Genomic DNA, 277,397 nt, shown 5'->3' with positions numbered 1-277,397 from the left:
TCCTCAAGATTCCTTTGGCTATTCGGGTTCTTTTGTTGTTCCATATAAATTTTAGGATTCTTTGTCCTATTTCTGTGAAAAATGTCATTGGAACTTTGACAGGATTTCATTGACTCTGTAGATTGCTTTAGGCAGTATGGACATTTTAACTATGTTAATTCTTCCAATCCAACAGCACAGACTCTCTTTCCACTTGTTTATGTCCTCTTCAATTTCTTTCAAACAGTGTTTTATAGTTTTCAGTGTACAGGTCTTTGACCTCTTTGGTTAAGTTTATTCCTAGATATTTTATTCTTTTTGTGGCAATTGTAAATAGGAATGTATTCTTAATTTCTCTTTCTGCTACGTCATTGTTAGTGTATAGAAATGCGACCGATTTTTCATTTTGTATCTTCCAACTTTATTGTATTCATTTATTATTTCTAAAAGTTTTTTGGTGGATTCTTTAGGGTTTTCTATACATAAAATCATGTCATCTGAAAATAGCGACAGTTTCACTTTGAATTTTGTGTTTTCATTTTATGTTCTCCTACTTCCCTAAGCTCTTCTATTGTTTTATCATTGATTCTATGGGGCTTTTCAGGTATAAGATTATGTCTTCTGCAGATAGAGGTAGTTTTCTTGATTGTTTACTCAATCTTAGGCCTCTGATTGATATATCTTATCTAATAGCATTGGCTAATACCTCTAGTATAATGTGGAATAGAGGTGAAGATGGTGGCCATTCACCCCTTGTTCCTGATCTTAGTGGAAATACTTCCAGTGTTTCTTGATTAAGTAAGAGGCTGGCTTTAGGACTATATATTATCATGTTGAGAAAGTATCCCTTACTTCCTATTTCACTGCGTGTTTTTATCATGGATGGGTGTTGACTTTTGTTAATGCTTTCTTGGCATCTATAGAGAAAATCATATGATTCTCCTCTCAGTTTTATTAATATGGTGCGTGCTTGTTATGGATTGAATTGTGTCCCTCAAAAGATGTTGAAGTCTGTCCCCCAGTATCTCAGAATGTAACCTTACTTGGAAATAGGGTCTTTACAGAGGTGATCAAATTAAAATGAGGTCATTAATATGGACCCTAATTCAATTGACTGGTGTCCTCATAAAAAGGGGGAATTTGGACATTGAGATGGACACACACGCAGGGAGAACACATGTGAACATGAAGGCAGAGATCAGGATGTTGTGTCTACAAGCAACGGAACCCCAAAGATTTAGAGCAAACCCCTAGAAGTTAGGGAAAAGGCACAGAGCAGATTCTCCCTCACAGCCCTCAGATGGACTCAACCCTGATGACATCTTGATCTTGGACTTCTGGCCTCCAGAACTGGAGACAATAAATTTCCATTGTTTAAGCTGCCCAGTTTGTGGTACACTGTTATCGCAGCCCCAGCAAACTAATGCTGTGAATAGATTCCCTAATATGAAACCAACCTTGCATTCCTGCAATAAATCCCACTTCTGGCTGTTTTTCAAGAATATCCAGGATACTAAGGAAATATAAGCAGCGTTCCAGAGAAGCATGGAATTGAGAGCAACTCAAAGGTCATTTTGTCTTCCTTATTCCTGTTTTCCATGATGTCTGCTCTGCCCAGGAGGCCAATGAGGCCCTCCCATTTCCTGACCTCTCAGGAGAATACCATTAGCAGCCACTCCCAACATAAACGTTCTGTGCCTCTAATGCAACTCCTCTCCCCACAGTTCTGACCCCTTGGCTAGACAGGACTGGGGAAATCGGTTAATATGGTTCCTTGAATGCTCCACCGCAAGCCACCATGCCTTAGGAGCCTCCATTTGGAGTCACTCCCCATGCCAAGGGGCTTCCTTTAGGGTTCTCAAACAATAGCTAGACAATTAGATCTGCTGGGCTTTTAAAAAGAAATTGTTATTATTATTGGAACAATAGTAATTCTTTTAAAAAAATTATTATTAGTATAAGACTTCCACCTGGGAAACCCTGTTACATACAGGAGCAGTGAAGATGGGGGTTTCCTGGCCTGGAGAGGAGGAGATTCTGTCTCCAGGGCTTTGGTGGGGTGCAGGGTACGGAGTCCTGCAGAATTAGGAAAAGGGAGGTGGGTCAGCTCTGGGTGACAAAGGACACGCCCAAGTAGAGTGGAAAGGGCTGCCCTGTGAGGGGATGAGCTCCCCATTACAGGGGGATGCAAGCAGAGGTTGGATAGCCAGTCAAGGAGCCTATAGGAGTAGCTTCTCCCTGGAGGAGAGAGGAGGAGGAAGAGGAGAAGAGAGGAGTTGGGGCGGGGTAGGTACGGACTACAGTTCTGCCATTTCCTAATTGTGTAACCTGGGGCATCTCCCTGAGGCTCAGTTCTGTCACCTGCAAAATGAGGCTACTGAGGGCTCCTGCAGGGGGCGGTTGAGAGAATTAAAGGGCAAGAGCACCCACACAGCAGGCCCCCTGATGGCACCATTAGATGACTCAGTTTATGAAAGCTGCCCAGCAGGGTCCGGGGGCTACAGCATCATCAGCGCCCCAACCCTTCCCCAAACTTGTCGGGAGGCCAGGCTCTTCCCGGCTTGTCTCGAAACCTCCTCCCTCCCCTCCAACAGGAGCAGGGCCAATGCCTCCCCCCCACCACCCCCCCACCCCACCCCCGCCAGCCTGGGTGCCTGGGCGGGTCACTGTCTCCCTGGAGACCTCCTCCCTCATCTGCTGGAGAAGGTGGGAGCTGCCAGAGAGGGGCTCTGAGGTGAGCCCTTCCAGTTCTAACATTCTGGGATGCCTGCTTCAAAGCATCCATGTGTACTGTACATGTCTCTGCTTCTGGGGACCCAGTGTCCTCACAAAACGAGGGGTCGGGCTAGATGAAAATAACATCCCCTAAGCCACGCTGAGCACTTACTCCAAGCCAGGGGCCACCCCAGGGACTTTACACCGACAGGCCCATTTAATTGCCACAACAACCCCATCATGTGGGTGCTACTGTAGGGATTTTATGGGTGAGGAGACGGGCACAGAGAGATTGGGTCATTTGCCCAAGGTCACACAGCTAATAGGAGCCCAGACAGTGAGTCCAGAGTCCAAGCTTGCCACCACCACACAACACCCTTCTTGCGACTCCAACACTCTGAAACACAGAAGGGGCCCGAGAATCCTTCCAACTCCACCGACTTGCGGGCTAAGGCAGACATGTTTTCTCGGACGTGACCCCAGCCCGACCTCTGAACACGTGGGAGCTGCCCAGCCCAGAAACAACGTGCCCAGCACTCTTCATGCCAGGGCCTTATTGGGCCCCACGACTTGCCTGTACCTGATCCCCACGCACTTCTGCGAGAAGCCCATTTCACAGTCAGGAAATGAGGCTCTGCAAGGAGAGAGGACTTGCCTGGATCACATGGCCGGTAACTGGCAGAGCGAGGACCAGAGCCCGGAGCTGCCCGGCCTCACCAAGTACTAACTGTTCCCCGGGAATGAGCCCCAGCCGCATCCTCCAGGAGACTCCACCCCTGACCCCAAGAGAGGCAGCATGAGATTCGGACAAGCAAGGGGGCAGGAATGTTCAAGATGGGGGAGTGGGCGTTCACGGTGGAGACACGCACTAGAGCTGAGGCCTGGTGTCAGGACACGCTGTGCGGAGCGGGCAGGAAGAGCCTTCCAGACAGGGCACATCAGCACCAACAAGGTTGAGGGTGGCGCAGCCCAGAGTGCTTGAGAGGAGTGTGGCGGGTCAGAATAGGCTGCCCCAAAAATGTGCCTTCTGGGCTTGATTACCTTTAAGGACAAGAGACTCTGGAAGAAACTTTGACCTTCCCCAAACTGCCTAAAAGACTTTAAGACAGAAGGACTGGCCCAGGAAGGAGCTAAAACCGCAGATAATGAGAGTATAATATAAACTAGGTGTGGTAGATAGAAGGATCCTTGCTAAGCCCATTCTTAACAACGTTCTCTCTCTCGGGTCCCAGTGTCTACAGATGGCCCCGCAAACATTTGTCTACCAAACATTTGCTTTTCCATCTCCATGTCAGCTGCCTTTCTCCCATTTGAAGGCTCAAAGTACTACCCGCAACGTCCTGGTTTGTCTTTAGCTGAGATGGTATTTAAGGTCAGCCGGGGCCATTTTGGCGAGTTACTCAGCTTTCTTGGGTTTCTCCCATGTATGTGTGTTATTAAATTTTCTCCTGTTATTCTGTCTCATGTGAATTTAACTCTTAGAGCAGCCAGAAGGACCTAGAGGGCAGAGGAACATTCCTCCTCCCCTACAGGAGCACTGGGGGCTTGGGGCGGCTGCAGCCCAGGGTGCAGGCAGTGGAACGGGGTTTGGGTGGGGGAGTCAGGTGGGCAGCCTTGGAACATTGTTCTGTGGGTGGAGGTCATGGCTGTCTATCTGAATCTTCCTTGTCTGGATAGGGGCTCCCGAGGGGGCTGGAGCTACACCCAGGGGAGAAACATTCTGGAGGCCTGGGACAGAGGCTGTGAGGTGCTGGAAGAGGCCCTATTAGCTGGAGTGACTGAGACGTGGATGAAATCACTAACCGAGACTGGGAACACCAGAGGGGGAGATGAGTGGGCCTGAGTTTCTCCATCTGCCACGTGGGCTGATACAGGCTTCCAGTCAGTTGCTCAGACGCCTGTCTGCCCTGCCGTCCTAGGGCCACCGAGAGGAATCCCGCATGCCTGAGCTCCTACTGTGTGCCAGGATTGGTCATTCACAAACCTTCTCAACCTTATTCCCACAACATGCCCCTCCTGCCGCCATCCTAACACAGCACGGGTAAATGCTCACTGTGGGCCCCGAGCCACTTTTCCCCATCTGACACGGGCCCTCTTTGAGCCTCTGGGGTCTGGGTCCCCATCGTCCATCCCGAACCTTGGGGACGGATGTGGACATGGAGATGGGGAAGAGATGGGCGCTCGCCTTTTCAAGTCCTTCTTTTCCCAGCCCCCTGTCTTGGGCCCAGCCGGGCTCACTGTTCGAGATGCAGGTCCAAAGCTCGCTGGCCTGCAAGCCTTTTGCGGGGCTCGCACAGAACCTTCCTCGGCCAGCTTTCGAGCTGAGCTGGGCCCTGGGGGGCTCCCAGAGTATTGCACAGCGAACAGAGCGGGGCTGGGAGGAAGGGAGGGAGAACCGGGGCCTGACCGAGCAGAGCGGGGTCCAGATGAACCGCGCGGGCCCCAAATCCGCCTCCTACTCTCCAGCGGGAACACCGCAGCCATCTCCCAGCCGGTTCTCGCCACAGCCTGACGCCAGTTCGCATGCGCAGCGGTCCCGGCCCTCCCGACCCACTGGAGACCACGCCTCTGTCCCCAAATGGGCGGAGGCCGCGGGGCGGGGCGGACCGCAGCGGGGGAGTCTGATCCCCGGCCCCGGCCCCAGGCCAGCCCCAGCGGATCCGGGCCAGAGCCGGACGCCGTCGCGCGGACCGGTCCAGCCTCGGCTCCAGCGCCCGCGCCGTGCCCTGCATCCCCGGAGTCTGGCTCAATCCACGGCGGCGCGGCAGGTAGGAGGCGCTGCGCAGAGGGAGGCGTGTGCGGCCGCGCGTGTGTTCGTGTGTGTGTTTCGGGGGTGTGTGTGCCGCTGCAGCGCGGGCCAGTGCGTGTGCCCTGTGGGCATGAGGCGGTGTGGGGGGTGCACATCCCGCAGCCAGGGGAGGAAGGAGGTGAGCGCTGGCCTTCAGCCCTGGGGGGGGCGGGGGCCTCGAGCATCCGCCGCTGCCCCGGGGTTCGTTCCCATCCCCACCCCCGCCCCGCGGCGAAGGGCCCCCCCAGAGTCCGTTTCCTAGCTCAGACGCGCTGGGGTTTAACCCCCGGGGCTTGACCTGCTCTTCCCCTTCTCTTCCTCACAATTTCCCTCTCCTGTTCCCTTCCCAGCCCTCCACCCATTCGATTCCACAGCCCCTCCTGGGTGCCCCCATCCCCCGTCCCTGGAGGCTTGGGAAAGGGGCTAAGGCCAAGGCCGAGTCCCTTCCTCTTCCTGGCCCTTCTCTCGGGTGGAATAGGGGCCCTTTTTCGGGGCTGCTGGCCTTGGGTGTGTGTGTGAGGGGGGCGGGGGGAGGCGAGGAGATCTGGGAGAGAATGGATCCTGGGCTTCTCTGATCCTGCCTTCGCCCTTCAGAGCTGGGGGTCCGTGGAGAGGGGCGTGGGCTCCAGAGGTGAAGCGGGACAGATGGTCAGTAACAGGTGCCGAGTTCTCTCCCAGCTTCATTTCCTGTAGTGGGATTCAGCGCCAGACCCCACAGGGATGAGGAGGGCGGGCACAGAGGGGTGAAGTGAGCTCCTTTCTCTCTCTCAGGGCTGCTGAGCCAGAATTTGAACCTGGGTCAGCCTGGCTTTCAAGCCAGAATCTTCTCCCTGCACCAGGATTGGAGAGAGAAGTGCCAAGGGCATATTCCTCGGATTCTAGGGAGGGAGAAATCTGAGCAGACTTCCTGGAAGAGAGGGGTTTGAGGGTGGGACTCAGTCTAGTCTATGAGTGTGAGGCCTCCTGGGGGACCACTGTGTTCTGCTGCAGGGATTGAGACACCCTCCCCCCACCACCCCGCCCCTGCCCAGGGTCTTTGGGTCTGGTCCTTGCTCCATTCCCCAGAGTCTAGGGGTGGGGATGGGGAAGCCTGGCTGCTTTCCCTGCTGAGGGACTGGGCGCGGTAGGGTCAGGCCCAGCTGCTGCTGCTTCAGCCCAGTCTGGAGCTGGGTGCCAGGACAAAGTGGTGCTCAGGCCGGGTCATTGCCCTGGGGCGCCCTCTCTTCTGACTGGTGAGGCAGATGGGTCAACAGATAAGCCTCTGCCCAGAGTTGCACCCCGTGCTGGAGCCCCAGGCAGGGCCAGTGTCTGCCTGGGAGCTGGGGAGATTTCCCCTGGATCCATGGGCGCTGAGCCGAAGGAAGGATGGAAAGTTCACCGAGCAGAAGAGAACCGGCAGGGCGCTGCAGGCCCGGGGCTAGGCGGGGAAAGGCCTGGGGCTAGGCGGGGAAAGGCCTGGGGCTGTGAGACTGACTGGCAGTGTGGGGAGCGGCACTCAGTAGTCTGGAGTGTGTCTGAGAAGGGTCGTCCTCGGCTGCTGCAGTGGGTGGGTTGCTGTGGAGCCCGAGCAGGGGGAGGCCCCCTCCCCAGCACCCCACCCTGGGCCAGGCTTGGCACGGGAGGAGGCGATGTGATAGGGGTTCCCAGAGCAGGGGTGGGGGCGAGTGGGAGGCGCTAAGGGGCTGCACAGGGCCCTAGCGTGGGGGAAGGGTGGGGGAGCCCCCTCTCTGAGATGGGGTGTCCACTGGCGGTGGACAAGCCTGGACGAAGTCAGAGGTAGGAGTTGCACAGAGTGATTGTGAGAGGCCCAAGGGCTTTTAGGTGCGACATCCAGGACGTTGCTCCTAGGCTGGTGCTGTCCCTGGCTGCTTCTGCCCTTGCTTTCCCCAAGGGTTCTCAGCACAGTCCTGAAGCCCCTCCTTGACCAGGCGGCCCTCCTGGACCCCCAGTGGGCACCGGGAAGGCTCTCTGCACGACCCCTCCTATCTACAGGGCCTGTCATTGTGTCCAAGCTTCTTTCTTGCCGGGGTTGGCTCTGCAGGGGACCTCAAGGCAGGGAACTTCCCCTGTGGGTCTCAGTTTCCCCACTTGCGAAGTGGGGATGAATGCTGCTAACCACAGGGGTTTGGGGGATGAGAGCGCTGAAGGTAGACAGGGTCACTAAAACGGCTTTACGAAGTACGTGGAGTTTGTTAGCCCTTACGATTCATAGTAATTAGCCATCAGCATCCCTTAGTCCCTTCCTCCCTGGGGGACAGCCCCAAGGAAGGAGAGGCCGACCGTGGGAGAAGAAGGGTGAAAGGAAATGTGATCGCTCCTGTTGAAGTGGAAGCCCCTCTTAGCTTCATCTGGTGAGGAGGGGAGCGTGACCTCTCAGACCCCTCTCGTGGTGGTCTCATCATCTGCCTGACCAAGTCCCTGGGCCTCCCAAAGGCTCCTGTTCCCTACAGGTCACAGGAGAAGCTCAGCAGCGGGCCCCCGGGCCCCCAGCCGAGCGCAGGTCTGCAAACCCCGCGCCCCGGGCAGCTCTCTGGCTGTCTTGGGGTGGGGCCGGCCGATGGGGAGATCTGTCTGCAGCTGCTCTTCCCCCCTCACCCCTGCCTTTCTCTGCCCCCAAGGCCTCAAGTGTTTTGAGTGACTTTAGAGCCCCCTCTCTTCTACCTCTTGAGACCCCTTGCCCATCCTGCTTAAAACATTCCTTGGCTGGTAGTGGTCCCCTCAGGCCTCGCCTTCAGGGCCCCCCACCTCCGCAGCCCGCTCCCTGGGTGAATGGTGACGCCCTGGGGTTACCTCTCTTCGGTTAGGCCCAGCACCCACTTCCTTTTGGCCTCAGGCCTTGCCTTTCCCTGCTCACTAAAGGCAAAATGGGCCAAGTCCCTTTGGGCTGCTAATCCAGATGTTTCAGGAAGCCAGCCCTCGGGCCTGGACACGGGAAGTTGTGGAAGCTGAGCATTTGCTTGCTGTAGTGGCCTGAGTTACCGCTCCCCATTCTACTTCTTCAGAGATGGGTTTCTAGGGCCCCCCAGCTTTCTGGGGGAGAGGGGTGTAAGGGTGCCCGTGGCTGAGGCTCTGCTGGCCTGCGGGTGTGTGCTGTGGTTTTCTGCCATAGTGGGGCATGTGGCCAGCTGTGGGAGAAGTGGCTGGTGGCCAGAGCAGACAAAGTCCATCCATTGGCATGCAGCTGACCATCACTCTCGGGGTGTGCCAGGCGATGACCACAGGAGCTTGTAGCCTGGGGCAGAGAGCCTGCTGGTCTGCCCAGCCAGCCCCCCGTCCCAGTGTAACTTCTGTCATTCAGGGTGAGGTGGGACCCAAGTGGTTTGTCACTAATAATGGTGATTAAAACATCGAAGTTTGGGGCGACTTTTTTTTTTACATTGGAACAGTTCAGGGAGGAATAACTTCATCCTCACTCACTCACTGACTTCCTGGAGCAGGAGAGAGGCTGGAGGCCACGTACCCACCCTCCCTGTTCGTCGCGAACAGTATCCGTTTCCTATTGCTGCTAACTTACTGGCTTAAAACAGTGCAAATTTATTCTCTTAGAGTTTGGGAGGTCAGCAGTCTGAAATGAGTCTGATGGCGCTAAAATCAAAGTGTTGGCAGGCTGGTTCCTTCTGGAGGCTCTGGGGAGAATCCCTTCCCGTCTCTTCCAGCTTCTGGTGGCTGCTGGCCTTCCTGTGACCTCGTCACCCCATCTCTGCTTCCCTCGTTGAATTGGAATTGCCTTTTCCTCTTCTAGAGTCAGACCCCCTCCACTTCCTTCTTATGAGGACACTTGTGATGATGTTTAGTGCCCATTATCCTGGATCATCCAGAATAATCTCCCATCTCAGGATCCTTAATCACATATGCAAAGTCCCTTTGACCTTATAAGGTGACACTCACAGGTTCCAGGGATCAGGACGTAGATATTTTTGGGCGGCCAATATTCAGCTACCACAGGTGCCAACTGCAGCCTCCTTGCAGGCTCCATTCTCAGGGACCTCCTCCTCCAGGGTGCCCACAGCCGCTGGCTTCCCCTGTGAGGTCACCCTCTGTGTCCGCCTCCCCCGCAGCCTAGGAGCTTTATTGGGCCGAGCCTGGGCCTGCTGCCCCTCTGGCCCCGGAGCCCAGCCTGAGTCACAGTAGCTAGAGCTCAGCAGTGTTTGGCAGGGGGGATGTGCCAGCATGTGCCCATGGGTCTCCCTGACACCAGACCCCATCCTGCATTTGACGGCGTGTTAGGCCTTTCGGAGTGGAGTGTGGCTCAATTCAGACATTCTTCAATAAACCCAGTGCTGTGCGGGGTCGATCCCCACCATCACGCTGTGAGGGCTGGGGCCCAGCTGGGAGCCCCATCGTGCGGATGAGAATACCAAGGCCCGTTGAGGCTGAGTCCTGCCTGGAGCAGAGGGGTGCGAGGGCAGCATGGGGTGGGCCACCTTGGGCCAGTCGAGCAGAAGACCTTCATTTTACAGATGAGGACTCTGAGGTGCTAGGAGGTGACTGTTTTGCCCCTCCCTGGGCCTCGGTCTTCCCATTTGAGGATGAGGATGTGGATGGGACATGCTGGGGCTCTGCATCCTCCTCTGCCTGGGCACAGGGAGAAGGAAACATTGGTATTCAGGGCTGCCACGGGCAGGAACATGACATGGTGCAGAGCAGTGCCAGAGCATGGAAGTGCTGCCAACACACCGCTCACCTGGAGACCTGGTTGTCGTCCTCTGAGGCAGTGAGCCTCCCGGTGCATCCGAGGCAGAGCCCCCAGCCAACCCCCAGGGAGCCCCAGGCCTGCCTGCTGTAGACCCCACCCCAGTGTGGGTCTCTGTTTCATCCCACCGCCAAGGCCATGCCACACGGGCCCTGCTTCCCTCAGGGGCCGTTCCTACAGGCTCGTCCCCCTGCCTGCGTCCTGGGTTCCTCTCCATCGGACCTTCTTGGGAACTGTCCACTCCCAAGCTCTTGGCCTGGCTTTCAGGGGTGCCATAACCCAGCAGTGGCTGGATCTCTATGCTAAGCCCTTCCTTTTTCCCCGTCCCCTGCACGCTGTCCTCCAGACTCGCCTAAATGGTTTCTTCCTCCCAGAATGTTCCATTGTCCTCTGAACATTCCTCATCCATCTCTTGACATCACAGTAACCCTTTGAGATCCCTCCTCTGCGAGCCTTTGGTGCCACGTCTGGTGAGTGACTGCCCTTTGAGGGCAGATCCCAGCCTGGTCCTCGGGTCGCAGTCTCTTTCCTCCTCCAGCTGACCCCTGGCCAGAGCCCTGTCTGACTCCTCGCTGTCCCCTTGGCCAGGCGCAGAGCAAGCGTGGGGGCAGCTTGGATGGGGGAATGCACACTGAGTGGGACTGCCAGGGCCTGGTGGGTGGGTCGTTGTCTCTGGCTGAGGGAGCAAGTGGGCCGGGCTGAGCAGAGCCCTGACTTGAGACAGGCCCCCGGCTCAGTCATGAAGGCATCTCCTCCCTCTCCGGCCCCTGGACTTTGTCGGTCCAGTGAGAACAGGACAGCTCCTTTCTGAGGTTGTGCAGGAGCACGACCTAGGAATTGAGCCTCAGTTTGCCAGTCTGAGAAATGGGCACCATCTCACAAGGTTGCCCACCTTGAGTCTTGGAGGCAGGTGGTGCTGGGGCAGAGACTGCTTTGCAGGAAGCAGGACAGGAGGCGCTCCTGGTGACAAACCCTGCAGATTGGAAAAGAACAAGAAGTGTCCCACTCCCCACCATTCAGTGGTGAGAACCTGCAGGCCAGAGAGGGCAGGCACTTGCTTGGGGTCACACAGTGCAGTGGAGCTGAGATGGCTTCAGTGACCTGATCAAGTCACATTTTGTCAGGTTGTTTCCCCTGTGGGGAGTCAGCAGCATCTGGCACCTGCAGCTCCAGATGCTTCTCCCGCCCCCAAGAGGAGAGAAGGGCTTCTGCTGGGGGCCCTCAGCTCCGTGTGCTCCTCTTGCAGCACCTTCTGGGCAGGACGTAGTGCTGGCCTGGGAGCTGAGGCGGGTGACCAACTGCCCTGGGTGTCTGGTGCTCGGGACTTTCAGTGCCACACCCGCTGAGCCGCTTGCCCTGCCTGAGGCTGGGCCTTGGCCCACCGCCTGCCCAGGGAAGCCCCTGCCCCCAGAGCAAGGCCGGCTTCCCAGCTTCTTCCTGTCCCTGCCCACGGCCCATGGGAGCCCGAGCTGGAATGACACCTTTGGAGGTTCCTCTCCCGGAAACACCCAGCTGACTGAGGCTTCCCGCCCCTCCTCAAAACACCCTGGGACCGGACCCAAGTCCCAACGAGGAACAGCTGTGGGGCAGAGGCCTCGGGACTCAGCCAGGCTGCACAGACAACCGGCCCAGAGGCTGGCTTCTCCCTCAAATGCACGTCCAGGGAACATCAGTGCCCCAGGACCACTGTCGCCTGGGACCAGTGAGAGACCCTGAGCCCCGGTTGCCTGACCCTGCCCCTCAAGCCTGCTGTGTTTCCTAGTGGGCGAGCCACTTGTCGGGTTTGTGTGTGAGCAAGAGCCAGTTCCAGCTGGGTGGAGCCTGGATTGGACACGGCCAGAAGCGATAAGGCGGGGGGAGGAAGACAGACAGGATTTCCCAGCCCCAGTGCCAGCCTGCCTGGCACTGGGTGGAGTGACTCACTGGGCCTGGCCCCCCAGCTCTGCTGCCAGAGCCCAGAGCCCGAAACCCCGGTGGCCCCAGCCCAGCTCCCCCTCCTCACACTCTTGCACCCCTGCCCTCCCCCCCACCATCTCCTCCTCAGGACACAGGCCATGGGGGAGGCAAGGTCCTGGAGGCCACATTACACCCACAGTGGCACAGAGATTCGCAGTAAGCGTGTCACTGAAATGGTGGCTTGTGGGGCAAGAGGAGACTGGGAGTGAGGTATGGGATCGAAGGGGTGAACATAGCAACAAAAACAAAAACACATAAATAAGCAGGCAGTCACCAAACTTTGAGGCTCTGCCCTTTCCAGGCACCTGCTCCTAGCGTCTGGCCTTTCCCGCCTGGCTCAGGCCACAGCGTTTCCCGGCCCGGGTCCCCGCCTCAGCCCCTCTCCTCAGCATCTGACCCTTAGTCCCCCCTCCCCCGGCCCCCCTGTGCCTTAGCTAGAGCCTGCAGAGCTGGGCCTGCCAGCCTTCCCCTCTCAGCTCCACCCCGGGCCCTGGGTGTTCCCTGGTGCTCTCCCACCGTCCCGCTGCCTGGAGCGCGTCCCTCCTGCCCTCCGCTGCCCTCCCGGCCCAGCCTTCAGGGTCTGCTCAGGTTCCGTCCTGAAGAGCCGCCCCACTCTTCTCCTCCCATAACCCTGCCCGCCACATGCCTCGCTCCTGGGAGCACTGACCATAGTGTCTGGTTAGTTCTTGGTCTGTGTCTGCACCTGTGCCCCTCCTCCCCTGGGACTGCCTTGAGGACCTGACCCCTGCTTGTCAGCTCAGGGCCAGCCCTGAACTGTGAGACAGCTGTTCAGCCCTCCCCTGACCATGTGGCAGAGGGGAGGGGGCCCTGCCGCCCGTGCTGCACGACGGGCGCCCGCAGTGGAGTGTGGGGGATCCTAGCGGCCCTCCTGCCTTCTCCCTTTCTCCCCCACAGCTGGCTGGCCGCCAGGTAGAGTTGAGTCTCCTTTCCCTGCGGCGCTGGAACCCCTGCTCACCATTCACATGTGAGCGTGCCGGCTCAAGTCCTACGGCCTGCCTTCTGGTTTTTCTGCTCTAGTCTTGTCCTTTTCCAGTGTGTTCTCCATGTGGCAGCCAGCTGGATCTCAAGTCCCTCCCCTGCCAGCCTTCCCTGGCCCCCCAACACCTCAGGATGGAGCCCACTCCCTGCCCCTGGCGTTCCAGGACCTCCGGCTGGGGTCCTGGGTGTCCCCCCGCCGTCAACTCCACTGTGGCAGCTCAGTCCTTTTCTGGAGTGCCGGGCCCGCCCTCGGGTCTGAGAGCGTCTCCTGGGGATGGTCCCTGGCTGGCTGGCAGAGGAGACCTTGGACCTCCAAGATTGGGGTGTGGGGGCACCACCTTCTCCTTGGTGGACCCTCTCTTGGACTAGGGCACCCCAGGGATCAAAGCCACAGTGTTCTGAGAGGTGGAGGTGGCTCGCAAAATGTCACACTGCCTGAGGTGACAAGGCCAGGCCAGGAGCAGTGCTCTGACCCAGCCTGGGGCTCCTTCCCCACTCCCCTGGGTGCCAGGTAGGTCCCTCCAGATGTATGGGATCCAGCCCGACAGGCTAGAGCTGTGGAGGGCCCAGAAATGGGGGGATCAGGGTCACCAGAGTCAGCCAGTCCTTCTTCCCAGGGCCACCGTGCTGGCTTTTTTGGTTTAACTGTTTATCGAAGGCTAACTGACCAGCAGAACAGCGTGCAGGTCGCGGGCTGCAGCTCAGCGATCCACCCATGTAGCCGCCACCCAGATCGAGAGTCAGTGTTAACAGAACCCAAGAGCCCCCGTGCCCCTTCCAGTTGCTCCCCCCAAAGGAGCCGCTCTCCTGCCTTCTGTTCACTGGAGATGGGCTACGCCTGCTTTTCAATTGTATATAAATAGCATCGCAGTTTTGCTTCTCTGGTTTAATATTTTGCTTGGGAGCTCTGTCCATGGAGATGCGTGCAACAGTTGCTTGTTCAACACTCCTTACATTGACACGTTTATCCTTTCTTCTGCTGGTGGACATTTGCATTGTTTCTGATTCTCACCTCTAGCAAATACCACTGCGCCAAACCTTGTACATGTATTTTGCTGAGTTTATGCACACATTTCTGGTCAGTGTATACTTCAGAGTCAAATTACTGCATAGTAGAGTACGTGTTTGTTCAGCTTTAATAGAGATGGTGAAACAGTTTTGCACACTGATTGTATCAATTTACGTTCCCACCACCAGTGTAGTGGCGCTCCACTTGGGCGTGTGTGTGTGTGTGTGTGCGCGCGCGCAGTGCTGTTCACTCTATTTTTATTTATTTATTTACTTACTTACTTACTTAGAGGAAGATTCACCCTGAGCCGACATCTGTTGCCAATCCTCCTCTTTTTACTGAGGAAGGTTTGCTTTGAGCTAACATCTGTGCCCGTCTTCCTCTGTTTTATACATGGGTCACTGCTACAGCATGGCGGCTGACAGGTGGTGCAGGTCTGTGCCCAGGAACCGAACCCGGGCCGCCAAAGCAGAGTGTGCCAAACTCAACCATTACGCCATGGGCCAGCCCGGTGCTGTTCCCTTTAGCAGTTCCGGGTGTGGGTGGGGCAAAGTGTATCTCATGGTGGTGTTAATTTGCATTTCCTTGATGATTGTGAGGTCCAGCACTTTTTCTTCCTATTTATCGGCCATCTGGACATGCTCTTTTCTTTGTTTTCTTCAGAGAGCCTTGTTGTTTCACCTTTGGGTTGGATTTGGGGTCTGTGTGGAATTGTTTCTTGTGGAGACTGGGAGATCGGAGTTAAGATGAATCCTTTTCCGTCCGGATGGCCAGTCGACCCAGCACTGTTCATTGAAAAGACCGTCTTTTCCCCAGGGCACTGTGGCGTCACCTTTGTCCTGAATCAGGCGTCCTTGTACTCGTGGCGTCTTTCTGGGCCTTCTGTCCTGCTGTTGGTCAGCACGTCTGCCCTGCGCTGGGACCAGCCTGTCTCTGTTCCTAGAGCTCTTTGACAGGCCTTGTGAGCGCCAGCAGCTATCAGCTTGTTCTTCTTCAAATGGCCTGGGCTCTCCTTGGCCCTTGTGTGCTGGCTCCATCACCCCACCCTTAGAGCAGAGCCCCCACCTCAGAGAGGTAAAGTGACTTGTGCCTGCTGTACAGCTCCAGAATGGGGTCTTGGCCCCTTCCTCAGCCGCCCCCTGCCCTCTGCGCCTTGGTGCCATGCTGAGGCTGCTGCCTTCGCCGCTGGGAACTTAGCAGTTCTCTTTAAATCAGCTTCCTTTTTCCTTAATATTTCTTAAAGGAAGCTGTGTGTCTGCTGTGAATAGAAAGTCAGTATTACTTCCTACACATACAAGGTAATTGAAGAGTCTGAAAAGCAAAAACAACAGAAAAATCCATTCAGTCCCAGCTGGGTGCTGTTGCTCTGGGCCTGAGGCTGCTCCTCTTTTGTTAGGTAGGTGGGCAAGGCAGGGAGTTCTCCTTGAGAGAGGCCTGGACGGGGAGTAACTTTCTGGCTGACTTCTTTATTGCCCCGTCAGCATACCCAAGAAAATCATCACAATACTAACCCAGGCCCTGCTTTGGGAAGCCCTGGTGTGACGTGGAGTCTGGAAGCTTGGGGTCCACCTAACAGGCTGCAGATTTGGGACACATTCCTTGATGTTCTTGTCTACAAAATGGGACTGAAACTCTGTCTCCCGTTTCTCCCTGGCCGTGGCAGCTGGAAAGGGTCGCTGGTGTCAGCCCCTCCTGCAGCTGGCTCAGTGTGGCCTGCTACGAGATGAGCCCTTACTCTGCCATGTGCACAGCCGGGCTGTCCCCGCCACCTCCAGTGGGTCCAGGGAACAGCAGACTACGCCACACCCTCCTGAAAGGAGGGACACACCATTTCCAAGGATAGACAGAGCTCCCATAGGGCAGGCCCAGGGCAGATGCTGCTTTCTTTCTCTGCCACCTTAGAGGCTGGAGCTGGGTAAGGTTGATAACAGCTCAGAGGGGTTAGCTACTTAACTCAAGACACACAGCGCCAAGTGGTGCAACAGGAACTCACACTCAGGTCTGACTGACCTGCTGGAAGGCTGGGTTCTCCGAGCTACCTGGCCAGCATTCCCATGCCCTTGTTCTGACCCAGGTCACGCCCCTGTGCTCAGTCCACAGGCTTCACTCTGTCAGGCTGGGTCTGAATTGCCTTGCACTTTCCTGCCACTGAGCCTTTGCTTGGGCTGTTCCCTCTTCCTGGAAGGGCCTTTCTCTCCTGAAGGACAGGTGACTTCTGGGGCCAGGCCTTTGTGAAGGCTTCTTGGCGCCCCTCTTTCTGGAACCTCTGAAGAGACACATGTTCCATTCTGCCCTGTGTATGCCGGCCAAACTAGCCAATGAAGTTCCTTGGGGACAAGAACCCTGAGTTGTTGGAAGCTTCCTGGCAGGGGTCTGGACACACTGTAGATGTGCCCCAGATGTCGATATTGACCTCCCGCTGTTCTGTGCGCCGGGGTCTCATTTGACCCTCCCAGAGGCCCTGGCACATTATCTCTTCCTTCCAGACAAGGACCTTGCAGACCAGAGAGGTGACATGGCCTGCCCTGGGTCACACAGCTGAGGGGACGTTGGGGAACTAAAGCCAAGCCTCCGTCAGGAGCTGGAGCAGGGCTGGGCCACAGTGGAGAAGCGAGGCTGCAGGGGTACCTCCCTCGCACAGCAGGGTGTGGGCCCAGGCTGTCCCCCGCTATCAGGAGGGGGTGGGGAGGAGAGGAGAGGCCGGATTGGATGGGAAGATGTGGGCCCTGGCCCTCCGGAGACCTGAGAGCTGGCGTGTCTCTGACATGGAAAGCTGATCCCCCTTGGCAGCCCGGCCGCCCTTTGAGCCTGATTTTGCCATCCGTGAAGAAATTCCTGCTGTGTCACCTTTGTTGGTTCATTCAACACGGATTTACTGAATCCAGCCCCCAGTGTTGGACCCTAGGAGTAGAGAGAGGAGCTGGACTTGGGCCCTGCCCTGGAGATGTGTGGGTGGGGCTGGGAGACCGACAAGTCATGTGCAGCTGGGGTAGAACATGACAGGCTCTGTCACAGGGGTTCCAGGATGGTGTAGGCGGAGGGAGGAGATGTCAGGGCAGGTGGGAGGTACTTGGCCTCCCTCTGAAAGGTGACCAGGAGTTCTCCACATATGGGTGTGGCGGGAGCAGTGTGTGCAAAGGCCCTGGGTAAACAGCTTTAGGGGACTGCAAGGAGCTCAGAGCGTAGAAGCTTAGGCCCAGGGGGGAGAATGGAGGAGGTGGGGTGGAATTGGCAGGGGCGGAGGGAAGAGGGCAGGCTGATGGGCAGCTGGGAAGCTCGTAGAAGCTTAGGCCCAGGGGGGAGAATGGAGGAGGTGGGGTGGAATTGGCAGGGGCGGAGGGAAGAGGGCAGGCTGATGGGCAGCTGGGAAGCTCTGTTGTCCCGTTAGTGCCCGACTCACACACAGTGTAACGATGTTCAGAACACGGAAAGTGCCACGGCTCCAGGCTTGGGCCCAGACAGGAGGCGCGGGGTTGGCAGCCAGCTTTCTGACTCCTGGTCTGTCCATGGCCTTCAGTGGTTATGCCTGGAACCACAGGGAGAGAGCAGAGCTCAGAAGCTGGGGACTCTGTGACCCCACGGGGGTGTTGACCCCATGGATAGAGTGGGAGGTGGCCTTGGGGCAGACGGAGGGTGCAGGAGGGCAGTGAACATGAGGTGCAGCCTGTGCAAAGGCCGGGGGCCAGAACAGTCTGGCATAAGGAGGCCAGGGTCAGCCAGGATGGCAGGGGTGAGGCTGGAGGATGGCTGAACTGGGTCACACCCTCAGCCAGTCAGGCCTGGCCCAGCCGAGCTTTCCCCTCTCTGCCTCAACCTCCCTTCTGTCCTGCCAGGAGCCTTGGCCTCTGTGTGGCCTGGAGGGCAGCCCAAACCCTCCTCCTCCACCTGCCAGGCTGTGTGACCTCGGCCACCTTGCTCCCTCTCCCTGGCCCGCTGGGCTCTGAACACTGGAATCGCTAGAGCTGATGTCTGGGCTCCTGCCTTCAGCTCCTTTGATTTAATTCTTTCAGCTTAAATTGCTTCCTGAGCAGGTCCTGCTGGAAACCATGATGCTAATGACTCTCCTGGGTGGCTGTGTGCCAGGAGCCCAGGGGCTGGCTCTCCCAGCTCCCCTCTTCTCTTTCCCTCAGGCCCCTAACGCGAGGAGGGTGGGTGGGAAGGGGCAGGGTTTTTGGCTTTCCTGGGCAGAGGGAAGGCCAGAGAGGTTAATTGGTTGTCCTGAGATCACACAGCAGCTGAGCAGGCCCCGTATGGATGTGGGGGCCGAAGATGGAGTGGCTGTGGGTCCAGAGCTGGGGACAAACCACTCTCAGCCCCTCGGCAGCTGCTGTCCGTCTGGGTCCTACACTCACCACCCTTGCCCTTTCTTGCCACCTTCCCTTCCTGCTTCCCCCTTCCCTGTCTTTCCATTCCTGAGGGAGGCTGGCTCAGCCCGGTGTGGGTGGGGTGAGTCCCGCCCTGCCGTGCTTCAGGGTCACCAGGACAAGTTGGAGGCACCAAGGTCAGAGGATGTGAGTTCGAGTCGAGACTTTGCCGTGGAACTTGGGGAAGTCGCCTCCCCTTGCTGAGCCTCAGTTCTCCATTCTGAAAAATGGCAACAGTGAAAGGCCTACGTGTTACTGTTTGCAAACTGCACGCAAACCTCTGGCTGGGTGGTTTCCCAAGGTGGGTGCTGGAGGAGTGAGGGGCTCTCTGGGCAATGGGAGGCAGCTCATCCACTTCTCTTCTCCTTCCCTCTGGCCCGCTTGCAGTCTCCTCTGCCTTTGGTTAATTATGACGCATCCTCCAGTTATTGAAGCAGCATTGTTCCCATTGTGGAGATGAGACAATGGGGACTCAGAGAGGTTGAGTGACTTGTTCTAGGCCACACAGCAGGTGAATGGTGCAACTGGGACCAGCACCCACATCAGTCTTGCTCTCAAACTCGTTTTCACCCCAGAAGCCAGCCTGCCTTGCCTCGGTTTCCCTCAGCCGGGCTGGGAAGTTGGGGCCTGCACCCAGGCAGGGTTGTGGAGTTGCTCTGGGCGGGCCACAGGGTGAGTGGACTGGGGAAGTGTCATGCTCTGCCCGCAGCCCAGATGGAGCCTGCGACACGGGGACAGAGATGGGCTGTCATTTAGGTGCCTGGCTGTCAGGGCATCTGTCAGGGTGTCCGATGCGTCAGGCCCCACCAGCTCCTGCTCCACCCCGCCCTCCCCTCCTCCAGCACATGAATACAAGGTTCAGGATGCTGGGCTAGGGACCACCTGGACCCTCCGGGGCTGAAGGGAGGATGCTGATGCGTTACAGCCACCTCCTGTGTCGGGCTCCCTGCCAGAGGCTGCGTGTGCAGGAGGAACAAACCAAGTGCACCCGGCCGTCTGGGGCTCCTGGTCTGATGGGTGCTTGTGGTCCTGTCCCTGGGCTGGGGGATGGGGGAGGTGTGGGAGGAGCTGAGTTCATTTGGGATTGGTGTCTGTGAGGGGCCCGTGGTCCTCATAGGGAGGGGGTGGGCCAGTCGGGGGCCCAGAAGAGGGGTCCAGGCTGAACACGGGGATATGGGGTCATCAGCAGGGGGGTGGTGAGCAGACCACTGGGCTTGCTGCAGCCTCTGGGGGACCCCGAAGGAAGGAAGGTTGGAGGTGGGAGGGGTCAGGAGCAGCCCCAGAAGCCCCTGCAGCCCTGGGTGGGGGCGGCTGTGGAGGAGTGTGGGACGCCTGCGGTCTGCGAGGCTGTCGTGGGAGAGCCGGGTTTAGGGGATTGGGAGGTCATGGGTCGGGGTGGGGGGTCTTCAGGGGAATTAGGTCAGTGGGATTAAGGAGCGATGAGAGCGATCCCTGTGGAATTGGAGACGTTTATTCCAGAAGTGCCGCCAAGAAGGCAGTGCTGGAGGGAGGGGGCAAGAGAATGGATGTGAACGAGCCTGGAGGGGGCGCCCGGGTCAGGGGTTTTCCACACCGGGCGGGAACGTGTTGCTCTAGACTGAGGGATGCGGTCTGGAGGAGAGGGACTTGGTGACAACCCTGCTGCCTTCCTGTGGGTGTGACCCCAGCCCGGGAGCTGCCAGTTGCCACTAGTCTGATTCAGCCCCTGGGAGGTCTTGGGAGGGCTGGGGAAACAAAGGAAGGGAGGGGCTGAGTCCCCAGAGTGGCCCCGAGCACCACTGTGGTTGTGCCCTCGGCCTGTTGGCCTGCTGACTGGGCGTTACCTCTAACCATCAGAAATGGGATAATTCAGGCTGAGTCAGGCCAGTCGGTTCTTATCTCTGCTCTGCTGTGTACCAGCTGTGTGACCTTGGGCGGTCCAGTTCCTGGCCTGTGGGATGGGGATGAGGATGCTCCCTTCATAGGGCCCCAGCGAGGGAGCACCCAGGGAGCACCCCACTCAGCGTGCCGCAGGGGTGATGATCTTATTGCCTTCTGTCCTCCCAGGGCCCCCGGGAGCCGCCCACGTACCCACCCAGCCCTCCGCTGCCTCGTCTCCGCCTCCCCTCTCCGGACAGCGGCCACCATGTTCTCGGGCGTGAAGCCCTATGAGAACCAGAACTACTCGGCCCTGAAGCGGGCCTGTCTGCGCAGGAAGGTGCTCTTCGAGGACCCCAACTTCCCAGCCACTGACGACTCGCTGTACTATCAGGGTGCCCCCGGGCCCGCTGTCAGGTGGAAGCGGCCCAAGGTCAGTGTCCGCTCCAAACTGGAGCTGAGGCGAGCGGGCCCAGACCCACCCAGTCTGCGGGGGACAGTAGGGTGGCCGGGAGGGGTCATCCCGAGGCCCCAGGTGGCCGAGAAAGTGGAGGGGCTGATGCTGGGCCCTCTTGCGCGGGGTTTGATCTGGATGACGAGCCAGGAGAACTGGCCCTAATCCCGTGGCCGCCATGCCCAGCCAGGAGCGCCCCCGCCCCGGGCCTCAGCCCCCTCACGGGGAAAATGGGGCCCTCTGCCCTGCCGCCCTCCTCCCAGGGCGCTTTATAGGGTAAAAAGGAGATGATGTGGGTGTGACCTTTTCTTAGAGAAACGTAGTGACATTCAAGTAGAAGGAGTTTACTTTGCTGTTTATTGTCCTAATGATTTGAAATGGTCATTTGCTGTAAATGAAAAGTATTTATGATGATGATTCATCAGTAGTAATAGTAGTAAAAAATCATAGTACTTCATGGAGTACTATTGGGGTAATAGTACCTCATGGAGTAATAGTACTTCATGGAGTTGTGGTGAGCATTAAGAGAGATGATGCACGGAAGAGTCCAACTGGCGCCCTGGTTTGGGCAGCTGTCACCATGACTACCGAGAATGGTGAGTTATTCTGGCTGCCCCCTGTCCTGGCCTTGCTCGCTGAGGCTAGAGTGTGTCTAAGAGAAGTGTTTGGCCTCGTGGTGTGATTTCCTCCCCTTTAACCCCAATTCCTGAGTGTGAGAGTGGGTGCCTCTGGGGGCCTGGGTGATGGGGACGCTGCTGGAGGTCAATGCCCAGCCCCCCCGCCCCCAGCCTCCAAGGCCCTGCTGGGGACACTGCGAGAGCTGGCTGCACGGGAGGGACTTCAGTGCAGGGGACCATCCTGTCTCGCCCGAGGTGCTTGGGACGGGAGAGACTCCCGCTGCCCAGGAGTCAGAGAAGGCATCTCAGAGTTGATGGGTGAGAAGGCACAGTGTGAAGGGCTTATCTGGGACGTGGCAGGGGCATACGCTGGAGGGGAATGAGGGGAAGAGGAAGCCCGGGGCCCAGGGTCAGCAGAGCGCCCGTGGCTCGTGTGCTCGGAAGCGGGGTGTGACAGGGAAGCGGGGTGTGACCGGGAAGTGGGGTATGCCAGGGTCGGGTTTGCATTTTACAAACTTCCCTCTGGTCCCCGGGGTGCTTGGGGAACGGGAAATTTAGATCTCGTGTTCCTCCACTAGGCTGGGTCTCAAGTCCCTTCCTACTCAGAAGGCCCCGTGTCTTTCCTCAGACTGGGGGTACTTGAGAGGCAGGGAAACTGAGGCCGAGAGGGCAAGGCACGTGCCCCGCCTGCCCAGCGAGCAGGTGGCAGGGCCGGGCTGGGACCCAGGGGTCTTGCCTCCCATCTGAGTACCCTGCCTCCCTGGGCCCCACTCCCCTGCCCCAGATAAGGGGTCCCTGGTGCGTCTGACCTCAGCCCCGAGCTGCCCCTGAGCCGTGCCCGGGTCTCCAGAACCTCCAGCCTGGCTGCCAGATTCCTGCCTCTTGCTCTCCACCCCGCCCCCGCCCTCTTCTGTCTCCTTTGTCTGGTAGATGGGGAAGGAGACCAGCCTCAAAGGGCCTTTGTGAGGCCTTGGGTGTGGGGAGGGGTACTAGAGCTCTCTGCCCTCCTCTCACTCCACCCCCTCGCTGCCCGAGTCCTGCCCCTCCCCTGCTCTCCAGTCATCACCCAGACATTTCAGACCCCTGGCTCTGGAAGAAGGCTGGTGAGGCGTGGCTAGGGAAGGTTGGATTTGGTGCAGTGATAGGAAATGCCAGGCTGGCTGGGCCCAGCATCCCCCTGCTGTGTGACCCTGGCAGAGTCACCTGCCCTCTCTGGGTCCCTTTGCCTGCCGGTTCAGCAGTCCTGCCACGCCACCCTCTCCTTCACTGCCTTCCTCACTAGGCTTGGTGCCTTGTCCTTTCTAGACACTGAAAGAGGAGGAGCAGAGCTGCCCCTGTCCAGGATGTGGAGGCCAGTGACAGATGGCATGGGGTGGCGGGTGTTGAGAAGGGGACGTCTGTCAACGAAAATAATCCATATCCAATCTATAAGTGAAAATTTGGGTGAGTTTATTCTGAGCTTAAATCTGAGGATTATAACCCGGCAGAGTCTTTCCACAAAGAAACAGAGCACTCCAAAGAGGTGGGGGGGTATACAGGGTCGTTATGTACCCTCAAAGAGGATGTTTCACATATGATTGGAATGTCCCTTTTACAATAGTCGAGAGACTACTCTGTCGGCACAGCAATTGATGGAAATAGCAGGTAGGAACACAGCAGGGTGGCAGTCTCTTGTCTCCAGCTGGGTGGTCACAGGTGAGCTGGGAGGTGAGTGCAGCAATCAGTTCCTAGCCTAAGGAAAAATGCTAATGTGGGGGGAAGTTGCATCTTTATCACAAGGGCCTTTGTTCTGGCCATAGGAAATGTCTAAGCAAATATGCAGTGCGTGCTCAATAGCCAGTCAGGCCCTTTTGGAGGAAAAAAAAGAGAAGTCAGGCCGAATTAGGTTTATACCAAATGGCTTCCTCATATACTCCAATATATCCTATTGCTTGCCATTTTTATTTGTCAGTCTGAGGGGGTCCAGGGATGGTGGGGGATCCATGCCACGTGGGGAGGCAGTTCAAGGCCAGGCACGGCTGAGCCGTCTTGGATGAGGAGGTGACACGCACAGACAAGGGTGTGATGGGCGGTCCGTGAGTAAGCCATGTCAGCTGGGTGGTGGCAGGGCCAGTGTGCCGGGCAAGCCCACGCTCAGCTGATGGGATGGGGATTGGTGGAGCAGGAAGTCAGGCTCTGCTTGTTTCAGGCAGGTAGGGCGCGTCAGGCCAGTGGGGTGACCATTTCCTCCCAGCTGCTTGGCCCTTGGCCACGGAGATGGAACTTTGGCCCCAGGCAGCTGAGTTTCTGTGGAATGTCACTTTCTGGGTCTTGTGACCTGACTATTTACAAACAGCAAAGAGCCAGCTTTCCCCACCGCCCAGGAGAAACCTTTCTTCACCCCTCCCCACCCCACCCCAGCTCCTTCCCTTTAACTTGGTCCGTACTGTGGCCTCTGTTCTTGGAGGAGCTCCTCAGCCAGCCTCCCTGGCTGCTGGCCCGCTTCCTTTCTCCCAAAATGGCAGGAGGAGGCTCGTTTTTGAGCCAGATGCACTTGGCCCTGCCTTACGGGAGGTGTGACCTTGAACAAGTCCTTCCCCTCCTTGGACCTCAATTGCCTCATCTATAAATGGGGAGAGTACTTCTTGCTGGTCCTGGTTTCTGGAGGCTGAAATGACTCGAGGTATCTGTGGTGTCAGATTCACGGGAGGCAGATGACAATCTGGCTCCCCTCTCTCCCCGACCTGCCCCTTGCCAACCTTGTGTTGGGGACCCAGAGCCAGCCCTGCCTGGAAAGGCCCATCTCTTGTGGATGCTGCAGGCGGGCCAGGCCTTGTCCACTTCGGGCCCCATCTGGCACCTGCCTCGGGCCCACACCCTCCTGCTCCCCCAGGCTCATGGTCTCTCTGTTCCTTCCAGTTCAGTAAACATCTGCTGGCCTCCCCCACAGGCCGGCCAGGGAGATGAGGGGAGACAGGGACTGTCACAGGCCTGTGACTCAGGAGGAATCCCCAGGCTGCAGATGTAAGGGAGGGGGGACTTACTGCCTCCCTCAGGCCCAGGGCCTTAGTAGGGGTCTCCTCTCACCCCTGTGGGGGTACCCCCACACCCCGCACTCTGCCTCTCCCCATCTCTGGAGATTGGCCTGCAGGGCTCCTGGTGGAACCAAGGAGGGCGTAAGTGGGGCTCCTACAAACAGACGTCAGTTTTGGAACCTCCCAGGCTTCTCCCAAGGTGGCCTGGTGGTCCCCAGCCTGTGCCCAGGGCTCGCGCTCATCATACCAGCCCCTGGAGAAGGCCCCGCTGCATGGCTGTGCTGAACAGTAGGCCCCTTAATATCACGAAACAGGCCGTTGGCACCGAGGCCAGCCATCTGGGCCTCTGCCCTGCACGGGAATGATGCCCTGCAGACATGTGCTCAGGTGGCCTTGAAGGACCGGGTTGCCGGGAGGAGAGGGGAGCACAAGGCAGGCCAGGCAAGGAGGCGCGTGTGTTGCAGAGCGGGTGGGGCATAGGCTCTAACCCCTGAGAACGCTGCCCTTTCCTGCTGCTTCTTTCCTGGGCTCCGGTTTCCCAGGTGTCTGGTTGATCCCTGCTGGGATCTTAGATTCCAGGAGGGAGGTGATGGGGTGAAGGTGGATGGATGAGAGAGTGGGAGGAGGGGGTGGGGGGGGCAGGATCTGCTCTCTTGCTGCATTCCTGTTTGCACCCTGGGCCCAGAAACCTGAAGTTCTTGTTGTGCTCCTGCGGGAGGTGGTTACGGGCTGTGACCTGTGTCTGGTGGAGCTGGTCTGACGGGCCGAGAGGGGCCGAGAGGTGAGAGATGACCACAGGTGCAGAGGGCTGTGCCGACCCAAGGGGCGGTCACCTCCCAGCTCTAGGGGGTGGCTTGGCCCAGGGCTCATTGCAGGCACCTGTCCTGTCCGATCCTGCTGGCCACTCTGCCCTCCCGTCCTCCCAGGCCTCCTGCCTGCAGCCCCAGTGGAACCTGCCAGGCCTTGTTCCTGACCCTGAAGATAGGCAGAGTTGGCCCGGCTGTGCCCTAGAGCTCACAGGCGTGGACAGTGATGGAAGGGAGTGGGTGGCTGAGGGCCCAGGGGATCCTGTGACTGGATCCTGCCTTGGGGGCGATGTGGAGTCCACATTCCCCTTTAGAGTCTCCTTGCCCCCCCTGCCCTCTCCATGCCTGCTCTGCTGGCGTCACTGCCTCCAGGCAGCCTCCTCGGATCTGTCTCTGGGCTCCAGATGTCACAGCTGTGCTTACACAGAGGGTCATAGTCCGACTCCTCCCCCTCGAGGGCCCTGCCTGTGGCTGGGAGCTTTCTGACTAGCTCTGTGCTCTGCCTGGCCGATCGCCCAGGAAAACTGGAAGGACAAACACCCTCCAGCTGGGCTAAGGACAAGTGCAAGGGACAAATGAGGGAAGTATGGCTTGGCCACTCATAAATCTTAGCCCATCTGGAGGCTCTGGAGCTGACTGTGTGAATTTGAATCTCAGTTCACCTATTCTTGTGTGGCCCTGGGCAAATGACTTACCCTCTCTGTGCCTTGGTTTCCTCGTCTGTAAAATGGGGACGGTAACAGTGCCCATCTCACAGGTTGTTTTGCACAGGGCCTGGCACACGGCAGGTGCCCAGTCATCAGGAGCTGTTTCTATGATTGTTCCCTTCTGAGTGTCCCGAGGTGGCTGCTGGACCCCAGGCAGGCCCCAGGTGCCGCCAGCCTCGAGTGGTTTCTCTGGGTTTGGGCTGGTGGACTTGCCCCTCTCCTGGCCGGCTCAGACTGCCCTCTCCGCTCTGCTCCCTCCCAGCTGGCAGGTTTGCCCGTGGTCCCTGCCCGCCACAGGGAGTCAGGGCAGTGCAGGGCCTGGAACCCGGACTCCCGCCTCCTGAGCTCAGTCTGTCTCTCAGGGGCTGGAGAGGTGTCTGGGTCAGAGCCCTGTTCTGGGGCCATAGGGACAGGCTGGGATGCTTGGAGCTGCCCACAGGTCTGCCCTGGCAGGGCTGCTCAGTGTGGAGGAGAGCCCTGACCGGGAGCCCAGCAGACCTGGGTTCTGGCCCATCGGTCCGCTCACTTTCCTTGTGACCTTGGGCATCACTGACCCCTCCTGGGCAGCATCCTCCTCTGTGGAATGGGGGTCCCTGTCCAGGGCCCTGGTGGGAGGATCTGAAGGGGAGGGGTGCTGGGAGGTCACCTCTGCAGACCCTGGGGACACCAGGTGGCAGCTGTCTCTTCCCATGGAGGGGATGAGGCTGGGGTCCTCCAGATAGGAAGCCCCCTCCACCCCTGTCCTGTCTGCCCTTTCAGGCCCCAGGGAGGCAGATGCTAAGTCATGGCTCCCTGTTCTGGGCTGGGCGTGGGCCAGAGCCTCGGGGAGGAGATAAAGAGGGTGGAGCGGGGGAGGCAAGGCTTCTGCCCGGGCAGCTGCTTCCTGAGGCATGAGCCCTCCTCCGCCCCATCCGCCCCGCAGCCTCTGTGACCCGGGGTGATATTACTCAGGCATCTGTACTCTGAGGAAGCTGGTTTACAGCTGGCCGTAGGGCACCTGAGGTGCCACCTGGAGCTGCTGGTGCCCTCAGGGCAGTTCTGGTCCTCCATTGGGCCCTCCAAGACCCTGGTTTTCTCAGGCAGATGTGGCAACAGGAGTCCCAGAGCCTTTGTGAGGACTGAGAGCCTTTTACCCCAGTTTCTGCTGCTGATTGCTCCCCCTCCATGATCTGTGGTGTCCTCACACAGCCCTGCAGGGATAATAATCTACCTCCCTTGCACAGGTGAGGACACGGAGGCTCAGAGAGGTTGAGCCGCTAGCCCAAAGTTGCACCAGTAATAAATGGTAATAATGGGGAGCAGGAATTTGCGTTTCTTCTTCCTGACTCTGCTACCCTCTTCTGGCTGCCTGCAGTAGGACCTCAGTAGCTCTGTTGTGATTGAACTAGCTTGAGAGCACCGGCTGAAGTGGAGGCAGGCCCCTGCTGTGTGGCTGGGGCATGTTATTCAACCTCTCTGGGCCTCAGTTTCCTCACCTGTAAAATGGGCACAGTGCTGACCTCTCAGGACCATGTAAGGATTGATCATGGTGCCAGCGGGATGCTTGGCACAGGGAAGGCATGTCTCAGGGTTTACCTCCCCCCCCACTCTCCGTTGTGCCCCACCCCGGGGAGTGGTCACTCTCTCTCAGCTCTGTGGAATGAAGATGCTGATGGAAGAGGAGGAGGGGCCTGGGGCAGGCCTGCTGGACACAGGGGGACACGTGCATGTCCTAGAAGGGACCTGGATTAGGAAGAGGGAAGGGAACCACCTTCGCACCCAGCCCTGCCCCAGCCTGGCCTGTTGGGCCCACCTTGGGCACACAAAGGGCACTCCCGGAGCACTGGGGATGTCTGCTCAGCTCTGCTTTGCATTTGCTTGCTGTGTGCCCTTGACAAGTCACTACCCCTCTCTGAACCTTCATTCCTCCTCCATAAAATGGCATAACAACCCCGCACTCCTCAGGTGGGGTGAGGGTCAGATGGTACAGCCCAAGGATGTGCCCACACGGGGCCTGGCACATCAGTTCCCTTCTTCGCACTCATCACATGTCATTTTGGGGTGTTTCTGCCTTGCGCCCCCTCCCCACTTCATGACCATGGGCGCCTGAGGGCCGGCTGAGGTGGGCATGCCGGGCTGCTGGTGCTGGAGAATGATGGAAACTGAGCCCTTGCTGGGCAGGGAAGACCGCAGAGGGAGGAGGAAGGCGGGGGCCCAGGGTCCAGCCCCCGGAAGTCCTCCCACAGTGCTCGTTCACCCATGAAACCTTTGGCACAAGAGCGGACTTCCTCAGCCGGGGGAGGGGGAGCGCGTCAGGCAGCACGTGTCTTTGAGGAGACCGACTGGCCCGCGGGGGCCCCCATCCACAGGGGGAGGTGGGCGGATCTCCGCGCTGACCTGAGGTCTCTCGGCTTCTCCGCAGGACATCTGCGAGGACCCCCGCCTCTTTGTGGACGGCATCAGCTCCCACGACCTGCACCAGGGCCAGGTGGGAAACTGCTGGTTTGTGGCGGCCTGCTCGTCTCTGGCCTCCCGTGAGGCGCTGTGGCAGAAGGTGAGGCCTGGGTTGGACACGGGTTCTGGGGAGTCTCCCCAGATCGGGGAGGTGCAGCCTGAAAGTGCAGGGGAGACTTTATGGAAGCCTGTGTGGGGATGGGGTGGGGCGACCCCTGGGCTCCCCAGCACTGGCTGAGCATCAGAGTCGCCTTCCCCTCACCTGCCAGCTTAGGACCCCTGGGTGGGTGCTAGGAATCTGTATAATTCCCAAGGGGATTCTGATGTGTCCCCTTCCCAGCTATCAGGGGCCCATAGTGTCCCTGGAGCTGCTTGGCAGGAGACACACCTGTGAAATGTGGATGCTGCCTGACACTACTAACTGGGGCCCAGGAGACCCCTGCCAGCACCCGCTGTGTGACTTAGCCAGTGCTTGACCTTCTCTGGGCCTCAGGTTTTTCACTTGTTCAGCAGGAGTGGTCCAGGCCATCCTGTTGCATGACTCATGGTTCCAGGCGGCTGAGGCCCTGGACCAGCGCCACAGGGTTTCTCGTGGAATGGGCTCTGGTGCTGACATTTCGCCCTCTTGTGGCGGCACTCGGCATTGCAGCCTTTAAATCCGACCCTCAGAGCTCCCCTCCTGGGGAGGCAGGGAGGCTGGAGTAGAGGCTAGACTTGTGCTGTCTAAAGAATTATTGACAAGGACTGCATCCTGGTTCCTATGCCAGCAAATGCAAGTCATCTTTCTCATGTCTGCGCTTCCTGCTCTTCCTGTACGGGGCTAGCATCCTATAAGAGCACTGAGCATCTCAGTCTTACCGGCTTGATTCGAGCCCCAGCCTCACCATTCGGTAGCTATAATTAGCCTCAGGTTACTCATTGGAAAAGTCAGGACATCAGGTAGCTCCCCCTCGGGGAGTCATGAGGGCGGAACCAGCTGCTGTATTTGAAGGGCCTTGCACAGCCTGGGGCTCAGGGACGGCGGCTGCAGCCGCCTGTGTTAGGATAATTAGTATTCATAACGTAATGAGTGTTCTTGTGCAAGCAGGGTGCCAGGAGCACCGTGAGTTCGTTCTCCTCTGAGACGTCCTGCAATCATCAGAGGGAGCTCTGCCCTTGGCCGAGGCTGGGACCATGCTAGGGGCCCTGCTCTCATGTTGTCTGAACAGGAGTGTGACCTCTCAAATCCACTTGGGGTGGGCATCCCCGGGGGCCTGGCCCCTGATGGTCCTGTGGGGGTGGGGTAGCTGCATGCTCCAGGGCCCTTGCAGAGGTCACTGCTGCGGCCTGTAGACGTGGGTAGTCATGGCATGTCTGAGCTGGGAGGGCCTCGGAGAGCCACACTTGGGATCATTACATTCGTGGGCCTCACAGCCCAGAGAGAGTCGGGGCCAGGAGCTGTTCTCTGGATGTGGGGCTGTCATCCTCCTACTTCCAGGCTCCAACCCCGTTCTCTGAGCCCAGAATAAGGTGCCCCTGCCTCTGAGCCCCACCCCCAGCTACGTCAGGGCTCAGGCTCAGGCCAGACGTGGCACGTGGGAATCCTGTGGGGCTGGCCCCACGCCTCCCACCCTGCCGTTTAATTGCTGTTTATCTGTGGTCTCCCCTCTTGAGATGAGCTCCCCCGGGCAGAGCTCGTCCAACTTATGTCTTCCTGCTGAGCCCTACGGAAGCTTGGCATAGAGAAGGCTCAAGAAAGTTTCGAGAACAGAGCCCCTCCCCAAATCGTCAGATCTAGCCACTGGCCAGCAACCCCCCAGCCACCTTGCTGCCCCAAGCCTCCTGGGGCCTTCAGTGGGGCCCGAGCCAGGCCCACGTGTCCCCTCCTGGGAATGGGCTGTCTGGTCATTTGTGTGTCCTGCCCTGGGCCTGGCCCTGGGCTGTCCCCTGGTGTAGTTCCCCATCTAGCAAGTGGATGAAGGGGCCCAGGATCTGCAGGCAAGAGAGCTGTCATTGATGCTGTGTGACCATGGGCAGGCCTGTGTTTGTCTCTGGGCTGAAAGTTCTTCTTGCAGGGTTTCGGGGCATCTGGCCTGCCTGGTCTGGAGGTGTTGAGGGCTGCGAGGCTGGGTCCCCGGGGAGGCTGGGGCACAGTGGGCTGCTCTTGGCTCATTGCGCTCTGCCTTCTGCTGTGGTGAAGGCCCTGGGTCCCGGCAGGAGGCGCAAGGCCCTAGGGGGCTCATTACTGCACCTCACCTCCCGTGCTGTCCCTGCTGACTGGCCCTGTTTGTTGTCACCCCTCACTTTCTGGGCCCGTTGCTGTGCGGGGCCTCCCCTGCCCCACCCTGTTCTCTCCATGGAACTAGGGTGCTCAGCCTGAGCTGCACCCCTGCTCCCCCCTTGCTGGTCATGTGACCTTGGGCAGGTCACGTTGCTTCTCTTGGCCTGTGTGTAAACCTGACCTTTCCAGTGCCTGGGGTCATGGGGGGATTAAAGGAGCCCGTGGAAGGCAAGCCCTGGGCCTTAGGGCCCTCTGCACGCGTTAGAGCCCCTCCTGGCCCTCCTCTGGGCTCCCCGCCTCTTCCTCTGTTCTGCCAGATACCTCTTGGCAGTGGGCCTCCCCTCCTATGGGACCCTGCGGGCACCTTGTGGTCTCCCTGACTTGATTGTACCTCCCCTGCGGGCAGGGCAGTGGACTTGAGGGAGCCAGGTTTTGTGGACCAGAAATCAGGATGTGATGGTAGGTGGAGCATTTGCCATCAGGCCTGGCCTGGCCCAAGCCAGGTGAGTTCACCTCCCCAGAGCCTGGCACAGCCCTGGGCATGGGCACAGGCCACTCCCTGCCCTGAGCCACAGGCTGCTCGGGCCCAGGAGGAGTCGGCTGGGCCCCTGGCCGGAGGAGAGCAGAGTGAGCAGAGTCCCCCGAGCGCCTGGATGTCCGAGAGCCAGTGTTGGGGTGGGCAGTCCTGGGCGGGGCCTGGGGAGGCGCCTGGTGGCAGCGCCGGCTGTTTTTTACTTTAAGAGGTTTCCGGTCCGCCCTGCCCCTGTTGTGTAAGCAGTTCACGCCCTTTAGCTACACAGCAGTCCGTTCAGCACACGGTAACCATTCTAGGTACTGGGGACGGATTTGGAAAAGTCCACAGGCACGTGAGGTTTTGATTATCTGGAAACAACCAGTGTTAAGGGTTTTCTGTCTTTCCTTCTTGTGTTTTTTTCCATTTGGGGTTATAGAGGTGTTTTTTGTTTGTTTGTTTTGCTGGGGAAGATTCTCCCTGAGCTAACATCTGTGCCGGTCTTCCTTTATTTTCTATGTGGGTCACTGCCACAGCATGGTCACTGACGAGTGGTGTAAGTCCGTGCCCGGGAACCAAACCCGGGCCTCTGAAGTGGAGTGCGCTGGACTTAACTACTAGGCCTCCAGGGCTGGCCCCTAGTTTGATTCTAATACACATTTTTGCAATCACTTATGCAGGTTTCCAGCTTGCTTCTCTCCTCTCTGTTCATTCCTATGTCCAGCTTTTCGTGGGCCTTTCCAGGGCATCTGGTGGCTGAGTAGAGGCGGGTGGTCGGCAGTGGGCCCAGCCCCAACTGCAGCCTCCTGCCTCCCCGCCCTTCCCCCCCTGACCTTCCCCCCCTGACCTTCCCCCCCTGACCTTTCCCCCCTGACCTTCCCCCCCGCCCTTCCCCCCTCTGACCTTCCCCCCCTGACCTTCTCCTCTCTGACCTTCCTGGCTCTCATTGCCCCCTCCCTCCTGCCCTGTCTGTCTGGGAGGCCCAGGCCCTGGTAACAACTTCTACCTTCAGCCTCCGCTGCCCAGGCTGAGACCAGGCCCTCCCCAGGGTCATGTGGCCCCTGGGTCCCCATCAGTAGAAGCTGATCACCTCTCCCCATGTCGTGCAGGTCCAGAGCCAGGGCAGCCTTCTCTCTTCCCTCAGTGCCGCCTCCCTATATAAACCCCTACGGGAGCCTGCTGTTTGCCTCCCCCCACCGCCCCAGCCCACCTCATTGCCATCCCTGCCACCCAGGCACCAAATGCCCGACACCTCCAGTTTCCCAGCCTCCCCCACAGACCCCACTCAAGCACTGCTGTGTCCCAGGGATTACTGTGCCCGTGTGGCTGACACCCTGCCCTCATCGCCCGGCCTCGCTTCTCGATCGCATCTCCGTCAGCCGCCTCGGCCTCTTGCTCCCATGGGGGCCGTGCCTAGATCCGCCCTCCCTGCAGGTCTTCAGCTGAAGGATCAGTCTCTCGGCCTCGCCTCCTGGCATCTCCCTCCCTCCTCCACTCTGACGCACACCTGTCCCTAATCCTCCTTCTGGCCTTGGGCATTACCCGTGGACTCTCTCCCTGTCTGCCTGTCTTCCTCTTATTGGCCTTGGCCTTGGGCTCCATGGTCCATCACCTCAGCCCGTCTCTCATCGGTGTCCTTCATTCATGCATTCATTCAACAAGCCTGTTCTGAGGGCCTCCTGTGGGGCAGGCCCTGTTCTAGGCGCTGGCTTAGAGTGATGAACGAGACAGATACCGTCCCTGCCCCCTTGGGGCTTTGGGTCTAGAGCAAATGTACCAATAAAAAGCAAAAGTTAGGGCTGGGAAGGAGAGAAACACTCCTCCTTAGAAGGAAGGAGAAGCCACCCCAACAGGAACTCCTTCCCCAGCCGCCTTGCTCCCTTCTCCTCTGCCCTCCAGCTCCACAGTAAGAGGCGCTGTGAGGGCCAGGCCCTTTGACATCTCCCATTCTCTCAATACCCTTGGAGAATTGCCAGAACTTACCCCAGGCCTTGAGGTGTTGTCTAAACGGGACCAGGTGCTCTGTCCCCGTTTTTGTCCCCCTGCTGTTCGGGTAGCCCAAGATCCCACTCACTTACTTAGCCTCCATCTAGAAATTTGACTGTGCTTGTGGTCCACCAGACCCTTCAGATTGTTTCCAGTTGTTAAACTTTGGCCTGTGCCTCTGTCCTCTTTTTTGTGTGTGGCACGTCATGGCAGCTTCCCCTCTCCCCAGCTGCACTCACACACTCTAGGTCTTCCATTTGCCCGTTTGTGATAGCTGAGCTCCTGGTTCCGCCTCAGACACTGGGGATACAGATGTTTGTCGGATTCTTCCTCGGCCTCAAGTCTCCTGGGGGAAACTGAGGATCCATATGGGTGGAGTAAGTGGTGGGATTTTAGTAGGAGAGAAACCTGGTCACGTGGCCGCCATGTAGCGCAGGGCTGAGGCAGGGCCAGCAGGCAAGAATCACCTGGGTCAGAGATTCTCAGAGCACGGTCTCTGGACCAGCAGCGCCAGCATCACCCGGGAGGTTGTTAGAAATGCAGACTCTCGGGCCTCATCAGAGACCTATTACATCAGACACTCTGGGCGTGGGGCCCACCGTCTGTGTTTTAAGTCCTGCAGGTGATTCTGATGCTCACTAAAGTTTGAGAACAGGGGTCTGGGTGAGAGATGGTCGTGCCTGCGCTGGAGTCCTGGCAGCTGGGAACAGGGGAAGGGGCCTCAGGGTATCAGGGTATCTGGGAGGCAGAATCGACAGGCCTTGGCGATGGCATGTGGAGGGGTGAGGGTGAGGCTGAGTCAAGGATGGCTCCAAGGTTTGCTTGGGTGACTTCAAATCTCAAATCAGTGGCCCTGTGGTCCTTGTTCCCCCCTCCTGCCAGAGGGTCTTTCAGCCTGGGCTTAGGTGCCTCCAAGTGAGCTCTTGCTGCGGGTTCTTCACAAACAAGCCGCTCCCAGCCCATCCGTGGTAGTCAGGGCCGTTGCCACAGCAATTGACATCACGGTCTGGTCCCGGAGGAGCCTGTCACCCTCTTGCCTGCCTGCGATGCCTCCATTACAGCTTCAACTGGCAGTGGAGAGGAGGCATTTGGGGACTCCCACCCTCCTACACACCCCATTTTGAGGACTGGGTGGGGCTGAGGAGGGCCCTTGGCAAAAAAGGGAGGGAGAGGAGGGCCAAGGATAGGCGGGGCCCTCCTTGGTGGCCTCTTCCCTTGGTGGCGAGGCCCCAGCCACTCGGCTCGTGGACGGTGGTGGCAGCAGCGGCAGTGGGCCATGGCAGAGGACAAGCCGAAGCAGCTGCAGCTGGAGATGCCCCTGGTCCCCGACGAGTACCTGACCAGGCAGATGCGGCTGCGCGTGGAGAGCCTGAAGCAGCGTGGGGAGAAGCGCCAGGACGGCGAGAAGCTGCTGCGGCCGGCCGAGACCGTGTACCGCCTCGACTTCGTGCGGCAGCACAAGCTGCAGTTTGAGCGCTGGGACGTCGTGCTGGACAAGCCGGGCAAGGTCACCATCACGGGCACCTCCCAGAACTGGACGCCCGACCTCACCAACCTCATGACCCGCCAGCTGCTGGACCCCACCGCCATCTTCTGGCGCCAGGAGGACTCGGAGGCCATGGGTTGGAACGAGGCCGATGCCCTGGAGTTCGGGGAGCGCCTGTCGGAGCTGGCCAGGATCCGCAAGGTCATGTACTTCCTGATCACCTTCAGCGAGGGCCTCGAGCCCGCCGACCTCAGGGCCTCCGTGGTCTTTAACCAGCTCTGATGGTGGCTGCTCGCTGCGGCCCCTCCGCTCACCCACTTGCCCTGTCCCCTGCCGGTACCCGCTTCCCCCAGCCGTGTGTCTGGGAACATTCTTCCAGCTGCTGGCCTCTACTCAGCTTGGCGGGGACCCCCTGAGCCTCGTCCTTCCTCCTCTCCTTTCTCTGGTGCTGGCGCTCCTGCTCAGGGAGGCCGATGCTCAGGCTCTAGAGTCTAGAAGCTGCGCCAGCTACCACTGCTTTTGCTGTAGACCAGGAGGCCTGGCCAGGGCTAGTGCGGGAAGACGGAGCAGCCGTGGGTCTCTGCAGTCCCTCTGCATCATTGTCAGGAGAGCAACTGAGAGGGACCGAGAGACAGACAGACACGGACACAGAGAGCGAAATCCAAAGAACCAGCCGTCAGGCTTCTTCTGGAGATGGGGAGACAGAGACGATAGAGCAGCCTCCTTGGAGAATCCAGCAAACAGGCGTCTGCACCCTTTGCCGCCGCCCGTGTCCAGAGGTGAATGCAGCCTGAGGACCCAGGAAGGCGCCGCTCCTGGCACGGGCCTGGTGTGGTCCCTCGACACCTCGGGGACCCTCAGGACGTCGGGAGGCTACTGTGGGGTCGATTTGGGCAGTGGGGAGTGGCCGGCACGCTGGAGGCTGTGCAGGGCAACTCTTTCTCTTCTGGGGATGACTTCAGGACGGGAGAAGTGAAAGGGAGAGTATGAAAAAGTCACGTAGAGATCTATCTATCCACAGACATCAATATTGAGAGAGCATGCTATATTCACATGGATATATGCTAGAGTCTATACCCGCCCTGCGAACAAGTCTGATTGTAGGTTATCTATTATATAATTGTCCAGCCGGTTCTCGGGTGGCCCTTAGCAGAGGCTTGGTCAAAATGACATTGGGGAGGGGGCCTTCCTGAGCTGGGAGACTTTGAGGTTCCCACAGTGAAGCGGGGAACAGTGTGGTGCAGGGGTTTCCCTCTGTCTGGGGAGCTGGATAGAGGGATCCGGAGCCCTGGCGTCTTTAGTGGATCAAGGGACAGGTTGGGGGCAGGCTGATAGGGCAGTTATGATGGCTGAGGGTCAGAAGTGGGCTGCAAGTGACAGTGGGGTGTGACAGTGGGACAGTGGCCTCAGGTCATTGGGTGCAACCCACTCACCAAACAGACGGCAACGGAGGCCTGATCGTCAGCAGATTCAGTGCCGGCCCCCAAGCCTCATTCCTACTCACGCTGCACAGGCCCAGTGACCTCTTCTTTGAGGGAGGAGTCTGCCTGGCCTGGCATCAGCCAAAGGCCCCTCAGGACGTGCCCCCGACACCCTGTCTCAAGGCCAGCCCTGTTTTTTGTCAGGAACGTGCCCGTGACGTTTGCCTCACGAAGCCGAGCCGTCGGGGGGCCGCAGGGCCCTGGGAACAGATGCACTGAGAGACAGAGGGTGCGAGTCATCTGTAATTGCCAGGGCTGCCGGGAGGGGGAGCCCCACTCCAGAGGCCTGGAGGCCTGCCAGTGGGAGGGGGGTGTTGAGTCGGGGGTCTTTGGCTGGGAGATAGACTGTGGTGTGAGCTGTGGTCCTTTCTAGTTCCTGGCTCTGGGCTGTCCCCTGCGTGCTGGAAGAGGTCCCGGCATGGCCTGCCTGGCTTCTCCGCTCGCTGTGGGGGGGAGGCCAGACCCCTGGGGGTGGCCCTGCCTTTCTGCCTTTTTGCTTGACCTCTCCCTGCAGCTCTGGGAGCAGACTGCCTGTACCCAACCCTCTCCCACCACATCTGCCCCATGTGGGCATGTGAGTGCCTCTGCTGTGCCCACAGTGTGTCCTCAATAAAGCCTGTGTCCCCGCCTCGGTGGTGTGCAGTCTTTCACCGCATGCCACCCCCTCCCGTTCCAGGAGACAGGAGATCTTATCACCACCCTGAGCATACCCTCCCCTGCCCCTCCCACACTCCTGACCCCTCCTCCCGCCACTTCCAGGGACAAGGCCCAGAGCAGTCAGGTGACTGGCCCAGCGTCAGACCTCAGGATGGAGTTTAGAACCAAGACACCCAACCAGGAGCCAATGCCCCCAACAGTTTCTCTCCAGTGGCCCGCAGCCCGGCCTCTGTCGGGATGTGGAGAGAGCCATGCTGAGTCTACAGGGAGGCGCCATCACCATCTGGTCCTTGGCAAGCGAGGCCTGGAGGGCCTGGGTGGGGACACACCATGCCATGCTCAATTTTGAGACTCCCTCCTTTGCAGGGTGGCCGGCACGGGGTAGACGGGGCAGGGGCATGGCAGGGGTGGGCTGGGGTCAGGCCTGTGCCCAGGTTTAGTCCAGACTCTGTTGTCGCCAATTTGCTGCATGTCCTCGGGCAGCCCCTGACGCTGTCCCAGACTCCTACTTTCTAGAGGGAACAGCTGGTTCTGTGAAGTCCCTCCAGCTCTGCCCCACTGACCACATCACCTCAGGGCCCCGCCCGACCTTTTTCAGGGCTCGGGCCCTTGCCTCTCTCTCAGGCTCACCCATTTTTTGGACAGAGACAACCGAGGCCCAGAGGAGAAGGCCACCTGCCCAAGGTCATAGAGGCCAGGGAGGGGCCAGAGGAGGGGTGTGAGTGGACCATGCTCTGCGTCTGTGGACCTCTGACCCTGTGACGCTGGCCCCCTGGGATGGGCAGGGGCCATGCGCCCACCACACCTGAGGGCCAGACCCGGGTGAGGCCAACTTCTTCCTGGAGACCAAGGTCAGCCCCTGCTTCAGAGGCCACACTTGGCCACACTTTGCTTCAAAATGCTCCCCAGGTCTCACACCCCCTCCTCCTCCACCCCAGAGCCACCTCGCTTCCCTTCCCCAGCCCTGCCCCCACCTCCACCTCTTAGGGCTCTCTGCTTCCAGACATAGCCCTCCCCAAGCCCTGCCCTTCCAGCCATGGCCTCTGCCACTCCTGAAGACGCCTCTGGGAGGGGTGGGGCAAGTGGAGATGAGCCACCCGGCCCTTCCCTCCCCCTTCCCAGGCTCTGTGCTGAGACTGAGACTGGTCCTGAGGGAGTGCCGGGAGTGGGAAATGAGGAGCCATCTTGCACGGAAACCACCAGAAACCTTGGAGCAAAGAGACCTGCCAGATTCCACGGAGACAGTGCGGCATAGGGACCTGTCCCGGCTCTGCCACCGGCCACCTGTGTGACCCTGGGCAACCTCTCTGAGCCTGTTACCTCATCTGTTGGGGGTGCTAATAATGGTGCCTCCCTCCTAGGGTCATTGTGAAGGGTAAATGGGTCAGTGTTCGTAAAGCATCCGAGCTTCAGGACTGGAATGTGGGCACTGTCTCTCGGTTTGCTCACTGTTATTTTCTCGTCACTGTAGACACATGGTCTCACTTTTCAGTTATTCTGAAAAGAGGGCAGTAGGAGAACCTGTTTACCTAGGAGGAGCGCACGGTTCAGAGAGGTGCCTTGAACTGCCTGAGGCAGCACAGCAGCCCAATGCTCATGGCAGCAGGTGGAGTGAGGTGGAGGGACTGGCAGGGACTGGGACCAGGCCTGGCTCTGTAGTTGCAGAGAGCGGACACGGGGGAATGGATTCTCCTCTGCCACTGTCACCAGGCCCACAATGGCCCATCTGAGGGGACCTGTAGCCCTCACAGTGTAGCTGGGGAGCCCAGCGGGAGGGGGCCTGCCCCAAGGCTGGGGTCCCCGCCCAGGTCTCTGAGCCTCTGGCTGTGCTCACGCCCTGCCCTGTGAGCAGGAGGCCCTGGGGCCCCTGCAGGTGCGTCAGCGTCCTGCTCTCTGGGAGGCGAGCCGGGGGCTCTGCTCTCCTGAGGTGGCAGGTGGGGGCGCCCCATCTTCCTGGTCCCTTCCGGTCATGGCATCTGAAACTCAGGAATTTGCACCTCTTGGGGTCAGAAGCTGAGAACTTCAGCTTCAGAAGCTTCAGATGCTCAGGACCAGGGACCCTGTAATTTTGAGGACTCAGAGGCCTGTGGCTCTCCTCCCCTGCCGTGGGTGACACGGGAAACCCCACTGTGACCCCTCATCCTGAGGCCTGGCCAGCCTCATCAGAAATGCTCCGCGCTGGCCCTCGGGGGTCCCAGGCAGAAATCTTTGAAAAGCTCCTTCCCTGGGCCAGGCCTGCACGCACACTCACACATACACTGACAGTCACACACTTGCACACTCACGTGCACACCCCAATCACACATGCATCCCGAGCAGTGCTGCATCCCCCACCCCGGGCTCTTGACCCTCCCAGCCTCTCCTCTTCTCTCTGTCACATGCCTGGGCAGGGGTCCCAGGAGGATTTGAGCCCAGCCTCTTGGGTCTAGGTGGGACCCCCCCCCCTCCACCCACCCAGGGAAAACCCCGGGAGCACCAGGGGATGCTGTGGTGCCTGCATCAGTGGGACCCTGGGGTTTCTGTGCCAATTCTTCAGCGGCCGGCTGTTCACGGCTCCCCTGGGTGTGAGGGGTCTCTAGCCCCATGCGGTCCTGTCTCACTGCCTGGTCAGCCCAAGCAGGTGCCTCAGCCCCTCAGGCCTCGCTTTCCCACCCGCACGGGCGCTGTTGTTGAGGTCCTTCTCTTCTGGAGAGGGGGCTTGACCAGGTCACCTCCGCTCCCTCCCAGCCCCTAGGTTTGTGGCCCGTTGTGTGAGTGTGCACACTTGTACTCCAGACACCAGCAGGGATGGCCCCTCATGGGTGCACTGCCCTCCAAGTTTACGCAGCCCTGCCAGGCCATTAGTGACCTTGTTTCCCACAACAGTCCCGGGGGTGGGGTAGGTCGACGCAGACGCGGGGCTGAGAGAGGTGACCCAGTCAAATCCAAGTCCTTGCCCCACCCTGCAGTCAAGAATGTGGTGTCTGGTAGTGGGGACGGCGTCACCAGCTGGGGCCTCGCTGCGGCCCATGCTCGGGGATTTTCCTCCCAGAAAGACTCGACCAGCTGGGCTGTGGAGCTTGGTCAGGCCCCGTGCTGGGTGCCGGGGGTTGGGGCGTGAGCATGGCTGTGCCCTGCCTTTGAGGGGCTCCCGCTGTGGTTGGGGAGAGAGCCTGGGGAGCGGCTGCCCAACAGTGCCCGAGGGGACGCGAGGTCAGGAGGCCCCTGCAGGCCACTGCTCAGCTGGCTCCTGAAGGACAGGGACCACAGTGCCACCCGTGGGAGCCACACATGCCTAGCAGAGGCGGCCTGGAGCATCACGGGGTGTCAATGTCCTGGGGGCCTGGGGGAGGCGGTGTTCAGGGGTGAAGCTGAGAGAGTCGGCAGAGCTGGTCTGCAGGGCTCCAAGTGCCAGGCCGGGGAGCTAGTGTCCTGGTGATGGGGCCTTTGAACTGGAGACAGCATGAGGGGGGAGAGCCGGCCTGACGGGCTCGCTGTACCCGTCCCTCTATAGCTGTCAACTCGTGGCCCATCTCCTTTCCCCTCCACCCCCACTTCCCCCAGGCAGCGTATCATTTCATCCATAGATATTTCTGGATGCATCTCTGGATGATAAGGACATGTTAAAAACAAAACAGAACAACAACAAAAACATAACCATAATAGCATAACACAACTAAAATAATTTTACAATTATTTCTTAATATCATCAAATAGCCAGTAAATGTTCTGGGTTCCAAATTGTGCCATACATGTGTGTGTGTGTGTGTTTGCTGGAACCAGATCCAAACAAAGGTCCATACTGCAATTGGTTGGTCCCCTTCATCTTTTCATTTTTTTCCTTGCAATTTATTTGCTAAAGAAACCAGCCGTCCTGTGGCGTTTCTATCTGGATTTTGCTGGCTGCCTTTTCCTGGTGCCTCCGAACACGAGCTCCTTCCCCTGCATCTCCTGTCAGCTAGGACTCACTTCTGGAAGCTTGATAAGGTTCAGGTACAAATTTTTGTCGTGACTGCTTCATAGGAGACACTGTGTACTTCTCTCCGGAGGCACATGGTGTCTGGTTGTCTCTCTTTTTTTGAGATGTTAGAAGCCACTGATGATCCTAAGCTGTGAAGGTTAGAAGCCACGATTGCCTAAATCCATGATTTGTCAGTGGTTGCAAAATAGTAGGAACCTCATATTCTAATTTCTTAGCTGGAATTCATCTCCAGATACGAAGCTCTGTTCGTCTGCTATTGGTTAACCTCTGGTGCAGTTTGTATAGAAAAGGCAGGATAAATCCTCGGTTCTTTCCCTTAATTTTCCATTTTCAAAAAAATGAGTTGAGGGGCCGGCCCCATGGAGTAGTGGTTAAGTTTGGTGCAGTGCACTCCGTTCCAGTGGCCCAGGTTCACAGGCTCGAATCTCGGGCACAGACCTATACCACTTGTCAGCCATGCTGTGGCAGCAACCCACATACAAAGTAGAGGAAGACTGGCACTGGTGTTAGTTCAGGGCTAATCTTCCTCAAGCAAAAGAAAAAAAAATGGAGGAAGATTGGCAACAGATGTTAGTTCAGAGCTAGTCTTCCTCAGCAAAAAAGAAAGAGTTGATTTCCTGCCATCCTCCAAGAGTGACTAATTATTTGTTTGTGTAAGTATCATTGTGACCTCATGGATGTAATATATTTGATGTGTTTTCATCCATCATAGTTTTTTTAGCCAGTGGGAGCCTCTTCGGATTTGTTCCTGAATCTCTTGACGTGGTCCTGGGGGTCTTTGGTCCCTTCCTTGATTTCGGGCGTGAACAGATGTGGTGTGGAAGGGTTTTTAGTTTATGTGCTATGTGGACACACCTTCCTGGACAGTCTCCTTCTCGCAGGGAACCCCAGCCGGCAGCAGAGGGGCAGAGAGCTGAGAGGGCTGGTCTGGGTCCACCCCATGCCAGGTCCAATGGCTGTGATGCAGGAGGGGAAATTGAGGCCCACGGGAATCCCTGACTCTGGGTCTTGAGGTCCTGGAGCCTCCTTAGCTGCTTCTTGAGCCACAGCAGGCTAAGAGCCGAGGCCTGGGTTTGGCTGGTGATGCTCCCGTGGTCTCAGCGAGGGCTCCCTCCTCCGCCCCGTGCAGTCCAGAGCTTTCAGAGCAGGGAGCAGTCGGGGAGGGTGCAGTGGCCTGGCCGTGTTCTCAGCTTCCGACTCCCCATCGCTCTGCGTGCTTGGGTAGCTCCTTGCTCCTCCCTGGACCCCAGCCTTCCCATCTTTGCAGGAGCGATGGTAGCCCCACCCTGCACGTGCCCCGTTTTGATACAGCTTTCTGTCCTGCAAGCAACATGGGAGAGAGTGTGGGGGTCAGGGCCGAGGCCGGCCTGGGGGTTTTTACTTAGAAAGGATGGAGTTGACCGAAAAGGGACCAGCCAACATCAGGCCCTTGCTGGGTTCCAGACCCTGTGCAAGGCTCCAAAGCCCTGAGTTTGAATCCTGCCTCCCTCACCCATGCCTGGGTGGCCTTCAGCAATGAGGATGAGGGGTGAGGAAACAGCCAGCCAGCGGGCCGCGCCCACACCCTGCGGGGCTCCATTAGTGGCCTCAGCGCCTCTCCCTGAAATGCTTTGCATTTTCATTTTCTTGGTCTCCAGTGTCCCCCCAGGGAGCATTTCTCTTTACCAGCATCCCCGTTGCTGGTTGACGGTAAGAGGCGTGTAAACAACAGCATCCTTAATGGCTGTGGGGGTTGGGGAGCGGCCTGGGCCTGACATCTCTGCCCAGGCCCGTCTGGGCCTCTGGATTCACAGCCTCCTCATGCATCTCTGGACGGCCACCCCTGCGCCCGAGGGTGGTTTTCTTCTAGAAGCAGCTGGTGTCAGGGGGATTTGGTCCAGTGCCCAGCAGGGCCAGCAGGTCCCCTCCCTCACTAGATGAGGGCTTTTCCCTCCCTGCCCACCTCCTGCTGCCCCCATGCCACTGTTTGTCCTCATCCACTTGGGGGATGCCCTCTGCCAGCTCTCAGGGCGCCTGCTCAGAAGCTGTGCTGGCCCTCCGGGGTCGGGCCCACCACTCCCTTCTCCCCACGCCCCCACATGCACCCCATGTCAGCCTCGCACTTGCCTGCGTGCCTCCACCAGGCTGGGAGCCTCCCGAGGGCAGGCACTGTGTCTGGTTCATTTGGTTCCTCGTTGCCAGCGTGGGGCTGTGCACAGAGCTGTCAGCACTGATAAAGAATGTGTGTGTTTTCTCACCATGTGACCCTGGACAAGTTTCTTGCCCTCTCTGAGCCTCGGTTTTCTCATCTGTAAAGTGGAGATGGATAGTAGTAATCTACTCATGGGGTTTTTGCACAAATTTAACCGAGATAACCCGTGGTGGTCACAGGCTGGGTACCTGACATTTCCAAGATGCTCCATAAACAAGCAGTATCGTTAGAGTTCCAAGCGGTGCCTATGAACGTAAGCATTCGGTTAACCCCTGTTTATCAAGCACCCTCTGGGCCAGGCCTGGGCTACGTGCTGGGTAGATAACAGTGACCAAGACTGATGTGTCTCTGCCCTCAGAGAGCTGACGCACCAGTGAGAGTGTCAGAACTGAACACAACATCACACACTCGTTTAATTAAAACTGGGCGAAGTGTCTCAGAGAAGTTCCGGGGGCCACAATGGACAGGGGTTCTGGCCTAGTCTGAAGAGTCAGGGAGGGCTTCCTGGAGGAAGCGGAGGATGGATCCTAAAGGACAAGTGAGAGTCAGCTAGAGGAAGAGCTGGAGGAGGGGGCAGGGGTGGGGGGTGGGTAGAGAGCCTGGGAGGTGGGGGTGGGGGGCAGAGCACATTGGTGCTGGACCTCATTTTCCGGGGAAGTGACTGGATCAGAAAGATCACTCTGCTGCTGTGGCAGGTGAGGGCAGATGTGACCCCTGATGCTGTTACAGTGTGCAGGGGCTACGAGAGGGGGACTGGGCCTGGGCGGTGTCAGGCGGATGGAGAGGAGACAGATTTCAGCAGAATGTAGGAGCTTGGATCGACCTCATTGGTTGGAGAGAGGGAAAGCGAGGAGGCCAGCGTGGCCCAGCTTCGGGCTCGGGCTGGACTGGGTGGCCGGTGGCACCATTCACCAGGTGGAACTGGGATGGATATGGCAGATTTCTAAGTGGGGAGGATGCAGATAGAGGCACGAGGAAGGGAGGAGGAAGCTCACAGAAGCAGAATGACAGAGCTGGAAGGAGCCGAAGGGAGTCTCCAACCACTGCAGAGATGGGGAAACTGAGGCCCAGAGATGAGAAGGGTTCGCCCACGTCCCACCTTGGTTCGTGGCAGAGATAGGGATTGACCCGATATTCTTTTCCATTTGGATCCCCTGGAGGCAGGCACCTTCATGTCCTCAGGAAGCCCGCTGTGCCCCTCACTGTGTTCCCATCCTGTTCCCCCACCCCAGGTCATCCCGGACTGGAAGGAGCAGGAGTGGGACCCCAAGAAGCCTGACGCCTATGCGGGCATCTTCCACTTCCACTTCTGGCGCTTTGGGGAGTGGGTGGACGTGGTCATCGATGACCGGCTGCCCACGGTCAACAACCAGCTCATCTACTGCCACTCCAGCTCCCGCAATGAGTTCTGGTGTGCCCTGGTGGAGAAGGCCTATGCCAAGTAGGTGCCAGCAGTGGGCAGGCGGGCGGATGGCCAGGCTGGGGCGACAGTCCTGATGGGCTCTGCATGGGTGTTCCTCCAGCCAGGGCTCCAGGCACAGAGACATGAGGGGCTGGTGTAAAGTCACAGAGCAGGCTGAGAGCCTGGGCACCCAGAGCTGAGCCTGTGCTGGGTGGGGTGGAGGCCTGGACTGAAGGTCCTCTGGTACGTGGTGTCAAGTCCCCACGACCAACCCACACGTGGAGGAATAATTACTCTCACTTCCACCGGAGGAGACTGAGGCCACAGCAGGTGTCCTGCAGGTGGCTGGGGACAGAGCCTGCGCTCACATTCAGGTCGGTGGTTCTTTCCCAAAGATCCAAGCTGCCCAGCCCTCCCCAGGGGTCTTGCTGGGGCTGTGGCGGCTCTGAGTCTGGGCTGGCTGTACAGGGTGGACCAATTGACCTCCTTCCCTGCTCGCTGGGCTTCCCTCCTCCACCTGTCCATCTGTCTGCCTGCCTGACTCTCCGTCCATTCTGTCTTTGCTGACCCTCCTCCTGCTCTGTGCCAGGCCCTGGGTCCCCAGCACGTGCACCAGCAGAGGTTTGCTGAACTGTGGAGGGCTTTGGAGCAGAGTGACCAGCCCAGACCCCTGCAGGACAGGGCCGGCCTGGGGTAGGAGGGCCAGCGGGCTCAGAGACCAGCCCCGCCAGCTCTGGGGGAGCCTCTCCTGGTTCCTCCTCCCAGGCCCATTTGTGAGTCTCCTTAGATGATGTGTGTCTGTGTCCGTGTCCGTGTGTGTGTTTGTGTGTGTGTGTGTGTGTGTGTGTGAAAGGAAAAGGAAAAACAGAAACTCCCAACATCAAAAACAAACCCAAGAAAACACAGTGGTTGACAGATTCCGTTTTTAATCCTAAGAAAGCAAAACCTGCCCCCTGGTGGTCACTGAGTCTCCGTGGTCCGTGGTGCAGGCCCCTCGCCTCCCACTTCCAGGAGAGCCCCCAGGGGGCTTGCTCGGGTTTTTTGTTTTTATAATAGTTTTATTATATTTTTTACTGTGGTAAAGTATTTATCAGTTTGACTGTGTATAAATGTACGATTCCGTGGCATGAGTTGCATTCACAGTGCTGTGTACCCATCACCACTGTCTATACCCAAAACTTTGTCATCACCCCCAACGTAAACTCGGTACCCGCTAAACAGTAGCTCCCGCTTCCCCGCTCCCTCAGCCCCTGGGGACCTCTCTTGTGCTTTCTGTCTCTGTGGATTGGCCTATTCCAGGGAGCTCATGTGAGTGGAATCACGCAGTGTTTGTCCTTCTGTGTCTGGCTTGTTTCGGTTAGCAGAAGGTTTTCAAGGTCCGTCCAGGTGTAGCTGGTGTCAAAATTTCATTCCTCCTTGTGGCTGAATCGTATTCCGTTGCGTGTCTGTGCCGCACTCTGTTTATCCAGTCCTCCGTCCATGGGCACTTGGGTTGCTCCCCCGCGTGGCTGTTATGGATAACGCCGCTGTGAACGTCGGTGTTTGAGGCTCTGCCTTCAGGTCTTTGGATATGTACCTAGGAGTGAATCGCTGGGTCTTATGGTGGTTCTATGTTTAAATTTTTGAGTAACCACCAAACTGTTTTCCACAGTGGCTGCACCATTTATACTTGCTTGTTTTTTCGTTTATTTACTTTTTAAATTATAAAACGAATGCACGTCTGTTGTAGCAAATCCAGAAAGTATAGAAAAGGGGCCCGTCTGTTCAGGACCTGCTCCGCCATGGTCCCCCCTGCATGTCCCCACTGGCTCCCTTTGCCCTCTGTGCCCCTCCCACACCCTCCCCGACCGCTGGCAGCTCTTTCAACATCGTTGATGCATCTTTTTGTTTGTGGGTTCCTTACAAAACCTGTGTTGCTGTTTCGCTGGCATGTGTTTTCAATGTACGTAAATAGTGTTATGTTATATATCCCATTCTGCTTCTCACGTTCACATCCAGCACCCTGCCTGTAAGCCAGGCCCCAGGCCTTTTCCTAACATTTAAATAAGGAGCCACAACTGGGTCCCCAGCACCTGGTGTGTTACACATGGTAGATGCTTAATATATTTTAAGTGAATTATTGCGTACCTTTTAAATGTGACAGGAACCCAGCTATATTGCTTTTTCAAATGTAACAAGTGAGTGCTAGCGTTTCCCTCCCAGGGGACTTCTTCGGCAGTGCTGTGTTCACTGGCTGCTGAATGTTCCAGAGTGGAGACCCAGCATTAGTTTTTAAACCCAGTTCCCTTGTTGTTAGACATTTAGGTGATTTCTAGTTTTACGTTGTTATAAATAATGTTACTCATCCAGAATTGATGTATCAAAAGATATATGAGCTTTTAACATCAGGGCTGGCCTGGAGGTGTAGTGGTTAAGTTTGTGCACTCCGCTCAGGTGGCCTGGGGTTTGCAGGTTCAGATCCTGGGCACGGACCTAGCATCACTTCTCAAGCCATGCTATGGCAGCATCCCACATGAGATAGAGGAAGATTGGCACACATGTTAGCTCAGTGACAATCTTCCTCAAGCACAAAGAGGAAGATTGGCAACAGATGTTCGATGAGGGCCAATCTTCCTCATTAAAAAAAAAAGATATATGAGCTTTTAATGTTTTTGAAAAGAATTAACTAGATTTCTGGACAGCTTATTTTTGAAGATGGGGCTGTGAAGGCAAAGGGGAATTTGAGTGATATAATGGTGTGGGTCAGTGGGACAAACGTCGGCCTGGGAGCTGGAGACCTGAGTTCTAGTGTTGGCTGTCCCAGGGGGCCTGCTGTGTGACCTAGAAGTTTGCTTGACCTCTCTGAGTCTCAAAAATCTTCCCATATGGATGGTTCAACATGCGCAAGTCAATCAACGTGATACACTACATTAACAAATTGAGAAACAAAAACCACATGATCATCTCAATAGATGCAGAGAAGGCATTCGACAAGATCCAACATCGATTTATGATAAAAACCCTCAATAAAATGGGTATAGAAGGAAAGTACCTCAACATAATAAAGGCCGTATATGACAAACCCACTGCCAACATCATACTCAATGGACAAAAACTGAAAGCCATCCCTCTGAGGACAGGAACAAGACAAGGGTGCCCACTTTCACCACTCCTATTCAACACAGTACTGGAGGTGTTGGCCAGAGCAATTCGGCAGGAAAAAGAAATAAAAGGAATCCAAATAGGTAATGAAGAAGTAAAACTCTCGCTGTTTGCGGACGACATGATCTTATATATAGAAAACCCCAAAGAATCCATAGAAAAACTATTAGAAACAATCAACAGCTACAGCAAAGTAGCAGGGTGTAAAATCAACATACATAAATCAGTAGCATTTCTATACACTAACAATGAACTAACAGAAAAAGAACTCAAGAACTCAATCCCATTCACAATCACGACAAAAAGAATAAAATACCTTGGGATAAATTTAACCAAGGAAGTGAAGGATTTATACAATGAAAACTACAAGACTTTCTTGAAAGAAATTGACGACAACATAAAGAGATGGAAAGACATTCCATGCACATGGATTGGAAGAATAAACATAGTTAAAATGTCCATACTATCTAAAGCAATCTACAGATTCAACGCCATCCCAATCAGAATCCCAATAACATTCTTTACAGAAATTGAACAAAGAATCCAAAAATTCATATGGGGCAACAAAAGACCGCAAATTGCTAAAGCAATCCTGAGTAAGAAAAACAAAGCTGGAGGCATCACAATCCCCGTTTCAAAACATACTACAAAGCTACAGTGATCAAAACAGCATGTTACTGGTACAAAAACAGGTGCACAGATCAATGGAACAGAATTGAAAGCCCAGAGATAAAACCATACATCTGTGGACAGCTAATCTTCGACAAAGGAGTGGAGGGCCTGCATTGGAGAAAAGAAAGTCTCTTTAACAAATGGTGCTGGGAAAACTGGACAGCCACATGCAAAAGATTGAAAATTGACCATTCTTTTTCACCACACACCAAAATAAACTCAAAATGGATCAAAGACCTAAAGATTAGGCCTGAAACAATAAGTCTTCTAGAAGAAAATATAGGCAGTACACTCTTTGACATCAGTTTCAAAAGAATCTTTTCAGACACTATAACTCCTCAGTTGAGGGAAACAATAGAAAAAATAAACAAATGGGATTTCATCAGACTAAAGAGCTTCTTCAAGGCAAGGGAAAACAGGACTGAAACAAAAAAACAGCCCACTAATTGGGAAAAAATATTTACAAGCCACTTATGCGACAAAGGGTTAATCTCCATAATATACAAAGAACTCACACGGCTTAACAACAAAAAAACAAACAACCTGATCAAAAAATGGGCAGAGGACATGAACAGACATTTCTCCAAAGAAGATATAAGTATGGCCAATAGACACATGAAAAGATGTTCATCATCACTAATCATCAGGGAAATGCAAATCAAAACTACACTAAGATATCACCTTACACCCGTTAGATTGGCAAAAACATCCAAAACCAAGAGCGACAAATGTTGGAGAGGTTGTGGAGAAAAAGGAACCCTCATACACTGTTGGTGGGAATGCAAACTAGTGCAGCCACTATGGAAAACAGTATGGAGATGTCTCAAAAAGTTAAAAATAGAAATACCTTATGACCCAGCCATCCCACTACTGGGTATCTATCCTAAGAACCTGAAATCAGAAATCCCAAGAGTCCTTTGCACCCCTATGTTCATCACAGCATTATTTACAATAGCCAAGACGTGGAACCAACCTAAATGCCCAGAAACTGATGATTGGATAAAGAAGATATGGTATATATACACAATGGAATACTACTCAGCCATAAAAAAGGACAAAATTGGTCCATTCGCAGCAACATGGATGGACCTCGAGGGTATTATGTTGAGCGAAATAAGCCAGACAGAGAAAGACTAACTCTATATGACTCCACTCATAGGTGAAAGATAACATATAGACAAGGAGAACTGATCGGTGGTTACCAGGGAAAGGGGGGGTGCGGGGAGGGCACAAAGGGGGAAGTGGTGTACTCACAACAAGACTAACAATAATGTACAACTGAAATCTCGCAAGGCTGTAATCTATCATAATCTTAATAAAAAAAAAAATCTTCCCATATGGTAAAGGATTTAGACCAGCAGGGGAACAGGAACTGGGAATTCTTTCCATATTGCTCCCCAGGCTGGCGGGCTGTTACCAGGCCCTTGATGGAGGCAACACAGCAGATGCGCTGGTGGACTTCACAGGTGGCGTTTCCGAGCCCATCGACCTGACAGAGGGGGGCTTCGCCCATGACGAGGCCAAGAGGAACGAGCTCTTTGAGCGTGTGTTGAAGGTGCACAGCCGAGGAGGCCTCATCAGCGCCTCCATCAAGGTGAGCGCAGAGCCGGGCCCCAGAGGCCTCCCCTCCCCGACACCGGACCCCACGGGGCAGGAGGTGGGGGCTCTTTAACAAACCCTCAGCCTCATGAGAGGAGGAAGCAGTTGGAGGGTGCAGCCCCCTCTGTGCTGGGCAGCCCACCCACAGGCGTCCCGCACTCCCTCACACGCTAGGAAAGCCTTGCCCACACTGTCCGACCAACATCTCCCTCTCCCGGGCCTCTCATGCTGTGCTGATGGGTGTGGATGCCTCTGAGGGTCCCTCCGTCAAGGTCTGAGGCTAGAAGGTGACCAGAAGAGGGGAGGGAGCCTCCCTGCCTGCTGGCACCAGCCGGGCGCTTTAAGAGGATCATCTTATTCCGGGTGGGAAAGCTGGGGCTCAGTGAAGGCAGAATTTGAACCCAGGGTTGGCTGACCCAGTGACACATTGATAAACTGCTCTCTGGAAAAAGAAAAGGCCCTGATTTGCAGCATTTGCTGACTTCTGTGGTGTAAATATTCCCACCATGGCTTGCAAAATTGTTCCGGTTGACTCCAACCCCCCTCACGGGACCAACCATAGACCATACTGCAGTCTCTTCCTCGGCCCCACACTGCTGCTCCCAGAGCGCCCCGTGAAGGCTGTGCCCCCCAGGCTCGGGCCCTAACCACACAGGAGCCCGCTCGCCCCTTAGTGCAGGGCCGCCATTCCCGCCCCGTCCTGTAGCCTGACCCAGTGCTGCCTCCCGCCAATGGTGTCCTCCTGCAGGCAGTGACAGCGGAGGACATGGAGGCCCGCCTGGCATGCGGCCTGGTGAAGGGCCACGCATACGCCATCACCGATGTGCGCAAGGTGCGCCTGGGCCACGGCCTGCTGACCTTGTTCAAGTCGGAGAAGCTGGACATGATCCGCCTGCGCAACCCCTGGGGCGAGCGGGAGTGGAATGGGCCCTGGAGCGACACGTGAGGCCCAGGGAACAGAGGGTGGGGGAAGGGAGGAGGCACAGGGCAGACCCCAGGGGGACGGCCCCTGGTTTGATGGCTCAGGTGAGGACAGGGGTGGGCTTCCTGGAGGAGGTGGCACTGGGGCTGGGCCTTGAAGGGTTTGGGGGAGGGTGACCTTAGGAGGACGCTTCCTTTGGAGTGGGTGTAGGGGGATGGACTCAGCATGGGCCAAGGCCTGGAGGTGGGGATGAGCTGATTCCTGCAGGGCCGTAGAGACCAGTCTGGCGAGTGAGTGGGGAGGAAAGCAGGCAGGGAGGCCACCAGGGCTGAGGATGGGGGTGACTGCTCTGTGCTTGGCTCCTGGCCCTGGTGAGGCGAGGAGAGGAGCAGAGTCCAGTCCCCAGTGACGGAGCCCCCTCATGGAGGGTCGTCCCTTGCTTGCCCCCCAACCTGCAGCTTTGCTCCCAGACCTCTGGGCCCCTGGTGTGGTGGCAGCCACGGTTGCCTGCGGGAGTGAGCAGATAGGGCTTCTCGTAGAGGGGCTGGCCCTGGGCCTCGGTGCCCCTAGCCATACCCACACTGATGGGCTTGGTGCCGAGCTGCCCCTCGTGCCTCCTCTTCCTTGCCAGGGTGGTCCTGGGGGGTCCCTCCTCTCATACCCCTCCCTCATCCCTCTTCCGTGCTCACATGCCAGCTCAGAGGAGTGGCAGCAAGTCAGCAAGAGTGAGCGGGAGAAGATGGGCATGACAGTGCAGGACGACGGTGAGTTCTGGTGAGTGTGCTTCCGCAGGCTGGGGAAGGAGCCTCCTGTGGGTTGGCAGGGAGAACTGGCTGGTGGGGCAGGAGCCAGGGCGCTAGCAAAGGCCCCACCGTCACCTTGCTGTGTGCCCTTGGACAAGTCACGCCATCTCTCTGAGCCTGTTTCCTCCTCTATAAGATGAGTTGGGCAGTAATGGGCCCTTTTATTCCCACAGTCCCCATGCCCACCTTAGGGTACCCTGGACTGCTCTGGCACCCAGGCTGAGCCCTCGGCAAGGGGGCCAGGATGCCAGCAGGTGGGGGATTGACCAGAGGACAGGTGCATGCTGGCAGCCTGATTGTCTAGAGCAGGTAGGGGAGAGGAGAGGCCTCACGGAGGAGCTAGCCCCTAAGCTGAGACTTGGGGTGCTGAGGAGCCCCTGGTGGGCAAGGAGAGAGCCCCACTCAGAGACAAGAGAGCATGCCTGGGTTTGGGAAGAGCGAGGCTGGGGATGTGAGGGGAGCTTAGGAGGCACACGGGTCGGGGGTGGGCTGGGAAAATGGCGATAGCCTTGCTTAAGGAGCCTAATAATGATTCTTGCGTTCATTCATTCATTCGTGCAGCCTGCATTTATTCACTCCTACATCCATTCTCTCCTGAATTCGTTCACTCCCGCATTCATTCAGCCTGCATTCATTCATTCACTCCTGCGTTCATTCACTCCTGCGTTCATTCAGCCTGCATTCGTTCACTCCTGCATTCATTCACCCTGCATTCAGTCCCGACTTGGGCCAGGCTCAGTGTCATTCTTCAGCAGGACACTTGATTTGGAGAATCACCCATTTCCTGGATGGATACGGGGTGCCCCATGTGCGGTGGACATTGTGAGAGCACCAGGCCGGCTCAGAGGCAGATGGCAATGATCCTGGCACCCTAGTGAGGACCCCTCCTGCAAGTGTCAGGGGAGCCACTGCAAGAGGCCCTGCAGGCCCTCTGGTCTGGGCTCCTGTGGACGAGATCCACTTTGTCCAGTCTGCCTCAGGGGTCAGTCAGATTAAAACCTGGCACTAGGAAACCCTCGTCAGTGGAAAGGGCTTCTTCCTAAGGCCTTCTCATATGTGTTCACAGCTGGTGCATCTGCGTGCATGTTCTCATGTATGAGTACCCTTGAAGGGAGTGAGCACCCCCATCCCCAGGCTCTTGGAGGTGTGTGCAGTGACATCCTGGCCACTGCAGCATGCTCACCGAGGGGTTCCTACCCCCAGCTTATTCAGGCCTCACAACAGCTATGGAAGATAATGGATGGAGGCATGCTCTATAAACTATAGGACTGTACACATCAGTTATTCATGCTATTAATAATTGTAACAGCCAGCCTTTTCCAGCTCCTTCTTTCTGCCGGAAGTTGTGCTATGTGCTTTTCTCGCCTCACTTAGTTCCTACACTAACTCTGAGATAGGCAGCTGTTGTTAGGTTCATCCCCATTTTACAAATCAGGAAACTGAGGCCAAAAGAAACGTGAAGGGTCCCAGTGACGCCGTGTCCACGCTCGCTCCTGTGTGGGCCGTGGTTCAGAGCACGCGGGGCAAGTGGGAGGGCAGCTGGAGGGGTGGGGGGGATCTGCCCAGCTCAGCCCCTTGCCGCGCCCAGGATGACCTTCAAGGACCTGTGCCAATACTTCACCGACATCATCAAGTGTCGCCTGATCAACACATCTTACCTGAGCATCCACAAGACGTGGGAGGAGGCCCGGCTGCACGGCGCCTGGACGCACCACGAGGACCCGCATCAGAACCGCAGTGGGGGCTGCATCAACCACAAGGACACCTTCTTCCAGAACCCGCAGGTGGGCGTTCTCGGGGACCCTTGAGCAGCTGCGGGGGCCCTGGCCGCTGTCCTGCCGTGGACTCCTGCGTGACCTCAGGCACATGTCCCTCCATGGGCCTCAGCACACCTGTCTGTACAGTGGGGCTGCGATGGGCACGTCTGGGTGGTCACATGGCCCCACTCTCACAGTCTGACCCGCAGAAGCTAAAAATGTGAAACCTGAGGCTCTGAGCACTCGTGAGTGCCTTGTCCAGAGTTACAGGGACATTTAGAGGATGAGCCAGGGGCTCCGGCCCCTTGTTTCCACACACACAACGCTGCTGCTTCTGGGGAATGTGGCCAGGTGGGCTCCCATGCAGGGACCTCTCCCCTGCAGCCTCCTCGGTCACAACCCCGGCAACTGCTTAGTCTTCACTCTTGGTGTGCCTTTATTGAGCACCAACTGTGTGCAGGCTCTGAGCTGAGCATCCGTGATCTCCTTGAGTCCTCCCACCCTGATGCAAGGTGGGCATTGTAGGCCCATCCTACAGGTGAGGGATGGAGGCTCAGAGAGGTGATGTGGCTTGCGCAGGCTCACACAGCTGAGCTGGGGCCCGGCTCTGGGCCCAGCTTCTGGGAGCCAGTAGCATGGTCTCACTGTGGTGTTTCTCTTCCTCGGCCGAACCTGTAGTACATTTTTGACGTCAAGAAGCCAGAAGATGAAGTGTTGATCTGCATCCAGCAGCGGCCGAAACAGTCCACCCGCCGGGGCGGCAAGGGTGAAAATCTGGCCATTGGCTTTGACATCTACCAGGTGAGGTCAGCTGGGACCCCTGCTCGGGGTGAGGAGAGCAAGGGATCTGGAGTTTGGGCCGCCTGGGCCTGGAGGAGAACATTCTAGAACACCTTGGTCACCAACATCACTCCGCCACCCTGGCCACGTTGGCTGACACCACGAGCATGTGGCATGGGTCCTGTTTGGAATACCCACAGAGGGCCCAGCCCACCCTGGATTGACTCCCGTGGGAGCTCTCTGCCTGATTTCTTCCTGCCCCAGCCCCACAGGCTATTTGGTGGGTGGCAAAGGGGAGGATTGCTGGGGTTTGGGGCCGGGCTCTGGGAGGCCCCTGCCTCTCCTCCCTCAGGGCTCCGTCCCCCCTGAGTTAGAGGCTGTCCTGGGCGCTGGGGAGAGGCGTCCTGGGCAGAGCCAGGCAGGCTTCCTGCTGGCCACTCCCCAGGCCTGGGCCCCGCGGCCCTCTGCGTGTTGTGATGCCTGGTGCGTGATGACACTCAGCGTAGTGGGACACCAAGGACCTGCCAGACACCGAGAACCCAGTGAAATCGCGTGAATGTGCGAGGCACGTGGTCTGAGTCGAGTCCCTGGCATTTGATGTGCTCCCACTGTGTCATAAGAGCTGCTCGTGTCGTGTTGGTCACTCATTGTGTGCTGACGTGTTGTGACTTTGATGTGTTGTGAGCTTCCCGGATGTGACTACAGCTTGTCGTGGCATTTGTTTCTGGAAAGGTCTAGCATGTCCTGGCAGCTGGCCATGTCGTTTCATGGGCACGAGCTGTGACCGGGGCAGACAGTAATAATTGATTCTGTTGTGATGGTCAGAAGCCCATGGACATTGTCATCAGGGGGATTCCTATTGCGCCCCCCTCCTTTTAACAGCTGTATTGAGATATGATTCACATACTGTACGATTCACTCATTGAAAGCATACAATGACTTTTAGCGTATTCATGGAGTTGTGCAGCCTTCACCTTAATCAGTTTTAGAACATCGCCCCAAAAAGAAACCCCACACCCTTTAGCCATCACCACCCAGTCCCATCCGCCTTCCTGCCCCCGGCCCTGCAGACGCACATCTACTTCTGTCTCTGTAGGTTTGCCTGTTCTGGGCACTTCATGTAAGTGGATTCTGTCCCTCTGTTCACAGCTGCGAGGGAGAGATGTGGGATGTGGGATGGGGCGGGGTGGAGCTGGGGGCGGCCCTGGGTGACCTGGCCCCTCCCTCCCCTGCAGGTGGAGGAGAACCGCCAGTACCGCATGCACAGCCTGCAGCACAGGGCCGCCAGCTCCATCTACATCAACTCGCGCAGCGTCTTCCTGCGGACAGAGCAGCCCGAGGGCCGCTACGTCATCATCCCCACCACCTTTGAGCCAGGCCACACCGGCGAGTTCCTGCTCCGAATCTTCACTGATGTGCCCTCCAGCTGCCGGTGCGCGGGGCCCAGGGCTGCTAGGGCTGAGGTCCACACCAGGCTGACCTGCATCTGCAGCTCGGCGCTGTTCAGTGTCATCCCAAGGCGTGGGGCCCAGGCCTCCCGCCTCCCTGGGCTGACCCAATGCCGTCTCCTTCCTCTCCCTTCCCCCGCTCCCCTGTCCCAGGCTCTGTTGGCCACATAAAGGAACAGCTTCTCACATGTGCACGCTACTTCACAGTTTACGAAGAAGCTTTCCCTCATCTCATTTGCTCTTTCCAAACCCTGAATGGGAGGTCTGACCCCTCCATTTTATGGATCAGAGCTGGGGATGGAGGTCGGGGGACAGTAGAGTCGGGCTAGGGGGACTGCTGAAGTCATCCCTGGCTCTGCTGGGGTGCAGACCCTGTGGGTCCCACACTGCCCTCCCACCTTGGGAGGTAGCCCAGGTTCCGTGCTCCCTGCCCACATCCCAGGCCGGGAGGCAGCTTTTGTGGTGGGATCAGGGTACCTCAGTCCTGCTAGTCTAGACTCCACTGCTCCCTGGCGAGCCTCATGCTCCCTAATCTGTAAAATGGGCATAATAATACCTGCCTCCCAGGGCTTTGTGAGGATTAGAAACAATACCTGTAACTGCCAGCAGAGGCTTGGCCCACAGGAGGTGCTCAGTAAATTGCTGTTCCTGTCGGGGAGGATGGGGCCCCCTTGGGTGGGGATGGAGCAGCAGGAAGCTGTTGGGAGTTTGCCCAGGATGAGCAATGTCTGGACTAAACACTGCTCCACTCCCCCTCCCCACTTCTTGAACCCCCTCACCTTCCATCTCCCTGGCCCCTCTCTGTCTTTCCCCTCTGCCCTGTCCCAGGGAGCTGCGCCTGGACGAGCCTCCCCGCTCCTGCTGGAGCTCCCTGTGCGGCTACCCCCAGCAGGTGACCCAGGTGCACGTCCTGGCGGCTGCTGGTCTCAAGGAGTCCCCGTCAGGTGAGCTTGCCCTGGGAAAGCCCTGGCCCTCCTCCCCGGGGAGGTCACCCCGGGCCCTCTCCCCTGTCCCCAGCCACGGACACCCAGCCTCCAGAGCTCTCCTGTCTTGCTCATTGAGTGAGCAACTCTTGCCTGACCTCCATCCACTCTGGGCCCAGCCCTGGAATGAAACTGTGTGCAGAGAGAGGAAGCAGCTCTGCCCCCGGCTCTTGGGTGGCTTCCAGTGTGGTGGGGCAGTTAGACCCAGGACAGGCAGCCGGGAGGGAGGGCTGGGGGGGGTGGCTTCCTGGAGGGGGTGGCCTTCTGCAGGCTGAGGAGGTGTTAAGGTATGAAGCCTGGTGACGTGGAATAGGAGAGAAAGGTGTTCTGGGCAGGGGAAGAGCATGGGTGAAGGCCTGGAGGCCAGAGATTGCCAGGGTGTCCCTGCTGTCTCTGGAAGTCAGGAAGCGGGCCAGACTCTGGTCTCCCTTCTGCTGAATATGTGAGCTCAGGCTTCTGCTCCAGGTAGGGGATCTCACTTCCCAGATGTTTGTCCCGTCTGCGCCCTGCCCCAGCCCCCACCCTAACCCCATCGCCCACTCCGTCTCTCCAGAGCCAAACTCTTATGTGATCATCAAGTGTGAGGGGGACAAAGTCCGCTCGGCTGTGCAGAAAGGCACCTCGAAGCCCGAGTACAATGTGAAAGGCATCTTCTATCGCAAGAAGCCGGGCCAGTCCATCACCATCCAGGTGAGCCCACCTGTCCTGGGGCCCCTTCTGGGCCCCCAGCCTGATGCCTCCCCACTCAGAGGGGCAGAGCCCAGGGTGACAGAGCCTTGATGGGGACCCAGGAATGCTGGGTTCTGGTTCCCACTCTGTCCCTGACACTTGTGGCCTTGGGAATTCTCTTGCCTGTGCCTCCTGGTGCCCCTGCCTCCCCTCTGTGGGGTGAGCGGATTAGCCGGTGTGATTCTGACCCCACCAGGGTCAGTCTTCTGGTCAGTGACAGTGGTCATCTCTGCCAACCTTGCCCCAAAGCCTTTGGAACTGTTCCTTAAATCCCGCGTCGGTGGGTTTACCTGCAAAAGTGGCACTGAGACGGCGTATGGTGCAGGTGGCTGTTTCCTGAGAACAGGGGACCTCCCCTCTCAGGCTAAGGTGGCCAGTGACAACAATTCTGAGCTCATTAGCAGGAAGCCCTCTGTCCCCCAGGCCCAGGCCACCGTGTCTCTGGGTGAGAACCATCTGTAAACAAATACTTGGGTGCCCCGGGGGAGCCACTGGGTCCCACTAGATCAAATCACAGACCTGTAGATGTCAGGGCTAGAAGGGCCCTTAGAGGCCGTTGATCCAACCCTCATATTACAGATGAGGAAACCAGGCAGAGGGTGTATCATGTGTCCAAGGTCACCCAAGGTCAGTAGCAGAGCTAGTAATAATAGATTTAGCTTTATATGTGAAGGGGGCTTTGACAGCTGGGAGCAAGCCCGAGGCTCCAGAAGGGGCATAGTCTGGCTCGAGGTCCTGGGGAGCCCGAGGCAGTGCCAGTCTCCTCTTCCTCAGCCGGGCTTGCCCTGCAGAAGGGGATCCAAGGCCCTGCCACTGCTGCCAGCACCCCACAAACCTGTGCTCCTGGTCTTGGAGATGCACCCCATGATCTCTGTCTCCCCCCAGATCTGGAACCACCGAGTCCTGAAGGACGAGTTCCTGGGCCAGGTGTGCCTGAAGGCTGACCCGGACGACCTCCAGGCCCTGCACACCCTCCGCCTCCAGGACCGCAACAACGGGCAGTCCAGTGACCTGCCAGGCACAATTGCTGTGCGCGTACTGAGCAGTGCCTCCCTTAGGGCTATCTGACTCCTGCCCGCCTACCTGGCCCCCACAGCTCTCACCACCACCTGCATGTCCCCAACCAGGCCAGGGACTAGCCTGGGAGCCAGGACACTGGGGTCCTTTTCCCAACTTTTCCACTGACTTGCTGTGTGACCTGGGGAGGTCTCTGCCCCTCTCTGGCCCTCAGTGTCCCCAAGACCCCAAGGCATCCCCTTCTTATGGAGGAGTCTTCTTCCCTGAGATTCAAAATAGCCCTCCTTACCCCACCTGTCACCACCACTAAGGGACTCTTATCCGTTGAAAACATTTTCCCAAGGCCCTGCTGTCTGCCGACGGAGTGCCAAGAAGATGTCACTTGTTTACACACCAACTGCCAAGTCCCCCAGCCCCACTCTTGCCCCTCGTGTCCTGGGCCTGCTCCCATGTCCCAGACCTTGCTTTCTCTGTCACCTACACCTGGTTTTCCAACCACCTTGAAAGGACTCTTGGCTCTTGCTGGGTTCCTGCTCAGGCTGGAATCTGGGAGATAGACAGGTGACATCCGTTCATTCTCTCATCCCATCCATTTATTTATTCAGCAGAGATTTGCCAAATGAGTAAATGATGCCTGTGAGCCCCTGGCAGGAGCTGGGCCCCCCCAACCCCCACAGCCCCCGGAGATCCGGGCTCCGTCCTGGGCCTCGCCTCTGCTCTCAGGTCCTCTCAAAGGCAGGTGCCCAGGTGCCAGGAGGGGCTGCGGCTACCCTCTCATTCCAGGCTCTGGTTGCCTCCCAGCCCCTGGGGTAAGGTCCCTGGAGAGGTGGTGACAGTGTGGAGAAGAAGGGCCTCTTCCTGCCTCCACTGCCCTGAGGCCAGAAGGAGTGGGTGAGGGGGTTGGGGGGGCGGCATGGGGACCCCCTTCTACTGCGAGACCCATTGGGCTTGGTGAGAGATGGGTAAATCCATCGCCTGACCAGAGGCCCCTCCACCAACATTCCCCCCAAGATGCAGCCAGAGAGGCCACAGGCCTCTTGCTGCCAGGACCAAAATGTTACTTTTAGTCCTCAACGTTTTATATTCTTTCTGTTTTAAAACTCAATTTTAACCAGGGGTTTTTAAGGCAGGCTGAAAGTCTGAGCCCTTTTTCCTCCTTAAACTCCAACTCCTGTGGTCTCTGCTTTTATTGCGACTCCACTGGGGGAGGGATGAGGGGATGTCCCAGCGTCTCAGAGGCAGCCTGGAGGCGGGGGAGGAAGAGGGCGTTTTGTAGTGAGTGTTTTGTAAGCTGGCCCCAGTCGCGTTCTTGGCTAGTGCTGGCGCCATGACCCGCATAGGGTCTCTTCTGCGCCCTCTCCAGGCGACATGAGGAAGCACAGCTGGTTCAAGAATGGGAATGCCTGTGGCCCTCTGGGAATCCTTTTGGGAAGCTGAATTTTGGCTCCAGATCTGGCCGTTGGTCCAGTGTCTGGCTGGAGGTTCTGGATTCTGGACTTTGCCTCCTCGCTCCACGGCCACTTCTGCTCCTGTGTCCTGGCCTTGGGCCACATGAGAGGCCGGGAACTGAACGACAAGGAGGACAAGAGGATTCCTTCTGAAAGCCGGGACTTCCCCTCGAGAACCGGTGCCTGGGGCTAGGACTCTGCGCATGACCAGGAGCAAGTCACTTAAACCTCCTGTGCCTCGATTTCCCCCTTCTGCCGAGTGGGGCCAACGATTCTTGTTTGTTAGCACTGTCCTAACAAGTGCTGGATAAGGGCAAAACCACACCCTTTCTCTGTGTATCTCTGTATGCGTGCACACTCTATACACTCATGTAATCACCTCTGCTCCGTGTCTGTTTCCACTGGGGACTCCTGAGTCAGTGTGAAGAGGGAAGGGTGAGATAAGCCAGCTTGGGGCCTCTGGGGCCAACACTTGGGTCTTTGCTCAGCCGTGTCCACCTGGGCTACGGGGCAAACCAGGACTAACTGGCAGACTTGTGTGGGCTTCAGCCTGAGGGCTGGGCACTGCCCCCACCAACAGAACCAATTTGGCAACACTTCCCTTGCCTTCTGCCCCTCTGCGTGGGCCAGGCTGGCTACTGGCTGGGCGGAGATCCCTGGTCCCCAGGAGGCCCTGGGGGCTGGGCAGGTGAGGATGACGTTATTCCAGGCTGGGACTGGGTTCTTCCAGGTGGGAGAGCAGTTGCTCGGTTCTGATGGACCCTTCAGCCCATGGAGGCCTGAGTCCCCATTTGCAGGTGGGTGGGGCCTCCCGTCCACACCACCCGGTCTGGGCTTTGCTCCCCTCAGGGGTGCCCGGGGGTCAGGAGAGCAGAGACCTGTTCTGTTCTCAGAATAAACATTGCCACATTCCCAGAAAGACCTTCCTGTGTCTGTCTGTCCCTCTGGGGGTAGGGGACAATGGAGGGACTGTTTCCAGCCTTGGGTGACTGCTCTGGTCAGAGAGACACATGAGGTAGGACTTGGACGTTAAGGCTGAGGCTGCGCCCTGCTGCCTGTCCCATGCGTCTGTGAGCAGAGATCACCAGCATCATTCAGTCGTTCCTTCTGCTGGACTCGTCCCAAGCACCATCCCAGGCACGGGGGCTGTGGGCAACCAGCCACAGTCCCTGCTCAGGGGCAGTCAACAAACTAGTGGGGAAGACCAATAGGCACACCGTGGTCCTGACAGCCACGGCGCAGAGGATCCCTGGTGAGGCAGTGTGGGAGTCCTGGGAGCTGTCAGGAAGGCCTCTGCCTGATGCAGTGGTGAAACGGAATTGAGGAATGGGGGGGCACAGGAAGAGGAGGTGGGCCTGTGGGGGCACGGGGGATGTGGGGGGAACAGGGTGGAGGCTGTTGAGGGGAAGATGCTGGCGGCTCGAGTCATGAAGCCAGGGGTGGCGATGGGAGAAACTGGGTTAAATTTTGAAGGTAGAGTGGACAAAAGTCAATGATTGCGCTGAGATGGAGAGTGAGGGAAAAAGAAATGAATTAAGGCCAATTCCTAGAATTCCCCATAGGACCATGAGAAAAGGACATGAATTCTGTGACCCACTTAGCGTGGGTGTTGAGTAGATGGTAGCTGTTACGGCATCTGGAGGTCACCCCACATCCCCCCAACTTCCCTGCCTCTCCACGCCCTTCCCTCACAGCTCAGACCTGTGTTCTGCCTCGGCACCGTGGTCCTCTCGGCGTCCCTGTTTTCCTGTGTGCGTAGGGCTGCCAGCACTGGCCTGGCCGCCCTGGGAGGCTCAGCAAAGAGAGGCAATCGGAGGAGTGGGAGGCAAGTTCAGGAGCCGGGACAGCGTTTGGAGGAACTCCTGTCGGGCCCGCCCGGCCAAGCGCGGTCCAGCAGCCAGGGGCCTGCAGGGGTCAGGACTGTGGGTCTGCTGGAGCCCCCGGTCCAGCAGAAGCCAAGTCCTGGCGCTGTCCCTTCCCTTCTGCAGCCCCAGGCAGAGTCTGCACGGTCAGCCTCGCTCCCCTGGGGGCGCCGAGGGACGGCCGTGCCTGTGCCCAGCAGGTGGCGCACTTGAGCCGTTGGACCCTGCTGGGCCCCCACCCCATCCCCTTCCCTGTGGACACATCCCGGTTACAGAGGCTCAGATCCTAAAGATCGCCTCCCTGTACCCAGGCCTAGAGCTGCCCCAGGAGAGGCCTGCATTGATGGGGCAGCTGCCAGGGTGGCCGTGGCAAAGGGTTGTGACGAGGAAGTGCCAGGTCCCTCTCAGCCGGGAGTCTTCGATGTTACTGTCTTTGCCAGTGCTAACAACCAGCCTTTTGTTTACTCCTTGTTTATGCCCCGCCCCCGCTTTAAACTCACACATTTCACTTCAGTTTGTGTGTGTCCCTTGGACAGGCAGGGTTGCTCCAAGTTGGCTGGTTTGAGAAAGTTTCCCGGGTCATCACAGACAGCCCGCGCCCCTCCACCCCCAGAACAGGTTGTGCGGGCAGTGGCGAAGTGCCGCGCTTTAGGGGGCACGTCTGAGGGGAGCCCTCGGGGAAGTGGTCTGGCATGAGGGAGAAAGGACTGGATCGTGGGGCTTGCCACCGCCTGCCCTGCCTGGTCCTTTCCTCTCGGAGTCTCAAACAGCCATTTACAGAGCAGAAAACGGACTTGGTGGAGGGCGGGCAGGGGCCGAGATTCAGCAAATCGGTCACCAAATCAGGATCCGAGTGAGGTTTCCTGCCCAGGTGCTGAGAGAGCAGGTGTTTGACTGCAAATGACAGGAGGCAGCGGAGGCCAGGACGGGTGGCCCCTGGCCTGGATCCCTTGCTGGTCAGCAGCACAGCCCAGAGAGACCCCAGCGCCCCCGCCTCCCCGCTGGGCGGCCAGTGCTCCGCACAGAGCCCTGGGCAGCACAGCCCGCCCCCCACGCTGATGTCATGGCACCCAGACCTTGGAGGCCCCTCGGACTCCGCCTCCTGGGGGAAGGCTCTGGAGTGGGGAGATGAGGGCAGCAGTGCTGGCCAGCCGGCTGGCTGCCCTGGGTAGGAAAGAAAGGGAGAGACTGAGAGGGAGACGGAGAGTCACACAGTGGAGCACCCAGAGACCCGGAGACAAGTAAGACACAGGGAGAGAGGACGTGTGTCTGCAGATTGTCCTGGACCTGTGACCCCACTTCCAGAGCCCTCTGTGCAGGTGGCAGCTGCACCCAGGCTGGTGGGCAGCTGAAAGCGGGCAGCTGGGCCCCAGGTAAGGATGGGTGTCTGCTGTCCCGGGTCCTGGGAGAAGGGTTTCCCGGCCTTCGGGAGGGCCATGGGCTTGGGCCACCCTGGAGCCCCTGCCCCGACAGCCACTTGCTCCTGGGTTTGGACCTCCTGCCACCTTTGGGGGCTCAGCCACTGCAGCTCTCGAATGAAACTGTCCTGAGCCTGGAAAGATGGAGGCTTGTACCCTGGAGAAGGGAAGAGCCAAGGGCATGGTGTCTATCAAAGTGTCTCTGACCAGGGTGAGCCCGGGGCAGACATGCTGGGGTGACAGAGAGAGAGTCCTCTGTCCCTGTCTCTGTCTTCTTTGGCCTCTCTCCAACCCTCTCTTTATCTTTTTCTTTCTCTCTCTCCCTGGATAAGTCATTTCCTGCCTCTTTTCCTCGAATTTCCCATCTGTGAAATGGGAATATGAAGCCCCAACAGCCAGGGTTGTTGTGGGAAGGAGGTGAAATCAGGCATGGGCACAGAAATGCAAATAAAATTCTGCACTCCTTGCTGTCAATTTAAAAAGCAATTTACTTGACTATGGACTAGTTCCTATTTTTAGAAAAAAAAGATGTCTATCTTGTAGCTTTTTCCTTATGTGTGGCCCTTAAATTCTAAGCTTTTGCCAACTCCTTCTACCCCTTCAAAGCCCCAAATCTGGGTTTTCTTTAACAAAAACCCTGGTTCTGTTCCCTGGCCCTGGTGGCTCATGCTGGCACAGGATGCCAGCACGACGGCTGGGCATCGTCTTCGGACATAGCTCCCCATGGCAGTCCCCTGATTCCCAGCCCTGCCAGGAGCCCTGGCCGGGTGCAGGCCTCTGGAAGCACCGTGTGCCCGCTGTGTCCCAGAGCTCCGGGGCAGGGGTCAGGGCTCAGGTGTCAGGCAGTGTCATGGGCAGAGGATCGAATGCCCCGGCGCCTCTGAATGGGCCTTGTGAAAAATTGATGCTCATCCTGGGGAGCGGGGAGGGGGCCAGAGGGGCCTCATGCCAGGGCCTGTGGGCTGGGGCTGCCCTGGATCACCACACTCCATCCCACAGACCCTTCCTGAGCCACCTCTGGGCCTGGTCCTGTGCTGTGTGAGGCGACAGCTGAACCCCTAGATCACTTCCCCAACTTTGGGGGTAGAGGTGCGGACAGACCTCAGCCAGACAACATAATGTGTATAGTCAGGGCTGGATAGAGGGAAACATTGGGGCTCTTGGCAGCCTGGGGGTGGTCAGGGAAGGCTTCCCGGAGGAGGTACCATCTGAACTGAGCCATGAAGCTTTGGTGGGAATTTACCAGTCAGAATTCCAGGTGGAGGGGCCAGTGTATGCAAAGGCCGGGAAGTATGAAAAGGGATGGCACGTGTCCGGAATAGTGAGGGCTGAGGAGGGCCCAAGCGCAGGTGTGGGGAAGGAAGACAGCAGTGAGAGGCAAGACTGAGACATCAGCAGGAGCCACACAGTGCTGGGCCAGACTGGGGAGCTTAAAGCCTTCACTCTGAGGGCAGTGGGTGCTCTGGAAGGGTTTTAGGCAGGGCGTGCCATGAGCTGGTCATGCTCGGCTTGTGACCCTTCTTTTGGGCCCGGCTGCCCCCATCACTCGCAGTCCTGGGGCAGCCCTGATCTGGGGGCCAGAGACCAAGTTCTAGGTCTGAACTTGCCCTGTCCTGCTGTGTGATCTTGGGCAAGTCTTGGTCCCTCTCTGGGCCCCTTTGCCCGTATGTCCAGGGGAGGGGCCTGGACTTGCAACTTCCTAAGAGCCCTTTGGGAATCTCCGAATGACAGTGGCCAAGAGAAGAGCTCAGCTGCTCTGGGCAGGGGAGCTGGTGACAGTGGCCGAGGCTCAGGTCACACAGGCTCGGTTATGGCCTGAGGGGAGGGTGCCCCCGAGGGCAAAGGGGTTGGGGCTTTGGGAAGACCCCAGGCAGGCTCAAGGCTGGCAGGCTGGCCTGCTCAGAAGTGTGACATGGTATCTCCCCGCGCAGAACCGTGTTGGCCAGGCAGGCCACAGGAGCATCTGGCAAAGGACAATGGTGATCCTGCAGCAGGTGAGTGCTCCCGCGCCCCACTGGCCTGCACCTCTCTGTGCCAGAAGCCCTGGTTGGGGAGCTTATCCGGCCCCGTCTGTGATTCCCTCATTCATGTGCTTAGCTATAGCACACCTTCTCCCATCCTTTCTTTTAGAAAACTCCTATCTATGCTTCAAAACCCAGCTGTGAAACTTTTCCTGACTCTTCCAGGCCCAGTCTAGAACTCCTCCCTCTGATATATCTGTGGGGACCTACCTTTCTCACCGCACTCCCCACACTGGGTAGAAATTATTTATTTACATACATCTCAATCCCCAGGCATTTCAGGCAGTGGAACAGTATGTGCAAAGGCCGAGATGTGGGAAAGCCCTTGGGGAAGGGGAAGAAAAGTTGGCAGGTCTACTGAAGCCAGACCAGGAAGGGCCTTGAGCCTAACTGGGGAGCAGTGAGTGAGAGATGACACGGCAGGAGCCGGAGCCCCCTGGGGTCATGTGGGGAAGAAGCTGAGGTGCTGTCCCCAGCTGAGTGCTCCACCCCCTTCTTCCCAGGGCCCCGCTGGCCCCAGACCCTCAGCCCTTCCCCGTGATCAGCCTGCGGCTCTAATGAGCTCCTGGTCCCCAGAGCCAGGAATGTGGGCCCTGAGCCAGCTGGGCCTGGCACCAGGCCCCTGGGCTGGCGGGGGGGTGTGCTGTGGGGGCTTGACCAGTGGCTTTGTGTCCTCTGGGCCCATCACAGGCCACTGGGCAGCCTTGTCTTGCAGCTGTGTTTGTGTGTGAGTGTGTGCATGTGAGAAGGTGGGCATTGGGCAGTATCAGGATAAACAGTCTTCCATCCCAGGGCTGGAGGAGACCCCTCCAGAGCCCCTTGGCCTGAGTGCCTGTTCAAAGGCCCATCAGAGACGGCCAGGACCAATGGAAAGGAAGCCGCTGTCACTGAGTGTTGGCTGTGTGCCAGGGCCGGGGCTGCAGGTGGGGCTGGAAGAGTGGGGGCATGCGCAGCCCTCCAGAGGGAGGGCCTGGGCCCCCAGAGCCATCCGAGGGTGTTTTCCTTGGGCGCCTCTGATGCAGACCTCTGGCTGACAAGCCCTTCCCCACCCCTGCCCCCTCTGAGCGCCGGCCCACCTTACCCTGTGGGCGGCCTCTGCTGGGTGCGGTGTCTGCAGGTGAATGCGGCTCTGCCCAGCCCTCGCAGGGAAAGTCCACTTCTGTTACTTCTTCGGTCCTGAAAAGGGTCCCAGCTCTGGGAAGCCAGCCAGCTGTGCAGCGCCCCAGGCAGAGCCCACACACCTGGGCTCCGCCATCCTGTCCCGGGATGGCTGTTGTGAAGACAAAATGCCTCACAGGGGATCAATCAAGGTGCTTCTTTCACCTGCCTCCTGGGGCTGCGTGCCCCTCCCTCATCCTGCCACTCCTTCCTGTCTTGAGAGACCCACGTTCTCTCTCACGTCCTGGCTGTCTGCCCAGAACGTTCTGTCGCCCCTTTTCTGGCTGGCTTCTCCTTAGGCCTCACCGTGGCCACTGCTGCCTTTGGGAGCTGCCCTGCCCTGCCCACATTACAGTCCGGATCACCCCACCTTCTTCCCCTGCTCACCCAGCACCTCCTGGGGAGCCTGGAAATGGGGGACGGCCTTCATCCTGCTCCCACTGTCTACTCAGCCCTGGCACCAGTCCACTCAGAATGAACAAATGATGTGATTACAGCCTCATTTGGTCTGAGGGGGTAGGGCAGACAGTGGTACCTGCTTCAAAGGGATGTTTGAGAATGAAATGTCATAGTGCATGTACCGTGCTCAGCCCAATGCTGGACACCATTCAATAGAGGTTAGCTGCCATGATGACTACTATTAATAAAATCATATTATGTATGAGAGTTCCCCATTCTTTCCTCCCCCTCACTTTATTTGGGATAAAAATCTCAGGGGACCTCAAAGGATACAATGCTTTTCCCCCACGTGTAGAGTGTCCCCATATGGGACATATCAGTGACAGAGATTCACGCCTCCCTCCTTCCACTCATTCATCCACCCAGCCATCCGTCTATCCATCCATCCACCCATCCATCATGCAAGCCTTTCTGAGCCCCCACAGGGTACCAGGCACAGGAAACACCTTCATAAAGGTGAGCTAAGGATCAAAATCTCTTCACCAGTGAAAAAACTTTATTCATTTGTTGAGGGTTACAAGTCTTCAAAAGTAGCATCCACATTGGTCCTGCTATGTGCCGGGCACTCTCTATACATGATCCCGTTTTATCATCATGAGGCTGTGAGGTAGGCATCTTTGTGCCCATATCACAGGTGAAGAAACCGAAGCCCAGATAGGGTAATTTAGACGTAAGCTGGGGCAGGTCCAGACAGGGTAGAGAGCCACGCTCGTGAGGGGGCAGCAGGCTGGGACAGCAGATCTTGGCAGGGGGCTGCTGTGCAGGGCACAGGGTGTGGCACAAGGAGCAGGCACAGGGCTTAAGGGAGGAGAGGTCAGACTGCCCCTGTCTGGTGGCATTTGCAGAGCATGGGCTCTTTCCTAGGAACCCGGTGGCAGTCTGGGCAGATGCATCGTGTTGATGGCTTTGGAAGTTGGCTGGGGGAGTGGGGGGGTTGGAGATTGCTAGTGTGCCAGCAGCCACCTCCTCCAGCCATGTTCTCACTCACCCACCCAGCAAAGCGGCACTGAGTCTCTTCTCTGACCAGGCTGGGCACCAAGGATGCAGAGATAAATTGACTGCTCCCTGGCCTGGAGGAGATCCTAGACCAGAGAGGGAGGTGGCTCAGAAACACAGCAAGGGTGCGTGTGAGCAGAACTGTGACAGCAGGAGTCCAGGAGCAGGGGGCAGCCTGGGGATGGGGCTCTTCTGCCCTGCCTGAAGTGGCTGGGTGGGTGGGTGTGTGGGGAGTGTTCAGGGGAGGCTCTGAGGCTATTGCAGTAGCTTCTCACATACAGATGGGGGACTGAAGTCTCAGGAGGAGGGACTTGCCCCAGGTTGCAAGGCCAGCTGGTGCTTGCAAGAACCCAGAGATGCGTGGTGCACACCACCCACTTCTTTAAGGACCTCACGGAGGGCTGCTGTGTTTCAGCAGGACACGATTTCCGGCTGCGTGGTGGGGCCAGACTAGGGACTGGATGTACTTTGCCCAGATTCACGGGCAGAGGGAAGTTTAAAGATAAACTGTGGGCTATTGGTAACAGCTGGTTTGACCCTTTTATTAAAATACAATATCCTTCTCTGTCTCTTCTAACAATTTTTATCTTAAAACCTATTTCATATAGCCTATATCAGTATAGGCCCCCGGCTCTCTTTTGGTTACTATTTGCATGGAACAGATTTTTCTATTCTTTCACTTTCAACCTATTTTGTGTCTTTGGATCTAAAATAAGTCTCTTGTAGATAGCATTTAGTTGGATCATGGGTTTTTGGGTTTTTTTTTAACCTATTCTGCCAACCTCTACCTTTTAATTGGAGAGTTTAATTCATTTCCATTTAAAGACTTACTTCTGCCATTGTGCTATGTTTTTCTATATGTCATATCTTTTTTCTTGCAATTCCTCTATTACTGCCTTCTTTTGTGTTTAACTGATTTTTCCCCCAGTGTACTGTTTTGATTTCTTTCTCACTTCCTCTCTGTATACCTATATTCTAGGGGTTGCCCAGGGTTCACAATTAACATCTTACATTTAGAACAATCTAGTGGGAGTTAATGCCAACTTAGCTTCAATCGTACATAAAAACTCTGCTCCTAGACAGCTCCATCTCTCTCCCTTTATATTGTTATTGTCAGAAATTACATCTTTAGATACTATGTGTCCATTGACATAGATTTGTAATTATTGTTTTATGCATTTGTCTTTTAAATCATAGAGGAAAAAAAGAGGAGTTACAAACAAAAGTAGCAATAATGCTGGCTTCTATATTTACCTTTGTCGTTGCCTTTCCCAGGTGCTTGATTTCTTCGGGTGGCTGGGAGTTCCTGTCCAGCGCCCCTTCATTGCAGCCTGAAGGGCTACTTTTAGCATTTCTCATAGGGCAGGTCTACTGGTGACAAACTCCCTCAGCTTTTGTTTATCTGGGAATATCTTAGTTTCTCTTTCACTTTTTACTTATTTACTTTTTTGAAATAAATGACAGAAGTTTATTTCTTAGAGTTCTAGAGCCTGGGAAATCCAAGATCAAGGCGCTGGCAGATTGGGTGTCTGCTGAGGGTCCACTTCCTTGTTCCCTGTGTCCTCACGTGGCGGAAGGGGATGAGGGAGCTTTCTGGGGTCTCTTTTATAAGGGCACAAATCCCACTCATAAGGGCTCCACCCATGTGACCTGACCACCTCCCAGATGCCTCACCTCCTAATACCATTACATTAGGGGTCTCTTTCACTTTCGAAGGATAGTTTGGCCAGATGTAGAATTTTTTTTGACAGTGTTTTGCTTTGTTTTGTTTTTCTTTCAATGCTTTAAATAAGTCATACCACTGCCTCTTGGCCTCTGTGGTATCTGATGAGAAATCAGCTATTGATCACATTGAAGATCCTTTGTATACAATGAGTCACTTCTCTCTCACTGCTTTGTCTTCGTCTTTTAACAGTTTGATTATAATGTGTCTCAGTGTGGCTCTTTTTGAGTTTATCATACTCAGAATTTCTTGGGCTTTCTGGATTTACAGATTTACATTTTTCATCAAGGTTAGGAAGTTTTGGGCCATTGTTTCTTGAAATAGTCTTCCTGCCCCTTTCTCTCTCTTCTTCTGGGATTCCCATTATGCATATGTTGGTCCACTTGATGTTCGTCCCACAGGTTTCTTAGGCTCTGCTCATTTTTCTTTTTTAAAGATTTTATTTTTCATTTCCCCCCCCCCCCCCAAAGCCCCCTGGCACATAGTTGTGTATTTTTTTTTTTAGCTGTGGGTCCTTCTAGTTATGGCACGTGGGACGCCACCTCAGCATGGCCTGATGAGCAGTGCCATGTCCGTGCCCAGGATTTGAACTGGTGAAACCCTGGGCCGCTGAAGTAGAGCGCACAAATTTAACCACTTGGCCATGGGGCCACCCCCCTCTGCTCATTTTTCTTAATCCTTTTTTCCTTTCTACTCCTCAGACTGGACAACCTCAATTAACCTCTTCAAGTGTTTTTTTCTTTTGTTTTTTGAGGAAGATTAGCCCTGAGCAAACATCTGCTGCCAATCCTCCTCTTTTTGCTGAGGAAGACTGGCCCTGAGCTAACATCTGTGCCCATCTTCCTCTACTTTATACGTGGGACGCCTACCACAGCATGGTGTGCCAAGCAGTGCCATGTCCGCACCCGGGATCTGAACCAGCAAACCTGCTGAAGCAGAATGTGTGCTCTTAACCCCTGTGCCACCGGGCCGGCCCCTCTTCAAGTGTTTCTGATTCTTCCTTCTGCCTGTTCAAATCTGCTGTTCACCCTCTAGTGAATTTTTTGTATCAGTTATTGCACTTTTCACCTCCAGGATTTCTATTTGGCCCTTTTTAATAGTTCTGTCTCTTTATTGACATTCTGTATTTGGTGAGATGCTGTTCTGGTTCCCTTCAGCACCCTGAACATGTTTAAGAGAGTGGATTAAAGGCTCTGTCTATTAAGTTCAACATCTCAGCTTCCTCAGAGAAAGGTTCTAGTAATTTCTTTTTTTCCTATGAATGGGCCATACTTTCTCGTTTCTTTGCATACCTCATAATTTTTTGTTGAAATTGGACAGTTTGAATATTATAACGATGATAACTCTGGAAGTTAGATTCTCCCCTGTCCCCAGGTTTGTTGTCGCTGTTTGCTGTGAGCTGTGGTTTTGTTTAGTGACTTTTCTAAAGCATTTTTGTGAAGACTGTCTTCTTTGTTCCCTGTGGTCACTGAAGTTTCTAAAACACCTGGAGCCAAAAAAACCCCAAAGCACCAACCTCAGTCTTTGCAGCTGGGCTCTGTGTGTCGGCGCATGCCTTCAACGCTCAGTCAGGCCATTTACAGCTCTGCCTTAGCCTTCACTTCCTGTCTGCATGGAGCTTGACGGTCAGTCAGAGGGGAGAGCTTAGGGTCTCCTTGGGTGTTTTTCTGAACATTCGTCCAACCCTGGGCATGTAGGTGGTCTTCTAGATCCCCCAGTATATGTAGGAGTTTTTCAAAGCCCTTATTCCCCGAAGCATCTCACTCCCCTGCCTTTCCTCCAGGCTTTTTGGAATGTCTATTGTTTACTGCAACTGATTTTTTTATTCCCCAGATGCTAGTGGGTAGTTCATTTGCCTTTGGATGTTTTTGACCAATGTCCTCCATAGCTGCTTCTCCATCTTGCAGGATTTCCAAGTTAGGGAAATAAGGCCAGCTCTTTGTACTATTCCGTCAGAGAGCCCCCAGACAGGTTAAAACAATCACGATTCTTTGATAACAAAGTCTGTTCTGCTCCCTCTGGCCCCAAGCACCCACACCAGGGATGCAGGCTGCCATCTTCAAGACTGCCACCAAGGCAGGGGTGGGGTGTGGGGTGGGGGGATGGGGAGGTTAAAACACCACAAAGCTCTCCTGTTGGGTTTCAGTCACCTTTCTCTTCATTAAATGTTCAGTTGATTACTGTGAACCTTTGACTATTTTCTAGAGTTCCAGCAAAGTTGATTCTGACAGTTTTGGCCACGTTTTTTGGTGTTTCTGCAGAGGGATGGGCTCTTGGGGTTCCCTACTCTGCCATCTTTGCTGACGTCACTTGCTGGTGATAGTTGGCACAGTTATTTCCTGAAAGCTTTTTGTCCCAACTTTCTATGTATCCTTGAGTAGGTCCCTTTGCCCTCCTCTGAACCTCAGTTTCCCCATCTGTAAAATGGGTGGCCAGAAATGGACTGGAGGGTGGTGTGGTGGGGTGAGGGCAGCACCATGGGTCTACATAAGGTGCCAAGGGAGTGCAGAAAGGAAGGTAGTGGGGAGAGGGTGTGGGGACCAGGGAGGGCACATGGCTCAGTGGAGCCTTGGTGAGTGGGTGGGAGCAGGGAGCAGGATAGTGGGGTGAAGCATTCCTGACACACGGCTCAGAATAAGCAAAGGTGAGGATATGGAGGCCCTATCCCCTGTGGCCAGGGCAGCAGGAGATGCGGCTGGAGCAGCAGGCAGCCCTGGTTCTGGGGGAGGCTGTGGTGTGATGCCAGAGCAGGTCACGGGGCCATTAGACTAGCCGCCCGGACCTGGCATGCAGGCCCCCTGCAGGGAAGGGGTCTATTCCTCGGCCTCAGCTTCCAGGTGGCCTGGGTGCAGGGGCTCGAGCCGTGGGTCTGGGTCAGGCAGGGCCAGGTTCTCAGCACTTTGCTGACTCTCCCCCACCACGCCTCTCTCCATCCACCAGACCTCCTTCGCCACTGCTTCCTTCTTACCTCTGCTTCTCTGTGCTTGGCTGTTCTTTCTTCTGGAACGCCCTTGAGTTACACACGTTCTCCTGTTTAATCCTCACGAGTGCCTCATGAGTTACTCTGTCATTGGACAGATGAGGGAACAAAGGCACAGAGAGGGTGAGGTACTTGCCCAAGGTCACACTGCCTATGAGTGGCCTAGCTAGAATTGAACCTAAGCTGTCTGCCTCTGGAGTTCCAACCTCTTAGTGGCCATACTATCCATCTCTCCAGGGCTAATCCGCCCCCTACCTGGTGGTACCATGCTTATCTGTGTCCAGGTCTGTCCACCCCCAGACTGGGAGCTTGGAGGACGGTGTCCCCTAAGCTTTAGTCTGAGCCTGTGAAGGGTGGTTATGTGGATGGATGAAAGCATGCTGGAAGCCCACCACCGGCACCTCCTCTGTCTGAGGGTCTGAGTCCCGTGCCTGTGGACTCCCGTGGATGGGGGGTTGCTTGTTCTGGGCTTGACGGAGGGCAGGACCCCTCCTGGGAGCAGGGGCCCTGAGGGCGCAGGAGGTGGGTGGGAATTCCTGCCGTCAGTCCGTGTTGGACTGGGTGGCAGAGCACTGGGGTCCCTGAGCCTGGGACAGGGGCCGGGTAGAAGGTGGCGAGGGCTAGCGGGGCAGCTCCGAGTCCTGTGCGAGGCATGGCTGTCTCTTTCTGTGCCATCCCCCTACCTCCCACCACAGTTTGCTTGTTTGTTGTGGGAGCAGCTGGGCTTCCAGGATTCCAGACAATTCCAAAAACAAGAGGCCTGGAAGAGAGAAGAGAAAGAAGGAGGCAAGAGGGGAGGAAGAGAAAGATAAGTGGGGAGAGGAGAGAAGGCAGGAGTGGGAGGGGATCACAGGGCCTGGGCATTCCACACCCTCTGGATGGGATGGTGGCCGCTGTGGCTCATGGCCCAGCATGGACCCAAGCCTGGTGTCCAGCCCTGTGTGGCTGCCAGGACACAGGAGCCCAGCTAGACGTCCTCTGTGGGGTGAGCTCTGAGCCATCAGGGGTAGCTCACTGTCCAGAACCCGGGAGCTCCCTCCCCCAGGCCTCAGGGCCTCCTCTGCAGGCTGGCCATCACCTCCTAGCCGGCCCCTGAGGCTGGGTGAGGACCAGAGCCAGCGTCTTCAAGGGGTTTCCCTCCAAAGTCTTGCGACCCCAGGAAGATTTTTATATGTCCTCACTCCCCAGGGGAGCCAGTGAGCTAGAAAGATCTCTGATGCACCTTTCCCTTGAGTTTTAAGAATTCACAGAGTTTACTGTGTTCTACTCCATTACCTTCCCATGTTTCTCTCCACGGAAGACGTACTGATTTCCTCCAAAACCGCAGTCAAGATGAGTTCCAGGCGCCTCGTTTGTGCCCGGGGCCCGCAGCTCGAGGGGCCCGGGTGAAGCCGGCCGGGAATCCCCGACCATGTTGGGGTGTTGGGGGTCCCGCCGAGACGGGAGGGGGCCGGGGCGGGGCGGGCGCCCCCTCCGCGTTCCCGCCCGCGGGAGTCACCTAAGCCGCCGTCGCCATGGGCCCGCGGCAGATGGCCGGGTCTAGGGTTCCCCGGCTGGCGGCGCGCGCGGGATCAGGTGAATTAGGGAGCCCGAGCCCTGCGGCCGCCGTGGCCGCCGCCAGACCCTCCGCGCCATGGAGCCCCCCGCGGACCCCGCCGACCCCGCGGACCCCGCCGACCCAGGGGCGCGCGCCAGGCCGCCCGGCAAGTGGGCGCTGGTGCGCAGCCTGAACCAGGCGTTGAAGACCTACGCGGTCATGCCGGTGAGACCCGGGCCGGGAGCGGGTGGGCGCACCCCGGAGACCCCGCCTCGGGCCTCAGTTTCCCTGCCTCTCAGGAGCCAGGCGGGCTGCAGGGTCACAGAGCCCCAGGGTGCACGCACACGGGGACACTCCGGAGCCGCATGCTGTCCCAGCGGGAACTTGGCCCCAGCGGCCCTCCCTGGCGGCGGTGACTTTTGCATCCAGGCATGGTGGATGGACCAGGGCGGGGAGGGGCTTTCCTGCCTTTGCGGGGTCGGAGCAGGCAGAGCAGCCTGATGTACGGGGCGGGGGATGCCTGGGGGACTTTGTGGCCTGGCCTGCCGACTAGTAGCAGGACAAGTCCTTGCTCACAGGCGCCTCTGGCAAGTCGGTGGGCTCACCTTCCCCACCTGTGAAAATGGGGCTAATAAAACCAGCGTCCCAGGGTGGGGTGAGGCGGTAAATGTTCTGAAATAGACTCCTTTTCATTCCACAAACAGGGACCGAGCCCCAGGCCCTGTCACCGAGGAGGGAAGAGGCATAATGGACTAAGGCCCCATGGGGAGTTAACACTGATCCTGCCGTGGGCAGATGCCTGGTGGGGAGTCAGGTGGACCTCAAAGACAACTCCCATTTTTCTGGGTCTCTCCTCTTTGCCTGCGTTGACTCCTTCCATTTTAAGGCCTCTCTGAGGCCCAGAGAGACTGAAAGACTTACCCAAAGTCACACAGTGATACTGGCAGAACTGGGACCTGAACCTAGATCTTAACTAGGGTTCACTGTGCCTGTGTGCTGGCTTCCCTGGGGGGAGGCCCCACTGCAGTTTTCGGGACCCTTGAGAACTTTTAAACAAACCCATTCTAGGAAATCATGCCTCTGGAACTGGGAGACCCTCTGCTCCAGCCACCCATGTGACAGCAGAGAAGCTGGAACTTGCTTCAAGTTACTCAGGCACACTGAGGCACTTCTGTTGGCTGTGTGGCCCTGAGCTCCTTGCTCAGCCTCTCTGAGCCTCCATTTCTTGCTCTATTTCATGAGGTCTTTAATTTCAGTTATTCTCTGTTCCCTGAGTGGAAGCATTTTCTGTGAGCCAGGCCCTGGGCTGGATCAGGGATACAGGTGGCTCAGAGAGACCCCTGCCCTCCAGCTGCCCACAGCTGAAGCTTCCAGCTTGCCTTGTGGGCCCACGGGCCATTTACAGCCAGGCACCCCATCAGGGCTTCCCAGTTTGCTCACAGATCTGGGTTCAGGGCTGGGCCCAGGGGATTTTGGGTTTGGGTTTCATTCCTGGGTTTACTGCAGAACAGCTGTGTGACCTTGGACACGTTTCTTGACCTCTCTGAAGTGAAGTGGAGATAGAGTCCTCTGCATAAGGGCTGTCCTGGGAGTCAGTGAAACAGTTAATTACAGGGACACATCTCACTCACAACCCAGCCTGTGTGGCGTGTTGTAAGCCAGCACAGAGCAATGCGCTGGTGCCACGTCCCCGTCACGGCCTGGCCCAGGAGTCAGTCCGTCTCTCTCTTTCTCTCTCACACGCACACACGACACATGCTCATCCTCTCTCATGCACACTCTGTCACGTGCTCCCTCTCTTACACACTCACACTCACTCTCTCGTTTATTTGCTCATACACACACCTTCTCTCCCTCTCCCTCCTGGAGAAACAGATTCTATTTCTCTGTGTGTGACTCTGTTTGGCTCTGGGGAGTCACAGGTGAGAGACTCAGACCCAGGCTAGCGGGGGAAGGACGCCGATGGCGATGACCCAGCATGGAGCTGGCTCTGCAGGGCAAGCCAGGGGCCGTGGAGCCATTCTCTTCCCAGCAGCCCGAGTCAAAATTTGAAACTGGAAATCCATCGTGCCATTCTCCTCTTAAAACCTTCCGGTGGCTTCCTGTCGTACTTACAAGAAAGTCCAAGTCCCGTCCACGGCTTACAGGGCCCTGTGCGACCTGCTGCCCCCCACATCCTCACCCCATCTGCCTCTAGGCACTCTGCCTTCCGGTCTGTCCCCAGAGTCTGGAACAGGACTGGCCCACAGCGGGCTCTCCACAAATGTGTGCTAATGAATAAATGAACTCTTCAGGGGTGGGGAGGAGGCAGAGGAAGGCGGGGACGGTGGGGGTTGGTGGGAAGGGAAGAGTTGCTATTTGCTCTGGGTCTGGACAGATGGTTGGGTGTCCACTCAATGGAAAGGTCGGGGGGGGCAGATGGGGAGCAGGGGTGTGTCAGGTGGCCCTTGGAGTGGAGGAGGGGTGCGTCTGGCAGCCGGCTTGGGCTGGGCTAAAGCAGTCGTGAGTATTCAACGGGACAGTTTGTGGGGCAGCCATGTAGCCCTGGGCACACAGTAGATGCTCAGTAAACTTGTCAGTGCCTCTCCCCTCCCAGAGGCTCTCCAGTTTTTCTTTTTTTTGAGAGAAAGCTTGGGTTTGGAGCTGGCATGTCTCTAACATGTGCTAACCTCCCAGGGAGTGAAGGCCCACAGTGGCATAGTTGGTTCTGATGGGAACAGGAGGAATAGTTGGTTCCGAGAGGAGCAGGAGGAGGCTGAAACAATGATGGCTTGGGCTTGGGACTCACCGAGAGTGTAGAGACCGAGGCTTAAAGAGGTCAGCGACTTGTCCAAACCCCCTTGTCCAGGTCCTGGAAGCTCAGTCTCCTGACTCATGGCCCAGAGCTGTTTCCACTGGGCCGTTCCTATGGGCTTATTTCATTGTGAATCAGTTTTATCAGCTGTTGTGTTTCTAACTGCCGCTTGATAGTAAGTTAGAATCAGGATGTCTATGTTCGCTTACCCTCCTGGGGAATTGGGGAAGCACCCCAAAAGAATACTCTTATTGGTATTAGAATCACATCCAAACTTTCACTTCCAGGACAATCTGTGTGTCCTGGTTCTTGCCCACCCCTGACTTCCCCTCTCTCTCATCAGGTCCTGCCACAATGACCTCCTTGCTGTTCCTTCCTGCCTTAGGGCCTTTGCACTTGTCATTCCCTCTGCTCAGATTCCTATCCCTGCTCTTTCCCTGTCTGGCTGCTTCTCACCCTTCAGGTCTCAGCTCAGAGACTTCCTTCACAGGGTGGCCTTCCCAGGTGGCCGGCTCAGTCACTCTCTGCCATGGGTGTGCTTCTTTCCATCACAGCACGTGCTGCTCTCAGGGGGGAGGTCAGGTTGAGCTACTTGCTCAGTTGTTTGTTTTCTGTCTCCTCCTGCCTAGAATGTAAACTTCACGGTCACTGCTCCATCTCCAGCACTTAGATCAGTCAGTGCCTTGTACTCAGTGGGTGCTCAATATATGTTTGTTGAATGCATCTTTGCTGAAAGTGGTTGTTCTAAGTCCACTTCTCTGACTCTGGGTTTTGGATTTGGCTTCCCTGAGCCCTTACTGAACATGTGCTGAGAGCCAGGCCCTGTGGCAGATGCTGCAGGGGACACTGACAGGATGCCCCTCTCCCTTGAGGTTGGGCTCTCCCCACAAGCCAGGGAACAGCATGGCTGAGAGCCGTGTCAGCTTGTGTCACAGGGCCCGACACAGAGCAGTGTCCCTGTGAGGAACCCATAACTATGAGCATGACAGTGGACCCTGGAGGTGACGGAGGCTGTTTGGATGTCCTGTGGGGACGCCTTCTTTGGGACAGAGGGGAAGCTTGGCGTTTCCGCCTAAACCTCGATGAGTCCGCTGTCCACGGCTGGAGTGTAGAGCCGTGGCGGGAGCCACACTTTGGACAGGCCTGGGTTTGAAGCTGCCCAGCTGTGTGCTCGTGGCTCGTCCCCTCCTTGAGCCCCTGCTGACTCATCTGTAAAATGGGGACAGTAACGGCCACTACAGAGGAGGGATTGGTGACCCTGCCTAAGTGCCCAGCCCAGGGCCTGGCACCAGACAGCACCCGGCAAGTGCGAGCTCCCTTTTCTTCCCTCTCCTGAGGTCGGCGCCGGAGCCTCTGGTGGAGGTCAGGGTGGGCACAGGACTTCCTGGAAGGGGTGCCAGATCCGCTCCCTGCTCACCTGGCCCAGGACTCTCTCACCATAGGGGGACTATGTCTGGATGGACCTGAGATCCGGGCAGGAGTTCGATGTGCCCATCGGGGCGGTGGTCAAGCTCTGCGACTCCGGGCAGATCCAGGTGGTGGACGATGAAGGCAATGTGAGTATTCCCCTGCCTCTCCTGTCCCCATGCTTTGGGGAGGACACAGGCTGACAGGTAACCGGGGGCAGGGCCCAGGCAGTGACCTACTTCAAGGGGATGGAGGCGGGGCCTGTGCCTCACTTCTGCCTCTCAGACCCACTCCTCCATGGAGCTTTCCCCGCTCCCCTTGTTCTATTTCCACAAGCACTTCCATCCATTCTGCCTGGTATTAGAGAGGGTGTCTGCGCGGGCAGGTGTGTGTGTGTGCGGTGGGGCAGCGGTGGCACTAAGCTGGGAGCTCCTCAGGCACAGGGGTGCTTTGGGATCAGACAGACTGGAATCAAATCCCATCCTGCCCTCTTTCTAGCTATGCAACCTTGGCCAGGGCTCCTTCCCTTCCAAGCCTCAGTTTCCTCTTCTGTAAAATGGGAATAGTAGTAATGCTCTCACAGGCTTGTTGACCCGCAGTGAGCTCACACATGGAGGAGACCTCAGTAAAGTGGGAGTTAGTCTGGCAACGCCCACCGTCTCGTGCTCTTGGGTGAAGGCATCATCTGGATTCATTTTCCACCTTAGCATGGCGTGGAATCAGTCCAACAGATTAACCCTTTATCTCTTGTGGCCCTGAAGGAAAGGGACACAGAAGTGTGAGTTGGCAGGTAGTGAGAGTGGGGCCTTGGGGGGGGAACGAAAGGTCTGAAGTCACGGTCCTGCCCTGGAGGAGGTGGGTGGTCCTGATGAGGGCCCGGGGGAACCTGGGGCTGCTGAACACATGCGCATGTGTATGGCACGTGTGCGTGTGGCATGGGGACATGTAGATGTGGTGCAGAGAGAGGGGTTGCAGCTAAGCAGGGACATGAGGGATGCAGGGCTTCAGCTCCTCCATAATTTCGGTGGTGCCCGGTGCTGGACACCTAGAGACAGGACCGAGTCCCTGTCTTAGTCTACTAGTCTGATGGGGGAGAAAGAGGGTGCAGTGGCTTACAGCAGAAGGGTCTGCTGGGGGCAAGGACCCTGGAGGCCTGGTCCTGGACATGGAGGGGGCAGGGGCATCGTTGTTATCCAGGATAACAGCCCCCCAGGACACGCCCCAAGGGGTTTGCAAAACCCCTTGACCTACATTCTGTCTTTGGGTCCTTACACCATCTGTGAAAGGCAGGGAGGGCAGCTACTGTTACCCCAAGGGTAAACTGAGGCACAGAGAGGGATCACCAGGACTCATCACACAGCAAGTAAGTGACGGTGCTGGGATTAGGACCCAGCACCTCTGGCCTCGTGCATGTGTTTCCTCTCCCAGTATCTCAGTGGCAACTTTGGGGCTCAGGTTCTCTTAACCACACTTTTGTCCCCTGGGCGTTCAAGCTGGAGTGCCTGCACCGTTGTTCCAGGGGCTCCTGTTCTAGGACCCTTAGGATGCCACTGCAAGGCTGCAGCCACAGAAGGGGGCACAGGTTTGGCTGACAGCACACACAGGACCACAGACCTGCTGGAGCCCCCAGGGTGGGGCCCAGGGACTCTGCCTGCAGGCTTGGGTTTCACCTGGGTCATGTTGCATGTCAGATGGTGTCCCATAACGGTGTCACCGGATCCCAGAGTTCCCTTCCCACTTGCCCCCACCAAAGCTCTGAGAGTAAGGGCTGGAGGGGGGGAGGGACGTGATTGGCTGGCTAGGAACAGGTTAGGGAGGCTGGGTCTGCTTCAGCGGCATTGGGCCCGGGGCTTCTGGCCTCCTCTTTCAGGAGCCTTTCCCACTCCCATGCCCTCCCCCGCCCCCAGGCCATCATCTCTTACCCCTGTCTTCCTACAGACTCCCTCAACTTGAGGGCGGGAACCAGGGGAGTCACATCTGGTTCCCTAGAGCTCGGCGAAGGGTCTGCCCAGAGAAGTTTCTCTGTAAGGACTTGCTGAATGAATGAATGAATGAATGAATGAAAGGTTCTGGTTCCAGTTCTCCGTGGAATCCTAACACTCTCCCTTTGCCTGAGCTGTTCTCATTGTCAGGTGCTTCCCTCCTCCCTTTCCTCTATGGGGCACGTGGTCCTGTCTCTCCAAGCTCAGGGTCAGGCCAGCAATTTCCTAAATATGTCCTCAGTCCCTGGAATTGGCTGTGTCCTCCCTCTCTCTGTCTCTCTCTCTCTGTCTGTCTCCCTCCCTCCTTGTCTCTGTCTGTCTCCCTCCCTCCTTCTCTCTGTCTCTCTCCCTCCCTCCCTCGCTCTCTCATTGGCATTCCTCAGGCCAGGCCTCATTCCTTGTTTACACTTTGGTCTGTGCAGTGGTGTCTGTGGACGTTGACCTGAGGGGTGCTGACCTTAGCCAGGAGACCTTCCATGAAGGAAAGGGGTGGGGAGAGGCTGGGCTCTGCCATGTGATGAGATGAGCCACTTGACCTCTGGAGCGTGACTCCTCACTGTAAGACGTGGGGGGCGGTAATTCTGTTATGGGATGTTGTGAGGAAGAAATGGGTAGCAGGCATCTCCTTTGCAAAGCTAGACAGCATTAGAGTAATAAATACCCAGCATGGTTGAGCAATTACCAGGGACCAGCGCTTTGTAGACCTGCAGAAGTCAAACAAAGGTTGGCCTTTATTGTATTCATTAATCCTCCCAACAGCCCCCTAAAGAAGGGACTATTACTCTAATTCCCATTTCGTAGATGAGGTTGAGGAGGCTCAGGGAGGCAAAGTGTCACGCCATGTCTGAGCCACCTTTTAACTCTGTGCTGAACTGTGATGGGAAGAATTATGGGACCAGAGGTCGGCATCGAGTGGAGAAGGCAGATGGCCTGCCCAGGAGTCTTCCCCTCTCTGGCCCACGCCGGGGCCTAGGACCAAGTCAGGGAGCCTGGACCAGGCAGAGGGAATTTTCCAACTGGATCAGCTTTTATCAAGAAATAGGGTGCCTGGGAGAGAGGAATGTTCCACATGGGATTGGAAAGTCCAGGAGTGTTCTTTGATCTCACCACCCAGCTCTATCATGCCTCAGGGAGGGCTGTGTGAGGGCCTGACCTGGATTGAAGTGCTCCTGGCCCAAGAGATGCCGGGAAATGCCAGGGAAACTGGAGTCCCCGGCAGTGCTGGCCCTGTCACTGATCCCTCTGAGGGCCTTGGGTAGGCCACCACCCTACTCTGATCCTAATTTCTCCTGTGAAGTGAGGGGACTGGAAGAGGGGACTTCCGGGGTCTCTCCATGACTAGGACTCTGCTTCTAATTCAGACCTGGTTCCCAGTAGTCCCCAGCTGGCCACCTGTCTCATCAGAGATCCCCTGCAACATCATTAGTGCCTGGCCCTGTAGGAGGAACCGGGGACCAGGGGTATAGCAGACATGGAATCTGACCTCCCAGACTTGGGGCAAATTGGGAGGTCGGAGACAGAACTGCCCTCAGACAATGGCAACCCACTGTGACCACTGCCTTGCAGTGGGAGACCCAGGCAACGTGGGAGCCCAGAGGAGCCCCCAGCCCAGCCTGGAGGATGAGTCAGCTTCCTGCCTGGTCCTGAGTCTCCCAGGGTTCTGGCATTTGGCCACAGGGAGGGGTCCACGAGGGCTGCGGGGGTTTGACTCAGGCTGTGGCCACACCCCAGAGCACAAGTCAGACTCTCACTTTCCTGAGAGGCTGGGGGTGTGAGTAGAAGGTGCTGGAGACCACGTAGGGGAGGGGAGGCTTCAGCCCTCCGTGGAGACCGGGCTTGGCCAGCTTGTTGAGCCAGCCAGGGCTGTTGCCCAGACGTGCAGCCGTCTGCCACCCTGTGGCAGCAGGAAATATTGCAGGGGAGAGCAGGGGGGGCCGGGAAGGCAACCTCCGTCCTAGTTTCCGCTTCAGCCTCGGCGTACTGGAAGTTCACCCCGCTCCACATCCATCCACAAGCCCGGTGAAATCTGTCCCGAATGCGCCCACCCCTCTCCGTCTCCACCGCTACTGCGCTGCCTTCCGGCTTTTCCGTGACGGTGCCAAGTCTTTGCGCGCCTCAGAGGCTTGCTTTTGCTATTCCCTGGGCGTGGAATTCCCTGTCCCCACCTTACAGTGGTCTCTTTTTTCATCGTTCGAAGGTCACCTCCTCGAAGAAGTGACCCCTGACCTCTTACCTAAAGTAGCTCCCTAGGTGATTCTCCGTCCTATATGCCTGTTGGTTTATTCTTGGCACTCTCTGAATAACTTTTTGCGCATTTGTTTAGCGGAGCCGTGATTGGAAGTCAAGTCTAAGTCCAATGATTACGCTTTCTAATCCCCTTTATGACAACCGTAAGGTGAGGCCACAGTCCCTGTCCTGCCCGCCTCTTAGGTCTGTAGAGAGAACCCCCGCAAGAGGAAGTCTATCAGGTGTGGGGTGGGCGGTAGCAGCCTCATCGACTCGAACCTGTTGGAACCGATAGTGTTTGGCCACTGGAGAGGTCGAGGCCCTTACCAGGGTCGCAGAGACCCACCAGGGCCCCTTCCCCAGCACTGCACAGTCTGGCCCAGGAGTGCGAGCTGACGTCAGCCGCCGTCCCCCCTCCGGCAGGAGCACTGGATCTCCCCGCAGAACGCCACGCACATCAAGCCCATGCACCCCACGTCGGTCCACGGCGTGGAGGACATGATCCGCCTGGGGGACCTCAATGAGGCCGGCATCCTGCGCAACCTGCTCATCCGCTACCGGGACCACCTCATCTACGTAAGTGCCGCCCCGCCCCCTCCAGCCCGCCCCGCCCCGCCCCGCCCAGGGTCTCAGGCTCCAGACGCTGCAGGTCCGCTGGGCCATGGGGCGCCAGGGACTTAGCTGCCTGCAGCCGCTGAGGCTGGCTCATCCTCTCTTTTGGGCCGTGGCTTGTGTGGTCTGTGGCTCGGGAAGGGGGCGGTTTGTACCACAGGTTCATGTGCTTCTGTAGGCTTGAAACTGCTGGGAGACCAGGGCGGTCGCTGCTTTGCCCAGGGACGGGGGAACTGCTACCCTTCCCTGGTTTGCTGTGGGGTCACCACCTGCCGTCGGTCCTCAAGGTCAAGAGAGGATAGGTCAGGAGTCTGTATCCTGCATGAAGGAGGGCACATGTTCCTTGATCCCCCAAAACCTTGATGTTAGAACCAGTCATACACACACCCGACACTCCTCCACCTTGAAACTCAAGAGGACAAATAAAGACGGTTTCACTCAGCCGCATCCCAAGCTGATCTCAAGAGGTGGCCTCAGAGACCGTCAGAGCAAGAAGGGCCCACGGAGATCATTTAGACTAGAGGTTCTCACACTTTTTGGCCTCAGGAACCCTTATACTCTTAAAAATTATTGAGGACCCCAAAGAGCTTTTGTTCATGTGGGTTATATCCATTGAAATTTACAGCATTAGAAATTAAAACTGAGGAAATTTTTAAAAATTATTAATTCATTTAAAAATAACCATGAAAAATCCATTACGGGATAACATAAATGACATATTTTTCTGAAAAATAACTATATTTGCCAAAATAAAAAAATAGTGAGGAGAGTGTCATCACTTTACAATTTTTTCAAATATCTTTAATATCTGGCTTAATGGAAAACAACTGGATTCTCATACCTGCTTCACATCCAATCTGAGGTTTTTTTTAATTGAGGTCACATTGGTTTATAACATTATGTAAATTTCAGGGGTACATCATTATATTTTGGCTTCTGTATAGACTGCATTGCGTTCACCACCAAAAGTCTAGTTTTCGTCTGTCCCCATATGTAGGCGCCCCTTTACCCCTTTGCCCTCCCCCCCTGAAGTGATGTTGTTTTGGTTGAAGCGTATGAAGAAAATCTGGACTCACAGATACGGAGGTGGAAAAGAAAAGACCTTGCAGACTTCTTGAATGGGTCTTGGGGACCCTCAGGGGTCTTTGGACCACACTCTGAGAACTGATCTCGTCCCATAGTCCCATTTTACAGAGAGGGAAACTGAGTCTCCACAAGGTTTAGCCAGGCACAGGGCTGTGCGCAGGGGTCCCTGCACAATTCTGACCCAGACCCTCCCACGAGCAGCTCAGGGGCGAAGGAAACCATGAATGTGCCACAACAAGGAGAAAGCAGGGGGTGGGGGATGGGGGTCCCGAGGCAGCTCCTCAGGCCCTGAGCAGGCTGGTGTGGAGGGCATGTTCGGGAGCTGCGGGGTGATAAGTGCCCCAGAGAAGTGCAGAGTGGATTCCGAGGGGTCTACAGGAGCGAGGTGTCACTCCCAGCTCGGGGAGAGCAGCAGGGCTCCTGGAGCTGGGTGAGGGTGGCCGGTAGAGATGGCCTTCAGGAAGGGGCACACAGGAATAGAGGGCCAGAGGCAAGACCATGCCAGGTGAGTGAGGAGCACAGTGTCACTCCGGTTGTCTGGACCACGAAGGGGGAAAGCCAGGGAAACAGGGCTGGAAAAGTCTGAGGGAGCCCAGGGCTTGTCCCTGAGGAATCACAGGAATGAACTCTCAGGGCCAGCGTCCATCCCCTCAGAAGCCCTGGCATTGTGGCCCCTCAGCTGCCAGGAGGCCCTCCACACCCTCCCCACTCTGGGTCCCTCTGTGGCTTTGGGCTCCCAGGGAGAGGCTGTGCTCCAGTCCTTGACGACTGTCCATCACATAGGTGGAGCGGGCAGGGCCCCTTAGGCCCTCTCACTCTGTCCCTCACCCAGAGAGGGGCAGGGCACGGATGGCAGCTCCAGACGTGAGGAGCGTCACTGAGCTAGCAAGTTGGGACTAGAAGTCCAGCCCAGGCCGGAGTACCCCATGGGGAGTCACTGGTGTCTGCACCCCGGTTCTTGGTGGTGCCCTCCTTGGCAGGTGGACACAGGAGGGTCCTGGGGCTCGCCATGGCCGCTCACCCAGGCCCCGGCTGAGTCTGAAACTCGGGTCTGGAAGTCAGCAGGGAGCCCCCCTCCTGCCTGCCCAGGAAGACCACTGCCAGAGCTGATGTCCTGAGCCAGCCTCCTGTCAGGAGGAGGCCGAGGGCCCCTCCCAGGGAGGAGCTGAGTGAGACAGGAGCTGTCTCCACCGGGACCCCGCAGACCATGTCTAAGGATAACTCAGAGGCATGTACTTGGTTATTTTGCGTGCATGTTAGTGATTTTGCAGGCAAACTGGTTCCTCACATGTGGGGAGTTGATTGGTCGCTTGAATCAAGGAGGAGAGGCAAACAGGATTCATGGGGAGAGGGAGGAAAAAACCTCAGACGGTCCAGGCTCAGGGAACCCTGCTTGTGGCGTTGGGGGCGTAGACTGGTGAGCTGGCAGCTAGCAGAGAAATCAGCCTGGACGTTGGGTCCTTGAGTAGGCCAACCAGGGGATCCAAGAAAAGACTTCCAGAGCTGTCTGGATTCTCCAGGAAACCTCGAGATCTGCACCATTTGCCTCATTAGGAGTTTCTCCAGTAACCTTTCTGCCGCTTTTCCGGGTGAGGGAAAGGAGATGGGAGGGGACAGGGGATGCAGCCGTGATGAGGGGTCTCGGCTGCCTTCCTGTTCGGGGCCTCAGGGTTGGGAAACCAAGCCACGGCCCTGGGAGCGCCGCAGCGTGGATAGTCCGTGTGCCTAAGAATCTGGGTGTCGGTTGATCTGGGGAGCTGGGCTCCAGACCTGCGGGGTTCTGGGAGGTCTCCTCCATTTGCCGGCTCCCCACTTCTGTGACTGAAGAGGTGAAGGAGGGTTAGAGCCGGGCTTTGAAGAAGCAGCCGGGCCATTGTCCAACCCGGAAACCATCCCTGCCCCTAACCACGGCAGCCCCTGGTCACTTCTTGGCTTGGGTTGCCCTGGGCACAGGCCATATGTCCAGGATTTCCTCAGATTGCTGTGCTGCTCCCAGCCGTGGGCTGGGCGGACGCTCTGTCCCTGACTGTCTGCCCTGGGCCTGCCTGCTCCGGCTGGCCTGCCCCCAGGAGCCTGAGGGACAGCAGCCCAGGGCCATACATCAGCCCTGCGCACCTGAAATTGGGGAAAGCCCACAGAGGACACCTAGCAACCTCTACTGGGTGGTCTTGGGGGCTGTCCCTGGGTCCTGCGGGGAACAGGTGGCAGGGCTGCTGGGGACCTGAGCTCCTCAATGCAGAACAGAGGCTGGAGCCCTGGTCTGGGAGGTAGGAGGCCTGGGTCCAGGTCTTGGCATGTGGCCTTTGGGGAGTCCCTGCCCCTCTCTGGGCTCAGCCTCCCCTCTGGCACAATGGGGAGACTTCTTGGGTGGGCACCTCTGTGACTCTGGGAAGCTGTGTGTGTCCCGGGATGTGTGTCTTGGTCTCTATGGCCCGCTCAGGGGGAGGCCCTGGGGCTAGCAGGCCTGGGGGCCTTCCTGGAGGAAGTAGAGCTATTCCTGCCACATCTCCTGGGGCATGTCTCTGGCGCCAGAGAGGCCCTCTCATCTCCACCTGGGGACTTGGGGGCCCCTAGGGACCTGTGTGCTGTGTCCTTGGCTTAGAAATAATCCTTATCCTCCCCGGCCCCAGCCCCTGGCCCTGCAGGGCAGGTTTTATTACTGGAGACTTGAGCAGGAGGCCTGTGCTGGGCAGCTGGGCATTAACACTCTGCTGACGTGGGCCCTTGGAGAGAGAGGGCAGGAGGGCTCAGGGGGCAGTGCCGAGAGCCCTGAGGGATGGATAGCACCGAGGCCCACAGGGGGGCAGGAGGGGCCTTGGTCTCACTGTCAGCAGTGGCCAAGCTCCTTGCTTCCTCCACTCCCCTGATGGCCAGCTCAGCAGTCCCACAGGTGCATTCCTTGGATTTGGGGAAGCCCAGGAGGGGAGGCGAGCTGGGCCTCTGGTGCCAGGGTCCCTACTTCCTCCCACTCCCCGCTTATCTGCTGTGTGAACTTGGCAAGTCCCTCCCCTTCTCGGAGGCTCATCTCTCCCATCTGGGAAGGGGGGACATGACCACACCTCACAGTGTGGAGTGGGGGGAAGCTGCCAAGTCCTGCCTTCCGGGCAGCTGCGGTGACCTTGCCCTTCTGCTGGGGACGGTCCCCTCCCCGAAGGAAGAGGCCGCGTTCTTATCAGTTATTTTGAAACAGGCTGTGATGGATCACACAGGAGGGTGCCCGGCTTCCTGCAGGGGGGTCATCCCAGCTTGGACCTGAAGGGTGAGCGGAAGGTATCTGGTGCACAGGCAGGCAGTGGAGTGTGGTGCCTTTAGCTGAAGATTGAATGTGGAGGGAGCCTCTGGCTGTGGGCTGTGGCTGGCGGGGCCAGGGCTGGGGCTCAGGGCTTGGGGTCTTGTGGGCAGGGAAAGGATATGGACTTTGTCCTGAGGCCATGAGAAGCCACCTGAGGGTTTTCAGCAGGGTCATGACATGGACAGGTTCTTTAAAAGCTGACCCTGGCTCCCAGTGGAGGATACATTGTAGGGGGTAGTGGGGAAGCCAGGAGCCCAGAGGGGAGGTGCCTGGCCAGGGAGGTGGTTGTGCCAATGGAGAGAGCTGGGCTGGTGTGAAGGAGAGAGAGGCATCGAGGGGCCTTCAAGGTCTCGCCTCGGGTGAAGGATAGTGGTGGCACTGTTGGTGGAGATGGGAGGCTGAGAAGGAGCAGGGTTGGAGGGGAGGGCGAGCTCTGGGCTGGACAGCTGGTGGACATCAAGTGGGACTTCCAGGAGGCAGGGCGCTGAGGGACCTGGGGCTCAGGAGGGCCCCCTGGGCTGTGGGCAGATGGAGAGGGCCGTGGAAGCTGTGGGTGGGACAAGAGGGTCCAGGTCCAGCCCCAGGAGGGCTTCTCATGGTGTCCCAGTGCACACTTCACTCTCTCTGGCACTGCCCCCGCCCTGTGCTCAGGCCACCTCTGTCTGCCTCTGACTCCCCCATTGCCTGGTTCATTAGGTCTGAAACAGCGTCCCGGGCTCCAGCCTCCGCAGCTGCTATTCATCCTCCCACGGCTGCCAGGGTGACCTTTCTCCAGCAGACCTCCCAAATGGCACGCCCTTTCACGCCTCTGTGCTTGATTCCCACCGACAGCCCTCTGCTCCCCGCTCCCACCCCTCCCACCTCAAGGAACCCACGGGCCTCCTCTGAGCTCCCACACCCCCGGGCTTTCCCTCCCTGGCCTCCATCCTCCCCGGGTGTCTCAGTGAAGGATTCTCGAACGACTGTATGGAGCCAGCCTCATGCTGTGTGATCACGGGCCAGGAGGTGGAGGATCACATTATTGAGGAAGTATCAGGAAGAAAGGAAGGTGGCACTTAAGGACAGCCAGTCTGTACCAGGCAGCTGTCAAAGGTTACGCCCTTTGGTCTTAACAACAGCCCTGGGAGGTGGGTGTTAACTGCACCCCCCTTTTCCAGATGAGGAAACTGAGACTTAGAGCAGCAAAGTGATCCGCCAGAGGGATGCTCATTGTGGCTGACTCCCCCACCTGGGGACCAGAGTCTCGCTGCTCCCACAGCTAGGCAGGCCGGGCTGGAGGGGATGGTGGCTGAGGTGTCCTGGGGTGGGAGGTCAGTGGGTTCTGCTTGGAGGAGTTAGCCCAGCCCTGGGCCATGTGGGCTGTCATTGGTGGAGAAGGCCCTTATGCCCCACTTACCCACTGACTAGCTCCCTTCTCTCCTGCCCCCCACTTTCCAACCTCAGACCAACTGTGGAGGGCGGGTGAGTGTGGCCCAGCTCTCGCCATGTGCTCGGCCTGGCCGCTCCCCCTAGCCTCTCTCCCCAGCCCGCCCCGTCTCTTCCCGCTTGGGCTCTTGCGCATGGTCAGTCGGTCAGCATGGCGAGGCTGAGCTGCTTCTGGCGTGGGCTGCTTGGATGGGAGAGGAGAGTCCTCTGGGGCCCAGGGGAGGGCGGTCTGGCCAGGTCCCCTGGCCCAGGGAGGGCAGAGCCAGGACTGGAGCCTGGGTCTCAGGTGCCCAGGGCTGCTTTGTGTGGCCACCTGGCCTGGGGTGGGCGTTTCCCTGGCAGGCCGTGTGGCACAGTGCCTTCCCTGCATGGCCACCTTGGGCTGAGGCTGCTTGGGCACAGTTGTGGTCTGGTGTGATGCGCTGAGCCCTGGGCTGGACGAGGTGGGCGGGGCTGTCACCTCCCCTGTGCCTTCACATCTTGCTTCAGCCTCTCCAGGCCCAGAGGTCAATACATCCATCACCAGTTATGGGCTGGGCCTGACCTTTTCAAGCAGAGGTGGGGAGGGTTGGGAGGAGGGAGCATTCTGAGTGCCTCATTCCACCCTGGCGGCAGGAGGGCCAGGCCATGCTGTCCCCTGTGTGGCAGGGCCCTAGGCCCACAGCAGGACGTGTTGCACACAGGTAGTCAATCTACACACTGAGAAAGGAGCCCAAGGAGAGAAAGCCCCCCAGAAGGCTCTCTGAGGTGCACCTGGCCCCCGCACCTGCGCTACCCAGGACGGCTAAGGGTACCGTGTCGCTCAGAGCATGGGCTCCTCTGCCCTGAAGCAGTCCTGCCGAAACTGGGGCCCACCCAGCCCCCAAACCACACACCTGGCCCCTTCAGCTCTTTGTGGCTTCCCCTCACCTCTCACCAGCCCAGCCTCCACTCTGAAATGGTCCAGTTTATGGATTTCACTCCAAAAGTTTGGGATGCAGGCCTTGGAGGCAAGGGTGGAGCCAGTACTGGAGGAGTATGTGTGCTGTGAATTCCACAGTCCACTATTTCCATGAATTTTCACACACAGTGATATTCTGCCCATTTTACATATAAAGATAAGGCTATGGAGGCTTAGAGCCCCTCCCTCCTCCCCCCGTTCCCTCCTCGCTTCATCAAACGTCACTGAGCACCTGCTCCGAGCCAGACCCAATGCTGGTCTGAAGGCACCACCCCCAGCTCATAGGGAGGCAGGATTCTGACCCCAGGTCTGTGTGACTCCAAAGCCAGTGCTCTCCCTTCCAGAGGGCAGAGCTGGAGAGCTTTCTAGAGGCAGAGCCGCCCACATGGGAAGTGGTGAGCTCCCTGTCCTTTGTTGCCCGCAGACATACACGGGCTCTATCCTGGTGGCCGTGAACCCCTACCAGCTGCTCTCCATCTACTCGCCAGAGCACATCCGCCAGTATACCAACAAGAAGATTGGGGAGATGCCCCCCCACATCTTTGCTATCGCTGACAATTGCTATTTCAACATGAAACGCAACAGCCGAGACCAGTGCTGCATCATCAGGTGGGTGGCCCAGTACCAGCGTGGCACTCCAGGCTTAGCACCCAGATCTCCAGCTCTGAGCCCCACTAATGCCTCTGGGGATTGCCTATACGGTCAGAAATGCCATGAAGCTCAAGAACCAGACCGTATGTACTCTGTGCTGCATCCTAATGTAGAGAATCACCTCCTCTTTCCCAAGTCTTATATCTCTATTAATGCCACCAAAGCTCATGTTAGCTTTTGAGTCCAGCTTTGTTTACTGCTGGCTCCTATTAAACTATGATCACTTGAAATCTCAGGCTCCTGTTCTCTCTTGGGCAGAGGGTATAAGGACAAAGCATTGATGGAATATCTAACAGGTGCATGCTCTATGGCAAGAATGGATGGAGGGGTGTGAGTGTCTGAATGAAGGGGAAGGAAAGTAACCCTTGGATGTGGCAGAGCACTGAGCTCCTTTAGCCCTCCCCCAGCCCTGGAAGGTCCTTACTGTCAGCCCATTTTACAGATGGGGAGTTTGGGGGGGGGAGTGCGGCTGGGGGCTGTGACAGGTCCTGCCTCTCCCTGGGCCTCCTCTGCAGTGGGGAGTCTGGGGCAGGGAAGACAGAGAGCACGAAGCTGATCCTGCAGTTCCTGGCAGCCATCAGCGGGCAGCACTCGTGGATCGAGCAGCAGGTGCTGGAGGCCACCCCCATCCTGGAAGGTAGGCCTGGGGCTCTCAGGGCGTGGCTGGGCGCCAGGGCGGAGGGCGGGGGGAGGGGCTGACCTCGCCTGTGAGCCTCTCCCGACCCTGCAGCGTTTGGGAATGCCAAGACCATCCGCAACGACAACTCCAGCCGCTTTGGGAAGTACATCGACATCCACTTCAACAAGCGGGGCGCCATCGAGGGCGCCAAGATTGAGCAGTACCTGCTGGAGAAGTCACGCGTCTGTCGCCAGGTGGGCTTGAGCCCCGGGGCAGGGCTGTCCCGGCACAGGACCCTTAGCCTCTGGGTGGCTGGGACACATGGGTTGCACAGCCTGCTTGTCCCTCTGCAGCTGGCTGCCTGCTGGCCTCAGTGCCTGCAGTCCCACCAGGACCCCCACCCTGGGGCTCGTTCATGAAACCACTGGTTGACATAGTAAATAAACCACGTTTGCTGTCTCCCCTCCCACGTGGACCTGTCTGGTTCCTAATGGCCTTCCCCCGTCCCCCTGACACCTCGTGACCACCTCTTCAGGCCCCAGATGAACGGAATTACCACGTGTTCTACTGCATGCTGGAGGGCATGAGCGAGGAGCAGAAGAGGAAGCTGGGCCTGGGCGGGGCCTCCGACTATAACTACTTGGCCATGGTGAGGCCCAAGTGGGGCACCTGGGGAGGGGACACCCATCCCAGCGAGGTGGGGGCACCCACCCAGCCTCTCCCCAGCTCCAGGCCTGGGGGGGTGGGAACTTCCCTGTGGGCTTTCACCTGTCCCCTGACCTGCCCAGGCCGCCCTGGGCCTGTATATGCCGTAGGGCCTGTCCCCTACTTGCAAGCACGCACCTGCTTGCACAAGCATCTAGATAATTTCTCACCGTAGATGCATATTCCTAAACGGGTGTAGTCCTCCCAGATGCAGGGACCCATAGACACACACATGCCCCCATGGACACACACATGAACCTGCCCGCACACGTTCGCGGTGTTAGTTCAGTCGTTGAGGACGTGAAGACTGGTTGCTCAGCCAGGCCCCCAGGGTTGTACGGCGCAGGCTGCTGCGGCTTCAGCCTCGAGGGCTCACTGGTCTCAGGGCCCAGGGTCCAGCCTCTTGCTGCTGTCAGGCCACCAAGGAGAAGTAGGCCCTGGGGCCGTCGCTGCCTCCTGCACCAGTGGGGGACCATGCGCACAGCAGGCTGTGTTGGGGGCACCAGCTTCCTAAGCCGTGGGGAGAGCCCGTGCCTGTTTGCCTGGAGCTGGGCCAGGCCACATGGACACAAGTGTGGGCTACGGCACCTGAGGGATGTGGGACAACAAAGGGGGGTGTGTGTGTGTGTGTGTGACGTGGGCACTCCCTGTGGCTGGCTGACACAGTTGAACACATATACACGCACACACACACCACAGGTCTCATAGGCACACACAGTGGACAGACTCCTGTCGACGCTCCGTGTGTGTACACTTACCCCTCCTCCTTCCACACCAGGCTGCACCCGGTGAGGGCTCAGTCCCTGAGTGCAGTGTCCGTGGGGCGGGGGAGCATGGGAGGACCTTGGTGCTGTGACTGCCTGGCAGGGTGACGGGCAGGCTTGGCATCAGTGACCCGGCTCCTCTCGCTCATGAGAGGAAGGGGCATCGGGGTGCCCAGAGATGGGAAGTGTGTTCTTGAGAAGCCCAGGCAGGAGCTTTCTAGATTTCCAGAGGAGTCCTGGTGCTTACTGGGCGAGGTCGGTGCCCAGGGGCCCCGGGCTGGCCTGGCAGAGGGTCCTTCAGCCCAGGCACTGCCTCTCTGGGGGCCCCCATGGCCTCCCTGACCCCTCCTTCACCCACTGTGCCCCTGTCCCCCAGGGGAACTGCATAGCCTGTGAGGGCCGGGAGGACAGCCAGGAGTACGCCAACATCCGCTCGGCTATGAAGGTGCTCATGTTCACCGACACAGAGAACTGGGAGATCTCGAAGCTCCTGGCCACCATCCTGCACCTGGGCAACCTGCAGTATGAGGGTGAGGGGCCTGAGTGGTTCCCCCAAGCCTGCACTGGATCCAAGGGCAGCACGACACCCAGCTGTCCGTGGGGTGTCGGTGGCTCAGTTTCTGTCCCAGCATGTACCCTCTTTGGGATGGAAGCTGGGGTCAATTCACCTGTGGGTAGATTTGAACAGGTCTGCTAGCCTCAGGGGTGGTTTCACTGTGCTGAAATTCCACCATAGGGATGTACAGATAAAGTATATGGGGGTTGATTATGGGCCCTTTAAGACCCCTTCTGAATTTGGTTTCTTCTTTAAGGTCAGATGTCTTGGAGAGAGGGTAGATCTTTGAACTAATTCATACTAAAGTGTGAGTGACTGAGCCGCCATCTTCAGAAAAGGGGGAAGGCTAGGGAAGGGAACATGTTCACTCATCTAACACTCCCTGGGCACCTACTATGTACTGGGCTAGGAGGTGGGTCCTCTGAGGCAGGCACCAAGCCCCACTCTGCTCTTGCTCTTGGTACCCAGCCTGGTCCCTAGACAGAGTAAGACCTGACCCTGAAGTCAAAACTGTCCCTCTGGGGAAGTTTGCTCCGTGAATGAATGAGTCATCCCAGCTCTTAAGGAGCTCACAGTCTAGTGAGTCTTGAAAGATTAAGAGACATGGAGAAAGGATGCATTAGGCTGAAGGAAAAGTTTGTGCAAAGGTCCTGAGGCCTGAAAGAGCAGGGCATCTGTGGGGAAGGGCAGGCGGTATCAAGCACTGAGCTAGGCAAGTCCACGAAGCCTGTCTCATAGGAGCCACTGAGAGCTCTGGGGAGTGGAGGTTGCGGGAGAGGAGTGTGGCTGCCAGTGTCTGCTCCTCAGATGCCAGGCGTGGAGCCAGGTGCTGGTGTCCACAGTTCCCACCCTCATGGTGCCCGTAGCTCATGGTGAGAACATACATCAAACATATTGACCCAGAGAGGCATGTACTCACAGTGCTGCTGCCCTCTGTGATGGGGAGGCCCCTGAGAACAGGCCTGGCAACCTGGGCCTCCGAGCCGGGCCCCTGGTCCCCACGGTGCCCGCCATCCTGACACTGCGCCTTCTTGCTGCCAACAGCCCGCACGTTTGAAAACCTGGATGCGTGCGAGGTCCTCTTCTCCCCGTGCCTGGCCACAGCCGCGTCCCTGCTCGAGGTCAGTGTTTGGCCTCCTGTCCCTGCGGCTGCTCTGTTTCTCTCAGAGGGACAGGTCTGACTTCAGGCTTGGGGAGCTGAGCAAGTAGGGACTGGGGGGCTGGGGCCCTCTGCCAGGAGAGTTCCGGAAGTTCCATATTGAGAACCAACTGTGTGCAGGGTCTGTGCTGGACCCGGTCCCAGTGGAGGAGTGGAGCCGGAGCCTGGGCGTCTCACAGCCCGTCCCAGCCCGGCGGCCCCTGGGGGTGGCAGGGGCATGGGGGCCCTGGGCTGGGGCCCTGAGGACGTCAGTCTGTCAGTCTTTTAGCAAACGCTTACTAGGTTCTGCCCTGGGTTGGAAAACTGGGATGAATAAAGCTGAAGTCAGAGCCAGTTGTGGGAGGAACAGGCGACCCGCTGGCGGGGGGTGGGGGAGGTGGGGGGGTGCTGTCGACGAAAGAGCAGCTCCTTCCAGGCAGTGTTTTCGCGGGATTTGATCGGTGGGAGGATTTGGCTTTGGGGCCATGGGGAAGGGCCTTCTCAGTGAAGGGAACAGCCTGAGCACAGCCTGGCTGGAAGGCAGGAGCGAGGTGGAGGTGTGGGCAGAGGGAGGGCCGGGCTGGCGGGTGGCTGGGTGAGCGCCTGAGGTCACCCCACCAGGTGAACCCTCCAGACCTGATGACCTGCCTGACCAGCCGCACCCTCATCACCCGGGGGGAGACGGTGTCCACCCCGCTCAGCAGGGAGCAGGCGCTGGATGTGCGAGACGCCTTCGTCAAGGTGGGCCATGGCGAAGCAGCCGCCGGCTCCCCTGCACCTCGGGAGGTTGGGGTGTTGATGCTCAGGACCCTCAGATTGCATAGAGCTGGAAGGACATGGGGGCCTTGACCCCAAAGTGGCCTTGGGTCCAGACTCCGGCCACTGGCTCTCTCTGTGGCCTCGGCAAGAGTCTGTCTTCCCCTGAGCCACATTCGTCCCACAAGGGGTTGGGTGTTGTGCTCTCCAGGGGCCGTGCCAGCTCTGGTCCCCTCTAGCCTTCCACCCCTGGCCTCATGTGGGATCATGTTCATTGGGCACTCGGTCTGCTCTGCTGTTCCCAGCCCAGGGGACACCCTCTCTGGTGTCTCCTAAGAAGACACCGCAGAGGATGTGGGTTGGGTGGGGAGGGTCCCCAGTCCTTCCTGTTCCCACAGTCCCCCCTTTGCCATTCATTGAGCGCCTCCCCTGCACCGGGTCTGTGCTGGGCTCTGGGACCCTTGAGATACCCAGAGCTGATGGGACAGACAGAGATGGATGAGAGATGGAAGCCCAAACACAGGAAGCTCCTTCCCAACCGGCAAGGTCAGGGAAGGTTTCCCGGCAGAGCTGGTGTCTCAGCAGAGCTTTGACAAACGAGGAGGCATTGTTCTAGCAGGAAGGGTGCTCCCGGCAGAGGGAACAGCTTGAGTAAAGGCTTGGGGGTTGCAAACGGCATGCTGTTCCATGGAAGAAGCTTGAGTGGGGCCGCCAAGGGCCCAGAGCCTGATCTGTCTCCCCGGGAGGTGCGGCTGGCCCGGGAGGTGCGGCCGGCCCAGGGCTGACGTGGCCGGCCCTCTGCTCAGGGCATTTACGGGCGCCTCTTCGTGTGGATCGTGGACAAGATCAACGCAGCGATTTACAAGCCGCCCTCCCAGGAAGTGAAGAACTCTCGCCGGTCCATCGGGCTCCTGGACATCTTTGGGTTTGAGAACTTTGCTGTGAACAGGTACCACCTGGGGGTCTGCCCTGTGGGGATTTTCTTCCACAACATGGGCCTGAGAACTGTCACATCTCCCTATAAACCATGTTTCGTTGGCTCCAAGCATACTCTGGCGGGCCGTTGGAAATTTGACTTCAGTCGTCCCGGTGGGCCCCATCCCCACCAGTGCCCGGGGTCAGCTGGGGCCAGCAAGGGTGGTGGGGATGCTCTACACGCCAGGCCCCACCGCTGATCTGCCCGGTGTCCAAGCTGCAAGGGGCCTTGAAGCACGCGAGGCCGGGCTTGAGCCAAGCTTGAGATGGGCCACGCTTGGGGTCCTGCACCCCTTGGGGGCCATGTGAGGGGCTGACGGATGGAGCAGCCCACTCTGCCCCACCTCCTAGCTGCGTGACTCCTGGCAAGTCACTTCAATAATTCAATTCCTGCAATGTGTGACGTCTCAAAGCCCCCACACTGAATACACCAAGTGTCACCTGCAAGCAGGCTCAGTTGGCGGCTCAGAGATGTCAGCTGTCAGTCAAGGCTCTGCTTGCCAAATCTCATCAGCCCCCTTCCCACGTCCGGGCACTTTGGGTCTCTCTTTTGGCCCACCTTCCCCGCGCCCTGGCTCTTCCCATCCCAGGGGCTCTGTCAGGGGTTTGGTGCCCACCCGTCAGCCCTCTCACAGGGCCTGGTCATGCAGGGAAAAAGGGTTCTAGCCTCAACTCTCCTTGTGACTCACTGGGTGACCTTGGGCAAGTGCTTTGCCCTGGCTGGGCCTCGGTGTCCTCTTCTGAACGTGGAGGGGGTTGGAGTTGACGATGCTGCCCTGGCTCAGAGGTTGGAGATGCCATGATGGGAACAGGGTGGCCAAGGGCATGCTGCACGTGGAGTGGAGCCAGGCCCCTGAGTGGTGAAGCAGGGCCTGAACCACACCCCCCCTCCCCGCCCCCGCGTCCCCCGTGCCCCGGGGCCCTGCAGCTTCGAGCAGCTCTGTATCAACTTCGCCAACGAGCACCTGCAGCAATTCTTCGTGCGGCACGTGTTTAAGCTGGAGCAGGAGGAGTACGACCTGGAGAGCATCGACTGGCTGCACATCGAGTTCACCGACAACCAGGACGCCCTGGACATGATCGCCAACAAGCCCATGAACATCATCTCCCTCATCGACGAGGAGAGCAAGTTCCCCAAGGTGGGCCTGCCGCAGGGCGGGGTCCCCTGCTGGCCGCGGGCAGACAGCTCCCCTGCGCACTCCGAGCCCCAGCTTTCCTCACATGTAAAATGGGACAATGACACCCATCTCTCAGGGTGGCTCTGGGGCCAACTCAAGTGCATTCATCTGGCATTTGGGGGTCACCTACAGTCCCCTGGGTGCTGGACCAAAGGATGAAGATCTGAGCACTCAGCTGGCACAGAGTAGGTGCTGCAGACACGGAATATGTCTCGGAGTCAGAGAGGGACTCCCAGGATTTTAATCAATTTTAATCATGGGAAATAGATTTTCTAAACTGGAATATACTATCAAGGTGGTGTAGTTGCAGTTCACCCACTTAACAGATGGGGAAGTGGGGTCCACAGAGCTACTGTGTGGGGTATAAATAAAGGGAGGGGAAGCTTTTAAGAAAGACAAAAGACGGGGTGCAAAGACGTGGGGCAGGAAAGGCAGCGCGGCCTGGTGGAGGGGGGTGGGGAGGAGAGGGCAGCTCCACAGCAGCCCCTCGGTCCCCACAGGGCACGGACACCACCATGTTGCACAAGTTGAACTCCCAGCACAAACTCAACTCGAACTACGTTCCCCCCAAGAACAACCATGAGACGCAGTTTGGGATCATCCACTTCGCAGGCGTCGTCTACTATGAGAGCCAAGGTATGGGCGCTGTCGGCCGCTGTCTCTCTCGGCCTGGGCCCTCCCCGCCTCCTCCAGCCCAGGACTGAGACGCCAGGGGCCTGGAATGCAAAGAGGGAAGTGGCCTTAGGGAACACTGGGCTCAGGGCTCTTTTTAATTTTTTTAAGAGATTTTTAAAAATTGTGGTAAAATATATGTAATGTAAAATTTACCACTTTAGCGGTTTTTAAGTCTACGGTTCAGCGGCATTAAGTGCCTTCACAATATTGTGCGCCAATCACCGTTATCCATTCCCAGAGCCTATGCGTCACCCCAAATAGAAGCTCTGCATCCGTTAAACAATAACTCCCCATCCTCCCACCTCCTAGCCCCTGGTAACCTTTATTCTATTTTCTATTTCCACGTATTTGATTATTCTGAGTACCTCATATAAGTGGATTCATGCAGTGTTTGTCTTTTGTATTTGGCTTATTTCACTTAGCACAATGTGCTCAAGGTTCATACGTGTTGTAGCACATGGCAGAATTTCCTTCTTTTTTATGGCTAATATTTCATTGTACATATATACACACCACATTTAATTTATCCATTCATCTATTGATGGATATTTGGGTCGTTTCCACCTTTTGGCTGTCGTGTATAGTGCTGCCATGAACACGGGTGTGCAAGCATCTGTTGGAGTCCCTGCTTTTGTTTAATTCTTTTGGGTGGGCTCAATGCTCTTTGGTACACATGGGGAAACTGAGGCTCAGAAGGGACGGGTAACTGTCCTTCCATGACATAGCCCATGAGGTGCAAAGCCAGGCCTTGAACCGGCCCGGTGACCACCAAGGTTCTCTCAGCAACAAGACCAAGTGAGAGCTTTGAAGGGGATGCAGCTTCTTCCTCATGGGACACGCAATCGGGCTCATTTTAAAGGTAGAAGTGAAGAGGAGGGTCACAACGGTCAGGCTTACCCACTTGGAATTCCGACAGGGACTGTCAAAAGTTAGCAGACCGCCCTTGCCAACCCCACCCTCCCACCAGACGTGAGGGGCTGGCCTCAGCCTCGGGCGAGGGCAAGGGCGCAGCAGCTGTGGGATGTGTCTGCGTTAACTCCTGCCGCTCAACCCCAAAGAGTCCCACCCACAGGTGAAGGCCAGGGAAGTTCAAAACAAGTCTGCCAAGAGACATGGGTTTCAGACTTGCTTGTCGTGTTGGTCCAGAAGGCGGTAGTGTGTGTCAGTGAGCCGTGCTGGAATCTGAAGGCTGCCAGCCCTCCTTAAAATACTGGACGTGAGATCTGACCCCGCTGTTAGAGAGGAGGAAGGCAACGTTATGTTTGAAGGACTGTCGGGCAAACAAATGGGGCTGTCGTTTGGAGTAACAGAGGATTGTGTTTTTCAGTTCGGTTCAACCACCAGTCACTGGGATGTGTTACGTACCAGGCTTCAGGCTGCTGCTGAGCATGCAGAAATGGAAACTGAGTGGACTCTGTGCGAAGCTATAAAACTGTAGAATGTTAGGTCTGGAGGGAACGTAAGGGGCACCTACTTTTATGGATTTGGAAACTGAGGCCCGGAGAGGGAAATGACTTGCTAACTAACCAGTTTTGAGCTGCTTTAAACACTTCAACCAGCATCTCCTGGTTTGCAAAGTACTGCTTTAATCCAGCGTTTCATTTATGAAGTGGGTGGCGTTAGGTGATTTGAAGACAAGCAAGAGCTTATGGGTACTATCATCCCCATCTGACATGTGAGGGAGCTGAGGCCCAGAAGGGGACCTTCCGAGGGTCCCAGAGTGAGTCTGTCACAGAGCTGTAATTAGAGCTTAATTCCATCCCAGCTCCAAAGTCTGTGAGGTGCAGGGCAGCCTCCCTGAGCTGGCACCAGGGGTCCTCAGTTTGAGTCTTAACTGCCTGTTGTGTCTTGCTGTGTGTTGTTAGACAACTTGCTTAGCTTCTCTGAGCATCGGTTTCCTCCCTTGTGGGATGGGGAAGATAATCCCCTCCCGTCCCGCACACACAGGGGGAGGTGTGAGCAGCGGTGCTGTGGGGGTCTTTGTAGATAGAATACAAGGCACTGTCCAGACACGAGGCATTTTAAATGAATTCCTTTTCTCTTAGCTAGTACCGCATCCACATGTGCTCTCTCCCAGGTGACACACTTACTTAACAAGGGTTTCTAGCACTTTCGTTCAAAAGACCAGGGCTGGCATTTCAGGCATTGGGGGATCAGTCAGGAAGGTGGCCTTGCTCCCTTCCGGGGATTGGGACCTCCTGCCCTTCTCTTTGACGAGGCCTGAGAGGGGACTGTGTGGTCGGGAGACGGCGTTCCAGTTCCAGCTCTGGCGCTGCCTTTCCCTGTGATCTTGGGCAAGCTGCTGTTCCCTCCAGGCCTCAGTGTCCCCCACATTAAAATGGGTGTAGTTGGCCTGGGTGAATTTTGAGGGTCCTCCTGGCTCAGACATTGCGGATCTGGGCAGGGCTGAGTCGTGTCGGCGGGAGGCTGCCGGAGCCGGCAAGATGTGACTGCTCTTTGTCGCTGCCCAGGCTTCCTGGAGAAGAACCGGGACACCTTGCACGGAGACATCATCCAGCTGGTCCACTCCTCCAGGAACAAGTTCATCAAGCAGCTCTTCCAGGCCGACGTCGCCATGGTAACGTGGGGGCAGGGCTTCCATTGGGTGGGAGGGGCCCCCAGAAGCCGGTCTGTGTCCAACAGCTTCACCTGAGGGGACATCTGCTGTGCTGTGAGGGGGCTTGGGGGCCTCCAAGATCCTCCCGTCTGGTCCTTTTGTACTGACTGGGGGTTGTGGGTGGGGTCACATGACAGGTCACAGAGCGGAGCCTGATCAGGACTCTGTTTACCCTGGGGGTCCCCCCCTCCTGGGACCTCCAGCCATTAACAGGGAGCGCTGGTGAAGGGAGCATGTCCAGCCTCGAGGACGTGGATGAGTGTGGGCGTTCAGAGAAACGGGCACAGAGGGTGTATTTGCGCCAGCCCTGCACCCATACGGGGGTGGAGAATTTTCCATCCTCTGCATCGCCTTTGTCCCTAGAGTGGTGGTCTGGTGGACTTGTTTCCTGCAGGAGTGTATGCCTTTTGATTTCCTATTTTCCTCCATCCCATGGCTTCCTGGAGGGTGCATCAAGGGGCTCACCAGGAGGGCACAGCGGCTGCCCCCTCGGTGCCTGTCCGGGTGCCCGTGCTGTCCTGGCCCCCAGGAGCCCAGACCTCTGCCCTGAGCATCCTCCTCTCTCCCTGGTGGGTTTGGCCCTCCGTTTTCTGACCCACCACGTTCTCCTTGCCCCCCATCTCGCCCTGCACTGTGGTTCCTGGCATAGTTTCTCTGTGGTTATTCATCGGGCACCCTCCGCCAGTCAGCAGCTGCTGCGAAGGTAAAAGACCCCGGCCCCGGCAGAGGATGGTGGGAGAGGCCTCGGCGGCCCCTGGGGAGGCTCTGAGGCTTGGGGAAAGGGCCGGCTGTTTCTTCTTTTTCTTTTTTTGGAGTGTGTTTTTTTGTGGCGTGGTTTGTGGAGTGGTTTTGTTTTTTGGGTTTTAGTCGTGTGTACTGCAGGCATCTCAGTTTCTTAAAGGAGGAAACTGAGTCTTAGAAAAAGAGGCAAGACTTGTCCAGCGTACCCCGTGAACCGGGGGCAGAGCGGGTACTTGAACCCCTGTCTCTCAAGCCCTGCGCCCATGTTGAGTCTCCCTGAGGCATCAAGTCCTGCTCCTTCCTCCCACCAGGCCCTGTGAAGCATTTCTCCATCTGAGCCTTGGTCAGACCCTCTGATAACCTTGTGGAGCAGGAGGGGCGGTGGTATTTTCTGCATTGGCAGATGGGGGAGTGAAGCTCAGAGATGGTGTGTGACTCACCCCACGTCACACATCCTGGGGAGCAGGGACTAGAAGTCATCACCCTGGACCTCCTTGGGCCCTGGAGCAGCATCCCTGCTGTGTCCTGGCAGCCACCGTCAGGTCACGGCTCCCCAGGTGCTTTAGGCCCCAGAGGTGCCGGGTAACCCTCAGCAGCAGTGTGGCTCTGCCATCCCCTTGGCCTCCCTTCTCTCTTCTCAACCCTCGGTTTCCTCTCTGCCTAATACTGACATCCTCCCGCATCTGATCTTATGCTCAGTCCCTCTTCCTTCCTGCATGTCTGGCATCCCCCTGCTGCCCAGCGCCTCGGAGAATTCTGAAACGATTCACGAAACCCACGGCAGCTGAGCAGAGCCTCAGGCATGTCAGGGAGCTGGACGGCGCCCTCTGTCCTCTGCCTGTGGGTCGGCTCTGTACCCCCCACCCCTGTCCAACACTGTGGCCCAGCCGCTGAAAAGATGAATGTAGGGCCACCAGCAGAGAGGGACCCTGGGCACTGAAGCTCCAGCCTCCAGCAGTTCCCACCCAAAGCCCGAGTGTTGTAGGGTCGCAGCACCCGTGAGCCAGGTATGGCTCTGGGCTCTCCCTCGTTCTTTCCTCTGGTCCCCAGCCCCCTACCCAGGTCCACCCTTCCTCCTGATCTTGGGTAGTCCTGGACAACCATCGAACCCATCTTCTCCTCCTACCCCTTCTCCGCTTCCAAACCGCCGGGAGGCATCCAGTTTCCTGTTCTGAGGCTTCTCTCCCTGAAGTTTCCTGTTCTGAGGCCCCTTCCCCTGGACCCTGGCACTAGAACCCACCGGTTGAGGAACCATAGGGTCTCCGGAAGTGGCCCACTCCTGAGGGAGTTTTGGGAGCACAGAATTAGAACACAGCAAGGACAAATTTGATACCAATGATATCTACTCTTCTGGGCCACGCTGTGAGCTACACACTTACACAGCAACCCTGTGAGTCTACTGCCCCCACATTACAGGTAAAGAAGCTGGGGCTCAGAGAGGCCAAGGTGCTTGCTCGAGGTCACACAGCTTGTGACACACAGGGATCGGACCCAGGTCTGCCTGGGGGAGGTGTGGGACTTGTCCAACGTCACATACAAATGAGGGCTGGAGTGAGGCTTTTCAGGTCCCTGCCCCTTTTCACTGTACTATGCTGTCTCTGTAAGCGTCCCCTCTAGGGAGAGAATGCTTTGCAACTGCTGGAAACATGATGGCTCTGTAAAGGGAAGTGGAAATCCGCTTGGTGAAGGGAGAGTGAGTAGGTCAGTTTATCCGAGGACAGAGTTCTGGTGCAGCGCTGTCCTCAGGCTGGAGGCCCGCACCCTCCTCCCAGGGATCTGAACGCCCGTCATGCAGGTCCCCGACCCCTGCACCTCCATCCTTGGACTCTTGTGTCTGCCTCCCCCGGGCGGCCCCACCCCAGCCACTGCTGCTGGAGGGATGGTGAGCGGCGAGGATGGGGGTTCTTCCAGGGCATTGTACACCCCCCCACTGATGTCTAACCCCAGTCACATGTCCAGGGCCCGGAGTCCACAGGACTCCTGTTCACTCCTCGTGCAGGTGCCTTCTCCCATCCACTCTTCCAGCCCCGTTCACCGCACGCTCAGGTGTCTGCCCCTCAGGTCTCCTCCGTGGAGTCATTTAACACTGACCTTTAGCCTTTTGACTTCCGCCTGTCCCCCAATCCCCAAATACCTGCAGGTTATCCCAGAAAACAATGAATATCAGAAAGGACAGCCCTTCTCCTCAATGAAATAAAACTACTTAGGGCAGAAACCCAGGGCAGTGAGAGCAGACCCTGCCACTCACAGCTCCCATTGGCTCGTTCCTGCATTCAGTCACAAACATTTATGGAGGGCCCGTCACACGCCAGACATTGTCCTATGTCCTGGGGACACACTAGTGAACAAAACAGAAAAAAGTCTGTGTCCTCATGGGACTTACATTCTGGCAGAAGGGGAAATAGTTAAGAAGCAAATAAAATAAGTAAAATATATAGTATGTTGGACGGTGATATAGGAGACAGAGAAAAATTAAGGAGGGAGGAGAGCCGGTGGTGGGGCTTGCGGTTTTGAGTGGGGGTCAGGAAAGGCTCGACTGAGAAGTTGATGAGGAGGTGAAGAGGCCAGCCACGGGCATTCTGGAGGAAAAGCGTTGCAGGGAGAGAGAACAGCAAGTGTGAAAGCCCGAAGGTGCTTTTGGAGGCCCACGCCTGCCTGGTGTGTTCCAAGAAGAGCAGGGAGGCTGGAGCAGCTGGAAGGGAGTGAGCAAGGTGGAGGAGAGACTGGAGGAAACGGGGACCAGTCTCTGCGGGGCCTTGTTCGTCCTTACAAGGACCTTGGTATTCATGCTGAGTGAACTGGGGAGCCATCGAGGGTTTGGAGCTGGGTAAGACGTGACTGGATTTGTGTTTTGACAGTCTCCCTCAGGCTGCTGTGTCTGTAGTGCAGTGGGGGGTGGTGTGGAATGTGGGGGACAGAGGGAGCGAGGCCAGTTTGGGGGTGATTGCCATAATCTGAGAGAGCCATACTGGCGCCCTGGACCAGGCTGACAACGGGGGAAGTGGTAAGAAGGGTCCGACTCCGGCTTCATTTTGGAGGTAGAGCCAATAAGATTTGCTGACATATTAGATGTGAGAGGAGTCGGGGACGGTTCCTAGATTTTTGGCCTGAGCAACTGGAAAGTATACAATCTTGGCGAGCCCACGAACACTAGGAACCAGTCCAGCACCGCTTCAGCTCAGCAAAGTGTTGTGGCTTTTTACATGTGCCAGGCCCTGGGGCACAAACGAGGCAGACCTGCGGGCTCACAGCCCAGCAGGGAAGACAGACAGAAGTAGTTTCAGTGTGATGTTTGAAACCAAAGAAGGGTGTGTGTTATGTGTAATGTGTGTGTGTGTGTATGTTGTATGTGTGTATTGTTTGTGTGTGCTATGGGTATTGCGTGTATGTGCTTGTGTGTATTCTGTGTGTATTGTGTGTATGTGCTGTGCGTGTGCCTATGGGTGTGCTCTGTGTGTGTTGTGTGTGTGTGCATATGCTGTGTGTGGTGTGTGTCTGTGTGTCCTGTGTGTATGAATGTGTGTCCTGTGTGTGCTCCTGGTGGGGGCTCTCACCCATGCTGAGGACACCCAGCCTGCACAGGCAACTGGGGTGGTCACCCAGTGCTGCCGCTGGACGCGGCTCTGAGGCCGCCGTGGGGCTGACCTGATGCTCGTCCCACCCCAGTGTGAGCACTGCCAGCTTCCTCGGCAAAACCCTAGCATATATTCCACATAAACTAAAACGGAAAATGCGGCCCATTTCAGACCAGCAGGCGTTCGCTGTCTCTTGGCCACTTCCCCTCAGTCTAGGGACGTGTCGTCCAACGTCACCATGGGCTCAACGCCTCTGGCCGCCCCACCCCCGGGCCCCAGACATCAAATGCACACTGCTGGTTTTTGGTGCTACAGGATATCAAATAAAATTATGACATTTAAATATAAAATCTTACAATAATAATCAAATTCACCAATAAGAAATTCTCACCCACATGAAATTGCCACGAAAGCGGTAACATCAAAATGCTCTGGAATCCAACCTGCTTTCAGCGTCCAGTTTTTCCATAGCCGTCTGAGACGGTCGCCTTCCGTCTGCTGCCGCTCGGGTCGTCCCCCAGCAGCCCACCTCATCTCACAGTGTGTGACAGGGCCCAGCAGGGCGGGAGCGCAGGGGCTGCTGGCCAGCTCACCCGCACCCATGGCGGCCGGCTCATTGGGCCTCGGGGGGCTGCAGGGTGGGAGGCCGGCTGGGTGCCTTCTCAGCGGCTTATGGGGCCACCCTCCCAGCCTGCTGCTGACCCGCTAATCCCACAGGGAGGGGAGGGGGCACAGGCAGCACCCTGCCACACACCCCCACGTGCACGCACGCACGCGCGCACACACACACACACACACATCCCGGTTCCCAGGTTGCTGTTTACCAACACGCGCCCTGCCCACCCTCCTCACAGCCCCGTCAGCTCGATGTATGGCACCATTCCCACTTAGGAAACTGAAGGTCAGCGCTGTTTAGTGACCTGCCTGAGATCACAGCTAGGGTGTCGTGGGGCCACGGTTTGAATTTAGGTCTGTCTTACCTGTCCCTAGAGACGACCTCTGTGTCCCGAGGTGACCAAGTCCGGCCACTCATTTATAGTGGGAAGGAAGGAGGGAGACTCAGAGAGGGGCTGTGCCTCACCCGGAGTCATCCAGCTCACCAGGGCGGGAACCCTAGGCTCCTGCTCCGCGTGCAGCGCTCCTCCTGGCCCAGACGCCACACCTCTGGAGGTCCTGGGAGGCTCCCCAACGGGTTCGTCCGGTGGGGTCAAGCTCCAGCCCAGACCCGGCGGGTCACAGGAAGACCCCAGCGCCGCTTGCCCGGGCCGGCGGCTCTCCCTTGGGCCCTGACCAGCGCCCTCCCCGCCGCTTCCCTTCCCGGAGGGCTGAGGGCCCGGCCAGCCCCTCCCACGCCCGGTCCGTCCCCCAGGGCGCCGAGACCAGGAAGCGCTCGCCCACACTCAGCAGCCAGTTCAAGCGGTCCCTGGAGCTGCTGATGCGCACGCTGGGCGCCTGCCAGCCCTTCTTCGTGCGCTGCATCAAGCCCAACGAGTTCAAGAAGCCCATGGTGAGCTGCCGGGCCCGCCGGGCCAGCGGGGACCAGCGTGGGGCGGGATGGAGGGCCGGGCGGGGGCTGGGCGGCGGGAGACTTGGTCGTCTCCGGGAACTGCAAGGTCCCGATTTACTGGAGGCAGCAGGTGCCCTGGAAGGAGCCTGGACTCTGCAGCGGGCCCCACGCAGGTTCAAATCCTGACTCTTAACACCTTCAAGGTGGGTGACTGGAGACAAGTCACTTAATCCTCTCATGCCTTAGTTTCCTCACTGGGCAGATGGAAACTGGGCAGATCCTACCCACCTCCTGGGGGTGTTCCAGGCAATAATGCAGCAGACTGCCTGGCCTCTAAGAGGTGTTCAGTAAGTGGCAGCCATGGTTCTTGCTGTGGTCCCCACTTTGAAAGCCCCTTCTCCTTCAGTAGGACAACCACCACCTCCTCCTTCAAGCCTTCCTGGATTCCTCTGGCTGGTTGGGAACATTCTGTTTTGACTCTTCTGAATAACATTTATTGGGTTCTTTCTGTGTGCCCAGCACAGGCCAGATTGTCCCTCTGCAACCCCATTCAACCTTCCCGATGGTCTAAGAGGGAGGGACTGTTATGGCCCCACATCTGAGATGCGGGACTAGAGGCTCAAGGACGTTAAGGGGCTTGAGGCTGCAGAGCCAGGAGCCTGGGCCGCTCCTCACTGGGGGCCCTCTCCTTCCATGGCTCTGGGAGGTGTTGTTTACCACAAGGCTCTTCCCAGAGGCCCAGGGAGAAGCTGGGGCCTGAGGGGTCCGGGGAGGGAAGGAAGGCGGGAGGCCAGATCTGGGCCAGGGAAAGTGCCTGGAGGGAGAGGAAGCAGGTGGCGGAAGCCTCCTGCTGGCCCTGCCCCTGCCCCCTGCCCCCAGCCCCCTGCCTGGAAACATTGCCTAGAGTGGGCTGGCCAGTCTCCCTGGGGCTCAGGACGTGGTCTGCAGGGACATGAGGGTCAAAGAGGGCTCCAGGGAGCCCCTCTAAGGCAGAGGGTCTGGGGACTGAGGCCAGGGACCAGCCAAGGCAGCTGGGTACTGTCTTTCCTGCTCTCAGATGCTGCCGGGACCTCCTCTGGGCCCAGACCTCAGCATCTGCAGCAGGATCTCCTCACTGGTCTCCTGCCACCCGCCTCCAGCCTCTCCTCCCCTGCAGTGAGAGACTTGGGTCTCAAATGCAAATCTGACCTGGTCACTCCCTGCTGCCCCACTAGTCCGGCCTCTGAGGCCCTCCCCAACCCTTCTGGGAGCCCGGGGCCAGGCCTGCCCTGTTGCCATCGCAAAAAGAACTTTGTGCCCATTAGAAAAAAAAAAATGTCTCCTCCTTAAGGCACCTTACTGTCAGCAGCCAGAAAGTTGTCTCAGTAACTAGAAATCTATGATGGCTGTAATATGAAGGGGGTCCCTGGGGTTGTGCAGGGCACCCACCACCGCACAACCATAGTCTTGGCATGGATTAGCCTTCTCGGTCCCCGTGAGTCCCCCGCGGAGTCCTTCGCTTTCAGGCTTCTGCACCTCTGCACATGCTTGCCCCGCCCTCCCCCCACCCCAGTGCCCTCTCTCCTCTCAGGGTTAGATCAAAGACCGCCTCCTCCATGAAGCCCCCTTGAGATATGCCAAGAGGAATTAAGCCATCTCTCCTCTGTGCCCCTAAACCATGCAGCTCACCCCACGTGAGAGTCTCATTTCGTGCTGCTTGTGGGTTTGAACTGCAGATTTGGGTCCATTCCTGCCTTTGCTCCTCATGTGCTGTGTGGCCTTGGCCTCTCTGGGCCTTTGTCTGGGGCTGGGAGAATGCAGAGCAGAGCTGGCCTCCCAGCGGGAGCCTCCAGCGCTGATGCCCTTGGCCCTGTGCCCGGCAGCTGTTCGACCGGCACCTTTGTGTGCGCCAGCTGCGGTACTCTGGGATGATGGAGACCATCCGAATCCGCCGGGCTGGCTACCCCATCCGCTACAGCTTCGTGGAGTTCGTGGAGCGGTACCGAGTGTTGCTGCCTGGGGTGAAGCCAGCCTATAAGCAGGTGCAGGGCTGGGGGCACAGACACTGGGAGGGAGGGTCCCAGCTCTGGGCTGGACGGGGCCCCAGTTTTCTCATTGGAGCATCACCTCGTCCATCTCAGCTACAGCTGGGAAAATTGGGGGTCAGGTACTGGAGTGCATCTGAAGGCTTCGATTGCCACTCTCAGCTGACATCAAATTCACACATGTGGTGTAATGAACAAGATCGGGGCTGCCGAGTGGGCCCTGGATGTTAGATGTGGGAGAGGGTTTCGAAATCATCCAACTAAGCTAAGGAGAAAACTGAGGATCAGAGAGGGCAGGACCCGGCCAGGGTCACACAGAGAGTCGGGGGCAGCGCTGGAGCCAGAGCCCTGCCTCCCACCCTCAGTAGGGACACTCAGGTGGTCTTCTACTGGCTGGGCTGCCCATTCCCTTGTGCACCCCCAGGACGACCTTCGGGGGACATGCCAGCGCATGGCCGAGGCTGTGCTGGGCACCCACGATGACTGGCAGATTGGCAGAACCAAGATCTTCCTGAAGGTGAGCATAGCCTCTGACCTCGGCAGACATGGGGGTCTGTGAACTCGCCGTCGTGGTGGGGACGGGTCCTCATGGCCTCTCTGGAAGAGGTGCAGCCGCAGAGGGGGCAGTGCTGGCCCCGTGCAGTCCTCCTGCCCTGCAGCTGTGGCCGGGAGGAGCCGGTGTGGGGCAAGTCTCTGGTGGCAGAGGGGAAATTGGTACTGAGACCATCTATGACCTGGGGGTCGGGTCAGAGCACTGGATGTGGGTGAGGAAATGGAAGGCCAGAGGTGGGCTCACCACGGAGTCCTGGATTCAGTCCTGACCCTGTGGAGTCTGCCCTGAGGCTTTGGGCAGGTCGCTGGCCCTTTCAGAGCCTTGTTTTCCCATCTGTAAGATGAGGTATACCTGTGTGTTGGGGCGGGGGAGGCTCATGAGTGTATCTTTAGGTCCCTTTCTGTGACTTCCTGCCAGATGGGGTTCATCCTAGGCTATGGTCGGCCATGGGCCACCCCCTCGCTCTGTAGGAGACCCGTTCCCACCCCCCTGAGCACGCACGTGGAGCTCCTCTGGCTCCCATCCCAGCCTGGCCAGGACACAGGGAGCTGGGTGGTTGGGGAGCAGCCAGGGCTGGGAGCAGGAAGCTGGTCCGTGGGGAGTCTTGGCCTTGGAGCAGAGCTTGCTGGGAGCTGGTGGTGGCGAGGCAGCTGCAGCGGGGTCAGCGTGAGCTCCCAGCATGCCAGCTTCCCTCTTTCCATTTCCGCTGTACTAGATTTCTGGCTGTCCTGGGTGACAGGGCAGGGCTCCTTCCTCTGGTGCGGGTGGGGCTCGGGCAATCCAGGGATGGGAGGCGCCCAGCCTGAGCTGGAGGGAGTCCTGGGGTCTAGTTTCATCCCTCCCCGGCTGAGGGGCCAGAGGCCCATCCCTTCGTCATCCTGAGCCTTCGTTTCCTCTCCAGAAAGGTGTGTCGATTGTACCGCCTGTGCATCTCACAGCTGCCACCTCGAAGGCGCGTTCTGTGCGCCAGGCCCGAGTGGGGCTTTTTGTCCATGATCTCATTTAGTCCTCCTGGCAGCCCTGTGAGGTAGGATTATTCTGCCCATTTCAGAGGCTCAGAGAGGAGAGGCGAGTTGCCCAAGGTCAGGTGCTGACCTTGAACGGAGAGCAGGGCTTCCAGCCTGGGTTGGTCTGACCCCAGCCTGTGTGTGTGAGGGAGGGTGTGCAGCACAACGGTGTCTGGTGCCGGAGAGCTCTGAGGATCATCATCGTCCCCATCCTCACCTCTCTGGGCTTTTCAGAAATGGGCAGTAGTTTTGAGAGTCCAACGCCCGCTTCTCATTCATTCATTCATTCGTTCAGCCTTGGCTGAGCAGCTCTCCTGTGCTGGGCCCTGTCCACGAGTGATGTGGTCTGTGACTCTCTGTGACTGTCTGAGACCCCCATGAGACTCAGCCTCCCCAGGGCAGGGCCCAGGTCTGCGTGGCTCACTGCAGCCCCACCCCAGCACCTGGCACAGTGCTGGCACATGCAGACATTCGATTCATATGTATTGAATGAATGATGGAGTTTCGTCTAACCGAAGTGAGGGTTGGGGGCTCGGCAGGGGTGAGGAGGAGAGAGGGCTGGAGAGGGCAGCAGGGCTCTATCATGGAGGGCCTAAGTGCCAGGGGAGGAGACCAGGCTGGACCCTGGGAACCGTGGGGTATCCTGTAAGATCCCCCCATGAGGGAGATCCAGAGTGGGAACGCCAGAGGCCAGGACACTGGGTAGGAGGCTGCTGCCAAGATCTTGGAGAGAAAGGACGGTGGCCTGGCTCAGGTCAGGGGCCAATGTGACAGAGACATCTAGAACAGTGGGAGCTTGGGCACAGATGGCCCAAGGGATTGGGATGAAACCAGAGTGTGTGCCTGTGGGGCCCTCTGATCCCATCCGGTCGAATCAGGCTTCTCCTGCTCCGTTTGTCCCACCCGGACCTCTGGGAAACAGCCACAGTTACCCTTCTCTGTATTAGTGGCTGCAGGAGGCTGCCCCATGGGGCCAGAGCAGGGCTGGGAGCTTGTGGGGCCCAACTGAGCCCCAGGCCTGGGCTCCCAGTGAAGGACAAGGCCCACTTGGGGTGGCCTCCGCCCTGGGACTGGAGACATTGGTGGGGGTACTGCTCAGGACCTCTGCCCTGCAGGACCACCACGACATGCTGCTGGAGGTGGAGCGGGACAAGGCCATCACCGACAGAGTCATCCTCCTCCAGAAGGTCATCCGGGGGTTCAAAGACAGGTACCTGCCAGCCCCAGCTCCTCCCCACCTCAGCCCACACACTGATGTGTGTGCGTGTGCTTGGCTCACCTCTCTTCCCCCCACATGAACACTAGGAATAAACATGCGCACCATGTGCACACACGTAGCATGCACACACGATCGTGCAGACACTGATGAACACACAGACACATGATTACACAGACCTGTTCCCGTCAACACACAGCACAGTACGCTCACCTTCATACAAGCACGCACACGTGGATATGTGAGGTGCACACACATGGCCACTCTGCTGGTCTTGGATGCCTGATGAAATTTCTTACAGAGGAAATTTGAGATTTTATAAATTACAAAGTGTGTCCCATATTCCATGTAAGGGACAAGCTGTGACAATTCACAAATGGCAGGGCTGACTCTGGAGTGTGATTCAGGCTCCACCAAAATCCCACAACCCGCCCCTCTTGCAGTTCGTCTAGTCACTCCCTCCCTTTCACCATCTGTCCGTCTGTCCATCCATCTGTCTATCTATCCATCCATCCACCTGTCCATTTAACCATCTGTCTGTCCGCCCATCTCTCCATCCTCTCCACAGTTGCTCTCAGTGCATCCAGGCGTGGCTTGTGGGCTCCCTCACACGCTGACACATCCACCCTTCACTCCTCCTTTATTTGTTTCTACACTCAGCAGACACCTGCTGTTTGGTTTGTGGTCTCTTTGTCCTCCATCAGGTCCAAGGTGACCATCGTCCTGTAGAAGCCAACTGGCATGTGCAGGGGGATGGCGCTGCACTCAGAGTCCGTCAGATGACGTGAGCTCAGTCCCAACCTCAGCGAGTCTCAGTTTCCTCATGTATAAAATGAAGACGTTAGTCAGGAATACGTGATGTTTACAGCGTTCAAAGCTTTTGATCTTTTTTTTTTTTTTTTGAGAAAGATTAGCCCTGAGCTAACATCTGCTGCCAATCCTCCTCTTTTTGCTGAGGAAGACTGAGCTAACACCCATGCCCATCTTCCTCTACTTTCTATGTGGAACGCCTGCTACAGCATGGCTTGATAAGCGGTGCTATGTCCACACCCGGGAGCCGAACCAGCGAACCCTGGGCAGCCGGAGTGGAACATGTGAACTTAACTGCTATGCTACTGGGCTGCCCCCAAAAGTTTTAACTTTTTATAGATTTTATTTACTTGTTATTCACACCCTTATTCATTCAGTAAACACCTTCTGAACGCCTACCTTACTGGGTTTCTGTGACTAGCCTGTGAGGCAGGCGAGGCAGCTATCAGTCTACCCATTTCACAGGTGAGGAAGCTGAGGCATAGAGAGCTTATACGCCTTTGCCCAAGGTCACGTAGCTGGAGAAAGAGAGCTGGCACTGGCCCTGCTCTCGCGATTCCAGACCCCCGTACCCTGGCTGCCTCGGCCCTGGTGCTCTGCTCCGAGATCCTCCTGCGTCCCTGCTGTTTCAGGTCCAACTTCCTGAAGCTGAAGAACGCCGCCACACTGATCCAGAGGCACTGGCGCGGCCACAACTGCAGGAGGAACTACGAGCTGGTGAGCCTCCCCAGGGGCCGCTGCCTCCCCCAGGAAGCTTTTGAACTCAGCCTCATTGCCATGGCAGCAGGCACTACCTGTGCCTGGCCTGGCTGGCCTCCTGCCCGGCCGCGGCCCAAAGTCCTTGTCTGCTCCTTGCGGCTCATCCCATCTGGTCAGCAATGTTTGCGGCTTTCCTCCTGGAGTGTTTCGGTGGGTCATGAGCACCTGGGTCATTACAGACCTGGGAGGAGGCCGGGAGCGGGGGCTCACATGGACCTCTGCAGAGCACTGGGGCTGCAGCCTGGACTTGGGGCTGGGGACGGGGACGGGAGGGAGACTAGCTTCTGATCTAAGGTTGGAGGTCCCTGGGGGGGGGGGTCCCCATTTCCGGAGAAGCCAAGGCCACTCCCTAGGGAACGTTCCTCTGAGAGGAGACATTGCTTAACTCTGGGGCGCCCTCCTCTGAGAGAAGAGAGAGCTGTTGCCCTCGGGGCCTGCCAGTGGGAGAGGGAGCCCAGCGCAGGGACGCCCCCACTGGCGGGGCCGGGCTGGAGCGGGCTCTGAGCGCGCGGCTGTCCTTCCAGATGCGGCTGGGCTTCCTGCGGCTGCAGGCCCTGCACCGCGCCCGGAAGCTGCACCAGCAGTACCGCCTGGCCCGCCGGCACATCATCGAGTTCCAGGCCCGCTGCCGCGCCTACCTGGTGCGCAGGGCCTTCCGTCACCGCCTCTGGGCCGTGCTCACCGTGCAGGCCTACGCCCGGGGCCTGATCGCCCGCAGGCTGTACCGGCGCCTCAGGGCCGAGGTGAGGGGTCCCGACTCCTCCGCACCTGCGGCTCCCAGCCCCACCAGAGTGTGTCCTCCGTGGGGTGCTGCTCCACCTCAGACAGATCACCCAGCTTGTTGGCTGAGGCCTATGAGGGGACAGAGGGCTACGCCTCCTCTGAGGAAGGCACAAAAGTGGGGCCAGACCCCCTCATTGCCATCCTCCCAGCCAAGGGCAGGGCTGGGGCCCTGGTCACTCTCCTGAGTCTTTGGGAGGCGCAGGCCAACCAGGTTTGGCTTTGGGATCAACAGTGCCGCCAACTCCCTGCGTGACTGGGAGAACTTCTCAGCGGCCTCAGTTTACCTCTCTGCCAAATTATTTGGCAAAGTCGCTCTCAGTCCCAGAACTCAGTGAGCGTGGGGTGGGGCAGAGCCGGCGGGAAGCACCGTGACAGCTACACGTGGTTCGGTGCCCACCTGGCTGCCCCTTCCCTCAGTACCTGCGGCGCCTGGAGGCCGAGAAAATGCGGCTGGCGGAGGAGGAGAAGCTCCGGAAGGAGATGAGCGCCAAGAAGGCCAAGGAGGAGGCCGAACGCAAGCATCAGGTGAGCCGAGGCCGGCAGCACCTGCGACACCCTTTCACTGGTTCAGCAGCTTTCCCCCAGCACCGCGGATTCTCTGTCCCCGCGACCTTCCTTCCTTCCTGCATGGGTGCCTGGTCCTGTGCCAGGCAGAGGACAGGGGTAGTGGCTCCAGAGTGAGAGGGTCTACGCCCTCAGGAGCGTGGAGGTGACGCCCAGGTAAATAGCCTGAGCCGGGGCGACAGCACCCTGTGGGGGAGCCACCAGCCGCCTGGCTCCTGAGCCCATGAAGTGGCAGAGCACTCACAGTGTAAAGTACACACTAGGTTTTGAAGACTTAGTAAGGAAAAAACGAAATATAGGGGCTGGCCCAGTGGCGCAGGTGGTTAAGTTCGCTCGTTCCGCTTCAGCGGCCTGGGGTTTGCAGGTTTGGATCTGGGTTGCAGACATGGCACCGCTTGGCAAGCCACGCTGTGGCAGGCATCCCACGTATAAAGTAGAGAAAGATGGGCACGGATGTTCTCTCAGGGCCAGTCTTCCTCAGCAAAAAAAGAGGAGGATTGGCAGCAGATGTTAGCTCAGGGCTAATCTTCCTCAAAAAATAGAAAATAAAAGGAATATAAAATATCTCAGTGCTATTGTTAAAATATTAATTACATGTTGAGATAACATTTTGGAACTATTAGGTTAGATAAAATATATTTTTGAAATTGATTTCACCTGTTTCTTTTTACTCTTTTAAGTGTAGCTGCTACATACGTGGCTCCCATTCTATTTCTGTTGGGTGGCCCTGGTCTAGATTCTTGAAACGATGACTGTGAGAGTTCTGGGTGGGTGTGGTCCTTTCCAGCTGGGGAGGCATAAGCAGGCTTCCCGGAGGAGGTAGTTCCCCGCTGAGCCCCAAGGACAGGCAGCACTATTCTCTAGGCTTGTCTCAAGGCTTCTCTGTGGCCTGGGGCTGGGCTTCTGGCTACAGTGGACTGTGAGGGCTGAGCTGGGCGTGGCCCAATATGGAGAAGCTGAGACTCAGTCCTTCCCGGGCAGAGGGGCCCAGGTGAAGGTTGGGACTGAGGCCTAGCTGCCGCAGGGCTCTCTGGGGCTCCCTGAGCAGGGCTTGCTCCCTGATGCTATGGCCCTAGGTACTGACACCCATCTCCTCTGCATCACCCTCCCCCTCCCAGGAGCGCCTGGCCCAACTGGCTCGTGAGGATGCGGAGCGGGAGCTGAAGGAGAAGGAGGAGGCTCGGCGGAAGAAGGAGCTCCTGGAGCAGATGGAGAGGGCCCGCCACGAGCCCATCAATCACTCAGACATGGTGGACAAGATGTTTGGCTTCCTGGGGACTTCGGGCGGCCTGCCAGGCCAGGAGGGCCAGGCACCTAGCGGCTTTGAGGTACCAGGTTGGGGACAGGCCCCAGAGTGATGGCCTTCCCCCCACTTGCACCCTTTTAAAGTCCACCTGGTCCCCTCTGAGCAGAAGGCAGCGATGATGACCTGGGTCAGGGGCCACAAGTCCCAGGCCCTGTCCAGCCAGCAGCCTGCCACGTGACCTTGAGCCAGTCAGTGTTCCCCTCCACGCTATTCACAAACTTTTTTCGTTCATGTATTGAGGACCTACTATGGGTCAGGCTCTGTCTGGGTAGCGAACAGGATGACACAGCCTCACCCTTGTGGAGGAAGGGCTGGCCCCACAGGGACAGGCTGGGGGACCACAGCCCAGCCCTGAGTCTGTCCCCCCGGCAGGGAACCCCTCCTGTCTCCTCAGGACCTGGAACGCGGGCGGAGGGAGATGGTGGAGGAGGACCTGGATGCGGCCCTGCCCCTGCCCGACGAGGATGAGGAGGACCTCTCGGAGTATAAATTTGCCAAGTTCGCTGCCACCTATTTCCAGGGCACGACCATGCACACCTACACCCGGCGGCCACTCAAGCAGCCGCTGCTGTACCACGACGACGAGGGCGACCAGCTGGTGAGGGCTGGGCTGTGCTGGCAGTGTGGCTGCTGAGGTGGTGGGTCCCTGCTGTGCAGGGATGGGGCCTCACGGGCCAGATCCTGAGGAACCCCCATAACGAGCTCAGCTCAGGGGCCTGCCCGCGGGTTCTCCAGCCCTCTCCCCAAACCCCCTGGTTATTTTGATGGCTTTAGCAACATGCTGTGCCGGGGCTCTCTGACTCGGCGGCTCTATCCGCAGGCGGCCCTGGCGGTCTGGATCACCATCCTCCGGTTCATGGGGGACCTCCCTGAGCCCAAGTACCACACGGCCATGAGTGACGGCAGCGAGAAGATCCCTGTGATGACCAAGATTTACGAGACCTTGGGCAAGAAGACATACAAGAGGGAGCTGCAGGCCCTGCAGGGTGAGGGCGAGGTGAGGCCCGGGTGCCCTCTGGTGGACGTCCCTCCCAGGCCAGTGGGGAGGGCTGCCCAGCATCCCCAGCCTTGGGGTCCTCAGCAGAAGGAGCGGCCTACCTAAAATTGGCCTCTGCCTCACTTCCCCGACCCCTGCTCTCCTCTGTCTACTTGTGGGAACAAATGTGTGAGCATTTTGTAAACTGTAACGTGCTGACCGCGATTGAGTGAGGCCACATGTAGAGCGGACGGGCTTTGTGGTGAGAGCCAGCGCCACTGTTGACTTGTTGGGAGGTGTTGTGCGGGTCACCACGCTTTTCTGAGTCTGTTTTCCCACCTGTCACTTGGCTGGTGGGATAGATGTTGGGGGGGGTGGGGAGGGGGTGGCAACGTGGGGAACACCTCATCACCCTTAGTGTGAAGGTGAGACAGTCCTCCGGGCACAGCCCTGTTGTCAGCTGCACTTGTCATTATTTTGGGCCCAATCACTTGACCCTGACCCCTATTGGTTCTGCAGGCCCAGCTCCCCGAGGGGCAGAAGAAGAGCAGTGTGAGGCACAAGCTGGTGCACTTGACCCTGAAGAAGAAGTCCAAACTGACAGAGGAGGTCAGAGCAGACCCCGGGCTGCCTTAGGTGGCTCAGGCCGGGGCAAGGCTGGGCTCGGGACCCACGGGGACTGGAGTGGGAGCGGACACTGCCTGTCCCCAGGGGTCCTGGCTGGACAGTGTGGGGAGTGATCAGGCAGACAGGGCAGTGAGCTCGGGCTGGGGCCGGGTCAGGGAGGGTTTCCCAGAGGAGGGGGCCTAAGAGCTGGGGAGGGCTGGAGTGGCAGCTGGTGAGAGGGAGGACATTTCCTGCCTGCTGGGCCCCGTTACAGCAGAGTCAGCCTCTTCCTCCAGGCTTCCACAGCCTGCTTTGCCTCTGCCCCTGTCCTGTTCTGTGTCTGAAGCTCAAGTCCAGTCTTGCAGCCACGTAGCCCCAGAATTGAAGGCCAGCCCCGCCCCTTGGTATGCAAAGGCCCAGGGAAGAAAACCCCTACTCATGGGTCCCTGGCAAGATGGCGTGAAATGATGGCTGTGTGTGCCCAGCAGGCGTGAGGACCTCCCACACCCCTCCCGTCTGCAGGGGCTCTGCTACCCCTTGCCCTTTCACTCACTGCGTGTCTCTGGGCAGAGCGAGGGGTGGCGTTGTGGGCTGTGTGGGACCAGAGAGGAGAAACGCGTCTGTGAGAACCCGGGCCTGGGGCTGTTCACGCAGGGGCCGGGGGCACTGGTGACGGTGATGGTGACCGGGTGGTTGGAACCTGGGATGTACTTTGGGCGTCAGAGTTGTGTTTGGATCCCACCCCAGAGAAACAGTGATCCCACCAAGAGTCAGGGGAGCAGGTCTCAGTCCTGGCTGAAAGGGCTTCCCTGGGTTGGGGGCATGGGTGGGTGTCAAACAGCTGCAGAGGAGCCTTATCTCTGGAAGTGGGTGGCACCAGGCCAGTGCTCCCTGGTCGTGTGGCCCATTCATTGAGTCAGTGTCTGTTCTGCACAGGCCGGGGGTATGACACTGGTGGGGGTATGACAGAGCTCAGGGTATGACAGTGGCAGGAAGCTGGCTCTTCTGGCCCCTCTGGGATTCTGCTCCCGGGGGAGGGCAGACTCAGCACGGGGCAGGGCCCCTCACTTCACCCTCCCTGGTCAAGCCTTGTCCCCTCCCTCTGGCCAGGTGACCAAGAGGCTGCACGACGGGGAGTCCACGGTGCAGGACAACAGCATGCTGGAGGACCGGCCCACCTCCAACCTGGAGAAGCTGCACTTCATCATCGGCAACGGCATCCTGCGGCCAGCACTCCGGTCAGCGCCCGAGGGGCCGGGGCGCAGGGAGGGGCGGCTGACGGGGAGGCAGCCCACTCTTCCTGGAGTGTGGCCCTGAAAGGCTTTTGGTGGCTGCGTTGTGGCTGTCACCTTAGCAACAGATTAAGCTGAACAGGCCGGGTTTAGCTGTGCTGCCAGCTAGTCGTGTGACCCTGGTAGTTATTTCATCTCTCTAAGCTTCAGTTTTTCATCTGCAAAGGGAATACATAACAGTACCCACTCACGGTTTGTGGGCGGATAAAACTACGGGGTGTCTGACATAGGACCTACAGAGCAGTAAATTGCGGCTGCTGTTAACATTATCTGACCTGCATTTTCTGCTTCAACCCCATCCTGCCAGCTCACCCTCAGTGTCCCACACATAGGCCCATGGGCAGGGTTACCGTGCTCAGCATGACTGGAATCCTGTAAGTGCCTCCTTCTCCACCCAGGCCCGGCAGAGGCCTCTATTCAGGCCCCTGGGGTGTTGGGGAGGAGAGGAGAGGATCCAGGAGTCACCGGAAGCGATCGAGGACTCAGCTCAGCTGGGTCAGTGGAGGGACAATGGATAGTACTTTTCTGAGAACTCCTGCATGGGATGGTCAGTGAGGAGAGCTGATGCCCTGAACCCGTGCATGCTGGGATGACAGCAGGATGGAGCCAGGCGGGGGAGAGTTGAGCCCCATTTTACCAAGGGAAAAACTGAGGTCCGGAGAGGAGAAGAGACTTGCCCAGGGGTCAGTAGCCTCCCAGACCTCCTGCATTCCAGCCAGGCTTCCATTGCTCCTTGAGGCCAGTTACTACCTCGCCAGAGATGGGCATAGCACCCGGGTCACCGGCCTCTAGGAAGAAAAGGTAGCCACCCAAGCTGTGTTTAAGGGGCAAGATTTTGCCGCCTAATTATCTCACATCAGACCTGGAGTTGTCACATCTTAGAGAACACAGAGCTGGGATGCTGGACCAGGAGTCGGAAGGCTGGGGTGTCGACTCCCGGAGGGACCACAGTGGATCCCTCCCTTCTCTCCGCCTCGGTCACTCCATCTCTCTGTCCATAAAGTGAATGGGGTCAGGGGCTCTCAGTGGCAGGTGATAAAGTTTCACTGGTCTGTGACACGATGGGAAAAATAAGAATGTTTCTGAAGCTAAATTTGACTTTTTTGAAGGACTGATCTTTGTTCTGAGATTTCACCCTTCCTACTTTTGGATATAAAATTACCTTTGTTTCTGAAATGATTGAGATAGATCGTGAGCAGACTGTGTGTATAAGTGGCGTGTTTTGAATGTCCTTATTTATTGTGCTAAAAAGTTAGCACCCTCAGAATTTATTTTGGAGTTGCCCTGGTCTGTGAACTCTCAAAACTGAGGAGACGCTGAATGGGACTGCCCTGCCTTCCTGCCCAGGCCTGCCCTTCAGGGAGGGAGGAGCAGCCGCGGGCGCCACCTGGCGGTCACGGCTTCACTGTGGGTCCTGCTTTGTCCCTGACCAGGCGGCAGCTACACTGGGTGGGCATTATTGAGGGTTTACTGTGCCGGGCACCCTGCCATGGGCTTTCCACGCCTCGGCTAGTGTTTCTTCACAGCAATCCTATAATTTCCCTTTAAAAAAAAACCCCAAAATACTTCCTTCATTGCTTTCACCTGATTATGAAAATAATACGTGGCCACTTAAATATTCAAATGTTACAGAAGTTTATCAAGATAAACTCGAAGTCCCTACTCATTCCATCTCCCAGAGAAACTCCCCAGATGTTTTCCTGTCTCTGCTCTGCCGGGTGCCGTTAGTAGAAATTGCACCTGCTGCTATGACTATGGGCTGGGCTCAGAGAGCTGAACTCACCTGCCTGGGTGACCCAGCTGGCGAGGGAGGAGGCAGGGATGGAGCCCGTGCTGCTCAGCAAAGTAGTCACCGGTGGCTGTGGCCGCTGTGTGCCAGAGCAGGACCCACACCACCTCTGGATCCTGTGGCCCCAGCATGGATCTGGGTTGGAGTCAAAGACATGCTTCCTGCCTGATGAGCCTGTGTCCAAAGCCACACCCTCTCCAGTAGCTCCCCAGAGCCCTGGGCTCAGCCTTCCCCACCTGCCCCACCCTGCCTCCCCCTGGGTGGTCTCAGGCAAGTAGGAGAGGACAGCAGTGTGTCCCGCCTGCTGCTGGGAGGGGCTGTTCCTCTGAGGCAGTTGCCCTTCCTTGCTCCCTGGCCTGCCTAGGGATGAGATCTACTGCCAGATCAGCAAGCAGCTCACTCACAACCCCTCCAAGAGCAGCTATGCCCGGGGCTGGATCCTCGTGTCTCTCTGCGTGGGCTGCTTCGCCCCCTCCGAGAAGTTCGTTAAGGTAGGAGAGGCGCCTGGCCTCCTGGGGTGGAAGGGGAGCTGGACCGCATGCCTGGCATCGAGGGGAGAGAGCGAGGGGGAGAAGCCCAGAGGTAAGGAGGCGCCTCCTGAGTCATGTCTCAGGCCTCACAGTCTCCCCCCAGCCCATCCTCCTGGGCCGTCCTCCCAGGCGCCCAGCACTGCCCTCTGTTCCCCGCTCAGCCCCATTTCATTTACAAGGAGACTGAGTTTGACAGCAGCGTCTCCTGGACCCTCATGCGTCTTGGAGCAGGCACTTTAGTTCGTCTCATCAAGTCACTTTCTTGACTGCTCCTTGGTGCCAGGCCCTGGGTGCTGGGGACACAGAGGCAGAGCAGGTGACAGCAGGACCAACCCAGCTGGTCAGCGCTGTGGGGAGGAAAGCACTTGCCCAGGTGGGAGGCGTCAGGGAGGTGGGCCCTTGAGGAAGAGGCGCAGTTACGTTTGTGAGGAAGGGGTGTCGCCTGTGGGCTGAGACTAGACAGGGCCAGATTGTGGTGGCCTTGCTGCTGGGCTGAGGCATGCGGCCTAGATCCCAAGGTCAGTGAGAGCCACGGAAAGCAGAGGAGGGGCATGGGCGGACGTGCCTTGAGGATCAGGTCCTGAGTGCGGGTGGAGGGACCTGAGGCAGGAGACCCGGCGAGGCTGCTCTGACTGTCCAGGCGGGGAGGCCAGGGTGGGGCGCCCTCAGTTGGTCCTCTGTCTGCAGTACCTGCGGAACTTCATCCACGGGGGGCCGCCTGGCTACGCCCCGTACTGTGAGGAGCGGCTCAGAAGGACCTTCGTCAATGGGACACGGACACAGCCGCCCAGCTGGCTGGAGCTGCAGGTGCGGCCCCGGCCCCACCCAGGCGTGTGTGTATGTGTGCACGTGTGTCTCCAGTGCCCCAGAAAGATTCCCTGCTTTGGGATTCTGTGGTTCTTCAAGCACCCACCCTAAAGTTCTGGAATCCCAGGCCTCTTGGAACAGGAAAGCCCCCAGTGGATGATTGACCCCATCTGCTGGCTTTATGGTCAAAGTGACTTGGGCAGGGCATTCCCTCTGTGTCTCAGTGGCTTCATCTGCAACATGGCAATAACAGTACCCATTTCACAGGGTTTTGTGATAGTTACGTGACGAGAGGACAGAAGCTCCTGGCATGTGGCAATGCCCGACCTCCCAGCCCCAATGCCTCGGCTCAGGGACCCTAAGGGTCCTATCCCAGTGGGGAGCACAGCTGTGACCAGGGACAGGCAATGTTCCAGTGGAATGCTGGAGTCTGGGGGTTCTGGGGCAGCCCCAACCCCATAGGAAGCAGGGAGTCAGGAGTGCAGAGGGAGTGAGCTGGTCTGAAGTGAAACGATTCCAACAAACTCTTTTGGTCACTTTCAGGCCACCAAATCCAAGAAGCCCATCATGTTGCCCGTCACATTCATGGACGGGACCACCAAGACCCTGCTGACGGACTCGGCGACCACAGCCAAGGAGCTCTGCAACGCACTGGCCGACAAGATCTCGCTCAAGGACCGCTTCGGGTTCTCCCTCTACATTGCCCTGTTTGATAAGGTATGGCGGCCCTGAAGCGCCACCTCCTGGACCAGCCTGGGCTGTCCACCCGCTCGATCCCAGTGCTGCCACCTATTGGCTCAGGTGCCCTTGCGCGGTTACTTCCCTTCCAGGGCCTCCGTTTCCCTGTCAGCCAGTGATAACAACCCTGGCTCTGCCTGACTCATTAGGAATGTGGAGATCTAGCATCTAAAAAAAAATCCAACCGTACACTGTGCATTGAAACCCAGAACTCACTTCGGTCACGCCTGCCCAGGCCGAATCCTCTGGTGCTGGAGAAAGAACGTGGCAGAGACAGCCATGCCCCCTGGAGGGGCACACGGCCACTTGACTCTCTGAGATTCGATTTCCCCATTTGTAAATGGGAATCTAACTCCTTATTAGGTTGCTATGGGGGTTTCTTTTCACTTGTTAGTGACCACCTGGAGTGTGTGCGTCCCAGGGGCACATCTGGGCCTGGAGCCTTCTCTGCTGACCTGGACCTGGGGGTGGGTGGTTTGGCCTCCACACCCAGCAACGTCACACACCACAGAGGTGCCCCCACCTCAGCAGGTCCAGGGACAGAACCATGTTGTCTGACCCAGTTTGCCTGGATTTTTCTCACCTACAGCTACCTCCTGTGTTTTCAGTGACCGTGGTCCATTGGGGTTTCACATAAGGCTTACACTAGGAAACAGGAGCTATGTGGCTGTGCCACTCAGAGCCCGTGGCTGGGACCTGGGGTCCCGTGCTGGTCTGCCTCCTGGGCGCATCCCTGCCTCTCTCTGAGCCTCGTTCTCCATTTGAACGAGAACATTTGGCACGGTTGTGGGCTCTCCGTAGTCCTTCCCTGGCTGTTCACCCTTCTGCTAGGTGACCTCCAGCCCTATGCCCCCAGGTGTCCTCCCTGGGCAGTGGCAGTGACCATGTCATGGACGCCATCTCCCAGTGTGAGCAGTATGCCAAGGAGCAGGGGGCGCAGGAGCGCAATGCCCCGTGGAGGCTTTTCTTCCGCAAAGAGGTCTTCACGCCCTGGCACAACCCCTCGGAAGACAACGTGGCCACCAACCTCATCTACCAGCAGGTGGTGCGAGGGGTCAAGTTCGGGGAATACAGGTGTGAGAAGGTGAGTGAGTGAGGGCGAATCTTCTGGCTGAGCTTGCTTGGCTCACGGCCACCTCTTTCCGAATCTGACCCACCATCAGCTAATGCGGAGGTTGGCCTGACTGAGGCTTCTCCCGGGTTTAACACCACCCATGGGGGCAAGGGCTTTGAAGAAGAGCCCGAATTCTGCCAGTGGGAGGTGTTCCTACGTGACTACAGTGATCATACGGAGTACGTGCTTCAGAACTTGCTGAATTGTTCTGAGTTAGTCTAGACAACTCTGCTCTGAAGGAGTGAGAGATCCACTCATCTTTAGACCAGAGTTTGCAAATGGGTATCCTTTTATCTCCTGAGGACAGGAGTGACGTGGTTGTTTTGATTTTGATGATGATGGTGATGAGGGTTCTCATGATACTTATGATTCTGCAGGTGATACTGATGGAGGAATGAGGATGGGGATGATGGAAATGAAGGGGATGGTTGTTGCTGGTGGTGGTGATGATGGTGTAGGTGGTGCTGATGGTGATGTGTTGGTGTTGGTGGTGACAGTGGTGTTGTTGGGGATGGCAGTGGTGTTGGTGTTGGTAATGGTGGTGAGCTGATACTCGGGCAGAATGCATAATGCAGCCATATCAGTTGCCAAAATTCTGAAATACTTTGAACTAGTTGGAAAATGCCTACTGCCTTCAAGGTGCCCAAGAGCCTTTCTCTATTGCCTCTGCTGCCAGAGCCCTAGGAAGCCCCGGGCAGGCATCGCTGGGGCTCCGTCCACCAGCCCCAGGCAGAGAAGGGGCAAATGCCCAGGGCCCATCTGGCCCCCTGAAGCATTCAGCCTACTGGTTGTTCAGTACTTTGAACGGGTGGGGAAGTGATGGTGATGGAGACAGTAGTGGTGATGCCTTCCCCTCACTCCAGCCATCTCTAGTGGTACCCAGGCCCCCCATTCTCCAGGGCAGTCCCTTCTCCTTCTCTTGTTTGTCAGCCCCAGTCGCTCTCTTCCGGGGCTGAGAATGTCATGGCTGACTCATTACTGATGGGTTGGCTGGTCTGTCTGGGTCAGCTTGTGTCCCCCTGGGCAGGGTCCAGCTTTGTGCTGATGCTGAGGGGACCCAGGAGAATGCAAGAGGGTGGCCTTGCCCTTAGGGAGCTCGTGGTTCCACCAGGATCAGTGACAGCACAGGTCCCAAAGGCCAGGCTCTGAGCACTACAGGAGGCAGGGGCTGGCAGGTGCTATGATCTGGAGGGGCTTCTTACAGGGTGTGTGTGTGAGACCTCCCCGCCCTGACACCTAGGAGGACGACCTGGCCGAGCTGGCCTCCCAGCAGTACTTTGTGGACTACGGCTCCGAGATGATCCTGGAGCGCCTCCTGAGCCTCGTGCCCACCTACATCCCCGACCGTGAGATCACGCCCCTGAAGACGCTTGAGAAGTGGGCCCAGCTGGCCATTGCTGCCCACAAGAAGGTAGGAGGGCTGCGAGGGGTCTTGGAGGACGGGCTCTGTGGTGACCTGGGCCGAGGGTCAAGGACCTGGGGAATCAGAGGGGTCACAGCTCTCACCCGACAGGTGTCTGCCCATCAGGCTGCTGGGGGACGGGACAGCACTCTTGACTTCCTGCCTCCCGACAGCCCTTCTCCATTGTGGACATCAGTCCACTCGTGTCTTCTACCGTCTCTTCTGGGCTGGGTGCCAGGGACACAGAGATGGATCAAATCTGGGCCGGCGGCCTCTGAGGGAATGGGTCTGTGGGTATTGGGGTCCCTGCTCCCGGCCTCGCACCAGCCATGTGCTAGAGCTCCAGCTCACGAGTGTGGTGCGTGCTGGGGGGGCTTCTAGGAAGTGCACCCTCCTTTCTGCCTGAAAGAACTTGGGCCCAACTTCCTACTTGGGGAACTCAAGGTACAGGCCCCCTCCACCCCTTGCTTGAGGCCCCAGGCGCCCATAACCAGCCCTGAGTAGCTCTTGTCCAAGCTAAGGGACCTACCCAGGTAGGGCAGTGGGGCCTGGGGAGGAAGAGGGCGGGGAGACCTTGGCTGCTGGAGGGGACGCACAGGCCTCCCCACCGCCAGGCCCTGGTTGTGTAAGAGCAGAGTCGTCTTTGCACACAAGTTGCCGAGGGCTCCTCAGAACAGCACTCTCCCATCCCCTACACCACCCAGCCTCTTCCCTAATCCCGGAGCCTCCTCCGCCTCTCTCGGCTCTCTGCCTGCCCGGGTAGCTGCCCATACGCCTGGTGCACACATGGCTCTCCATCCGTGTTTGTCGAGAGATGATAAAAGCCACGAGTTCGTTCCAATCCCTCCCCTTCTCCAACACTGCCGAGTTCTCATTAGGGCTTGGAGGGGTATTTTTAGATAATAAAGCGCCAGTGCTTGAGTTGTTTGCTTTATCCACCGGCTGCTGCACCCCTTGTCTACGCCCCCATCTTCCTAACTCCTGGGCTCGGCTGTCAGTTTCCGCTGGAAGCCCAGTCTTGCGCGGCGGCCTCACCCACGATTCCCTGTGACCTGGCTCCGGGCCTTTCCCATTCCCTCTTGCTGGTCTGGTCTGGTCTGGCATGCACAGCCCCGCTTAGCCACACGTATGTTCCCCATACGCCTCCCTCTGATCCATGGCTTTGGGCCTCACACGTGTGCTGGCTGAATTGTGGGCTTTTCTGTCACTCTGCTGAATTGGGAGCTCTCCATGAAGGGGACCCACGTTTCTCTAGTGAGTGGGCTCTGCTGTCAGTGGCGGAAGAGGAAGAGAGGGTGGGGCTGTCTGTGTGCTGCTGGGGTGGGGCGGGGCCACGGTGCACAGGAGGGCGCCGCAGTGCGGGGCCGCTCCTGGCTTAGGGGCAGTGACATTTGATTTCCAGACAGAGCCTGCATGATGTCTTGTGTCCCCTGTCGCTGTCTGTCCCCCTCCAGGGGATTTACGCCCAGAGGAGAACTGAGGCACAGAAAGTCAAAGAGGACGTGGTCAATTACGCCCGCTTCAAGTGGCCCTTGCTCTTCTCCAGGTTCTATGAGGCCTACAAGTTCTCAGGTACCCCTCAGCCCCCTGCCTCCGGTGTCCCCAGGGCCCTTTTCCTGCCCTCTCTCCGCGGCTCCAGCCCCCGGCGGAGGGAGGGGAATGGCCGGAGCCGCACTCCCCAGTCGGCCAGGCTCCTGCCTGCGGGGTGGCTTGGTTTCTCCAGGTCAGTGCGTGGAGTGGGGCCTGCCTCCTCGCAGTCCAGTAGGGCTCCGTGACACACAGTTGGTGCTCGGTGACACACTGGGTTGAACAATTGACTGAGTATTGAGATCATTAAAGCACCTACTGTGTACAGAAGAGGGTGGCCCAGAGAATAGGCTGGGCCAACTCTATGCAGCTGAGAGTGGATGTGGCCCACCCAAACCCACGTGGCCACTTGCCCAGCCCTGCTCGGGCCATCACCACTGGGCATGTGCTCCGTATCCGGCCATGTGCTGGTGCCAGCTTCACAGAATCACCAAATACAAGGCCGGAGGGAACCTTGGGGCTCCGATGGTCCAGTCCCCCCCACACCCGGCCTCACTGCAGGGCAGGGACTGGTCCAAAGCTGCCCAGGACAGTGGCAGGGATGGGACTCAGTCAGTTTCCTGACTGCAGCACTCTCTTCCTTAGGTTTTGGCTTGTAGGGAGGTTGTGGTCTCCGAGCCTCAGTTTCCCCAGCTGTAAAATGGAAATCCGTCTCTTCCCCCCGGCCACCTTCCTGGTGGTTATGAAGATTGGGAGGGTCAGGGCCCGGGAGAGGGGGCGCTCCTCTCAGTGCCTCGGTCTCTGCCCCAGGCCCCAACCTCCCCAAGAATGACGTCATTGTGGCTGTCAACTGGACGGGCGTCTACTTCGTGGATGAGCAGGAGCAGGTGCTTCTGGAGCTCTCCTTCCCCGAGATCATGGCCGTGTCCAGCAGTCGGTTAGTCTGACCCCCCCCACATCCCCCGTTCATGCAGATGGGGAGTTGTCCACAGCTGCACACAGAGCAGCGGCAGGGCTGGCGCTCGGGCCCTGCATGCTGGTTCAGTGCTCTCTGAAGCGAGGAGGGCGGGTGGAGACGAGGCGGAGGGACGGGGAAGGGAAGGCTCCCGGAGCTGTGCTGCGGGGCGTGGGGCCTTGACAGAGGACATCAGTCAGGTGCAGAGACCCGCCGTGGCCTGTCCTGGTTCCATGTGATTGAGGCATTTGTGTGCACTGTGCAGACCCCTCAGCATCTTCCTCCTGACTGGGTGGGGGTCTTTATAGCACGTTGCTGGTTGATCTGAGATGGGCGATGGGAAGGACAGACAGCGGCAGCTGAGTGTGTACAAAAAGAGCCTGGCCTGGGTCTCAGGGGCTTGGGCGAAACTCGCCTCCATATCCTCATTCCTAAAATAGAGAGGCCTTAATACTTTCCTTCAGTAACAGCGGTGAGGAATAGATGCAACAGCTGATAGGGGAGCTCTGTGTAAACTGAGAAGTGCGGTGCACATGGGAGCAATGGTGGGGAGGGGTACCTGGAATAGACCAGCGATCCCAGCAGTGCCTCCCCCATCCAGGGCTTGTAGGAGTGTCTCTGGGCGGTGTCCAATGTGGACCTGGGTTGGGCCATGTCCAGCTCTGACCAGGCAGGTGCCAGGCACAAGGGATACAGTGGTGACAAGACAGTCCTTGCCCTTGTAGCTTTAGTCGAGAGGGAAGATGGACATTGAACAAGCCATTTTAAAGCAGGAAGCAGCATGCTAAGGGCTGTGGGATGGCAGGGAGGACTTCCCGGAGGAAGTGGTATCTGGGCTGAGACCTAAAAGTGAGTGGGAATTAGACGGCAAAGGGGAAGTGGGCTGGGCCACTGCAGGCTTTTCCCCTGCCATGTGTGCCTTTGGCCGGGCCATGTCTGACTCAGGCTGAGCTGTGTCCGACCTGGGCCGTGTCTCACCTGGCTGGGCCACATCTGACTGGGCTGGCCTTGGTCTCCTTCAGGGAGTGCCGTGTCTTGCTCTCGCTGGGCTGCTCTGACCTGGGCTGTGCGGCGCCTCACTCGGGCTGGGCAGGACTGAGCCCATCTGGGCCCTGTTCTCCGTGTTGGTCATGCAGGGGAGCAAAACTGACAGCCCCCAGCTTCACGCTGGCCACCATCAAGGGGGATGAGTACACCTTCACTTCCAGCAACTCCGAGGATATCCGTGACCTGGTGGTCACCTTCTTGGAGGGGCTCCGGAAGAGGTCTAAGTATGTGGTGGCCCTGCAGGACAACCCCAACCCTGGTGAGTGGCTCCTGGCATGGGCTGCCAGGCACCGGGGGTCCGGGCTTCAGGCAGATCACACACCTTGGCCTTGGCCTGGCCTCTGAGGCTGCTAGTGCCTTTTACCCATCCTTCCCCAGACACCCTCGGCTCCACCTGGACCAGCCAGCCAAACTGTGTGCCTCCCCTCTGTGCCCTGTAGGGAATCCACCTCCCTCCCCATCTCGGGTCCTGAAATACCGTCTCCTGTCACCTTCTCCAGGGGAGATCAGGGGTTCCTCCTCAGTGTTCCCCAAATACCCACCATCTCCAAGTGATGGCAGCAGTAACAACCACCCTGACTGAGCATCCCCTGGCCTCCTGGGCGGAGCGGGGAAAAGACAGAGATGGAATGGATGGAAGCCCCACCCTCAGTGGGGAGAGGGGGTGGAAGCAGACAGTGCAGGGACCAGCGAGGCCCAGAGGCTGTGGAGCCTGGAGGAGAGGCCCCCATGCAGCCGGGTTCAGGGAGGACACATGTGAGCAGAGTTTGAGGCAGAAGGAGAGCACGGACGGAGCACAGGGGCTGGAGAAGGCAGGCGTGTCTAGTACTGTGGATAGTTGGGTTTGGCTGGCAGGGGCGAGGTGAGGGAGGAGGGGCATGAAGTGAGGCGGATGAAGTCAGAAGGCCAGCCCACAACAGGCCTGTGAGCATGTCGAGGAGTGTGGGCTTTCTCCTAAGGGCAATGGGGAGCCATGGAAGGCTTTTGAGCAGGAGAGTGGCCCTCTCCGCTGCCTGTGTCTGTGTGGAGGGATATGGCAAGGTAGAAGGAGGCTGACCACTGAGCAGATATGAGAGGGAGAGGCCTCAGTTCTTCAGTGGGGAGGAGCGGCTTATACGTCTTCCACCCAAATAGAGTAGTTCCAACTCAGCCTCTCTCTCTACCCCCACGTGGCCCCGCTCACCTCTGCCTCTCAGCGGGCGAGGAGTCTGGCTTCCTCAGCTTTGCCAAAGGGGACCTCATCATCTTGGACCATGACACTGGCGAGCAGGTCATGAACTCAGGCTGGGCCAATGGCATCAATGAGAGGACCAAGCAGCGTGGGGACTTCCCAACCGATTGCGTGTATGTCATGCCCACTGTCACCATGCCACCGCGGGAGATTGTGGTATGTGACCTGGGGGTGTCAGATGGATGGGAGGCTCCCCGGACCCCTCTTTGTCCTCTTCCCATTTCTGTAAAATGGAGTGAGGGATTACAGTAGATTCATGGTCCGCAGTTTCTGGGAAGATGATCTGGGGGTTTTATGGGACCACAGACTTAAAGTTGGGGCAGGTTTCAAACCTCTGCCAGGTGGAGAGGGACCTAGAAACAGCATCAGAGGAGGAACTGCCCAGGGGAGGGGGATGGGAGAGGGGGCATCACCTTACACTGTCTGAAAGGGCAGTGAGGGCAGAGTTGGGAAGGGAGGCCCTGGTTCTTCCGGAGCCCCCTGAGCACAGCACTGAGGACTCGGGGCCCAGCCTTCCAAGGAGCTCCTGAGCCAGCTTCTGTTGACTGCGTAGTTCTCACATCATGTCCCCTGCCTTGTCCAGGCTTTCTGACTGACCCAGCCTGGCTCAGACACCGGGCACCAAGGGAAGGGTCTTGAGCCCAGCACGATGGAGGCAGAGTAACTTCAGAGAGCCCAGGAGGAAAGGGGTTCCCAGGGTCAGAATGGGGCCCAGGGCCCACCTCCATGGAGCAGTCTCCTCAGCCCCAGTCTGGAAGGCTCCAGCTGTACCGTGTTGACCCCAGGGACCGCAGGCAGGGAGCTGACCTCAGCCCCTGTCTCTCGGCCCCCAGGCCCTGGTCACCCTGACGCCCGACCAGAGGCAGGACGTCATCCGGCTCCTGCAGCAGCGAACAGCGGAGCCCGAGCCGCGCGCCAAGCCCTACACGCTGGAGGAATTTTCCTACGACTACTTCAGGTGACGGACACAGGGAGGGCCGGATGGCAGACACGGCCTCTGCTGCTCTCTGGTGGCCTCAGGGGTTGCTCTGGGCTGCCCGCCGTGAGCAGGGCCAGGGTCAGAGGGTGCTGGAGGGCCGTTTCTCTCCATGGAACTGACCCTTCTCATGTGTCATCTTATCCTTCCTTCATTTGCGGAAGTGACTGTGCCCACGGAGAGGGAGGGTGGGGTGTCCTGGGCACTCCCCAGCTCCCGGTCCTGGAGGGGAGACAGGCATAGAACCAGGCAGATGTGATTCTGGGCGCCCAGTGTTGCGATGGAGCTGGGGACAGAGAGGAGGCCTCCAGGAGGAGGTGGCATCTGAGCTGAGCAGCGAGGGGTGACCGGTGGAGGAGTGCTGGGGGCAGCACGTGCCGAGGCCGGAGCAGAGGGACCAGAGAGGAGCAGGGGCGAGCAGACGGGGCAGGCGGCAGGGCTGGCTGGGCTGCGACGCTGGGTTGTATCTCCATGTCTTACTGAGAAAATAAGGCCCAGGGAGGGCTGGGGTCTCTTCCCAGGTCACATGGTGCCGCAGGGACGGGCTGGGCCTGTTCCCTCCCCTCAACCTGGGCACAGGGCTGGATGGGGATGGGGTCTCAAGCCTACGAGTCAGTGAGACTGTCCCTGTGCCGTGCAGGCCCCCGCCCAAGCACACGCTGAGCCGCGTGATGGTGTCCAAGGCCCGCGGCAAGGACCGGCTATGGAGCCACACGCGGGAGCCGCTCAAGCAGGCGCTGCTCAAGAAGATCCTGGGCAGCGAGGAGCTCTCGCAGGAGGCCTGCATGGCCTTCATTGATATCCGCACCCTCGGGGATGGGCCGCACGGAGGGTCAGGGCAGGCGCCACAGGGATGGGGACCCCAGGGCAGGGCAGGGCAGGGCAGGGCAGGCCCAGGCTTCTAGGGTTTTGGACAGACATGGAGGGGATGTCTGTGGAGTGGCTCCATCCATGTGCCCAGCACCTTACGGTGTGCGAGGGGCTGCCTCACCCATTGTCTCCTCTGACCCTGTCATTTGGTTGACAGAGGTGTATTCTGTTGTGTGCCGGGCCAGGCCTGGAGACACAGCAGTGACCAGACCCAGTCCCTGGCCTCATGGTGCTTACACTTAGGAGGGGAGACATGCGGATCGGGGTGGGTGCTGTGATGGGGCTGGGCGGCACAGTGACCTGACTCGGCCTTGGAGGAGGGCAGGGAGGGCTTCCTGGAGGAAGTGGTGTCTAGGCTGAGACCTGAAGACTGAGTAGGCCTTAGCCAGTCAAAAGGGAGAGGGGCGAGGAGTGTTCCAGACAGAGGGAGCAGCTTGTATAAAGGCCCTGAGGCAAAACAGAGCAGGGCCATTTTGAGGGCACAAAATAATTCCGCACAGCTGGAAGGCAGAGTTGAAGGGAATCTGAAGTGGTGGGCTGACTGACTAAGGGCTCCCAAGCCCTGTTAAGAAGCTTGGACTGTGTCCTAAGGCTGTGAGGAGCCACTGGGCAGGGGTGGCATGGTCAGACTTGTGATTCGGGAAGCTTGTCCTGGTTGCTGTGAGGACTTTGGATGTGGGGTCGGAGGCCTGAGGCAGGATGGCCAGTGAGGAGGTGGCCAGAGGAGTGAGGAGGAGGGTGGGTGGTGAGTAGCCTCAGGCTTCGGGCCCCATCACCAGGCGGTGGGAGGGACACACCCTGTCGGAGAGTGTGGCCTCCTGCCCCCCGGCCCAGTGCTCCCCCATCGGCCGCAAGCCCTTCCTTGACGGCTCCCCACCCGTGCTCAAGTACATGGGCGACTACCCGTCCAAGAGGATGCGCTCTGTCAACGAGCTCACAGACCAGATCTTTGAGGGCGCCCTGAAGGCCGAGCCCCTCAAGGACGAGGTGTATGTGCAGATCCTGAAGCAGCTGACCGACAACCACATCCGGTGAGCAGGGATGGCGGGCGGGCGAGGGGCAGGCCCCTACCCCTGGTGCTCGCAGCCAGAGGGGATCTTAGCGGTCCTCCGCCCGTTGTGACGGGGAGCTCATTCCCTCGGAGGCAGCGGCTGGCTCTGCCTGGAGCAGTCCTTCCTCACTCAGAGCAGGAGCTGCCCTCAGGCCCCCTCATGTCCTGGCTCTGCCTCAAGGCCCAGGGAGAACAGGTCAAGAATCAATAGGGGGTGGCTGTGCCCTCTGCGTCTGTCCTCCGAGTTCTACAGCCCCAGCTCCTCCTGACGTCCTGCCACTCCCTGCCTGAGCCTCCTCCGGACAGCCCTCCCCAGCCCAGACTCCGCGGTCTGCCTGTGGGCTCAGCTCCTGAGCAGATGGCCATCACTGGCTCCACAGAGCTGGCTGTCAGTCAGAAGCTCTGGCTGAACACTCTGGCGGGCTGGGGGGTGGGCCCCAGAGGGTATCACCGTATCTCCCCCTGCTGGGCCAGACAGGCCCGAGCTGGAAGTCAGGCACACGCTAGCCTCAGATCCTGAGAGAAGCCCCACCCTCTACCCTTACACCCAGACCCCCAACTCCCTCTCCAGCTTTGTCACTCTCTACATCTCCTACACAAGTCCACCATCGAACCATACATCACATCTTTTCACACTGCCAAACCTTTGTACATGCCGTGCCCACAGCCAGGAAAACCCTTCATCACCTTTGCATATCAGAATTTACCTCATCTTTCAAGGCCTAGATCAAAAGCCACCTCCTCCTAGAAGCCCTTCAAGCTTCCCTCCTGCCAGGCCCAAAGAGCTCAGAGTGGTGCCAGAGGGAGCCCAGGGGCTGGTCGAACTCAGTGCTACTCAAAGAATAGATGAGTTAAAGAGCTTCTGCCAGAATAGGAATCACACTGCTTCTTTCATAGGCAAGGCTTGCTATAGAAAAAAATCTTAGCTGAGTACTTGGTGAAATAGTCGGTTTTCACTCTGGCATCAGCCCCTTATCTCCATGTGGACTGGTAACTGCGTGGCCTGGTGTGGCGTGGCTGCCCACGCTTCAAGTAGCACCAGTTGGATCTGGCTGGCAGGGAGGTGGGTCCGCGTTGGTCCTTAGACAGGGGTGGGAGTCAGGGCCGGCATGGGCTTCTGTGGTGAGGAGCCGAGGGGGGTGTGGCCCCTGGGGGTGCTCAGGGATGGTCTGGGGGGTCCGCAGGCCCCTGCTGGACACGGCACCTCCTCCTCCAGGTATAGCGAGGAGCGGGGCTGGGAGCTGCTCTGGCTGTGCACGGGCCTCTTCCCGCCCAGCAACATCCTCCTGCCCCACGTGCAGCGTTTCCTGCAGTCGCGCAAGCACTGCCCCCTCGCCATCGACTGCCTGCAGCGGCTCCAGAAAGCCCTGAGGTACAGCTGTTCACATGGGGCGGGGGGCAGGCACCGGGCTGGGCTCCTGGCCACACCAGGCTTGTGGGACGGGTCCTTTGGGGATGAGGCCATGACCACGGCTGCCAGCTGGACAAAGGTTGCAGTACCCAGTGCCCACCGTGGACACAGTTGGAGAGTCTGGTTGCTCAGAAGGGCTGGGCTCCTCCTGCCTTCAGGTCTGTGGGGGAGGCAGATACCTGGGCCGCCTTTCGTACTGTGCACAGCCCACGTGCATCTTTCGCTCCCTTCTGTCCCCCCACAGCCCTACGCAGCAGGTACTGTTATCATCCCATTTTACAGAGGAGAAACTCGAGGCTCTGAGAGGTTGAGTGACGGTCACCTGGTAGGAAGTGGTGGACTAGGATTAGAACCAGGGTCTGTCTCCCAAGTTCCCTCTGTTCTCCACTCCCCATGGCCCCATGAACCCCTGGCTCCTGACTTTGCCACCCCCCACGTGTTTTTCAGAAACGGGTCCCGGAAGTACCCTCCACACCTGGTGGAGGTAGAGGCCATCCAGCACAAAACCACCCAGATTTTCCACAAGGTCTACTTTCCCGACGACACTGACGAGGTGAGGACCGCTGGCTTCTTGGTCCGTCGATGCCCCTGAGGGCCCCAGCTCCTTTGGGGACACAGGGAGCCTCCGTGATGCCCCCCCCCCATTGTCCTCTTACCCTTGAGTGGAGTCAGGGCTCAGCCAAGAGACCGCAGACTCTGCGGGGGGCGGTTGGCTCCTGGTTCCAGTCCCCTCTTCCTTGAACCGCTTCCTTGGGACGGTCTTCCCTCCTCGGCCCCTCTGAGGAGGCTCTGCCTTGGAGAAGGGTGCTTGCTCCCTCTGAGCTGAGCTCGTGCGGGGGCCACCTCCCTGATGCCAGCCCTGTTCCTGGGCCCAGGCCCATCTGCCCCCCGGCCGCGGCCTCTCACATTGCCCTGAGCCCACTCTCCTGCAGACCCCTTCCTGCCTCCTCCACCGACCTGACTGCGGGTGCCCTCCACCCTCGTCCAAAGGTCCTGTCTGTCTGCCCGTCATCGCGCCCGTTTGGTCAGGCTGCCTCCTGACCTCCACTCCCCGCCCCACCTCAGCACAGCGTGTTCTTCAGACAAACGAGCCCACATCAAAACTTTCAGTTAGAAAAGCAGTTTTAAAACTTGTCTAGAGACTAGAGACTCAGAAATGCCATGACAAGATTCTGGTCACAAGGACAGAGAAACTCCTAAAATCCTTTGCTGTCCCCTCCCGTGGAAGGTTACACAAAGCAGCACCACCCCCTCATCGCACTCCTCCCCCATCCAACTTCCCCAGACTCTCAATCCCTCTCCCTTTTCTCCTCCCCCTTTCTGGAATTTGCTTTCTTCTGCCTCCAGTCTCTCTCCTCGCAGTCGCCCTGGTCCGTGCTCCCTCAGCCTCTGCCATCACTCACGCTGCTCGTACAGCCAGGGGGCCCTGTACCCTGGAGGCCATGGCTGAGTGGCGTGTGGACAGCTGGGGAGGACAGGATCCGGGAGGACCCAGATAGGAGTTGCTTCTTCCTTTTCTTAAATGCCGGCCCAGCTCTGGACCCTCGGGGAAGCCCCCTCAGAAGGAGGGCGTCTTTCATGGGAGGGGGCTCCATAGAGTGGGAGGCACAGCCAGAGGGGCGCCCGAGGTCCCGGAGAGGCCCCGCCAGAGCCCAGCAGGTGCCTCCCCCCAGGCCTTCGAGGTGGAGTCCAGCACCAAGGCCAAGGACTTCTGCCAGAGCATCGCCACCCGGCTGCTCCTCAAGTCCTCCGATGGATTCAGCCTCTTTGTCAAAATTGCAGACAAGGTGGGTGGTGGGTCGTTGGCTGGCTGCCTGCCTGCTCTTGGTCTGTCTGTTGGGAAATTTGCTGGGGCCATAGGCGCTCCTGGGGCTGCAGCGGGAGGGGCGGGAGGCATAGGAGGGAGGGAGAGAGAAGGAGGGAGTGGCACTCTTGCATGCGGCATCTGACTGTGCCCATCTCCTTCTTACCTGCCCGCCTCGGCCCCCAGACATGTAGCAGCCCCCTCAGTCTCTCTCTGCAGAGGCGTTGCACAGCATGGCCCCAGACCTCTTGGGAGCCACATGGTGCTCTGTGTCCTGGACACACCAGGCTCCTCACCCTCCCAACACGCATGTACTTTCCACATTTGCTTGGTCTGGTCCCTCAGCTGCCAGTCTGAGGCCAATTACCCTTGAAATAACCCTAAAGGGAGGGTGATTATCCCCACGTAATAGATCACAAAACCTGGGCTCAGAAAGGTTAAGTAACTTATCCAGGGTCACACAGCAGGGACTCAGATCCAGGTAGGTCTGACTCCAAGTGCAGGCTCCTCACCATCCCACATTGCCCTCCCCCACTTCTCTCCCACGGGGGTCAAAGGCCCGGGGGAGGCTTTCCCGTCCATCTCAGGCAGATCGAGCCCTCCCTCCTGTTGCCCACTCACAGTTCCCTGTGTATCCATGTCTGTCTCCTCCCTTCCTGACTGTCCCTGTGGCAGACACTGGTGACCCAGAGCTGACCTCAGGGAGGTCCTGCGAGAGCAGCAGGACACGGGTGCTGGAGAGTGTCCAAGGCAGGGGCTGGGCCTCACTCTGGGCCCCTTTCCTGGGGCGTGGCGCAGCGTCCAGAAGATCTTTGCTGAGTGACTGAGTGACCTTCCCTTTGCTGAGTCGCTCGGGGCAGGAACTGGGCTTTGTTCTGGAGACGCTCTGCAGACACCGTCAGGGCGGGGCGGGGCGGACACACGGATGATGCCCCTCCTGGCTGTGAATGGGAGTCTTTCTGGAGAAGGGGCCGCCGGGAAGGCCTTGGGTGGGAAAGTCAGAAGAGTCAGTGTTGCTGGAACTAAAATGTGTGGACCAGAATGGCCATGTCCCTAGGTCATCAGCGTCCCCGAGAACGACTTCTTCTTCGACTTCGTTCGACACCTGACGGACTGGATAAAGAAAGCGCGGCCCATCAAGGATGGTAACATGAGGCTGGGTCCTGGGATCCTCTGAGTCCCGGAGCAGGGCAGGTGCCGGCTCAGGGCCATACAGCGAGGCCCACCCGGGTTGGACCTGAGCTAGGGCCACCTCTGGGGCTAGTGCTGAGCATGGGCACCCCCTGTGTTGGGACCCTCTGGGTGACTGCCGGCCCTCTGCCACAGGAATCGTGCCCTCGCTCACGTACCAGGTATTCTTCATGAAGAAGCTGTGGACCACCACAGTGCCGGGGAAGGACCCCATGGCCGACTCCATCTTCCACTATTACCAGGTGGGCCCCCAGCACCTCTCTGCTGCTGTTGCCTCCATGTGCTGCTGGCCTCGCTGTACTTGGACTGTGAAAGCAGAGACCTGCTGTCCTAGCCAGGGGAGGGCGGGGACCCCCTAGAGTGGCCCCACCCAGACCCTTCTCCTTCCTAACCCTCCGGCCCCCGGGGGCTTGCTCATGTCTTCTGAGCTCCCAGTCCCCACCTGTGCAGGCCCTTCCCTTGCTGAGGGGCTGTCCTCGGAATTTGGGATTCTGATGCTACTCTTGCGTGTATCTGAGGCCTCAGTGTGCGTCTGTAGACGTTCTCCAGCTCAGGCACGTGCCTGCGGGAAGCCAGGAGGGCGCTCACATGTTGAGCCCTTATTAGGTGTCTGGAGCTAGTCACTCATTCTGCCCTCCCAACAAACCCCAAGAAGTAGGCATGTTGTTCCCATTTTAAAGAGGGAGAAACTGAGACTCAGAGAGATCAAGTGATGTAATTAGGATCACAGTGGTGGGATTCCAGGTCTTGGCGACCTCAAACTCAGCCATCTTTTCTGGGTTAGCCCATTAACTGTTCTGTGGGGAAGAGAAAGCAGGATGCAGTATAGGCGGGGGAGGCAGAGATGGTGGCTGCCGTGGTAGAGGGAACCCTGGCCTGGGAGTCAGAGAGCTGCCCTCATTCAAACCTGGGATCACCTCTCCCCCACGCCTCCCCCGACCCTCACTCCACGTTGCCCGTTTAGTGAATGGCACCATCAACTACCAGTTCTCCTAAGGCAGACACCCGAGTCAGTCTTGACGTCTCCCTCTCCCGCCTCTCCCTTGTCCCGATCATTCGCCTGCCGACTTTACCTTCTGATATCTCTAAAATCCATCCACGTCTCTCCATCACCACCCCAACCAATGTGGGTGTGTCCGCCATCTTCTCTCATCTGGATGAGCCAGTAACCTTTCCCCTGATCCCCCCCATCCGTGTTTGTCCCCATTCAATCCCTTCTCCACATGGTGGTCATCATGCTTCCCAGGTCCTCTCCGTGGCTCCCCTCGCTCTTAGGGTAGAGCCCCAAGTCCTGACTGTGGCCTGCCTGGTAGGAGGCCACTGCCTACTTCCGCTTCCTTGTCCTCCACCCAGCACCTGTGCTTAGTTCACTCCAACCACATTCTTTCAAATTCTCAGGTTTGCCACAGGGCCTTGGTAATGTCCTCTCTTTTGGGATGCTCATCCCTCGGTTCTTCCCCTCGCCTACTGAGCTTTGAGATGTCAACTCAATCATCTTATCTTAACTGAAGTCTTCCCTGACCCCAAGACTAGATCAGGTCACCTCGTTCTATGCTCTCACAGCACTGAGAACACTGCCTTCAAGGACTGTCATCATACAGTGATTTCGTGTGATGATTAACATCTGCTCTTGCCTTGACTACAGGTTCTATGAGAGTAGGGAGCATATATGTTGTTGCTAAAGGGCCTGGCTCATAGTAGATGCTCCATAGATACTTGTTGGCTGGCTGGATGGGTGACTGTGTGAACTGGTGGCTCAGTGAATGGATGGGTGGAAGGAAGGATGGTGAATGAATTTGTGGGTGGATATTGGTGGGTGGATGGGTGAATGGGTAGGTGGCTGGGGGGGGTGGGTGGGTGGATGGATGGACAAATGGGGAAATGGATGTGGGTAGGTAGATGCATATGGGTAGGTAGGTAGATGGAAGTATGGCTGGGAAGATAGGTGGCTGGGTGGGTAGGTGAAGGGGAAGATAGGTGGGTGAGGAGGTGAAAAGATGGGTGGAAAATAACTGACTCATGTTTCTGACCTGCAGTGTGTCCTCAGGCCAGCGTCAGATTCCCGACACTTCAAACAGCAGATAAGACAGTTACAAGGCTCCAGGAGCCTGTGAGCAGTGCTGGCCCTTTAGAGGCTTCATCTTTTTTTTTTAGTCCACTCCTCATCCTCAGTTTCTCTGGTTCTGGGTCTGGAATCTCAAGGTGGGGAAGGGGCTGGTGCTGCTGCTGAACCAGCAGGTCTCAAGGGAACACAATGGGAGGCGGCCAGCCTGACAGATTTTGTTCCACGGAAGAACAGACCTGGGAGATTAGGGTTGTGGAAGGGTCTCAGGTTCACCAGCTGGTCACTCTGAGTTTCTTCGTCTTTGAAATGGGGCTGCTGGCCTCATGGGGCTGTTATAGGGGAAATGGGATAACATTCATGCCTGGGAGAGGGGAAATGGGATAACATTCATGCCTGGCTCTGCTTCCCAACTGTAATGTGCTGCACCTGTGCAGGCAGAATTGCTGTTCCCTGCACTGTGCCATCTCCCCTCGGGTGGGGAGCAGGGTCAGCTGAGGCTGGAGAAGTAGGTGGGCCCAAATGTGGGGTACGGCAGTAGACCTGGCGTCGGGGTGCAGGGAAGGAGGCTGCTTCCTCCAGGTCTCTCGACGCCCGTGACCTGTCCCTGGCAGGAGTTGCCCAAGTATCTGCGAGGCTACCACAAGTGCACGCGGGAGGAGGTGCTGCAGCTGGGGGCGCTGATCTACAGGGTCAAGTTTGAGGAGGACAAGTCCTACTTCCCCAGCATCCCCAAGCTGCTACGGGAGCTGGTGCCCCAGGACCTCATCCGGCAGATCTCACCTGATGACTGGAAGCGGGTGAGCATGGGGGCGGGGGCAGGAACAGGGGCGCCCCACGAATGGGTCTCTGGGCGCAGCCAGGGTCAAGGGGACAGGTGCTGGCCAGCAGCCCAGGGAAGTATCTCTTGTGGCCCCTGTATTTGATAAGGTCACCCTCCCATTCTCCCTTCCACCTGCTTTAGTCTCCAGTCCTCGAGGCAAAGGATTCAGCTGCCACTTGGCAGTAATTTGTCCTGTCCTGGTTACCATGGTGACCTGCTTTTACTTGCCACTCTTTGGCCTGCTTGCTTGGGGGAGGGAAGGGAGGTCAAGAGTCCATTAACTAGGATGGGGGGGCCTTCATGGCCCCCAAGACCCGCATCCTACTCCTGGCCCTCCAGGGCCATTGACAGCTGCTGACAGTGCGGCTGGGGCAGGAGGGGCTGAGGAGAGGACTCTGAGCCACCCTCCCCTGCAGTCCATCGTCGCCTACTTCAACAAGCACGCGGGGAAGTCCAAGGAGGAGGCGAAGCTGGCCTTCCTGAAGCTCATCTTCAAGTGGCCCACCTTTGGCTCAGCCTTCTTCGAGGTGAAGGTACACTGTGGGCGGCTTCTCAGAGGGAAGGAAGGGGGCAAGGAGTGGGGAAGACAGGGCACAGAGACTCCTCCCCAGGACTGTGGGAAACAGTGATGGCTTCTGCCATGTGCCCTGGCAAGGAAAGGAGAGAAGCACCCTCAGCCTTGTCCCAGCGAGGTGTCTCAGCTAATGCTGAGCCCTGGGCTCTGTCCTGGGACAGAGAGGGACCAGAAGCTCAGCCTGGCAGGGGAAGCAGACATGTAAACAGATCAGAGTAATGGAGGATGATCTGAGCTGTGACGGTGGGGAGCCGTCATTGAGGTGGCAGAGCCTGGAAGGCCTACCCAGACTGTGAAGGTTGAGGAGGCTTCCTGGAGGAGGCAACACTTGAGCTTTCCAGGGAGACCCTGGGGAGAGTGTTCCTGGCAGAGGGCCTAGCGTGAGCAAAGATGCAGAGGTGCGAGAGCTCAGGCCTGGGCAGGATGTGCAGGTGGTTGAGTGTGGAGGGGTGGAGGGTGTGAGGGGAGCAGACTGCCCTGAGAGGCAGGCTGGAGAGCAGGCGAAGGGGTTGGTTTCCTCCTCCAGGTGGCGGTCAGCCTTGGAGGGTTTTAAACAAGGATGGTGGGGCCAGAAGCCCACTCTGACTGTGGGGTGGGGGGTGGATCTGAGCGGCGTGACCAGAGGCAGGAGAACGGTGAAGAGGCTGGTGTGAGAGGATGAGGGAATAGGTCAGGATGGAGAGGAGAGGATGGCCTTCTTACACATCTAGGCTGGGATGCCTTTTGAGAAGCCTGGCTGTGCAAGGAAGAGAGGGAGGGAGGGGCTGGAGGTAGGCATAGTGTTCAGGGAAGGTTTTTAAAGATGACAGACATTTGGGCTGAGAGAGAGGAGACAGCAGAGACTCCTAGAGAAGCAGGAGAGAAGGGAAGAGACTGCTGCTGGGGAGAGTGGGAGAGGGCGTTGTTTGGGGACCCATGAGGGAACTTGGGGTAGCACTGAGGGCCCAGCAGAGGTGGAAACCATGAGGTGGTGGCAGGACATCCAGCACCGCTGCACTCCTGGCACCGGGTCACAGCAGGAGGGGTCAACTCAATCCTAGCTGGGCACCGCTTCGTTCCTGCCCCAAATGCACACAGCCTTTCCTGCTCTGGGTCTCCATCCGATGGTTTCTGGCTTTCTTTACTAGCAAACTACGGAGCCAAACTTCCCTGAGATCCTCTTAATTGCCATCAACAAGTATGGGGTCAGCCTCATCGACCCCAGAACCAAGGTGAGCGGTGACAAGAAGAGCAGGCAGGGCAGGCTTCTCTGTCTGCACCTCTAACAAAGGCCCCCAGCCCCAAACCCTGGAAGCTGCTGCCAGCCACTGTCCTCATTTCATCTGCCCTCTTGGCTACACATCTTGAGAGGGTGTCTGTGTTTTTGTGTCTGCTTCCTTACCCTTCATCCACTCCATCAAAATTGCTCTCCTAGAGTTCCTAATAAACGCCTTGCTACTAAACCCAGTGACCTCTTTTTAGTACCTGGCCTTTCACCGTCCTTTGATGCTCCCAACTGCTCCCTCCTTCCAAGGTGCTCTCTGCCTGTATTGGTCAGGATGGCAGGCTGTGCTGGAGAAACTGCTGCTCTTAGCTATGGCCCAGAGCAGTCCTCACCAAGGGGGCCAGGACACAGGAGGGCTCACAGGACCATTGGTGAAGGGTGCCAACGACCACCATCTTCCCCTTGGCTTCCTGGGCCCCCCTTTCTCGGTTTTTCTCGTATCTCTCTTGGTCATTCCTCTCAGACACTTTTGTGGGCTTCTTCTCTACCCAGCCCATACACATTGTGTTCCCCAAGGCTCTGTCCTGTCTTCTTCTTGTGTCTCTGGACCGTCTCCTCCAGGACCACAGTTTTAGTTCCTTCCAGGCTCCCAAATTTCCAATTCTGGCCCCACATACCCAACAGCCTGCTGGACTTCCTTGAGTGTCCCACCAGCTGCTCCCAGCCAAGGCATGGAGACAGAAAGCACCTGCCTCCCTCAGCAGCTTCACAGCACAGCTGGCCTCTACCCTCTTGCTCCTTTTCTCATATGAGGGCCTGGGACCTTTTGTGTGGGTGGTGTTGGTGGGCTGGAGTTGAGGAGAGTGAGGCGAGAGTGTCCAGGTTGTGCACCTTCTCTCTGCTTTCCCTCCTCCCCCAGGACATCTTGACCACTCACCCCTTCACCAAGATCTCCAACTGGAGCAGCGGCAACACCTACTTCCACATCACCATTGGAAACCTGGTGCGCGGGAGCAAACTGCTCTGTGAGACGTCACTGGTGAGCGCTTTTGCTTCCAGGCTTGGCGGGCTCCCCTGCCTCGCCTGCAACTTCAGCCATCTGCCCAGCCCATGGGACAAACATGAGGGGTGTGCAACTTGGCCTGGGGTCAGGATCAAGAGTCAGGTTGGGGCCAAGGTCAGGTCAGTCTGAAGCTCAGCTTAGGTCTGGGGAAGGGGCTTAATCTGAGGCTGAGGCACAAACTCCTTGTTCAGTAACTATTGTTTGAGTGTCTTCCGTATCTGGGCCCCTGAGATCAACAGTAGAACCATCAGCAATGGTGCCTCCTAGACTGAACTCAGCTTCCAAGGCATAGCTTAACTGGTAGGGCCTGTAGAGGCACTCCTGAGGTAGGCATCTAGGATTTGAGGGGCTCGTGAGCTAGGGCCTTAATGGGGAGTCATAACAGCTTAGAACCCTAGACATCTGGTTGGATGAATCCAGCCCTTCAACTATGCGGCTGGGGAGACCGAGTCTAGAGCAGGACAGGATTTGCCTTTGTCTAGGGTTCTGCCCACTACTGAGTTTCCTGGGAGCTGTGTTTTGGGTCTCAGTGGGCTGGCCCTGTCCCACTTTGTGCTCTGTTTATCTCCTTGCCACTGTTTCCAGGGCTACAAGATGGATGACCTCCTGACTTCCTATATTAGCCAGATGCTCACGGCCATGAGCAAACAGCGGGGCTCCAGGGGTGGCAAGTGAACAGTGGGGAGGTGGCACTGGCCCTGTGCCTGCTCTCTAGGCAGCAGCTGGCTCAGGCTCATCAGCTACATCTGCAACTGGGGAAGAGCTTTGCCATCCAGGCAGGGAGGCCGGGCCAGCCGGCCAACACTGACTGCACCAACTTGGCCTCTGATCCTTCTTCCAGTGAGGCAGCCTTGCTGGGATGCAGAACTCCCCTCCTGAGGCACCTGGGTTGGTTCTGTCCTGGCTTGCTGTGGCCTTCCCAGTTGTAAGAGCCTGTGCTCCTTGGATGCATTTCTTATCTCAGACCAGCCCTACCATGCAACCTCCTTTGACTTTCTGTGCACCACTGGGACAGGGAATCAAGAGGACGACCTAGTTCTCTGTACTGGGAACAATGAAACCAAACCAACCAAACCAAGAGTATTCTGAAACCTAAGGGAGTGGCTTAGTTCCCCTAAGTCCAGGCTCCTCAGCTTGGGTGAGGGACACAGACCACTTTTACAGATTGCAGTGTGAGTGCTGAGCCCCTGCTTGAGTTTCGCCTGATCATCTCAGGGCATAAAGCATGTGTTTCATCTTCTGGCCCTACGGTGTCTGCTGGGGGAAGGGGAGAGGGAGGGGGAGAGTGTGTGGGGCCAGTACGGGGCCCTGTTGGGGAGTGGCCTGTATGACTGTCTCCTTGGTCTGTGCGTGCAGGGCCAAGCTGGTCTGGGTTTGGATGCCTGAGCCCAAGCTGCACTTGAAAGAGGCTTAGAGGGACTTGCTGGGCCCAGGGCAGGTTAGGGGGAAATGCTGGACATCGGCCTGGGAGGTGGGGACCTAAGTGTGCATGGGTTGGGGATCTAGACAAGCTTCTGGGCCTTAACTAGAAAGATCTCCTTGGCTCATCAAGAAACCTCTAAGAACCCCAAGAACAATGCTGCCTCAGGTTAAATCCTATGTCCAGTGGTTACCTGTAAAATGTTACTTTGTGACCAGGATGGAACAACCAAGTTTGTTCATGAACTGGGCCGGTCTGGGGGTGAGGGCTTCAGACAGGGAAGATGTGATTTGGGAGTGGGGCATCCTCCTGGGCTGTCGCTAGGATGAGTGCCAAGAGAAGAGAGAGTGAAGAACTCCCTTCAGGTGGGCATGTTTGTGATCTGTCCTCAAGGTCCCCCTGATACCTCAGCAGAGTCAAGTCCTGCTTACCCTCACACTCAAGTGTCTGGGGTCGTCTGCATCTAGGTGCCCAACACTTTGCAGACAGTGCTATTCCTGTTCTCCCTAGCTACCTGTGTGGGAGGGGGAGCGGTTGGTTGTGGAAATGGAGGCCCCAGATCAGACAGCCCTGCTTTCTGGGATGATAATTTGGATGTCTGAGGCAGCCCTACGCCACCAATGTTTGCAGGACTCCACAGTCAGCCCAGGACAAATGTGAGCCAGAAGAAAGGTGCTGCGGTGGTCTGTCTCTACACCGTCACTGTACAGCTGGGGATACTGAGGCCCAGAGAGTGTGTGGATAGGTGAAGGTCACATAGTGGAACTAAATTCACTGCCCCTAATATTAGGCTCTCAGAAAGAAGTGGCTCCAAATGCTCGCTCTAAGCTCTAGTTTCCCTTCAAGGCCAAAGGCTATTGGGTGGACATGGGATTATGCACATCATCCCATTGGGGAATAAGCCATCAACAAGCTATTAGGAAGCATCCCACTGCACACTAGATCACAGAATGTGTATGTGGGATGAAATCTCTGCCCCTGACTCATGCCCGTGCCACCTCTCATTCTCTTACTCAGGATGGCATCACTTTTGCGCTCATCTCCTAGTCTTTGTCAGTCTGAGTAACCAGAAAGGGATCCAAAGAAGACACGATTAACCTTCTGGCTTCCTGAGAGGTTGCCTTTATTTACAGGCTGATGTTCACCACAGCCACTCCTGCAGCAGGGAATACTATGAAGGGTTAGGATGAGACAAACCCTCCAACACCCAGAGAACAACCAGCTCCAGCTCCAAGACCACAACTCTTTTTCCCTTGCCCATCCCCTTGAGGTACAATCTTTATATAAAGGTTAGACCAGAATGGCTCTCCTGCACCCTTTCTTGACTACCCGCCCCCATCATCACCCTTAGACACAGAGAGGAAGAGGAAGAAAGGGGCAAGATGTGGCTAATTATTCTTGAAGACAGCCCAAAGGAGGAGAAGGACATGCTGGATGTGGTGGAAAACATAATAAAAGATGATTATTGGGAGGATTCAACAATGGGGGTGTAATCTGGTTGTGTTTCAGGATGAGGGACCTCTGCAGAAGAAATTGTTGGTTCATTCGCCTTCAAGTCAGGCAAAGCAGTTTTGTGGGTGGCCTCTCTGGTGGGTTCCTGGGCGAGTTCAAAGTCCTCCTGGGTGGGCACTGGTTGTGTTACGTCATCTTTGACAGGCTTCAGTGGTTTGCTGGCTTTCTCCTCAGGGACTGCTGAAAACTGCTGAGGGCCTGGGTGTTTCCTTGTGCTTCTGGTTAAAGCTGGGGTGAGGGCTTCTAAAGTCCAAGGGCTTTCCTTAACTCGGGGGGGTGGTTTGGATATAACAGAAGCTCCTGACTTCTTAGTTTTTCCCTTTGGGAGGTTCCGAGTATCTGTGGGATGGAAAAGACAAAAATGTATTCCTCAACTGTCACTTCTCCAGTCTTTGCTGGTCACGTGGTGAAATCCTAGTCATCTTGAAAATGTTAGTCCCTTACTTACCATCTCAGGCTCCTTCCCCCTAGTTCTCTCCCTATCCCAGACTTTGTGCAGACTTTATTGCGGTCCTCCAATTCAGCATGGTGCTGGAGTTTGAGTCTATTGTATGAGGTTCTGGCTCACCGTGGCAGCTCTCAGAAGGGAGAGACTGATATTTGCTTAAAGTTCATGCATTTCACAACCTCTGCTTCCAAGTCAGTTTGAATAGAAAAATGAACACATCCTTAATTAGAACAGGAGCTTTTTAAAGGCAGAGACTTTATCTTGCTTGCCACTGCATATAGAGTGCTCAGAAGTATCTGTCACACAATAAGTGCTCAAAAAAATAATTTTTATCTGATGGAAAAAATAGATGATGGAAGCTTCTTCCAGTGATGGAGCTAGGAAATTGACTCTTATCAAAGACAAATTAAAAACTGGATAATATACCAAACCAAGAAAACATCTTAAATTTATCTAAGAATTTACAACATGGTAAGGAACTATGGGGCCAAAATCTAGAAGAAAGTGAGAATCCAAAGAAGCCAGCCCAGAACTCAGTTATTTTTGCCCTGAGTGTAATTTCAATCTTGAAGAAACAGGTGTACATGTGAGCTTTATTGTTTGTCAGCTTCACAAGAGGGTTTTTTATTGCACTTGAACTGAATTTGTAAGTAAGTTTCATGACAACTAACATCTGTAACATTAGGTGTTCTAACTCATGAACGTGGTATATTGCTCCATTTATTCAGGTCTTTGTCTCAGTACACTTTTGTAGTTTTCAGTGACCAATTATATATCTTCTTTGAAAGGGCTTGCAACATTTTCCTTAAGTTCATTCTTATTTTATGTTTTTGTGCTGTTGTAAATGATGCTATTTAAAATTTTTTAGAATACTTTTCGTATATTCACCTTGTATCCTGAGACATTGCTTAACTCACTTATTAGTTCCAGTAGGTTTGTTTGTTGTTTGAATCTTTAGAATTTTTTAATGTAAATAATAATATCTTTAAATCAGGAGTTTTATTTCTTCCATTATGTCTGTTATTTATCTTAGTAAACTGGCTAGGATCTCCAGTACAGTGCTGAATACAAGAGGTGAGAGCAGATACACTTGCCTTATTTCTGATCTTGGAAAATATTCATTGTTTCACCATTAAAAATGATACTGGCTGAAGAGGTTTTTTGTAAATATCTTCCATCAGATTGAGGAAGTTTCATTCTATTCCCAGTTTGTGCAGAGCTTTTATCATAAATGGGTGTTGACTTTTGTCAATACACTTTTTCTCCTGTATTTTGTTGATATGGTGAATTATGTTAATTTTCAAATGATGTATCCATCGTGACTACTGGGCTAAACCGCACTTGCTCATGATCTATCATCCTTTTTATAGAGTAATGGATTCAATTTGCTATTATTTTGTTAAGGATTTTTATGTCTGTAAATCTAGTTCTTGAAATGTCTTTGTTAGGTTTTATATGAGAGTATTGCTGGCCTCAAAGAATCAGCTAGGAAGTGTTCCTTCCTCTTCTTTGTTTCTGAGTTGGTATAAGATGAGCATTTCTTAAATATTTGATTAACCAGTGAAACTTTTTGGGCCTGGACTTTTCTTTGTGGCGAGATTTTTGATATACGAATTTGATTCTGATAGTGAGTTGTTAAAAATTTCTATTTCTTCTCTCAGTTCTCTTAAGTTGTGTATTTCAAGGAATTTGCCTGCTTCCTTTAAGTTGTCAAATTTAATGGCATTAAAACACTCATAATTTTCTTTTTTATGTCTAGGATCTGGAGAAACAGTCCCTCTTTCATTTATCATTCATCATGTTGACAATCTCTCTCGTCTGCTAAGAGTTTATCAATTTTATTAATCTTTTCAAAGAACTAACATTTTCTCTGTTTGTAGTTTTTGTATTTTATTGATTCCTGCTATCTTTATTCTTTCTTTCCTTATACTTTAGGAAAAATTTACTCTTCTTTTTCTAGATTCTTAAGGTAGAAACTTAATATTAAACCTTTCTTTCTTCCAACATTTAAACTTACAAATTTCCCTCTAAGTCCTGCTTTAGCTGTGCCCCACAAATTTTGCTATCGTATATGTATTATCCTTTAGTTAAAAATATTTTCTAATTTCCCTTGTGATTTATCCCTTGATCAATGGGATGTGTAGAAATATGTTGATTTCCAGCATTTAGAGGCTCATCTAGATATTTTATTGATGTTTGTTCCTAATTTAATTTTATTGTGGTCACAGAACATATTCTGAAGATTTCAGTTTTTTGGAAGTTATTTATTGAGACTTGTTTTATGGCTTGTCATGTGGTCTATTTTGGCAAATATGCCTTGTACATTTGAAAATATTGTACATTCTGCAGTTGTTGGATGGATTCAATTTGGTATTGAATATACTGTTTTATGTCAGTTAGGTCAAGGTAGCTGAAAAGTGTTTAGATTTCTGTATCCTTTCTGATTTTATTTTTTGTGTGTTTAGTTGTTATTTCAGGTACTGAGAGAGGAATGTTAAAATTTTCAACTGTGATTTCTCTTTCAGTTTTTGTTTCAGGTGTTTTGAAACTCTGTTATTAAGTGTACACACAATTATGATTATAATGCCTTCCTGATACGTTGACCTTTTCATCACTATGAAATCTTTGTTTCCAGTAATGTTCCATGTTTTGAAGTATATTTTTTCAGATATTGTTTATAATGCTTATTGTTATGCATGGCATATCATTTTCCCATCCTTTCACTTTTAATCTATTTGTGTTTTTGTATCTTAAGTATTTCTTTTGTAGACAGCACATGGTTGGGTCTTGATTTTTTCTATCCAGTCTGAAAATCTCTCCTTCTGATTTCGGTATTTGCTCCATTTATATTTAATGTAATTAATAAAATGGTTAGATATATGATTACCATGTTTCAACTTGTTTTCTATTTGTTTTGTCTGTTATTTTGCTTTCTTTGTTCTCTCTTTCCTGAATCCATCTGCTATAGAGATATCTGCCTGCTGGCTTTGAAAAAGTAAGCTACCATGTGATAAGAGGGCCATATGGCTAGGACACAAAAGTGGACTCTAGGAGCTCAGAGCAAAGCCCTGCCAACAGTGATCAAGAAAACAGGGATGACTTCAATCCTACAACTGAAAGGAAGTAAATTCTGCCAACAATCAGTGAGCTTGGAAAAGGACTCTGAAGTCTCAGATGAGATTGCAGCCTAGGACAACACCTTGATTTTAAACTGGTGAGACCTAAGCAGCAGACCTAGCTAATCCATGCCTGGGCCCTTGGCCCACAGAAACTGTGAGATGATAAATTTGTATAGTTTTAAGCTGCTAGATTTGTGGTACTTTGTTACACAGCAATAAAAAAAACTAATGCATACAGCAATAGAATCTACCAAAAATGAAGCATAGAAACTAAATAGGTTAAAAATAAAAATGAACAAAGTCTCAGTATCCTATAGGATAACATCAAACTGTCCAACATCAATGTAACTGGAATCCCAGAAAGAGGGTAGGGGCAGAAAAATATTTGTAAAAATAAACACTAAAAATTTATCCAATTTGATGAAAATTATACTCTGATCTAAGAAGTTCAGCAAACTCCAAGCAGCATAGACAGACACACTCACATACACTAAGGTAAATCATAATCAAATTACTTAAAACCAGTAATAAAGGGAACAATCTCAAAAAGCAGTCAGAGAAAAAGGACATATTACGAGTAGAGGAAGAAAGATAAGAAAATGGAAGACTTTTTCTTTTTTAAGACTATTCATAGGAAACTATATGAGACATAACACAAAGGATTTACCGCTGAAAAATACATCCCAAAGCTAGAAAGACGATCAGTGGCTTCTGGTGGCATCAGCAGGTACAGCAGTACATGCCCATCCTAGAGGTGGTTGTGGTGCAAGATGTGACAGTGTGCTTAGTGTTCAAGGCTCTATTCTCCTCAACCTGAATGGATATTGGCTGTGGTTTGGGCTTTCCAGTCTTCCTTGTTCCTTCCCTGATTCTAAACTTGGTCCTGCACCTTCTAGGGGTCTCTTGGAGGTACTCAAACAGCCTTTTGATACATTTTCTTTCTGCTTATATCAAGCAAAATTGGTTTCTGTAACAGGCAACTGAAAACTCTTAAAAACAGGAAAAACTCTTATTTTCTACTCACCTTATTTTCTTATCATCATTTCAATACGGTGGGGAGTTGGGGTCAAGTTAACTAAATACTTTTTCTAAAACATTATAGCCACTTCATTCATCCAAATTCATACAGTTCTTTGAATTTTCCTTCGAAATTTCTCTCTCTCCCACGCCTTCCTAACCATTCCCATGTTCTTTTCACGTCTTGGCTGGCTGCTGTTCTGGGCTGACTCGTGCATCCCTCGAATCCAAATGTTGAAGCCCTAATGCTGAGAACTTCAAAATCTGACTGTATTTGGAGGTGGGGACTTTAAAGAAGTGATCGAAAGGAAGCTATTGGGGTGGGCCCTAATTCAGTCTCACTGGAGAAGAGAAAATTTGGATGCAGAGACACCCTGGGGGTGCGTGTGTGCACAGAGGAAACACTGTGTGAGGACACAGCAAGGAGGCGGCCACCTGCAAGCCAAGGAGAGAGGCCTCAGAAGAAACCAAACTTGCTGACACATTGAGTTTGGACTTCCAGCCTCCAGAATTGTGAGAAAATAAATGTCTGTTGTTTAAGTCACCTAGTCTGTGGTATTTTGTCATGGCAGCCCTAGAAAACTAATACAACTACTGAAAGTTATAGGGTGGCTGGAATACAGCCTTCAGACTTCTTAACAGCCAAGAGAGTGATCTTCTTAAAGTCTGTGTAATTCAAGTGTTACTTGAGGTCTCTCTGCCCCTTGAGAGATTTGAGTGAGCTTGGTTTGAACTTTCAGTTTCATAGTGGGAAAGACCATTGCCCTCCATTTAATTTTTTCAAATTTCTGAATTTATTCTTTCATGGTCCCAGTGGATACATTCCTGCAATTCTAAGTATTGTATCAGTTCAACTCTCTGCCAGCTGGTAAATAGCATCTGAGGATCTTTACCACTGTCCACAATGAGTTAATTCATGATTTTGTGACCGTACCAACTTTACTTAAGGCTGCAGGATCTATGGAAGGAAACTATATCATGTACTACACAGTCCTCTGCCTCCTGATTGGTTTTCCCTTTGACTTTGGCTTCCCAAACCAGTAACTCACTGTGTGATTATCCCCACAACCTCTCAAAAAATAAAATCTAGCTCTCCTTGTATTTACTGGGCCTATCTCACTTCCTCAGCCTCTGAGTTATTCTACTGAATAATATTAAGTTACTCTGTTATTCCATCCCTCTACACAGAAATCTAAGCATAGTGCTCCCTTGTCTTTTTTTGTTTTGTTTTGAGGAAGATTAGCCCTGAGCTAACTCCGCTGCCAATCCTCCACTTTTTTTTTTTTGTTGAGGAAGACTGGCCCTGAACTAACATCCGTGCCCATCTTCCTCTACTTTATATGGGGGATGCCTACCACAGCATGGCTTGCCAAGTGGTGCCATGTCCGCACCCGGGATCTGAACTGGCGAACCCCAGGCCACCAAAGCGGAACATGCGCACTTAACTGCTGTACCACTGGGCTGGCCCCTGCTCCTTTGCTTGAAACTCATTTGCCATCTCCCGATTGCTTATATGCAGAGCGCAGACTCTAGTCCAGCATTCCAGGGTCTCAGCAGTTTTCTCCCTCCACCTTCCAACATATATCACCGATAACTGTAGCCCCATAAGAAACATTCCGCCCTAATGGGCATGGCAGCTACTCTGTCCTGGACTCAGGTGCCTGGTCCAATGGCATCAACGGCTCTACTTTTGCCTGCTTCCTCACTGCTCTCTGTGGGCCAGCCCTCCTCTTTCTTGGGCCAGCCTCCATAGAGAGCTTTCAGTTATCTTGAATCCCTCTCAGAGTGCCTGGCACAAGTGGGTATTCGATAACTGTCTGGTGAATGAATATATGAACAGGTGAACAAATAAACACCCATGTTCAGAATTTTCCAAGGGGTCTCACTGTTTAGAGGGTGAAGTCCAAAACGAAGCTGGATGTGAGGGCCCTCCAGAAATCTGTGCCTAGCCTCCACTTCTCAACTTCTCCCTGGTCCCTACCTCTCCAATTTCCCTGACTCCCTTAGCTCTTCTGAGAGACATGAAAAGCAGGCCCTGTGTCCTGGAGGCAATGAGTAGGGATGAACAGATAGGAGTGGGCTAGCCCTCTGACTTTACCTTTATGAGTACTGGTGCTTTTGAAGAATTTTTCTTTTTCGTTCTCATTCCACCTGGAAGGAAGCAGACTATCAATGAGCATCACAGACCTCTTCCAAAAAAAGGCAATAATCCAAGGCAGTGGCCAGAAAAATACATTATCAAGTCTCACTTAAGCAGAGGGTTTGTACTTTCCACCTTTAAAGGATAACTTTCAAATGAAGAAAAGATGAGCATGATGAGGTCTAAACAACCATAGTCTCCTGTAGCTGAAATTCTTCTACTAGGATGTTCCCTCTCCCATTTTGAATCTTGCAATCCTGTAGCATTTGCCCTGCAAGAATTCTCAAATCTCATTTTCTTGGGCAGATAAAAAGACTATGGCCTGGAAAAGGGCAATGATTTTCCTAGGGTCACCCAGCAACTAAGGGGCGAAGCCAGGGCTAAAACCCAGGCTTCTTGGTTTGTGAACTTGCTCTTGCAGAGCATGCTGCTATGTCCAGTTTCATGGAAGGTGCGAAGATGGAGGCATTTGTTCTGGAAAACCTTCAACCCCTGTCCTCTCTCAACTGATCCACACTGAATATGTAGTAATAGGCTTTGACTAAGCTTTAGTGAGAGTCCTCAGAGTACTGTCTCGTGTTGAGGAGGTGGAAGGGGTGTGAGGAGCTGCAGGCAGCATGAGAAGAAATGAGAGGTTCAGATTATAAACCCTATCTTCCTGACAATTTGCCATGTGGGATTACAGGAAGAGTGTAAAAGAGTATAACTGTTTTCTCTCAACTTTCCATAAGAATCACTTATACTTTTATTTTGGGAAAAATTCATTTAAAATTACAAATATATGCTTACCAATGAAAATAAAATATGGCAACAATGAAAATTGCAGAAACACTATCCACGAAAAGCCACATGAAGACATAGTAATTTGGCGTCTGCAACACAGAAAACAAACCACAAAGAACTTTACAGTTGGAAGGGATTTAGATCATATGGGCCAAGTCCCTTGCTCCCCTGCGAGGGCTGGGGGAGGTGGTGGCAGACCAAGTGGAGGAACCTTTATTGATGCAGTGGTCTCAAACACAGAGAATACCTGTGCTATCCTAACAATCACCGCTTACATGTGCTGGGGGCTCTACAAGTGATAAAACGCTTCACACCCTTCACCTTCCTTGACCCTCAAGACAGGGGTCTGAGAGAGCCCCTGAGAAGTCACACAGCAAGTCTATTCTGGACCCAGGACTACAGGCTAAGTTTCTTGACCTCCAGTGCTCTGTTTGCATGGCTTCCCCAGCTGGCTGTGCATCCAAATCTACCTGGGCAGCTTTTAGTAATACAGGTTCCTGGTCTCACTACAGACCTCAGGAATTTGAATTTCTGCATTTTTTAAAAAGCTCCCCAGGTGATGCTAAAACAACTAGTCTGTGAACTAGCATTTAGGAATCATTGTTCGAAATCATCATGCTTCAAAGAAAGATGACGAAACTCTAATTTTCCCTTACCTAACATGCCCTCTTCTCCACACTCCTTGACTGAATATCACTCATTCCCCAGAGCTCCAGCTCCTAGGTCCTCTTGTGTGTTTTATAATTCCCTGGTTTGATCATCCCTTTCCACTCCATTGTTCTCCCTCCAATTGTACTTGATGCTACCGGGGCTGGCACTTTTTATTCTTTCTTAGGTCATTCTCCACCCTATCCCAAGGCCTTGCCTTGGATTGAACAGTAATACTAATAATAAGAATAACACTAATGATCAATAATGATAACAATAACTAACAACTAATGAGCATTTATAGGAGCTAAGGAAGTGTTCTAAGTACTTTAAGAGTATTTTCACACCTAATCCTCACAACAGCCCTACTAGGCAGGTACAGTAGAAGCTCTTAACCAACTTCCACTAAACTGAGGCTCTTAATCCTTTTGGGAAACATACTGACTAATGCCTTGGCCTACTCCAGGATGCCCACCAGGTGAGCTGAACGTTCACCACAAATCAGTTGTTCTTGCTCCCCAAATGGCTTAGAACAGTTGTACTTGTTGTTATAATTGTGCAGTGTAATTAAACGTTACCTAAATTTGTAAAATTTGAGTGAAAAAAAAGTACAGCATTTCCAAGAAAACTAAGTCAATGCTTCAAAAAACTCAGTGAAGACAGCATAGGTCATTAAAAAGTAAACTGCAAGTGAATTAGGTGTGAGTGAAACACTGTAAGAGATTGGGGCAGGAGAATTATAAAAATGAGTGCATTCTTCATTCAGATTGTTTTTTCTAACGACTTTAAGTTTTTGTTCTGCTTTAAAGAAACAAAACTTAGAAACCATAGTTGGTTCATTTGGATGTTTCAATAATCAAGAGAATACAGAATTCAAATAGCTGAAGTATCCTCAAAGAAAAGATCTTGACTCTATGTCAAAGGAGTGAATATTTTAAATTAAAATAAAATGTGTGAGGTATGTGTGTGGTAGATTGTTTGGAAAAATGACCACAATATTCCTCCCAAAATGCAGGCTCCTATGCAATGTGACTTTACTGTGTCACCTTGAATCTGGACTTGGCCATGTGATTTTCTTTGGCCAATGGAACATTAGCAAATATCACACCGGAAGAACCTTGAAAAGTGCATGTGCATTGGGTCTTGATTTTTGCTGCTGGGAACCCATTGCCACCAGGTGAACATGTTCAAGTTGGCCTCCTTCAGGATGAGTGACCACATGAAGAGAGATTCTCTCAGTAAGACCCTAGACATATGACTAAGGCCATCCTAGACTATCCAGCCCAGACAAGCAGGCTCAGACCAGAGGAAATATTGAACCATCATATAGAATGTGACAAATAAAAAATATTTGTCTTAAGCTACTAAGTTTTAGGTGGTTCTTTTTGAAGTAGTAAAAGCTGATAGACATATATCATTTTTAAATGATTCTCCACTTCCATTTTTTCAACAGACCAATGATTAGACCAGATTGCGTTGGATAAATGTGCTTCTACTGTACTATTATTATCCCCAATTTACAACTAAAAAAACTGAGGCACAGACAAGTTAACTAACATTTCTAAGTTCACACAGTAAGAAGCACAGCCAAGATTTGATCTGCATATTCTAACTCCAGAGTGTGGGCTGCTTGGGAAAACCCGTGCGATACTGGCCCCACATCCCTGAACAAAGTGACATTGGGTCCTTTAAAAAAGCCCCAGCCAGGTGGAGGAGGAAGTCTTTCTTTTTAACTTATATCCTTTTATACTTTTTGAATTTTGAGTCACATGAATTTATTATCAATTCAAATATTATTGAATCAAGTGTTAAAACAAAAGGTTTTAGTTAATAACATTTTATTTAATATACCCAGCGGGACAATTTTGAGACATTACTGATTTAGGGGGATAGGATTATAGAGGGGTGTGTTGCTTTCTAATTTACGCATTTTTGTAATGACTGAATTTTATATAACGAACAAGTTTACTTTGTAATCAATTTTTAAAAATAAAAATGTTAGAAAAACATATAGTACATACATGAAGGGGTATTGTATGGGGACACATAAGTTAAGAAGCTTCACCTATGCCAAGAGATCTGCCATCCAAGGTTTCTTTCAGGGTCATCTCCAGAAAGCTGCTCAGGCCACCAAGACAGAAAGGGTCAGCAATTTTACACTGCCACCAGAGGGCCTCAATGCAGTACTGGCCCTATGAGAATGTGCCCTTTACCCTGATCCCCCTTCTCTTGGTCCTGACCCTGAATAGGTCAGAAACAGAGGCTAAGGCTGGAGGTATGGAGAAGGCAATCTGAAACATTTAGGCTTCTCTGCCTAAACCTTTACTTTTTTTTTTTTTTCTCCCTAAAGCCCCCTGGTACATAGTTGTATATTCTTCGTTGTGGGTCCTTCTAGCTGTGGCATGTGGGACGCTGCCTCAGTGGTTTTGATGAGGAATGCCATGTCCGCGCCCAGGATTCGAACCAACGAAACACTGGGCCGCCTGCAGCGGAGTGCGCAAACTTAACCACTTGGCCACGGGGCCAGCCCCTAAAGCTTTACTTTTAAGGCAGTTTGGAGTCTGGGCTGGACACTTAAATTTTGAATTGAGGCTTTTTGGTGACTACAAGTGAACTTTTACAAATTACTTAAGAGTGACTAGGAAAGCTATGGGACCTGAGCAAGATTTCATTCAGGAGCAGAGAAAGGCCTAGCTCACAGAGCAGCTTAAAGAGTCAACGGAGAGAAATGAAGCTGTTTCCTGTTATATGCCATTGTGTCCCACTCAGTCAATCTACTCTACACAGACAAGAATAAAGGACTCTGTTGCAGTTAATTGGTTAGCCAGGGGTCCCTCCACAGATAATAATAGATAGGATTTAGCTGAGATTCTAACCCAGATCTTCAGGTCCCCAAGCCTCTGGCAATAAGCAGTAGCAGGGCCAGAAGGGGAAATCAAGCTAGGTGACTGGACAGTGGCTCTTGTCTTCAAAAGCATTTTTTTCAGTACACATGGTTTTCACTTGGGGGTCAAGGACATTGGTTTTCTCTCTATATCCTGTGCTACTGTCATTGTTGCCATTCCCCTAGGAAGGTAGGGCTGCAGTAACAAAACTCTGGAGTTAGACCTCAATCTGAATCTTGCATCATGCAACCATGTGCAAGGATCTTAATATCTTTGAGCTTCAGTTTCCTCATTGGGATAATAACAGTGGCTAACTCAGGGGATTAAATTACACAATGCATGAAAAGCACATTGTGAGGATTCAATATATGGCAATTATTATAAGAATATTAATTTTCCCCTGAAAATTACACAAGGATCTGGGTTAGAGAAGGAAGGACGCCACATCGTCAACATTCAAAGAAGTCTCTGCTCTTGAGTAGCTCTCCTGGGGACTGCACAGTACGCAACGTAGAGATGGGGTGGCAGACATAGACTCCTACTGTACCAGACTTGGAAGAAAATGTGGACAACAAGCTCACCATAAAGAAGTAAGGGTGATTTAGCTGACTTAGGGTCTGAATGTTGTCCGTGGTCACGGAGTGAATCCTGGAGCACCAGGCCAGTGAGTAGAGCCAAGGCTCATTCACGAGGTATAAGTTGATGGTGATGTTAGCTGCTTTATAGTCTCTGGAAAAAAACAGAACCCACAGGGGATTTAGACTTAATCTCACTCTCATTATATAAAAGGGGAACAGCCACCATGCTGTGAAAGGCTGTTGCTTAAAGTGCCAGAAGCAGCTGGTCCTGGGACAACTTATGACATGACCTGTAGAATGGGGTCATGTTGCAATGAGATAAAAGACTGGATTTAATACCGCTGCTCCTATACCAACGGTAGTATGTTGGTAAACTGGATGTCCTAAGGGAGAGAAAGAAGGAGGGAGAGGGGGAGGGAAAGAGGGAAGGAAGGAAGGAGAAAGAGAGAGAGAGAGAGAAAGAAAGAAACAAAGAAAAGGAAAGCCCTATTTGTAGCATTTGCCAATTTCCACAGTGTAAATACTCCTACCACAGCCATTTTCAGCTACCACTGGTAAAATAGGTTTGAAAAGTTTCTGAATATTTAATAATTGGCTCCCATGAGCTGCAATGAGCCAGCTCCAGCACATTATTGTACAACACCTATACTTACTTCCATCAGAGCACTTACCACCCTCTACTCTATTTATCTGCTTTCCTATCATTCTTCTTTACTTGACTACAAGCAAATTAAAAGCAGAAACTTACTCATCTTTGCGTATCCAGTACCTAGCATAATGCCTGCCTTCATAAACAGTAATTGAAGGAATGAATACCAATCTGGTGAATATTTAAATTTCAAATATGAAAAATTTATACAAGCATTGAGTAGGGGGAATGGAACCCAACTTTGCCCAATGCACTAAATATCAATAGATACTTGTGCACTGTCTACAGAGACAGGAAGAAAATAAGTAGAGGAACATCTAGCAATTCTAGTAAAATTGTCATTTTCAGGGATTAAATTTCTCAGAAAATGCACCATGTAAGTGCCTTCAAACAATTTTTTTTAACTCTGAGATGGTGTAGCATATTGGAAACAGCTCTTTACAAGCTTGAATTTCAATCCCAGCTCTGTCATATACTAGCTTAGCAAGTTCTAGGCTCAGTGTACAAACTATAAAATAAAAATAATGATAACGCCTTTGCAGGAGTGCTTGCAATTAGTTACCCAATATGTTGGAATTATCTCTAAGACAATTCTACAGACCACCTAAAGATAAATTAAAAAAATAGAAATAAACAGTAGTAAAAAGCCACTTTTTAAACTTTTTGAAATCAACACAAAAGCCAATCACATTTCGGTATATTAATGATGAACACACAGAAATTTAAATTAAAAACACAACACTATTAATAGTCATTCCAAAGAAAAGTAAATACTTAGCTATAAACTTAACAAAAGAAGTTCAGAATATGTAAGCTGAAAACTTCAAAATATTGATGAAAGTAATCAAAAAAGATTTAAATATATGGAGAGACATTTGTGTTCATGGACTGGAAGACTCAACATCATAAAGATGTCAATTCTCCCCAAACTGATGTGTAGACTTCATGTAATTCCTATCAAAATCCAGGCAAGGTTTCTTGTTCAATTAGGCCAGCTGATTCTAAACTTTATATGGAAGGGCACAACCCCAAAATAACTAAAATAATCTTGGACAAGAAGAATAAAGTAAGAAGGAATCACTCTATCCAATATTAAAGTTTACTATATAGCTACTGTAATTAAGACAGTGTGGTATTAGAAAAGGGACAGACACATAGATCAGTGGAACATAATTTAAAACCCATAAAGAGACCCACACAAATATGCCAAAATGATTGTTGGCAAAGGTGCAAAAGCAATTCCATGGAATAATGAGAGTTTTTTTCAACAAATGGTGCTAGAGCAATTGGACAGGTATATGCCAAAAAAAAAGAATCTCGACCTACACCACACACTTTATATAAAAGATTAATTCAAAATGGATCATGGGGCCGGCCCAGTGGTGCAGTGGTTAAGTTCGCACGTTCCGCTTCTCGTTGGCCCAGGGTTTGCTGGTTCGGATCCTGGGTGCGGACATGGCACCGCATGGCACGCCATGCTGTGGTAGGCGTTCCACGTATAAAGTAGAGGAAGATGGGCACGGATGTTAGCTCAGGGCCAGGCTTCCTCAGCAAAAAGAGGAGGACTGGCAGTAGTTAGCTCAGGACTAATCTTCCTAAAAAAAAAAAAAAAAAAGGATCACAGACTTAAATATATACTGCAAAACAATAAAACTTTCAGAAAAAAACAGGAGAAAATCTTCAAGATCTAAGGGTTAAACACAGAGCTCTTAGACTTGACTCTAAAGCATGATCCATTAAAGGGAAAAAGGGTAAGTTAGACCTCATCAAAATTAAAAAACTTTTAGTCTGTGGTAGACCCTGTTAAGAGGATCCTACAAACTAGCCACAGACTGGGACAAAACATTTGCAAATCAGATAGCCAACAAATGACTAGTATCTATAATATATAAAGAACTCTCAAAACTCAACAATAAAAAAAAAATCAAGCAATCTAATTAAAAAAGATATGAAGAGATATTTCACTGAAGAGCATATACACTGGCAAATAAGTACAAGATAAGATGTTCAACATGATTAGCCATCAGAGAATGAAAATTAAAACCACAATGAGATATGACTACACATCTATCAGACAGGTTACAATAAAAAATAATGACAATGCCAAAAATTGGCAAGGATGCAGACACTCTGGATCATCATACATTGCTCATAGGAATGTAAAATGATATAGCTCCTCTGCAAAAGTTTGGCAGTTTCTTATAAAACTAAACAAGTAATTACCATATCCAAACAATTGGATTCTTGGGCATTTATCCCATAGAAATAAGAACTTACATTCACAGCGGGGGATTCTGGGAAGATGGCAGAGAAGAAAGCACCAGGAATCTGTCTCCCCACCTAGACAACAACTGCACTGGCGGAATCTGTCTAATGTAACTATTTTGGAACTATGGAGTCTACTGAAGGCTTGCAACTTCCAGGGGAAGGTTTGGATGGTAAGTTATGGTTAACTTTGGTCAACTTCAGCACTTAGCACAGTAGCAGTTACCCATCCTACACCCCCAACCGCATGGCAGGCAGTTGTGCACATGAACCTGGAGCAGCTTGCGGGAGTCAAGGTGGGTCAAAAGGAACCAATCCTCTAAATATTTGGGATCTGTTTGACTGACAATACTGACTGCTGCTTCTGGTCACAGAGGTGCAGATAAAGAAGAGGGCATCCATTGCTGTTGACTGCAAACCCCTTCCCTTCCAGCTGAAGTGACTTCCCGGGGATTTAAAGGGCCAGCTCTCTTTCCTCCCCATCTTTCATTTTTCTCTTTTTTCCCTTTTGCAAGCCAGACATTAAAGACTAGGACATTTAAAAGCAACTGCGTATACAGGGATAATTAGAAATTGACTGTGTATGCTCAGGGAAATGTACAGAAGAGATCTGAGAAGGCCTCAAGTTTATACCTCAGGCTGATCCTTGGCACAGAGACAGCCAACAGCAACAAACAAATAAATAAATAACAAAAAAGCCCAGCAAGCCCTGGTGAAGGAGGAGAATCTGCTTTCCAGAGTTACCAGAGTACTAGATTCAAATGTCCAGTTTTCAACTAAAAACCACAAGGCATACAAGCAAACAAGAATGTAAGGTCCATTCAAAGGAAAAAATAAATCAACAGAACTGTCTCTGAAAAAGAGCTGATGGCGGATTTACCAGACAATGACTTTAAAACAACCATCTTAAAGATACTCAAAGAATTAAAGGAAGATGTGGATAAAGTGGAAAAAAAAAAAAAAAAAAGGTAAGAACAAAATAGAAATATTAAGGGAAAAAACCTAAAAATAAACAAAAAGGAAATTCTGGAGCTGAAAAGTACATTAACTGAAATGAAAAATTGAGTATTAGGACTCAAGAGCAGATTTGAGCAGGCAGAAGAGAGAATCAGTGAACTTGCAGATGGAACAACAGAAGTTAATGAGTCTGAAAAACAGAAAGAAAAAAGACTGAATAAGAGTGAACAGTGTCTAAGAGATCTGTTGGATACCATCAAACAGATTAATACATGCACTATCAGAGTCCCAGAAGGAGAAGAGAGAAAGAAAGGGGCAGAAAGAATATTTGAAAAAATAATGGCTGAAAATTTCCCAAATTTGATGAAAGACATGAATGTAAATATCCAAGAAGCTCATGGAACTCCAAAAAAGATGAACTCAAAGAGACTCACACTGAGACACATTATAATCAAACTTTCAAAAACCAAAGATGAAGAGAGGATCTTGAAAGCACCGAGAGAGAAACGACTTGTCACATATAAGGGATCCTCAATAAGATTATAAGCAGATTTCTTACCAGAAACTTTGGAGGCCAGAAGGCAGTGGGCCCACATATTCAAAGTGTTAAAGGAAAAAAACCAAGAATCAACCAAGAATCCTATATCCAACAAATGGTCCTTCAAAAGTGAGGAGGAAATTAAGACATTCCCAGATGACCTGAAGCTAAGGGGGTCTGTGGCTACTAGACCTGTCCTGCAAGAAAAGCTCAAAGGTGAAATGAAAGGACTCTAAACAGTAACTTGGAGCTGTATAGAGAAATATATAGATCTCAATAAAAGTAGGTACACAGGCAATTATAAAAGCTAGCATTATTGTAACAATGGTTTGTAACTGTACTCTTTGTTTTCTACATGACTTAAGAGACAAATACAGCTGGAGGAAAAAACAATTATTAGTCTAAATGCTAGTATTATTATAACTTTGTAACTCCAAATGTTGTTTTCCACAGAATTTAAAACACTAATGCATTTAAAAGAATTATTAATTTATGCTTTTAGGCACACAATGTATAAAGATACAATTTTCTGACATTAACAACAAAGAAGGGTAGGCATGGAGCTGTAAAGGATTAGTTTTTGTATGTTATTGAAGTTAAGCTTCTATAAATTCGAATTAAGAGTGTTACAATTTTAGGATGTTAAATGTAATTCCCATGGTAACCACAAAGAAAATAGGCATAGAATACACACAAAAGGAAATGAGAAAAAGATTTAAACATTTCACTACAAAAAAATGAACTAAACACAAAAGAGAACAGTAACACAGGAAATAAGGGACAAAAAACTATAAGGCATCTAACAATAACAAAATAGAAAAAAATAACAAATATTTACAGAAATGAGAGAAGTAACAAATGACACAAGTCTCTCCTTATCAGTAATTATCTTAAATGTAAATAGATTAAACTTTCCAATCAAAAGACAGAGACTGGCAGAATGGATAAAAACACATGACCCAACTTTATGCTGTCTACAAGAGATTCATTTTAGATCCAAAGACACACATAGACTGCAAGTGAAAGGATGGAAAAAGATATTCCATGCAAATAGTAACCAAAAAGAGCAGGGGTAGCTATACTAATATCATATAAAACAGGTTTTATATCAAAAAAGGTTACATGAGACAAAGACAGACATTATATATTAATAAAAGGTTCAATACAGCAAGAACATATAACAATTATAAATATTTACATACCTAATGACAGACTAGCAAAATTTATAAAGCCAAAACTGACAGAATTGAAGGGAGAAATAGAAAGCTGCATAATAAAGTTGGAGACTTCAAGATCCCACTTTCAGTAATGGATAGAACAACCAGACAGAAGATGAGCAAGGAAACAGAAGACTTAACACAAGAAACTAACTACGTCTAACAGACATATACAGAACATTCAACCCAACAGCAATAGCATACACATTCTTCTCAAGTGCACATGGGACATTTTCCAAGATAGACCATATGTTAGGTCACAAATTAAGTCCCAGTAGATTTAAAAAGATATATATCATACAAAGCAGCTTCTCCAACCACAACAGGATGAAATAAGAAGTCAATAACAGAAGGAAAATTGGAAAATTCACATATTTGTGGAAATTAAACAATATACTTTTAAACAACCAATGGATCAAAAAACAAATCATAAGAGAAATTAGAAAATACTTAGCGACAAGTGAAAATGAAAACACAACATACCAAAACTCATGAGATGCAGCAAAAGTGGTGCTAAGGGGGAAATTTATAGCTATAAATGCTTACATTTAAGAAACACAAAAGATCTCAAATCAACACCTAACTTTACAACTTAAGGAACTAGAAAAAAGAGAACAAATTAACCCAACAAAGCAAAAGGAAGAAAATAAAGAGTAGAGCAGATACAAATGAAATAGACAACAGAAAATTAATAGAGAAAATCAGTGAAACCAAAAGTTACTTCTTCAAAAAGATCAACAAAATTGGTAAACCTTTAGCCAGATGGACTAATAAGAAAAAAAAAGAGAAAAGACTCAAATTACAGAGATCAGAAATGAAAGTGGGGACATTACTACCAATCTTATAGGAACAAGAAGGATTATAAGAGAGTACTAAGAACAATTGTACCTTAACGAATTGGATAACCTAGATGAAATGGACAAATTCCTAGAAACACAACACCTACCAAGACTGAATCATGAAGAATTAGAAAATGTGAAGAGGCCTATAAAGAATAAGGAGAGTGATCAATAACCAAAAATCTCCTGACAAAGGAAAGTCCTGGACCCTATGCCTTCACTGGTGAAGAACTAATACCAAACCATTAGGATGGCTAAATAATAAAAAAATGTATATATCAACAAGTATGTGGAGAAATTGGAACCCTTGTGCACTGCTGGCATAGCTGTTACAGAAAACTGTGGTAGTTTCTCAAAAAATTAAAAATATAATTACCATATGATCCAGCAATTCCAATTCTGGGTATATACCCGCCCCCCCCCCCCAAAAAAAAACCCTGGAAGCAGGGTTTTGAAGAGATATTTAAACCAGTGTTCACAGCAGCATTATTCACAATAGCTAACATGTGGAAGCAACACAAACGTCCATTGATCAATGAATGAATAACCAAACTGTGGTATATACATACAGTGAAATATTATTCAGCCTTAAAAAGGAAGGAAATTCTGCAATAGATGGATTCAACATGGATGAACCTTAAGGATTTTACGCTAAGTGAAATAAACCAGTTGCAAAAGACAAACACTATGTGATTCCGCTTCTATGAGTCAAAATCATAGAGACAGAAAGTAGAGTGGTGGTTTCCAGGGTCTGAGGCAGCAGGTTATTGTTCAGTGAACAGAGATTTTGAGTTCACAAGATGAAAAGAGATAGGTAGATGGATGGTGGTCACGGTTACACAATGTTATAAATGTATATTAAAACCAATGAACTGTACATTTAAAAATGATTGAGATAGTGAATTCCATGTTATGTATATTTTATCATAATTACTACATATTTTTAGAAAAATGAAGGTAAACTGAATAAACTATAGACTTTTAGTTAAAAAAAACTTATGTTGGGGGCCAGCCTGGTGGTGCAGCAGTTAAGTTTGCACATTCTCCTTCGGTGGCCTGGGGTTCACCAGTTCAGATCCCAGGTGCAGACCCATGCACCGCTTGTCAAGCCATGCTGTGGCAGGCATCCCACATATAAATTAGAGGAAGATGGGCACATATGTTAGCTCAGGGCCAGTCTTCCTCAGCAAAAAAGAGGAGGATTGGCAGCAGATGTTAGCTCAGGGCTAATCTTCCTCAAAAAAAAAAAAAACATGTTAACATGAAAACCTGTACACAAGTGTTCATAACATATTTATTTATAATAACTCATAGATGGATACAATCAGATATCCTTATGTTGGTGAATGATTAAACTTTAATACATTCATACAATGAAATACTGCTCAGCAACAAAAAAGAACACACTACTGATACAGGCAAAAACCTAGATGAATCTCAAGGGAATTATACTGAGTGAAAAAAAGCCAATCACAACAGGTTTCTATGATTCTACTTATGTAACATTCTTGAAATGACAAAATTATAGAAATGGAGAACAGATGACTCATTGCAAGGAGTTAGGGTTTGAGGTGAGGGGAAGGGGATGGAAGGAAGGTGAGTGTGGTTATCAAAGGGCAATACAAGGAATACTTGTAGCAATGAAGCTGGTCTATATATTGGTTGTGGTGTTGGATCCACAAGCCTACAAATGTGACAAAATTACACAGAACTATATATGCCAAATACACAAAATAATGAATATAAGTAAAACTGGGAAATTTGAATAAGCTTGGTGGATTGTATCAGCGTCAACATCTCGGTTTTGATATTGTATTAAAGTTTTTCAAAGTGTTACCACTGGAGTAAACTGGTTAGAAGATACACAGGATCTTTCTGTATTATTTCTTACATGTTAACAGACATCTCAAAACAAAAAGTTTAATTTAGAAAGTGCTATTGACTATTTTTAAAATATAATAAAAATGTACTGTGGGGTTTATAACACAAGTATTATTTAGAACAACAACAGTACAGAGGGTAGTAAATGGAATTATGCTGTCCTAAGGTTTTAATACTCTATATTGTGGAATAATATTAATTCAAGATAGATTGTAATAAGTTAAGGATACTTTTTATAATCTCTAAAGCAACCACTAAAAAATAATTCAAAAATGTAAAAAGCTAATAGAGAAAACAGAATAGAATACTAAAAAAAATAATCAATTAACTAAAAAGTAAAAAGGCAGGAAAGGAATGACCAAAATAACCCACCAAGAACAGAGAGGACAAACATAAAAAATAGTATGACAGTAACATAAACCCAAGTATATTAATTAATAAATTAAATATTAATGGACCAAACATTCCCATTAAAAGACAGAGATTGTCCTACTAAATAGAAAAGCCAGAACCAATGACATTCTATTTATAAGAGATGCACTTTAAATATAAAGATACAAAGCAGTTGAAAGGTAAAGGACAGAAAAAGAAATATCACACAAACACTAATGATAAGAAAGCCAGTGTCAATATTAATAAAAGAAAAAGTAATCTTTAGACAAGAATTATTACCAGAGACAATGGACATTTCATAATGAAATGGTCAATTCACTAAGAAGAGCTAACAATTCTAAATGCAAACACACCTAATAAAAGAGTTTCAAAACATAAGAAGCCAAAACAACGACAACAACAACAAAACAGAGCTAAAGGGAGAAATACACAAATCAACAATTGTAGTTAGAGCTATTAACATCCCCTTCTCAGTAATTAACAGATGAGGCATAAAGGAGCCATTCCTTTCTCTCCCATTGGGGAGGTTGCTACCAGAAGAAAGAAGGCAGAAGACTTGATCTAATCTCCTTGTCAACATGATAACTACATCTTTTATAAATAGAATAATGACATTTACTAGGAAGAGAGGCCTTATATAAAGAAAATGTTCTTAAAAGGATGTTCCTGGTTAAGTACTTCTTTATTACATATTTCGGCCGGGAAAGATTGACCCTGAGCTATCTTCCTCTTTTTTTTCCTCTCCAAAGCCCCAGTACATAGTTGAATACTACAGTTGTAAGTCCTTCTAGTTCTTCTATGTGAGCCACCACCACCACATGGCTAGTGACAGAGTGGTGTGGTTCCATGCCTGGGAACCAACCCTGGGCCACTGAAGCAGAGCACCTCAAACTTTAACCACGAGGCCATCAGGGCTGGCTCCATATTTTTAAAATAAATACAGAATGTGGATTTACGAGGCACAGGCCCCTGGAAAAGGCCACATAAGCTATACGACTCTCTGGGAGAATTTAATGGAGATGTTTTGTAACTCAAATGGTCTGCTTCTATGTGAAATAATCCTGCAAAAACTCACTTGGAAGCCTTATCTATTACTGTGGACCATAGAGTTTGTATCCAATAAAGGAAGATACCTACAGAGTCAGAATCAATATCTCTGACCTATCCTTGCTTTGTCTGAGCCTCTGTTTTGTCTTCTTTTCTTTTTGAAGAATATTAGCCCTGAGCTAACATCTGCCACCAATTCTCTTCTTTTTGCTGAGGAAGATCAGCCCTGAGCTAACATCTGTGCCCATCTTCCTCTATTGTACACATGGGACACCTGCCACAGCATGGCTTGATAAGGGGTATGTAGGTCCATGCCCGGAATCTGAACCCACGAACCCCAGGCTGCCAAAGCAGAGCATGCGAACTTAACTGCTATGCCACTGGGCTGGCCCCTGTCTGAGTCTCTTGACTGCCTGCTGTATCTCTGAAATAAATAATAAAGCTTGATAGTCAAGTTCTCTGATGTGTGTACAACCTAATTCTTTGTGTTAACTCAATAGAAAAAGCAGGGAAAAAATTCAATATGAAATGTTTGAAAAGACTATCAACCAACTCAAACTGATTGACATTTATAGAATACTATACCCAACAAATGAAGAGAGCACATTATTTTTAGGTGAACAGGGGAAGTTTACCAAGATAAACAATACAGTGGGCCATAAGACAAGTTTAAATATATTTAAAAGTATTGAAATCATACAAAGTTGTTTTCTGGTCATAATGAATTTAAATCAGAAGTCAATAACACTAAGGTAACTAGAAAAATCCTCACATTTTTTAAAAGTCAGCAACATACTTCTAAATAATCCATGAGTCAAATGAGAAATGAGGAAAATTTAAAATATTTTAAATTGGATGCTAATGAAGATATATCAAAATTATTTGTGGAATGCAATTAAAGCAATGCCTACAGGAAAATTGGTAGCTTTAAAGAATTATATTAGAAAAGGAGATCTAAAATCAGTTACCTAATTTTTACCTAAAGAAGCTTAATAAAAGAAGAGCAAACTAAACCTAAGGTAATAGAAGAAAGAAAATAATAAAAAGCAGAAATCAATGAAATAGGAAAGCAAATGTGCAATAGAAAAAAGCTAACAAAGCCAAAATTTGGTGTTTTGAAATGATTAATAAAATACCTAAACCCCTGGCAAGACTGACCAAGAAAAAGAGGGAAAATAAAAATTTCTAGTATCAAAATGTATTGGAACTAGAGGTGATAGTTACACAATATTGTAAATGTACTAACTGCTGCTAAATTTTTTTCACTTTAAAATGGTTAATTTTATGTTATATGAATTTCACCTCAATAAATTAATTTTTAAAATTAGAAATTTTAAGAAAAACACACTTTAAAAATTCCCACATCAGAAATAAAACAGAGGGCATCTCTATATTCATATAATTTTGATTAAAATAATGTATTTAAAACATTCTCAGTCAAAATAGCAAGATCACAATGTCTCATGACAGTGGTCTGATGGACTAGGAAGTGAGTACCGATCCTAGAGAATGTATTGGAAATGTGATCATAATCACAAATATTCTGATCATAAACATTAAATAAATAACTTAAGGTACAACTGCTTAATTTTTTTTAAAATTTAGTGGTCATCAAGGGGAATGATTTGGAATAAAGTTCAGCTCATGAATTTATCATGATCAACTTTGTAGTATAGCTATATGGAAAAGGCCCTTATTCTCCCATACTAGAGTATATGGTTTCCTTAAGGAAAAGGATGATGCCTTGCTTATGCTGACTTTCACATAAAGCTAGCACAGTACACTGTACATATAACTACTCAGTAAATATTTGCTGAGCTAAAATAACTACTTGATTTTATAACAGAACTCAGGATATGATCCCTCTTAAATCTGATGCCAGTTGAAACTATGCCCACATAACTATGGCCAAGGAATAACTCTAAAAGCCTAGTGGTGAAAGAATCTGGACTCTAGATTTTGCCACACCTTTAAATCTTTAAAGAATTTTATCTTTAAATCTTAGTTTGGTTTCCTACTGACCAACTGTATTAACTTTGGTGAATTACCTAACCTGTCTGAACAGTTCCTCTTTATAGGCAAGTTTCCTCATTTCCAAAAGAAAGATGATGATAACTTCCAGGGTACAGCATGTAAGGATAGTGATGATAAAAGCAGCAGCTAAGATTTATTGCATTCTTCCATCTGCCCAGTATTTTGTTATGTGCATAACATGAATGATCTCATTTAATCTTTTAACCATTCCATCAGATTATTCTTATGCTCAATTTATAAATGAGAAAACTAATGATTAGAAACTTGTCTATAGATTGCTGGGAAGATGGCGGCATGGGAGGACTCTAAATTCACCTCCTCCTATGAACACAACAAATTTACAACTACCCTTGGAACAATTACCCCTAAGAAAGAACTGGAAACTGGATATAAAGAGACCTCACAATCAGGGACAGTGATGACTGAGATTGAGAGGCAGAAATAACTTTCTGGATAAGAAAAATGCCAGATTCTAGCTGTGGCGCTTCACAGCTGGGAGAAATCTTAAGGTAGGAAGTTTTCCCTGTAGGAGCAGGGGATCTGAGTGGGAGAGCTATGCCACAATAAGCAGCTTTTAAACTCAGCACAACCCAGTCATAATATCTGGCTTTGCTGGCTATTAACAACAATGGGGAATATCCCCAGAAAAGCTACTGAACATAAGAGAAAGAAAAGCCTGCTCTTAAAAGGCCAACATACAAATTCATCCATTTCAGAAAGCAACAAAAAATCACCAGAAAGAAAGGTGCACAGTCCTTTGGTGAAAAGAGACTCACCCGATATGCTCTGGGCGCACCTCAGGGAGGCAGGAGGTGGCTGGAACCACCTCCCCAGGGACTGAGACATTGGCGGCAGCCATCAGTGTGACCTAGTACAGGTGTGCTGATTCAGATGCTAGCAGATGCCATTGGAGTTCTTCCCTTGGCCTTTTAGGGCAGGGGTTTGCCCTGCCCACTAGAGCACCGATTTAATCCAGCTCAGCCAGGGCAGGGAGCCCTCCGTAGGGACTGGACCCACCCACTAGCAAGCCCTCAGGTCACTTGTGGGCTTGCATGGGCAGGGGATATGGGACCTCTGCAGTGAGGCGAGTGGGTCCACCTTTGCAGGGCAGTGTGCATGTGAGGGGCAGGCCTGCACTAGTGGAGTGTGTGGAGCTTCTGCAGCAGGGTGACTGGGTCTGCTTCAGTGGGATGGGATGTGCACATGGGCCAGGACTCTGTGCACAGGGTACATGGGCCTGCAGGCAGTGGGGCTTGTCAGCTTTAGCAGACTTGTGCTTCTTAAACAGCCATATAGGCGATCTGCCCCACCTTCCAATGCCTGAAACAACTGTGTGCTGTCATGTCTGGGTCTGGCCCCACCCAGCTGCACTACTAAGAGAGCTTCAGGCCAGAGGCCTACAGCAATTGTGAGGCCCCAAGCCTAGCACCCAGCCATGCTGGGGGCCTAATCACTTAATAGAAAAACTGCAGCAGGAATGTGCTATTAGACCTTGGAGCCAACTATGCTGAGGCTCCCCTTGCCCAATAAAGTCACTGAAGGGATCAAGCAGCCACATGCAGCTGAGTCTTACAATCAGCTGGCCAGGGGGACATCCTAGCCTTCTCATGCACCTACAGTAAGAACAACCCTGCCACAACAGAAGGACACATGTAGCCCACACAGGGGACATTCCTGGAACATTTGGAACTGGTGATGAGAGGGAAGCACACTGAGGGGCTGCATAAGGCATTTGACATAAGGCCACTTCTCCAAGATTGGAAGGCGTAGCTGATCTACCTAAAACATAGATAAAAGCACAGAGAAATAGACAAAGTGAGGACAAAGGAACATGTTCCAAATAAGGGAATAGGACAAATACTCAGAAAAAGAACTAAACAAAATAGAGATAAACAATCTACCTGATAAAGAGCATAAATTAATAGTCAGAAGGATGTCCACTGATCTTGGCAGAAGAATAGATGAATACAGTGAGAACATCAACAAAGAATCAGAAAATATAAAAAAGAACCAATCAGAACTGAAGAATACAATAATGGAAATGAAAAATTCACTAGAAGGAATCATAAGCAGAGTAGATGATACAGAAGAATGGATCAGTGAGCTGGATGAAAGACCAGAGAAAATCAACCAAGCTGAACAGAAAAGATAAAAAGAATTAAAAAGAAGGAGGACAGTTAACGGACCTCTGGGACAACATCAAGTGCACTAACATCCATAGTATAGGTGTCCCAGAAGGAGAAGAGAGAGACAAAGGGGCTGAGAATCTATTCAAAGAAACAATAGCTGAAAAATTCCCTAATCTAAGGAAGGAAACAGACATCCAGCTACAGGAAGCACAGAGAGTACCAAACAAGATGAAGCCAAAGTGGCCCACACCAAGACATATTATTATTAAAATGTCAAGAACTAGGGGCCAGCTCAGTGGCATAGTGGTTAGGTTTGAGCACTTTGCTTTGGCAGCCCAGGGTTCATGGGTTCAGATCCCAAGTGCAGACTTACCCATTGCTCATCAATCCATGCTGTGGTGGCACCCCATATACAAAGTAGAGGAAGACTGGCATAGATGTTAACCCAGGGCAACCTTCTTTAAGCAAAAAGGCAGAGTGACAACATATGTTAGCTCAGGGACAATCTTCCTCACCAAGAAAAAAAAGATGTCAAGAATTAAAGACAGAGAGAATCCTAAAAACTGCAAGAGAAAGGCAACAAGTTATATACAAAGGAAACTCCATAAGGCTATCAGCTGACTTCTCAGCAGAAACCGTACAGGCTAGAAGGGAGTGGCATGATATATTTAAAGTGCTAAAAGGAAAAAACCTACAGCCAAGAATACTCTACCCAGCAAGGTTATCATTCAGAATAGAAAGAGAGATAAAGAGTTTTCCAGACAAGCAAAAACTAAAGGAGTTTATCACCAATAAACCAGCCTTACAAGAAATGCTAAAGGGACTTAGTTAAGTGGAGAAGAAAAGACCACAAACAGGAATAAGAAAATTGACCAAAAAAAATAATAATAAAATCACTGGTAAAGGCAAATGTACAGTAAAGGTAGCAGATCAACCACCTATGAAGCTAATACGAAGGTCAAAAGACAAAAGTACTAAAATTATCTGTTTCCAAGATAGGAGGTTAACAGATACACACACACACACACACACAAAGAGGTTAAATATGATATCAAAAACAAAATGTGGGAGGAGGGCAGTAAACGAGTAGAGCTTTTATCAAGAGGTCAAACTTTAGAGAGCATCAACTTAATATAGATTGTTTTTATGTAGACTATTATAGATGAACTTCATAGTAATCACAAATCAGAAACCTACAATAAATACACCAAAAATTAAGAGAAAGGAACCCAAACATAACACTAAAGAAAGTCATCAAACCACAAGAGGAGAGAGCAATAGAAGAAAGGACTAGAGAAGAACTACTAAAACACCCAGGAAAATAGTAAGAAAATGGCAATAAGTACATACTTATCAATACCTACTTCAAATGTCAATGGACTAAATGCTCCAATCAAAAGGCATAGGGTGGGGGCCAACCTGGTGGCATAGTGGTTAAGTTCACGTGCTCCACTTCAGCAGCCTGGAGTTCATTGGTTTGGATCCTGGGCACAGAGCTATGCAACTGCCTATGAAGTCATGCTGTGACAGGCATACTACATATAAAATAGAGGAAGATGGGCACAGATATTAGCTCAGGGTCAATCTTCCTCAGCAAAAAAGGGGACAATTGGCAGTGGATGTTAGCTCAGGGCTAATCTTCCTCAACAACAACAAAAAAGACATATGGGAGCTGACTGGATAAAAAAACAAGACCCATATACCCATATATATGCTGCAGATAAGAGACACACTTCAGATCTAAAAATACTCACAAACTGAAAGTGAAGGGCTGGAAAAAGATACTCTATGCAAACGGCAATGAAAAGAAAACTGGCATAGCAATACAGACAAAATAGGCTTTAAAACAAAAACCATAACAAGATACAAGAAGGGTACTAAATAATAATAAGGGAACAATCCAACAAAAGGATATAACACTTGTAAATATCTATGCACTCAGCATAGGAGCACATAAATATATAAAGCAATTATTAGTAGACATAAAAGGAGACATAGATAGTAACAAAGTAACAGTAGGGGACTTTAACACTCTACTTACATCAATGGATAGATCATCCAAACAGAAGATTGATAAGGAAATATTGGTCTTAAATGACACATTAGACCATGTGGACTTAGTAGATATATACAGAACATTCCATCCAAAAACTGCAGAATATACATTCTTTTCAAATGCACATGGAACATTCTCCAGCATAAATTACATACTAGGCCACAAAAGAAGTCTCAATAAATTTAAGAAGATTGAAATAATACCAAACATCTTTTCTGACCACAATGGTATGAAACTTGAAATCAACTACAGGAAGAAAACCAGAAAAGTCACAAATACGTGGAGATTAAACAAAATGCTACTGAACAACGATTGGGTCAATGAAGAAATCAAAGGAGAAATAAAAAAATACCTGGATACAAATGAAAATGAAAATATGACATGCCAAAATTTATGGGATACAGCAAAAGTGGTTCTAAGAGGGGAGTTTACAGCAATACAGGCCTACTTCAACAAAGAAGAAAAATCTCAAACAAACAATGTGACACTGCACCTAAAGGAACTAGAAAAAGAAGAACAAACAAAGCCCCAACCAATCAAAGGAAGGAAATAATAAAAACCAGAGTGGAAATAAATGAAATAGAAACTAAGAAAACAATAGAAAACATCAATTAAATTAAGAGCTGGTTCTTTGAAAAGAAAATTAAAATTGACAAACCTTTAGCTAATCTCACCAAGAAAAAAGAGAGAAGCCTCAAATAAATGAAATCAGAAATGAAAGAGGAAAAATTACAATGGACACCTCAGAAATACAAAAGATTATAAGAGAATACTATGAAAAGCTATATGCCAACAAATTGGGTAATCTAGAAGAAATGGATAAATTCTTAGAATCATACAACCTTCGAAAACTGAATCAAGAGGAAATATAGAATTTGAATAGACCAATCACCAAAAGGAGATTGTAAAAATAATTGAAAACCTCCCTAAAAATAAAAGTCCAGGACCAGATGGCTTCCCTGGTGAATTCCACCAAACATTCAATGAAGACTTAATACTTACCCTTCTCAAACTCTTCCAAAAAATTCAAGTGGAGGGGAAGCTTCCTAATTCATTCTACGAGGCCGACATTACCCTAACAACAAAACCAGACAAGGATAACACAAACAAAGAGAATTATGAGCCAACATCATTGATGAATATTGATGCAAAAATCCTCAAAAAATTACTAACAAATCAAATACAACAATACATTAAAAAGATCACACACCATGATCAAGTGGGATTTATTCCAGGGATGCAGGGATGGTTCAACATGATACACCACATTATCAAAAGAATAAAAATCATATGATCACCTCAATAGACGCAGAGAAAGCATGTGACAAGATCCAACAACCGTTTATGATAAAAACTGTGAATAAAATGGGTATAGAAGGAAAGTACATCAACATAATAAAGACAAACCCACAGCTAATATCAGACTCATTGGAGAAAAACTGAAAGCTATCCCTTTAAGAACAGGAACCAGAAAAGGATGCCCACTTTTGCCACTCTTATTTAACATAATATTGGAAGTCCTAGCCAGAGCAATCAGGCAAGAAAAAGAAATAAAAGGGATCAGAAATTGGAAAGGAAAAAGTGAAACTGTCACTATTTGCAGATGACCTGATTTTATATATAGAAAACCCTAAAGAATCCACCAAAAAACTTTTATAAGTAATAAGTGAATTCAGGGTCTGGCCCAGTGGCATAGTGGTTAAATTTGCCCACTTCACTTCAGCAGCCTGGGGTTTGCAGGATCTGATCCAGGGCGCAGACTTACACACTGCTCATCAAGCCATGCTGTGGTGGTGTCCCATATACAAAGTAGAAGAAGACTGGCGTGATGTTAGCTCAGGGACCATCTTTCTCAAGAGAAAACAAGGAAGACTGGCAGCAGATGTTAGCTCAGGGCCAATCTCTCTCACAAAAAATAAATAAAAATAAATACAGTAAAGTTGCAGGATACAAAATCAATATATAAAAATCGGTGGCCTTTCTGTACACTAACAATGAAGTAGCAGAAAGAGAAATTAAGAATACAATCCCATTTACAACTGCAACAAAAAGAATAAAATACCTAGGAAAAAATTTAATCAAAGAGGTGAAAGACATACATTGAAAACTATAAGACATTGTTGAAAGAAACTGAAGAAGACACAAAGAAATGGGAAGAGATTCTGTGCTCTTGGATTGGAAGAATTAACATAGTTTTAAAATGTCCATACTTCCTAAAGCAATCTACAGAATCAATGCAATCCCTATGAAAGTTCCAATGACTTTTTCACAGAAATAGAACAAAGAATCCTAAAATTCATATGGAACAACAAAAGACTCCCAATAGCCAAAGGAATCTTGAGAAAAAAGAACAAAGCTGAAAGTGCCACATTCCCTGATTTCAACATATACTACAAAGCTATAGTAATCAAAACAGCATGGAACTGGTACAAAAATAGACACACAGAACAAGAGAACAGAATTGAGAGCCCAGAAATAAACCCACACATCTATGGACAGCCTATTTTCAACAAGGGAGCCAAGAACATACAATGGAGAAAGGAAAGTCTCTTCAATAAATGGTGCTGGGAAAACTGGAGAGCCACATGCAAAAGAAAATAGACCATTATCTTACACCATACCCACAAATAAACTCAAAATGGATTAAAGACTTGAATGTAAGACGCAAAACCATTAAACTTCTAGAAGAAAACATAGGCTCTGCTTCTTCGACAGCAGTCTTAGCAGCATATTTTCAAATACCATGTCTAACCAGGCAAGGGAAACAATAGAAAAAATAAACAAATGGACTACATCAAACTATAAAGCTTCTGCAAAGCAAAAGAAACCATCAACTAAACAAAAAGACAACCTAACAACTGGGAGAAGATATTTGCAAACCATATATCTGATAAGGGGTTAATATCCAAAATATATAAAGAACTCATACCTCTCAACAGAAAAACAAACAACCCAATTAAAAATGGGCAAAAGATCTGAACAGACATTTTTCCAAAGAAGATATACAGATGACCAACAGGCACATGAAAAGATATCTGATATCACTAATTATCAGGGAAATGCAAATCAAAACTACTATGACATATCAACTCATGCCCCTCAGAATGGTTATAATTAACAAGACAAGAAATAAGTATTGGAGAGGATGTGGAGAAAAGGGAGCTCTCCTACACTGCTGGTAGGAATGCAAACTGGTGCAGTCATTATGGAAAACAGCATGGAGATTCCTCAAAAATTAAGCATAGAACTACCATACAATTCAGTTATTCCACTGCTGGATATTTATCCAAAGAATGTGAAAACACGAATGCATAAATATATATGCACCCCTGTGGTCACCGTGGCATTATTCACTATAGCCGAGACTTGGAAGCAACCTAGGTACCCATCAAGGGACGAATGGATAAAAAAGATGTAGTATATATAGACAATAGACACTACTCAGCCATAAAAAAATGACAAGGGGCCAGCCTGGTGGCATAGTAGTTAAGTTCACGTGCTCTGCTTTGGTGGGGTTCAGAGGTTCAGATCCCAGGTGTGGACCTAGCATCACTTGTCAAGCCATGCTGTGGTGGCATCCCACATAAAATCGAGGAAGATTGGCACAGATGTTAGCTCAGGGCCAATTTTCCCTACACACACAAAAGACAAAATCTTGCTATTTACAACAACATCCCTCAAGGATGGACCTTGAGGGTATCAGGCTAAGTGAAATAAGTCAGAGGAAGAAAGTCAAATACCGTATGATCTCACTCGTAAATACAAGATGAAAACAACAACAAACAAACACATGGTGACAGAGATTGGACTGGTGGTTACCAGAGGAGAAGTGGGGAGGGAGGAGGGTGAAACGGCTGATTAGGCACACGTGTATGGCGATGGATGGTAATTAGTCTTTGGGTGGTGAGCAAGATGTAATCTACACAGAAATCGAAATATAATGATGTACACCTGAAATTTACATAATGCTATAAACCAACGTTACCTCAATAAAAAAAGAAAGAAACTTGTCCAACTCAGAAGTGCAGCTGATGGGGAGGCCAGGATTTCAAAAAAATCATGTGGTCTACCAACCACAGAACTTGACACATAATAAAGGCTCAATAAATGTAAGCTATTATAATTATTTTCAACTAATAGATTAATCTAAATTATGATTAGGAGAGAAGGAAATCATCTTAGAGCCATTTTCTATTTGAAAAAAAGTAAAAGGAAATAGAAATACACTCGAAATAGAGGAGGAGTTGGGCAAAGAGAAATCTTCTGATTGGGAAATAGAGACAAAATATATATAATTTTCCAATGCTAAAAGAAAAAAGACATATTTTATGACCTACCACCCCATGGCCAGCGAGGAGGAAAAGCAGGAAGAGAGGTGCATTCAAAAGCCTAGCTTATGGCTTGAGATGCAGAAAGGTATCTAGGGGAATTTTTATTAAGCCCAAGGAGATTTTGGAGATATATATATATATATTTCCCCAAGGAAGGCTGTCTCTGAAGCATTTAGAATTATCTGAAAAAACTTATTTCTAAATGTAGGAGAAAGGGGATATGGATTAAATTAAGCAGTGATTAATAACAGTTAAGTTTGAAAACATTACCATTTTATTCCCAGGTGCGTTTAATTCTGAAAATCTGTCTCTAATTATATACTTACAAATGTGGTGTTTCATAATTTTAGTTTCTTCTTACGTTTGGTTGTCAAGTTTTTTGTTTTTGTTTTTTTAAATAATGATTTAATTATGTTCTTAATTATGCCTATAAGAAATCTGGCTTTCTGGATGACAAAGCTATTTAGGAGGTACTGCAATCCATCTGGTAATGACAGGAGGAAATAACTTTTTAAGTTCCGACTTTTCAATGATCGCCTTATATAAAAACAAAAACACAAAGCATACAAAAAAGTGTATTGAATGATGAGAGATTAGAACACAGAGGAGAAGGGGCTGAAGTCTATGTTCCAGAGATATAGTCTATACTTGATAAATGTTTATTGGCAGAGGGAGGGAGGAAGAGAGAGAGGGAAGGGCAAGAAGGGGAAAACAGGAGATTCCAAAAAGACAGCCACACAGAGTAATCCTGAGATGGGAAGGGGAAGCTGAGTAGCTTGGTTGGAATGAAGATTTTGTGCAAGTAAGGCAATACATATCAAGGCCGGTATGGTCACTTACTTCAATCCATTGTAGAACAATTCCTTATAGTCAACATTTATTATACTCAGATTTTCATATGCAAGGCTTTCGATGGAGTAAAGCCGGCCGACTTGCTGAAAACCAGGAGCTGTGCTCCTGACATAGTCCCTATCAAAACCTGGCAACCAATAAATCTGTAAAGAGAAACAGTAAGTATTTCAGTGGATAATCAGCTGTCTAGGTATAAAGAGCCCCATGTAGAATGGATGGAACTCCATTCCAGCACTGGTAACAGTCTATAGGGAGCAGAGAGATTCTAGCCCTTGCTGAAAGAGTCAAACTGGCTTAATATTGTCTAACAAACAATTATAATGCGACTTTTACCAGGGGTGTTCTGGAGCTGAGTTTTCTCAGTTCACATCATGGGTCAAGGGCCCATTTTGTGTAGTCTCACACTAGCCAAACTGGGTGAGGACTTGGTAGGTGTGGATGAAGGTGGGAATCATAAACTTCTCCTCTGGCTGATGATGCTAAAATAATCTTTGAGAAGGGTCATTTCCTGCCAACAGGGAATGCTTTTATGACTCATCTGTGGAAATAGTTCCATTTGCAAAAAGACACATATTTGTTTCACTTATAGCACTCTTCCATATTCTGAGAATTTAAGAGATTTGGGATGATTGACTGCCCAAATGCAGAGAGTTGCTTCTGAAAAACATGATGAACAAATCTCTGCTCAAATAAGACCCACCTATTCTTTCTACCTTTGAGCCAAGTTCTCAAAGTCTTAGTGTTACCCAGGCCCTTTCTAATAGTTCTATGTTGGTGATGGGGCAGATAACATCATATAATCATTACACTTATTTCTTTTCAACAGAGTGCTGATATTTCATTTGGTTTGGAATAACAAACAGCCTCGATGTTTCTCCCTAGTGAGATAAATTTAATTGGGTCATTCTTAGATTGCCACATATAGCTATATAAGCAACAATCTCCATTTCTATAGAGAGCAAAATTATTTAAGGGTCCCAGGGAAGATCTATAAGGTAGGTCAGCTTCAACTGTTATGCTCCTGGGACGTGCTACCCACCCCCCAATCTCTACCATAAATACTAAGACAGACATACCAGATGTTGCTCAATTTTAGAGTCAAGGATCACGCTTACTACATGGCGGACATACGTGTTTCTGTGAGGATGTTTTTGTTTAGGGCTGTTAAGATCAAATATCACAAATTTTTTTTCCTTCCGTGCAAGTTCCAATAAATCAGCTAGTCTTGGAATCCTCTGACTTTCTGCTTTTTTACTATCAGCCTCTGATATGGGTTTCATATTGTAAAATGGTTTGAGCTAAAAATAAATACATTAGAGAATACATTGGCATCTATGAAAAGCATTTTCCAATTCTCCTGTTATATAGCCCCACACCCAGCCTTACCTCCATGTTGCTCCATTATCATTCAACCCACCAGGCCCTCTGAAATACTGGTCATGAGATAAAAGTTGCCAAGGAGAGAAATTAAACGCAATCTCCATAGGTAATTATGGTATTTGGAATGATTTCTTCTATACCATAGAAGCTGTTGTATTTGCACTGAAGGTCCTTCATGTTCTTGTCTGGACCTTCCTTTTCAGCCTTTTTTCGATAACCCAAGGTAATACAATCCCTTTTCAGTTGCACTGGCTTCCCATATTTGCTCTCACTGTTCTAATTTTGTGTAATGGAAAAAAATAGGTTTTGGCTTCAGACTGAATTGGATATTGGATTCAATCCCAGCTCCACCATTCATTTACCTTCCTGCCATATTCACCTGTTAAAATCCTACCCTCAACCTGCAAAGCCCAGTCAGTCCAAACACTACCTCCTTCATGAAGGCTTCCTTAAACGTTACTCAAGAGACTTTGATGGTGTTAAACTCCAATGGCCCATTTTTATGCCTCTGTAATTGTATGTCTCATTTTCTCTTCCATAGTTATTTGCATACGTCTTAGACCAGATTCAAATCCTGGCTTCATATGCTTCTTGCTGTGTAACCTTGGTAAAACCATTTAAATTCTCAAAGTCTTCATTGCCCAAACTATAAAATGGGGAAGGGGAGGGGTGATCTATGTATTCCTCAGGATTATTTTGAAAATTAAATATGATAAAATATTTACGGGGTCTAGAAGCACGTCTGGTACATAGAAAAGTACACAATTCACATTAGTTCCCTCACTCTCTACTGCTTCTACTGGAATGTGAATCTCTCACTGCAGGAACTGTCATATTTTCTTTGCGATACACAGTATTTCATCTTACACTTCAGTCCATACACATATTAGCTATATTAAATTTAGTAAATAGCTACTTTTATCATCATTTGCCAATTTTAGATCATTCGTGGCTGAAGTCAGTGATAAAAAGGCTATCCCTCAGGAGAAGGAAGCAGCAGCTACCTCACATTTTCTCAAGACTCAAATAATCTCTCTCTCTCTACACAACCTTGTCTTCATTCTCATTCTCACTCTTTCTATTTCCTCCTCTTGACCTCCTAAACAAGCTGCCCTTTCTTACCTTTTTCTTAGGAAAGAAACAATCACATCGCACAATATCCCCAGGCTAGACCAAAAGGTACATCATAGAAGTTGAATTAAACCATGGTCTAGATCTGAGTTGAGCTCTACAATTAAGAGTTAATTCTCAGGAAATAATAAATTTGTTTCAGAATTCAAGATTTTGTTCGACTCTACCAGATCTAGACCGACTGATTCACTTAACAGTTAGACCTTCATGTGGGGAAAATCGTTAAAGAATAGGATGGGAAAGACCAAGACAGGATTTAAATAATTCAGCTGTGCATAATTTTTTAAATGCTCCTAAATGGGAAAAAAAAGGAAATGTACAATCAAGAACATTTATGAAGCCTTTCCCTTAAGGATAAATTGGATGAAAAAATTCAAAACAGCAAAAACTATAAAGATTAATTAATAAGAGAGTTTAAAACTAGACTCCGGTAAGCTTTAAGTAGTTTTATGGGATAGATCTAACAGCTGAAGTAAATCGAGTCTCTTTTTTTTTTAATATAAAATAGGGGTCTTAGAAAAATAAACTGGAATGGGACAACACCAGTTTAAACTATCTACAATATGTGATTGAACATTTTCAAAAACCCCTAGGAAGTAGCAAGCTAGAAAAGAAAACAAAATCCTGGTTCTCCACACAAAATATCTGGTTCCTCAAATAAAAACAATATTTAAAGGTCCTCGGTTCTCTAGGCCTATGCTTAGAGAAGTTACAAGTAGAAAGGCTATTGGATGATCCAATGTATCATACTGGTTAACAAATAGCATAATTATCCAAAATCTGCCAATGATGCCACTTAAAGGAAACCATTAGCACTCAACAGAAAATTCTGAGACTATCTGTAAAAACTGATGAACAACAATATGGTTTTCTTGTCAATACAGGTGCCACTAACTTTACTATTAATCCCACTACCATAGAAAATCAGATCTCTCAGAGTACTAAAATCATTCAAGTAGTAGGAATCGCTAACAATACTAAATCTTTTTTCATGTCCCAACCTGTAACTGTTAGTTTGAGACCACAGTCAGAAGAACACTCCTTTCTTCTCTACGGCACTTTTCTATAAACTTCATTGTTAGGAATCTACTTTGCAAAAAGAACCACCTGAAGAAATGTACTGCAGACAAATTGTTTTCAGGAGTCACAGAAAATTCTACTGCACATTATCAAATTACAGCTATGGACATTAGTCTGTTGATTCAAAAAATAACCAAATAATTGGCCATGGTACCAGAACCCCTGAGGGGAAAAAAGGCAGAATAATTGGAGTGAAATCCATAAGAGTTCAGATTGATTCTGCTGACACTGCGGCCTAAAATCCTCTTAATGCTGAAGTTAAGGAAGATCTAAGCCAACTAAACAGACTTAATATAATAAGGATTAATTATCCATTGCATTAGTCCAAGCAATGTCTGTTTCACCTGTTTAAAAAAAACCAACAAAAACTGCGATGGTGAAGGATATAGATTCATCCACTGTCTGTCAGCTATTAACCAGAGTTATACCTCATTCTCTAGTATTGTCTAACGCAAATGTACTCCCTTTGGTCCTATTTTTACTTTCTTTCATGTCCTTAGCTGACGAAAATAGCCAATATATTTTGCCTTTACCAGGGAAAAATCAACAATTTACCTGGAAAGCTATACTTCAGGCATTTACTGAAGCCCCATCCTACTTTTCTCATGTCTTAAACCAAGATCTTACGGATATGCAGTAACCCATCTTGAGATTCTAAGATTGGCTCTATAACTCTATTCACAAAGTTTCTAAGGCAAAATTTTAATTCTACAAAATAACAGTTAATTATCCAGGGTTTAGCAAACTTAATCTGTGAAGGGCCAGATACTAAATATTTCTGACTTTGTGAGACATATAGTCTCTGTCACATCTGTTCAACTCTGCTATTATAGTGCAAAAAATAGCCATAGACAATTCATAAGTGAATAAACATGGCTGTCTTCCAATAATTTTATTTATAGACACTGAAATTTGAGTTTTAAATAAGTGTTATACATCATGAAACATTATTCTTTTGATTTTTTTCAACCATTAAAAAATGTCAAAACCATTCTTAGTTCACAGGCTGTACAAAAACAGCCAGTGGCTAGATTTCGACAGGAGGCCATGGTTTGCCAACCCCTGATCTAGGCCATGATATATCGGCTAGGAAGGACATAGTCTAATGAGAGATCACTAATAATCCAAAATGACCCAAGGCTGACCACTAAAAGCAATTAAGATGATTTTTGGGATTAACTGGATATTGTAGAGTACAGGTAACAAGCTTTTTCTGAAACAGACAGGCCTCTATATGATTTGACTTAATCAAACATCTTGGAGTCATTCTCACAAAATGCAGAAAACAAAAAGACCTTCAGTGATCAAAATATTTCTTCAACAATATTCTTTTCAGACCTTCCAGATCATCATAAAGCTTTCTTTTTGAAATACACAAAACGAGAGACCGTAGTCTAAGGGTATTAACTCAACAACGTGGCACCCATCAAAGACCCATTGCCTCTGAATGCCTATTCCTGATCTAGCAAGGCTTTTTAATCTTTGTCTTGGAAAAAATGCAATCTTAGCTAAATTACTCTAAGAATCTTCAGATCCTGTACTAGGTTCATCTTTCTATTTTATGGTATCACATTCGATACAACCCCTGTTGTTAACTGAAAAACACTCAGTATTTTTATCTTTGTTGATTAATTACAAAATAGTTACTTTCTCTATCTCACACTATCATTCACCAGTATAACACTCTTAAATACAGCAACTGTATTGTCTTCACCAATGAAGGAGAATCTCATGATTTCTGTAATTTGAGAACTGTCCATACCTGCACAAAATTTGGCCCCAATTTTTTTTTTAAAGATTTTCTTTTTTTCCTTTTTCTCCCCAAAGCCCTCTAGTACATAGTTGTATATTCTTCATTGTGGGTCCTTCTAGTTGTGGCATGTGGGACACGCCTCAGTGTGGTTTGATGAGCAGTGCCATGTCCGTGCCCATTCGAACCAATGAAACACTGGGCCGCCTGCAGCAGAGTGCGCGAACTTAACCACTCAGCCATGGGGCCAGCCCCTTGGCCCCCAATTTTTAAAAGAAACACTAGAACTAATCAGGTTGCCAGATTCACGATGGCTATGTGGTAGCACCAATTAACCTCAAATGGATACTTCCCCAAATCCTCCATGACACAACTCACCACAGTAGGGATAAACTGACCGCAGTATTAAACAAACACTGGTGGGGGTAACTTTTCTAAGGTATCAGAAGATGTGACCAGTTCTTTCCTCATCTGTAACCAACATAATCCTGGGAAAACTATAAAAGTGAGACATGGATTGGAACCTTGTCCAAAGGGACCCTTTGAGGATCTCCAAACAGAGTTTGTACAATTTCTTCCCTCTGTGGGTTAGGAATTTGTACTAGCAATTGTGTGTTTATTTTTGGATGGGCTAAAGCAATTCCTGATTGAATAGTTACTGCAACTTAAAATGGCTTAAAAAACTACTATATATTTGTGTTCTCTACCTAAGCTATTCCAACTTAGCCATCCAGTGATATGGGAAAACATTTTACTGGGATAGCTATTTATTTATTTATTTTGCTGAGGAAGATTCACCTTGAGCTAACATCCATTGCCAATCTTCCTTTTTTTTGCTTGAGGAAGATTTGCACTGAGCTAACATCTGTGCCAATCTCCCTCCATTTTGTCTGTGGGTCATTGCCACAGCATGGTGGACGAGTGGTGTAGGTCTGCACCCAGGAACTGAACCCGTGAAACCTGGGCCACCAAAGTGGAGCACACCAAACTCAACCACCAGGCCACGGGGCCGGCCCCCTGGATATTTATTTTGAATTATGCAAAACTTTGCCGCTTACTGAAAAATCTCCTATCCTTATATACACAATACTCTGGAAAAGTGGGAAGAATACATGAAATATAAAAACCAAAATCAGCCAAACTATCAGATACCCAGAAATCCCATACCCTCAAGGACTACCCTTTTTCTCTTAGGCTTTGTGTTCTTTCCCGCCAGGAAGTCCTAGATTACCTCCCTGTCAACTAGTCACTTACAGGCACATGCCTGAAGAATATATCCATCCAAACTTCTTATCAGTCCTTTACAAAAACTCTTTTAGCTAAGTATTATAAAAGATTAACCAATATATCTCAGTCCTTTCATTAACAGAAACAGGCTGCCTTTCCTTGCCAACCATCTAATCAGTGTGATCCAGTACGCTAGAAAACAGCTCATAAAAAGACTGTCCCTGAACATCACTGGACAAAACCACATCAGATACTCTTAACTCTAATAGAGCAGTAGAAGTAGAAGGAATTGACCCTTGGATACACATTTCCCAACAAAAATGGCATCACCCATCTGACAAGAATTGGCAAGTTACACCCATGAGGGCTCATAAACTTAGTCCTCCAGAGAGAACCACCAGCAGTCAACAGCTGACCCAAGATCTTTGGAACTAGCAAATAACTCCATAAAGCATGAAAAAACAACGGAAAAAGATTCTCCTGATAAATGCCAAACTCTTTTGTTCCTTATCTTTTTAGTCATACCGTTTCTTTTTATTGACTTAAGGTTATACACTTCTGATTTAGCCTATCATGGTCTTCTCACTAAAAACAATGATTTGCCTAACTTTAGGCTTTTCTAGACAATCATCACTCTAAGTACAATTCAGTTCCTCCATGCTACTACTAGTGTAGATAACTTGAAAACATACTGGATATATCATCCCTTGCCAACTCCTAGAAAATCCAAAATTAATGCTTCTAAAGTAAATTTTGGTCAAAAATATTCTCATCAATAAAGAGCCTTAACAGATGTAAGACTACTATCTACTGATACATAGATAGACAGATATAGTCAGTCAGTGGAGGACTGCCACAGCTATACTTATAGAAAGACTGTGACTCAACTTGATTATATAAATCAGTCTAATTCCCAATCATACTTCCCCTTGACGGTTACCCTTATTATTTCCTTTGTAGTATTAAGGCATATCAAATCCCTAAAAGGACTCAAAAATTTAAAGCGGTGTGTTAATTCCTATTAATTGAACAAAAGTTTAAGTTGTTCAGGTACATAAATAACTGAAGACAATATAAAGACACATTATACTAACTGTATTAGTTTCTGAGGGCTGCTATAACAGATTATTACAAACTTGGTGATTCACCAACAGAAATGTATTCTCTCACGGTTCTGGAGGTGAAATGTTCAAAATCAAAGTGTCAGCAGAGCCATGCTCACCCTGAATGTTCTGGAGGGGAATCTCTTCCCTGCCTCTACTAGCTTCTGGTGGCAGCTGGCATGCCTTGGCTTGTAGCCACATCACTCCAATCCCTACCTCTGTGGTCACATCGCTTTCTCTTCTCTGTGTGTCTATTCTCTCTTTGCCTCTCTCTTATAAGGATATATGTGATTGTATTTAGGGCCCACTCAGATAATTAGGAGAAGCTCCTTCTCTCCAGACCCTTAACTTAATCACATCTTTTGCAATATATGATAGTATTCATAGGCTCTAGGGATTAGGATGTGGACATATCTTTTTGGGGGCTGCCAATCAACCTACTACACCAATTTTATCAATAATGATTATTTTTGTAAGTAATACCTAAATGAAAGGAAATATCCTTGACTTAGTAGTACAAGACAAAAATATTCTTGGGGTATAACAGTGAATGTTTATCACAACAATTCTCAAAGAAAATATACTTAAAACTTTGGCGAAGTTGACTGTATCTCTTGTAAAACTCCTGTGTTAATACGCGGGAATCAGGCTTTTTGATGTTAACCCGGGGGAAGGTTAAATGTTCTGTAGGGCTGTTAGACCTGTCCAATTGTAGGACTCCCTAACCCCTCAGTAGACAATATCACTCTATAAAGAGTCTGAAGGAATAGCATATTTCCTAGGAAACAGCCTTCTAAGGATACTGATCCCATCACCAGAAATTGAATAATTTGAGGTGATTATAAAAAATTTGTCTTTCACTTTGGCTGTATGATAAATAATAGAGCCCCAGCCCTAGGTTTCAGGGCTTGGCCTGAAACAGTTTCAACTCCTTGGCCTGAGTAGTTAATGGAAAATAGAAAAGCCCTGGATTTACTTCTGACCAACCAGCACCATCATTAACACTTTTTGTTGTACCTGATTAAAGATAAATTGTGGCTTGATTAGGGAGGGGTTTATTAAATACAATTATAAGAACTTGCACTGGACTTGGTTTTGTGACAGTGGATGCTGCTTGCAATGCAGTGTTTCAGAAACATAAACTTACGGATGCCATTAACTGTACATTTTCAATGACACTGAGAGAGAAGAAAGGAGTATGACACTCAGACTTGTTTACTAAGCTCTGGATACTACATAATCATTCATTCAGCAAGCATACTCTGTGTGCTCATAAAACACGATTCCTGCTCTCAAGGTACTCACAGTTTAGTAAGAGAGATAAGACAGACAGGCAAATAAAACATGATAGAAGTTCTATGACAGTGGTCACTTAAAAGTACTTTGAGCTCTTTTTAGAGCTGGACTATGGTAACGATAAGACACAATTTCTAAAAAAAAAAAAACAAAAAACTAAAACGCATTGTTCAATTTGACTTCAGAATACTCTTTATTAAAAACGAGAAAACTGAAGCTTAAAAAGGATAAATGACATGCCAAATTATTCAACTTATAGGTAAACGATAAGTGACACGCCCAATCATTCAACTAATAGGTGAACAAGTCCAAGAATAAAATCCACCCCTGAAGCTGGGATTCTTTCCTTGGGTATATTATTTCTCACTATATATATCATGCTAGAACAAGGCTAGTCAAAGTGCTGGTTAGTAATGAGATGGGGAGTTTGTACTAGAAGACATTTTAACAAACTACTTTCTTCACCAAGAAAATCTTGCTATGAAAAGAAAAAAGTCAACTAACTGATAAACAGTGTGTTTAGTGATACAGCTGATTTAAAGTATCCAATTACTCTAGAATGTGAAACAAAATAATTAAAGACAAATGAGTGGGTACAACAAGTTATAGAAGATTTGAGATAAAGTATATTTGCTTAATTTATAATACCTGCAAATAATGTGTGGTAAGAAGCAATGAAATGTGTTAAAATTTTGACAAAGTTGGTTTAGTTTAACTTAAGATTTTTAAAGAGCTTGTAAATCCTTTACTAACAAACGTTATACTACTGCAAGACTATCATTTAATTTTCTGTTAAAATAACATACTGATCTTTGAATATTTAATCTTCACCTTAAACTATGGAGTAAACCTTTATTTACATTGTGGGTCATATGCCCACATAGCAGAGGTCCTATATCTCCCCCAAATAATTGCGTGCTTTGTGCTAACTTTGACATGTCCTTTATCATTAGAAAATAACAAAAACAAAAGTTATTTACTTCTGAAGGAGCTCAAGTTCCTTAAAATTATGTTATCTTCTGCTATTTTTATTTTAAAACATTGTATTATCAGTCTGATTAATAGGTAGTCAAACTGCCATTCACTGTTCTCAAGTATCTAACACTCCTGTCTTAAGTGACCAACCTACTATGCCATTTTTTTACACTGCCTTTCAAACATAGGACTCTAAATTCAGAAGAAGAAAATTGTTAAATGTTTCTTCATCCCAAATCATGTGCTATTTCTTAGACACCAAAATATCAAAGGCTGGTTCCTTTATGCTACATTATAGCACAGTCATGCATCACTTAACAATAGGGACACATTCTGAGAAATGCATCTTTAGGTGATTTTGTCATTGTGTGAACATCATAGAATGTACTTACACAAACCTAGATGGTATAGCCTAACTATACACCTAGGCTATATGGTATGAATCTTATGGGACCACCATCATGTATACAGTCCATCATTGCCCAAAATGTCATTATGTGCTGCACGACTATATTTGCAGGCAAGAAGGATGCCAGAAATAATTAGATATGTTTGGTATGCTTCATATTACTTCTACTCTTGGTAATATTCCTTCTCTTGAAATCTGTGGTAAGTGTATGTTTAACATTAAACTATGGTTTTCCAGAGTGGTTGTATCATTTCACATTCCCACCAGCAATACATGTGAGTCCAACTGATCCACATTCTCACCAGTGTTGGTATTTCAAGTCTTTTGTTTTTTTAAGTCATTCTAAAAGGTATACAGTAGTATCTAATTGTGGTTTAAATTTGCATTTCCTTAATGACTAATTAAATTGAGAATCTTTTCATGAGCTTGCCATCCATGTATCTTCTTTGATGAAACGTCTATTCAAATATTGGGCCCTTTTTTAAAGTGAGTTGGTTTCTTATTTTTGAGTTTTGAGTATCTTTTGGATACTCTAGATGCAAATCCTTTGTCAGATACGTGATTTGGAAATATTTTCTCTTAGTCTGTGACTTGTTTTTTCATCCTATTAATAATGTCTTTCAAAGAGCAAAAGTTTTTCATTTTGATGAGGTCCAATTTATCTATTTTTTTTTAAGAATCATGCTTTTGGTGCTGTAAGAACTCATTAACTCAGGGTCATCACAATTTTCTCCTACATTTTCTACCTGAAGTTTTATACTGAATACGAAAAATAAAATATTTTATTTTAGCTTCATTTATTCCTTCTCTGACACTCTTTATGTAGATCTGAGTTTCTGATCTATATCATTTTCCTTCTCTCTGAAAAACTTCTTTTGACATTTCTTTCAAGGCAATTCTCTTGGTGACAAATTCTCTCAGCTTTTTTTTTGTCCGAGAAAATCTTTATTGCTCCTTCAATCTTGAAAAATAATTTTGCTGGATATAGAATTTTAGGTTTTTTTCTTTTGTTATAAATAGTTTGCTCTTTTCTTGTTTGCAGGGTTTCTGATGAGAAATCTGATGTAATTCTTATCTTTGCTCTTCTATAGCTTAAGGATTTTTACTGCCCCCTGCCTTCTGTCAAGATTTTTTTTCCATCTTTGGTTTTCTGCAGTTTGCCTATCTATAGATTTTTGGCATTTATCCTGCTTGATGTTCTCCGAGCTTCCTGGATCTGTAGTTTGCTGTCTGTCATTAATTTTGGAAAATTTTCAGCCACTATTACTTCAAATATTTCTTCTGTTTCTTTTCCTCTTTCTTCTTCATTTGGTATTCCTATTACAGGTATGTTATACCTTTTGCAATTGTCCCACAGTTCTTGGCTATTCTGTCCTGTTCTTTTTATTCATTTTTCTCTTTGCATTTCAGTTTCTAGTCACGTATCTTCAAGATCACTGATTCTTTCCTTATCCATGTCCAGTCTACTGATAAGCCCATCAAAGGCATTCTTCATTTCTGTTGAATGTTTTTGATTTTTAGCCCTTCCTCCTGATTCTTAGAGTTTCCATCTCTCTGCTGACATTACCTATCTTTTCTTGCATGTTGTCTACTTTTTCCATTAGAGCCCTTAATATATTAATCAGAGTTATTTTAAATTCTCTATCTGGTAATTCCCAAATCTGTGTTATATCCAAATCTGGTTCTGATGTTTGCTTTGTCTCTTCATACTGTGTTTTCTTTCTTGTCTTTTAGCATATCTTATACATTTTTTTGCTGGAAGCTAGACATGAGCCAATGGGTAATAGGAACTGAGATAATTATGCTTTTAGGGTGAGGTTTTGTATTAATCTTGCTAGGACCTGGACTGTGTTTAATGTTTGCTATAGCTATAGGTACACAGAGGATTCAGTTTCCTTATTTTGTTTTGTTTCCTCTCCTATTGTCTTTGGGTTCCTTAAGAACTCCTTCTTAAACAGAGTCTGTGTGGCAGCTCACTCAGTTGTAATCCACTATTATTATCTGAAGCCCTGTTCTTGTAGTGGTAAGGTGCTGGGGAAGGGAAGTGGTCTACAATCTTTTATTAAATCTTAGTTGTTTAGTGGGTCTGAGTCTTTGGGCTATGACTTTCAGAAGCATATTTTTAGTCTTTTTTTCTCTACCCTTATATGAGACAGGAAGGCTGGAGGGGGCTGGAGTTGACTAATTACCCTCCCTACATGTTAGATAAGGTTCTGGTAAAGTGGTTCACCCTGGAGACTAGGCCTTTGTAATGGAGAACATTCTGGATCTATTTTAAAAGTGCTACTTTTCTCCTCCTTCTGCCCAAAACAGGAGAGATTTTGTTCCATGATCTTCACTACAAGAACGTGATGGAATTCCTGGAGGTAAAACCCACAAAAGTGTGGGGCCCTATATAAAACTAGGCCCCCAGAGGTTTTTAATTCTCAAGCTGGTCCACACTCAGCCTCCAGCAATTAGTTACAATAACCACTTATTTAAACTGTTCCTACCAGTTACTGGCTCCAATGGTTTCTGCTTCTGGTAAGCTGATCTTGTCTGTGATCCTCTGTAGTCACCTGTCTCTCCAGATTTTGGAGTGGTGGTTTACCCTGTGACTTCAATTCTCTGATGGATCTAAGAAAAATCACTGATTTTCAGTTTGGGTTTTTTCTTGTTTTAAGGGTGTGAGCAACAATTTCCAAACTCTTTACATGTTCAAGTTGAGACCAGAAGTCTTCCCTGATTAGATTCAGGTTTTTTTGGTTTTGTTTTTTCTTTAAATATTGACCTTGTTTCCTGTGTCCTTACTAAACTCACCTATTAGTTCTTGGAGATTTGATACATATACAATCAGGTCCTCTGCAAACAGAAATAGTTCTATTTCTTTATTTCCCAAACTGTATGCCTTTTTCCTCCCTTATTGCACTGGCTAGGACTTACAATATGATGGTGAATAGGAGTAGTGAGACATCCTTCCTTTTTCCAGGTCTTACAGAGAATGAGTTGTCTTTCACCATTAAGTGTGTGCTAGCTGTAGATATACTGGAGAATACCTTTATCAAGTTAAGGAAGTTCCTTTCTATATTTAGTTCTATGAGAGTTTTTATCAAAAATGGAAGCTGAGTTTTGTAAAATGATTTTTCTGCATGTACTGAGATTATTATATGATTTTCTTCTTTCTGTATGTTAACATGGTTAAATTCATTGATTTTTAACTGTGAACCAGCCTTACATTCTCAAGATATAACCCCTTTGATCATGACATATTATTCTTTTTATATGCTGCTGGATTCAGTCTCTTAATATTTTGTTGAGTTTTGCATCTATATTCACAAGGGATATAAGTCTCAAGATTTCTTGAAATGCCTTTTTGTGAATTTGTTATCAGAGGAATGCTGGCCTCATAAAAATGCACTGGGAATTATTCTCTCCTTTTCTATTTTCTGGGAGATATCTGTAGAATTGGTATTATTTCTTCCTTGTGCATTTGGCAGAATTCACCGTGAAAACATCTGCACTTGGAGTTTTCTGTTGGAAGTTTTTAAACTACAAATACAATTTCTTTAATAGGTATAGGACTATTTAGGTTATGTACTTCGGTGACTTTTGGTATTTTGTGTCTTTCAAAGAATTGTTTCATTTTATCTAAATTGTCAGAATTATAAACATAGAGTTATTCATAGACAATGGCATGCTTCTAAATGTTTAACAACAGGCTCTCCAGGAATATAAAGACCTGATTTGTAGTGTTTGCCAAATTTTGTTGCTTAAATACTACAGCCACACCTAATTTCATACTGGTTTAACAACTGGTTCCAAAAGTGCTGAAATGTAATAATTGGCTCTTGTAAGCCAATATGAGCCAGCTTCACTGTTCATCATATTTCATTATTATCCTTTTTAATGTCTGGAGGGTCTATATCGATGAACCTTCCTTCATTCCTAATTTGGAAATTTGTGTTTTCTATCTTTGTGTCTTGGTCAGTTGGCTAGAGGTTTATCAATGTTGTTTATCTCTTCAAAGAATAAGCTTTTGGGGCTGGCTGTGTGGCGTAGTAGCTGAGTTCAGCACACACTGCCTTGGTGGCCTGGGTTCAGGGGTTCAGATCCCAGACATAGATCTATACCACTCATCAGCCATGCTGTAGTGGCAACCCACATACCAAATAGAGGAAGACTGGTACAGATGTTAGCTCAGGGCCAATCTTCCTCAGGAAAAAAAAAAGAATAAGCTTTTGTTTCATTGATGTTTTCTATTTCTCTGTTTCCATTTCATTGATTTCTGCTCTTTATTATTTTCTTCTGCTTACTTTGGATTTAATTTGTTCTTCTTTTTCTTATTGATTTGAGACACTTTTCTAATTAAGCAGATAATCCCAGGGTTTTCATGTAAGCAGTGCTTTAGTTGTATTCCACCAATTTGAATATGTTGTATTTTTATTTTCATTCGGTTCAAAAATTTATCTAATTTTCCTTGAAATTTCCTCTTTGATATATGGGTTATTTAGAGACATGTTTTTAAAAATATTTTGGAATTTTCCAATTTAAAAAAAAGAATCAAACAGAAATTCTGGAGCTGAGTAACTCAATAAATAAGATGAAGAATGCATTAGAGAAAGCACTGGAAATACAGCAGATTATATAGAAGAGAGAATAAGTGAGCTGGAAGACAGGAATCTAGAAATGATTCAGGTGGAAAAGGAGAGATAATTAAGATTTTTAAAAAGTGAAGAAAGCCTACAAAAGCTATGAGACTCCACTAGGAAAGCCAATATAAGAATAATGAGTATACCAGAAGGAGACAAGGAAAAGGGGGCAGAGAGTTTATTTAAAGAAATAATAGTTGAGAACTTCCCAAATCTGGGGAAGAACTGGACATATAAGTCCATGAAGCAAATAGATCACTTTATTATCTCAATGCAGAAAGATCTTCTCCAAGACACATTGCAATGAAGCTGTCAAAAGTGATTGATAAAGGAGGAATCTTAAAGGCAGCCAGGGGGTGGGGGGTGGAAGTAATCTACAAAGGAACACCTTTAGACTACTAGCAGATTTCTCAGCAGAAACTCTACAGGCGAAGACAGAGTGGAATGACATATTCAAACTACTAAAAGATAAAAATTTCCAGCCCAGAATACTCCAGTAAAGTTATTCTTCAGGTACAAAAGAGAAATAAAGGCTTTCCTAGATAAATAAAAACTGAGGGAGTTCACCACCACTAGAACTGCCTTACAAGAAATGTTGAAAGGAGCTCTTCCACCTGAAACAAAAAGAGAGATGTACACAAAAACTCTGAGTAAGGTGATAAAGAGAATCAGAAGACTGTAACTCTATTTTAGAATACAATATTAAACATTTAATCATAGCATAAAGGTTAAAGGAAAAGAGCATTAAAAATAACTACAGCTACCACAATTTTGTAATGAACTTGCAGCATAAAAACAGAGAGTTTCTGACAGCAAAAATATAAAAGAGGAGGAATAAAAGGATGGAAGCTGTTAGGCAAATGAACATAAGTTGGTATCAGCAGAAAAGGGCCTATGTTATCTATGAGACATTTTATGCAAACCTCGTGGTAACCAGAAAAAACAAAATCTAGAGTAGAGACAAGAAATATAAAAAAAGGGGAAACTCAGTAAACCATCATGGAAAACCACCAATTTTTAAAGGTAGTCAGAAATACAAGAAAAAAGAGACAAGGGAGATTAAGAAATAAGAAGAAAACAAAAGATAAAATGGCAATAGTAAGTCTTTATGTATGAATAATCACCCTAAATGCAAATGGACTGAACTCACCAATCAAAAGGCACAGGGTGGCTTGGTGAATTAAAAAATAAGACCCAACTATATGCTGCTATTAGGAGACTCATTTCAGCTCTAAAGACACACATAGGCTCAAAGTGAAGGGGTAAAAGATGATACTCCAAGCAAATGTTAACCAGAAGAAAGCAGGTGCAACCATGCTTATATGAGACAAAATAGATTTCAAGCCAAAAATGGCAACAAGAGACAAAGAAAGTCATTATATAATGATAAAGGGGTCACTACATCAAGAAGATATTACAATCATAAATATATATGCTCCCAATGCCCAAGCACCAAAATATATTAATCAAATACTAATAGATCTTAAAGAAAATAGACAACAATACAATACTAGTAGGGGACCTCAGTACCCCACTATCAGCAATGGATAGATCATCCAGATAGAAAATCAATAAGGAAATGGAATTGAACCAAACTTTAGAACAAATGGACTTAACAGACATACATAGAACATTCCATCCAACAGCAGCAGAATACACGTTCTTCTCAAGTGCACATACAACATCTTCCAGGATGGAACATATGATAGGCCACAAAACAAATTTTAGCAAGTTTAAGAAGACTGAAATCATAACAACTATCTTCTCTGACCACAATGGTATGAAATTAGAAATCAACAGTAACAGGAAAGTGAGTTGGTCTACAAATATGTGGAAACTAAACAACACACTTCTCAACAACCGATGGGTCAAAGAAGAAATCAAAAGGGAATTTTTTTTTCTCAAGTCAAATGAAAATACAACATATAAAATTGTATAGGGTGCAGCAAAAGCAGTTCTGAGAGGAAAATTTATAGCAATAAATGCATATATTAAGAAATGAGAAAGATCTCAAATAAACAACCTAACTTTACACCTCAAGGAACTAGAAAAAGAGGAACAAATTAAGCCCAAAGTTAGCAGAAGGAAGGAAATAAAATTCAGAGCAGAAATAAATGAAATAGAGACCAGAAAAACAATAGAAAGGATCGACAAAATTAAAAGCTGATTCTTTGAAAAGATAAAGTTAGTCTTAGCTAGACTAACTAAGAAAAAGAGAAAAGACTCAAATAAAATTAGAAATGAAAGAGGAGACATTATAACTGATACTACAGAAACAGACAGACTCATAAGAGACAACTATAAACAATTATATGCTAACCAATTACATAATCTAGAAGAAATAAATACATCTCTAGAAACACACAACCTACCAAGACTGAATCAGGAAGAAATAGAACATCTGAACAGACCAATAATGAATCAAGAGATTGAGTCAGTAATCAAAAAGCTCCCAACACAGAAAACTTCAGGACCAGACAGCTTCACTGGTAAATTCCATCAAACATTTAAAGAAGAATTAACACCAATCCTCCTCAATCTTCCAAAATATTGAGGAAGAGGGAACACTTCCAAACTCATTCTATGAAGCCAGCATTACCTTGGTACCAAAACCAGATAAGGATACCAAAAGAAAAGAAAAACAATATCCCTGATGAATATAGATGTAAAAATTCTAAACAAAATAATAGCAAACTGAATTCAAGAACACATCAAAAGGAATATACACCACGACCAAGTGGGATTTATTCCTGGGAAGCGAGGATGGTTCAACATATGCAAATCAATAAAAGTAATTCATCACATCTATGAAATGAAAGATAAAAATCACATGATCATCTCAAAAGATGTAGAAAAAGCATTTGACAAAATACAATATCCTTCCACGATTAAAAACCCTTAACAGACTGGAGATAGAAGGAATATATCTCAACATAATAAAGGCCATATATGACAAATCCACAGCTAATACTATACTCAATGGAGAAAAAGTGAAAGTGTTTCCTCTAAGGAACAAGACAAGGATGCCCACTCTCACTACTCCTATTCAATATAATACTGGAAGTCCCAGCTAGGGCGATTAGGCAAGACCAAGAAATAAGAGGCATCCAAACTGGAAAGAAGTAAAATTGTTGCTATTTGCTGATATGATCTCATATATAGGAAGTTCCAAAGAGACAACCAAAAAACTGTTGGAACTAATCAATGATTTCAGTAAAGTGGCAGTACACAAAATCAACATATTGAAATCAGTTGCATTCCTTTACACTAATGATGAAGCATTGGAAAAAGAAATAAAGAAATCTATCCCATTCACAATAGCATCAAAAACAATAAAATACTTAGGAATAAATTTAGCCAAGGAAGTGAAAGATCTGTACAATGAAAACTAGAAGACTTTGCTAAAAGAAATGGAAGAAGACACAAACAAATGGAAAGACATCCCATGTTTACAGATAGGAAGAATTAATACTGTTAAACTGGGTAATACTACCCAAAGCCATCTACAGATTCAGTGCAATTCTCATCAAAATACTAAAATGCATCCTTCACAGAAATAGAAGAAACAATCCTAAAATTTGTGTGGAACCCCAAAAGACCCTGAGTAGCCAAAGCAATCCTGAGAAAAAAGAACAAAGCCGGAGGTATCACACTTACTGATTTCAAACTATACTACAAAGCCATAGTAATAAAAACTGTATGGTACTGACACAAAAACAGATACATAAACCAATGGAACAGAATAGACAGCCCAGAATTAAATCCCAGCATATATGATCAACTAGTATTCAACAAGACAGCCAAGAACACGCAATGTGGAAAGGACAGCCTCTTCAACAAATGGTGCTGGGAAAACTGGAGAAATACGTGAACAATGAAATTGGACCTCTATCTCACACCGCTCAGAAACATTAACTCAAAATGGATCAAAGACTTAAACATAAAACCTGATACCATAAAACTCCTAGAAGAAAACATAGGGAAGGAACTCATCAGTATTGGTCTTGGCAATGATTCTTTGGATGTGACACCAAAAGCACAAACGACAAAAGTAAAAGTCAATAAATGGGACTACATCAAACTCAAAAGCTTCTGCACAGCAAAAGAAACAATTAACAAAATGAAAAGACAGTCAACAGAATGGGAGAAAATTTTTGCAAACCATATATCAAATAAGGGGTTAATATCCAAAATATATAAAGAACTTATACAACTTAATAACAAAGAAACCATTAATTAAAAAATGGGTAGAAGAACTAAATAGACATTTTCCCAAAGAGGGCATCAAAATGACCAATAGGCACATGAGAAGATGTTCAACATCACTAGTCATCAGGGAAATGCAAATAAAAACCACAATGAGATATCACCTTGCATCTGTTAGAACAGCTATCATCAAGAAGACAAGAGACAACAGGTGCTGGCAAGGATGTGGTGAAAAGGAAACCCTTATACACTGTTGATGGCAATGTAAATTACTCCAACCACTACGAAAAACAATATGGAGCTTCCTCAAAAGAATTAAAAATAGGGGGCCGGCCCCATGGCCGAGTGATTAAGTTTGTGCACTCAGCTGCGGTGGCCCAGGGTTTTGCTGGTTCGGATCCTGGGCACAGACATGGCACCGCTCGTCAAGCCACAGTGAGGCGGCATCCCATATGCCACAACTAGAAGGACCTGCAACTAAGATATACAACTACATACCAGGGGGGATTTGGAGAGATAAAGCAGGAAAAAAAAAAAAAGAATTAAAAATAGATATACCATACGATCCAGCAATTCCACTGCTGGGCATATACTTACAGGAAATGAAAACAGGAGTTCAATGAGATATATGTGCTTCCATGTTTATTGCAGCATTAATTACAATAGCTAAGATGTGGAAATAACCCAAATGCCTATCACTGGATGAATGGATAAAAATGATGTGGTATATATACAAAATGGAATATTATTCAGCCATGAGAAATGAGGATATCCTGCCATTTGCAACAACATGGATGGACCTTGAGCACATTACGCTAAGTGAGGTAAGTCAGAGAAAGACAAGTACTGTACGATATCACTTATATGTGGACTCTAAAAAAGTCAAACCTGTAAAAAAAAAACAACAAAGTAAAACAGTAGTTACCAGGGGATGGGGGGTGGGAGGATAAGACTGATGGTGTTTAAGGGTACAAATCTGTAACAAGTAGTAAAGAAGCCATAGAGATCTAATGGACAACATATTGAATACGGACAATAATATTACACTGTACATTAATGTGATAAATATTATTACAACAGCAACATTACAATATATAAATGTATCAAAGTAATATGCTGTACACTTAAATTTACACAATGTTACATGTCAAATTTATCCAATTAGAAAAAAGAAAAAGAAATCAAACGTTTGGGAATTTTACAGCTATCTTTCTGTTAATGACTTCTAGTTTAACTCCATTTTGCTCAGAGGACACACTTGATATTATTTCTGTTCTTTTAAATTTGTCAAAATTTGTTTCATGGCCCAGAACATAGTCCATCTTCTACCTATTTGCTGATTTTTTTGCCTACTTGTTCTGTCAATTACTGAAAAAAGAGTGTTGAAACATCTAATTGTGGATTTTTCTACTTCTCCTTTAAGGTTCTATCAGATTTGCTTCATAAAATTTGAAGTTGTATTGTTCAGTGCATACACATGTAGGATTGTTCTGTGTTCCTGACGAATGGACCCATTTATTATTATGTAATGTCCCTCCTTTATCACTAATAATTTTCCTTGTTCTGAAGTTTACTTTGCCTGACATTAATATAGTCACTCCAGATTTAATTTGATCAGTGTTTGTATGGCATGTCTTTATGCATTATTTTACCATTAACCTATAAAACAGATTAAAATAATACAGCAGTTATCGTTGAAATGAGCTTCTTGTAGACAGCATGAAGTTGAGTCTGTTTTTTTTTAATCCAACCTGATTATCTCTGTTTTTAATTGGTGTGATTCAACTATTTACTTTTAATGTAATTATTGATATGGTTGAATTTAGGTATTTCAATTTATGATTTTCTTCTGCTTGTCCTTTCTATTTTTGTTCCTTTGTTCTCCTTTCTCGCCTTCTTTTGGACTATTTGAATTTCTTTTAGTATTCCATTTAAACTTACCATTTATATATATACATAAACTGCACATATAACAATAATTTGGCTATATCTCTTTGTACTATTTTTAATTGTTGCTTTAAGGATTACAAAATATTTTCCTACTCTAACCTTTCACAGTCTATTTAGAGTCAATATTTTAACACTTCAAGTAAAATGTAGAATTCTTACAACTATATAGGTCCCTTTACCTTCTCCCTCCCCCCATTATGTTATAGTAATTCTATATATTACATCTACATACACTGAAAACTTCATATGAAAATGGTACAATTTTCACTTTTAACAGTCACAAATTTTTTAAAAATTAAGAGAAGTAGTCCATCCTATTCACCTACACATTTACCATATCTGTTGCCATTTCTTCCATCTTAAAGTTCCAAGTTGCCTTCTGATATTTTCTTTAGCATTCCTTTTAGAGAGGGCTTCTGGCAATGAATTCTCTAATTTTTCCTTCATCTGAGAAGGCCTAGATTTCACCTTCATTCCTGAGGGATACGTCAGAATTTGCTATTATGTTTCTTTGATTTTAGCCATTCTAATGGGTGAGTAAGGTTATTGCATTGTGGTTTTAACTTGCATTTCCCTAATGACCAATGATATTGAAAATCTGTTCATATGCTTATTTGCTATTTGTGCATCTTATTTGGTGAAGTGTCTGTTAAACTCTTTTGCCACTTTTAATATTGGCTTGTTTTTTAATTGTTGAATTTCAAGAGTTGTTAATATATTCTGGATGCAAATCCTTTATTGGACGTGTGATTTGCAAATATTTCCTTCCAGTCTGTAGATCATCATTCATTCTCTTAATGGTGTCTTTTGCAGATCGAAGTTTTGATTTTTTTTTTTTAAAGATTGTCACCTGAGCTAACAACTGTTGCCAATCTTTTTTTTCTCCCCAAATTCCCCCAATATATAGTTGTATATTTTTTAGTTGTGGGTCCTTCTAGTTGTGGCATGTGGGAGGCCACCTCAGCATGGTCTGATGAGTGGTGCCACGTCCTCGCCCAGGGTCCGAACCAGCAAAACCCTGGGCTGCCAAAGTGGAGTGCGCGAACTTAATCACTTGGGCATGGGGCCGGCCCTGAAGTTTTGATTTGGATAAGTCTAATTTATCATTTTTTTATGGATCATGTTTTCAGTATCATAACCAGAAGCTCACTGCTAATCCAAGGTCACAGAGATTTTCTCCTATGTTCTCCTCTACAAGTTTTATAGTTTTATGTTATATATTTAATTCTATGATCTACTCTAAGTTAATTTTTGTATAAGGTGTGAATTATGTGTTACGATTCTTTTAATCTTGTAATTTTGAAATTTTTTCCAATTATTCTAACACCATTTCTTCCAAAGATTGTCGTTTTTCCAGTGAATTGCCTTTGTACCTTTGTCAAAAATTAGTTTCTTTCGGTGTAGGTCTATTTCGGGGATCTCAATTGTGTTCCACTGATCTTTGCCTATCCTTTTTTACCAATACCATAAATTCTTGATTACTTTAGCTTTATAGTAAGTCTTGAAATCAGGTAGTATGAGTTCTACAACCTTGTTCTTTTTCAGAATTATTTTTTCTTCTAGTTCCTTTGCCTTTTCATACACATTTTTAAATCAGCTTGTTGATACCTTAAAAAAAAAAAGCTCACTTGGTTTCTTTCATCACTGTTTTATAGTTTTTAGCATGCAGATCCTGCACATATATCTTTTTAGGTTTATGGCCAAGTATGTGATTTTTTTGGATGCTATTATAATAGTATTATTTTAATTTCAAATCCCAATTCTTCATTACTGGAATATAGGAATACAGTTGACTTTTGTATATAGACCTTGTATCCTGTGACCCTGTTAAACTGATTTAGTAGTTCTTGGAGCTTTTTTGTAGGTTATCTTGGAATTCCTACATAGACCATCAGGTTGTATGTGAATAGAGACAGTTTGTTTCTTCCTTTGAAATCTATTTGTCTGTATGGCTTTTCTTTCTTTTTCATTCCAAAGTATACTGTCTAGGACTTTCAGCATGATTTTCAATAGGAGTGGTAAGGGAGGGCATTCTTATCTTGTTCCCAATCTTAGGAGAAAAACATTCGCTCTCTCATTGTTAAGAATGATTTTAGCTGACTGATGTGAACCAATCTAACACTCCCAAGATGGACCCTACTTGGTCATGATATATTCTCTTTTTTATATAATCATGGGTTTGAGATGCTAATATTTTGTTGAAGCATTTTATGTCTATGTTCATAAGTTACTATTATCATGGATAAAGAGGGCATTATATCATAATTAGTTTTCTATTGCTACTGTAACAAATTACCACAAACTTGCTGGCTTAAAACAACACAAATATAATATCTTATTATAGTTTTGTAGGTTGGAAGTCTTGTATGGGTAAAGTCACAATGTGGGCAGGGCTGTGTTCCTTTTTGGAGTCTCTGGGAAAGGAAAATCCATTTGCTTCTCATTCAGGTTGTTGGCAGAATTCAGTACCTTGTGGTTGTAGGACTGAGGTTTCCATTTCCCTATTGTCTGTCAGGTAAGGGGCATCCTCATCTTCTAGGGGCCACCTGAATTTCTTGCCTCATAGCCTGCTTCCTCCATCTTCAAAACCAGCAATGGTGGGTTGAGTCTCTCTCATGGTTTGAATCTCTCCTCTCTCTTCTCGATTGTTGCATCTCTCTGACTGCAGCTAAGAAAGATTTTCTGCTTTTAAGGATTCATGTGATTAGATTGGGCCCACCCGGATAATCCAGGATAATCTATTCATCTGAGGGTCCATAACTTCAATTATATCTGCAAAGACCCTTTTACCAGGTATAGTAACATATTACAGGTTCCAGGAATCAGGGCATGGCCATCTTTGGGAGGCCATTATTCTGCCTACCACACTTCATGACAAAGGGGCAAATTCTCCAAGGAGACATACCAATCCTAAATGTGTATGCTCTTAACAACAAAGCTTCAAAATACATGAGGAAAATATAGATCTGAAAGGAAAAATAGACAAATCAACAATTATGATTGAAGACTTCATTACTCCTCTCTCAGTAACTGATAGAACAGGCAGAAAATCCATAAGGACGGAGACAACCTGAACAACAATATTAGCCAATTTGACCTAATGACATTTACAGAACACTCTACCAAACAATTGTAGAATACACATTCCTCTCACATGCACTTGGTACATTAATATAGGACATATTCTCGACCATAAAATGAACATTAATAAATATAAAAGAACAGAAATCATACAAAGTAGGCAATCAGACCAGAACAGAATTAAAACTAGAAATCAATAAGAAGAAGATAACTGGAAAATCTGAATACATTTGGAAATTCAAAAAAATCTCCAAATAACCTATGGGTCAAGAAAGAAGGCTCAAGAGAAATTTAAAAATATTTTGAACTAAATAAAAATTAAAATGCAACATACAGCTGAAACAGTGGTTAGAAAAGAAAGAAAAAAATTCTAAAATCAATAACCTAAGTTTGCACTTTAGCAAACCAGAAAAGATAAAATCAAAACCAAAGAAATTTTGAAGGAAAATAATAAATATTTGAGCAAAAATCAATGAAATTAATAATACAAAAACAATAAAGAAATCAATGAAACCAAATACTGTTTCTCTGACAAGAGCAACATAACTGATATATCTCTAGCCAGCTTAACAGAAACAGGGGATTGGAGAGAACGACAAATTATGAAAATCAGGAATGAAAGAGGGAATACAACCACTGATCCCACAGTCATTAGAAGGATAATAAAAAATATTATGAATAAGTCTATGTCCATAAGTCCGACAACTGAGATGACATAGACCAATTCCTCAAAAGACACAAACTATCAACAATTATTCAAGAAAAAAGAGATAACCTGAATGCCCTATATCTATTAATGAAATTGAATTTATAAGTAAAAATCTTACAACAAAAAAACTCTAGGCCCAGGTGTGTTCACTATTGTATTCTACCAAACACATAGAAAGAAATAATACTAATCCTTTCCAATCTCTTCCAAGAAACAGAAGAGGACAGAACATTTTCAATTCATCTTATGAGGTCAGCATTACTATATCAAAACCAGATAATGACATTACCAGAAAAGAAAACTGTGGACCAATATCCCTCAAGAAAATCCTGTGGATTTTTAAATTCAGATATTGTAGTTTTTCAGTTCTAGAAATTCTATTTGGTTCTTTTTATATCTTACATAGCTCTCATTATCTTCTTGTTTTCCTTTGAGTCCTTGATACATTTGTAAAAGCTTTTAAAAAGTCCCTTTCCGTTCATTCTATTAGCTCTGTCTTTTCTGGATCTTTTCTTAATGAGCAGTTTTTCTCTTGGTTTTAAGCCACATTTTCCTTCTTCTTTATATGCCTAGTAATTTTATCATTGGATGTTGGACATTGAGACTGTTACACAGATCTTGATACTGCTGTCTCCTTTAAAGTACAATGGTGGGGTTTTTTTGCCAGACATTTAATTAGGTTAGCAAATCAATTTGATATTTTTTAGAGCAGGTTTAAAATAGCCTTTAATCTAGTAGGGCTAGTTTAACTCTATTACTGAGGTGTGACCTTTCTGGGGTTTTTACTGAAGGCCACAGATGTCCAACAAAATCTCTCCAATATAGCTAGTTAGAACCTGAATATCTTCTAGACCCATGTGAGCTCTTAGAATAGTTCAGCTAAAAACTCCCTAGTTGTACCTTTCCCAGTCTTGAGGAGCCTCACCCTATTTGTGTATACTTTAGATATCAGCAAAATACTCAAGCAGACTCCTATGTAGATTTCTGGAGTCCTTTCTCTGGAGAGCTCTTTCTCTTTTCATATTCTTCCCTGAAAATTCCAGCCACCTTGACCTTTCCAAAATCCAGTCTCTCTCTCCTCAATTCCACAAGATAGCCATGCTTTGCTTAGGTTCCTTCTGCTGTGTGACAGGCGGAAAGTGCCTCCAGGCAGAACATGAGGGCAATCATAGGCTCTCCTAATTTGCTCCCTTCTCTCATGGATCACAGTTCTGCACTGCCTGTTGTCCGACGTCGGAGAATGGCTGTTTCATATATTTTGCCTGGTTTTCTAGTTGTTTGCACAGGAGGACAAGTCCAGTACTTGTAAATTGTCATGGCCAGAAGTGGAAAGGTCCATGTTTCATACATAGCTGAACACTGTTATAAAAACTGCCGGTTCATTAAGTCCTCATTATGACAGGAGCTGTAAAATATAAAAAGGGAACCTCTACCTTCCCAGTTAATACTGTGCAGGTAAAATAACAATATAAATATGCTTCAGAGTTTGACAGTTTTAAAAGTTTTAAAGAATGGATTGGAAGTACCAGGAGATCTGTTCATGTTCTCAATGCCTATCATATGTTTAATCTTTTAAAAATAGTTATGCATTATACTCTACTAATAGAGGACTTTATTCTCTTCCTTTCTGATATTGTTGTTTACTCTAATAAATTAAGAAGGCAAATTCCATTTTATTATGCTCAAGTGGTTTCTGCTTTATTCTCATGCTTGTCTGAAGGTTTCTTCTATAAGATACAGATCAGAAATTGGAAAGATTAGACTTAAAATCTTAGTTGAAAGGACTGTAACAGATCCTCTTACCTATTGATATGGCAAGGAATAAACTAATAGGAACAGGCTTCCCAGTGTAAACTGACATTGCCACCTCAAGTAGACACCAATCCATCTGTTTTAGGGGACTGAGTCAGGATTTCCAAGATTAAATTTTTAGACCAAGAGCAGATAATTTTGTGAAAGCACACTGATAACCCAAGATATAGCAGGACATTAACTATGCCAGATTGAATGAACTGATGAAGGCAATCTAATCATGCTTATTCATTTTGGAATTCTGTTGGTACTATTTTTACCATTCCATTATCTGATGGGCACATAAGAAAACCCATTTTCTTTTGACTTTCCTCTAACACTTATGCTTGTACAAAACATTCTTTGTATTTAGTATCTTATTCTCATCAACCCCTCAGAATTCAGGTACAAATACTTTTACTAAGCCTCAACTTTTCATGGCAATGCAGTCCTTTGCATAAATTGAATAAAAATCTGTCCTCCTTTTTGCTGGGATAGAATTGGACAAATTGTGCAACTGAGGCCATATCTGGAGGATCATATTTGAGAATCCATTCCATTCAACCAGATATGACAAGTCCCCAGTCCCCATCAAGGACATAGATGTAACTGATATTTGGAACCAACACCTATGAGCCTTCCTATGAAAACTGTCTGGTATCTGTTGTTGTACATTGTCCCAGAATTACAGGTAGTAAGAAAGGTCACTGCCTAGCACATTCTTTAACAAGCCCATCTAAGAGACATCTGACTCTTAGGGGAATGTACCTTTGTTTAAATTACTATGCACTTTTGATTAGGACCAGACTATGTAAAGCTAGATGTTAACCTACAAAAAACTGATAAAAGTAGAAATGATTTTTGTCCAGTAGAGATGCAAGTGATTTTTGACAGAGAACATAACTCCAAAGATATGGCTTTTTTGTCATAGAGTATATTGACCAAGTTAACACGCTAGGTTTGTATCTAACTTAGCAATCTAAATTCAGCATTTCTTTGTTGCACTAGTTATATACATGTTGGTTTCTCACTTGTTTTTGGAGTGGGTTTTGTCATCCTGCTTGTTCCCTCATTAATGTGCTAAATAAAACTTGTATTCATGCTCACTATATGCATAACAATTTTATTTTTGTCATTTTGAGAATTATACCTTCACAAAAGGATTTAAGAAAGCTCCATAGAAATGTTGATTTTGCTGAAGAAACAGGAACTCAGCTGAGCTTCCAGGAACAACTCCCAGAACTTCTGTATCTATTTTTATTCCATAATCAATCAGATTACTTAATTTTCACAAGTAATCTCAAGAATAATAAATATACTAACAAATAATAATGAACTCACAATCATCAATCCATAATCCAATGAAGAGTGACATGCCACAATTAGAAGGACCTGCAACTAAGATATACAACTATGTACTGGGGGGATTTGGGGAGATAAAGCAGAAAAAAAAAAAAGATTGGCAACAGTTCTTAGCTCAGGTGCCAATCTTTAAAAAAAAAAAAAAGAGTGACAGAATAATCTTCACAAACAAAACCAATTTCTTTGCTATGAAAAATTATCCAAACATCCAAATCTTTTAAATCACATGCCAATATTACTTCAAACACCTCTGACCACACAACATGCAAGCAAAGAAAGCTTGACAACCAAATCTAAAAATAAAGCGTCCTAGACAACCATATCTGAACCTGAGGTTTCAGGATACTCCTCAGTAGCCATAGTAGTAGTATAACTAAACATTGCAAGCATACCACCTAAATATGCCAAAATAAAACTATTAATCCTAAGAAATATCCATCAAAATTTATTGCAATAACATATCTGACCCTACCACTTAGAATAAGTAAGACTTTTACAAGCCATACGTGACACATCAGATATAAGAGCCTTTTCATCTGGAACACACAATTTGCCAAAACATTAACTATGCCTAACCAATCCAATATAAACATTCTAACGTAGCATCTCTAGTTCGTATGTGTCCATTTATTCGTATATGATGGGACTTACATACAGAGCCTACATACACACAGAAACCTGGAATATCAGAGTGATCCCATTGTTTTCACACATGGAAAAAGCATTTATAGACTATGTAATCCTATGAAAACAAGTATTCTGAGGAGATGCATTAATTACTACTTTCAGTTGAAAAAATCTACTTTCAGATATTCCTTATATTAACACTAGTTAATAGAATGAGTCTGTGGTGGATAAGTCCATCCTTTTATAACTATTTACTTTTCACTACTTTTACATGAAAAAGGATCAAATATGTCCTCAGGATTAACATCAAATACAAATAAAATTCCATTCTACCCTTAGTACACAATGAAAAATACCTTAAGATTTTCCTAATTACCCAATTAGCTGATAAGAGAGTTATTACACAGCTGACCCCCACACCATGCCATCTTTGCTGCCACAGCTGCTAGAAATACAGATGCCTGATTTCTGTCCTGCTCAGATGTTTATTTTCAAAATCAAAGTCTCAAATGAGTATATCTAATTGGTAAAACCTAGGTCACATGGATTTCCCGTAGACATATGATAAGCTAGAAAATGTAAGTTGTTTTATTTTCTGTAATCTATCTTAAGAAGGCAGGCTTAACTTATCAAATGCAAATCTGACCTTTTATTTTACCCACTTTAAAATACCCAGGGTAATTCCAAACTCTCTAACTTATTATTTAGCATTATTATAATCTTCTCTCAACATGTTTTCCCAGATTCTTCTCCTAATCTATCTTCCATCTCCTTCCTATCCCTCTTTTGTCATTCTCCTTCCCTCCATGCTTCCCTTCCTTTCTTTTTACACCCCCCCATATCCCCTCTTGCTCCAGTGTACTGTAATCTATGAAACACACCACCATCGTTACCCATGGTTCCCCTTAGTAACGATCTTCCCTCAGCTCAAATGATACGTTTGCATGAAGTATTCAAGTCTCTCAAGTAGAACCAGTCACTCTTGCCTCAAAATTGCAATGTACACAGCACATGCTTTAAATATCACCACACCTTTATCAGCCTATATACCTCCTTCTTCCAGAATCCACCATTCCCATCCCTCAGAATGAGAAAGAAGTTGTTCTTGTGTGCTCCTAAGCAACCTGAAATTAACTGTAGTTCAGCACTTATAATGAACTGTAATTGCCTGTTATGCTATCCTGTGAACTCCATTAGGGCTGGATGTATGTTTATTCACCACTGTATTCCATGTGCCTAGTATCCAACAGATACTCAATAAATATTTGTTGAATGGTAAGAAGAAGGAATCAAGAATAAATATGCTTCTTACTTTGCCTCATCTATGATTGTAAGCTATCCAAAATGCCCAGGAAAACGCTATACACATGGTAGGCCCACTGTAAAAGTCTATGAAATGCTTGGATAAAAAGGAAATACATGACAAGAGCAGGTTTACAAGTTTGTTTCAGAATTTCCAGTGAATGTAGACAGCAGTAATTACACTGACTGCATTACTAGAAAAACCCTCCTGCCAATGTTATAGTGCTGCTACCAAACTGGAATAAAATTGTGTGCATGTGTGATTATCTTCATCTAAAGTCTTTATCTCCAGGAGCAGCACATGACCTCGTACAGAAGAGGGATTTATTAAAAGTTTGTTGAGCTGGGGAATGTGTCTTACCTGTGGTTGTACAAACCATTCGCCTGCATTCAGAGTCGACAGGAAATCCCATGTGAAAGAAGAAGGGTGTGCAAAGGAGGCATTTGGCATGACTTTCTGAATATTGGTTGTTCTTCTCAGGTCATAGTCATGCATGAGAAAAGGCACGCTATCATAACTGCAGCCAGAGGGGGAAAAGAGGGAAAGGGGTAGTAGACTGAACTCAAACACCTTGGCAGATAGAGTTTTCAGAAAGCCTATCAAAGTCACAAGTCTTACTAGGGCTCCCTACTCCCTCCCAAATCTCAGCAAAGGACTAAGTACTAGATATTTACACTTTGATGCCAATATTTTTCTGCTCTATAGATCAATCTTTTGTGATATATAATAATAATAATAGTAAAGAATATCTTCCCTATCCAGGGCTTTCTGACATCAAGAAAACAATAGGTACAGCAGTGACCTGAGAGCAAGGTGAGTGAGGTTAGGATGGGAAGGCCCTGAGGTCCCCAGAACCATACTAAACAAGCATCCACACAATCTTTCTCTGTTTTTCTGACCCATTTCTCAGTTAGGCACCTGCCCTGAGTCCTAGATCCTTCACTCAGATGGTATTATTAGAAAAGTTCCTGGTTCCGTTATCTGCTATTTGCCTTGAAGAATCTCCACTTTTATAAAAATCTCACTTCCTTGCTCATTAAAATACCTATTAGGAGAACTCTGTAATGGCCATGAGGGAGACTTAGCTTCCTGCCCATAAATAACTAGAAAATGGGACAAAATAAGAGAAATAACTTTTTCAGCCAATGGAAAAAAGGAAGCACAGTATGACGATCTCTGAGAAAAGGCAAAGAAATGAAATAAGCTCTACCACTATGAAGGCTTCCTTCTTACAGGTGAATACTAGACTGTGGCACAGGACTGGGTAACCTACAAGGAACCCAACTATCATGCTGAAATAAAGAGAAAGAGATCAGATTAAGGAGAAGTGAAGACAGCTAAAATTTGTGGGCCAGAGTCCCATAGAGGATGGAGCTATGCAGAAAACAAACAAAAAAAAGAGTTCCAGGAAAATAAGTACAGAGGTTCCTTGAGTGTATGGCTAAATGTCAATCTGTACATGTGCAGAGTAAACTCTATGCAGCTTGCCAAGAACAACTTCCAAGAAAAGAAAAATTATCAGAAAGTTATCATGACAATTTGCAGAGCTCACAGAGGAGTGTCAATCATTCAAGTTCCATCCATGGAGAGTGGAGAGACCTCAATCATTACATGCGTGTTCTTTAGAGACTCCAGAGGGCAACACCTTAGAAATGAGGATAATTTAGAACTAGAACGACTTTAGAACCTCCATAAAAGAACTTAAAAACAAGCCTCCAAAGGATCAAACTAATCTGCAAGTAACTTAACTGCCTGCTAGAAAAAGTCCAAAATTCTTTAAAGGACTACAACAAAATATACCACTCAGCATGGTAAAATCACAATGTCCAGCATGTAACCAAAATTTACCAGACATGTAAAGAAGCAGGAAAATGTAACCATAATCAGGAGAAATTACTCAATAAGGACAAACTTGAAAATGAAAGAGACAATAGAATTAGTAAACAAGGGTATTAAATCATGTAAAACAAAAATATAGACGATGTATATAAGAAATGCAAAGGAAAACATAAACATAATGAAGATATAACTGTAAGATATAGAAAAACAAATTCTAGAGCTGAAAAAATATAATAACTGAAATAAAATTTTCTCTGGATAAAATTAAAAGCAGATTAGATATTACAGATTAGGTAAAGATCAGTGAATTTGAAGATGTAGCAATAGAATCTATCCAAATGACCTGTGAGACAATATCAAGCAGTATTTTATATGTGTGACTGGAGTTCTAAAAACAGGGGGAACAGAAAAAAAAATCCGACAAAATAAAAGCAAAAAAAATCTTCAAAATTTGATGGAAATTATGCATCAACAGATCCAAGAATCTTAATGAATATCAAGAAAAATAAATATAAGCATATACATACACATGCACACACCCCATATTTAGGATTATTATAACCAAATTGGTGAAAAACTGAGGAAGAAAAGAAAATTGTAAAAGTAGCCAGAGGGGGGAAAAAGACATAACTAGAGGGAAATAAAGATAAGCAAAAAGCAGACTTCTAATCAAAAAAATATGACAGAAAACAACAAAAAGACATATTTTAAGTGGGGAAGGAAAACAACAGTCAACTTAAAATTCTTCAAAAATGAAGGGAAGAAGAGAGGATTTAGGGAAGCTGGCAGAGTAGGAAGCACTGGGAATCTGTCTCCCCACCTAGAGAACAAACAACCACATTGGATGATGTAACTGTTTTGGAACTCTGGAGTATATTAAAGGCTTGCAACTTCCAGGGGAAGGCTTGGACATAAATTGGGGTTAATTTCAGTAAATTTCAGCTCTGAGAACAGTAACAGCTACCCATCCCGCACCCCCAGCCACATGGCAAGAAACTATTTACAGGTTCCTGGAACAGCCTCCACAGCAGCTGGTGAGAGCTTAGATGGCAAAAAGGACCCTGTACTCCAAATGTAGGGCTCTGTGCTCTGGTTGCCGATTGCTGCATCTTGTCACAGAAAAGCAGACAGGGAGGTGAGCAACTATTGTTGTTGTACCTCCCCTCACTGTTGCAAAGCCCTCCCCCTCTAACTGAAGTGACTTCTAGGGGATTCAAAGGAACAGAACCCTTTTTACCCCTCTTTTTTCTCCTTTTCCCCTTTTGGAAGTTAGACATTAAAGACTAGCACATTAAAAACAGATTCATATACAGGGAAAATTAGAAAATAACTGTGTATGCCCAAGGAAAGGATCAGAAAAATCTGAGAAGACCTTAAGTTTCCACCTCAGGGTGACTCATAGCACAGAGACATCCTACAATAATAAACAAACAAACCAGTAACAAAAACAGCAAACCCTGGGGAAGGGGGAGAATCTGATTTCCAGTGTTACCACATTATTAGATGCTGTTAATGAAACTAGGACCCCTCTCCTTGGTCTAACAGGTGAATCTAGTAAGCAAGCTCGATAGGCTTAAAGTCAGTACAATAAAAATCCATGCTGTACGGTGAAGCAGCCATGCAGGCTATCTTAAGCCTGTGTCAGAATGACTTTGCAACCCCATACTTCATGACTGAAGACGCCAGCTGGATAGATCCACAACATGAAAAGATAAAGGTACACTCTCATATTTTCAAACCACATTTCTTAGAGCTTGAGGGAAACAGTAAGGACCCTGGTCCTTGCCTCCCTCCATATATAAATAACACCAACAATCCAAGCCTTGTTTGATGAATAACCAAAAGATTCTTGTCTATGTTATCTTTGAATTATACGAATATTAGATGTGTAAGCCTTTTTCTGCACATACACTACTTTGCTAAAAAGAAAAAAAGTATATAAACTACACTCAGATCTGTAGACCTCAGAGATGTTCCTCAGAATACTCTGTTGGACTATTTCCTGGGATTTGAATTTCTCACTGATTATTGAATAAACTCCTTTAATGAACCTTTACCCAGACTCTCTATTTCAGCCGACAACACAAATGTCCAGTTTTCAACCAAAAAACAAATCACAAGGCATACAAACAGGAGAGTATGGCCTATTCAAAGGAAAAAAATAAATCAACAGAAACTGTCCCTGAAAAAGAGCTGATGACATATATATGAGACAAATTGTCTTAAAGATACTCAAAGAACTAAAGGAAGATGTGGATAAAATACTTAAAAAATAATGTATGAACAAAATGTAAATATTAATAAAGAGATAAAAAAACAAATAGAAATTCTGTAGCTGAAAAGTACAATAACTAAAATGAAAAATTGACTGAAGGGATTCAAAAGCAACTTAAGCAGGCAGAATAAAGAATCAGTGAACTTGAAGATAGGACAATAGAAGTTATTAAGTCTGAGGAACAGAAAGAAAAATGATTGTAGAAAAGTGAACAAACTTTAAGGGATACCCTGACACCAAGGCCAGGCAAACACACTACAAGAAAAGAAAAACGCAAAATCCCTTATGAACATTGATGCAAAAACACTCAAGAAAACACTAGCAAATAGAATTCAGTAGTGTATTAAAAGGATTATACACCATGACCAAGTGGGATTTATTCCTGAAATGCAAGGATGGTTCAAAATACCAAAATCCATCAATGCAATACACAACATCAACAGAATGAAGAGGAAAAAACCCCACACTATCATCACAATTGATGTGGAAAAAGCATTAGACAAAACTTAACACCATTTCACGATAAAATACACTCAACGAACTAGGAAAAGAAGGAAACTATCCCAATATAATAAAAGACATATATGAAAAACCCACAGTGAACATCATATTCAATGGTGAAAGACTGAAAACTTTTCCTCTAAGATTAGGAACAAAGCAAGTATGTCTCGTGTTGCCACTTCTATTCATAGTAGAACTGGAAGTTCTAGCCAGAGCAATAAAGCAACATAGAGAAACAAAATGGATTCAAATTGGAAAGGAAGAAATAAAATTACCTCTGTTTTCAGATGATAAGATCTTATATGTAGAAAGCCCTAAGGATGCCACAAAAAAACAAAACTAATAAATGAATTCAGCAAAATAGCAGGATAGAAAGTCAACCCACAAAAATAAATTGCATTTCTATACACTAACAATAAACAATCTGAAAAGGAAATTACAAAAACAATTTCATTTATAATAGCATCAAAAAGAATAAAATGCTTAAGATTTAACTTAAGCAAGGAGGTGAAAGACTTATACAATGAAAACTAGAAAACATTGATGAAAGAAATTAAAGAAGACATAAATAAATGGAAACACATCTCATGTTCATGGATTAGAAGACTTAACATTGTTAAGATGTCAGTACTACTCAAAGTAATCTGCAGATTCAATGCAATCCCCATCAAAATCCCAATGACTTTTTTAAAGAAAAAGAAAAAAATCATCCTAAAATTCATATGGAATCTCAAGGGATCCCAAATAGCTAAAATAATCTTGAAAAAGAAGAACAAAACTGGAGGACTCAGACTTCCAGATTTCACAACTTATTACAAAGCTACAGTAATCAAAACAGTATGATACTGGCATAAAGATGGACAAATAGATCAATGGAATAGAGAGCCCAGAAATAAACCCTCATATATATGGTCAAATTTTTGACAAGAGTGCCATGATCAATCAACAGGAAAAGGACAATCTTTTCAACAAATGGTGCTGGGAAAACTGAATATTCACATGAAAAGAATGAAGTGGGACCTTTACCTAACACCATATATAAAATTAACTCAAAATGGATCAAAGACCTAAATGTAAGAACTAAAACAATAAAACTCTTAGAGGAAAACATAGGGGGAAATCTTCCTGACTTTGGATTTGGTAATGATGTCCTAGAGGACAACAAAGGCACAGGTAACAAAAGAAAAAATAGACATGGCCTTCAAGAAAATTTTAAAATTTTGTGCATCAAAAGACACTATCAACAGAGTAAAAAGACAACTCACAGAATGGGAGAAAATATTTGCAAACCATCTATCTAATAAGGGATTAATATCCAGAATATACAGAGAGCACCTAAATTTCAACAAGAAAAAACCAAACAACTCAATTCATAAATAAGCAAAAGACTTGAATAGACATTGCTCCAAAGAAGATTATGAATGACTAATAATGAAAAGATGCTCAACATTGCTAATCACTAGGGAAATGCAAATCAAAACTACAACGAGATACCACCTCATACCCATTTAGGATGGCTACTACCAAACACCAAAAAACAAGTGTTGGTGAGGATATGGAGAAACTGGAACCCTTGTGCATTGTTGGTGGGAACATAAGATGTACAGCCACCGTGGAAAACAGCATGGCAGCTCCTCGAAAAACTAAAAATAGAATTACCATAGGATCCAGTAACTCCACTCTTGGGTATATAGCCAAAAGAACTGAAAGCAGGGTCTTGAGATATCTACACACCAATGTTCACAATAGCATTATTCACTATAGCTAAAATGTGGAAGCAACACAAGTGTCCATTAACTAACGAATGGATAAGCAAAATGTGGTGTATATATAACAAGGGAATATTATTCATCCTTTTTTAGGATGGAAATTCTGCAAAATACAATATGAATGAACCTTGAGGACTTTATGCTAAGTGACATAAGCCAGTCACAAAAAAACAAATACTGTATGATTCTACTTATATGAAGTACCTAGAGTAGTCAAAATCATAGAGACAGAGAGTAGAATGGGGTTGCCAGAAGGTGGGCAGAGGAAAGAATGCAGAGTTATCGTTTAATGCATATAGAGTTTCAGTTTTACCAGATGAAAAGCGTTATGGAGATGGTGGTTGGAGGTGGCATAACACTATAAATAGATATAATACCACTGAACTATACATTTAAAAATCATTAAGATGGTAAATTTTATGTTTTGTATTTTATAATTTTTTTAAAATTGAAAAGAAAAAAGGCCACCATAAAATACAGTCATGCATTGCTTAATGATAAATTGCTTAATGAGAAATGCATCATTAGGCAATTTTATCATTGTGCAAACATCATAGAATGTACTTACACACACCTACACACCTAGGCCATATGGTACTAATCTTATGGGACCACCGTTATATATGCATCCATCGTTAACTGAAATGTCATTATGTGGCTCATGACTGTATTCACTTGGCATAGAAACCCAGATGACATATTGTTTTCTTGGTAAATAAGTACATTTCAAAGTGGAAAGACAAAGAATTAAATAAATCTATGGTTAAAACAATGATATGTATGTTATTAATATTTGTGCTTAAGGAATCTTTGGGTATTTGGTATTTTAAGTAAATTTGCAGTACACATTTGGAGAATTTGGCTTAGGTTTGTAATTCAATTTTAAAATATGAAATTGAGTAACTGATCTAGATTGTGATTATAAGTTCAAATCTCACTACATTTATAAAAGGATTTGAAAGATATAAGAGCATTTAAGGTTTACATAGTCATACATTTACTGTATGCAATCTATAAGAATTACTTAAGTATTCTGAAAAGATTTGTCAGACAACTGCAGTACCAAAAAAATAAAATATATTAAATGCATAACTACAGTTTAAAACATCTAAAGTATTTAACTAAAATGGGATTGGGCACTAATCAAAGGCCCTCAAAAATAACGGTTAAAATGTTAGACTTATAAATGGAATAAGGTTTATAAGCTAAAGTTAAAAGCTTAAGTAAGAACTAGGGTTCCGAATTTAATAAACTGAATATTTATTTTGATTTCAACCAAAGTAAAATGTTTCTGGCACAGAAAAATCACTGTAATGCACAAAATAAACTTATATTTAACAAACAATAAAGAGAAAATTAAAATGTTTTCATACAAAGAGAGGATAATTCATTTCTAAGACACCTGCACTATAAGAAAAATTAAAAGATGTTCTTAAGCAAAAAGTAGACACCAATTGGAAACTTGGATCTGCACAAAAGAATGAAGCATACCATTCATTCATTCATTACCAGAAATAATAAATATATGAGTAAATATTTAAAGCTTTTCTCTCATTTTTTAATTTTTAAAAATATTAGACTGCTTAAAGCAAGAATTAATAATATATTGTGAGATTCATGACAGTAACAGGTCAAATGATGGGAGAGGTAAAAGGGAAGTATACTGTTAAAAGATTTGTATTTTACACACAAAAAATACATATTTAAAGAACAGGTGGTAGGTTAAAGATCATATTGTAACTCTAGTGCAATCACTAAAAAATAAAAGAGGTATAGCTAGTAAGCCAATAGGGGAGATAAAGTCCTAAAAAATATTCCATTAATTTAACAGGAGGCAGGAAATAAGAAAACAAATACCAAAACAGTAAGGCACTCACCTCGGGCGTGAAATTTAAGGGAGGTGCCAAAAAACTCAACAATCAAGATAAATACTATTTTAATGCAATATTTTAAAAAATATTAATTAATGTAAAGATCCATTGTAAACAAAAAAATATGTCTTAAGTATACACAGGATTAGTACTACTGATTTTTCCTTTTGCCACAGGCTCTAATGACTTGGCATGGCACATCCTTATTGAAATAGCTGACACTTTGTCCATCATGCATGTTAAAGGGTAGGCAATACTGAGAGAACTTACTGATCTCTCTCCGTCTCTTTGTCTCTGCCACACACACACACACACACACACACACACACACACACGCACTCACTTGTTAGGTACAACATTTATATTTATTTCCCTTAAAAAGCTAAGTAAAGACTGAGTTGGTAGGGAAGGAATGGGGCAATAGGCCCACACAAACTTATTGAGATCTTTCAATTTCTCTGTCTCAGTGTTCACTGACACCCAGTGAGAGCTATCAAGATTTCTTTTGGCTCACACGTGGAGGTCAACATGGCTTGAGAACACATAAACCTCATGGTAACCACTAAACAAAAAATCAAAGCAGAATGACAAATCATAAATAAAGAGAAAACTGAGAAACCCATCACAGAAAACCACCAAACTGAAATGGCAGTCACAAATACAAGGGAACAGAAATAACGGAAATATAGAAACCAGAAAACAAGAGATGAAATGACAGTATTAAGCCCTCATATATCAATAATCACTCTAAATGTAAATGGATTGAATTCTCCAATCAAAAGACACAGAGTGTTTGGATGGATTAAAAAACAAGAACCAACAATATGCTGCCTCCAGGAACCACATATTAGATCTAAAGACAAACATAGGCTCAGAGTGAAAGGATGGAAGATGATACTCCAAGCAAATGGCAAGCAAAAGAAAGCAGGTTTTGCCATACTTACATGAGACAAAGCAGACTGCAAGATAAAAAAGACAATGAGAGATAAAGAGGGGCAGTATATAATGATAAAAGGGACATTCCACCAAGAGGACATACAGTTATGAATATATGTGCACCTAACACAGGAGCACCAAAATATATAAAGCAACTATTAATGGACCTAAAGGGAGAAACTGACAGCAACACAATAAAAGTAGAGGACCCCAACACCCCACTTACATCAATGGATAGATCATCTAGACAGAAAGTCAACAAGGAAACAGTGGTCTTAAATGAAATACTAGATCAGATGGACTTAATAGAGATATATATAGAACACTTCATCCAAAAACAGCAGATACACATTCTCCTCAAGTGCACACAGAACATTCTCAAAGATAGACCATAAGTCAGGAAACAAGGTAAGCCTCCATAAATTTAAGAAGATTGCAATCATATCAAGTATCTTTTCTGACCACAATGCTATGAAACTAGAAATCAACTACAAGAAAAAAGCTGGGAAAGTCACAAATATGTGGAAACTAAACAACATGTTACTAAACAACCAATGGATCAATGAAGAAATCAAAGGAGAAATAAAAAAATACCTGGAGACAAATGAAAATGAAAACACAACATACCAACTCTAATGGGATGCAGCAAAAGCAGTACTAAGAGGGAAATGAATAGCAATACAGGACTGCCTCAATAAACAAGAAAAATCTCAGATAAGAAGTCTTAAACTACACCTAACAGAAGGAGAAAAAGAAGAACAAAGCCCAAAGTCAGTAGAAGGAGGGAAATAATGAAAATTAGAGTAGAAACAAATGAAATACAGACTTAAGAAACAATAGGAAGGATCAATGAAACTAAGAGCTGGTTCTTTGAGAAGATAAACAAAACTGACAAACTCTTAGCCAGACTCACTAAGAAAAAAGAGAGATGGCTCAAATAAATAAAATTAAAACTGAAAGAGGAGAAATTACAACAGACACCACAGAAATACAAAGGATTATAAGAGAATATTATGAAAAACTATATGCCAAAAAATTGGATAACCTAGAAGAAATGGATAAATTCATAGATTCATACAACCTCCCAAAACTGAATCAAGAAGAAATAGAGAATCTGAAAAGACCAATCACAAGTAAAGAGATTGAAACAGTAATCAAATTCTGCCAAAAAACAAAAGTCCAGGACCAGATGGTTTCTCTGGAGAATTCTACCAAACATTCAAAGATTTAATATCTATCCTTCTCAAACTATTCCAAAAAATTGAAGGAACACTTCCTAACTCATTCTATGAGGCCAACATTATCCTGATACAAAAACCAGACAAGGACAACACAAAGAAGGAAAATTACACGTCATTATCATTGATGAACATAAATGCAAAAATCCACAAGAAAATATTGGCAAATTTAATACAGCAATACATTTAAAGGATCATTCACCATGATCCAGTGGGATTTATACCAGGGATGCAAGATGGCTTAACATCCACAAATCAATCAGTGTAATACCACATATTAACAAAATGAGGGATAAAAATCACATGATCACCTCTACAGATGCAGAACAAGCATGTGACAGGCTCCAACATTCATTTATGATAAAAACTCTCAATAAAAAAGAAGGGGGCGGAGCAAAATGGTGGGGTGAGCTGACCCGGGATTCTTTCCCCTGCAAAATACAACAAAAGATTGGAAGAACTGAATTTCAGAGAATAAACATAATGCCAGCTCGTTAGAGACCTACAATACCAAGAAGGCGGAGATCATAAACCTTGCTTACACCCTCGGAGGCGCTGGAACGGTAGGAGAGAACATCGCTCCCTCCCCTAGAGTCTGCAATGGCTGTGGCGTGGGTCGGGAAGGAGCGGGGAAGGGGCCGCGCGACCGGGGGATCATCCAGGACTCCTGCCGCTGATTCAGTGGAGACCTGCTGACGGGGGGAAAGCTTCGGTCCGTGGGGACCCCATAAACCAATGGTCTTGGGAGACCAGAGAACAGAACTGATCTGAACCCAGACCAGCACGTCTGAGTAACAGCCCCTCTGCCCTGGCAAAGCCAGTGGGCACAGCCATCTTGCCCCAAGGCAGAGAGCTCATAACACGCGGCTCTTGACCCCCATCTAGTGGCGACAGGCTGTCACTGCAAGTGAATTCTACCACCATGCGAAAAAACCACTCCTCTACCATCCAGCAATTTATAAAAGCCCCAGACCAGAAGGAAAACAATAAAAACACAGAATTAAGTCCTGAGGACTTGGAATTAGGTAAACTAAGTGATAATGAGTTCAGAGCAGCTATAATAAAAAAACTCAATGAGGTAGAGAGAAAGATAGAGAAACAAGCCGAGTTCTGGAGTTACTTCACAAAAGAGATTGAAATCATAAAGAAGAATCAAACAGAATTACTTGAGATGAAAAGCACAATGGACCAGATAAAAGAGAATACGGATTCCCTGAATGCCCGTGTAGACAACATAAAGGGGAAAATTAACATAATCAAAGATAGACAGGCTGAATGGCACCAGACAGAGGAAGAAAGAGAACTAAGAATTTAAAAAAAAATGAGGAAAATCTCCGAGAGATAATGGATTCAATGAGGAGTAAGAACATAAGGATCATAGGAATTCCCGAGAGTATGGAAAAGGAAAATGGAGCAGAAAGTGTGCTTAACGAAATTATTGAAGAGAACTTCCCAAATCTAGGGATCGACAGAGAACTGTGTGTAGAGGAGGGTTTTAGGTCTCCTAGATTTGTCAATGTAAAAAGAGCTACCCCACGGCACATAGTAGTAAAGTTGGCAAAAAGGAAAGATCAGGAAAGACTACTCAGGAAAGTAAGAAAAATAAAGAGAATAACCTATAAAGGAGCCCCTATCAGACTGTCAGCGGATTTCTCTACAGAAACCCTACAAGCTAGGAGAGAATGGAGTGACATATTCAAAGCTTTAAGGGATAAAAATCTTCAGCCAAGAATACTCTATCCAGCAAGAATTTCCTTCAGATATGAGGGAGAAATTAAATCTTTTCCAGACAAACAAAAGTTAAGGGAATTTGTAACTAAAAGCCCTCCATTACAAGAAATCCTCAAGAAGGCTCTCATACCTGAAAAAAAGAAAAAAGGGAGAAAGGGGACACAATCCACAGACTAGGGAGACCGATGGATAGAACCAGAACAGGATAGCAAATATTCAATTATAGCATTAGGGTAAAGGTAAGGAAACTACCAAAACAAGGACGATCTTAGCACTCTAACTACCAATTAATAAGACGAGTTGGAATAAAAAACGAAAATAATTATTTAGGAGGGGAAGAGCAAAGGGTCTAAATCAGTATTGGTCAAGTAAGTAAGAGACCACCAGAGAATAGACTATATTATACACGAGATTCTAAATACAAACTTCAAGGTAGACACTAAAATAAAGTACAGAACAGAGTCACAAATCATAAATAAGGAAAAATCTAAGAAACCCAGCATAAGAAATTGCAGTATTAAATGGGTAGTCTAAAGCAAACAGGAAAAGAAACGCAGGAAAACAAGATAATGAGCGACAGATTAACAGCACTAAGTCCACATGCATCAATAATTACTCTCAATGTGAACGGACTGAACTCTCCAATAAAGAGACACAGAGTGGCAAAATGGATTAAAGAACAAGATCCAACAATTTGTTGCCTCCAGGAAACACACCTCAGCCCCAAGGACAAACACAGACTCAGGGTGAAGGGGTGGAGGACAATACTTCAAGAAAATCGCAAGGAAAAAAGAGCAGGTGTTGCAATTCTCATATCAGACCAAGTGGATTTCAAAATAAGACAGGTAAAGAGAGACACAGAGGGACAATATATAATGATCAAAGGGACACTTCATCAAGAAGAAATAACGCTTATAAATATCTATGCACCCAACACAGGAGCACCAAGATTCATAAAGCAACTATTAACAGACCTAAAGGAAGATGTTAAATACAACACAATAATAGTAGGGGACCTCAACACCCCACTCACATCAATGGACAGATCATCCAGACAGAAAATCAACAAGGAAATAGTGGAGCTAAATGAAAAACTAAAACAATTGGACTTAATAGACATATATAGATCACTTCACCCTGAAAGAGCTGAATACACATTCTTCTCAAGTGCACATGGAACATTCTCAAGGATAGACCATATGTTGGGAAACAAGGCAAGCCTCTACAAATTTTAAAAAATTGAAATAATAACAAGCATCTTCTCCGATCATAGTGCTATAAGGCTAGAAATTAATTACAAGAAAAAAGCTGAGAAAGGCACAAAGATGTGGAGACTAAACACACTACTGAACGAGCAATGGATCATTGAAGAAATTATAGAAGAAATAAAAAAATACCTGGACACAAATGAAAATGATAGCATGCCATACCAACTCATATGGGATACAGCAAAGGCTGTATTAAGAGGAAAATTCATTGCAATACAGGCACATCTTAACAAACAAGAAAAATCCCAAATAAGCAACCTTAAAGCACACCTAACTGAACTAGAGAAAAAAGAATAAATGAAGCCCAAAGTCAGCAGGAGAGAAATAATAAAAATCAGAGCAGAAATAAATACTATTGAAATGAAAAAGGCAGTAGAAAGGATCAATGAGACAAAGAGCTGGTTTTTTGAGAAGATAAATAAAATTGACAAACCACTAGCCAGACTTACAAAGAAAAAAGGGAGAAAGCTCAAATAAAGAAAATCAGAAATCACCATTCACCAAAATAAACTCAAAATGGATCAAAGACCTAAAGGTGAGACCTGAAACCATAAGGCTTCTGGAAGAAAACGTAGGCAGTATACTCTTTGACATCAGTATTAAAAGGATCTTTTCAGGCACCATGCCCTCTCAGAGAAGGGAAACAATAGAAAGAATAAACAAATGGGACTTCATCAGATTAAAGAGCTTCTTCAAGGCAAATGAAAACAGGATTGAAACAAAAAAACAACCCACTAACTGGGAAAAAATATTTGCAAGTCATATATCTGACAAAGGCTTAATATCCATAATATATAAAGAACTCTCGCAACTCAACAACAAAACATCAAACAACCCAATCAAAAAATGGGCTGGAGACATGAACAGACATTTCTCCAAAGAAGATATACTGATGGCCAATAGGCACATGAAAAGATGCTCATCATCGCTGATCATCAGGGAAATGCAAATCAAAACTACACTAAGATATCACCTTACACCCGTTAGAATGACAAAAATATCTAAAACTAATAGTAACAAATGTTGGAGAGGTTGCGGAGAAAAAGGAACCCTCATACACTGCTGGTGGGAATGCAAACTGGTGCAGCCACTATGGAAAACAGTATGGAGATTCCTCAAAAAATTAAAAATAGAACTACCATACGTTCCAGTCATCCCACTACTGGGTATTTATCCAAAGAGCTTGAAGTCAGCAATCCCAAAAGTCCTATCCACCCCAATGTTTATTGCAGCAGTGTTTACAATAGCCAAGACGTGGAAGCAACCTAAATGTCCAGCAACAGACGAATGGATAAAGAAGATGTGGTACATATATACAATGGAATACTACTCAGCTGCAAAACAGAACAAAATCATTCCATTTGCAATAACATGGATGGACCTTGAGAGAATTATGTTAAGTGAAATAAGCCAGCGAGAGAAGGATAATCTGTGTATGACTCCACTCATATGAGGAATTTAAAATTATGGACTAAGAACAGTTTAGTGGATACCAGGGGAAAGGTGGGGTGGGGTGTGGGCACAAAGGGTGAAGTGGTGCACCTACAACATGACTGACAAACATTAATGTACAACTGAAATTTCACGAGATTGTAACCTATCAATAACTCAATAAAAAAATAAAAAATAAAAAAAAAAGGAAAAAAAAACCTCAATAAAATGGGTATGGAAGGAAAGTACATCAACATAACAAAGGCCACATATGACAAATCCACAACCAACATCATACTTAATGGTGAAAAACTGAAAGCCATCCCTCTGAAAACAGGAACAAGACAAGGGTGTCTGCTGTCACTACTCTTACTCAACATAGTACTGGAGGGTTTGGCCAGAGCAATTAGGCAAGAAAAAGAAATAAAAGGAATCCAAATTGGAAAGGAAGAAGTAAAACTCTCACTGTTTGTGGATGACAAGATTCTATATATAGAAAACCCTAAAGAATCCATCAGAAAACTATTTATAAATAATCAACAACTACAGCAAAGTTGCAGGGTAGAAAATCAACTTACAAAACTAAGCGTATATTTCTATACACTAATAATGAACTAGCAGAAAGAGAAGTCAAGAATGCAATCTCATTTACAATTGCAACAAAAAGAATAAAATATCTAGGAATAAATTTAACCAAGGAGGTGAAAGACCTATACACTGAAAACTATAAGACATTATTGAAAGAATCAAAGAAGACATAAAGAAATGGAAAGATATTCCATGCTCACGGATTGGAAGAACAAACACAGTTAAAACATCCTTATCACCTAAAGCAATGTACTGATTCAATACAATCCCAATCAGAATCCCAACAACATTCTTCACAGAAATTGAACAAAAGAATCCTAAAATTTATATGGAACAACAAAAGAACCTTAATAGCCAGAGCAATCCTGAGAAAAAAGAAAAAAGCTGGAGGCAACACAATCCATGACTTCAAATTATACTACAAAGCTATAGTAATCAAAACAGCATGACACTAGCACAAAAACAAACACACAGATCAACAGAACAGAACTGAAAGCCCAGAAATAAAACCACACATCTATGGACAGCTAATCTTTGACAAAGGAGCCAAGAACATACAACGGAGAAAGGAAAGTACCTTCAATAAATGGTGTTGGGAAAACTGGACAGCCACATGCAAAAGAATGAAAGTAGACCATTATCTTACACCATACACAAAAATTAATTCAAAATAGATTAAAGACTTGAATGTAAGACCTGAAACCATAAAATTCCCATAAGAAAATATAGTTAGTACAGTCTTTGACATCAGTCTTGGCAGCATCTTTTCAAACACCATCTCTACTCAGGCAAGAGAAACAAAAAGAATAACAAAATAAACAAATGGGACTGCATCAAACTAAAATGCTTCTGCAAGGCAAAGGAAACCTTTAACAAAACGAAAAGACAACCCACTAACTGGGAGAAAACATTTGCAAATCATATACCTGACAAGGGGTTAATTTCCAAAATATATAAAGAATTCATACAACTCAACAACAAAAGAACAACCAATTCGATCCAAGAATGAGCAGAGGATATGAACATTTTTTCAAAGAAGATACAGAGATGGCCAACAGGCACATGAAAAGATGTTCAACATCACCAATTAATAGGGACATGCAAATCAAAACTACTACAAATCACTCTAATTGCACCTTACACCTGTCGGAATGGGATAATTACCAAGACAAAAAACAACAAATGTTGGAGAAGATGTGGAGAAAAGGACCCTTCACACACTGCTGGTGGGAATGCAAACTGGTGCAGCCACTTTGGAAAAACAGTATGGAGATTTCTCAAAAACTTAAAAATATAAATACCATATGATCCAGCTATTCCACTACTGGGTATTTATCCAAAGAACTTGAAATCAACTGAAAGAGATTTATGCACCCCTATGTTCATTGCAGCATTATTCACAGCAGTCAAGATGTGGAAGCAACCCAAGTGCTCTTCTATGGATGAAAGGATAGAGAAGATTTGGTATATATATCCAATGGAATACTACTCAGCTATAAAAAAAGACGAAATCGTCTCATTTGCAATAACATGGATGGACCTTCAGGGTATGATGTTAAGTGAATAAGCCAGACAGAGAAAGACAAACACTATATGATTTCACTCATATGTAGAAGATAAATAAACACATGGATAAAGAGAACAAATTAGTGGTTACCAGACGAAAAGGGGGTCGGGGGGGGGGCAAAAGGGGTAAAGCAGCACATATGCATGGTGATGGATAAAAACCAGATTATTGGTGGTAAGCACGATGCAGTCTATACAGAAACTGATACATAATAACGTACACCTGAAATTGCACAATGTTATAAACCAATATGACTTCAATAAAATAATTTTTTAAAAAAACAACAAAACATGATTCAGTGTTCTCCAGAGAGGTGTTGCTCCATGCTCAGTTGAGGGCATTGCTGGTTGGGCTTTTATGCTAAACCTCAGCAGGAAGAACCATTTGCACAGATTCTTATCAGGGCCTCCCATAGGCTTTCTCTCATATGTTAAATATCTGTTTACATTACTTGCTTTAAAGTATAGACATGCCTTCTCCTTTTCAAATGTTTCCCCAAAATACCATGTCCAAATGAAAGTTTCATATAAACATGTTTGACATTTCTTAAAAACAACATAATTGCAATTTTACAAAGAGGGGTGAACAATGTCAAAACAGTTCACTTTGGGGGTAGGATGGGGATGAGAGTTCCTTCAGAAATATTTTGTCAAGTCTCAAGAATTCCAACATTTTGAGGGCAAGAGATTGTAGGAGTGAGCAAAGAAAATCACGTAAGAAACAGTCAGGGAGGAAGAAAATGAGGAACATATATTCTGGAAGCCAAATAAAGCGTTTTTAAAATGAGGGATTATTCAAATGTTGAGAGGTTAAGATGAAAACTGAAAATTTACATCATGTTTGGGAAGTTTGAGGTCACTGGTAACTTAATAAGAGCTCAGTGAAATGGTGTGGAAAAAGCCTGGTTGGGGTAGGTTCAAAAGGGACTGGAAAAGCAAAAGGAAGACAGGGAGTAGAAATAACTTTTTGGAGGAACATCGCCTAAAATAAAGTAAAGATCTAGGGCATGAACTGGAACAGGATACGGGGTCCTGAAAACTTTTGAAATGTCAGGATGAATCATCTCCATTAACATACGAACGTGACACAACTCATTAATTAATTATGCGTGTATGTGTATATGTATGTATGTATATGTGTAGTACTATGAAATTTTATCACATGTATAGATTTGTGTGACCACCACAACTGGGTTACAGAATTGTTCCATCCCCACTAAAAAACTGTCTCATGCTACCACTTTACTCAGACCCTCCCCCTAAGCCTAATCCCTGGCAACCACTGACATGTCCTCCATCACTCTAATTTTGTCATTTTGAGAGTGATAAATAAATGGAATCATACAGTATGCAACCTTTTGAGATTTTTTTTTCCTTCAGCATAACATCACTGAGATTCATCTAAGTTGTTGCATGTATCAATACTTCATTCCTTTTTGTGGCTGAATAGTATTCCACTGTATAGAAATACCACAGTTTTCTTATCCATTAGTCTGCTGAAGTATATATCGGTTCTTTCCAGTTTAGGGCTATTACAAATAAAGCTTCTTTGAACATTAGTGTACAGGTTTTGTGTGGACATACATTTTCATTTCTCTAGGATAAATACACACGTGTGCAACTGCTGGGTCATAAGGTAAGTGAATGGTTAACTTTATAAGAAATTGCCAAACTGTTTTACAGAGTGGCTATACCATTTTACATTCCCTCAACAATGTATAAGAAAATTAGTTGTTCCACAACTTTACCAGTATTTGGTAGCCAATATTTCTTATTTCAGGCATTGTGATAGGTGTGTAGTGGTGTCTTACCATGGCTTTAATTTACTTTTATCTAATGGCTAATGATGCTGATCATATTCTCATGTGCTTATTTGCCATCTGTATATTTTCTTGGGTAAAGTGTCTGTTGATGTCTTTTGCCTATTTTCTTTCTTTTTTTTTTTTTAAAGATTGGCATCTGAGCTAACAACTGTTGCCAATCTTGTTTTTTTTCTTCTTCTTTTTGTCCCCAAAGCCCCCCAGTACAGAGTTGTGTATTCTAGTTGTGAGTGCCTCTGGTTGTGCTATGTGGGATGCTGCCTCAGAATGGCCTGATGAGCAGTGCATAGGTCCGCACCCAGGATGCGAACCGGCAAAGCCCAGGCCATTGAAATGGAGCACAAAAACTTAACCACTCGGCCTCGGGGCCAACCCCCTTGCCTATTTTCTAATGGGCTGGTTTATTCCTTTAGTGTTCAGTTCAGAGTGTTCTTTATGTATTCTGGATATAAGTCCTTTGTTGGATATGGGCTTGCAAATATTTTCTCCCACTCTGTACCTTGCCTTTTCATCCTCTTCACTGCGGCTTTCACATGGCAGATGTTTTTTTTTATTATTTTGATAAGGTCCAATTTAACAATTTTATTTTATGGTTCATACTTCTGGTGTCATGTCTAAGAACTCTTCACCTAACTCTAGGTCTCAAAGATTTTCTCCTATGGTTTCTTATAAAAGTTTTAGAGTTTTACATTTTACATTTAGATCTATGATTCATTTTGAGCCAATTTTTGTATAAGGTGTGAGGTATATGATGAGGTTCTCCCTTCCCAGTGCCATGGAAGTCCAATTGTCCCAACATTGTGAAGACTATCTTTACTTCATTGAAGTGATCTTTCACCTTTGTAAAAAACCAGATGGGTGTATGTTTAGGGGTCTATCACTGGAATCTCTATCTTGAATTGATTTACACATTCGACTCTCCCCCAATACCACAATGTCTGGGTTACTGCAGCTATACAGTAAGTCTTGAAGTTACGTAGTGTGCTTCCTCTAACTATTCTTCTTTGTCAATACTGTTGTAGCTATTCTAGTTCCTTTGTTATTTCCACATAAATTTTTGAATCAGCTTGTGCCTTTTTTAAAGCTGATGGCATTCTTTTCTGTTTTTTAAATTTCTATTTTGAGGTAATTGTAGATTCACATGGATTTGTAAGAAACAATACAGAGAGACCCTGTATACTCATAACCCAGTTTTCCCCAATAGTAAAATCTTATATAACTATACTACAATAATATAAGGAAATTGACATTGATAAAATCACTAACCTTACTCGGCTTTCATTAGTTTTATATGCACTTATTTGTGTATGTGTTTAGTTCTATGTTCATTTTATCATATATACAGATTCACGTGACCACTACCACAGTGAAGATACAGAGCAGTAAACATATAAGAACAGTCCCGTTCTACCTTTATAGCCAAAGTCACCTCTCTCTCCCACCTCTTTTCACTTCTAGGAACCACTGATTTATTTCCAATCACTTTAATCTTATCAATTTGAAAGTGATATATAAATGGAAGCATACAGTATGTAACCTTTTGAGACTGGTGTTTTTCACCAGCATAATTCCCATGAGATCCATCCAAATTGTTGCATGTGTCAATAGGCAATTCCTTTTGATTGCTGAGTAATATTCCATGGTATGGATATACCACAGTTTGTCTGACCATTTACCTCTTGAACCTCTTGAAGGACACTGGGGTTGTCCAGATACTGGCTATTATAAATAAAGTTGCTGTAAACGTTAATGTAAAGGTCTTTCTATGAACATTAAGTTTTCTTTTCTCTGGGATAAATGCCCAGAACTGCAATTTCTGGGTTGTATGGTTAAGCACACACAATCCAGAAATTTAGTTTAGTTTTGTAAGAAACTGCCACACTGAGCAGAGCATCTATACCATTTTACATTTCCACCAGCAATGTATAAGTGATCCAGTTTGTCAACAAGCATTTGGAGTTATCACTATGTTTTAAATTTAGCCATTCTGATAGATGAGTAGTGATTTTAGTTTTAATTTGCATTTTCCTAATGGCTAATGAAGTTGAAGATCTTTTCATGTGCTTATTTGCCATCTGTATATCCTCTTTGGTGAAATGTCTGTTCATGGATTTTGCCCATTTTCTTATTGGATTGTTTGGGATTTTTTTTTTTTTACACTGTTGAGTTTTAAGAGTTCTTCACATATTCTAGATACAAGTCTTTTGTCAGATACATACTCTACAAATATTGTCTTCCAGTCTGACACTTTCCTTTTTATCCATCTCACGAGGTCTTTCACAGAGCAAGTTTTTCACTTTAATGATGTTCCATTTATCATCTTTCCTTTTATGGATAGTGCTTTTGGTATAAAGTCTAAGAACACTTTGTCTAGCCCTAGATCCCCCAAATTTTCTCCTACGTTTTATTTTCTGAGGGTTTTATAATTTACATTTTGTACTTAAATCTGTAATCAATTTTGAGGCTTTTTACGTTTTGCTGAGTTTTTCTGGTCTAACCCATGAAGTTTACGTCAAGGGTCATTTTTTTCCCTTTGGATGTCCAATTTCTCCAGGACTATTTGTTAAAAAGGCTAGCCTTCTTCCATTGTTCAGGGTTTTTTTTCCATTTATCTTTATGTGGTAAAATATATATAACATAAAATTTGTCATTTTAAAACTATTTTTAAGCATACAATCTGGTGGCATTAATTACATGCACAATGTTATGCAACCACGACTATGATCTATTTCCAAACCTTTTTATTACTCCAAACAGAAACTCTGTACCCATTAAGTAATAATTCCTCATTCCTCCCTTCTCCCAGCCCCTGGCACCTCTAATCTACTTTCTGTCTCTATGAATTTGCCTATTCTATATATTTCATATAAATAGAATCATACAATATTTATCCTTTTTTGTCTAGCTAGTTTCACTTAGCATAGTGTTTTTCAAAGTTCATCCATATTGTAACACACATGTTGTAGCAGACTTTATTCATTTTTATGGCTGAATGATATTCCACTGTATGTATCTACCACATTTTATTTATCCATTCATCCGTTGATGGATGCTTGGATTGTTTCCAGCTTTTGGCTACTGTGAATAATGCTGCAAAGAACAATGGCATATAAGTATCTGTTTGAGTCCCTATTTTCAATTTTTGGGGGTATATACCTAGGAGTGGAATTGCTAGTTCATATGGTAATTCTACGTTAAGGTTTTTGAGGAAGTACAAACTGTTTTCCACAGTGGGAGACCATTTTACACTTCCACTAGCAATGTGCAAGGTTTACAATTTCTCCACATCCTTATTTATGTCATTGATCCATTCGAGGTGATTTTTATATATGGTGTGAGGCAGGGGTCACTGAATTGCCTTGCATCTATGTCAAAATCAGTTGGTATCAAGAAAACATAAGAACCCACATAATGGAACAAAATTTTTGCAAATCACATATTAAATAAAGGTGACCTCTTCTTTAATTCATCGATTATTTAGAAGTGGATTTATTTGGTTTCCAAGTGTTTGAAGATTTTCTTGTTGACTTCATTACCAATTTCTAGTGTGATTCTATTGTGCTCAGAGAAAGTATTCTGTATGATTTCAGTACTTTTAAATTTGTTCAGGTTGGTCTTATGGCCCAGGATATGACCTATATTGATATATTTTCTGTGGACACTAGATAAGGATATGTCCTCTGCTATTCTTGGGTTGAGTGTTCTATAAATGTCACCTAGGTCCTGTTGGTTGATGTTGTTGTTCAGATATTCTTTATCTTTTATGGTTTTCTGTTTAGTAGTTGTATCAATTACTAAGAGAAGGATGTTGTAGTCTTCAACTATAGTTATGATTTATCTATTTCTCCTTTTAATTTTGTCTAGTTTTTGCTTCATGTATTTTGAAGCTCTGTTCTTGGGTTCCTACACATTTAGAACTGTTACGTCCTCTTGATGAATTAACTTTTTTTTTTTTTATCATTATGTAATGTCCTTCTTTGTCTCTGGTGATTTCCTTTGCTCTGAAGTCTACTTTGTCTAACATTAGTATAGCAACTCCAGCTTTGATTAGAATTTGCATAGCATATTTTTTCACTGTTTTATTTTTAACCTACCTATATAAGAAGTGAATTTCTTGTAGACAGCATATAGTTGTGCCATATTTTTAAAATCTTTTCTGCCAGTCTCTGTCCTTTAATTGGTAGATTTAGATCATTTACATTGAATATATTTATTGATATGTTAGGATTTAAGTCTGCCATTTTAATATTATTTTTATGTTTGTTCCCTCTGATTTTGTTCCTGTGTTTCCTTTTTCTGGTTTTCCTGTTGGTTATTCAAAATTTTTATCTATGGTCTTTTTTAGTATATCTCTTTGTATAATATTTTGGTGTGGTTGCCCTAGATATATATATCCCTAACTTAGTACATTCTAATAGCGTCAACATTCTACCATTTCAAGTAGAATGTAGAAACCTAAACACTTTTTAGGTCCCTTTACACTACCCCCCTTCCTTTATGATATAATTGTCTTAAATCTCTTAAAATATATTGAGACCCACATCAGACAATGTTAGGATTTTTGCTTTTAATCATCAAACATAATTTTTAAACTCTGGAGGAAGAGAATTGTCTATTGTATTTACTTATATATTACCCTCTCTGTTGCTCTTTTTTTATTTCTGACATTCCAAGATGACTTTTTCCTCCATTTTATTGAGATATAGTTGACATATAACGTTGTATTAGTTTTAGGTGTACAACATAATAATTTGATATATGTATACAAGTTTACTTTTTTAATCATTTTCTTTTGTCTAAAGAACTTCTATTTCCATTTGTTTCTTCCTTAGTCCTTCTATTTCTTTGCTAAGAATTTCTACATTTTCATTTGTTTAATGAGTGCTCATAAATGTTTGTTGGAGACATTTTATGATAGCTGCTTTAAAATACTTAGATAGTTTCAAGATCTGTTTCTCTTGATGTTGACATCTATTGATTACCTTTTCTCATTTAAGCTGAGATTTTTGTAGGTTTGGTAGGACGTAAAACTTTGGATTGTATCCTGGGCATTTTGAGAGTATTATGAAATTCTGGTTCCTCTTTAAATCTATTTTAACAGATAGTCAACATGTTTAGGTTCACGACACATGTCCTGGCCCATGTTTCTTGGCTGTGGTTCAAATACCAATTTAGTTTTCAAAGGCTTTACAGTGCTTTTCTGGCCTTTCCCACTAGGTGCTACCCAGAGGTCAATCTAAAACCTGGATGGTGTTCCAGATCAACGTTCAGTTATCAAATCTTCTGCTGTGTTGTGTCTGTGTGGTTTCATGCATGGGTTACACAAAGATCTGCCCAGGATTTTACATACAAGTTTTAAAAATCCCGTTTTCCAGCATGGCAATTCTTCAGAAAATTAAACACAGAATTACTGTATGATCCAGCAATTCCACTTCTGGGTATATACCTCTCAAAAATTAAAGCAGGGTCTTGAAAAGATATTTGTAGGGGGCCAGCCTGGTGGCACAGTAGTTAAGTTTGCACACTCCGCTTCAGCAGCCCAGGGTTTACCGGTTCGGATCCCAGGTGTGGACCTATGCACTGCTTGTTAAGCCATGCTGTGGTAGGCGTCCCACATATAAACTAGAGGAAGATGGACACAGATGTTAGCTCAGGCCCAGTCTTCCTTGACAAAAAAAAAAGAAAAGAAAAAAAGAGGAGGATTGGCAGCAGATGTTAGGTCAAGGCTAATCTTCCTCAAAAAAAAAGACAGAAAAGAAAAGATATTTGTACACTCACGTTCATAGCAGCATTATTCAAAATAGCCGAGAGATGGAAGTAATCCAAATGTCCATCAGCAGATGAATGGATAAGCAAAATGTGGTATATACATATAATGGAGTATTATTCAGCCTGAAAAAGGAAGGAAATTCTGACATATGCTACATCATGGATGAACCTTAAAAACATTATACTAAGTGAAATAAGACAGTCACAAAAAGAAAAATATTGTATGATTCTACTTATGTGAAGCATCTAAAGTAGTCAAATTCATAAAAACAGAAAGTAGAATGGTAGTTACCAGGTGCTGAAGGGTAGGGGAAAAAGGGGAGTTGTTGTTTAATGGGCATAGAGTTTCCTATTTGTAACATGAAAAAGTTTTAGAAATGTGTTTCACAACAATGTGAATATACTTAACACTACTGAATTGTACACTTAAAAATTATTAAGATGGTGAATTTAATGTGTTTAACACAATAAAAAAAGAAGAAAAAAGGAAGGAAATTCTGACATATGCTATAATATAGATGAACCTTGACATTATGCTAAGTGAAATGAGCCAGACACAAAAGGAAAAACATTGTATGATTCCACTTATATGATATAACTAGAGTAGTCACATTCAGAGAGCTAGACAATAGAATAGTGGTTGCCAGGGCCTGGGGGGAGGGGAGATAAGGAGTTATTATTCAATAGATACAGTTTCACTTTGAGAGGATGAAAAAGTTCTAGAGATGAATGGTGGTGATGGTAGCAAAACAAGGTGAATGTTCTTAATGCCACTGAACTATATACCTAAAAGTGGTTAAAATGATCAATTTTATGGTAAGTATATTTTATCACAATAAAAAAGTCACTTTCTCCAGATAACTTCTCTCAATAATTCTCCTCTCAGTCTCTAGTTGTGGGAGGGAGGACAGAAGAACCACCTGTTATTTCAGGACAGGAATGTAAGGGATCTGCCCATAGTCTCTGAGGCCCCAGCCCCAGGTGGGGAGAGGGAGGGAAGTGGGTTTTTTGTGGTGTTCACCTGAGTAGGGCTGGTATGGTCAAAATGTTTATATCCTGCTGGGCTACCCTTCTCCCAGTCCTCCCAGTACAAAAGAGCAGACTTTTGTGGGGGCGTTTTTTTTTTCTATCTGAAGCTATAGGTGTTTCTGGGTTTCAGGTCTCTCCAGAGCTCATGTCAGGACAAAACAACAGTAAAAGAACAAAAAAATACAATAGGGAACTCACTCCCTACTAGGTAGTTCCTTGAGTCTTATGAATCCTAGCCAGTCTATCTTTTTTCTCCACCTTTCAGAGTCTTCTGTCAGTTGCTTTGTGAATTTTGTCCAGTTTTTAATTTTTTTCTTTTTCTTTAATTCTTGTAAAAAATAGGGTGGAATGTGCTTACTCCATTTTGTCTGGAACAGAAGTTCCAGAAGCTGCACTTGCTACTTTTGTACTCCCCAGGGTCCTCTTTTACCTCTTTTAGTAGTTGACCACATTTTGCTATTTGGTAAAATACTGATATTACATTTTCCTGTTCAAGTTACTGCTGTGGTATTCATTGCCTGACTGGACTCCAAGTGATATGCAATTTTTGGTAATGATAAAGCTTAGGGTATGGCCATCAGTGTGGATGGTAGAGGTATGTGGAAGAGACGATCATTGGAAATGAAGATGTCAACAAGCAGAGAAACTGAGGAGTTGGAAGGATCATCTACATCAAAATTGAAGCCACAAAAGAGAAGACAGAAAGACAATGTGCCAGGAGCTCACTGGCTCAGCACCTTTACCACATTATGCCATGACCACCAGGCATTTCCACAAATGAACCCAAGAGTGCTGACAGAACATCCAGTTTCAACTCTGATTCAAATATTGTTCATGGAACAGTTGTTATTGTTGGGTAATGTTAAGAACCCCAGTCTGGGGTCAGGAATCTAGTTCTGATCCTGCCTTTCTCATGTACATTCTAGCCTTATGATCTTAGTAATACATTTCCCTTCTTTGAATCTAGGTTCAAGCCACAATTCCTCATCTGTGAAACAGAATGTTCATTTCATTTCTGTTTGCCTCATAGAATGGCTGTGAAGGGAGTTTGAACACACCACATTCACTAGTATACTCATGCTGGAGATGAAGCCTTTCTACTTCTAGCTGCTCAGATACACAGATTCTTCAGTAAATCATGACTTTTTGCCCTTGCCCCTGCTCTGACCCAAGTCTTCCTTTGTTTTCCCTTGGACACTGCTACAACCTACTACTCATCTCCCTGACAATTCGCCCTCACAGACTGCCAGATGAGTCTTTCTAAAACATTATCTTTCAAAAATAACAATCTATCCTCTAAAACCTACCATGGCTGCCTTAAACATTTAGCGATCTCCATGATCCGGCCTCAGTGAGCCTCGCAGCTACACTTCCTCTTCACATAGTCCTCTCATGTCCCCAAAGGATATCACTTTTGGCATCCATACAGGTTAGCTCTCTGATCTACAAACTTGTTATTTCTCATTTAGATGCCTTTTGAATAAGCTGTTGCCTCTGCCTGGAATACCCTCTTTCCCCATCTCTGCTTGGTAAAATAGTATTTTTCCTTCAAGATTCAACTCAAACACAATTCTAAGGACACATATCTTTTACACACAATGGGAGGTAGCTTTTTCCTTCAGTGAGGTTCTGCTGCATTTGACTTATTCTTCTCTGAAAGGCACTCACCACAAATGGTTTTATACTGTGGCTATTTATAAACATGCCATAGCTCCTTCACTGGCTAGGAACATCTCTTAGTCAGGACTATATCTTATTCATTTCCCCAGCACTCATAAGAACTCCTGGAATGTAGCAGATGCGCAGGGAATGTTAGTTAAACAGATTGCTAAGGTAGTGCTTGGGGTTAAGTTGTAAGCATGATTTGCAGTGGGGACAAATTTGAATTATGGGTGGAGACTACATAGAGTGTGTATAATTTATGAGGCTGTGATTGAGAATGTAAGGGTAAACATGTATGGTTTGTAAGGGAGAAGTGGTTCGTGTACGTGCTGTGTGCATATGTGCCATGTGAACACAGGAGAAATTGCCCAGGACTTGTACTTTCCACAACTTGGGCCAGGCTGGGCATCTTCTACGGCATTGGCCTATCTCCTCCCCACCCCAGCCCCTGTTTTCCTACCTTAAGTATACGTCAGTCTCCAGCCCAAAAGCCCCGTGTTCAACAGCTTTCTCAAAGGACATCATGGTATTCTCAGGCCCCAGCTGTGGAAGAAAAGGACATCAGGCCCTATACGTCAGATCTCTCCTCTCAACATCCCTTTTATGGTAGGGAGGGATCCCAGTAATGAAAGGGCTTTATGAAGCAGAGTTTGGCTCCCTCGGCTCTTTTTTCAAAGAGACTGCCTATATTCTCCTCTACCCAATCTGATTCTGGGACTCTGCTCATCTGAGGCAATGTCACTGGGCACAGTAAAGAGAAATGGACTGAGAGTTAGGTGACTTAGGTTCAAGTCCAATCTCTACAATTAACTCTTTATTCTTGTCATTTCAAGCCAACCCCTTTCCTCTCCACAGGTTCTTAGGGTTCTGAGGTCTCCTTCTCTCATCCACATACCCTATGCATACTTGTACTCACCCATGCCCATAAAGCTCAGACCTACCATGGGTGCACCTCTATGTCCAAAGATGTCTGGCTTGGGTCCCAATTTATCCTTCTCCTGAATGCAGGGAGAGTAAATCCCCAATGGGACCACATAGAGACATAAAAGGATAAGAAAAAAGGGCAATCCAATAGCCACTTGTAGAGCTGAAAAAGTTGGAAGGAGGGGGAAGTGAGGAAAAAAAGGAAAAGGGGAACGAAGAACCATCCCAAGCAACTAACTATCCCAAAGGAGCAGGCAGTAAAACACCCAGCCCCTGGTTTCATTGACTCTGTGGACTACTGATTTACTCTATACTTCTGTCACATCCGCACTTACTTTCAGTGATTTCAAAGTACAGGACTATCCAAATATAGCATTATTATTAAGGCAATATTGTTGGAACTGTAAATTTACAAGGGACTGTGCAGGAGGTGGGAAGGGAAGCAAGGAAAGGGAATGTTAAGAAATACCTTCTCAGAAGGAGGAGTACTTTGGCTGGTTCTGAGAAAGCCTGGAAAGATAAGCCTGTAAAGATCAGCCTAAAACGCCCCTATATTTACGGCAGTACAGTATAGTAGAAGGGTTACTGGTTGACAGAAATCTGAATTCAAAGCCAAACTCTACCACTTGCTAATTGTGAGACTAAGGCTGTGCTGCTTAACCTCTCTGGGTCTTCATTTTCTTCTCTGAAAAATGCGGCCATCTTGCTGCTAAGATCCACCTCATAGAGGTGATAAGACAGTGTTGACTTATAATAGGTATTGAATAACTATTAGGTATTTGCGTCTCTCTCTCTCTCTCTGTTACACACACACACACACACACAAACACACAGCCTGTCCACAATACCTGTTATCACTGGCCATTCCTTAACACTTACTATTTTAGACCTCTAAGGATTTTACCCATTTGCACATTTTTAAGTTTCCACCCAGGCTTCAGTCACTTTCAAATATAGATCTCCAGCTCTAACCTCTCAATTTTGCGAGTCTATCACATCTCTTGACTCTTCTTCTCTCACGACTTGTCATCTTGTATTTTCTGATTCTAGCTAAAATTTAATAAAGGAAAAAGAAAAGAGCTCATTATTGTCCCCTTTAAGCTCTTGCCCAGAGACACTTCCTAAAATTCATCCTCCACATGCATATACACACATTACAAACACAATAGCAACACGACCAATCCAGTCTTTCTCTTGCCTGAATCCTTGCACAAGTCAGGAAGCAAACACTCCTTGTTTAACCAATAGTAAAAAGAGACACACAGAGAAAACAAGATCCTACCGGTTTCACAATAAGGGTGCTGAGAAATAACTCCATTCTCAAAACAATTTAGTGTATAGCTCTGATTCTCTTTTGTTTCCATGATATTAGAGGAAAGAATGGAGAGGAAACTAGCCTCAGAGGTAGACATTTCTGCAGGGGCCTGCTTTGGGTTACTAGGACGTAACCAGGATTATCTGGACCTAGTATAAGTTCATTAGTTAAAACTAATAATATATAAATACAAACTAAAAGAACTGTGACTTGTACTATCACTCTGGTTAAATAAAATTAAAATGGCCTCTACTACCCACCCCCCAAGTCCATTCCCAGATAGTCAATGTGTAACAAAACACAGAAAATTCTTATTTTTCTAGAAGGAGAATCCCTCTTTAGAAGACCTGTTTGGTCAGGGAAATGCTGTGACAGGCCACGTAGGGTTGTGAGTTTGACCACAAGAAGCATGCCTGAGTAACAAGCTAAATGAATTTCAAATAGGCACAGTGGTGACTATCTACCAATTTTGTGTTTTGTTGAGCAGACTATGCAAGCTAAAGTCAGAGTTAAAACGATCAGGCAAGGTTCCACCCACGTGACATACCTTCTCTTTCCAAATGGATTAAGTAGAAGGCCACAGGCCAGGAAATGAGAACCATCACAGGTATGCTGCTCAGGTGTATGTAGGGAGCAAAGACCTGGGAGGAAGCCAAAAGTCAGGCTGAACACATCTGGACAGACAGGGCCAGACCTACAGGATGACGCTTACCTTCAGTGAAAGCCCAGCTGTCAACCACCTGTCTTTCCAGTAAACGCTTAAAATCCACATAAAAAACGAGGATAGCAGAATCACTAGCAGAGTCAGGATCTAGGGAAACAGAAAGAATCCCCTTACTTCCAGGCACTAGGCTTGGATCAGAACTGTCCTTGAGAATTGTACTTGTGTCCCCACAATGTCAAGGACCTCATTTCCTCATCCTTTTAATCTAACCATCTTACAAATGCCCAATATTGGATGGATCCAATTATTCACCTTCTTTGCTTCCAAGTCTTTGTTGTATAGCATGGCTAGAAAAAAATTACACAGCTATGTGGTCTGATGCCTTTACTAATTTATCATCTCTAACCTCACCTGGGGACTCAATATTGCTTAGGGTCTCTCACTCAGTTTTAACAATGGCCATTACAAATATTTACCACTTGTTTACATGACTCAATGCAATCACAAGTAATTAATATTTTGCAATTTCCTTTTCAATGTATGTTTTCCCCAACAGACTATAAGCTTCATGAGGTCAAGGACAATATTTGTTTATGATTATATCCTCACTGCCTCACAGAATGTCTGACACACAGTAAGCATCCAATAAACATTGTTGAACAGATGAAAAAATCTGCCTGCCAGAACACTATTTCATAGAGAAAGAACACTGAGACCAAGAAGACATATCTTTAATCTCTTCCCCTTTGAATGTATAGTTTTTCTACATCTGTGTTGTCCTCTAAAGAGTGCTTAGTTCTCTCCTTTCTCTAATTTCTGGATCTATTAAAGTAACTGAATCCATAATTAAATCTTCTCACAAAATAATTCAGGCCTTACTGGCTTCAACGGTTAATTTTACCAAACATTCGAGAAAGAAATACTTCCAATCTTTAACAAACTCTTCCAGAGAATAGAAAAAAGATGGAACTTATCTTATGAAGCCCATAAAACATTGATACCCAAATTCAACAAAGGCATTACAAGAAAGAAAAGGTGTAGGCCAATCTCTCCTATGTACATAAATGCAAAAATATTAAAACCTATTAGCAAACCAAATATATCACAACATAAAGGTTTAATGGTCAAATCAGACTCATATGAATCTCATGCAATTCTGTGATCTTACCCAACACCAAACTTTACTAATGATTTAAAGGATACAGGCAATTAGGTACAGATAAAACATTTTCCTTTGGTGAAATCTGATCCTGTCAAATGCAGCTACTCATAAAAAGATCTTTCCTCTCCTATATTACAATACACTTTGGTCTTGGACTTAAAATGTGCGGTGTGTTTTGCGCAAAATATGTCAAAACATTGCTTCACAGAAGGAGCTTTTTTTGGTTATGGAGCATCCTTATCTTATATCCCATTAATTATACAACTCCAGGCAGCCATGTCTCCCACCCTACAAATCTATAAATTTCACGTTTATTCACAATAAGCAACCCAAACATACCAGGTTATATCCTGATAGAAATTTTCATAGATAAGGATTCTCCATTAATTTTTGGCTAATAAATATCTTTAGTGCGTTTACCAGGAGGTTGGGTTATTAGCATGTTTACAAGAAGTTTTGATTAAGGTCATTCATTCCTTTCTGAGCACCCCGAGCTAGAAGGGGAATGGGTTATGGGCTGCTGCTAACCCTCTCCTTCTGGGTTTACTGAGTACACTAAAACTGAAACTCTAAGCCCCACAGAATCTCCCTTGCCAATAGAAGCAGTCTCTCTTTTCAAGTCTGATAAGCCTAGTCCTTCATGGTTTGAAGGCTCAACCAAGGTAGTTTCCTTCCAAGGGGATGCCAACTCTTCTCATATTCCACCTCCATCATTTCTCATTACCTACAGACTCATCGCTGGAATTAGATCCCAGAATGCCTCAAGAGATAAAGGCTTGTTAACTTATATTGACAAAAACCCTGTAGAATATGTGTGAGAATGAATCCTAAGGGTGCCAGACAAAGAGAAAAGAAAATAATTTTAGATCAGGCTAAATTTATTGACACAAGTGCACTTGCCAGAGATTCTGAATTCAATATACCAGAATCCAGATATTATGCAATCTTTAAGTGGTTCTAATTGTTTGTTTGGCTCAATAGTGGCCCATGCTTAAAGAAATTGAGATGCCAGCAATTTCTTGGTATAATACTGAAGAAAGAATCCAAAGATTCATTGAGAAAAGGTTGCTGGAATGCTATTACCTGTGATCAGCTAACTTACTCCCTATCATGTTCTATGGGAGGACACAGAAAAACACTCTAGTGAGGAAAGTGTCAGAATCCTTGAAAAGCATTGTAGTGGCTATCCTCCATGCCTGAATAAAGGTGAGAGATGCTGCCATTGAAACTGGCTTCCAGATTTCAAAGGGAATGATCAGGTCCTGCTGTGGCAAAGGCTAAGTACCAGCACCAACTGCCAAAGGCAAGCTAAGCACAGTTTCTATAATAGACACAAGCCTGGAATGGTAATCGGAATGGTTTAACCCATAGGGATTCTTGGTAGTGACTAACTGATCACGGTGTCTCAACTCCAAAACAGGTGGTGATCTCAATAAGGCCTATTTGTTCACTTCTAATCTACATTTTTTCCCTATAAAATCTTATGACTTAATTTCCATCTGTTCTAATAACTCTTAAATTTATATTTCCAGTTCATACTTCTCATTTGAGTAAGAGAAAATTTAAGGGGACCTCTCAGAGAGTTTGACATGTTTCTGAATTTGAGAAAACACAAGGAATGGTATCAAAACAATGCCTGAAAAAAGTCTGTAAAAAAGCAAGAGGTTGTGGCTGGAGCTGCTCAAACCCACAGCAGAACAAAATGAGGGAGGATATGTTGGAAATGAGCTGTATGTCCACAGCTGTATGTCCAAAGATGCCTGCTTTCTGGGGACTAGATATGGATCCTTTAAGAGAAACAATGCAGGTGTCATTTTAGAGGGTTCCAAACTAAGGGAAGATCAAAAGGACCTCAACAGAGAAATTTCAGGGAGCATAGGAAGACAGGCATTGACTCCACCAAGAGTTGCAGTCAAGGTTCTCAGCAGAAGGGTCTCTGAAAATACACATAGAAAAAGCCCATGGGGTAAGGAGCCAACAACTGAGCATTTACCTGGTGCTGATGAAATCAACCCCAAATGACCCTTCTGCCTTTCCTTGAGGGACTGTCTTCTTTCATCCGATCTCCTTTCCCCTGGGCCCTCCTCTGGTGGAAGAGAGGTAAAGGACCATCGTGCTCTCTCCACCACCGCAGGATTTCACGCCCAAACAGAGGAGGGGAAAAGTCTTATAAAACTGGAGTTTGGGTTATTACAATGAACTGAAATCTTTAATGACTGAAATGAGAATGTTCTTGTGCCTATAAAGGACTGGGAAAGTAAGGGGACTTGCCTAAGATTTTATTGGGATAGGAAGAACAGAGTCACGGAGTGAGTTTAACAAGGAGTGGTTACAAAAAATAAAGTTTGGGTTCAGCTCCTTCAGTAAATCAGTTAAATCTATTAGAAATTTAATGATTTCAGTTAAAACAATATAAGTAGATCTCTTCTTTCTAAGGGGAACAATGAAAGAAAGGGCAACTATGTACTTAACACTGAGTGCCAAATAGGCACATTTAGTCCTGGTATAAGGTCTCCTAAGAAGATTCAGATGTCCTACCTTATGAAACCAGTGCAGCTGTAGATCATGCCTCCCATCCCAAATCAACAAAAATCCAAGTATCTGAAAAAGCAAAGAAAAAGGACGTTATTTTGAAATTACCAAGTTGCTGCCCAGAGCACTGTTCTGTATCTCAAAATTCCTTTCACAGTCTAGCACTACATTCACTTCTTGCTATACCTGCACTATTCAGCCTCCGGGTGTTTGTCATGCTGTTCCTCTGCCTGAAAAGCTCTCCCTCTCCACGACACTTACCCTTCAAAGCCAGTTTAAATTCCTCCTATTGTAACTTTCACCAGCACGCTCAGGAAGAGCTAATTATTACCTTCTCTGGGATTTCATAACAATCACCACACTGATACCCTACCTGAAGTTCCTACCAATTTCTTTTCCTTGTGATGGATCTCATTCCTGGTATTACTTAGACCCACTTGTGAGAGAACAGAGGTCTGGGGCCAGCCCTTCCAATGGTCATTTAAAAGCTCTTTCTTGAGGAACCAGTGCTGTTGTTACAACTGTTATTCACCATCATTAACACTGGTATTCAGTCAATAAATATCAGTTAGATAGGAATCTAAATCCAGTCAGTCACCAAATCAGTGTGGAGTTGGAAACTGAAAACTGGAGTCCTCAGATGCTTAGAATGTTACTGAGAGTTTGAATGTATAAGACACTTACCTTTTTATCAAAATAGTTTTATGTGTATGATTTCATTTGTTCTTTACTCAGCCCTATAAAATACCATTTTATTAAATATTTTTATTATTCTCACTTGAAAGAAAAGAAACTAAGGCTCAGAAGTTATATGACTTGACCAAGGCTACAAAGTAACCTAAAGATAGAGCTGGAAATAGAACCTAGGTCTCTCTCTTTGTTCACTGTTGTTGTCATTGAATGAATCCAAAAAGAGGTATGGTAAAGTAGAAAGTTTATTAAAATACATTGCCTTATTGGACACTAGAACTCATTCCCACCTTAGAAGCTAATTAAACCATTTCATATTTATTACGGATGAAAGCACTATAATTCAGTGGGCAGAGTCTGGCCCAGAGCATATCCTTCATCTACATTTTCCCCATTAAAAGGAAAAGTTTAAGTGGTCTCTCTACCTAAAGGCACCTTCCATACTACAACTTCTAGGATGATTTTCCTAAAAAAGAAATCTGATTTATACCAAATGTCTTAGCCTTACTTTCCAGGCCTTCCAAAATCTGCCACAAGCCTATCTTTTTAGCCATGTCCCCATTAATACTTCATTATGCCCTACATGCTAACAGAACTGACCCTTCTTTCTTATCTAGTCACACCCCATATTTTTCTAACTTGCCAACTTTGTTATGATGTTCCCACAGCCTGGAATGTTCTTCCCTATCCTCATATACACATGTCCAAATCCAACATCCCTTCAAGATCCCACTCCAATGCCACTTCTTTCAAGAAGCCTTACCTAATCTTCTTGGCTGGAAATCACCTCTTCCTTCTCAGAACCCTTGCAGAACTTTATTTAGGCCTCTCTAATGACAATTATAATGCTCTGCGTGTGTTAATTATTTTTGTCTATGACTTAGTCACCCTACTAGATTGCAAACTCATTGAATTAAGGGACTATTGTAACTTTATAGCTCATACCTATCTCTTTGATGTGCTCTGCATGAAAACAGAAACTGCAAGTGTTTTGTTGATCTCTGTATACTCAATATTTATTATTCATATAATGATTAATAAATTTTATTGAAAGAAAAATTAATGCAAATGGCAACTGATTTAGGAGTTGGGTTCTTCTGTATCAGACAAGAAATCAGTGGGGACAAGGAATTTTGAAATCAGAGAAAGATACATATAAAAACTCCACTGACCTGAAAGTTATCCTCCCATAAGCTTTCCACTTCCACAGACTTTTCTCTTGCCTGGCCCGAATTTCTCACACTCCATGACATTATTAGGAAATAGAGGCAGAGTCACTATTGCCAAAAGACTTCTGCTAAAATGTACTTTGCACCTAGACTAGGGGACTAGCACTTGCACATCAGAACAGGTTTAAAAAACCAGCTAACTTGTAAGGCCCAGAAAGACTGATTCTCAGGAGGTGGGATATCAAATGAGGTAGTTCAATGTGTATAAGTACTGCTAGTGTGAAGCCGTGAGTGTCTAAAATGACAATACTGAATGAACCATAAAATAGGCTATGAAACATGGGAATAGAAAAAGGAGGTTCTGCCACTCATTCAAAGGGTCAAAGTGGTAAGACACATCCTTTAACAGCACAAGACTTTTTTCCCTCCATCTATCCATCATGCCTAAAATTCAAGCAGCTGATGTAAACCCCAACTCTGATAAAACAAGAGTGATCTTAGGTTCTGGAGGCTCCCAGGACCAATTAGGTCCCATCCCACGACTGGAGCACCTCATGAGGCTACTCAGGAAGCGGGTGGGAGAAATGGGAAACATTACTCACCAACAGCAATGTAGAGTAGGCAGTCAGGATCCCAAAGAAACTCAGTAAAAGAATGGAACAGTAGAACCAGTTTCCTGTACCTAGAAAAACAACCCTGCAAAAATGTGTTTCAATCTTTAAAATATAGCAGAAATTAGGGGCTGGCCCCGTGGCCGAGTGGTTGAGTTCGCGCGCTCCGCTGCAGGCGGCCCAGTGTTTCGTTGGTTCGAGTCCTGGGCGCGGACATGACACTGCTCATCAAACCACGCTGGGGCGGCGTCCCACATGCCACAACTAGATGGACACACAACGAAGAATATACAACTATGTACCGGGGGGCTTTGGGGAGAAAAAGGAAAAAATAAAATCTTTAAAAAAAAAAAAATATAGCAGAAATTAGCAGCACCTATGTCAAGGATGGGGGACAAGACTGGACTAGAATAGGAATAAGAAAATGGAGGTAGATAAGAAGAGAGGCAATTTGGGAACATAACTGTGAAAAGCTTTGGGGATATCTAGCTGAGGAGTTTTAACTCTGTCCTAGGCAATTGGGTACTCTAACATGGGTCTGCATAAGTTGTGTGATTTTTTTGGGGGGTGGGGGGTGAGGAAGATTGGCCCTGTGCTAACATCTGTTGCCAATCTTCCGCTTTTTGCTTGAGGAAGATTGTTGCTGAGCTAACATCTGTGGCACTCTTCCTCTACTTTGTATATGGGATGCTCCCATAGCACGGGTTGATGAGTGGTGCATAGATCTGTGCCCAGGATCCAAACCTGCAAATCCCAGGCTGCTGAAGTGGAGTGTGCAAACTTAACCACTATGCCACCAGGCTGGCCTCAGCCATATGTTTTTTAAAGTTATTTACAATATATAATCAAAAATTATGTCCTCTTTAAAAAACAATATAATAATACTGAAATTCTGGAATGCCAAAAGAGAAAAAAGTCATCCATAAGTTTACCACCTTCCATTTTGGCAGGTTTCTTGTCCATGTGCGTGTATTTTTTCTTACATAACCACCATCATAGCCACCATATTAATTGCTCTATTCTGTGTAAGAGATTTGGGTCCTTTAAAAACAATGCTGATATGTGCCTAAAGAGTTTATGAGAGAGTAGCAAATCTTAATGATTTGCTAAGAGAAATACTGTTATACTTGCTCTAGGTATTATATATCAAAGAATTTAGACTCTTCATTTCAAGATAAGAGAAATTACCTCCTCTCCATATAAAATCTGGAGAAATTATATTTTAACAATGGAAAATATAGATTAGTGAATAGATAACCACATTAAAAATAAGAAAGGAAATTCTCTTTGGTCAGGCGCCATAAGACACACCACAAAGAAAGGGAAGTAGCCATCCTAGTGAGAGCAATCCCAGATCGAGACACTGGGAAAAGTACTTTGTATATGATAAACTCACAACCAGGAATAAGAAAACGTGTAAGGAATGTCAACAAATGAACCCAATAAAGCCAACAAATAGAATAAATTGTACCCAAGAAAATATAAATAATAGAACAATCAGAAAAGAATCACAAAATAAATATATTTAAGGTCTTCAGAAAAATAAAGGAAGGACTCACAGCCACATAACAAGAACAGGATGTTTAAACCCAAGTACAGTGATCAATCAAAAAGAGATCTTGAAAAGAAAAACATGAAAGGTGGACTTAATAGCAGTCTAGATACAGCCAAAGAGCTAATCAAACAGCTTAACCAGTGGTGATACTGACTTTGCTTTCCAAGTGAGAAAGAAAAGTTACGGTTTGCCATTTAATGATGCCTCTATCTTTTCTAATCATTTCTCTGGCCACATCAGATTTTTTTTCATTCCCTTTCAACCTACATCGTCTTTTGTATATTCAATCACATATAAATATCATTATCAGTTTAGTTCAGTTCAACACTCAGGTGAAGTTGCCACCCACCTGCTGTGAACTGCAGGCAAGTGAACTGTGATTTTTTTGCTCTTTTTCTCTCTCCCTCTTCCACTTCTTCCTATCACATTCATTTGTACTCACTCTCGTGATGGTGATGGTAACAAAAGGGAGTGAGAAGAATGAAAATGAGTTTAAGTTACTGACTACACACCAGTGGGAACTGAAAAAGGAAGTCTTGGCCATTACTTCTTTAAACTGGGAACATACAGATGCTGATGACTGTACTGTAGGCTCTCTCTACATGGATTGTCCAATTGGGGCTTCTTCTGACTTAGTATTTTCCAGCAGTTTTCTCTCTGCTTTGGGCCACTGTTTTACATCCCTCTAGCAGCATAATCATACCCCACTTTTGGATGAAGCCCTTCTCATGCAACAGAGACAGCCTTCTTGGGGCAGCCTAGTCAATGCAGTCTCCTTATCTAAATGCACATTCTCTGTACTAATGTTTAAAGAAATCTTCCAGGAACCCTTCCTTGTTTTCCCATAGCTGCAAGATGCAGCTTTCTTGCATCTTCTGCCAATACATACCCTACATACTACAATGCTTTATATCAGCACCACCAATTGTCAGCTGACAGTAACTCTGCAGAAAAAAAGACACATTGTGGTGAAGCATTGGGAACTTCACATAGCAAGAAATGGGGAGACAAGTCTAACCCCACAACACACACAGCAAGGGACAAAAGAGAAGTGACAGTTACCCCAACAAAAATTCTACTCTACCTCTCTCTAGCTAAAGGGAACTAGAAAAGCTGGACAATATGTTTTTAAAAATCTAAATGAAGGCATCAGAGAGCCAACAGACAGGGAAGAACTACAGAACAAAGATCCAAATAAGAGAGGAAACACAGAGACATAACTTAGCATTTGGGGTAATTTTTCTCTAGAAGAAGTGGCTGAGATACAGACAGGAAGGCTTCCTGTATCTTGCAGGACTAGGAGGACAAAAGGGGAGAAAGGTAATCTTGTAAACACTATTATATACTTTGATTTGGGACCTTCCAGTGCTACATTCTAAGAATAAGCACAAACTAGAAATAGACAGCTTTTGGGGGACTGAATCCTAGCTTTGAACCATCCAAATGTGTGAAATTGGATTAAAGCAAATAGGATTTGCTAATACCCCTAGTTACCTGTCAGAGTAACTCTCTAACAGGACATAATGTAATTCAAGGTTTCAAATTACATATACAACATTTTTTTTTTTTTTAAGATTTTTTTTTTATTTTTTCCTTTTTCTCCCCAAAGCCCCCCGGTACATAGTTGTATATTCTTCGTTGTGTGTCCATCTAGTTGTGGCATGTGGGACGCTGCCTCAGCGTGGTTTAATGAGCAGTGTCATGTCCGCACCCAGGATTCGAACTAACGAAACACTGGGCCGCCTGCAGCGGAGCACGCGAACTTAACCGCTCAGCCACGGGGCCAGCCCCTACATATACAACTTTTTATATACAATGTCTGGCGCTCAAGCAAAAACAATCAGGCACATTAGGAAAGGAGACCACATTAGTGAATGTCAAAAGAAACAATGCACAACATAAAAAGATTTTCGGCAAATCTAGATAATAGAGGTATCAGATACAGACTTCTAAATAACTATCCTTAAAAGGTTTAGACTAAGAAAAAATTAAAAATTTCAGTAAAGAACTACTAAAAAGAGGACCAATTAAGAATTCTAGAAAAGAAACTATAGCAACAAAAATTAAGAACTCACTGAATGGATTTAAAAGCAGGTAAGAGAGAGCTGAAAAGAATTTGTTAAATAAAAGATAGGCCAGAAAAAATTAAGAATGAAACAGACACCTGAGAAAAAAACAGACAAAAAGGGATAAAGAAAAAAGGTCTCATATACATAAAACTGAAGTCTCAAAAGTAGAGGTGGTAAGGGCCAGCCTAGTGGCATAGTGGTTAAGTTCATGTGCTCTGCTTCTGTGGCCCAGGGTTTGCAGGTTCAGATCCTGGGCACAGACTTAAGCCGCTCATCAAGCCGTCTGAGGCAGTGTCTCACACACAAAATAGATGAAGATTGGCACAGATGTTAGCTCAGTGACAACTTTCTCAAGCAAAAAGAGGAAGATTGGAGTGACATCAGCATCACAGTGGAGTGAGGTCTGTCATAAATCTTCCCCCACCCATATACAACAACAAAAAAATCCACACTCCAACAGAGGACATCCAAACTCAACACAAAAAACATCAGAGAGATCCATGCAGCCATACAACGGAGGACGGAGAGGCTGGAGCCCCCCTCGGAGGTGGAACGGGGTAAGAGAAATCTTCACTCCCTCCCCTAAAGACTGCGATCCACGACTGCAGGAGGCCTCCTAGAGGGAAGGAACGGGGGAGGGGATGTTCCATTGTGGGAACTTCAAGGACTCCCTAGGGCCCTTGCAGCCTAAAGGGAAGCCCTCTACCAGGGTGAAAGCTTTCGTGGGAGACGACCTTATCAAGCCAACACCCTAGGAGAGCAGAGGGAGAAAACCCCAGGAGCACACAAGAGAAAGTGCCCCTCCCTCCACCCGCTCAGCGTGGCTCCAGCCCCTGAGATTTTGGCTGAAGGCAGAGGGCTCAGGATACGTGGCTCTTGACCCCCACCCAGTGGTGATAGGCAGTATCTGTGACCAAATAACGCCAGGCTACAAAAGAACCAAGCCACTCCCTCTAGCAATATCAAACATTATATTAGATCTCTAGACCAGAGAGAAATGACAAGTACCCAGAAATCAGTGCTGAGGATGCAGAAATATGTAATCTAAATGACAAAGAATTCAAAACAGCTATCATCAAAAAACTCAATGAAGTAAAAGAGAACGTAGAGAAACAATTCAATGAGTTCAGGAGCTATATCACAAAAGAGACTGAAACTATAAAGAAGAATCAATCAGAAATATTAAGAGATGAAAGACACAATGGAAGAAATACAACAAAATATGGATTCCCTGAACACTTGAGCAGACACCATAGAGAAGTGTATCAGCATAATCAAAGATAAACATGTTGAAATGCTCCAGATAGAGGAGGAGAGAGAACTAAGACTAAAAAGAAATGAAGAAAGTCTCCAAGAAATAGCCGACTCACTTAGGAAATGCAACATAAGAATTACAGGTATTCAAGAAGGAGAAGAGAAGGAGAATGGAGTAGAAAGCTTATTCAAAGAAATAATAGCAGAGAACTTCCCAAACCTAGGGAAGGAAATCCATGTGAAAAAGGCCACCAGATCTCCCAAATATGTCAATGTAAAAAGACTTACTGCAAGCCATATATTAGTGAAACTGGCAAAACTGAATGACAAAGAAAGAATACTAAGGGCAGCAAGGCAGAAGAAAATAACCTACAAATGAACCCCCATCAGACTTTCAGCAGATTTCTCTGCAGAAACCTTACAGGCTAGGAGACTGGAATAACATATTCAAATCATTGAAGGACAAAAACTTTCAGCCAAGAATACTCTATCCAGCAAAAATATCCTTCAGATATGATAGAGAAATAAAAACTTTCCAAGACAAACCTAAGTCAAGGGAGTTCGTAGCCATGACACCCTCCCTGACAAGAAATCCTCAAGAAGGCCCTCATACCTGAAAAATGTGGGGTGTGGGGGGTGAGAAAGGGGTTACAAAGCACAGAGTAAGGAGTTAAATAGGTAGACAAAATCAGAGCAGGAAAGCAAATACTCAAGTATAGCATTAAAGACAAAGGGAAGGAAAAGACCAAATACAAAGGATCATAAGAGATTACTATGAACAACTATCTGCCAACAAACTGTACAATTTAGAAGAAATGGATAAATTCCCAGAAACATATAACCGACCAAGACTGAATCATGAAGAAACAGAAAACCTGAACAGTCCAATACTGAGTAAGGAGATTGAATCAGTAATCAAAACCAGGACCATATTGTTTTACTGGCGAATTTTACCAAATACTTAAAGAAGAATTAACACTAATTCTTCTCAAACTCTTCCAAAAAAATGAAGAGGAGAGAACACTCACAAACTCCTTTTACAAAGCCAATACTACCCTGATAACGAAGGCTGATAGGCACACTACAAGAAAAGAAAACTATAGACCAATATTCCTAACAAATAGAGATGCAAAATCTCACAACAAAATACTAGCAAACTGAATTCAGCAGCACATTAAAAGGATCATACATCGTGATCAAGTGGGATTCATCCCTCTGAAGCAAGACCGGTTCAACACACACAAATCAAAAAATGTGATACATCACATTAACAGAATGAAAGATAAATATATGATCATCTCAATAGACGAAAAAAGAGCATTTGACAAAATTCAACATCCATTCATGATAAAACCTCTCAACAAATTGGGAATAAAAGGAATACACCTCAACCTAATAAAGGCCACATATGACAAGCCCACAGCTAACATCTTACTCAATGGTGAAAGGTTGAAAGCTTTTCTTCTAAGATCAGGAACAAGACAAAGGTGCACATTCTCACCGCTTCTATTCAACATAGTACTGGAAGTCCTAGCCAGAGGAATCAGGCAAGACAAACAAATAAAAGGCATCAGAATTGGAAAAGAAGAAGTCAGATTGTCTCTATTTGCAGATTTCATGATTTTATATATAGAAAATCCTAAAGACTCCATCAAAAAACTGTTAGATCTAACTAACAAGTTCAGTAAAGTTGTAGGATACAAAATCAATGCACAAAAATCAGTAGTGTTTCTACACACTAACAACGAATTATCTGAAAAAGAATTTTTTTTGAAAAATCCCATTTACAACAGCAACAACAAGAAAATATCTAGAAATAAATTTAACCAAGTAGGTGAAAGACCTGTACATTGAAAACTATGAAAGATTGATGACACAAATTAAAGACAAATAAATGAAAAGATACCCCATGTTCATGGACTGGAAGACTAACATTGTTAAAATGTCCATACTACTCAAAGCCATCCATAGATTCAATGCAATCCCTATCAAAATAAAAATGGCATTTTTTACAGAAATAGAAGAAACAATCCTAAAATTCATATGGAACCACGAAAGACCCTGAATAGCCAAAGAAATCCTTAGAAAAAAATAACAAAGCTAGAGGCATCACACTTCCTGGTTTTAAATTGTATTACAAAGCAACAGTAATCAAATCACTAGGGTACTGACATAAAACAGACACATAGACCAATGCAATAGGCTCTAGAGCCCAGAAATAAACCCATGCATATATGGTCAACTAATATCTGACAAGGGAGCCAAGACTACTCAATGGAAAAGTTCTCTTCAGTAAACAGCGCTGGGCAAACTGGATATTCACATGCAAAAGAACGGAACTAGACTCTTATCTCACACCACTCACAAAAATTAACTCTAAATGGATTAAAGGCCTAAACCATAAAACTCCTAGAAGAAAATATAGGGGAAAAGCTCCTTAACATGGGTCTTGGTAATGATTTTTTTGGTAAGACACCCTAAAGCATAAGCAACAAAATAAAACATAAACAAGTGGATGGAGCTGGCCCGGTGGTGCAGCAGTTAAGGTCACATGCTCCACTTCACTAGCCCAGGGTTTGCCAGTTCGGATCCTGGGCACTGACCTACTTACTACTTATCAAGCCATGCTGTGGCAGGCATCCCACACATAAAATAGAGGAAGATGGGCACAGATGTTAGCTCAGGGCAAATCTTCCTTAGCAAAAAGAGGAGGATTGGTGGTGGATGGTAGCTCAAGGCTAATCCTCCCCCTCTAAAAAAAGAAACCAAAAGAAAACAATCAGTCTAACACGTGTCTGCACAGAAAAAGAAATGATCAGGGCCCGGGTCTGTGGCCGAGTGGTTAAGTTCGCATGCTCTGCTGCAGCAGCCCAGGGTTCGGATCCTGGGTGCGGACATGGCACTGCTCGTCAGGCCACGTTGAAGCGGCGTCCCACATCCCACAACTAGAAGGACCTGCAGCTAAGATATACAACTGTGTACAGGGGGGGTTTGGGGAGATAAAGCAGAAAAAAAAACAAAAAGATTGGAAACAGTTGTTAGCCCAGGTGCCAATCTTTAAAAAAAAAAAAAAAAGAAAAAAGAAAAAGAAATGAGGCAACCTATAGAATGGGAGAAAATATGTGCAAATCACACATCTGATAAGGAGTTAATATCCAAAATATATACAACACAGCAAAAAAACTAACAACCTGATTAAAAATGGGCAAAGGACCTGAGAAGAATTTTTACAAAGAAGATATTCAAATGGCCAACAGGTACATGAAAAGGTGCTCAACATCACTAATCATCAGGAATATGAGAATCAAAACCACAAGGAGATATCACCTCATACCTGTTAGAACAGCTATTATTGAAAAGATGAGAGATAAGTGTGGGCAAGGATTTGGAGGAAAGGGAACTCTTGTACACTGATGGTGGGAATGTAAACTGGTACAGCCCCTATGGAAAACAGTATGGAGGTTCCTTAAACAATTAAAAATAGAACTACTATATGATCCAGCAATCCCACTTCTGGGTGTATATCTGAAGGAAATAAAATCACTATCCCAAAGAGATATCTGCCCCACCATGTTCACTGAAGCCTTGTTTACAATAGTCAAGAAATGAAAACAACCTAAGTGTCCATTGATGGATGACTGGATAAAGAAAATGCGATACATACACACACACACACACACACACACAAATATTCAGCCATAAAAAAGAAAAAAAATCTTGCCATTTGCAGCAATGTGGATGGACCATGAGGGCATTATGCTAAATGAAATAGGTCAGATAGAGAAAGGCAAATACTGTATGATCTCACTTCTATGTAGAATCTATAAAAAGTGAACTCATAGAAACAGAAAACTGATTTCTGGTTGCCAGTGGCGGGGGGGGGGGGGGGCGGGTGGTGAGGAATGGGGTGAAGGTGATCAAAAGGTACAAACTTCCAATAACAAAATACATAAGTTCTGGGGATGTAATATACAGCATGATGACTATAGTTAACAATACTGTATATTTGAAAGTTGCTAAAAGAGTAGATCTTTAAAATTCTCATCACAAGAAAAAAATTTATAGCTATGTGAGGTGATGAATGTTAACTAAATTTACTGTAGTAATCATTTTGCAATATATACATATATCAAATCATTATGAGGTATAACTTAAATTTACATAATGTTGTATGTCAAGTATACCTCAATAAAACTGGAGCCAAGCCCACAGCTAACATCATACTCAGTGGTGAAAAGCTAAAAGCTTTTCCTCTAAGGTCAGGAACAAGACAAGGGTGGAGGGGGTAGTGTAATTAAAATGTTCTAAGATTCTGGCAATATGGGGAAATGGCCAATGTAATCACGTGCACACTCTAGCCACTTTTATTCAACATAGCATTGGAAGTCCTAACCAGAGCAATTAGGTAAGAAAAAGAAAGAAAAGGCATCCAAGTTGGATAAGAAGTAGTACAACTGTCACTATTTGCAGATGACATGATATTACATATAGAAAACCCTAAAGACTCCACCAAAAACTGTTAAAACTAATAAATGAGTTCAGTAAAGTTGCAGCATACAAAATCAATATACAAAAATCCGTTACAGTTCCATACACTAATAATGAGCCATCAGAAAGAGAAATTAAGAAAACAATCCCATTTACAATTGCATCAAAAAAATAAAATACCTAGGAATAAATTTAACCAAGGAGGTGAAAGACCTGTACGCTGAAAACTATAAGACATTACAGGCCTACTTCAACAAACAAGAAAAATCTCAAATAATCTAACAGTGCACCTAAAGGAAATGGAAAAAGAAGAATCAACAAAGCCCAAAACCAGTAGAAGGAAGGAAATAATAAAAACCAGAGCAGAAATAAATGGGATAAACAAATGACAAGCAATAGGATATATTAGAGTATATGAGGAAGACATTTGGTGTAAACCTAATTTGGCCTGATCTTGTTTTTCCAAAAGGGCCTAACATGGCCGTTGAACATGCATTGTATACCTGCTTTAAGCATTTGCTATGTCCCAAAGATAAGACCAAATGGCCTTAAGATAAAGAAGCAACTTCCCCACATTGGCATTTCCTTAAGCATAAACATCTCTCTCTAGGCTAGGAATTGACTGCTGTGCCCATCCTGTGACCACCCAGCTCGAGACAACAGATGGGCTACTGCTGTGTCCACCAAACAGCAGACCTACTACCTGGTGTGTCCATCAACTGCTATGCCGACAGGGCAATCTCGTGACTACTGTAAAAGGGACATTTCAATTATATGTGATACACGTTCTTTGATGGTATATAACCACTCTGTACAGCCCCACTTCTTTAGTGCCCTTCCTTCTTTTTTTTTTTTTTTTTAAGATTTTATTTTTTCCTTTTTCTCCCCAAAGCCCCCCGTACATAGTTGTTTTGTATATTCTTCGTTGTGGGTCCTTCTAGTTGTGGCATGTGGGACGCTGCCTCAGCGTGGTCTGATGAGCAGTGCCATGTCCGCGCCCAGGATTCGAACCAACGAAACACTGGGCTGCCTGCAGCGGAGCACGCGAACTTAACCACTCGGCCACGGGGCCAGCCCAGTGCCCTTCCTTCTTTGGGGAAGGAAGGCCCCACGCTAAGCTAGTCCTTAGATCTGGCTCATAATAAACTCACTCCAATTTTCATTTATAGATTGGTTATGGATTATTTTCATCAACAAATGAAATACAGACTAAAAAAACAACAGAAAAAAATCAATGAAACCAAGAGCTGGCTCTTTGAAACAATAAACAAAATTAACAAACTTTTAGCTAGACTCACCAAGAAAAAAAGAGACGGGGCCAGCCCAATGGCACAGTGGTTAAGTTCACACGTTCTGCTTCAGCAGCCCAGGGTTCGCCAGTTCCGAGCCTGGGTGCAGACCTACACACCACTTGTCAAACCATGCTGTGGTAGGCGTCCCACATATAAAGTAGAGGAAGATGGGCACGGATGTTAGCTCAGGGCTAATCTTCCTCAAAAAAAAAAACAAGAAAAAGGAGAGAAGGCTCAAATAAATAAACTCAGAAATGAAAGAGGAGAAATTACAATGGACACCTCAGACGTACAAAAGATTCTAAGAGAATACTACGATAAGCTATACGCCAACAAACTGGTTAATCTAGAAGAAATGGATAAATTCTTAGAATCATACAACCTTCCAAAACTGAATCAAGAAGAAATAGAGAATTTGAATAGACTGATTACCAGTAAGGAAGTTGAAACAGTAATCAAAAACCTCCCCAAAATTAAAAGTCCAGGACCAGACAGCTTCCCAGGTGAATTCTACCAAACATTCAAAGAAGACTTAATATCCATCCTTCTCAAACTCTTCCAAAAAATTGAAAAAGAGGGGAAGCTTTTACACGCATTCTATGAAGCCAACATTACCCTGATAACAAAACCAGACAAGTACAACACAAAAAAAGAAAATTATAGGTCAGTATCACTGATGAACATCGATGCAAAAATCCTCAACAAAATACTAGCAAATTGAATACAACAATACATTAAAAAGATCATACATCATGATCAAGTGGGATTTATTCCAGGGATAGAGGGATAGTTCAACATCTGTAAATCAATCAATGCAATACACCACATTAAAAAAATGAAGAATAAAAATCACATGATTGTCTCAACACATGCATAGAAAGCTTTTGACAAAATACAACATCCATTTACAATAAAAACTGTGAATAAAATGGATATAGAAGGAAAGTATCTCAACATAACAAAGGCCATATATGGCAAAACCAGAGCTAATATCATTCTCATTGGAGAAAAACTAAAAGCTATCCCTCTGAGAACAGGAACCACATAAGGATGCTCACTTTCAATACTCTTATTTAACATAGTATTGAAAGTCTTAGCCAGAGCAATCAGGCAAGAAAAAGAAATAAAAGGGATCCAAATTGGAAAGGAAGAAGAGAAACCGTCACTATTTGCAGATGACATGATTTTATATACAGAAAACCCTAAAGAATCCACTAAAAAACTTTTAGAATAAAAGAATACCATTAAGTTCCAGGATACAAAATCAACATACAAAAATGAGTTGCATTTCTATACACTAACAATGAAGTACCAGAAAGAGAAATTAAGAATACAATCCTATTGGGGCCAGCCCGGTGACACAGCGGTTAAGTTCGCACATTCCACTTCTCGGCGGCCCAGGATTCACAGGTTCGGATCCTGGGTGCAGACATGGCACTGCTTGGCAAAAGCCATGCTGTGGTAGGTGTCCTACATATAAAGTAGAGGCAGAGGGGCACAGCTGTTAGCTCAGGGCCAGTCTTCCTCAGCCAAAAGAGGAGGATTGGCAGCAGTTAGCTCAGGGCTAATCTTCCTCAAAAAAAAAAAGAATACAATCCCATTCACAATTGAAACAAAAAGAATAAAATATCTAGGAATAAACTTAACCAAAGAGGTGAAAGATCTGTACACTGAAAATTATAAAACATTGTTGAAAGAAATTTAAGACACAAAGAAATGGAAAGATATTCCGTGCTCTTGGATTGGAAGAATTAACATAGTTAAAATGTCCATACTTCCTAAAGCAATCTACAGAGTCAATGCAACCCCTATCAAAGTTCCAACAACATTTTTCACAGAAACAGAACAAAGAATCCTAAAATTTATATGCAAAAACAAAAGACCCTGAATAGCCAGAGGAATCCTGAGAAAAAGAACAAAGCTGGAGGTATCACACTCCCTGATTTCAAAATATACTACAAAGCTGTAGTAATCAAAACAGCATGATACTGGCATAAAAACAGACACACAGATCAATGGAACAGAATCAAGAACCCAGAAATAAACCCACACATCTATGGACAGCTAATATTCGACAAGGGAGCCAAGAGCATACAACGAAGAAAGGAAAGTCTCTTCAATAAATGGTGTTGGGAATACCGGACAGTCACATGCAAAAGAATGAAAGTAGACCATTATCTTACACCATACACAAAAATTAACTCAAAATGGATTAGAGACTTGAATATAAGACCTGAAATCATTAAACTTCTAAAAGAAAACAGGCAGTACACTCTTTGACATCAGTCTTAGCAACATATTTTCAAGTGCCATGTCTGACTGGGCAAGGGAAACAATAGGAAAAAATCAATAAATGGGACTACATCAAATTTAAAAGCTTCTGCACAGCAAAGGAAACCATCAACAAAACAAAAAGACAACCTAACAAGTGAGAGAAGATATTTGCAAACCATATATCTGATAAGGGCTTAATATCCAAAATATACAAAGAACTCATGCAGTCACTATGGAAAACAGTATGGGGAGTCCTCAAAAAATTGACCTGAACTACCATATGATCCAGCTATTCCATTGCTGGGTATTTATCCAAAGAACACGAAAGCACAAATGCATAATGATACATGCACCCCTATGTTTACTGCAGTTATTCACAACAGCTATGACTTGGAAGCAATCTAGGTGCCCATCAAGGGACGAATGGATAAAGACGATGTGGTATATATAAACAACGGACTACTACTCAGCCATAAGAAATGACGAAATTCAGCCATTTGTGACAACATGGATGGACCTTGAGGGTATTATGCTAAGTGAAATAAGTCAGAGGGAGAAAGTCAAATGCGGTATACACGTATATATACCACATACACACACAAAACAATATTATTCAGCCATAAAAAAGAAGGAAATCTTGCCATTTGGGACAACATGGATGAAACTTGAGGATATTACACCACATGAAATAAGTCAGAAAAAGATAAATACCATATGATCTCACTTATTTGTGAAATCTGAAGAAAAAAAAAAACCAAAACCAAAACCCAAATTCATAGATACAGAGAACAGATTGGTGGTTGCTAGAAGCATGGGGTGGAGGGTGGGCAAAATGGGTGAAGGTGGAAAAAAAAAGTACAAACTTACAGTTATAAAATAAATAAATCCTGGGGATGTAATGTACAGCATGGTGACTATAGTTAATAATACTATATTATATATTTGAAAGCTAAGAGAGTAGATCTTAAAAGTTCTCATCACAGGAAAAAAATTGTAACTATGTATGGTTATGGACATTAACTAGACTTATTGTGGTGCTCATTCCACAACATATACAAATATTGAATCATTACGTTGTACAGCTGAAACTAATATAATGTTACAGGTCAATTATATCTCAACAAAAAGTTTTTTAAAATTGGGGGAAAATTTATAAATCTAAAGAAACATTTTTGTATTTCAAGTGCTGTGGAATTATTCAGAACTGATCCATAAATAAAGATTGCTTATAAACTGATGAGAAAACTTACTAAAGATCCCACAAGATAAATGGGCAAAGGAAGAAAATTTAAAAGAAAACAAATTAGTTAAATAAACTAGTTTGAAACTTATTCAATGATTAAAATAAAACAAAATAACTTCTATTTAGAAAATTAATAGACAGTATTCAAAATTAGAATAATTAATACTGTCAGTGGCAGTTAAAATAGAAACTCTCATTACCTCTGTTGTGAATGGAAATTGCTACAACCTTTTGAGAAAGTATTTAGGCAATAGGCGTAATGAATTTCACAAGGGTTTATTCTTCTTGACTCAGTAACGCCACCTGTGGGAATCTATTCTAAGAACACAAGTCAGAATAGAAAGATTTCTCTGCGCTCTAATTTTACAAAAACAAGAAAATTAGGAAACTCATAATGCCTAACAATAAAAAGTGGTTAAGTAAGTGTATTATAGCATCTTCATGTCATGAAATATTTTGAAACGATTTTAAATGATGTTCATTAAGAGTTTTAATAATTTGTCAAAATGTTTGTAATTATTTTAAGTGAAAAGGAAAAACAAAATTATATACATGGTATGAGCATAATAATATAAAAATAAGCATAGGGAAAAAAAGGCTGGGAATATACCAACACATGATTATCACTTGAGAATAAAACTAAGCAGATTTTTATATTTTCTAATTTTTTGCATTTTTCATATTTAAAATAACAAACTATATTTCACTTCTATAGAGGGGAAAAGAAACTGTCTTCCATTTTTTAAAAAGCCTCATACTGACACATACCACTATCTCCCCCAAATACCAAATAATAGTAAGATTTGCAACAATCAAACCAGAGAAACTGAAAGAGCTGGGAGTAGTCCAGGGATAGGAGTTTGGGCATGAAAGGGTGCTGAAAAGGGACAGCCATTTCTGTGTTCAGAGTCCTAGGAAACTCCCTAAGGACAGAAGGAAGAGGCAGAGCCTGGAGCTGAGGAACAGACATGAGGGTTCGTGGACAGAGATCATGAAGACCAAGTGGAGTATGCATCAGTAAACCAGACAAAAGACTGAGGAACAAGGTCTCAGAGAGTCATCTGAATAGAAGGACTGGGGACATTGGAAGCACAGAGAAAGCTTCCCACTGAGCCAGATTGGTCTAAATGTGAGAGTGAGCACAAGCAGAAGAGAAGCATAATAGGTGGGGGTGCTGAGCATCCTTATCCCGCCCCAGAGTCAGGCTTCTCATCCGCCAGCTGTGGAAAGCCCAATTTTTGCCACCCTCCCTCTTATGCTACCAGATCTTTTCAACCTGAGGTAGGATCCAGGTAGCTTTCAGACCAAAGAGCCCTTACATAAATGAAAATACAAAACCTGAAACTCACCAGTCAAAGCCAAAGTATTCGTTTGAGGTTTCTATCCACACGTAGAGCAATGTGACAGACAAGCAAAATGAAGCAACCAGAAATGGGTAAAATAACCGCTCTCTCTGGGAAGAGAAAGAAGTCTAATTTAGCTCCCATTTATCCATGTTAGCTCAGAAATATCTGTGGATACTTGCCAAAGGTCTGTACAGTTGTAGTGCCATGCATTACCCTCCTCAGGCTGCAGTGAACACTGTGTTCTTTTTACCCCTATGGAATTTTGTATAAGCCTATTTATAACATTTATTACACTGAACTGCAATTATGTGTTTATATGTTTGTATCTGATGTGACAGTTTCTTCTTTGAGGAAAGGGAACTTGTGTTACACATCTCTGTATTGCCAATATCTAGCATGGTGCCTTAAATGCAGCTAGCTCTCAACAATCATTTGTTGAATTCATCTACCTCTCTATCTACCAAATATCTGTTCAGTGACTCATTCACTGAGTCATTCATTCATTCATTCATTCATTCATCATTCATCAGTTCATTTAATCATTAATCTACCCACATTTGACATGGGAGGGTGGGGGGAAAGGGTTTGAGAATAAATCTTTCTTTGAGTAGCTATTTTGTGCCAGTACAATGCTAGGGATTTCACAAGCTACTTACATTTGCTTTACTTCTCAATATAGCCATATAAGTTAGGTATTGTTAACTTCATTTTACAGAAGAACTAAAGCTCAGAAGGATAAAGCAATTGACTCAAGGTCACAGGGCCAAATGGCAAAGGCACCGCCCAGATCTGTGAGCCCAAAGCCAGGATGGCGGAGATCTTTACAGAGCAGGTGTTCAAACTGAGCCTTCAAGGCAACCCCCTACACTGAAAACCGTATCACAAACCAGCCATGCCAGAGATTGCCAAACCCTTCCGGGAACATTAAATTTAGGTTGCTACCTGAATTATAATCCTAACACTTTTATATCACATGAAAACAAAATTCTGCCTCTTTGGGTCACTGATTTTTAATCTGCTAAAAATGGATAGAATGATCCCTGCCCTGTCTAAATTATGGAACTATTGTGAAGAGTAAGAATAAAGAAGTAAAATGGAAAACATAGAAATGGTATTCCAAAAAGATGAGAGACATTACAGGTATCAAGGCACTGAACTCCCACTTCTTGAGTGTAGGAGGATGAAGAGCACAGTGTTTGACTCAGGTCTTAAACTCACTCTCTACACAAAACTTGCATAGACTTTCCAAAACATGTACCAGGTAATGTCACTCCCCTGCTCAGAACCCTCCCAGAGTTTCCTATTGTATTAGAAGATCATCTAAACTGCCTGCCATGGCCCACAGGGTCCCACATGATCAACCCCTGACCATCCCTGACCTCATCCCATTCTACACACTGACTCCACTTCTGAACTCCACCCACACTGGCCTTCATTGTTTTCAGAACACGACCCAACCTGTTCCCTCCTGAAGAGCTGTGTACTTCCTTGTTCCTCTGCCTGGAATACTTTTGCCCCCAGATGTACACATGGCTGGCTCTATCTCTTCATTTAGGAGACAGGCCACATGTCACTTCTTTGAAGTCTCTAACCACTCTAATCACTTTCCCATCCCAGTTTCTAACATATTTTCCTATTTATTATCTTCAAAGCTCTTATCACTACCTGAAATCATCTTTCTTCATTTATTATTACCTAACTCATGCTACTAGCATGTAGGCTGCAGGAGGGCCCGAAGTCTTGGTTAGCTTATTCACTGTGACACATAGTAAGTGTTCAATAAACTTGTTTTTGTTGAATAAATCCATTTCCTTATTTTGAGTCTGTTACATTCTTGCTCAAAAATTTTCAAAGGCTCCCCACTGTTTACAGGATAAAGTTCAAATATTTTAGCTTGACATAGAAATGCTTCATAATTTGATCAAAATATTCCTTTCCAACCCTATCACTTACCACTTATAGTCTTACATGTGCCTAAATTCAATACTGGAAATTCATTTTTCCCTAAATACACCACTGCATTTCTCTATCTCTGGACTTGAGACCACTTTAGTCCCTCTACCCAGAATCCCCTGCACCATCATTTCTATATGTGAAAGTTCACTTCCACATCAGTGACTCCGAGAACAGTAATAATAGTAACAGCTAACATTTATTGAGTGCTAATTATGTGCCGAGCCCAATTATTCGGTGTTTCCATATATTACCTCTTCTATCTTCACAACAAACCCTATTGGCGGGTACTGTTGTCTCCACCTCCATTAGTCTAATGAGGAACCTGAAGCACCAGGATGTTAAGTAACTTGCCCAGTGTCCCACAGTGGTAAAGCTCTAATCTGGAGATAGTGGTGAAGCCAAAAATTGAACCCAGGCAGTCTTTCCCCATAACACAAGAACTTAGCTCTTATGCTAAATGCTATACTCCTTCCTCTGAATAGGGGCCTTGAGAATCATCTAGAGACCTTGAGAATTATCTAGTTCAACTCCCTAGCTTTAGAGAGGCTCAGCATATCACAAAACCAGCCCAAGGGCAGAGCCGGAATTAGAACCCAAAGATACTCCCAGGCTCTGGTCCAAGGATTTTTCCATCATACCACACTGCCTTGAATGTCACCTTTTCCATGAAGCCTCCTTTTATCTTTCCCTTTATGTCCTTCCTTATAGCTCTTTTGACTTACTACCTCATCCCTAAGTAATAAATATCTGTTGAATCAATTCACTGTTCTCCATCTTTACCATCACTATTCCAATCCAGGCCACCAACATCTCTTACCTTGAATATTGCTGTTGCTTTCTCTTTGAAGGCAAAGACGTCTCCTTGCATTAGTTTTGTACCTTCCAATGCATCCTCACATGATCAAATAATCATTCCAAAACATAGCTTAGGCAACATCACTAGCTTAAAATCTTTAGGGACTCTTTATTCCCTACGTGGCAGAGGTCAAATTCTTTAAACTACACAACATCTGACTCATCTCTCTCTAGCTTCATTTCCCATCACTTCTCCATCCATATCCTCAGTTACACATAAAATAAAACTTACACCAATGCCCTCTGACAACTCCTCCGGTACTATTTCTTCTGCCATCCCCTATTCTTTACATATCCAATTCTTAATCATCTTTCAACTTCTATATAAAGTTATTTTCAGTCCCTCCCTTGGCACATGGATGCATGCACGCATGCAAACACACACACACACACACACACACACACAAAGTATAGCACTTCTTTTACTATATTGAGATTATGTGTGCACTTGTGTTTTCCTCCACAGAGTGTGAATTCCTTGAGAGCATGAATCATGCCTAAGGCTCCTCTGCTATTCCCAGTCACTAGCATAGAAGCCAAATATCTGGGCACGAAAGGTAAAGAGGACAGAAGAACACTCCTGCCTAATCCAGGGAAGCTTCTCATTTCCACCCCTTCCCCCAGCTCGGGCATAGGAAATTAGTGATCCAATCCGTCAGAATCTCAGACCCTAGCTGGACCATGTTTACAAGTAAGTGAAGGTACATGATATGGCCCTCCTCTTCTCACTCCAGCATGCTCATCACTGGGTCTTTTATATCATATAGCCCACCAGATGGTCCCAACATATGGCTTAGAAAAAGAGGCCCTCAATGAGGTGAGGCCACAAGCCACTATTTAGCCTCACCAGAGATCTTTATTAGGGAAAAGCAGGCATTAGCCTGACCAGTAATAACGGAGCATCTTGTTTCTCACTTGCTGTTTTTTTCCTCACAAGCATAGCTCCTTTGGGAAACTCACAATGAAGAGAGAATTAAAGATTCAGGCATTCCTGTAATCCCTAGCCAAAAACATCTAATTGTACCTAAACTTCATTTTTTCTTCAAGGTTTACTGAATGAGTAAAAGCAAAAGTGAATGAATAAATGAATGACATAAAAAGAATACAAGTGAAAGAAAATGAAGAAAACCAGCACATGTTTCAGTAAAGTTAACTTTGGCTCCAGAATTGAGACAGTCTTTTCATGGAGGAAGTAGGCCCTAGCACACCCAGTCCTTGAGACTCTAATGAACCCTCATGGAGTTAGGGACCAGCCCAAGTTCCCCCTATCTGAGAAAGTGTGGTCCAGCTCCTTCCCAACTCTCTGTACCCAAGAGCAGCAGCAAATTTTATGGCTAGATTTTTTCTCCCGTTTGACTTTCCACTTGCAGCTGTAGCAGCCAGTAATGAAAGTGAGATAGCATTGGTGGTTGAAATAGCATATAATCCCTTGAGTATGCTTTTTCTGGCTTCTTGTCCTCCGGCTTCTGGGCTCAACACTGTTGACCTTCGTAGGCATGGTTCACCCTTTTGCTGGAATGACAAATAAAACAATCAGGATGTAGTAGCTCCTTCAAATGTTTCCTATCCCACCATTCTACAGAAAATTCCATCAAAAATAGATGGACTAAAAAAAAGTTTATAATCTAGGATAAAGCACTGGATTTGGTGTAGAAGAGCAGAGGTTCATCTTACCTTTCCCACTACCTTGTGGAGTGTTTACCGCAGTTATTGAACCATTCAAGGCTTAATGGGACCTTATTCTCTGTTCTAGCCAACTAATAGACGCTGAAAACATCAAATTAGATAATATACATGAATGTGTTTTTTATTTTTTTATCGAGGACATAATAGTTTACAACATTGTAAAATTTCAGTTGTATATTATCATCTGTCAGTCACCATATTTTGTGCCCCTTGACCCCTTATACCCACCCTCAATCCCCTTCCCCTCTGGTAACCACTAGTCTGATCTCTTTGTCCATGTATTTGGTCATCTTCCACATATGAGTGAAATCATGTGGTGTTTGTCTTTCTCTGTCTGGCTTATTTCACTTAACATCATACCCTCAACGTCCATCCATGTTACTGCAAATAGGATGACTCTATCTTTTTTTATGGCTGAGTAGAATTTCACTGTATATATACCACATCTTCTTCATCCATTCATCAGTTCAAGGGCACTTGGGTTGGTTCCACATCTTGGCTATTGTGAATAGTGCTGCAATAAACATAGGGGTGCAGAAGTCTCTTTGAATTGTTGATTTCAAATTCTTTGGATGAATACCCAGCAGTGGAATAGCTGGGTCATACTGTATTTCGATTTTTAATGTTTTGAGAAATCTCCACACTGTTTCCCACAGTGGCTGCACCAGTTTGCATTCCCACCAGCAGTGTATGAGGGGTCCCTTTTCTCCACGTCCTGTCCAACATTTGTTGTTTCTTGTCTTGGTAATTATAGCCATTCTAATAGGTGTAAGGTGATATCTCATCATAGTTTTGATTTGCATTTCCCTGATGATTAGTGATGCTGAACATCTTTTCATGTGCCTGTTTGCCATCCATATTAGTTCTTTGGAAAAACGTCTGTTCACATTCTCTGCTCATTTTTTGTTCAGGTTGTTTTGTTGTTGTTGAGTCGTATGAATTACTTATATATTTTGGAGATTAACTCCTTGTCAGATATATGATTTGCAAATATTTTCTCCCAGTTGGTGGGTTGTCTTTTTGTTTTGTTCAGGGTTTCCTTTGCCTTGCAAAGCTCTTTAGTATGATGAAGTCCCATTTGTCTATTTTTTCTTTTGTTTCTCTTGCCCGAGTAGATGTGGTATTTGAAAAGATCCTTCTAAGACCTTCAAAGGTAGAAAGAACAAATTATGTGGTGTGTGGCTTCACATCATCATTAAGAACCCAGACATCTTCCATCTTGTTTTTCCACTGCAGCACAGGGCTTCCTTCTCAGGGTCCAAAATGGCTGCTCGAACTATATCCATCACTCCAAATTCCAATTAGCAGGATGGAGGAAGGAAAAAAGAAGGGAGGGATATCTAGCTATCCCTACTGCATTTTCTCACCCCACTGCAATAGGAAAAAGTTGTTCTCATACACAGAAACTTTCAGAGAATGTGTAGAATTAGAGAAAAAAAACCCACAACAAATAAAGTTAGTCTTGCAGGACTTGATCGCAGGTAACAGTCTCTACCCCTGAAAACTTTCTGTTGTGCCCCAGTTTCTTTTTTGTGAAAGGCACTCTAGTGCCTTGAAGCCAAAGTCAAAAAGCCAAGGAGTCAACTCATGGTCAGAGAGTACTGTAAAGTTACATGGCAAAGGGTGTAAATACAAAGGGTGTAACTAAAGGAAAGGTGAGACTTGGGGCCAAATGGTACCATCCACCTCACTATACATCAAATCAAAAACATCAGACCAAAAAACCTTGAGGCAAAAAGTGTAAGTAGAGACAAAAAGGGACATTAAAACATTACATAATGATGAAAAACGACTAATAAAAAAGAGAAGACATTTCAATTTGTAGGCAACCAATCACATAGCCTCTAAAGGAGAAAGAGACAAATCCACAATCACGGTGGAAGAGTTAGCACACTTCTCTCAATAAAGGATATAATAAGCAGACAAAAAAGTCTGTAAGGATACAGAAGATTTCAACAGGGTTAACAAACTAGTCAATATTTAGAGAACACCGTACTCAACGACTGCAAAATTTCTTTTCAAATGGAAACGGAACATTTTTCGAAAGTGATACTGACCATACAACTGGTTTTAATAAACTTGTAAGAATTGAAATCTTAAGAGCATTTTTTCCGCCTACAGTGCAATTAGGCCAAAACAAAAGGTCTGAGGCTAAGAGGATGGTAAATTGCTTGAACATTGAATAAAACACAGCATTTTAACCAGAATCATTACCACAACCATTTTCCACATTATCTACAGATCCTTTAACTTTGTCTCTCCCAGCCAAGGTAGCCAAGTTCACGTGAAAACTCAATAATATTTAGGGAAAGATCAATAAATACTCTTTCCCTTCCAGACCTCTTCTCTGATTTCCAAACCCACATATCCCACAGCCTACTGAAATCTCCACTTGGATTTTTCACAGGCATCTCAAAATTAGGATGTCCAAAACGGAACCCTTGATTTTCCCTTCAAAATCTATTCCTCCTGAAGTCTGTCCCATCTCAGAAAAGGGCGCCACTGTTCACGCAGCGGCTTGAGTCAAAAACCAGAGCATGCCCGTTAGGATGGAGAAACCAGAACAAGAATTACCCTCCCGCCGTAAACAACCAGAAAACCGGACAAACAGGAAACAACTATTTTCAGACGTTGAACGACAGGCAGCGTCGGGCTGGGATCGCCGAGAGGAACAAACGAGCAGAGCCGTCACACCGGCCCGGACTTCCGGACAGGCCGACCGCAGGCCAGCCCTGGAGGCCCAGCCGAGCCACCCGGCCTGCCGTCGGGCTGCGGGGCTTGGGGCCCCTGACCCCAGTGGGAACGGACATCGGCGGAGGCCCTTTGGGCTCAGCTTCCTCCCCTGAGGATAATGGCAGCCTCAGGTTCACCGGCCGGTCGTAGGGAGCTGACTGGGCCGAAGTGCCTCAGGTTGGGCTGCCAACTTGCTAATATAAATGTAGCTTCCCACTGCTGCAAATGCTTAAGGGGGAAGCATGGGGCTGGACACATCACTTACGGTGACTTCAAAGCCCCAAACCCAAATCTGGCTTTCGCGCCGTAAAAGACCAGCGTCTCTCAAGATGGCGACCTGGTTAAAGGAAGCGGCGTCGCGCGTGGGCTGCAGGGCGTGGCCAGCGCCGGTGGGCGTGGCGATGGGCGTGGCCTCGGGCGGCCCGCCCAATCTTGCCTCCGAACGCTGCGTTTTAACTGTGCCTTTTAAGGTATGCTCTGTTTTGTTTTGGTTCCTATAAAAATAACTTAAGCATAAACTTAGTTCATGTTAATCATTTAGTTAGAGCATTAACTATTTTTTGTAGCCCAGTTATTCAGATTGTCCCTTTTTTTCCCCCCATTTTTTCTTGTCTTTTTTTCTTGTTTCCTAACCTGCTTCAATGGGCCTGTTTTAGCTTTGTTGCTTGTTTAATCTTTGATTCCTCTGGCAATTTCTCTACCTCTGACCTCATTTCTGAGCTCTAGACTCTTGGATCCAACTTGCTGCTGGTCATCTTCCTCTGAGTGTCCTGCTGTAGACACCTCAAACTCGGTAAACCCTAACTTGAATGATCTTTCCCTTCAACTCTGCTCCGTCTCCTGTGGCTCCTGTGGGTAAATGGCAAGATCTGAAACCAATGCCTCACTTTTAACTCTTCTCTTTTCTTTGCAACCCCCTGCCCCGACACACGCCCCGAACTAATTCTGCTTATTATACTTCCTATCCATATCTGTTAGTCATTCTTGCGTTGCATTTCAATTGTCTGCTAGACCTCTAACGTCTCAGTGGATACCAGCTGCTTAGTACTGTTATCGTGAGGGTTAAGGCTGTTACTGCAGCAGACTCCCAAAGAAGCTCATTACTTCCAGTTTAGTTTTTCCAAAAATCTACCTTTCAAAGAGCAGCTAGTGATCTTTTAAAAATACAAGTCTGACCAAGTTTGAATAAATTCGTTCCTAAGGTTAAAGTTTAAATAAATAAAAATTCATTCCTAAGGTTAAAGTTTAAGCTCCTTAAATTGGATCCTGTCTCTCTCTCCAGCTTCATCCTCCTCCTACTCTCCTTCACCCCCATTCATATTGAAACACCAGCAAAACCAAACTTCTTATACTGCTCCCCTACACCATTGTATATCTTTATTCATGCTTTGCCTGCTGCCGGGCTTCCCCACTTCCCACCCCCAGCTTTTACCGCTAACTCCTTTTGTTGGTGTAAGACAGCTCAGGAAGCCTTCTTTGATCATCACCACCTATTCCTCACCACCACACTCCGTTAAGTACTTCCTCCTCTTGTCCTTTTTGTCCCTCCAAATAAACCTCTTTCTACTCTATTAGCTGCATTGATTATAATTACCTATTTTGTTTTGCTGAGGTTTTAATTTCTGCTTCTCTCTCTAACTGTAATCTATTTGAGGGTGAGGCTGTATCTAACTCATCTCTTATTCCCAGTGCTTACTACAATGCTTGGCACAATTGGTTGGTTAAATAAATAGCCAGAAGCTACAGAGCCATCAACCCATCAGCTGAATAAGACAGTTCAGCTGCATTTTTTTCTGACCTAGCTGAATTCCCTGGAGCGTACCTCCCAATAACCAGTTGGGAAGACTTGACACTAGTCCAGAAGAAAGAATGGTACCTTGGATTGTGGGTACCAGTGTAGAGGAAGAAAAGGAGAATAATCCTTGAGATGTTTACCCTTTTTCTCCAACTTTCCATTCTGGAACCCTACATTAACCCTTGACATAGCAATACTAAAATGGTTGGCACCTACTGAGATTAGGCAGCAATCAAAGGATTAAGCAGTCTTTGTGATAGCAAGATTTTCTGAAACTCCATTCTGACTTCTTCTTTAGAGACTTTTTTGTCTTTTATCAACAGAATGAAACAAGCTCTGGAAGTTGGTCCCATGTTTAAGCAAATACAGGCCTGATCCTGTCACTCCTGATTTTAAAGCAGAAGCAAGACAAATGAAACTAAAGCATACAAAACAGAACGTAAAAAGGGCACCAGGTGCCCCACCCAGGGGCCCAGTGTTTATGTTTGTTTGCTCCACTTCAGCAGCCCAGGGTTTTGCCAATTCGAATCCTGGGCGCAGACGTGGCACCGCTCATCAAGCCATGCTGAGGCAGCATCCCACATGCCACAGCTAGAAGGACCCACAACTGAAAATACACAACTATGTACTGGGTACAACTATGTACCCGGGGGCTTTGAGGAGAAAAAGAAGAAATAAGATCTTTAAAAAAAAAAAAAAGTGTACCAAAGAGCTTATCAAATAAGTCTAATTATGACATTCTTATTTCAAAGAACATCGTCTCTGTGGAAGTCTTCAAACTTACATGTTAAAATCAGTAATGAGGGGCCAGCCCCATGGCTGAGTGGTTAAATTCATGCGCTCCACTTTGGTGGCCCAGGATTTCGTCAGTTCTGGATCCTGGACGTGGACATGGCATTGCTCATCAGGCCATGCTGAGGCGGTGTCCCACATAGCACAACCAGAAGGACCTACAACTAGAATGTACAACTATGTACTGGGGGGCTTTGGAGAGAAGAAGAAGAAGAAAAAAAAAAGATTGGCACCTGAGCTAACATCTATTGCCAATCTTAAAATAAAAAATTTAAAAATCAGTAATGAAAGTAGACTTGGGGACATGATGTGGCATTAAGTAAGAAACCATAGGTTCCCATTGATATCTAGGAGAGATTTTTTCCTCAGCTTTATTGTCCCAAAAGAACTGACTCAATTTTATAGACTCATTATTCATCTAATTAAATTGTTCTTTTGCAGTGAATATTGTTCAAAGTCTGGTGGGCCCTGTCTGATCCTAGACAAAAAAGTATGATGAACTCAAATAAGATTGTGTTGGAAGAACTGTCATTTTTTTTTTTGGCAAGAAAGATTGGCCTTGAGCTAACGTCTGTTGCCCATCTTCCTCTTTTTGCTTGAGGAAGATTGTCCCTGAGCTAACATCTGTGCCAGTCCTACTCTATTCTGTGTGTGGGATACCGCCACAGCATGGCTTGATGAACTGTATGTAGGTCCATACCTGGGATCCAAACCCACAAAGCCCGGGCCGCCGAACCAGAGCGTGCAAACTTAATCACTATGGCACTGGACCAGCCCCATGAACTGCTATTTTTTTAAAGACTCTTTCAAAACTGCACACTTGAAGTTTGCTAGTCATTTCTTCCAAACTCCACCTTCCTTCTGTAGAGTAGGGGTTCTTAGTCCAATAGTTTCCATATAAGGAGTAAGCCAAACTGAGATAAAGTTTTTTCTAGTGATCATTATTACACTATCATCTTATGGAGAATTCTGCTAAAAACAACATAAGAGAGGTTGCAGGTTGCTATAGTCCATAAAGCCTATATCAAATATTTTGCAAACATGTATTCACACAGATACACAGTCACAAGTCATTTGCTATTTACATATCTAGGATGGCACATGTTCACATAGGCCTTTGTGTATAGGAGAGGTTTCTCAGCCAAATATAAGAAGCTAGTAATAGTGTAAAAATATATAAAAATACAGCCAATTCCTTACTTTCCCTGCAGCCTGAAGTCTAGGCAATAGCTATGCCAGTCTTGTCCTAGCTTTCTCACTACTGAAGAGCAATTTTATCACTCACTGCTTGGTCTGAAAAATGAGTAAATAGTCAGGGGTTGTTTTAAGTACCAACTATCTAAATCTGCAAAATGATAAAATTGACACAAAGAAAGGGATAAATTTGAGACCTATGGGTACATGTCTCCTCAGCAGTCAAGTGCCAGCCTCTGATTTCTCTTTCTTGGCAGCATGTGGAGCTTGATGCCAGGCTCTAGTCCACTGGACACACTGTATCAAGCCCAAAACTTGGACATTATCTTTGCTAAATGTATGTGATATTCCTGTTTTAACAAGTGTCCTTTTTATTAAAAGTAATGAATCTCCTTTCAAGTGAAAGCTCATTGAAATTAATATTTTTGCTTTTAATACACCTAAAATGAAGAAAAGTTGAACTACAAGTCTGAAAGAGCTACTAAATACTAATATTAGGGCTTAATTCCTTAGCAACTTGGCAGGAAAAAAAAAAGAGGCCCAAGCTTTTGAACAGAGTATCCTCAAGCCGTCGCAAATGGGTACAAGTTTTTATCAATGTTTGATCGACCTTTGATTCTATGGCTAGAAACCAGGTATTGGCTAAAATGCTTAAGCACAACTTAGACTCCTAGTTACTGATTCTTCTATAAAACCTCCATTTTAGTGCCAGTAAAAGAATCAGAGTTGGCATAAAGTCTCCTGACAAACCAGGTAATTTCAAGTATTATAAAACAGGACTGCATTTGCTATGTGTCAGGGATTGTGGTAAATACTTTGCATACATTATTTTGTTTCCTCAGAATCTTAGAAGTAGACGCTATTATTGCGCTCATTTTACAGATCTAGAAACTGAGGCTCAGAAAGGTTAAGTAGCTTCTTCAAGGTCACACATACCTGTGACAGAGCCAAAAATTAAACTCTGTCCATTTGATTCCAATTACACAATGCGACTTTGTTTCTTCTAGACCTGTGCTGTTTAATAAGGTAGCTACTAGTTGCATGTGGCTATTTAAATTTAAATTAATAAAAATTAAATAAAATGTAAAAGTCAGTTCCTCAGTCACTAACCACATTTCAAGCGCTTAACAGCCACATGTGGCTAGTGCTACAGGACCGGATAATGCAGGTATAGAATCCATTATTGCAGAAAGTTTATTGGACAATGCTGGTCTAGAGTCACAAGTAACTGGGACGCCCTCTCTCTTTTCTGATAATGAAAATTACATAAAGTACATTGTTACTGTGACTTCCTGGAAGTTCAATTCCAAATTTTAATCTCAAGTATAGCAATACTTTAGCCCCAGTGATCAACATATTTATGCTCATCTTTGCCTTGTTTCTGACTTTCTTCCTATATGTATTTATTACTGTTTCATTGAAAATGTGCTTGCTGCAGATTTTAAGTCATTTGTGGAAAAAGGCAGGACACAAATATAAACGAATAAAAATCAGGACACATGATCTGATTTTTGCATGACCTCCCTGGTATAAGGTGCCAAATAGGATTCGTGAGCCAACTATATGCTGTCTACAAGAAACTCACTTCAAATATAATGATAGGCAGGATGAAAATAAATGGATGGAAGAAGTTATATTGTATAAACATTAATCAAAGGAGAGCAGAAGAGGCTACATTGGTGTCTGATAAATTAGATTTTACAGCAAAGATAATTGCTAGAAACAGAGAAGGGCATTATATAATGATAAAAGGGTTAAGCAACCAAGAAGATATAGCAATCCTAAATATGTGTGCATCAGCCAACAGAATTGCAAAATATATGAATGAAAAATTGATAGAAATGAAAGAAGAAATAGACAAATCCACAATAGTTCAAGTCTTCAACACCCACCTCTCAAGAGCTGATAGGACAATTAGACTGAAAATCAGCAAATATTTAGAAGAATTCAACAACAATATCAACCTACAGGATCTAATTGATATTTATAGAACATTCCACCAAACATCAGCATATACATTTATTTCAAGTGCTAACGGAACATATACCAAGATGGAGCATATTCTGGGCCATAAAACAAACCTCAAAAAATTTACAAGGATTTAAGTCATACAGAGTGTGTTCTCTGATTCACTGGAATCAAACTAGAAATCATAAAAAAGATGACATGAAAATCTACAAATATTTGGAAACTAAACAACATACTTCTAAATAATCTATGGGTCAAAAAGCAAGTCTGAAGGTAAATTAAAAATACACATTTAACTGAATGAAAGTGAAAATACAACACATAAAATTTGTGGGACACACCTAAGGCTGTACTGAGAGGGAAATTTATAGCACTAAATGCATAAATTAGAAAAGAGGAAGTCTCAGATCAATAATCTAAGCTCCCACCCCAAGAACCTAGAAAAAAAGCAATATAAACCCAAACCCACTGGAAGGAAGTAAATTATAATAAAGAGGGGTGGGGGCAGGAGGCAAAAGGGGTGGCTATACAAGGGCAATATGAGGGAGCCTTGTGGTGATGGAAGTGTTCTGCGTCTTCACTATCAATGTCAATATTCTGGTTGTGATATGGTACTATGGTCTTATTACCACTGGCGGAAACTGGGTAAAGAGTATGTGGGATATCTCTGTATTATTTCTTACATTGCATGTGAATCTACAATTACCTCAAAATAAAAAGTTTAATTTAAAAAATACCAGCAACAAAACAGAAGATTTTACAACACAAAAATGAGAAAGAATAAGTATCCAAAGAATTTCAACAAAAAATATTAAAAAGATGACAAAATAGAAAAAGGGAGGAAAATATTTCAAAAGGTACTTCACAAAAGAGTAAAAACACAATGAAATACTACAATACACACACAAATTGGTTACAATGAAATAGTTGACAGTATCAAATGTTAGCAAGGATTGACTGAGCAATGTGAGCAAGGTTGAGCAATGTGTATGAACTCCCTCATTAGTGGGAGATATAAATTGGTAAACTCCTTTGGAAAACTCTTAGGTATTATTTTTAAAAAGTGAAGATATAGATCCCTATGATCCAATAATTCCATACCTAGGATATCTCCTAGATAAATTTGTGCTTATGGCATCAGGATAAATACATAACAATGTTCATAGCAGCATTGCTTGTCATAGGCAAATAACCCAAATGCTCATCAACACAAGAATGAATAAATAATGTCAATATATTCATACGATTGGATAACACGGAGCAAACAAAGCCAAATGACCAGACAGTACACATGCCAGGCCTTAGAATAGCATTTATTGGAGGAAACCAGTGAGTATAGGAGCAGTAGCAGATTTGGAAGTCCCCTGTTACTCATTCCATTCGGAGTCAGCACACAGGAATGAGAGAGATTCTGGTCCTTGAATGAGTATGACTCTGCAGTGTCTTCTAGTCAACTCCCTCCCGCCTCACTGCCAATGAGGAAGGTTATTTCTTCACGAAGGAAGAAGTCTGAAAACCATAGAATGGCTGGCCTGACAAGGGCTGTGATCCAATAGCTGCCTGACATGGCAGAACCACGGCTTCTAGCCCTGTTCCACTACTTCATCATCCATCAGTTAGGAGTGTACAGGCTCTCTTCTGACAAGACCGGGGGCAAAAGGCCATGTCTTGATATGGCAGACAAGTGGCCTTATCAGCATTCTAGTAGAATTGATTTCCTTAAGCATTCGACTGTAGCTAGTTTCCATGGAGCTCAAAGGTCAACTCCTTTTCTGGGAGGCCAGCCTCAAGAGAATCTTGGGCAAGCTGACCCTTATTTCTCAACCACTGTAGTTCTCCACTTCCAATCTCTATGTGGTCTCTATGCATCAAACCCCATTCCATCAGTAATATATATCATATCAATCTATAGGCAACCCTGAGAGAATGTTAATACAGCAACTAGGGCAGTGGTTCTCCAACTTGAGCTGTATCAGAATCACCTGGAAGATTTATCTGCAGGTTGCAGATCCACAGAGGATCCTGAGAATTTGCATTACTGAAGAATTCTCAGGTGATGCTAATGTTGCTGATGCAGGATCCACACTTTGAAAATCACAGAAATAGAGAAAACCATAAATAGCCCTTCCCTAAATCAGGAGCTGAGGAAGCTCAGAGTCAGACAAGAGGTACCAGATTCTGACTGGGGTACATTAGGTAACTATACTGCCTTTACCCATATGCAGAATACTGATTATTCTACTTGCCACTAATCATGATCCATAAACACTAGCATGTGTTGATTAGGGCACAGACAGCCCTTTGGCTGTCAAATTATGAAGATCAATTCTATGGTCTAAATCTACCCCGGTTAAAATAACAACAATAACAATAATAAAAATAAAAGCACCCTAGCTGAGGAGTCCAGGCTAATCCACTGGGTGGCTACAGTGGTCTCATTAGCTATTTAGCCTAGAGTAACTGGCAGATTTCCTATTGTCTTCAGCCTCAATTACCCCCCATCCAGGAATAAGACTATGTGGTGTCTCCTAGTCCTCCCTCCCCACGGCGAACTGGAAAGTTTTCTCCTTCAAGTCTAGGCTAGCTGATGCTATGGGGGCCTGAGAATCCCGAAAAACATGAAACAGCTGGTGATCACCTCAGGGTTATAGGTCATGGCCACTGGAGGCAAAGAGGTGAAGCCCATTTGACCACACAGGAAGCAGCCTAGGGAGGTGCATATTATCCAGTCCAGAGAGATGTGTGTGTGTGTGTGTGTGTGTGTGTGTGTGTGTGTGTGTGTGTGTGTGTGTGTACACGCATGCGCACATCGTGTGGCGTTACAGGCAACATTCATAGTTACAGGGCTTGAATAGAGTCTAACCAAGGCCTGTAGGATTGCTCCCAAGCCTTTTTCCAATGACCCTGAATCCTGTGTCATCCCAGGAGGTAGAGGAATAGCTAGACATGGAACCTAAGAGTCCACTGTTGACAGTTTCATAGGCAAGTAGTGGGCAGTGTAATTCAATGGAGTAGGATAGGAAACTGGGAGTAGCTAAATATTAGGAAACACTGGAGTGCTTCCAGCTCTCCCTTCCTGCATCCAGTAACTGATGACTGATCCAGCATTTTGACAGATTAGCAAAGGAGCCCTTGTCAGTAAGAGATGTCCTGAAGAATGGGATGGCCTGGGGGAGAATCCTGAAGGGATCCAACTATGAGATAGTATGCATTGCCTCCAAATGGTTCCCAGGGTTTCAGGTATTCCCTTATTTCTGGAGAGAGGCTTCTTCTGAAAATATCTATGTATTTCGCCCTTAACAGGAACCCAGGAGTAGCCCCGTCCCCACCAATCTCCTTCCTCCATGATCCCATAGTAGGTGGACTGCATTTACTTACACCCTAGGGTGAGGACACATAGCACAGTGCTCCTGTGGCAAGGCATAGAATAAAATCAAATGCAGGTATTATTGTGATCTCAGTTGGATAGGCCACCACTAGCCAGCCTCATAGCACTAGCAGTGCCTTCAGGTTGGTGTCTGCCCACTCTTGGTACAGGGTATTGTGCAGACTTTTCAACTGCCAAAGAGAATCAGGATGGGGGGAAAGTGCAGAGGTGTGGAAAGGAATATCTAGATTCAGGTCCCTGCACTACCATTGTACTACTCCAGTTATTTCCCTATTCCCTAACTCCTGGGTCCTTAACAGTTGGCTGAGAGCAGATAGACCCTTGCAGGGTGTGCTGGGCAGAATTTTAAGACGGCCCCTGCTATGACCCTCCAAATTCATAAGTTGAAATCCTAATGCCCAATGTGATGGTACGAGGTGGTGAGGCCTTTGGAGGTGCTTAGATCATGAAGGTGATTTGTGGTTTTATAAAAGAGACCCCATAGCGCTCCCTAGCCCCTTCCACTATGTGAGGACACGGCGAGAAGTTGGCAGTCTGAAACCTGGAAGAGGGCCTTCACCAGGACCTGACTGCACTGACACCGTGATCTTGGACTTCCTAGCCTCCAGAACTCTGAGAAATTTCTGTGATTTATAAGCTATCCAGTCTGTGGTATTTTCTTATAGCAGCCCAAATGAACTAAGACAGCCCTCCAAGATTCCCAGCCTTTGGGCTACACTTATCTTCTCCCAGTTTTCCAGTCAAGCAGTAATCTAGGTACTGTGGTGAAAGGATTTTCCAGATGTAATTAAGTTCCCAAATCAGTTAACCTTAGGATAGGGTGAATAACTACATGAACCTGACCTAATTGCATGAATCCTTTAAAAGCAGGGTTTTATCTGGCTGGTTGCTGAAGTAGTAGTCAGAGAGATGTGCTCTGGCTGATCTAGAAGGAGGCAAACATTCATTTTGTGAATCGCCTATAGGGGCCATCATGTAGCAAGAAGTTAGAGGCAACCTCTAGAAGCTGAGACTGGTCCTCAGCTGATTGTTAGCAAGAAAATAAGGATCTTAGTCCTGCAACTACAAGGAAATGAATTCTGCTAACCACCTGTGAGCCTGGACGAGGACTCCAAGCCCCAAATGAACCACAGCCCTGGCCAACACCTTGATTTCAGCCTGATGAGACCCTGAGCAGAAAATCCAGCCATGCTGGGCCCAGACCTCTGACCTATAGCAAAAGTGAGATACTCTGTGTTGCTTTAAGCCACTCTGTTTATGGTAATTTGTTATGTAGCAATAGGAAACTATTGCTACATAACTATCACATGGGATAGATGTGTTCAGGACACACAGAGA

The 277,397-nt window shown here is 48.0% G+C and overlaps 4 protein-coding genes across 13 annotated transcripts; 3 read left to right on the top strand and 1 right to left on the bottom strand.

Annotated features, from left to right (window-relative positions):
- The first annotated feature begins 5,207 nt into the window (after positions 1 to 5,207).
- On the top strand, positions 5,208 to 60,547 carry CAPN5 (calpain 5). 2 transcript variants are annotated; one of them, XM_008539315.2, is made up of 13 exons: positions 5,208 to 5,462; positions 20,550 to 20,793; positions 28,360 to 28,491; positions 44,157 to 44,365; positions 49,541 to 49,733; positions 50,487 to 50,680; positions 51,357 to 51,434; positions 53,052 to 53,247; positions 53,899 to 54,021; positions 55,236 to 55,432; positions 56,277 to 56,392; positions 56,985 to 57,121; positions 58,046 to 60,547. In XM_008539315.2, the coding sequence occupies exons 2-13, from the start codon at positions 20,629 to 20,631 to the stop codon at positions 58,226 to 58,228; spliced, it is 1,923 nt and encodes a 640-aa protein (XP_008537537.2). In that variant the 5' UTR covers positions 5,208 to 5,462; positions 20,550 to 20,628; the 3' UTR covers positions 58,229 to 60,547. The 2 variants fall into 2 exon arrangements, with proteins under 2 accessions (XP_008537537.2, XP_070480109.1); XM_070624008.1 differs by lacking the exon at positions 5,208 to 5,462 and adding an exon at positions 5,508 to 5,621.
- On the top strand, positions 34,309 to 36,738 carry OMP (olfactory marker protein). The gene has a single exon (XM_070624010.1). It carries the CDS (start codon positions 34,425 to 34,427, stop codon positions 34,914 to 34,916), a length of 492 nt encoding a protein of 163 aa, XP_070480111.1. The 5' UTR covers positions 34,309 to 34,424; the 3' UTR covers positions 34,917 to 36,738.
- A 2,044-nt stretch (positions 60,548 to 62,591) lies between the features above and the next one.
- MYO7A (myosin VIIA) lies at positions 62,592 to 148,331 on the top strand. 6 transcript variants are annotated; one of them, XR_011541124.1, is made up of 51 exons: positions 62,599 to 62,860; positions 64,837 to 64,899; positions 78,016 to 78,129; positions 82,612 to 82,764; positions 88,622 to 88,639; positions 89,968 to 90,152; positions 90,710 to 90,831; positions 90,925 to 91,067; positions 91,349 to 91,462; positions 92,659 to 92,812; positions 93,883 to 93,959; positions 94,598 to 94,717; positions 95,539 to 95,681; positions 96,636 to 96,846; positions 97,386 to 97,521; positions 100,032 to 100,138; positions 105,863 to 106,000; positions 107,863 to 108,021; positions 108,449 to 108,541; positions 110,700 to 110,794; positions 112,243 to 112,327; positions 112,894 to 113,112; positions 113,570 to 113,677; positions 114,835 to 115,044; positions 115,417 to 115,620; positions 115,843 to 116,019; positions 116,518 to 116,607; positions 117,715 to 117,842; positions 120,050 to 120,176; positions 120,903 to 121,022; positions 121,566 to 121,739; positions 122,617 to 122,844; positions 124,115 to 124,285; positions 125,731 to 125,848; positions 126,614 to 126,740; positions 127,781 to 128,064; positions 129,002 to 129,192; positions 129,870 to 129,994; positions 130,653 to 130,810; positions 131,760 to 131,913; positions 133,150 to 133,305; positions 133,792 to 133,897; positions 135,018 to 135,131; positions 136,206 to 136,293; positions 136,475 to 136,581; positions 139,016 to 139,201; positions 139,641 to 139,757; positions 140,926 to 141,009; positions 141,922 to 142,041; positions 142,651 to 147,922; positions 147,971 to 148,331. XR_011541124.1 is itself a non-coding variant. In XM_070624001.1 (50 exons), the coding sequence occupies exons 2-50, from the start codon at positions 64,882 to 64,884 to the stop codon at positions 142,738 to 142,740; spliced, it is 6,552 nt and encodes a 2,183-aa protein (XP_070480102.1). In that variant the 5' UTR covers positions 62,599 to 62,860; positions 64,837 to 64,881; the 3' UTR covers positions 142,741 to 148,331. The 6 variants fall into 6 exon arrangements, 5 of the variants coding, with proteins under 5 accessions (XP_008537535.2, XP_070480101.1, XP_070480102.1 ...); XM_070624001.1 differs by having other exon boundaries at positions 127,895 to 128,064; positions 142,651 to 148,331; XM_070623999.1 differs by having other exon boundaries at positions 142,651 to 148,331.
- On the bottom strand, positions 144,592 to 267,304 carry GDPD4 (glycerophosphodiester phosphodiesterase domain containing 4). 4 transcript variants are annotated; one of them, XM_070624004.1, is made up of 17 exons: positions 267,188 to 267,304; positions 263,813 to 264,015; positions 259,696 to 259,799; positions 244,163 to 244,256; positions 241,708 to 241,770; positions 238,056 to 238,154; positions 237,891 to 237,984; positions 237,001 to 237,078; positions 236,046 to 236,191; positions 235,565 to 235,647; positions 208,172 to 208,328; positions 178,880 to 179,101; positions 177,792 to 177,946; positions 156,619 to 156,766; positions 152,511 to 152,593; positions 151,680 to 151,732; positions 144,592 to 145,336 (listed from the first exon to the last, which is right to left on the bottom strand). In XM_070624004.1, the coding sequence occupies exons 2-17, from the start codon at positions 263,999 to 264,001 to the stop codon at positions 144,948 to 144,950; spliced, it is 2,157 nt and encodes a 718-aa protein (XP_070480105.1). In that variant the 5' UTR covers positions 264,002 to 264,015; positions 267,188 to 267,304; the 3' UTR covers positions 144,592 to 144,947. The 4 variants fall into 4 exon arrangements, with proteins under 4 accessions (XP_070480105.1, XP_070480106.1, XP_070480107.1 ...); XM_070624005.1 differs by having other exon boundaries at positions 262,466 to 264,015; positions 267,188 to 267,274; XM_070624006.1 differs by lacking the exons at positions 259,696 to 259,799; positions 263,813 to 264,015 and having other exon boundaries at positions 267,188 to 267,274.
- Positions 267,305 to 277,397: the final 10,093 nt, after the last annotated feature.

This window comes from Equus przewalskii, chromosome 6 (assembly GCF_037783145.1).
Source record: "Equus przewalskii isolate Varuska chromosome 6, EquPr2, whole genome shotgun sequence".
Classification (NCBI taxonomy): domain Eukaryota; kingdom Metazoa; phylum Chordata; class Mammalia; order Perissodactyla; family Equidae; genus Equus; species Equus przewalskii.
The sequence above is the reverse complement of the archived record's forward strand: the minus strand, read 5'-3'. Positions and strand labels throughout refer to the sequence as shown.

Excerpts from the sequence above, each read along its gene's own strand:
- CAPN5 (XM_008539315.2), top strand. The coding sequence starts at position 20,629 with ATGTTCTCGGGCGTGAAGCCCTATGAGAACCAGAACTACTCGGCCCTG. Across the intron at positions 28,492-44,156 it reads GTGAGGCGCTGTGGCAGAAG|GTCATCCCGGACTGGAAGGA; the intron begins GTGAGGCCTGGG and ends CCCCCACCCCAG. Across the intron at positions 57,122-58,045 it reads GCCAGTCCATCACCATCCAG|ATCTGGAACCACCGAGTCCT; the intron begins GTGAGCCCACCT and ends GTCTCCCCCCAG.
- MYO7A (XM_070623999.1), top strand. Across the intron at positions 108,022-108,448 it reads TGAAGCCAGCCTATAAGCAG|GACGACCTTCGGGGGACATG; the intron begins GTGCAGGGCTGG and ends GTGCACCCCCAG. Across the intron at positions 135,132-136,205 it reads TTGTCAAAATTGCAGACAAG|GTCATCAGCGTCCCCGAGAA; the intron begins GTGGGTGGTGGG and ends CCATGTCCCTAG.
- OMP (XM_070624010.1), top strand. The coding sequence starts at position 34,425 with ATGGCAGAGGACAAGCCGAAGCAGCTGCAGCTGGAGATGCCCCTGGTC.
- GDPD4 (XM_070624004.1), bottom strand. The coding sequence starts at position 264,001 with ATGCCTACGAAGGTCAACAGTGTTGAGCCCAGAAGCCGGAGGACAAGA. Across the intron at positions 156,767-177,791 it reads TTGTTCTACAATGGATTGAA|AGACTATAAAGCAGCTAACA; the intron begins GTAAGTGACCAT and ends GTTTTTTTCCAG. Across the intron at positions 145,337-151,679 it reads AAGCACCAGTACTCATAAAG|ATACTCGGAACCTCCCAAAG; the intron begins GTAAAGTCAGAG and ends TCCATCCCACAG.